Below are 288,358 nucleotides of genomic sequence, written 5' to 3' on the forward strand. Positions count from 1 at the left end.
ATAAAATCCTAGGGGCGCCTGGGTGGCTCATTTAGTTAAGTATCCGACCTCCGCTCAGGTCATGATCTCATGGCTCGGTGCTGACAGCTCAAAGCCAGGAGCCTGCTACAGATTGTTTCTCCCTCTCTGCCCCTCCCCTGCTCAAGCTCTGTCTGTCTGTCTCTCTCTCTCTCTCTTTCTCCTTCTCTCTATCAAAAATGAATAAACTTTAAAAAATAATAATAATAAATAAAATCTTTAAAAAAACTGTATTAGTCTGTTTCTATGTTTTAAAGGGAGTAATAGCTTTACCTGGTCTTTCCACTTTTATAACTTCTGCTCCAAGATCTCCTAAATTCATAGTAGCAAAAGGTCCCGCCAATACTCTACAATATTAACAATGACAAGTAATCACCACCTTGAAGATGTTTATATTAATTCTTTTCTTAATAATCCATTAACACAGACAAGCTCATATAATGCTAGCAAGATTTAAAATTGTTAGAACTGTTCAGAATCGCAATTTGACCTTATGTATTAAAAGCTTTAAAAAGTATACTGATGCAGTAATTCCACTTTCAGCATTCTATCCTGAGGAAGAAATCCTAAGATTTCCTGAGGCAAAGATTGATGAACAAGGAATTGTACATCAGGAAGGAAGCCTAATTTATAATAGTGAAATCTTGGGGGACGAGTAATTATGTGACAACCATATAATAAAATATCATCTTACATTTTTGTTGAATTTTTAATGACATGGAAAAATACTCAGAATATAACATTATCTTTTAAATGTGGGTAAAAACTGTAATTTCAGTATGGTTCTAATTTTTGTCCTTAAAAATAATATATAAATATGCAGATTGAAAAAAATGCAAATATTATACTAATTATCTCTTAGAATGATGAAATTATACCATTTTTTTATTTTCTTTTCTAAAATTTTAATAGTAAGCATTAAAACCCAAAAATGAATGAATGTTTTTTTGAAAGAAGGGAAAATTCAATCACCAAAACATAGATAAACCAATACAAACCTTGTTAGATCCAGAATTTTTACACCCTCCAGTGGCTTCATATTGTCAGTATCTGGCAAAACACAGAAAATATTTTAAGAGCATTGGTGACGAATTTGCAGAAAGAAAAGTGCAAAATTGTTAATATTCTGTTTTAAGTAATCTCTATTACTACCAAAACTATATTTTTTTCCTTTACTATATTTCTGCTTTATATGTAACACAGAAACTTTTGACCTGATCCAGTTAAGTCAATCTGTAAAAATTACAACCTCTAATACCCTATTAATAAAGTCCACAGTTACACCTAAGATAATTTGTCTAATGAAAAATAAGGATTTTTAGGGCACTGTGTCAATATAGTTTGGAACAAATTATACTCTGGTGGAGGGATATGGATAATGGAGGTGTGTGTAGGCAAGGGGTATATGGGAAATCTCTGTACCTTCCTCTCAATTTTGCTGTAAACCTGAAACAGCTATAAAAAAAAAATAAAGTCATAAAAAATAAATAAAAAGTGAACTAAACAACAAAAAATTGCTAACAACTAAAAAGGAACAACAAAGACCTCCGCATATTTATTCTATACTTCAGACAGGGAGAAAATATGAATTTGTAAAGTTTATTAAATAATTTATTTCCAAAACACATTTACATATAAAAAATATGTGTATTTCCTTTTTCTCTTCACCCACCAGCTATAAAAATTAGCAGATAGGTCAATAATTGTATCATTAATTCACTAAAAATATTTAACATCAACACTAAATCACAAAGTCAAATTCTGGCCAAATGGCTTACAAAGTTTAGATCATGATGACTGAGATCAAGCTGAATTTATGGGGGAAAATGATGAACTACTGGTTCAATACACTTTTTAAATAGACTTTTTTAGAGAAGTTTTTAGATTAACAGCAAAACTGAGCAGAAATTACAAAGAATTCTCATGTACTTCTTTTCCCCACATGTGCCCAACATCGCCCATTTTGAACATCCCTCACCAGAGTGACACATTTTTCACAACTGACAAAGTTACCCTGACACATCACTATTGCATACTTTAGAGTTCACTCTTGCTCTCGTACATTTTATGGGTTTAGACAAATGCATAATGGCGTGTATCAAACATTATAATACACAGAATACTTTCACTGCCCTAAAAATCTTCTCTGCTCTGCCTATTCATCCCTTCCTCCCCACCTCAAACTCCTGTAATCCAATCTTTTTACTGTATCCACAGTTTGCCTTTTCCAGAATGTCATATGGTTGGAATCATACAGTAGTAGCCTTTCCAGATTGGCTTCTTTCACTCAATAATATTCATTTAAGTTTCCTCTGTGGCTTGACAGATCATTTCTTTTCAGTGCTGAATGATATTCCATTACCTTGATAGACCAGTTTATTTATCCATTTACCTACTAAAGGGCACCTTGGTTGCTTTCCAGGTTTGGTGGTTACAAAGAAAGTTGCTAAAACATTGTGTACAGGTTTTTGTGTGGACATTAAGTTTTCAATTCATTTGGGTAATTCTCAAGAAGTGCTGTTTACTGAAAAGTATGTTAAGAGTATGTTTCATTGTCCACCCCACCTTCCAAAGTAGCTGTACCATTTTGCATTCCCACCAGCAATGATTGGGAGTTCCTCATGTCAATACATTTTTTTAAAAATCTTAATGCATGTCCATCACCAGTGGATTAAGAATAAGAGTTACAGATTTACACATATACCACACATTTACACACATATCATTATAGTCTTGAGAAGGATCACAAGAGACACAACAATTCTTAGCTAGGAGTGTCCTCAGCTAAGAGGACATTACCTCAATGTTCTGGTAAGGAACATTGAAATTCCATATAGTGGGCACTTGCTCCTTGAAATCAGCCCATTCATTCTTTTAAAATAAGAAATTGCTGGAGCTCTTGGGTGGTTCAGTCAGTTAAGCATCAGACTTGGGCTCAGGTCATGATCTCACAGTTCGTGAGTTTGAGCCCTGCATCAAGCTCTATGCTGTCAGCTCAGAGCCCACTTTGGATCCTCTGTCCCCCTCTCTCTCTGCCCCTCTCTCTCTCTCTCAAAAATAAACATTAAAAAAAAAAAAAAAAAACATTAAAGGGGCACCTGGATGGTCCAGTCGGTTAAGCCTCCAACTCTTGATTTTGGCTCAAGTCATGGTCTCGCAGTTCATGGGTTCAAGCCCTGTGTTGGGCTCTGCGCTGACACCATGGAGCCTGCTTGGGAGTCTCTCTCTCTTCCCCTCACTCTGCCCCTCCCTCCCTCTCAAAATAAGTAAACTTTAAAAATACCATTTAAAAAATGTTTGTGGAGGGAAAGAAAGGACAGAAAGATGAGGAGGAAAAAAAAATCCTCATTTTGCCACAATGCATTAATAGATTGCCATAATGGAACACAGTGAAAAAACTACAGTCCCATTGCAGCAATATTACAGGTGGGGTTTCTTGGTGCCAAGATGGATGCTGCAGTGTTTATAACCTAATCTCATATGTGACATATTATCACAGCTACCATATGCTATTAGTCACATAGGCCAACTCTGGTGCAGCATTAGGGAGTACTCCATACACAAGAGTGTATGAGGAGGTAAGGATCATTGCAGCCATCTTGGACACTGGGTAATACACTCATAGTGGTTTCAATTTGTATTGTTGTGATGACAAGTGACATTGAGCACATTTTCATATGTTTATTGGCCATTATCATACCTCTTCTAGTAAACGTCTGCTTGTGGGGCATCTGGGTAGCTCAGTCAGTTGAGCATCAGACTCTTGATTTGGGCTCCAGTCATGATCTTGAGGTTTGTGAGATCAAGCCCCAAGTTGGGCTCTGTGCTGAATGTGCAGAACCTGCATGGGATTCCCCCTCTCTCCCCCTCCCCCACTCATGCTCCCTCCCCCACAAATAAGTAAATAAATAAATGTTTTAAAAATAAATAAACATCTACTTGAAACTTGTGTCCATGTTTAATTCAGTTCCTTAATGAGCCTACACAACATTGCTTCAAGCACCCTTACCATCCTTGTCACTTACACTGCAACATAAACATCAAGCTGATGAAGAGAGGCTATTGAGTTTTGTCCCCTATAAAATCAAGTTGCCTAACTTCAAATTCATTGTTACCCAACAACTTATTGCTCAACCCACCTCTTCCCAAAACAGCTATTGCAAATCTTCTCCACTCCATAAGTCTCCAAATCCCTTTCTTCTCTAGCTGCCATGTCAAATAGCTTTACTTGAAAATTCCTCTTTGGAAAAGAATTTTATCAATCCAAGAGAAAATAACTAAAAGTTATTGACACACACTAGTAGTCATTGACACATAAAAGTCCAGCCATATCATATCACCCGACATTGAAACTTGTCAATCAAGAAACCTTATTGTAGTGTTCTGGAGCTGCCGTAACAAAATACCATAGCCTGAGTGCCTTCAACAATAGGAATTATTTTTTCATAGTTCTAGAGACTAGAAGTCCAAGATCAAGGTATCAGCAAGTTTAGTTTCTCCTGAAACCTCTCTCCTTCATTTGCAGATGGCCACCTTCTTGCTGCCTCTTCACAGGGTCATCCCTCTTTGCACTACATCCCTGATATCTCTATGTTCTAACCTCTTCTTATAAAGACACCAACCAGTAAAGACCCACCCAAATAGCCTCATTTTAATGTAAGTATCTCTTTAAGGGAACTATCTCCAAAAACAGTCTGAGATGTGGGGGGTTAGGACTTCAAGGTATAAATTGAGGGGGACAAATTCAGCCCATGACAAAGCTCGACCCATGCATACAGTTTCTAATCAGCTTTTTATTTTTTTTAATTTTTTTTAATGTTTATTTATTTTTGAGAGAGATAGAGCATGAAAGGGAGAGGGGCAGAGAGAGAGGGAGACACAGAATCTGAAGCAGGCTCCAGGCTCTGAGCTGTCAGCACAGAGTCGGACACGGGGCTTGAACTCACGAACTGCGAGATCATGACCCGAGCCAAAGTCAGACACTAGCCAAGTGAGCCACCCAGGCGCCCCTCTAATCAGCTTTTTAAATGTCCATCTCCTATTGTATAAAAGAACAGTCAAAAAAATCAGCAAGATATAGGGAAAACCTATATCAGGAAAGAAAGAGACCAAGGCAAACATGAAAAAGAAACTCAGAGCAAACAGAAATAAGGCAGGTAAACTACATTACAATTCCATCAATATGACATTCTTGAAAAGCCAAAGGATAGAGATAGAAAACAGGTAAGAGTTGGGAGAGGCTGGGAATGAAGAGAGAATGACTGCAAGTTTTGAGAGGTAAGGGAAGTGTTCTATATCGTAATTATGGTGATGGTTACATGACTCTATATGTTTGCCCAAATTCACAGGACTACACTCCAAAAAGAATTTTACTGTATGCAAGTTTTATGTCCATAAAAAATTATCAATATTATCAGAAAAATGAAGAACGTGCACCTATAAAACAGAAAAGGACACTTGTAAAAAGTATTTAGAGAATGAAAATATGATCTTGGAACTTTAAAAAATGACAGAAGAGGGGCGCCTGGGTGGCGCAGTCGGTTAAGCGTCCGACTTCAGCCAGGTCACGATCTCGCGGTCCGTGAGTTCGAGCCCCGCGTCGGGCTCTGGGCTGATGGCTCAGAGCCTGGAGCCTGTTTCCGATTCTGTGTCTCCCTCTCTCTCTGCCCCTCCCCCGTTCATGCTCTGTCTCTCTCTGTCCCAAAAATAAATAAACGTTGAAAAAAAAAATTTTTTTTTAAATGACAGAAGAATGAAAATGTAAGAGAAAGGCAGAAAGATAAAGATAAGAAAATTACCCAGGGGCGCCTGGGTGGCTCAGTTGGCTAAGTGTCCAACTTTGACTCAGGTGATGATCTCACAGCTTGTGGGTTCAAGCCCCGCATTGGGCTCTATGCTGATGGCTTGGAGCCTGGAGCCTGCTTCAGATTCTGTGTCTCCCTCTCTCTCTCTCTGCTCCTCCCCCATTCACACTCTGTCTTTCAAAAATAAATAAACATTAAGAAAATTAAACAAAAGAAAAAAGAAAATCACTCAGACAGTAGAACAAAAAGAAATGATAAAAGTGAAAAATGGAGGAGAGGGGGGAAAAAAGAATCAGCCTAGGAATTCCAATAATACAGGTTTCTCAAAGAGTGAACAGCAAAAACAGAAGAGAGAACATTAATAAATAATTCAGATCAAGATCACAGAATTGAAGGATATGATTTTCCAGACTGAAAGGGCCCTTGCAGCACCTGGGTGCTGTAGTCGGTTAAGCTTCCAACTCTTGGTTTCAGCTCAGGTCGTGATCTCAGGGTCTTGATCTCAGGGTCATGAGATCAGGTCCCTCATAGGGCTCCATGCTGAGCATGGAGCCTGCTCAAGATACTCTCTCTCCCACTCTGCCCCTCCCCTCTATATCTCAAAAAAAAAGGAGGGGGGCTCTGCATGCCCTGCCTAGACTTTAAAAAGACACACCCCATTTTGAAAAGATACATGCACGCTTATGTTTATTGCAGCATTATTTACAATAGCCAATATATGAAAGCAGCCCAAGTGTTCATCAATAGATGAATGGATAAAGAAGATACTGGGGCACTGGGTGGCTCAGTCGGTTAAGCGGCCGACTTCAGTTCAGGTCATGATCTCGCGGTCCGTGAGGGCTGTGAGTTCGAGCCCCGCGTCGGGCTCTGTGCTGACAGCTCAGAGCCTGGAGCATGTTTCAGATTCTGTGTCTCCCTCTCTCTGACCCTCCCCCGTTCATGCTCTGTCTCTCTCTGTCTCAAAAATAAATAAATGTTAAAAAAAATTAAAAAAAAAAAAGAAGATATGATACACACACACACACACACACACACACACACACACACACACAGAGTGGAATATTACTCAGCCTTAAAAAAAGATGAGATCTTGCCATTGGCAACAACACAGATGAACTTAGAGGGTATTATGCTAAGTGAAGTAAGTCAGACAGAAAGACAACATCACATGATTTCACTCAGAGGTGAAATCTAAAAAACAAAATAAATGAATAAACAAACAAAAAGCAGAATCAGACCTATAAATACAAACTGATGGTTGCCAGAGAGGAGAGGGGGTAGGAGGATGGGCAAAATGGTTGACGGGGAGTTAGAGATACAGGCTTCCAGTTATGGAATGAGTAAGTCATGGGGATAACAGGCAAAGCATAAGGACTCTAGTTAACAATATGGTAATAGCATTGCATGGTGACAGATTATAGCTACATTTGTGGTGAGGGTAGTATTAACATACAGATTTGTCAAATCACTATACTGTATACCTGAAACCAATGTAACGTGTCAAATATACTCAAATTTTTTAAAATTAATTAAATCAAATTAAATTAATAACAATAAAGACACACACCAAGAATGAATAAGTCATGGGAATGAAAGGTACAGCATAGGAGGGGTGCCTGAGTGGCTCAGTCAGTTAAACATCCAACTCTTGATTTCAGCCCAGGTCATGATCTCACTGTCAGTGCAGAGCCTGCTTGGGATTCTCTCTCTCCCCTCTCTCTCTCTGCTCCACTCCTGTGCTCTCTCTTTCAATCTCTCTCTCAAAATAAATACATAAACTTAAAAAAAAAAGGTACAGGATAGGAAAAATGATAAATGGTGTTGTAATAGCATTGTATGGTGACAGATGGTAGCTACACTTGTGGTGAATATAGCATATATTAAAGTGGTCAAATCACAATATTATATACCTGCAACTAATGTAACATTGTGTCTCAACCACAATAAAAATTTTAAAAGGTGACAAAGTGCTAGAAATTTAAAAACAAATAAATTAATTAAAAACATACACCAAGGCACATCAGTGTAAGAATTTGGAACACTAAGATTTTTTGTCTCTGCCAAAAGAAGATCTGAAAAATCTCTAGGGAGAAAACAAGCATATATAAAGGATTGGCTAACAGAATCTCATTGAACTTCTCAACAGTACTGGAAGCTAAAACATAGAAATGGAACAAAAACCTTAAAATTTTTGAAAGGAATATGTATTTCTCTTTTAAATTCTAAACCCAGTCAAGCCATGAGTCTTGTGTGAGGGTAGAAAAAAGAAACTTTTTAATCAGAAAAATTTTACCTTCCCATCCCTTCTTGGGAAAATTATTTCTAGAGGATATGGTCCACCAAAAACAGAACAAGAAAGAGGGGCACCTGGATGGCTCAGTCGGTTGAGTGACCAACTCTTGATTTTAGCTCCAGTCAGGATCCCAGCATCGTGAGTTCGAGCCCCATGTTGGGCTCTGTGCTGACAGAGTGGGGCCCCGCTTAGGATTCTCTCTCTCCCTCTGCCCCTTCCCCGCTCACGCAAGCAAGTGCACTCTCTCTTGCTCTCCGTCTCAAAATAAATAAATAAACACTTTTTAAAAAGAAATAAGAAGAGGGGTGCCTGGGTGGCTCAGTCGGTCGAGCATCCACTTCGGCTCAGGTCATGATCTCGCAGTTCCTGAGTTCGAGCCCCACGTCGGGCTCTGTGCTGACAGCTCAGAGCCTGGACCTGCTCCAGATTCTGTGTCTCCCTTTCTCTGCCCCTTCCCTGCTCATGCTGTCTCTCTCTGCCTCTCAAAAATGAATAAATGTTAAAAAAAATTTTTTTTAAGAAATAAGAAGATAAGGGATCCAGAAAATGAGGGATCTAAAGGAGAAAGATGAAAGGAATCTTCAGAATGAAAGTAAAGAAAATACTAACACAATAGCTGAAATATCCTCATGGTTCAGTTGGGGGTGAATTAAGGACATATATTGAGAAAGTAAATAAAGAAGCCACACAAATATTAACACAAGGAAAAACAAAAAGGTGTGCAAGAGCAGCAATGTCATCCAAATCTGAAGAATAATTGTATAATCATAACGATGCAAATACTTGAATTCCGATCTAGCAAAATGTATGATTTGATAAGATAGAAAGTGTATGTGCAGTTGTTGGCATGGTGGTGAAAGAGAGCTAGTCCGTCTCACTACAGATAATTCCTAAAAACAAAAGCAAGAAGTAGCATTATAATTACATTACTTAGAGATTTGAAGGTAAAAGCTAAAAGAAACAGCTAAAAGAATTGACATTTGTTGTCTCTGGGAAAAAGGGGCAGTAAGGCATCAGAGGTTACTATTTTTCGTAATTAACCATATAGATGTGAAGTATATATAAAATATTGATTTTAAAAATTAAAAAATAGGGGCGCCTGGGTGGCTCAGTCAGTTGGGCTCAGGTCATGATCTTGCGGTCCGTGAGTTCGAGCCCCGCGTCGGGCTCTGTGCTGACAGCTCAGAGCCTGGAGCCTGCTTCAGATTCTGTGTCTCCCTCTCTCTCTGACCCTCTCCCGTTCATGCTCTGTCTCTCTCTGTCTCAAAAATAAACGTTAAAAAAAAAATTTTTTTTAAAAATTAAAAAATAAACTGTAAGTTATGTTAAATTCATGAGCGACAGTTGAGGAATCATTTTGCTGTACTGCCCCCTGCAATGTTTTGATAAATATTGCACTCTGAGGCTTTCCATTTAATTATTTACACACACTGCAGCAGCTTCAAAGGGAAATTATTCGCAGTCTATTGTCATCATTCGCAGATTCTGTATTTGAGGATTCAACTACTCACTAACTCCAAAATCAACATTTTCAGTGCTTTTGCAGTCATTCCAGGCCATGCACAGAATGCAGAAAAATTTCAGTCACTTGATGTACATGTTCCCAGCAACACTCTTCTTGTTTTGCCTTGTTAGGCCTTCTTGTTTCCTGTCTCATACTGTAAACAAGTGTCCTTAGTGTGGTGTACTTAGTGTCACATTTTCACGTTTCTGTGCTTTTTTGTTGGTGATTTCACCATTTAAAATAGCCCCCAAGTCTAAGTCGCCTGGGTGGCTCAAGTCGGCTGAGCATCCGACTTCAGCTCAAGTCATGATCTCATGGTTGGTGGGTTCGAGCCCCATGTTGGGCTCTGTGCTGATAGCTCAGAGCCTGGAGCCTGCTTCTGATTCTGTGTCTCCCTCTCTTTCTGCCCCTCCCCAGCTCGCACTCCGTCTCTCTCTCTCTCAAAAATAAAGAAAAAAAAATTTTTTTTAATAAATAAATAAATAAAATGGCCCCAAGAGTAGTGCTGAAGTGTTGTCTGGTGTTCTTAAGTGCAAGAAGACCATGATGAGCCCTATAGAGAAAATATGTGTTAGATAAGCTTTGTTCAGGCATGACTATAACTATATAAGTTATAAAGCTATGGCCATGGATTCAATGTTAATGAATCAACAATATATATTAAATAAGGCGACTTTAAACAGAAACACCCATAATTCAACATTATGTGTATTAACTGGTAGACAAAAATGTGTGACCAAAGACTTGCAGGAACTTAATCCTATATTTCCCCCAGGAGCAATGGTTCAGTATTCTCTAATTTGGTGTTCACAGTTTATAGAACAAAACTACTTCTAATAACGAGAATTAACTGTATAAAAGAGGCAAGAGAAAGATCAGCACTACCTCAACCAGAAAGCCCTGACCGGCCTTGGGAAGCTTTCAAACAAACCTGAGTGCCATCATCAAAACACAGTTTGGAAGGGTGGGCCACAGGGGAAGAAAAGGTAAAGAAGATTTGATAAATTGATTCTAAAATTCATCTTGATGAGTATATGATCAAGAATAGCCTAGAAAAAAGTTTTTGTGGGGAGAAGAATATTTAGCCTACAAGGTAAAAATAAAAGTGTAATTTTTAAAATAAGATACTAACATATGAACAAAGAAACAGCCATACATAGAAATGAAAAATTGGTACATAACAAAGAAGAAATCTCAAATCAGTGGGAAAATGATAAATTATTTAAGAAACAGTGTTAGGAAAATTGATTATCCATATAGAAAAGAAGAAGTGTGATCTACACTTAAGTTCTAAGATCTAAATACAAATAAAATTTAAAGTAAATGAAACCATTAAAGCAAGAACGTTTGAGAAACTTTGAGAAAAGTTCTTCTCTATCTAAAAAAAATTTTTTTTAATTAAAACATCATCAAAGTTAACAGTTCTGACTACATAAAATTTTAAACTCAGTACAATGAAAGATACCATGATTAAACTTAAAAGATAAATAACATACTGGAAGAATGGAAATATTTGCAATAAAAATAAAAGACAAAAGTTTTTATGACATACAAAATACTGTTAGAAATCAGTAAGAAAGAAAGAATGGAAAAATTGGAAATATACACAGTCAATTCACAGATAAATAAAAATTTCTAGTATGCGTAACAAAAGACATTCATAGCAATTTCATCTACAATGAAAAGATGAAAGTTATAATAATAATAATATTTTTCTCACCAGATTGGCAAATATTTATAATACCCAATATTGGCAAGGGGGTGGTGAAATGGGCACTTTCATACACATAAATCACTAACAACTTTGTAGGGCATGAAAATTTTAAATGTTAGGGGCACCTGGTTGGCTCAGTCGGTTAAGCATCCAACTTCAGCTTAGATCATGATCTCGTGGTCTGCAAGTCTGAGTCCTACATCAAGCTCTGTGCTGTCATGACATTTCAGAGCCTGCAGAACCTGTTTCAGATTCTGTGTCTCCCTCTCTCTCTCTGTCCCTCCCCCACTCACACTCTGCCTCTTTCTCGCTCTCTCTCTCTCTCAAAAAATAAATAAAAACATTAAAAAAAATTTTTTTAATGTTAACATCCTCATACTAGGTTTTCCTGTTGTTGGCATCTAATTCACAAAACAATTCCACAAGTATGCCTAGACATGGGTAAAAAAAATGTTCATTGCAGAACCTTTTTGTTTTGATTTTCAGCTGTACTTCAAATGTTTTTCAATCAACATTGTTAAAAATAATTTACATATAATAAATTATACAATTAAGTTTTGACAGATATATATACTTGTGCAGTCACCTCCACAATCAAGAAATAGAACTCTCCATCCCCTGAAAGTTTCTTCCTGTGAAAGAAGATTCTTCCTTTGCAAACTACCTCTCCCTCCACTCTCAGCCTTAGGCAACCAATGATCTGCTTTCTGTTACTAAATTGTAGTTTGCATTTTCTAGAATTTTATGTAAATGAAATCACTTAATAGAGACTCTTGTATGTCTGGCTTCTTTCATAAAGGATTATAATTTTGAGATTCATTCATGTTGTTGCATTTTTATAAGTGAGTAGTATTCTACTATATGGATATACCACATTTGTTAAGCATTCAGCTGTTGATGAACATTGAGTTGGTTCCAGTTTTAGGCTACAATGAATCAAACTGCTATGAACATTCATGTACAAGTCTTTGTATGAACATGTTTTAATTTTTCTTGGGTAAATACCTAGTGAAATGGCTGGGTAATATGCTAAGTGTATCTTTAACTTTCTAAGAAACAGCCAAACAGATCTTCCAAGTGGTTGTAAAACAGTGCATGTGAGTTCTAGATGCTTCACATCCTCGCAACACTGGAAATTGCTGTTATTTTCAAAGTTAGTCATTCTAATGGGTAGATATTTCTTGTTGTGGTTTTAATTTGCATTTCCCTGATGAATAATGATATTGCACATCTTTTCGTGTAATAATTGGCCATTCATACATCTTCTTATGAACTGCCCCACTGTTTAATAGTGAAGCAAAATAGGGGCACCTGGATGGCTCACTTGGCTGAGCGACTGAATCTTGATTTCAGCTCAGGTCATGATCTCAGGGTCAAGCTCCCCAGTCACTAGGTGAGGAGCCTGCTTAACATTCTCTCTCTCTCTCTCTCTCTCTCTCTCTCTCTCTCTCTCTCTCGCTGTGCCTCTCCCCTGCTCACACACTCTTACTAAAATTTTAAAGAAATGAAAATACTGAAGCAAAATATTCAAAACAATGCAAAAATCCACCAACAGGTGAAATGTTAAATAAGCACTGGCACATTCATACAACAGATTCTCATGTAGATATTTTTAAAAATGAAACAAGGGTGCCTGAGTGGCTCAGTTGGTCAAGCATCCAACTTTGGCTCAGGTCATGATCTCACAGTTCGTAGGTTCGAGTCCTGACTGGACTCTGTGCCGACAGCTCAGAGCCTGGAGCCTGCTTCAGATTGTGTGTCTCCCTCTCTCTCTACCCCTTCCCGACTCACACACTGTCTGTCTGTCTGTCTGTCTGTCTGTCTCTCTCTCTCAAAAATAAATAAACATTAAAGAAAATTTAAAGGGAGCCTGAGTGGCTCAGTTGGTTGGGCATGTGACTCTTAATTTCAGATCAGGTCATGATTTCACATTTCATGAGTTCAAGCCCCACACCAGACTCTGCACACACAGCACAGAGCCTGTTTGGGATTCTCTCACTCTCCCTCTCTTTCTGCCCCTTCCCCACTCGTGATCTAAATAGATGAATAAATAAAGAAATAAATAAACAAACTTTTTTTAATTAAAAAAAAAAGAAAAAAATGAAACAGACTTACATATCCTAACATGAAAAGTGGACCAATATATATATTTCTTTTTTTTTAAGTTAATTTATCTTGAGAGAGAGAATGTGCACATGAGCAGGATGTGGGGGAGGGGCAAAGACAAGAGAGAGAGAGAGAGAATCCCAAGCAAGTTTTGCACTGTCAGCACAGAGCCTGACGCAGGGCTTGACCTCACCAACCGTAAGATCATGACCTGAGTCAAATCAAGAATTGGATGCTTAACCGATTGAGCCACTCAGTCATTGAGCCAGGTGCCACAACCAAGATATATTTCTAGTTAAAAAATAAAATCAAGTTATAGAATAAAATGCATAATATTATCCTATTTTATAAATGTACATAATAGCATTAATAATATATGTTGGTAGTTGTAGAAGCATTCATGAAATTTTATCAGGGATTAAATCTTGGGAAAAGAAGTTATGGAGAACTTTTACCAGCTAAGTTCTATTTTTCTGTAATTTTGCTTAATTTTGATTATGTTTCTAATCAGCAAAAAAAAAAAAAAAAAGAAAAAGAAAAAACATACAGAATAAAAAAAAACATTGGAAAAACATTTTCAAGAATAAAAACATAGAAAAAGACCTCAAATATGAGAGGATAGTTTGACATCATTAGGAATGAACGGACAAGTAATTCTCTTTGTTATATATGTCTCCAAAAATACTGGTCTTCTGTTCTCAAATCTCTTTTTAGGGCCCCTGTTTTATTTCAAATGATGCATAAGATACGTTTAGGAAACTCTTCATCCCATAAATCTCATTTCATTACAAATCTATTAAGAGAAGTCTATATTTCACTACAATGCCATCTCACAGCCATAAAAATTAGTAAATTTTGTTTAATGAAGCAAAAACTTTTATTTATTTTTAATTTTTATTTATTTGAGAGAGAGAGAGAGAGAGAGTGAGGGAAAGGCAGAGAGGGAGACAGAGAATCCCAAGCAAGGCTTTGCACTGTCAGCGCAGAGCCCAACATGGGGATCAAACCCCTGAAACGTGAGATCATGACCTGACCCGAAATCAAGAGTCAGACACTTAACCAACTGAGCCACCCAGGCACTTCAATGAAGCAAAAACTTTTTTTTTTAAATATAATTTATTGTCAAGTTAGCTAACATACAGTATATCAATGGCTTTGGGGGTAGATTCCCGTGATTCATCGCTTACATACAACACCCTGTGCTCATCCCAACAAGTGCCCTCCTCAATGCCCATCATCCATTTTCCCCTCTCCCCCACCCCACCCCCATCAACCCTCAGTTTGTCCTCTGTATTTAAGAGTCTCTTATGGTTTGCCTCCCTCTCTGTTTGAAACAATTTTTTCCCTTTCCCTTCCCCCATGGTCTTCTGTTAAGTTTCTCAAATTCCACATATGAGTGAAAACAAATGATATCTGTCCTTCTCTGACCAACTTACTTCATTCAGCATAATACCTTCCAGTTCCATCCACATTGTTGCAAATGGCAAGATTTCATTCTTTCTCATTGCCAAGTAGTATTCCGTTGTATACATAAACCACAAAAACTTTTAAACTGAATTCATTTCATATCAGGCAACAGAATTTTGTATCGTCTGAGAAGACACCCAGAAAGAACTTCGGGAACACACTGAAGTCAAAATTAATAAATGAGCTTTCAATAGTAAAGAGCATGAACTTTGGAGACTGACTGGATTCAATTCCCTGCTCCAGTACTTGCTACCTTATGACCTTCAAGGTAACTTCACGTCTCTGAGCTTCAGTTTCCTCATGGGAAACACCTAAATCATAGAGTTTGCAATATTACATGAAATGCTGTGTGTAAAGTGCTCAGCAAACTTCTTAGCATATAGTAAAGGCTTACTAAAAGTTTACTTTTGTCATTATTATCACTATCATATATGTATTACACAGTCACACCACCTACTAAAGTAAATAACTTATTCTAGATTGGAAAATAAGAAAAGAAAAACACACAATTATTTTAAGGTACAGAAAAAAATATGACTCTCAACACTCTATACTTAAGAAGGATATCTACATCCACATTTTGGCAGTTTGTGAAAGACAAGAATAAGTTGGATGGGAGTAAAGGGTGATTATAGGAGGAAAAACAGTTGGAAAGGGCAACAGTTGTTAATTTTCTGTGATATATCAAGCAGTTTGTATATCGCTCTATTTATTTAGCCTCTAGGATGGAAAGCTATTATAAGAATACAGCCGAGCAATCATGCAAAGAAGTATAATTGTAATGAAGGAGCCATCAATTCCCTGCTTGCTAGAGCTGTTTCTAAGATTCCCCTGGTATGTGGCCCTAAGGTTTCCAGGACACAAATAAACTTGAGCAGCATGAGAGTAGACATAATTGACAGATACCCAGCTAAGTGGCTCATCTGTGTGACAGCAATCATGGCATCCCTCCCCACCGTACTAGCCAACATTAAAAAAAAAAAAAAAAAAAAAAAAAAAAAAAGGCCAAGTCATAAAACAAACTGATCAAATAGAATATGTAATATACATTAAAAGGATTTTTTTAATTTGATATTTTACAGAGAACTTAACTACTAGAACTTAGGAGTGAGAAAGCAGAAGATGGACATTTTTTTCAAAGCATGTTCTCTTAATCTGCTGAAGCTTTATTTAAAATAGTTAGCATGATGTTTTCTTTCTGGCATGTGTTAGAAGTCTTGAAAAAATCTCTGTTACTAATGATATAGTTTGACAGGTAATTTTAGGAATTTAGAGTACTTCAAAAATTAGTATCCACTGGAAGACATTCCAGGGAAAGTAGAATTTCTGAGTTGTAAAAAGGTAGTGTGGGAGTGATACTCAAGTTATGAGCCAACCATACCACTTAGAGACAACCAGAAAATAGATGGGTAATAACTTAGAATAATCGGGGAGCCTGGGTGGCTCAGTCAGTTAAAGCATCTGACTTCGGCTCAGGTCATGATCTCACAGTTCATGACTTTGGGCCCCACATCGGGCTCTGTGCTGACAGCTCAGAGCCTGGAACCTGCTTTGGATTCTGTGTCTCCCTCTCTTTCCGCCCCTCCCTCCCTCCCTCTCTCTCTCTCCTTCAAAAAATAAATAAGCCTTAAAAAATTAAAAAAAAAATAACTTAGAAAAATTTATAATCTACCTCCTATTGACACCAGTTTCTTACCAACTGCCCTTCACCTATAAGAATGCAGCTATTATTCCTGTGGGATTTGCAATCAAACAGGTTTTATAACTGTCGGGTGCCACTAATTTAATGAAAACTTGAGAAGTTTATAGGAAGAACGATGGCCTCTGATCAGAAAGAGGGCTTCTGAATCATGAGTAAAGCGTGCCACAACCAAAATACACGTCAGTGCTAATCCCAAATCCCTCTGCTCCTCCGCACTTCCAGCTTTCTCTTGCAGTGAGATTGGGCTCAAATGCCTGGGGTCTGGCCAATGAAATGGATAGATGGAAGTAACTTAAGCCAATTCAGTACAGACCCTTAAAAACATCCCATGAAGGAGCACCTTGGTGGCTTAGTCGGCTAAGCGACCAACTCTTGATTTCAGCTCAGGTCATGATCTCACGGTTTGTGAGATAGAGTCCAGCATCAGGCTCTGCGCTGACAGCATGGAACCTGCTTGGGATCTTTGGTCTCCCTCTCTCTCTGCCCTTCCCTGGTTCATGCATGTGCACACACACATACTCGCTCTCTCTCAAAATAAATAAATAATTTTTTTTAATCCCATGAAATCCTCCAGGTTTCTCTTCTACTGCAGCAACCCTGGAGGCTGCAAGTTTCACATAGTGAAGACAGACATGCAAGAAAGATGTTTTTATTGTATTAAAGCCAATGAGATGGTGGGCTAATTTGTACTGCAGCACAACCAAGCCTATCCTGACCACTTGAGATGCCAAGCATTGAAGGAAGAAAAATGGTAGCCTCTAAGCAATTTCACGGCAAGAAAGCTAACAAGTGATAAGTCCATTTCAGGGGTAGATTGTTTTACTGTCCCTTTAGCAGCAGTCTTCAAACTGAGATGTGTGAAAACTTTCCTAAGAGATACATGAATCATTTTTAAAAAATCAATTTCCAGGTTTTCAACTTCCATACATACATTTTTTTAATTTTTTAAATGTTTATTCATTTTTGAGAGACAGAGACAGAGAGAAAGAGACACACAGAGAGATAGAGAGGAGCAAAAAGGACAGGGAGACACAGAATCCAAAGCAGTCTCCAGGATCCAAGCTGTCAGCACAGAGCCAGACACGTGGCTCGAACCCAAGAACCGCAAGATCATGACCTGAGCTGAAGTCAGACACTTAACCAACTAAGCCACCCAGGCGCCCCTCAACTTCCGTATGTATTCTTGCCTAAAGTTGATTAGCCAGTGAATAAGCCTTCTTTCATGATAACCATTCTCCCCACTAGGCTAAAGAAAAGCATATTCCTCACACATCCCAGATCTTAACTCTCACTTTAGTTCATATTATAAAATGTATTTAAGTGATAAAAACTTTTGGTTATAAAGTCTTTAACTCTAGATTGACTTATAAAGTCTATAAATTGGTAGCTTTTCAGCCTTCCACATACAAATCTTTAGTAGTGGTCTAACTCCTAAATAACGTGTAAACAATATCTTGCATATAAGTTGATACTTAAAGGAAAACAAAGACCATGCTTCCAAATACAGAGGCAGGCCTTATGGTGGCCTAGCTGTGTTCATGATACAAACTCTTTAGTACTGTTAATACCAATTATTAAATTGTCCATGAGAAAGGTAGTACTAATATATGCTGGCACCAGCAGTGTATGAAAATAGTGTTCTCCGCCATCTTCCATAACACTGAATATGATCTCTTGACTTTGTAGGATTTTTATTTACTTGTTGCAAATTTGAAAATTAAAAATTTGCATGTCATTGTCATTTTAATTTGCATTTATTTAATGACTTCTGAAAGTGAAGAGTTTTTCATAACTGCTCTTGTTTCACATCTTCCCTTATAAATTATTCTTATAAATTCTCTTATAAATTATTTTGTTTGCCCCATATTGCTTAGGCAGAATTTTTTTTATTATTAATTTTTATGGACTCTTTATGCAGTAAGAATATTAACCTTTTATCATTAGTATTTAATAAAAGTAACTTTTCCCTATCTTCAGTTTGCTTTTTGAGTAATTTTGGAATTTTACTTTCAAAAAAATCATTTTACTTTCCACCTTTGGTATTTATTGTTTCAGAATTCCTCAAGACTACCCATACTTCCAATGATTTGCTAAAAGGATTCACAGGATTCGGCATATAGCTGTTTCTGTGACATTACAGCAAAATGATACATGACAAAATCAGCAAGGGAAAAAGACAGGCACAGTCTGGAAAAATCCATGTACAGGCCTCTTATGTTCTCTCCCTTCTGTGAGGGGCCACACAATGCATGCTTCTTTCTCCAGAAACAAAAAAATACAGTAACATGTCCAATGCTTCTGCTCAGGGAAGTGTATTACAAAATCTAAGAATCTCAGAATCTAAGGTTTTCACTGAGCACTATCCACATAGACATGCTCTGTTTACCATGTACCAAAATTCCAGACTCAGAGGAAAAGCAGGTTCACCATAAATGACATGGATTGTACAAACCATCTAGGCACCTTTATTAATTAGGAAGCAGTTCAAGTGCCAAGTTCCCAGATGCCATCCAAGGGCTAATTGAAGACAGTTCTTCTAAAGGCCTTCTAAAGGCCTGAGGCCTGCTATGTTAATGATTTTCTGCACAGGTACCATGTTATCCCAATCCCAGATTACATAAATGTTCGTGTACAGGTGGGTTTCCCATTTAAAAAGCTTTTATTTTCCTATTTAAAGGTTTAAGCTACCTAAGGCTTATTTTTTCTATTTAAATATTAATAGTTGCTTCTTAGATAAGAAATTAATCTTGCTTTCTATTTTTCTAAACACGTCAGGTTTTCTACAAATTTTATTGTTTTTATAACTGGAAAATATACAAGAATATGACTTCCACTGAAATAAAATTTTATTTTTTAATTTTAAAATAAAAATTTGTGAGGCACCTATGTGGCTCAGTTGGTAAAGCATCTAACTCTTGATTTCGACTTCAGGTCATGATTACAGTTAGTGAGATCAAGTACCGCATCGGGCTCTGTGCTGAGTGTGGAGCTCAGCTTAGGATTCTCTCTTTCCCTCTCTCCCTCTCAAAATAAACAAATAAACATTAAAAAAATTAATAATAAAATAAATATCTGTCTCAAAAACAATATTTATACTCTTACATATCCCTTCATATTGAAGTACTCTGTCAGCAACTTTACTCTCAAAGAAAATTTTTATATAAGTGTGAGTTAATGCTTTAACATCTGTGTTAACACCTGAGTAAAGAATATTAGTCTACAAAGAAGTAAATGTGTGGGGCACCTGTGTGGCTCAGTCAGTTAGGCGTCCGACTTCGGCTCAGGTCATGATCTCACCGTTTGCAAGTTCAAGCCCCTCATCGGGCTCTGTACTGACAGCTCAGAGCCTACAGCTCAGAGCCTGGAGCCTGCTTCAGAGTCTGTGCCTCACTCTCTCTCGGCCCCTCCCCTGCTCACACTCTGTCTCTGTCTCTCTCTCTCTCAAAAATAAATAAACATTAAAAAAAATTTTTTTAAAGAAGTAAATATGTATAAAACAATTTACCTGTGCTTGACTACCACAGACAATGCATACATGCTTAGAGTTAAAAAGAAGATGATTAACAGTAACCTTTGGCTCTCAGATGTGGAGGCCCTTTTTACACAAACAGGTTTGAGCAATGATGGAATGCAGAAAGGGCCACAGTGACCACCTGGCTGAACACAGGCCCATCAGTGACCCACCCAGAAATACCTATAATTCCTAACTGACCAGTGGGCTACTTATAACCAAACAGTTACCAAAAAAGGTAAAATTTCATACCTCACCTCCACTCCTTACAAGCAGCCCCCTCCCACTGTCTCATCGCAGACAGCCTCTCCTCTGCTGTCCTGCCCTCAGCTCCCATTCCATGTGTTCAGTAAACTTCTATCTCCTTTGTTCTGCTTCAGGTGAATTCTTCCACCTCAGGGGCCACTGGCTTCCACCCAATCATCACCCCACATTTGGGGGCCCCCATCTGATCAAGAGACCCCCCCATTTAGGAGGCACCACATTTGGTGCCCCCTCCACCCACATTTGGGGGAACCCTGCACAAGGAGCCCTGCCGATCTGGGACTCTCCTCAAATTCTCTTGGGAATCTCTCAGAACTTTCCCTGGGTGAACCAGCTCTACTGCTCTTTGGGGAACTGATGACCTCCGTCAGGGGTTACTCCTCATACAGGATTCAAAGCCCCAGGGAGAACCAGCCTGACGCCCTTGCCAGAAAGGGTGAGGGATTTCCCCTTTTGCCCTTCAGAGGGGAATCCCTCCCTCCCGCTCCTTTCTCTTTTCGACCCTTCAACAGTCTAACCCCTAGTACTCCTCAGATAACTGAAGGCCTCTGGCCAGGGCGGCTCTCCAGTGTGGTCTGAAGGTCTGAGGGGGAAAGCTAGAATTGTCCGAGCCTGGGAGAGTGAAGGACCTCTTTTCTCTGCTCTCTGATTCTGTCTCCTGAAGTCTGTTCCCAAAGTCTGACACAACTGGCAGGTTGCCCAGTCTGAATCCCCACGCACTATGGACTGCATTGGGACCCTTTCCTGACACTGGCTGACTCTGAGCCGCTGCTTCTTTTGGCCTCCACCCTTTTCCTCTGTTCCTGCAGATCCAGCTGCCATCTTGATCTGTGGGCAAACATGTTCCCACACATCTGCATGGGTCTGACCCAGTCTGGCCAAACCGGTGTCTGGCTCTCCCTGTCGCCAGGGGACCCACCACCAGGAAGTGCCATGCCATTTGCTGCAACCTCTTGGTAATACACACCAACACGGTGGGATACCCCAAGAGTTGGTCACCCTGTATTTGCCATGACTCCTCTCCATGGTGGGACACCACCTGAAGAGTCCATCCCCTCCTATTAGGTCTGGTCCTTTTTCAGGTCAGCCCGACGCCCTGACTAAAATCCAGACCATGAGTCTGAACTCCATTCTCTTTGGCAGGACACCCCTTTGGGAATCAGTAGCTGGTCTTTCCGACGATGGGACCTCTTCTCTTCCTTCTGACTCACTCTTGGGCTGTGTTCTTAAAAGCAGGAACAAATTGGATCCACAAGGCCTGATGTTTCTGGGCCTTAGTACAAACCCCCCGATTAAGAGGTATGGCCCTTCCACAGAACACTTTCGTATAATACTTTTTTCAGCTTGACCTCCTTTGCTAGAACTCTTCCAAATGGTTAGAAGTCCCATATCTTCCGACATCTTGGTGGGTTTCATGGCCCTAAATCAGCACCTTGACATAAGAGCCATTTGCAGAATGTGTTTGGCCAATAGCCAGTCGCTGCCTGACATATTGGATGCTGACTGCCTCACTGTGCTTCCTCCTAATAGATATGGGGGCTTCTCCCTCATTCATTTCCCAAGTTAATGGCTATGATAATTTGGAGCCAACTGTCTCTGGTTAATCTATCTTTGAGGGGGACTTTAAGAAATATTCCCAAGCAGCTGCAGAAACTCCCTTTGTTTTGGGAAAGTTTCCTGTCTTCTCCCACCCCATGCGAACTGCCTAAATTTTCACCTGATAACAGGAAAACATGGCATCTGCAAATCTGTCCAAATTGAGAAGCCAAGCATTAGGACTGGGGAGTCCTTTTTCTCTGCCTTCTAGTGGCACCTCATCTCTTCTGCCTCTACCTCCTCCTGTTTCTGCACTACTTTGGGTTCAGCCTACCTAACTGGTTCCTATAGCATCCTCAGTGCCTCCAGCACCATTGGCTCCTCCTTCTATCCTTGCAGAGCCTGGATCCTGCTTCAGATTCTGTCACCCTCTCTCTGCCCCTCCCCTGTTCATGCTCTGTCTCTCTCATTCTCTTTAAAATAAATAAGCATTAAAAAAAAAAATACTTTCTGGGGTGCCTGGGCGGCTTGGTCAGTTAAGCATCCGACTTCGGCTCAGGTCATGATCTCACGGTCCGTGAGTTCAAGCGCCGCGTCTGGCTCTGTGCTGACAGCTCAGAGCCTGGAGCCTGTTTCAGATTCTGTGTCTCCCTCTCTCTCTGCTCCTCCCCTGTTCATGCTCTGTCTCTCTCTGTCTCAAAAATAAATAAACGTTAAAAAAAAAATACTTTCTAAGGTTTTAACAAACTTCTCCAGGTTTAAAACTGTAAACTGAAATTTCTGACTAATTCGGCTTGTTCGCTTGGTATGTTATATTCTGGTAGAAAGTCATCACTCAAAATTCCTACTATTAAAGTATTTTGTGTCACAGAAAAAAACGAATTTTCTGTGTAGAAGCCAAGAGCACCCTTTTGGACTTAGACCACCCACTTCAGAGTTCCTCACCGGTGCCCCAGGTAAAAACTGACATGGGGACAAACTGATTGACTTTTAAGTGCACCCAGGTGAAACATAATTCAGTATTTAAACTAATTGAAACTTTTATTCTACCAAGATTTACTGAAGGCCAAATAAGCTCATGTTATTCCTGTTTCAATTTGTTAGCAAAAACATGACTTAAAATAATGGTGAATTTTGTTTGTCTCAAAATTTTCATAGGTTAAGATAGCTTTAAAAGACTTTGGTAACCTGAAATTGTAAAGTTCCGCTTAGATGATAAATGCGATTGAATTCATTGGACTTCTAGGTCTTTTCCAAATAAGATAAAATACTAACACATTGATTACTAAACATGAGTTTTATCTGATTTTGACTTCTTATTTCAGAAAAACTAAGAATATTTGGGTACGTTGGAAAACATGCTTTGTGCTTAATTGATTCATAAATTTGCGATCCAAAGAATCTTGGTGCAACGGTTCACAGCTCACAATTGGTTACTACTTAGTTTTCACTGGAGACTAAGGTTGCTAAGAGTTTACAATTCTGCTTTTCTCTCTGTTAAAAACACAAAGTTTCCTTGGACTGTTCATCGGCTCTTGATAAAAAAATGTAAACAAAGTTGTTTTCTCTTTTCTTTGCCCCGAAAAACCAGTTTCTATGTTTTGTCTTTATCAGGTCTTTAATGATCCATAATCCTATTTAGGCATGTGCTTTAAAACTTTCTAAGGTTTTAGAGGTGCCTGGGTGGTTCAGTCAGTTAAGCATCCAACTTAGGCTCAGGTCATGATCTCACAGGTTGTGAGTTCGAGCCCCGCATTGGGCTCTGTGCTGACAGCTCAGATGGAGCCTACTTAGGATTCTGTGTCTCCCTCTCTCTTTCTGCCCCTCCCCTGCTCACGTTCTGTCTCTGTCTCTCTCAAAAATAAATAAACATTAAAAAAATAAATAAAAACTTTCTAAAGTTTTAACAAACTTCCCCAGGATTTAAAATTGTAAACTGAAGTCTGTGACTAATTCAGCTTGTTTACTTGATATGTTATATTCTGGGATAAGGACATCACTCAATATTCTGATTATTAAACTGTTTTGTGTCACAGACATAACCAAGTTTTCATGCCAATTGCATCATAATGAACTCTCACCAGATTGTTAACAATGTCTTTGTGATTTATAGTTATTGTTCTGATGCTCTTGCAAAATGAATTTTGTCTTCAAGGAGATTTATAAAAAGGGCTTTTGACAAATACAGGTATTTGACATCTTTAAGATCATAAAACTGAAATGGGTAAGAACCTCCAGAACTAACTAAAAAGCTGCATTCTAACTGAACAAGAATAGTAACATGGAACTAAATGAATTGGGGAGAATTATTACAGTTTTTGTAACTCTTGTTTGAAACATTGCTGGTTCTGTAACGTTTGCTCTTCCAGATTAAGGAAACTTCCTCTTAAGATATCTATGACTTACAGAAATGTGGTATTCATTTGTAAACAAATTGAAGTATTTAATTTTTCTCTCTATCTGAACCCTTTGAAGTTCAAAAAGTCTCAGTGAGTATCCTTTCTTCCATGGTAATCATAGTTATTTGCATTAAGTTCAATAAGAATCTGTTCTCCTTTTAACAGGAAACCATTGGAAACACTAGTTCTTTTACCAAGGTTTAGACTGGAATGCCATATCTGAGAAAGACATGCATAGACTTAGATGACCAGACAGCTTTAAGGAACTGAGGTTGACTTTATGAAACATGGAGTCATAAAGTCCCTTGGAAATGTTGGCCTGATACCCTGCTTACAGAGTTCCCAGCAGCCTTACCAGGTGAGTAAAGAATGTCACTTCCTGGCAGGTGCAGGAACCTCAGGATACTTTGGGGACCTCGAAGAGGAAATCGCCCAAATCTATACGTATTGGAGGTATGTCTGATGACAAGTATTTGGCTTGGCTTCTGGCCTAGAGAGGCTACTAACAGTTCAATTGAGATTCCTCATGAAAAGTTCCAGCGAAGCAGATTTTAAAAGATCTATAAGGCCGATTGCTATTCTTCCTGGGCTTGCATAAACAATTAGGCCAAGGGGCGCTGGGTGGTTCAGTCAGTTAAGCATCTGACTCTTGGTTTCAGCTCAGATCATGATGATATTAGGTATGTATATCTAATATGTCAAGACATTGTAAGACAGCCAGTTGGTTAGGCCTGTAAATACAGGGGTTGAACCACAGGAAAGATCCCCAAAAGTATAAATCTGGGAGTATGTATATTACAGCTGCCCAATTGCCACCTTTCCCTGAGAAAGGCAGAAAAAAGTTAATCTTCCTAATGTAAGCAAATTTTCCTTAGGAAGAAAAGGGAAGGTCTCTGAGTTCTTACCCTTTGGAATGTAAATAAATGTCTCAGGGAGAGAAGATTAACTTTACAGAGGGAAAGATTAATTTTACAGCTTTACAATCTCAATCCTGAATGTCTCCAAGGCTCAGAGTTTTATACCTCTTTGAAATAGAAACATAAACTTCCTGGGAATTCTCTAACAATCTAATCTCTTAACAATCATTTAATTTCCAAACCTTGCCCTTTAATCCAGGTTCTGGTTTTCTTGACTTAGAAAGCCGTGATCACACAGAAAAATGAATATATACACTTCTTGGTAATACACAGTAAAACAAGCCAAAATATTCAATATTTTCAGCCCTTGTTAATATCTGACACCTCCTAAAATACTGGCTTTCGCACTCCTTCTAGAGAGCCCTGGAATTCCTCAGAGGTGCCTCAGATGCCTCTTTTCAGGGGAGTATTTAGAGGTGCATAGTGAGCAGGGCTCTGGAACCCCAATTCCTGCTTCAAGCACAGCCCATATGCTCTCATATTTGGGGTTTCCAATTATGTTTTTTAAAGATAAGACTCTACAAAAAACAAAACAAAACAAAAACTTGAAATCCACTGGAAGAAAAAAAAAAAAAAAACACTGAAAAATCTTAAGCAACCTAACTAAAAATCCTGTCTTACAGAAACAGACATGGTTCCATTGACATTTTCGCTTAAATTTCCTTGGCTTGGTACTCTTACTTGCATTAATGTGAAACTTATAAAATACACAACACCACAAAATTAACCAATTATTTCTGGGGCTCCTCATAGTGTTCACAGGTACTCAGAAAGTTCTTGATGTTCTGTCTGTTGATGTCCTATGTACACAATGCCACTTGAAAAACGACACTAAGTGTCTTCCATGAAAGCACCAACCTATCCAGTACCCAATTTTCTAATGCTGATACTCCCTAAACAGGGCTGCAATTCTTTTTTTTTGGCGGGGGGGGGGGGGGGGGGGGGGGGGGGTGGGGGGGGTGGGGAGGAGGGAGCGGTAGGGCGGGGGAGGGAACCAAACCTCTGTTGCTCACAAAATAAGAAGTGCCCTTTTCTCTCCACAGGACTCAGACTTCAGGGGGGCAACTACCATACTCTCATATCTATCATCCCAGTTCTTCACTTTTCTACTTCTCCTTCCCCTCATCTCTCTCCCCCCTGAACTCACCACCATACATTCGATACAAACAGATGCCTCAGACGGACCGGTTCAGGCACCCACATTGCAATTCCCATGCTAACACCTGAGAAGATTGTAGCTACACTTATAAAAAAATCAGTATTAAGGTTATACCTACTAATCTCTAAATCCAAAACAATATGCTACACGGCATTTTCAAAATTTTACATGTTTATTTATCTATTGCAGTTTCCAAAGCACAGACTAATAGTCAATTCATATATCTTTACGTAGGAAAAAAAATCTCCTGGGATTCAAGAAGCCTGAGTTCTAGTCGCACCTCTGTTTATTATGTGAACTTAAGCAAGTCAACTTGACTTCTCTTGGGCTATTTCTCATCTCTAAAAAGGCAAATGGCCTATGCTCAGAAGTGATCCAAATGGAATATGGAGTTTTCATATAATTAAGAACTCTCCCACAATCCTCATATGTATCTGCAAACCTGGTGAAGGGTACATTGTCATGTATAATCTACCTGTCAAACATTCTGCACTGTATTTCTTTCCTTTACTCATTTATTTTTTTTTAACATTTATTTATTTATTTATTTTGAAAGAAAAAAGAGAGAGCGGGCTTGCATGTATGCATGAGGGAGATGGGCAGAAAGGAGAGAGAATCCCACGCAGGCTCAGTGCTATTAGCATAGAGCCTGACACAGGGCAGGGTCCCACGAACTGTGAGATCATGACCTGAGCCAAAACCAAGGGTCAGATGCTTAACTGAATGAGCCACCCAGGCACTCCTCCCACCCCATTTCTAATGCAAATGCATACGTGTAGAAGATAGCAAGACACCACTACAGGGAAGATCATTCTAAAAGTGTAAGCCAAGTAAAAAGACAGCATACGGTATTTTAATCAATTCTGCAAATCATTTGCCAGTTATAAAAAAATTAATAAAGGTAATTTTGGCCTCCAACACCCTCATTTTTCTGCTCCCTCTCCCCAGAAAAGTAAATTGGTTAATTACATGACAAGTATCACTGATGATGTCGTGACCAACCCAATCGTTTATTCAATAAATACCTGACTGCTCAATTACCAGGCATTAAGCTAAGCACCACAGACAAGGCACAAGAGCTAAATTTTTGGCCAAGATAGAAATACACAATAAAGTAGATAATCTGGGTCCTCATACCTTCATTGCGTCACAAGGCCTTGATGGCATTATCCTGCCCTGATCGATTCTACAACTTGGGTCTAAAGGACAAATTTGGTGAACAGAACTTGCTCAGAATAAATAACAAAAAACAAAAACAAAAACAACCATTTGTGTCTCCACTTCTCAAGAGGGATGGAAGCTGAGAAGACAGCACGCTCTTCAGCTAGCCATGTCACCGAGCAGTGACACCGAGCAGTGACAGAGAGGCAGTGAGGAGTGACAGCTGCAAGGTGTACAGCCTGGAAAGCAGAGGTCCCCGCTACCCGTTAGGCTGTGATTTAATGAGTCCTAAAGTTCCTTAAGATTCTGTTTCCTGCGAGCTGATTTCAAGAGTCATGGTGGACTATCATTCCCAAATTCTGAGGGAGTAAAGAAAGTTCTTTTAAACGGTAGTCAATTTAAACTACATTTTCTAAATAAAATTCTGGGACAGGTGTCTGGTACAAAAGCGTGTTTTATTATACAGTAGGTGTCGTTCCTGAATTAGCACATTCGTCTTTATAACCAACAGTTCGTGAAACAGTCAAGATTTTAAAAGCTTCGGTCAAAGTTTGCTCTCTGAAAATCAGCATCTGCCTCGGAGCCGCCTCCCTAACCCGCTTCCATTTAACAAGAACAAGGAAGGGGCTGAAGTCCGATATGAGTTACCACAGGCTCTCCCCCCAAGTTATGCAGAGATGTATTCTGAAATCCTTTCTGAAATGCGGCTGGGTGTACCTTTTTAAAGTTACTTAAACTCGGGGGACACAGGGAAGGGGTAAGGGGCAGAGGCGAGGCGTCCGCCCAGTACGATCGCGCAGGGGCGAACTCTCGGGCCCTCGGCCGGGAAGCCGGGCAGGTGACCCTGGGGCGGCTGCGGGCGCGGGGCCAAGCCGGCCGCGGGGCCAACGAGCGAGGGCCCCGGGAGGCGGGAGAGGCCAAACGGCGGGCTGCGGGGACAGGAGACACTTCAGGAAAGCGCGGGCGCTCTCTCCATGGCGCCGCCCGAAGGGGAGACAGGGGCTGGGTTCCCCTTCGCCGCCCGGACCGCGTCTCGGAGGGTACCTGACTGCGGGCGGCCGGTCCACAGCCCCCTCCCGCCGCCCGGGCCGAAGAGAAGGCGGGTTCTCCGCAGAGCCGCAACCCTCGCCAGCGTCGCCAGCATCGCGCGCCTCTCGGTTAGCCTAGGACCCTGCGTGAGGAAAGAGCACAGCGCGCGCGCCGTTCGCCGCCACTGGGGGCGCCCGCGAGCACACCAGGCCCCGCCCCCAACTGGGCAGCCCCCACTGGGCGGAGCTCCATCGAAGTGCTCTGGATCCCTTGTCACTGCGTCCGGGAGTTGTCTAGTTAGTCGGTCTCCACCGCACACTGCAAAAGACGACAAAGCTCTTTGCTGGAGCCGAGAGTTCGGCCTTTCTTTTGTTCTTTTTATTTATCCTTCCTTTACTTCAATCCGCTCAATCTCCACCCAATTCAGTAATCCACGTACTGGCCTGTGCCTAGCGGAACCCTTGTGACCGCCGGAACCAATATGCTGTACTGCGCTGAAAGGCAGAGGACTGTTTTGCCGAAGGACCACCGAGTCTCTGAGAAGGGTTGGTCGGGACAGTTCCGGCGGGAGAACGCGGCAGTGAGGTCTTCGTCTTCATCTCCTGATATGCACCGACAGAATTTTCGACCCCCGACTCCTCCCTACCCCGGCGCGGGTGTAGGAGGTTGGGGTAGCGGGAGCAGCTTCCGGGGTACCCCGGGCGGAGGCGGACCGCGGCCGCCCTCCCCTCGGGACGGGTACGGGAGTCCGCACCACACGCCGCCGTACGGGCCCCGGTCTAGGCCCTACGGGAGCAGCCACTCTCCGCGACACGGCGGCAGCTTCCCGGGGGGCCGATTCGGGTCTCCGTCCCCTGGCGGCTACCCTGGCTCCTACTCCAAGTCCCCCGCGGGGTCCCAGCAGCAATTCGGCTACTCCCCAGGGCAGCAGCAGACCCACCCCCAGGTAATAATAGCCAGCGTTTGCCGAGCTCTTACTGTATGGCAGGCATGGTGCTAATAATCCCTTTACATGGATTATTTTGTTTGATCCTCTATGAGGTGAGATACTATTGTTGGCCCTGTTTTGCAGATGAGTAAACTGAGGCTGAGAGAAGTTAAGTAACTTTCTTTAGATTATCTTAAGTAATAGAGCTGTACTTTGTGTTTCTAGAGCCCTCCTGCTTTGAACAAGTACACTGCCATTCATACACAGATTTCCCTAATTCCCTCCCCTTTGCCAGGGACCTTGCCAGTTCGTGTGTGTAAATTATTCTCCGGGGGGGGGGGGGTCGGTGGGGGGGGGACGACGAATGACTCACCAGCATAGAGTTCCTCTGAGTTACTGGGTTTTAGCCTGGTGCCATTTTCTTACTACCGGTACCTTTTTTAGGCGAGGGCGGTGGGAGGGGGTTAGGAGCTTCAAACGACACTGTCTCCTGCTCCAAGCCTTCTTAAAGGAAAATCGGTGATATTGGAAGTTTCCCATTCTCAGCAAGTGAATTCAGGAAGGCCCAGGGGGTATTTCTGATGTGTCTAGGGTTTCTGTCGTTTAAAACTTAACGTGGTTTTCTAACTTTCCTTATACTAAACCAACCTCACCCCCTTAGAGTCTGGTGCTTTATAAAGAGATAAAATTTCGTAGGATGTAAAGGTTCTAGAAATTTTGAAGGTGTAGGGTTAAAAAAAAAAGTTTTAATTTCCTTTCAGAAAAAGATGAAAATTTTGAGGAAAAATTGAAATATAATTAATTTCTTATTTCATCACCAACTGATAGTTCTACAGAGTTACTACACTAGAAATCTAGAAGTATTTGAAGGTGGCAGTTGGCATGGACTTACTAATAAACAAGTATATCAAACTGGCTTAAATACTTTTAGGAACAAAAACACTAAATTAAAGGAAGAACCGACTTTGCAGTTGAACATGTTTGGGTTCAAAACACAATTTTTAACTAGCAATGTGATCCCCACTAGCTTTAGAAAAAAAAAAAAGTGCCAATTATCTCTACTAAACATTTTTTTAACTGATGATTTTTTTTCTAAAGGGTTCTCCAAGGACATCTACACCATTTGGATCAGGGCGTGGTAGAGAAAAAAGAATGTCTAATGAGTTGGAAAGTTATTTCAAGCCTTCAATGCTTGAAGACCCTTGGGCTGGCCTAGAACCAGTATCTGTAGTGGATATTAACCAACAGTACAGCAATACTCAAACATTCACAGGCAAAAAAGGAAGATACTTTTGTTAACATTTCTGAAATTCACCGGGAAGCTTCTTGTGACAGGAACATCTTGGACAAAACTTTTACTTGTGTAATTAAGTTGAACCCTAAGATGGTGACTTTGAATAATTAGTTGGGTCTTCTTGGTATTTTTCATCATATCAAGTATTGTTGATAATAGAGAAAACATCCAGTAGAATAATTTGCAATATTTAGCTCTTTGGAAGTGCCTACCACATTTTAGAAGATTTACAGTTTCCAGATATTTAACGTTCATGGTTATATAATGGACATTTGTCTTTTCAATGGTTTTTCCAATGTTTTAAAATAAAACATTTTGTCTTTCTAGATATATTGTGGTTTTGTCATATGCTAAAGAAGTGGAATTATCAAAATAATGCCTGTAATCACTTGCTTAGAATTCATAGATAAATATTTTGCATACTACTTTTGAAAATGAAATAAACCATCCTTTGAGCTGTAGATAGTTCTATATTTGTTCATAGGGAAAAAGGGTGAAGGAAGAGAACAGAAAAGAATTCTATTCATATTTATTATAACCATTGTTTGTGCATAGTTATGTAATGCTTTTGTAAAAATGCATTGAAACTTTATTGAAAGTCACAGAAACCCACTTACACTTAAGTAAAAGAGGGTATTTATTCTTTTTATACTCATTTAACTAGAAAGGGCAATGATAGACCTATTTCTTGTGTAGCTAGATTAAAGTGTTCTGTATCTGAATTTCTCAACATCTCTCAATATTACGGGGTCATCTTCTCTTGAGCCAAGGAAGATGGATACCAGCGGTCTGAAATCACTTCCATTGTGAAGAGAACATTTTCTAATACCGTCCATCCCAAGAAAGACAAATTTGTCATGCCTGATTCATGTTTCTATAGTCTTGAACCAATAATTATGCCCAAGGCAGTGAGGCCTTGAACTATTGACCTCCCCTATAACGAGACAGGGTCCCATAATCTTCAGCCCTGCTAGGCCTGCCTGGATTAGAATAGTGGTTTTCCAAAGGAAGGGATGCTACGTGTATATACCTGTATTTCTCCCGCAAATATTTAAATAAAGCTAAGTTTTCTAACATTCAGGCTTTTTAGATGTTTTGAGATCACAACATGATGAAGGTAGAGCTAGTTAAAATTCTTTTTAAACATCCCCAAAAAAGAAACATCTAAAAATGAAAAGGTCACACACCTATTTGAGCCATACTCTGTTCTGTTAGGTCTTTCGCAGAGGCAAAGAAGAAAATGAGAAGGGAAGGAGTTTAGCTTCACAACAGCCAGGACTGTTTGTACCAACTACTAGCTGATTCAGTTATTTAACTTCTCTATGCCTCAATTTTTTCATATGTAAAATGAAAATAGTACCCATGTCATAGAGGTATTGTGTTTGAGGATTCAATGGGTTTATATGTGTGCAACTCTTAGGCCAGAGCCTGGCACATAGTAAGCACTCAATAAATGGTAGCTATTACTTTCTCATTCACCCCTATAGAGCCTCAGCTCCTAGAATGATGTCTGGGAAATAGTAGGTGCTTAATAAATATTTGGTGAATGAATGTAGACCTGATTATAACTACTATATTGCTCTGCCTTGTCTCCTCTATATAAAAGGGATAGCAAATTAGTAATTTTCCCCAATATTTTAAAGGAAATGTCTTTATTCTTTAACACATTGTCTTTCCAGATTATTTGAGGTCATGATGTGTGATGGAAATTAGAGCAAGTAGAATACTTATAAATCTTTTAATGAACTTTATAGGTAAGATATACTATCTTCAGGAAATGACATTTGGAAATAATTATTAAACCACCTCTTAGAGATCACTGGGTTATTGGCAAAGATGAAAAAGAAAGTCAGGAAGAATTTTGTGCCAATGTATTCATATCATATTTGGAAGATACACAAATTGTAACGGTTCCAATGGTTTATGTGCATTTTATTTCACTATAAGTGTAATGTTAAAAACTAAATGTAAAATTTCTTTCTTGCCAAGTCCCCAACATCTACTTCCAGGGGTCTGACCTTTTATGACCTTTCTTAAGAAAAACTTTTTTTTGTCCTCAGGAAGGGTGCATTGCTGTTTCGCTCTAGTTAGTAGTGTCTTCAGATATCCAAGTTCTTGCAACATTGATAATTTGGTTTGTTGCTATTATTAACCTATCTTTGTTTAGCTGAATGAAAGGAATTGATCATTCTTTAAAATGAAAAATAATCGTTTTCTAGCATTTCAAAATACACATTTTTGCCTCCGTAGAAATGCTATATAAGTTGGAAAAAGTTTTAGTTAAGTACGCATCCTGAATATTCAGATAACTAAAGAACAGAAGTATAATCTGTAGTGGGGTCTTCAAACAAGGGTGTGTGTACTTCTGGGAGTCTTCAGCCTTCCAAGGGAAATGCAGGCATAAAAACCTTTGCAGATCCTCAATTCCCATATATACTCTTTGTTAAAATGATCTGCCTAAAGAACATTTCCATGTTTGGTGAATTGTGCCAGTTCTCCTTTTTATCTTCTGCCGTTTTCATAATAACCCTTCTCCCACTTTATGTAAGAAAACTATGGCAGCTTGTGTTTTCCAAAAACAAGCCCAACAATATTTCAGGTCCCACATACTCTTCCAGAACCTTGCACTACCCCATCAAGATGTGGAGTTACATCCCTTCCCTTGCAACCTGAACAGACCTTTTCTGACTGCTCTATTTAAAATATGGTGGAAGTTAATTTTCATTGTGAGTGAAGTGTGGTCTTAGAAATGGGTTATATTGGCCAACGTGGAGATTTTCAGAATTCAGATGTATGGTCAAGTAGGAGATAGTATAATGATAGTTCTTATTTAATGACCTTGCCTTTTTTGTTTCCTGATCAAAAATTCATTTTTCCTGTGGGTGAATCATGTGACAGTAAAGCAAAGAGCAAGAACATAACATGAAGGTAAAGGTACCTTATTTTTAGGTAACAAATGATAAGATTATTTGCCTCATCTATCTTAGAATATTCGAAATTGGTACAAAAACATGATGGGTTTTGGTAAATGCTGTCAAGCAAACTATTTTCACCATTCTCAATAATGGTAAAGAGCCTGATAAATAATGTCTCAAACCTGTCTCAGTAGCATAATTAGCATGATTTCAAGGAGGAAGAAATTAAAAGTTCCATGTTTATTTCTGACATACTAATATTAGATTTTCAAATGAATAGATCACATACCAAAGGTAAGTTCATGATTGTATATTTTCCAGAGCATTTTTCAGATTTCTTAGGAGAAACGTATTAACCTTTGCCAGTTCATTATTAGATTTTGTGTAAATCCTTATTAATTTTTTACCTAGCCCAAGTCTCTTCCTTATTTCCTAAGCTTTTTTCATTCTTAATATGTATTTAGGTTTAAGTTAACAAAACTATTAACTATTATGGGTTTTATTGTAAATAAAACCCATAATAGTCATTGATATACCTGGCTTACTAGTGATTCAATATAGTTTTTGCCTCCTAATTTCCACAACCTAATTTTTCATCTAATCTAAGACGCTATTCTGTGATTCACTGTTACATACCACTTAGTAAAAACACTACCCACTATGATATGCCATCAATTGTAAGATGCATCCCAATTTCATAAATGTTAAGATGTGTATCTTAGTTTGATAAAAATACCATAAACAATAATCATAAAAGCAGAACGTATACTTATATTGGTAAATGGAATAAGTATTCCCAAAATGTACACTAGGACATAGTACATTTAACTTTAGAAAATCAACTTTATTTAGTTATGATTAATTCTTTTATATTACATCCTAATTTTGTAAAAACTATAACTTTCAAACATACAGTTTCTAATCTATATAAAATTATCCTCAAGAAATCTGTGCAATTTCAGATTTTGTGGGTGTATTTTTACTCCATTTTATCTTAATTTTAAGCTCCATGAGCAAGATGACTCTGTGAAAGAGTTATAGATAAGTCTTAGCAATGAACATCTTTGGTTAACTTTCCAAAGAACTGAGAAGGAAAATGGCTTCAAAATAAGGTCTTTAGTGAGGGTAGTTTTCAGCTCTTTGCTTTCAGCAAAATTGAAGAAAGCTTAATCAGATTGTCAATTAAAATCATTAAAAATAATTTGATGACAGACTAGTTTATAAGTTTTGGCATATAACTTAAAAGGAATTCAAGAAATGAGTGACATCACTACAACAGAATTCTTTCTATCCCTTTTTACTATATACATGAATGAATTTTCTTAGCATTTATACATACGTATATTTAACATTTATACATTATATATTATATATATATACATCTTATATATTATATATATTACATTATACATAGAAAATAGTAATAAAATAGATGTCTTATTCTAGCAATTAGCAATATTTATGAAAATAAAATACAGCACTATCCTCATTAAGATACATTTCCAATAAAAATGTTATGTTTTTAATAATTTATTAAAATTAATATATTTATGTTTTTATCATTTGAATAGTAATGATAATCCAAACAACAATCTTCAACACTTGGAGGTTTATAGTTATTAGAAATATATTTTTTTAATTTCTAAAAATATTTTTTATTTCAGTAAATGTTTTTCATGTATTTTGAGTCAGAGATGTATAATAAAGTATCAGTAAAAGACTATCAAGCAATACACTATATTCCAATGAGATAAAATTACATGGGAAAGTATAATGGAGATATAATTTAGAAATAAAATAGCATAAAATTTCAATAACTTTTAAGGAGTGATGGTGAATATCAAATTGCTATGATGTATCAGCTGGATACCTTTGTAATGTAATGGACTTAGCTTAAAATTTCAATATTACAGAAATTACTTCGTTTATGATAGAGAATATATGACCAAAAATTTTAAAGATCTCCAGCAGAGGAGGAAGAAAGTATAGTAAACCATAAATCCAAAAGAAATCAGGGAAGGAAAAAAAAGTAGAAATGACAGTAGTAAGTCCCAGTGTATCACAATGAATCTAAGAAAAATGAAAATTTGTTTTAAAGAAATATCAGATTGGATTAGGAGAATGGAATCAATATATTTGCTGGTTTTAAAAAGATACATCTAAAAGGGTTATAAAGGGTGACAAAAAGATTCAAATTCACAATCACAGTGGGGATTTTAGCACATCTGTACCAGACATGGACAGACATATCAAGCAGATGTGGAATTTGTAAGGATACAGACAAAACAGTTATGTGTATATATATGTACATTCTTTCCAACTACACACAGCATATAATAATTTTTCTATGTTCTAAATGACAAAGTGCAAATTTCAAAGATGTGATTGATATGCAGATCAAGTTCTCTGACAAAATGCTTGATAAATTTAAAAATAAAAAGTACCCTCCATCAAAAAATAAAAGAATAAGTCAGTGAAACAAGGCAAACTGTAGAGAATGTTAAGAAAGCAAAAGCCTATTCTTTGGATAAATGAAACAAAAATTGATGAAGGTGGGTTGCCGGGGGAGTGCAATGACAGATGAAAAAACCTAAACTATTAACCTTTGGTGTAATATCAGAAACTATGCAAAAAAAAAAAAAAAATGTAAGAAAACAATAACAATGGAAGGAATCACCTAGAAGGATAATGCAATAGTGAAATAAATCATCATTGCATCATCCTTTTTTTTTATTGCATTGCCTGAAGTACTGCATCATATTTTATACAAGAAGTCTAGAGACAATCCATGCAACCATTTTTTTAAGCTTTCACCGAGCACAGTTAGCAATTTGTAGTTTTTTATTTTGCATTCATGATGGTAAAGAAAAAGGTATTTCACAAGCCCTCTGGATTCTAACCCTAACTATAAATTTTCAAATGAAAATACCCTAGAAAATTTTTCCGAAATTCAAGAATCAGTGAGTGAGCAATACATTTCTAAGGACAAAGGAAATATGTAATCCATATAATTTGTCATCTAAAAGGACTTCATTACAATACTGTCTCACAAGAACATCTTTTGTGTTCATCAAAATTTACATGATCTAGTTTGTAAGACAAAATTTAAAGGCAGATGCATATTTAAAGGTGATTGAAATGAAATAAATGATGTAAAAGTGAAAAATTGGATTGACCATTTTAATTAGTGTTTACAAATCTACAAGTGAAAATGTTTTGCCATTACGAAGCACAGAAGATAGCCATTCTCTTCAAAAGTGTGACATCAAAGTCTTAGACTATATTGCATTTTGAAGATGCAAGTGTAAGAAGAACCAGAAGTAATACTAATCCAGAGCCCATTAGAGATTTACTTGAAATCTGGAGTCAAGATTTATAAGTTGAATATGTTCTAGGCTCATGACAGTTAAGGAATATCTATTATATTTGAAGTACATTACCAGTGTCTCCTATATTAATACCATGAAAACAAAGAAAATAACAAAAATTGGGATTTGCTATGTTTATATTTTTATTCAAATTTCTAATAAAGTGCTTCTAACTATATATTCTGTACATTTTGATAAGTAACTTAAAATACATCTAAAAATTAAAAGGATGTGTTGGCCCCAGATAACAAATGATGTTTATTTTTTTTCTGGTATACTGAGGATTAAGATGAAGAAATTCTATTACTACTGATAGAAGCTTTGAAAGTCATTCGAACATAGTATGGCCAAAGCATTTGAAAACAGTTAAAATGAGTAATTTTTTAGAAAAGGACATGATCCAAATTGACTCAAAAAGAATAGAAAGCAAGAATAAACCAACAGCCATTATAGATATTGAATTGATAATGATTCTCCCCACAAATGACATCAGACTTAACCAAACCTTCCTGGAACACCTAATCCCTGTATTACAAACTTGATCTCAAACCTGGCCAAGGACCTATTAATGGAAATTGTACAATATTTAACTTATGAACATAGTGGTCAAAAATCTTGAGCAAGATACCACATTAAAGTGATTACAAAACAAGTAAAGTGGGGTGCCTGAGTGGCTCAGCCTGTAAAGCATCCAACTCTTGGTTTCAGCTCAGGTCATGATCTCAGTTTCGTGGGTTTGAGCCCTGCATCCCACTCTGTGCTGGTAGTGCAGAGCCTGCTTGGGATTCTCTCTCTCCCTCTCTCTCTGCCCCTCCCCTGCTCCCTCTCTCTGTCTCTCTCTCTAAATAAACTTAAAAAATATTTTAAATAAATAAAAATATTTGTGCATGAATTTATGTTTATTTAAAGTTATGATAGGTCAGTTCACTCACAAATTGTGTATAATAACCTGACCATGAACTCAGCATAAAAATATTTTTAAATCTTACTGAATAAAGTATCTGGAAGCCTCCTTGCAAAAATTATTTTTGCAAATAAAATAAGAGAATTAAAAGATGAGCTATTTTCTTCTGCAATATATAACCTAGAAAAATACTTGCTGTTGTATTTTTGCAGAGATATCGTCAAGAATGTTCTTTGCAGTGATGTTTGTAAGATCAAAAGATTGGCAATAATCTAAATGACCATTGATAGGAAAAAGGTTAAGTTGTAAATTTGCAAAATGTAATAGAATTCAGCAAATTAAGCTACATACACAAATAATTTTATGTAAAAATAATTTTATGTAAAGAAGAGCAAAAAAAAAAAAAAGCCATGTGATATTCTTTACATGAAAATTTAAGTCTGCCAAATAATAAACTGTATAAAAATATGAACAAAAGTAAGAAATCCTATTCATGATAGTAATTATTTTGGGGTAGGGAGATAGAAGCTTCAAATGGATTGGGGTGGATGGGTAGATGGGTGTATATTACAAGCTATCAAAAGTTGGAAAATATTAAAATTTATTAAGGCTGGCTATGAGGTATACATTTTTTTCTCATTTCTTCAGAATATTTCATAATAAAAAATTTACTCTGATCTCTTATTCTAAAATGCCAGAATCACCCGTATACAAAGAAAGAGATTACAAGATCGAATACTCACAATATCTCATAAACATAGATGCAAAAATCATCAGCAAAATATTAGCAAATTGAATCCAACAATGTATCAAAAGAGTTACATACCATGAACAAGTGGGATTCCACGTATCCAAGTCTGATTCAATATTCAAAAATCAATGTAATTCAGGGTGCCTGGGTGGCTCAGTCAGTTGAACATCTGACTTCGTCTCAGGTCATGATCTCCCACAGTTCGTGAGTTCCAGCCCCACATCAGGCTCTGTGCTGACAGCTCAGAACCTGGAGCCTGCTTTAGATTCTGTGTCTCCTCTCTGCCCCTCCCCCACTTGTGATCTGTCTCTCAAAAAATAAATAAGTGTAAAAAAATTTTTTTAATTAAAAAAATCAATGTAATTCATCATATTAACAGGCTAAAGAAGAAAAATCATATCTTATCAATATAGGCAGAAAAAGTATTTGACAAAGTCCAGCACCCATTAATGATTAAAACTTTCGACAAACTAGAACAGAAAGGAAGTTTCTCAAACTTGAGAAAGAGTATCTACCAAAACCTACAGCTAATATCATACTAAATGGTGAGAAAAATAAGCTCCAACCAAGATCAGGAACAAGGCCAGCATGTCCCCTCTTACCATGGCTTTTCAACACTTTACTGGAAGTTTCAAAAAAAAAAAAAATTAAAGGTGTACAAATTGAGAAGAAAGAAATTAAAACCTATTCACAAATGACACTATTGTCTATGTAGAAAAGCACAAAGAATCCAAAAAAAAAAAAAAAAAAAAAAGACAAAACATCCTGGAATAAGCAATTACAAAAAGGTTGCAGTATACAAAGTTAATAGCTTTCTTGTATACCAGAAAGATTAGAATTTGAATTTAAAACTCCAATATAGCTTACAATAGCACCAAAATAATAATAGTAATAATAACAATAAATACTGAGGTATAAATCTAACAAAATATATGTAAGATCTCTATGAGGAAAACTACAAAACTGGTGAAAAATACAAAAATTTGAAATAAATGGAGATACTCCATATACACAGATAAAAAGACTCAATATTGTCAAGATCTCAGTTCTTCCCAATTTGATTTATAGATTCAATGCAATCCCAATCAAAATGCCAGGAAATTAAATATTGACAAAATGATTCTAAAGTTTAATTGTAAAGGCAAAGGACTGTAAAATTTAATTGTAAAGGCAAAATAGCCAACACAATATTAAAGAAGAACATAGTTGGAAGATTGACACTATCAGACCCCAAGACTTCCTATTAAGCTACAATAACCAAGACCATGTGGTACTGGTGAAAGAATAGACAGCCTGGTCAATAGAGCAGAATACAGACACCAGAAATAGACCAACACAAATATAGTCAACATCTTTGATGAAGGATCAAAGGCAATTCAGTGGAGAAAGGACCATCTTTCAACAAATGGTGTTAGAACAACTGGACACAGACCTTACACCTTTCAAAAAATAATGAACCATAGACCTAAATAGAAAACACAAACCTATAAAAGAAGGTAACTTACAAGAAAATCTAGGTTACCTTGGCTGTGGTGATGACTTTTTAGATACAGCACTAAATGCATGATCCATAAAAGAAAAAGTAAGTTAAACTTCATTAAAATTGAAAATTTCTGCTCTGCAAAAGACAATGTTCAGAAAATGAAGAAACAAGCCATGGATGGGGAGAAAATACATGCAGAACAACGAGATACCAGTTGTAATGGGTAATCCAGTGGATAAAATCCAAAACACTGAAAACACTAAGTGTTTACAAGGATGTAATGCAACAGGAACCCTCATGCATTGCTAGTGAGAATGCAAAATGATGCAGCCACTTTGGAAGACAGTTTGGCATTTTCCTAAAAAACTAATTGAACTCCTTCCAAATGATCCAGTAATCATATTCCTTGGTATTTACCCTAAAGAGTTGAAAACTTATGTCCACACAAAAACTGCACATTTGTATTTATAACAGCTTTATTCATAATTGCCAAAACTTGGAAGCAACCACATGTCCTTCAATAGGTAACAAACTGTGGTACATCCATACAGTTGAGTTACCCAGCAATAAAAAGAAATCACTTATCAAGTAACGAAAAGTGACGGAGAAAACTTAAGAGCTAAGTGAAAGAAGTCAATCTGAAAAGCCTATACATGCTATCATTGCACCGATGTGACATTCTGGAAAAGGCAAAATGATGGAGACAGTTAAAAAGACCAGTTGTTGCAGAAGCTTGGAGGGATTGGTGGGTGGAGGGAAGAATGAATAGGTGAAGCACAGGGGATTTCTAGAGCAGTGAAACTATTCTCTATGGCACTGTTAATGGTGGATACATGTCATTATACAATGACCCACACCCATAGAATGTACAGCACAAAAAGTGAACTCTAATCTGTGACTTTATATGTTAAATAATGTATTAATAATGGCTCATCAGTTACAATAAAGGCACCACACTAATGCAAGATGTTAATAGCAGGGGAAATGGGGGTAAAAGGAGGATGAGAGGGTATATGGGAACTTTCTGTGTTTTCTGCTCATTCTTCTGTAAACCTAAACTGAGAAAAATAAAGTCTATTAATTAAAAAAAAATTTTTTTTACTTTGACTTCAGCGTGGAAAACAGAACAGACAATAGATTCCCAAAGACCATTTAGTAAACCACTAAGATAGGGCCACAGATGGTCATGCATTGCATTGAAATAGTGACAATAGAGCTGGAAATGGATGGATTCCAGGATAAAGCAAGTTTAAAGTATTAGTCCTAGAGCTCCATTTTTTTCTTTTAAGTTTATTTATTTTGAGAGAGAGAGAGAGCACATGCTAGTGAGCGGGGGAGGGGCAGAGAGAGGGAGACAGAGAATGCCAAGCAGGCTCCATGCTGTCAGCACAGAGCCCAACTGGGGGCTCGATCCCACAAACGGTGAGATCGTGACCTGAGCTGAGATCTAGAGTCGTATGCTTAACCGACTGAGCCACCCTGGGGCCCCCCTACAGCTTATTTCTGTATGAGAGAAAATATAATCCCTTCTTTGTTTTTCTCACAGTCCTATTACCTTATATGTAATCTGTGTTAAATGTTTGCAAATGCCTAGAATTGAATTGTTGCTGTAGCACCTTAATTCTGTATACCTTTAAATATACATTTGCAGAAATCATACAACACAAATTAAATTTTAAAAACATGTATATAGTAAATAATTTGGCCTTCAACTTTCATTCATCTTCCCTTGTTAGAAAGATGTTTCGTTTTTTTTAATGCTCCAACCCTTTTGCACCTAATCTCTAAATATAAATCTGTTTTTGTCCGTTAGACACACTTGCCCAAGATTTGGGAAGTAGAAGTTAGTCCATCTTCAGGGTGGCTTCTGGCTGTTGCTACTGGTTAGGATGATTGTAGTTTTCCTGAGAAGATTCCAAGGTTCATTTGCCAACTTTGTAGGTGTCTCCGGCTTCTTGACCTAGTTCCCTAGTGCCTGGATGCAGTTGTCTTCCTATTATCTAGATGCAGTTGCTGGCAGTGGTATCCCCAGTTTTAGTGTGGCTTCAGTGCAATAAGTTCCCTACTGGACAACTTCTATGTTTTCAGAGAGCATTCCAGCGGCCCAGCTTAAATCCTGCTCCTTCAGGCATGCCACTGGTGTTAAAAGAACCTTCCCACTTAATAAATATAGTGAATTTTGTTTCATGCCTTGGATTAGTTACATGTAACACAATCCATAGAGATTTTAAAAGCAAAGATTTGCTGGGGCACCTGGGTGGCTCAGTCGGTTAAACATCCAACTTCAGCTCAGGTCATGATCTCATAGTTCATGAGTTCAAGTTCCTCACTGGGCTCTGTGCTGACACCCCAGAGCCTGGAGCCTGCTTCGGATTCTGTCTCCCTCTCTGTCCTTCCCCCACTTGCCCTCTGTCTCTTTCTCTGTTTCAAATATAAATAAGCATTAAAAAAAAAAAAAAAAGGAAAGATTTGTGTTATCTGGAAATCCTTGTTAAGTTTGTTTTTGTAATAGGGAATGAGGAATGGAAGAGAACAGATAGATGCCCTTGAGGATGAGATTGTTAATGTACAGACCAACTTTCATTACCTCAGCTTACAGCTTCAGTGAATGTCTGGGCCACATAGATTATCCAAACCCTGCGAGTTCACTAAGTTTTTCATAGTTAAGATTCATTAAAGAAACGCCAAAACCCAATGCCTATGAGGCTAGGGTAAAAAGAGTCAAAGAAAACTGTCAAAATTTTATTTTTCTTTAGGTGAGCATATCGTCTGGGATAAGTATATTTGGTGGGGTTTTATGACTCTAACATTCAAATTTCTTCCTCTCCTTTATTCTCTAGTTAGGGTAAGCTTACACCATAAGAAAGTATCAGCATGCTTTCTATTTGTTTTGTTCTGATTTTATGAAATGGCCCTTAAACATATTAGATCTGTAATTTGATGCTGCAAAAGCAACATTTAAGTAAATACTGCACATTACCTTTCCCTTTGGTCTTCTAGATTGTCATTAATCCTTTGGAAGTCAGAATCCTTAATACTTCTTGTAGAACAGTGAGCTCTATGTTACTGAAGAATCTTCAACATTCGGCTCCCAGAGAGAGGACTGCAGGGGAGGGGGATGAGCCATTTCTCTTGCCATCTTTTTCCTACCTGCATTTACATGTGACAGAAGCTGAGAAGTTAATCTGTTTGTAAATTGGTACAAAATGCCCAAAGCAGAAGTGCAATGATGCCAGATTTTCCATTTTTCAAATGACTCCTAGAAATCTGGACTTTTTTACACAAATCCTCCCAGTTTCACACTAATTCTTTAAGTGTTTAAACACTGTAAACCAAAGAAAACCACCTATAAACTGAATCCCTACCTTGGGTCATCAGTTTATAACCTTTGTTCTGAGTGATTCACAGAGAAATGTGCACATGTTGTCCCTTGGTAAATGCTTTTTCGTGTCCTCAATAAATGCAAGAGCCAAGGATAGAGGAGGGCGTACACTTTTTAAGCTAGGATTGGAATCTATTGAGTAACTTTTCCAAATATTCCCCAAATATGTAGGTATAAAGGAATTCACACTGTTGGTTGATATTCTACATGTTAGGACCAATTTTGTAATTCGACAAAGTTTAATGGATGATTGTGATGATTTTTTTTTTCTTTCACCACAAGAGCCCATAGAACACGTGATGAAATTCCCATTGAAGGACACTATTGTATTATGAATCCTGAATTTAAAACAATGACCTACTTCATCTCAAACTTTGGTACTATGTACTATGCTGTAATCATTTTAAACTCGTAACCCTAGAAAATGAATTGGACCAAAAATCAAAGGTATAGGGAATAGATGTTAACAAAATAAAAGTCTGTACATTGCAAGAGTTTTCTCTCAAAAGCTGCATGTTTTTCATGCCTATCTTTCATGAAATATTCTGTATGCTTGTCATGAGCAAAGTGCTTATCACTTTCAGCTATATGGCATGGATTAAGAAAAAAATCTTAGTGGCTCAGCCTATCACTTGAGCCAATTAAATTATCTGACTAACTGAACAAGGCAAATTAAAATAACTAAGGTCCAGCTGTTTTTAATTTGCTTTTCTTTACCATAGATATCTCACAGGACAGCAGTCTATATTTGCTACCTCCAGTGACAGAAATACCATATGTCCTTAAGAGCAATTCAGAAACATGTAAAGCAGGCTGTAGAAGTCTTGTAACCCCAATCCAGGTAACAGATTAAATCTTTCCAAAGATTTTAGATGCCCAAATACGTTTTCAAAAGGTATCATACTAGATGAACAGTTTAGCATTAACCCACTCCAGTTAGAAATTTTTGAACTAGTCTGCATCCAAGTTGCAAGCTTCAGAAAATCCAACTTAAATTGACCTATTCAGCAAACGAACTTTATTGATCAAGTCCAAGGCTAGCTGTAGACAGCTGTAGAGAGGAGCTTAGATGATGTTATCAGTTCATGGATTTGCTCTCTGGGTGGTTGTTGTGCTCTTTCCTGTCTTGGTACCATTTTCTAGGGAATGGTCATTTCTGGGAATTGAGTCTCACAGACATTGATTGAGGGACATATCTGAGGATATGATATTAATCAGTAGGGCAAGCCTGGGGCACTTGCCATCCACAGAGGCAGAGGAGAGTCCATGGCTCTCTGAAATATGAATACTGAGAGCAAAGGAATGCATAGTTTCCCAATAGGAAGCAGAATGTTCTTGCCAAAGAGGAAATGAATGCTAAGTAAGAAAAGATATTCCATCTCCCAGCAGTCCAGTTTCCATATATAGGTTTCTTTATACATACACTGTTTTCAGGGGTTGGTTTATATTTTTAATGTTAGACTTACAGAAAGTTGCAAGGATAGTACAGAGAGTTCCTGTATAGCCTTTACACAACTTTCCCTGATATTAGCATCTTATATAACCACACTGTACTTGTCAAGAATACTAAGCTGCAGACTATTTGGATTTCATCAGTCTTTCCATTAATGATCTGTTCTAAGATCCAATCCAGAATTCCACATTGCATTTAGCCAACATGTACTTTTTAAAAGTCACACCCGATAAAATGTAACTACCGTATATGACCAAACACATCTTTTTATAGAGACAACTCTGTCTCATTATTCATTCACACTGAAGTTCAAAAAAACTCTAGATATGTATTTCTCTTTTCAGGTTTGCTATGATACAACTCCTTATGGCAAACTGAGGCTAAATTACATACTTAACCAGTTCCTCCATACTCAAATAGGCAATGGTGGAAAGGAAACCGGGTATTTACAATTAGAAGGAGGAAGAGGAGGAGATGAAGAAGGATGAGAGAAAGAAGGAAGGATGGAGGGAGGGGAGATGGAAGAAGGAAGGGAGGGAGGAAGGGAGGAAGGAAGGGTGGAAAGAAGGGAGGGAGGGAGGAAGGGAGGAAGGGAGGAAGGATTCCATTAGGATAGGAAGGAAATGAAAATACATATATATAACATAGCATAATTGGAAAGCATAGCAGAAAACACTATGGAGTTTTTTACTGGACAGGAAAGTAAGGTTTTTCATCAGCCATGGTTCTGTCTAAATCTCCTGTGTCTTTGGCATATGGTCATATCTGAAATGAACAGTGAGGTTTTTTCCTTCAAGTGACTGCTGTTCTTCCACCACCTCCCTCTTTCCTGTGAAGTGTTCTGCCTTTCTTGGGCTGACTGAAACTTTGTTTCATTTTATTGTCTTATTTGATATACTCATATTTCTACTTCCAGGGAAGGGTTTCCTTTTTATCCATAAAATCAGTATTTGTTCCTTGAATATTGAGCTTGTATGGTGTGCCAGTCACATTTCTAGAGACTGGGAGTAGAGAACCATAAAACAAAACAAAACAAAACAAAACAAAACAACTGGTTCCCTTGGAGTTTATATGGGGGGAAAAGTCGATAAAGCAGGAGGGAGACATGGGCTGGAGTGAAGTTCTTTTTTTGGCAAGAAGAGATTTTCTGGGAGAGAGTTTATCCACAGTAACAGGAAAGGCATTCATGAAATGGGGGCAGTTAGTGAAAGGTAGAGATAGCAGCTTTGGGATTTATTTCTGTATCTGTAATAAAGGGGGGAAAAGTGAGGATGGGAGAGTGTTATGGGCAGAATTGTGTCCCCTCAAAATTCATATGTTGAAGTCCTAGCCCCCCAGTACCTAAGAATGTAACTGTATTTACAGATAAGGTCTTTACAGAGGTAACCTAATTAAAATGAGGCTGTCAGTGTGGCCCCTAATCCAGTGTGACTGGTGTCCATATAAGAGGAAATTGGGGCACACACAGAGGGGAGACCATGTGAGGACACAGCGAGAAGGCAGCCTTGGGCAGAGAAGTCCTGGAGGTCTGAGGAGAGAGGGGAAGAGTGTGAGATGATCATGATCAGGACGAGAGAATGACGAGGACTAGAGAATTAGGCTGTATTTCATCAAACCTAAAATGCCACTTGAGAGCCACACCGATGTTTTAGGTTCCACAAAAAAGGAAAAGCTCTGCCAATCAAAGTATGACATTTGGTAGTGACGTGTACAAGGCACACCCTCATTCTGGAAATACTAAGTGTGACAGCGTGTATGTTCTAGAACCGATGGCATATGGCAGGATAACTGATGGGCAGCCAGTGGGCCCACAGTGAGACTGGTGATCATGAAGTAAAGGGAAACTAGATGGCACAGCTGGTTTCTCCACTATGTTCAGCTGCATGGATACAGGCATAGTGTGGATTCAAACAGTGTTTCTGGACTTTGGGTCTAAACAGAGTTTTCATTTTATCAAGTGAGTACAGGAAAGAAAGGGGATGCCTGAGGCAGTTGAAGGAGTATATAAGGAAGTGAGGGAGAGATGATAATGAAAACAGGTAGCGGAGTCTGAGTACTGGGAGGGTGAGCTACAAACTTAGGAGGGGTTCCAAAGAGCAGTATGAGTAGTGTGCTTGACATTGAGGTTTGTGGAGGGGATGACATTATTGGTGTTGATAAAGTCCCAAGTATGACAAGGGCGTGAGTAGCTGAGATGAGGTGGAGGAAAAGACCATTAGAGAAGTGGGCAAGGTTTGAAGAATCATCCACATGTGAAATCAAGATAGAAATAGGCAAGAGTGAGTGAGCCAGGAATTAAAATCTTGAAAGAATGCGTGTGGGGCTGGGTATTGGGGGGAGGGTGGAAGGAGAAGAATAACTCAGAGGTCAGTAAATAATAACAGCAGGACAAGTGGAGTAAAACAGTCTAAGGAGAGTCAAAACTATGTAGTTTGGGGGCGCCTAGGTGGCTCAGTAGGTTAAACATCCGACTTTGGCTCAGGTCATGATTTCACAGTTTGTGGGTTCGATCCCTACGTCAGGCTCCATGCTAACAGCTCAGAGCCCGGAGCCTGCTTCCGATTCCGTATCTTTCTCTCTCTCTCTCTGTCTCTGCCCCTCCCCTGCTGGAGCTCTCTCAAAAATCAACATTAAAAACAAACAAAAAAACTATGTAGTTTTAAGGAGGCAACGAGAGAAGTCTGAAACCAAAATTGAAGGTCAAGAAGGAAACCTAACTGGACTCCAGGCACAGTGGTACAAGGGAGAGAAAACAGCTATCACTTGAGAAGGCTGCAGGGCAATCGGTATCCTTAGGGAAGGGCCAGGTATCAGTCAAAGCAAGCAGACCAGGAGAACACAACTATCCCTTCCCACACTGAGTAGGGTATTCTAAAGTCAAAATGATTTCCCTTAGACTTTGCAGTAACTTTTAGCATCCAGTGTTAATGGTGAGGGGTCCAGTGGCAGTCCGATTCTCTCTTTTACTGACAGTCTATTTTTGTAATTTCCTCAATCTAAATAAATCTAAAGTTCCAATAAAACTGAAAACTCTGACATATTACTTTGGTGTATTTCATGTGTAAATCTTTTATCATAGGTCTTGCTCTGGACCTCTTCCATTACAAGCCTCATGTCTCTTTCAGTTCTGGGAAAGTTTCTTCTAATACTTTTTTGCTTATTTCTTCCTCTCCAATCTCTCTGTTTTCTCCTTTTGGAACTCCTATCAGATGGATACTGGGATACCCATCTACTTATTCAATTTGCTTATACTTTTCCTCATTTAGTTTAGTGGTGAATTTGGGGGAGGATCATCCCCAACATCTTCCGGCTTGATACTCACTAATTTGACCTTCAGCTATGGATATTTTACAGCCCATCCACCTTTTTGTTTGTTTGCAATCATGTTTTTAATATCCAGGAACTCTGATTCTCACTTTTGTCAGCTTTTTTTTTTTTTTTTTTGCTTTTTTTTTTTTTTTTTTTCAACGTTTATTTATTTTTGGGACAGAGAGAGACAGAGCATGAACGGGGGAGGGGCAGAGAGAGAGGGAGACACAGAATCGGAAACAGGCTCCAGGCTCTGAGCCATCAGCCCAGAGCCCGACGCGGGGCTCGAACTCACAGACCGTGAGATCGTGACCTGGCTGAAGTCGGATGCTTAACCGACTGCGCCACCCAGGCGCCCCTTTTTTTTTTTTTTTATGAATGCTTAATAAGAAGTGACTCTCCAACATTTCTTTAACCATGTCATTCCTCGTTCAGTAGTTGGATTGGCAATGTGTATATAGCTCGATTCTGGCTAATGAGATGTAGTTCTTAAGAGGCCATCCGTCTTGCTCTAGAGAGTTTTGTTTGTGATACTGGAACAGCCACAACAAACTTGCTCCCCTGCTGAAATGAAACCAATGCACAGAGGACAGAACCGATCAGGAAAGCTACAAAGAAGTAAACATGGCATCGTGGCATACCATGTCTGAAAGTTACCCTTTTCTGGATCTATGTGAGAAAATAAATTTCCCTATTGCTTTTTTTTTTTTTTTAATGTTTATTTATTTTTGAAAGACAGAGAGAGTGAGCAAGGGAAGGGCAGAGAGAAAGGGAGACAGAGGATCCAAAGCAGGCTCTGTGCTGACAGCAGAGAGTCTGATCCAGGGCTCAAACTCACAAACCACTACATCATGACCTGAGCCAAAGTTGGATGCTTAAACGACTGAGCCACCCAGGCGCCCCATAAATTTCCCTATTGCTTATGCAACTTTGAGCTGGATTTTCTGTGATGAGCAACCCAAACATGCTGACCTGATAGAGAATGTGGTTAAAGGAAGTAAGACGCTTCAAGTACCACAGCACATCCTCAAATGTATAATTGGCAAAGTCAAGGATGTGGAAGATTGGACAACGTGATTCCCACTGTTCCAGGTTTGGATGACCCTTGCATTTGGCTAAGTTCTCACCTTGTACATTGGGACATTAATCACGTCCCTACAGAAATGTGGTATCAAGGAAAATGGTAGGGAAAAATGAGGATGTTGGAATATGTTGGCCATTTCTTACAGCACACAAGAAAGAGATCCAGCCGAAGGTGACCTATCTGAAAGCACAAGTCCTTCCCAGGTCCAGCCTGCAATCCAAGTCAAGACCCTGAGGTTTGAAAAGCTGAATTCTCTGCTCCAGGAAGTGGAAGACATAGTAGGAGATAAGACTGAGGGAAAAAAAGATAAATTTTATTATGCCTTTCTCAGAACTATAGGGGTATGAAGCATTCTTTCTTACCTAACGCTGTTGTTTCAAATTTCAAGGGCAGATATAAAGTAGAAGGTCAGAGGGATGAAGAGATTACAAAAGTGAAGCGTAGAATGAAAGGCATCTCATTGTATTAGCAACACTGTTTCATCAAAACTATCACATCCAAAAAGACAAGTGATTCAACTGGTATCTTTTTAACAGTACAGTTGCAATTATAACAAATTTTGTTAACTATACATTTAATATATTCATTTTCATGGCTTTCATAATCATTAAAGATAAAGTACCGAGCGAACTTTTTCCCCCGTCGTAGAATTCCTCACCCCCATTGGGAGTGGATTCCCTGTAAGTTGTTTTCTGCTGCACCAATTTTCCTGGCATAAGAAGGATCTATATTTAGTGGCTCCGACCTTGGAATTTCTCTGTAATATTTCACCATGTGGTTCCCCCCTATGTTTTTTTTTTAATTCTTTTCTTAAACTTTTTTTTGAGAGAGAGAGAGAGAGTACAAGCAGGGTAGGAACAGAGAGAGAGGGAGACACAGAATCTGAAGCAGGCTCCAGGCTCTGAGCTGTCAGCACAGAGCCCCATGTGGGGCTCGAACTCACGAACAACGAGTTCATGACCTGAGCTGAAGTCGGATGCTTAACCGACGGAGCCACCCAGGTGCCCCTGTTTTAATTGTTTTCTATCAAGTTTCTCCAACTTCTTTGCATTCTATCTTCCAAGAATTTCTAAAACCTTCTAGGACATAAGAGGCCTGTGTTCTGACACTGTTATTGAATTATAAATACATACACAAATTTTTGAAGAAGAGTGTGCTCAATATGCTAATCTCTACCTGCATCAATTTCTTACAGAAAATGTTTATATGCACCTTAGAATAAGTGGTTCTATGTGGACTCTGGAACCAGACTGTGTCCCCAGTCTGGTTCATAAACTAAAGCTCTAACAGCTTCATAAACTAAAGCTCTAACCCCCAGTGTTGTTAAATAAGGAGTAAGGAATCATTAAGGTTAAATGAGGTCATTAGAATGGGCCCTTGAGCCAATAGGATTAGTGTCCTTATCGGAAAAGATGCCAGAGAGTTCTGTCTCTCCATCTCTGTCTCTGTCTCTCTCTCCACACACTCAGAAGAAAGGCTATGTGAGGACACAGGGGAAAGGTGGCCATCTACAAATCAGAAGAGAGCTCTTACCAGAAACCCTGCTGACCTTTGGGACTTCCAATCTCCAGAACTGTGAGAAATAAATTTCTGTTTAAATGTAAGCCCCCCAGCCTGCAGTTTTGGGTTATGGCTATGTTTAAATCCCAGCACTGCCTATAACTGATTATATGACCACAGGCAATGTGTTTAATGTTTCTTCACCAGTATCATCCTCTGTAAAATGTACTTAGGACTAGTATCCAGCTCCTGAGAGTTATTAGGATTAAATAAGTTAATATTTATAAAGGTCTTAGAACAGTGCATAACACATGATAAACAGGAAAAGTGTTGGTTAAAGAATCAATGACACCAAATGCAAGAATAATTTCATCAGTTTTTGTATAGTGTCCTTTGATAAAAAGCTGAAAGCTTACCAATAAAATGTTAGTTAAGGCAATTCTATAAACTATCCAGATAATGGTAGCAGTACTTAAATATTCTGAAGGTCTAGTTTGATCTGAGGATACCACTTAGAATATGTAGAAGAAAACATGACTTTCTTCCTAAATTTAATGAAGTATTAGTGCTTTTGTGTTTTGTTCAGAATCACAACAAATGTATTTTTTTCTATAAGCTTTGCTTTTTTTATCTTTTTATTAAATTTTTTTAAATTAATTTTTTAAACATTTTCTTTTTTCTTATTTATTTATTTGAGAAAGAGGGAGGGGCAGAGGGAGAGGGACGGGGAGAATCTCAAGCAGGCTCCACACCTAGCCCGGAGCCCAACTCGGGGTTCAGTCCCACTACTAGGAGACCATGGTCTGAGCCAAAATCAAGAGTCAGACGCTCAACTGACTGAACTACACAGGCACCCCCTTCTTTTTTAATTTTAGAGAGAGAGAGCATGAGCTGGGGAGAGGGGTGAGGGGGATGGAGAGGGAGAGAGAGAGAGAGAGAGAGAGAGAATCTCAAGCAGACTCCCAACACAGTGCAAAGCCCGACATGGGGCCCACTCCCATGACCCTGGGATCATGATCTGAGTGGAAATCAAGAGTCAGATACTCCGCCAACTGAGCCTCCCAGGCATCCCATTTTTAATTTTTTTAAAGCAGGCTTTACAACCCAACATGGAGCCCAATGCAGAGCCCAAAGTTGGGTTTGAATTCACAACCTTGAGATCGAGACCTGAGCTGAGGTCAAGAATCAAACGATTAACCGACTGAGCCACTCAGGTGCCCCAAGCTTTGCTTTTTTAACCTTTCACATTTAGCCCTATGATCCATCTGAAATTAATTTTTGAATACGATATGATATATGACTCAAGCTTCATTCCCCCTCACACACATGGATACCAATTACTACAGCAACATTTATTGAAAAGATTATTTTGGGACACCTGGGTGGCTCAGTTAAGTATCTGACTTTGCTCATGTCATGATCTCACGGTTTGTGGGTTCGAGCCCCACCTTGGGCTCTGTGCTGACAGCTCAGAGTCTGGAGCTTGCTTTGGATTCTGTGTCTTCCTCTCTCTCTGCCCCGCCACTCCCCCTCATGGTGTGTGTGTGTGTGTGTATGTGTGTGTGTGTGTGTGTGTGTGTGTGTGTGTGTGTCTCAAAAATAAACATTAAAAACAGTTTTGGAAAAGATTAGTTTATCTCATTGAATTACATGAAGGTGAGTGGGTATGTGGGGATTTATTTCTGGACTTGTATTCTGTTTCATTGGTCTACACTACCATTGTGTAAATACCACACTATTTTAAAAGCTGTTTCTTTACATTAAGCATTGAAAATCTGATAAAGTTCTTCAATTTTATTCTTCTTCAAGGTTTCCTTGGCTATGCTAGTTCCTTTGCCACTTGGCCTTAAATTTTAATGTCAATATGTCAATTCTCTCTCTCTCTCTCTCTCTCTCTCTCTCTCTCTCTCTCTCACACACACACACACACACACACACACCTGCTGCGTTTCTGATTGGAATTGCATTAAATCTATAGATAGCCCAGTATGAGTAGAATTGATATAATAAAACTGAGGCTTCCAATCGATGAGCTTAATATATTTACCCATGAGCTAGCTCATTGTCTGTCACTTTTTCTCCATAGTTTTAGGCCTCCTTTAACTTCTCTTGGCAGTGTATTGTAGTTTTTAGTATAGAAGTACATTTTTTTGTAGGATATTCCTATATTTATGTTAATGTAAGTGAGGTTTACTGAATTTCATCTTCTAACTGTGCTAGTATAAATAAATACAATTGATTTTTGTATACTGATTTTTTATTCAGATTCCTTGCTAAATTAACTTATTATTTGTAGTTTCTTTTCTATTTTTATTTATACAATCATATCATCTGCAAATAAAGGCATACTTGCTTCTTCTGTTCCAATCTTTACATTCTCCTCCTTGTCTTATGGCTCATACCTCTAGTAAAATATTGATAAGCAGCAGTTAAACATCCTTTCTTGTCTGGACCTCAGGAGGAAGAGTTTGATATTTTTCCATTACGTATGTAAGGTATAGGTTTTCTTTTCTCTTTTTTTCTAATGTTTATTCTTGAGACAGAGAGACAAAGCATGAGCAAGGGAGGGGCAGAGAGAGACGGAGACACAGAATCCAAAGAAGGCTCCAGGCTCTGAGCTGTCAGCACAGAGCCCAATGCAGGTCTCGAACCCAGGAACCTCAAGATCATGACCTGAGCCGAAGTTGGATGCTTAACCAACTGAGCCACCCAGGCGCCCCTAGATATAAGTTTTAAATAAATACCCTTCATCAAATTGAGGAAGTTCCTTATGGAAATGATGGCATGGCCTTTCTCCTTATGTGAATGTGGTAAATTGCATTGATTTATGAATTTTAACCCAACCTTGCATTCCTGGCATAAACTCCACTTAGTCATCATACATTTTTTTCTTTTAATCTGGATTTTCTACTATTTTGTTAGGGATGTTCAATGAGAGATATTGGCTTATAATTTTCTTGCAAAGTCCATGTTAGGTTTTAGCTGTCAGGGTTTTGTTGAACTCATGAGTGGGAATATATTTCTTCTCTCTCTAATCTCTAATAGTTAGTGTAGAATTATTAGTTTTTCTGTAGGTGTTTGGAAGGTTTCATTAACAAACCATTCTGAGCCTGCAGTTATATGTTTTGGGTTTTTTGGGGGAGGTGGGGTGGGGGAGGTTTCTAATTACGGTTTCAATTCAAGACTTTTCCATTTTCCTGCCAGTCTTAACTTGTATTTGTCTCTTTCATTTACCTTATCAAATTTATTTGAACAAAGTTGTTAATAAGAGTATATACTGTCTGGCTCCCTTAATTTGAAGCCTAGGAACAGACAAAATCCTAATCAAAGGTGATAGAAGTTAGAACGGTAGTTCCTAGGAGTCCTGCTTGGGAAGGAGTGTGACCTTCTGGAGTGATAGAAACGTTAATCTGGGCGGTGGTTACATGGGGTGCAAACATGTAAGAATGCATTAGGTGTACTTAATGTTACTTTAACTTATCCGTGTTATACCTACGTAAAAGTTTAAATGTTCAGTTAAAAATAAAACTTAACATGTGATTCTAATGCCCACCCAAGGCTGAAATTTCGTATTCACACATGGCTTGAGAGAGCCGGTCTGAGCACTGATGGAACCCTCCATTTTCAAAATGAGTGGTCCCAATGCTTATTAGACCATTTTCCTGTAGTGAACGCAGAACTAGCTTTACTCCTAACTCCTCTGATGGAGATCGAGAAAGAAATCATTTCTCTGAACTTGCGGATAGTAAACATTAGTGCTTGAAGGAGAAAGAACAGACAGTTCTCTGTTAATCACTTCTTTCTGGTGTTTAAGGTGATAGTTCAAGATAGTTTTTATATTCTCTGGAAAGCCTCAAGGGTGAACGTTATTATTTGTTGACTGAAGTTGATACCTTCCAACTTAAAAATTTTTATTACAGGGGTGCCTGGGTGGCACAGTCGGTTAAGCGTCCGACTTCAGCCAGGTCACGATCTTGCGGTCCGGAAGTTCGAGCCCCGCGTCGGGCTCTGGGCTGATGGCTCAGAGCCTGGAGCCTGTTTCCGATTCTGTGTCTCCCTTTCTCTCTGCCCCTCCCCCGTTCATGCTCTGTCTCTCTCTGTCCCAGAAATGGATAAACGTTGAAAAAACAATAAAATAAAAAAAATAAAATAAATTTTTATTACAAAAAGATGTTAAGATAAAGAGCAAGCATAGGGGTGCCTGGGTGGCTCAGTCAGTTGAGCGTCTGACTTCAGCTCAGATCATGATCTCACACTCCGTGAGTTCGAGCCCTGCGTCGGGCTCTGTGCTGACAGCTCGGAGCCTGGAGCCCGCTTCAGATTCTGTGTCTCCCCCTCTGCCCCTCCCCTGCTCATGCTCTGTCTCTCTCTGTCTCAAAAATAAATAAAAACATTAAAAAAAATTTTTTTTAAAGATAAAGAGCAAGCATGAATGAAGCAGCAAAATTTGCCCTTCACCATTCCTACCCAATCTGTCGGTAACAACACGAGTATTCACGAAGCACTTACTAGATACCAGGCGCTATGAAGTTACTGAACCCATAAAACTTTAGTATTTTACCCGTTTCACAAATGTAAAAACTGAGAATCAGAGTTTCACTAACTTGTCTAAGGTGGTACAGATTAATACATGGTAAAGCCAGAGTTTGATGCTGGCTTAGAAGCCTGCCTTTTAAACCACTGTGTTATTCATTAACCCACAATCAGTTTTAGTTTTCATATCTTTCCTATACACCATATATAGACACATTTCGTTAATCAAATGGAATCATACTATATTTTTATCCATAACAATATTTAACTATTCTCCAATAGAGGGATATTTACATTTACTACGTTGTAAATAATATTAATTATGAATAACAGATTCCCAGAAATGGATTTGCTATGTCAAAGTGCATTTTCTCTTCCTCTGGATTTTTAATTTTTGTCACACAGACCCAAGAAAATGTGTATTTTAAACATTTGCCTCTTTTTGACGTTAGTATTTGTACTTGCATATAACCAATTGTCCCAGAAAACTTAGTATCCGGTAGAACAAGTCCAAATTCTTATTTTTTCAAAATTGCCTTTGCTATTCTTGGTCCCTTGTTCTTCTGTATAAATGTTTTAGCCACTTTCTCAAATTGCATATTAATGCTAATAATTTTCCCATGGATCTCTGTTGCAAGTCCTCCATAGACAGTAATAGAGTCTGCCATTAAGAACTTTTTCTTCCTTTCCAATCCTACTCTTCTCTTCCTTCCTCCTTCTCCCAGCTCTTTCTTAACTGTGTAACAAGACCTGCCACAAAGTGTCGAATACCAAGTAGTCACTCATAATGGGCATGTTTGTCCATTCCTCCTCTTAAAGTGAACGTGTCTAACATTCTATCCCAATATATTGGTGGCATTAGGTTTTGGTGATGATTATAATAGCTATGTAACAGAACTGAAGCACAGTATTTTTAAAATGAGTCTAAAATCATGAATTTTACTACCAAAAAAGTAGCAGGAAGTAGGTTAGGAAATAGGGAAAGTAGGCACATTTCTTTTTATATAAATGACAGTCTATAGCAACTCCCTCATTCCTGACATTATTCATTCAAAAAATAGGTTTACATACGTCTTCCAAACATTTAAAGATAAACAGGAACATTACAAATCAACAGACGGCCCCCAAACACAAATTTTAAAAAGAGAGTAAAAGAAAGTAAGTTAATAAAAGATTAAAAACAAAGCCAGCAAGGTAGCATTAAAAAAAAAAAAAAAAAAAAAAAAAAGGCAAGAAGGGATTATAAAATAAACTTTCAGAAGATCAAGTGATAACATTAATAGTGATAATCTTAAAACTGGACCCACTGGAATTAAAAGTTTTCAAAAATGTGAAGAAATGGAACAAAGATTCAGTAGTTATGAACCTGTAAGTGCTCAACATAGCACAGAATATATATAACAAAAAGGATTAATATGGAAAAATATGTAAAAGCAGTATGAGAATTTACATTTCTCACTCCTTGAGAGACATATAGATAGTAAGTAAACATCTCCCCAGTGTTCAATGAATAATATTGATTGAATGGTTATATGACAACCTGTACCAAAGGAAATGCCCTGTACCAGAGCACCCAGGAAATATTTACAAAATGTGTTTGGTTAGCAAGTTAAAAAGATATCCTTAATAAGTTTCCCAAAGTGGACTGTATACAATGACTACATGTAATACAAACTGTAAGTTATTGGGGTACCTGGGTGGCTCAGTTGGTTGAGCGTCCGACTTCAGCTCAGGTCATAGCTTGCCAATTCAAGCCCCGCGTCGGGCTCTGTGCTGACAGTTCAGAGCCTGGAACCTGCTTCGGATTCTGTCTCCCTCTCTCTCTGCCCCTGCCCCACTCACGCTCTGTCTCTCTCAAAAATAAACATTAAAAAAAAAAAAAAAGAAGAAAGAAAAGAAAAGAAACTATAAGTTATTAACAAAACACTAAAGTAAAAAATAAAGTATATCCAGCCACCTGGAAATTCAAACACACTATCCTCAGTAAGCCTTGGATCAAACAAGCTATCATTTTGCAGCCACCAAATATTTAGAAAACAGTAATGATAACACACCATCCTCAACGTATGGAATGGAGCCAAAGAAAATAATCAGAGAATCCATACCATTAACATGGCTTTAGAATCGAAGAAAGAAAAATAAATGGATCAGTCATTCAAACTCAAGAGGTGGGAATAAGTAAGGGAAGTAGAAGAAAGGAATCAAAGTCAAAATACTGAAATAAATGAGAAAACAGGTAATAGATCCTTCCTTCCCTGGTAGTGAGAGAAAGGATGGAGGAAGAAGGGAGCAAACCAGAGCTAGTCTAATCAAGGAGAAGAAAAGACACAAAAAGGAGATTGGTAATAGATAATATATGTATTTACAACAGTGAGATTATTAAGTGCAACTATATGCTAAGAACAGTTTAAATATAAGGTAGACCACAATGACAAATTTCCAGAAAAAGGAAAATTACCAACATTTACTCAAGAAACAGAATGCTGAACAGAGCAAGAACATACGAGGAAACAGAAATACTGTGAAAGAATTACCTTCAAGAAAAGAGTCAGGTGTATCTGGGTATAAGTAAAACAGCATCAACTTCAATAAACAATCATTCTCAAATATATAAACTATTCCAAATCAAACAAAACAGGAGATAGTTTTCCAGTTTATTCTGCACAGCTATCAAAACCTGTAAATTAAAACCAGACTTGTTTCTTATGAACAAACGTAAATACAAAATCCTAAATACAGGGTTAGTCAATAGAACACAGCAGCATTTTAAATGAGCAGCTCAAGATTGGATTCTACTAACATAGTTGGTGTCTATGATCAATAGCTCAAAGGAGAAAATCTGTATAAATATAATGGTAGACACTGAAAAGGCAGTTGAAAAAAAAATTTAACATCTGATCCTAATAAATGGGCTTCATGAATAATCTTGACATAATAAAGCACTGTCAGCACAGTCACAAACCATGAGATCATGCCCTGAGCCAAAATCAAGAGCCAGACGCTTAACCAACTGAGCCACCCAGGTGCCCCATAAAACATTCTATTTCTACTCTATAGGTTAAAATTATACGTGGGAGTGAAATACTACAGACTTTCATAAAGTCGGAAACAAGAATGCCCATTATCATATTAAATCAAACTGAAAATTACTGGAAATTATAATAAAATGTCTTCAGTTAAAAAAAAGACTGCTTTCCTATATAAGCAGGGACTAGTTTAAAATATTACAATACTATTATTTAATAATATGAAAAGGCCATTTCTAAAGGCAACAACAATATTTTTGGAAACTTTTTTAAAAAAATTAGCAGCTACAGTAAAGAAAATTTTGGAACTTTTAATGAGGAACATGCAAAAAACCAATTCTATGTTCTCAATGGAAAGACTCCTAAGTAAATTTAAACACTTAATGTTTCCAGTTAAAATCCTAACAAGATACCTTGGGGAAAGTGAACAAAATGATTCTAAAAGTCACATGAAAAAATAAACAGGCAAAAATAGAAAATTTTGAAAAAGGGACAACTAAGCTCTGTCCTACAGCAAGTATTACTGCCTGCAGTGTGCTATACATCGTTCTAGGGATTGAAAATAGAGTGACTAAAAAAAGGACTACAAGGACCGATGCATAATTTATACAGACATAATGCAACTGTAGAACTTGTAACAGAAGAGATGAGGGTGGAAAGCAACTGAAAGCCCAGAAACAGACCTGAATAAGACATAGATGGTATTTACAAACTATGACTAGGATGCACTGCTCACCAATGCTGCTCGCGTCATCAGGTTAGCCACTCCGAGAAAGCCTTAAGTCGTCGCTCACCTCACAAAACTGAATTCTAAGGTGATTTAGAATTAAGTGTAAAAGAAGCCAGAGAAGTAAAATAAAACTTATGTGAATATTAAAATAATCTTGGAGAAAGCTTTTCTAAGGAGAAACCATAGGAAAAGATGAATAGAATTGGCTACATATATAATTATAAATGTTTCCTACATCAAAACACACCATACAGTGTTTTTAAAATTATACTTTACATAGGGCTATCTTCTTTATCTCTGTTGCTCTTTCAAGCAATAATTGAACATGAATAGTTAATAAAATATACCTGGCTAACATGAAATAATAATGAATTTCATTAGTAATCAAATAAATACAAATCGAAATGATTTATCACTTGTCAAAATGGCAGATTTAAAAGTTTTAAATACCCAGCATAGCTAAGTGAAAAGTAATAGGAATGAATGTAAAATTTGCAAACCCTTCCTGAGGGCAATTTGGATATAGCAGAAGTTTAGAAGTATACTCCTATACACCAGCAATTCCAAGGAAATCATGCATATTTGTTTTTATGTGGATTTTCATCACAGTTATTTATAACAGAAGGGTTAGACATATTTTGTGTTCAGCAAGAAGGAAATTGGAAGCTACGGTTCTTCTTTTTATAAGGGAATAACTTAACAACCATTAAAAAGAGGGTAGAATTTAATTATTGGCATAGCAGGATGTTCACAATGTATTATTAAATGAAAAAAATAAACTACAAAGTTACGGGTAACATAAACCCATTAAGAAAAAGATTAGATATGCATTTATATACATCCATCAAAGTCTAATTATTAATGGTTATCTTTGGAGGTGTTCCTACATTTTCAAATATGTACCAGTCTAAAAAGGACAAAGTAAGTATTCCGGGTTTTAGGTTTTGTCAATAAAACACGGCACAATGGATAATAAGTGGTCATCTTTTTCAGATTATTTATTAAGATTATTCCTGGAAGTCTGTACTGGATATAAGCAAGAATAAAACAAGGCTAAAAATGGCCTCGAATTCTTATGGCAGTTTATTTACAGACTATCGAATACAGCCTTTATTTATTTTTAAACAAATGGCTTCTATTAAACACATTAGATTTAACAGTTACAAGACTTTACTAAAAGTTCTTGCAAAAAAGTACAACACCTTTACAACAAACTAGCTGTCAAAGAAAACCAAGGGGTGATTCACTTACAGGGCCTCATTTTGAATGCAACTACAACTAGGAATTGTGTTGACGTGATGAAGAGGGTAAGATCCACAAAATTTGTTAGTCTACACAATTTAAAGATAAGTTCTGTTATGGTCAAAATTTTGTTTTCTCCATCTTCAAGTGGATCCCTTGATAGCTTATTAATTTAATAGCTTTTATTTTTAGTTAAATTAAAAGCAGCTTGAGAAATTATCTGGAGAGGCTTTGGTAAATGACAAACCGTTGCTCCCTCATAACACCACTGGAAATTATAAACCCTTGAAAGATTTTAAAAGCAATGTTTGCAGGCCTGCTAGCATAGACTTTCCTCCTCTAAAGAGAAAACAAATGTAAATGATTCAGTTCACTACCTAATCGTTATTTAAAAACTACTGTTGTTAAAAAGAAACAAACAAAAAACAAACCAAAAAAACGAGGAGCCTCCTTTTGAAGAACTATCCATCCTGTATAGGCTTCTAATGAAGTTTTTCTGAAGTTTTGTTTTAGTCTATTTTTTGAGTCGTTTTATAAGTTGACTTTTTAAAACCATTTGTGTTAAGGTAGTTGTTCAGTATTCTAAATTTAATTATTTTACTTCACTGTAACACTGGTAATTTTTTTTTTTTTTTTTTTTTAAGTTTGAGAGAGTGAGTGTGCACATGCGTGAGCAGGGGAGGGGCAAGAGAGAATCCCAAGCAGGCTTCTGTCAGTCTGGCCCCAACATTGGTAACTATTTTAAGTCAATTTTTTAAAAAAGTTAAGTGTTTTCTGCAGAATTTAGATGAGGCTTAGAGGAACTGCCCTGGAAATCCATCTCTACATCTCATTTCTCTTAGGCTGTAAAAGTGAGGGGACAGACCAGATGATTAGAATATTGGAAGGAATGTCCTGTTCAGACTTTAAAAATCTCAAAACCAGTATCCCAGAGGATCAGATTTTCATTCAGAACGTGTATTTCAAGTTTATTTTCACAAAAGGTGGGGGGAGGGACTATGGTGAAAAGTTGTGTAAAATATGATTAAGCTCCTAGCAAACACGGCAAAACTTTGACTCACAAGTTCCAGTGAGAGTAGTTTGGAAGCACTTAACCCATTTACCTTCCACTTTTCTTAAGAAATCCTGATATTTCCTACAAATTGGCCAGATGCAACTTAAAATTTGTTTTCATCATAGAGTTTCTAGTTGTTCTATTCTGTTCCAGAATGTTATTTCTTTATTCAGTTTCCACTTTAAAACTGCACACTCACATGGTCACTTCTTATATTCACTTAAGAGTAATGTAGATACAGCGGAGAGTAGCAAATACTACTAGCTTCTCCAGACCCTTTTTAAAATCTTATCAGCCCACTGGAAGTGTGACTGAATGCCCTTCACAAGTTAACTGACGTAGCCCAAGGCACTGAATATATATACTCACTGACAGAATGAAGCCCTGAATCACAGCTAAAGCATTATCTTAATTCACATTCCACAAACCATTTTCATCAATAAACCTCTTAAAACGAGTCTTAAAAATTTCATGGGTGACTACAATTCTTCCACAAAGAACAGACTGAAGACTTTTGAGTTGCATGCAGAAAAACTTGCCGCGTCAGGAAATATAAATGGGAATTTCACATGGGAGATAATAAGTTTTCTTCTTTTGGTAGGTCAGTCTTCTATTTTCATCTTCATATTTGCAATCTGACTTACCTGTTTCTTTCCCCAAAACTTAAGTAACGTTTTATGGTCCTTAGACTTTACTCAAGAATACTCGTGATTACTGCAATTATAACCTATGTAATTAGTGATTTCCATCCCAGCTCTTTTTATTAATCCGTATTTACTAAAGTATTAAATGGTATGGAAGGATGCATTGAGATTTTTATTACCGTATTTCACCGACTGTTTCATATAATAACATCTATGAATTTGGGAAGTATCTTACAATTACTGCATCTGGGCATTGTGTTGTGGTTTAACCGGCAAGATTTTTCCTAAGTGGTGCGTAAGATACTGGTATATTTCACAATTAATACTGTCTAAGGGTAATATTATAAGCTGTAGTTCAAATTTCCAATTTCAAGCAACAATTTCCCTGTCCTCCCAGCCACTCTCCCAACATAAATATATAACTGAAATGTTGGAAAAACTATCCAAACACAGTTCAATTTTATATAAAATATTTAATTTTTAAAACACAGGCTATTCATGTCACATAAATATCTTCAATTTTCGGTTAGCTGCTGTGGTCAGCAGAATTATCAAGTGTGACTATTAAGAATAACTTAGATACTGTCACTTATAGGAAAGTCTAAAGCGCTAAGACTCACCATATTAAAATTTGAGATAGTTGAATACTGTAGCTATTTTGCTAAATTTGAAGTATTTCTTCACCTCCTGCAATGTAGTTTTAAGTTGTTAGTACTCAAAATTCAAATAAAAGCAAAATAATTTTTCTTCCATTCATTTTTCTCCCCAGTAACAACAACAAAAAAATTCCATCAAAAAAATAAAATGATCAACTGACATCAACTCATTTTATAGCAGTAAAATGGTAAAATATCCACTTTAAAATATCCTTGCTGTCACCAAACTGTAATGCTTCCCATATAGTATTTTGAAATGAAGGTTCACAAGTCAGAGGGCATGGGGTTAAAAGACTGACTTTAGAACTGGAGCAAATTTCCATTCTAAAACAGCTCTTCCGATTTACAATTCCAATGAAAAAGTAAGTTACCAGGAGAAAGAACAGTTAAAACAAAATGGTTAATTGGCACAGCTCTCATCTCCAGAGCTTATTTTTCCATTCAGGGATACTGGAAACACTGGTTATTCACCTTTGGTTCCTTTTGAGAATTTATTGTAATTGTACGTGTGCCTGAGCGTGCACGAGAAGTTAGTTAGACTTGACACCATTACAGCTTACATAGGGTTAGTCCATCCTTCCTTGCTGCTTTTAATAAAAGAGAAAAAATGCTAAAATGAACTAAAGTTGCTCTAAGTCTGGCAGAAGTCCTAATAAACCTCACAGAAGGTGAGAGGAAGGAAGAGAAGAGGTTTTCTCTCACTACTTTTTCTTTTTGTTTCAATAAATTCAGTGTAGGCAAAGTTTCTAGTTAACAAACTGAACGGCTTTTTCTTAAAATGGCAATTGCATAACTTAAAATATGATGTCTGCCTCCCCTTCCCCCATGAACTTTAATAGAATCAGGCAATTCTGTTTATTAAGCCTTGCTTCTGCACTACTGCCCTCCAATTATCCATGGCAAAAGGAAAACAGGGACAATATGGCAGCCTGAAAACGGGTACTCTAAAATTCTCATTTAGCTATTACTTTCAACCACTTAAATGATGTAACTTTTTAGAACTTCTTGGAAGTAACACGATACTGACTGGAGTTCTAATCCCTTTCTTTGCTCTCACGCTCCTAGCAAGACAAGGTGGTAGTGGAAGGTAACATAGCCCAAAGACAGGCAGGAAAGAAGAAAGTGTGACAGGCAGAGGGAATGAGTCTAGCGGGAACTGAACAGGCAGCAGTCCCTAAACACTGGAGAGCTCCCTGCCTCTTCAATACAGTATTGATTCCCTTTAGAAGACAAAATGGGTGTAAAGGTTAACTGCTTTTTCAGACCTTCAGCTTACCTGTTAAGGCACTTACTTACCCTCCCCACCCCATATTTTTCATATAAAACCCACTATTTCATTTGAATGCATTTTGCTCGGCTATGATAATCTGCAAAATAAAACAAAAATAACGTTGACCATTTTTTTTTATAAAACTGTTGCATCAAGAGAAAGGTTGTGTTTTATTTTCTGAAGTGAGCACAAAGTACACCTTTCACAATAACACTGGAAGCAGGTGCAAAGACTGACAGTGACCTTTGACTAAAGGTAGCTTTGTAAAAAGAAAAATACCAAATAAATCAGTGCCCTTTCTGATTGTTGTAAAACTGGAGGGGGGGAGGGGTTGGTTGGTTGTTACATAAAAGTTGGTCCAAACTTACAAAAAAAGCACAAATGTGCATAGTTCAGAAGATCTGCAAGAGGGCCATAAAAGACTCTTATGTCCCTAAGATTAGCATCCACGTAAAACTGCAAGAATACAAAATAAAATTGTTAACTAGAATTTGTGAAGATGTACAATCAATAGATCTAGTTTTTAGAACAGCATGAATTTAAGCAAAGGTTTTTTTTTTCTTTTTTTTTTAACTATTGTATGCAAGACCCTTTTCCACATAAAAATAAAGCTGTTGTTGAATTAATATTATTCAAGTCTCTTGGATTGCTGCCTTAAATTGCAGCTAGAAAAGTCTTTCCAGATAAAAATGATGTGCCTGAGGAAAAACAGATACTCAGTATGGTAACCCTCTGCCTCGACCTCTGCCAGCTGATGTGCTAATGTGTCCCCTGTATCCTTGTGAATATCCAGGTCCTTGGGCAGGAGAAGTCCAGGTCTGTCCATGCATGAGGCCGGGGCCACCTGGGTTTTCCTGTAAGTTACCACCATAGTTATAGTTGTGCATCTTTGCTGGCAAAGGATGAGTACTCTCTGGCCCTGTGGGAGGGTCACTGCTGTTCGCCAGGACTGCAATGGGGCCATGGCTATATTCAAATCTATGGTCCTTGTCTCCACTGAACAACATGGGACCAGTATTGAGGTAAATGTCTCCGTATCCAGCTACTGAACTGGGAAATGACTCGGAAAAGGCAGAAGGCTGAGGTGGACCACCAGAATGAGATGAAGAAGTACTGTAGTTATCCAAAGACTGAATATCTGAGTTTCCAATGAAGCTACGTCGTTCCAATGGTGGAGGAGCAGAGCTACTTCCCAGACCATCATTGCTAACATAAGGAGCGGAAGAGAAAGAAGAGGATCCAAAATTGTCCTTGTAGTCTGATGTGGGCACATAAGTGTCTCCTGCCTGGTAATCCATACCACTTTCTCTTTTGGGATCATCCTGGGGCTGATGCTGAGCGAGCAGCTGTAACAGGGCGGCTTTCACTCCGGCATGAGGGTCAGTTAACGAAGAACTGGTGGTGGGTACGTGCTGGTTTTCTGTCCGATAATCCAGATCTTCTTCGGTCACTGGTGGTGGTTCAGGCGGTTCAGGAGGTCGCTGATCAGGAGGGAGGATACGAGGCCGGTCCGGTTCTGGGGTGAGCTCCAACATCCTCATATCTTGGTGCTGAATGAGGTCATCTTGCCCTAAGTGAAACAAAGCAAAAAGAAAAGGAAAAAAAAAAGAGACAGAGAGTCAAAAGTGATCATGGAAAACTACGTGTTTCAAAATAGTCAGTTTCCTACAGGTGGTCCTAAAGAACATCACAAGTTCCAGAAGTTCCATCTCCAGCAAAAAAAAAGGAACGAAAGAAAACAGGGATATAAATACTAATATTGCCTGCTACCATTTAGGTCTGTGGTGACTGAAAAATTTAACTGCATTGGACTTTTCCAAGGTATCTCACATCTATCTATTTATTGCCTGAAGAACAAAAGCTACCGTACACACACAGTTTCTGCCTTGCTCAATCATGTTGTTGTAGTTGGAGTAAATTATTTCTTCCATCAGAGGTTTACATGAGAAAAATCTCTGGCATTCTTAATGAGCTACAGCACACATGGGTAATTTGTCAAAGAATCTACTCCTCCTAGGAGTCAATGGACTCACGAACCAACCTATGACCAGTGACCTGGGAATTTTCAGAACATCTACTCCTAGCAATGCCACCAAACGATACACATCAGAGACCCCCCACCCCCTCCCGCCATCAAGAAAAACAGTGTGGACACTGTTAGCGGTCTGCTCTCTGCACACTCACCCGATGCCGGAGTGCTAGGTTCTGGAGGTGGCCTGAGTTGTAATGACGCTTCATGTCCCGATCCATTTTCCCTCTCTTCCAGTAGCACGTCTTTCTGCTTGGACTGCTGGGCCTTTATTAACTGAGTCAGCAGAACTGCGAACGCGCTCTGCACGGCCGCCTGGGCAGCATCAGTCTCCACTTTAGGCTGCGCGCTCTGAGAAGAAGGCTGAATTCCTCCCAATGGTTTCGAAGACTCCTGTTGTGGTGTGGATGGGTCTGTCTGTTTTTCACCTGTTGCCAAAATTCCAGCAGGAAGGTTTATTTTATTTAGCTGCTGTTGAGTCTCAGAGTTTACCTTAATGTTCAACACTTGGACAAAATCAGCCATATTAACACTTGTTTTAGACTGTAGTAGGTTTAGTAGAATTGCCAATTCACTGTGGTTTAACTGCTGTCCAGGGCCTGTTTTTACTAAAGACAAAATTTGTATTAATTAGAATTGCCATAATTCACAGCACACCCCGCCCCCCCCAAATGGCTCTATATTACCCTATTAAAATGCCCATTTGTGGGACAGTGTGTAGGAAACACTGTGAAACAGGAATCTCAGTCTGGTTCTAATTTCATGTACGTACATTTAAGATGTAACTGCACATAAGTCAAAACAACAACAACACACTGCGGCCCGTTTTGAAGAATTCTCTTCAGGGCTCAATAGTTCAAAAGGAAAACCAAGACTACTGCTGGAGCCCCCTACGGTAGGTGTGAGTGGGATTCGCCAGCTGTGAGCAGGGACTGGAGGCGGCGGCGCGGGGCAGCTACAGTGTCAGGCACTCTTGAAGCATTTGGGATCTTTCATTCCTCGCAACAACCTTGAAGGCACCCTCTATTATTACTCCCAGTTTGTTTGTTTTTAAACTGAAGAAGAAACTGACATCCAGGGGCACTAAATAATTTGCCCAAGGTTACAAACTCTGTAAGCGGCCAAGTTGAGATCAGAACCCAGGTATTCTGATTCCGGAGTCTGAGCTCTTAACTACTCACTAAAATCATCTTAAATAAGCTCATCTAAAATCATGCTTATTATCTGAGGACCTAACCTGATTTTGCTGTAAATTCAAACTGAGATGTTATAGACTCCTTAATAAAATGTATTTTATTCAAATTACCTTTTTTTTTTTAAGGTAAGTCCCTTAGGGTAACTTAGGAACTCCTACAGAAGCATGCTTATAATGCTCATGCAAGATGGTATTAACTCATCACCAACAAAACAGATGGCGTTTTTCAATTTTCAGTTGAGGCTCGTGACGGTTTACACAGGTTCTCGTGCAAGCTTCTCTGAGCCACACATAACGAGGCTCGAATGTGTATGATACCACAGAAGTTCAGCGACACTACCCTGATAAGCAATTTCTATTATAAGAATGATGAACCAACAGAAGAGAAACTCCAAGAAAATAAAAAACTGATGAGTAACGCTCTCCTTTTATTTTCTCTCTTTATATATACTTTAAGAGCCTTTTTATTACTTTTTAATGTTATTTGTAGGTTAACTCAAAACAAACTTTTGCAAGTTCTTCCTGTGACTCGCAGGCATTAAGAAACAAAGAGCCATGTCTGTTTGCTGCATCCTAAGAGCCAGTTTCCCCTCATTTTCCATTTTATTTCTACATCAGCAGAGGCAGGCTCTGTGTGAGCTTGCAAGTATTCTGTAACTATGGTGTCTCCTCTAACAAAAAGGGCATTTTCTTTTAAAATAAGACAGTTGATGATGAAGAAAATGAAGCAGAGATGATTCATTCCTATTTCACAAAACCAGGATTCTTCTTAACAGTGACAGTTTCAAAAAAAGGAAAACAAAAGATAAAATGAAACTCTGAGCAACAAATAACAATTGCTTTTGGTTTGTAAAGTAATGTACCAGTACTTTAATGCAGTCTGACCAAGGTCAAGTATAAGCTTGCAGATTACATGGGAAAGCATTAATGGTAAATCTTTCTCAGCTAATCTACTCTATATTTATATCCAACCACCAAAGTTCAATCTGATCAGATCTGTTTTAATCAACTAACTGATCTTTAAAACTAAATGACAGAATGAGTTTAAAAACATTTCTGACAACACTCAAGAGGCCTAATTCTCATGAAGAAGATTACTCTTATGACAGACTGATCCAGAGGAAGAAATTTAATAAGTTTCCCCCAGATAGCCTTCTTTATCATACTTCAAGTCATTTTTCGAACAATATGAGATTCCAATTTTTGAGATTCTATAATATAACAGGCCATGTAGTAAGAGTGATCTGAGGACATTATAAACAGAATGAAAGAACTTCTATTATGAATTTTGGCTGTCTTCCTGTATCTTTCTATGGATTCTTGCCCTAGGGGGAAAAAGGAAATAGAGAAATCTGACCATTCACTAATCATATGTAATTTGATGCTCTTCTGAAGTGCCTCTTACCTTAAGATTGTTTCATATTGTGATGCCAGTAGCAGTGAAATGTCTATACTGGCACAAGCAATTAACAGGGAAATGTCAAGTTTGGTGAGTAAATCTTAATGTTTTAGCCACAAATGCTTTAACACGATAGCAACATAATCACAGCTAGCCACAAAACGAGGGAAGAAAACCAACCCGGGAAGCATTACTGACCAGGCGCTACGTTCGAGTTGCCCTGAGGTTTCAGCTGTGAAGACGGCAGCACGCCCTGCGGTGTGCTGGTCCTGCTGTCATCTAAGCCAAGAGACAAGTCCTTTCTGGGGGCTTTAATTGTTGAAACATCATCGGTCATGCCCATCTGCTTCTGTCTTCTTCGCTTTTTACTCCACAGCTCATGACAATCTTGCCATAAAGGAAGACTGGAAAAAAAAAAAAGGTATCAAATTGTTTGTCAGTGTTATTTCTTAACGACAACCAAAACCTGCTAATGTTTCCTACACAGCACCAAAGCTGCCACCCCACACCCCTGCCAGTTGATCTTGAAGACTCCATACACATGCTGTGTGAGCCCCTCAACAAAAATCATCCTTGAGGCCCCACCTCTGTCAGGGATTCACTTTTACAAATGGACTGTTTTTCTGTGGCTTCTGAATAATTGACAAATAATCATTTATTAAAACTATGAATGAAGGGGGCGCCTGGGTGGCTCAGTTGGTTATGCATCCGACTTTGGCTCAGGTCATAATCTCGCAGTTCGTGGGTTTGAGCCCCGTGTCGGGCTCTGTGCTGACAGCTTGGAGCCTGAAGCCTGCTTCGGATTGTGTGTCTCCCTCTCTATCTGCCCCTCCCCCGCTCACGCTCTGTCTCTCTCTCTATAAAAAATAAAACATTAAAAAAAATTTTTAAAACTATGAATGAAGAACACATGTTCATAAAACTTTGTTACTATTATCCTTGGTGCAGTCTTTTAAAGCCAGTTCTTATCACAGCACACCATACACTGAACAGGACATGGAAAAAAAGGCAAAAAATATGCCATTCGCAGGAAATGGAAACAGGATTAAAGAGTAGTAAAGGCTAGGAGATAACATTTGTGAAAGGCTTTCTAGTAAAAGCTTTTTACTTTTTTAATACCCTCTTATTTACTTCCATAATCAAATGCTCTAAAATGAAACTATGCTACAGAGAAGGTTCAAAAATAGGTAGTCCAGGCTAATTACTCATCAATAAAGAGTTCTGAATACCTAGCAGCTATCAAAATTACCCACAATTCTGGAACAGTTCTACCTTCATTAATGTAATTTCTTAAAACTGACAACACTACAGAGTAACTTTTGCCTAAAGAAAGATGTAAGTGGTTGATTTATAAATGTTTTCTTCTTATCCTAATAAAAATTCCAATGGGAAGTTACTATTATATCTATTTTAAAGATGAGAAAATTGAGGCTTGGAAAGGTTAATAAACTTGCCCAGAATATCTACAAATTCTCTTAAGCAGCCCCAACCTGGTTGATACAGCTACAAGTCTTCAACCTGGGTGTATTCACCTCTAAGGATGCTTTTGAAGGGGATGCACCTGAAATGGTTTTAAAACAACTAACATAGCTTCGTGTCCTTTCCTACAATTGACTTTGGAGAATGGCCTGCACAGCAAGTTCTTTCACACCTCCTCTTTCACAATTACTCTCATCTCATGTTACAAAATAAAGGCATATGCAACAATATGGTCGAATCTTAGCAATATAATATCAAGTAAAAAAAAGTCATTCCCAAAAGATTACAAACAGCATGACACCCTTTTATAAAATTAAAAACAACTAAAAATTTTAAAATATAACTTTTTATGAGTACATATAGATGGCAACAAAAGTATATACAAAAGAAAACAGGGATGATGGTTACCTCAGGTGGAGGAAGGCAAGGGGATAGGTCGTGGGGCAGGGGGTGGGGAGAGGGTATGATATGACTAACGTAGGTTATTTCCAAGGTTCTAGCTTTTATTTGGTAGGTTCATGGCTGCTTATTAACATCATTTAAAATAACTAATTAAGTAACTAAAAGAAAAAAAAGAGAGCCATGCATGGACCAATGATGAGTGACACAAGGATTATGATTAAACCAAGTCTATGCACCTGAGGTCCAAAAACAAAACAAAGGCATACCTCTCAGCCATCTTACTATGGTGCATTGCCTCAGCGTGTAAAAACCTCCTGGAGTAACAAACAAAGGTACAATTTGAAATATTGATATTGGGAAGCTTTAAGGCATCATAAACCCGCCAAAGACCTTCCTTTCTGTGTGTGTGTTTATGTATTTTAAGATGTGTGGCCTTAGCCCCTGCTGGGATATTCCGAATTCAGATATACTGCGGTACTCAGAGTGGGGCAACAGGAGTGACTTCACTTCTTCCACCCTGATGCTCTTGCAGGAGAGCCCCATAACGGGAAAGCAAAGAAATCCACGGGAAAGGGCTTCTGGGCTCCCTCCCACAATTTAAAGCTGAGAGATTCTTTATGGATGATCTCCACGCTCATCTCTAGGAAAGACCAACATTACCCAACCAATAGCTGTAATGTATAGGTTAGTGATGCAGACTCTGGATATACCGGCAATGTTTTCCAGGATGACCACATTTTTATGTGCTTTTTCTGAAGGTTCAAATACCGGCTCAGCCACTTACTTATTGGCTCTCATTAGGCAAGTAACTTGACCTCTGTGCCTCAGTTTCCTTATCTTTAAAAATGAGATTAACAATATAATCTACTTTATGGGGTAGAGGTAATGATATATGTTAACATATGTAAGCGCTGGACAGTGCCCCTCACATAGTAGGCACTGTATTCACGCTTGATACCCATTTATCATCACTCCGTAAGATAGTTTAAAACTACTTTTATCAAATCACTCACATCATGAAATGCTTATTCCAATTACAGTTGATCATATTTTATCTTATAAATTGTTCAGTGCTTTTCACTTGCTGTTGAGAAAAAATAAAATTATAGGCTAGCTGTCACTCTTTCACTTTTTAGTAATATGTTTTTTTCTTTCCATTAAATATGCCAGTAAAGTTTCGACACCACATCTAATATAATTAATGCAGTTGTTTTGTTTTTTTGTTTTAATATCCTATTCTCATTTGATTATTCCTAAAATTAATCACAATATCATTATACTTTCAACCTGAATGCTTTAGTGATGCATCCTGTAATTTATTACTGGATTACAGCCTGTTCACCAAAATGTGTATTAATATGCCTTTTTTTTTTTTTAATATGCTTATTTTTAATGGAGAAATGCAGTCAGGTGTGTTCTGGTAAAAATTAAGTACATTTAGGTGATGTGTTTGACAATATGGACAGGTTCCAATTAGGTTATATGACAGATGTTTTCCATTAATTAAATGGGATGTATCTACAGTTCCAAGGTTTTCACAAAACCATGCATTTTAAAAATGTAATAAGAAAAAAGATGTAACATATAGATTGGCGAAGTTGTACTGACGTTACATGTTGACACCCTAAACTTTTCCAAGTATACTTACTGGATGAAATAAGTGTTAATAAAAGAAAAAGTACGAAGTATAAGAAATCATTTAATTAGATACTAATAAAGCTTCTTTAGTTTATTTTCTCAAAATTTGAAAAAATAAATAATGAATGACTCTTAAAAATCTTTTCAAGCCATAGGCTTTCCAATTCTTTACTGTCAAGAAAATTAAAACAGAACCTTAAATCGACATCTGAAAGGTCATTATCATAATTTCTGATGACAGATCACTCTGTGATTTTTGGACATAATATGGAAGGAGTGCAAAGAACTCAGTGATAAAACTATGACAAAAGACCATTTGTTCGCAAAGGCTTACTTACAAGGGTACTTATAAAAAGAAAAGAATAAAATTACAATTAATGTGGAACTCTCTCATTCTAGAATGAGTAATATTAATTGGTAGATATAAAAAAAAATCACAGTTCTACCTATTTCATTAGGTTGCATTTACAAACAAATTTATTAATTTTTTCTTTCCTTAAAAAAATGTTTTTAATTGGAATATAGTTACCATATAATTTACCATATAATATTATATTAGTTTCAGGGCTACAACATAGTGAGTCAACAATTTTCTTTCCTTTTTTAAACTGAAATATGTACTAGCAATATTCACAATGACCATCTGATCAAGGAGAAAAAAGCTTAAAATCAGAAAAATTTTAAGATTAAATTTCCATTTATATACATATATTTGTTTTAAAGAAGTTCAATATGGTAATCAATAAAATACTTTCAAGCATAAATATGTTACATTAAAAACCTGTGAAATTAATATAAGTTCCAGATTAAAAAAAGGGACACTGTCCAATTGTTGAAGAGTATTCTGTATTTTCTAAATGAATCTTGATGAATATCAAAATGCTAAGATATTTTGATCCCAGTGGGTACATTTACAAGAAGTGAGATAACTGCTCCATTTAAAAGTGTCAACACTTACCATACACTGAAATTTACATCTTTTGCAACTATCTCCACCCTTGATTAAAACAAGTTTAGATGTTAATTAAAAATATGCTCAATATAATTTTTACCAGGATTCTTTCATGTGGGCCACTTGAACCAGGAGATCAACTTAGTATTACCAATAATGGGAGAAGAGTGACCTTACATTCCTCCTGATAGGATAGAGCAGGAAGCACACATCACTACCTAAGTACTATTCTTGACAAAAAAAAAAAAAAAGTTATTCTAATTTTGATCACAAGAAAGCAATTACAGCCAAAATGTAGAATGTTTTACAAAATAGCTAGCTTGAACTCTTCAAAAATGCCAATGTCATAAAAGCCCTCCCCCAAAGAGCAATTAAAGACTGAAAAGAATTACAACCAAATCCAATGAGTGAGCTTTGACTGAATTCTTCATCAAAAAAACACAAAAAACAAAACAAAAACTATAAAGGAAATTACTGGGACAACTGGAGAAATTTAAATATGGATTGCCTACTACATACTGCAATGTTAAATTTCTTATGCTTTATAATGGCACTGTAGTAACAAAGTCCCAGTTCTTATAGCTACATGACAAATCATTTTTAAGTATTGTGTCACTTCCACAATACAATATTCAGATATTTCAGGACAAAAACCTTATATATAGTGTAAAGCAAATGTTAATAATTATTGAATCTAGGTGAATGACACATAAGTGCTTATTGTACTGTTCTTCATATTTTTCTGCAGAGGTGAAATTTTTCCAAATCAGAAGTTATAAAAGATATACTTTGAAGGGGTACTGGTGCCAAAGTCTCAAGCCTGCTGATATATACCCACAAGCAAAGAACAACAACAACAACAACAAAAACCCCACCATGAAACAATTAATTAAACAGCGAATGATTCAGGTCCTTCAACATGTTAAGTGATAGATCCTTTCTGCCTGTCAAATCATCCCACAATGTCTATTCATATAATTCAATAAAAACCTAATGAAGTTGAACGTGAAGGTCTCAGAAATAAAGTAAGTCCAATCTAAGTGATAAGTGGAAGAGCCAGGATTTGAACTCCAAAGCCCATATTTGTTCATTCACAATATACTCATTTTATTACATGGAAACATTTTATTATAGGGATAGGCCTGCTTTTGTGACACTCATCGTTCAGTTTTTAAATTACTATAAAAATCCCTACAAAAGTTCTAGGTCCTATCAAAAAAGAGAACCAAGTGGACTGCTCTGTCCCCTCCCTTTTTCCCCAAAGCAATCCTAGAGAAATTACAGGAGCCACAAGGGAAGGAAGGTTCAAGAACCCAGCTATTCTGACTCCCAAACTCTATACATTTTCTCTGCTTCATCCAATAAACTCCTTCTATACAGACTTTTGTTACTAATGCTCTTTTATCCAATGATAAGGATTTTCTATTATACAGTATGCCAGGAATATTTCAGAACTTCTCTTTGTTACTGAACTGGCTGGCTCCACCCTTTACTAGATTTGTATTCTTGGGCAAGTTTCTTAACCTCTTTGAGCCTGCTTCCTCCTCTATATAAAGAGGACAATAATAATACCCACCTGATAGGATTATAAAGATTAATGTAATACATGAAAAATGCTTAGCATAGCACCCAAATTTTTAGCTATAGCAACACTGGGGCTGGCAGAAGTAGTACTAGAATAATATTAGCAGCAGGAATATTTTCCTAGAGTTGAAATCTATTAATAAAATTAGAAAGAGGAAAAGCTGCTCTTGCTATTCCTATGGTTAGCAGAACATTAAGCAAGGTTCTAAATTCTAGATGTGCAAATTATGTGTATTACTAGTATTCTATTTCTTTTGACTTATTCTTTTTGACTTAAATAATCATGCAATAGCTTCTGATCATTTTATACAGATGCTACTAAAACTGTCCAGATGGGATCTAATTATTAATAAAGAGCCACTTACTCTGGTGGAGGCATCTTTGAGGGCTCCACGTCCCGAAGGAATTCGCACTGAAGAGCCTGTTCTGCAGTGCAGCGCTTACTAGGATCCAAGGCGAGCATGTAATCAAATAAGTCTAATGCGGCTGCAGGAATACTGGCATGAGAGGATTACAAAAGTCATACATGGTCTTTGACATAAGTTTAATGCTTCTTTAAAATAACATTTTATAACATGTTTGTACTACTTTATTCCAATAAATTCCAAAATTTCCTTTGAGACATATTTTTACATACTTTTTAACTATCATTCTAAATAATTTGAAATTTGGCAAACAATAGCATTATTTTATTACTCAATCGGAAATATGCAATTTTAACAATGAAGAACTGAATAGTATAGTTTCCTATAACAAAATAAAAACCTGAACTCAAATAACATGTAAGTTGCTTCATTAAAATTTTAAATGATGTTAAAGTTCCATCATGTAAACTCCAAATCAAACACACAACCCCAAATCACTGAAACCATAATGATAGTGAAATGGTAATTTGCATGTAGCAAAGGGAAAGTCAAAATTAAAGGACATAAGAGAATTGTGATCGGTCTACGTTGGGTCAATAGAGGACAGTGACATTTAGAATTCACAATAACTACAAAGAAAAAAAAATCAATGCAATATGGACATTTAAGCATCCCCTTCTTACAAAACAAATTCTTCTCTTAACTTTCGACGATATTGCTTCTTTGGTTTCATGGTGTTGAAATATGGTAGTTTGATTACATCAGGCCACACTGCAGGACATGGACTCCCACATATACGGCTAAACAACACACAAAAGTAAGTACATCAATATAAATTACACAGAAAAAAAATCATACATACGACTGCCACATAAAACCTCAACTCATTATTCAATAAAGGTTACAGAGAATCTTCATGCAATGTATGAGAAGTTTTACTCAATATTTTAGTCATCCCAACTTAATTACTTGTTTTAAGATATCAACTTATTTTCAGTAGCTACTTCTAACACTCCAAACATTCCTGAAAAGAAAACCTTTATATTTGTACAATCAAGTCTGAAAACACAGATAACACTTCAAATATGCTGACTATATTGTGAAGCAAGCTAAAAAATTTATGCCAATAAATTAAGGAGCAAGAACTTAGTATTTCTTTCTCTTGTTCTATAGGTACCTGTCATCACCTTCTCATGACTATGATGAAGTCTGTGAGAACACTGGAAACAAACTTCCTACATCCAGGAAGGGAACTGTACTATGTCTGCTGCTGAATTCAGTCAACAGGAGGACCCTTCAAAGTAACATTCTTGAGACATAAAAGTTCTTCAACTTAAGTAGTGTCACTGATTTCAAGGTATTTAGAAATTTTAACTGCTTTAATCTCTGCTTATCTGTATTTTGGAAACCCTATTTTTGACTAACTAGTAAGTCCTTGTTATGGTAATTTGTAGAAGGAAGGCTATAACATGGATAACCCCAGCTGCTAAATATTTAAACACTGATTTGATAATATATAGATGAAAAATCATTAAATATGCTTACCCTCAGTACACTGAATCTCAAAAATAAATGTGCATTGTACATAAAATCCTCAGCTGGTCTTCATATGTAAAGAGGAAATGTCCAGGCATCACTGACTAAAAGTAAAACTCTTCTGTACATAATAAATATAAATGCATGCACCAATGTGTATAAACAAGCCATGGCTAAAGTTGCCAGCGATTCTTTAGCTGAGCTGTAGAACGCTGTCTCAGAAACACACAAGAAATAAAGATTTCTTCTTTATGGAAGAAATCGCAGGTCTTTTAAGCTATGCCACTGAAAAGTACATTTTTGTTTCAACATAGTTCAGGATTTTTGTAAACCTAAGCTTTTAAAAAGGTATTAAGGTATTTGTACGCTGCCAGTCTCTTTTTCCTTACAACTTCCTCAAAAATACAGTGGCTGTCTCAGAAAACAAGGTCAAACTCAGGAGTATGGTTCTATGATCTGGTTTCAAACTGCCTTCCCAGTCTCATTTCCCAATTCATCCCTCCCCACAGATCAATCACTCTTCCGCATTTGTGATATTTCCCCTTGCTAGATTCTAACTAGCAGAATCCTTTTCATTTCTCCAGATTCAGATCAAAAATAATGTATTCAATGAGGTCTTCTGTGTCCCCATAGCTACCGAGAACAGTCACTCTGCTTTCTACTTGCTTCTTTTGACACTATTTCACTGTTTTGTATTTTAGTTTACGTATCTGTTTTTTCTTACTAAACTACAGTTTGGGAACTGTGTCTTTTAACTTTTGTAAACGTCTCTCAATAACAATATAAATATAAATAATCCCAGGCAGAGTGATGTACGTTATTACAGAAATACAAAGTATACTGAAATTTTCAAAAGTGAAGGATGCTTTCAACTGCAGAAATACAAGAAAATGTACTCAAGTTATGGAAGAGGTACAGAATTTTGGCTACAGCTCCAAGGATAAGTAAATAATAGACAGGTGGAAAGGAACTAACAAAAATGTTACTGGCAAAGAGAAGTGCATAGGCAGAGGCACAGAAGTAGTCCAGTACAGACATATCAGAGGAAGACTAAGGAAACAGGTGGAATTTAGGGCTCAGGGAGGGTTGCTGGGAGCACAGATAGGAGCCACGCAGTAAGTTTTAACAGGCAGTTCGCCTAACTAGAATGAAGGCAAACTCTGAAAACAAACTTTAGAACTGAAACCTGCCTGTGACAATTGGTCAAACTGCATTGCTTAAAAATCTGTTTCTTCTTTTGTAAAAGGCAGATTAGTTTTACTTCAGAGCTGTGAAATTAAATGAGCTGGCATCTGGCCCATTCAATAGAAATAAAATGAAAGTAAGTTTCATTACCCCTTAGCTAAAGAGTTTCAACTATTTTACTCTATGTGTTGTGAGAAGATAGTTGAATAGTGAAGTTATCGAACTAGTAGCAGGTCATTAGATCATCTGAGGCAGGGAAAGTTACTAGAAACTGAGGAAGCAGACATGACAGCAATTGATGATAACTGCATATTGGTTAAGATCTGTACCCGATGGCCAACCAGCTCTCTCAAGATCACTTACCGAAGAGGTCTTGAGATGCATCATATGCTAAATCCCCAAATACCTGAGATCTATTTTGGGACTTTATTCTGACTCACCTACTCTGGTATCAATACCATACGGTAGCTTTTTATTTTTTGTAAGGCCAACAGGACAAAGCCTTCTATCCACCCACACCTCTAATTACTCTCCTCAGAATTTTCTTACAGATTGTAGAATCAATACTGTCACACTCCAAAAGTAAGAGAATCTGTTCAGATTCCACTGCTGCTCTGAATTTATAGATTTAGAAAGAATTGCTATCTTCAGAAGGTTTAATTTCTATCCCAGAAATACACAACATTTATATTTCCTTCAGTTTATATGTATCTTTCTTTAATTAGATCTTATATATTGCTTTTTATCATCTTTATTTTTTACTTGTTTGAATGTATTCTTATTCCTATTAGGAAAGTCCTATCATAGAAAACGTTTGACATATGACACAAAATTTTAAATAGCCATCTGAGATCCTATGGGTCCTAACATAGTTTTAATAGTTGTTTCTTTGAGGCTTTCCAGGTTTATAGTCTTCTCACCTATAATGAGAATTCTCCTCTATTTTTTCAAACATGCATACCTCTTTATGATATGGTATGTGGCAATTTCAAAACAATGTTACAATGATAATGATGCCATATGATACTAGGTAGTTTAGTTTCTGACTTTAAATGGGAGTACTCTAATTGTTTACAACTGGGAAGGATGATGACTTTTGGTTTGAGGAAAACCTATAATAAAGATATTCATACACACACACACACACACTCACATATATCCTGTTAAAAATTAACGTATTCCTTTTTACTATGGGTTTTATTTTGTGGCTTTTAAATGTTTAAAAGGCAGTTTGCCTAACTATAATGTTTTGCACTCTTTTGTTAGTTTCATTTTTAGTTTGTTAGTTTCATTTTTAGAAACTATTATAACCATCATCTGCATTTTCCTCCCTGGGTTACTAATGTTGTATATTATATTAAGAGCTTTCCTAATACTCATCCTTACATTTAAATGAGGAATACACCTGGCCCTGACAAAAGTACTATTATTTTAGTGTAATGCTGTATTCTTCTTGTTCGTTTGGATGTTTTGCATCAATATTCGTATGTGAGATTGGTATACAGTAGCAGTTCTCAAAAAGGGGGTCCAAAGACCCTTGGATAATAATCCCCTGGACCCTTAAGCAGTCCGGCAGGTGAAAGATGTTACTGAAACATTATTTGCCTTTTTTCAACGTGTTGATTATCCACTGATGGTATAAAACTATCAACAGTAAATACTCTTTACTACTATACAATCTCCCAGGGCAGGGATGATACAGAACAGCCATTTCACTTAAGGTCATACTTGTTGAAGCACTAAAAACTGTTAATGTTATTAAACCCTAACACTTGAGTATACATCTTATTTATATTCTCAGTGAGAAAACAGAAGATAAAGCACTTTTGTTGCTCAAGAAATTCTGATGGTTATCTTGAGACACACTTGTGTTATGTAACTGCTGAAGTAGCAGTTTTTTCACGGCCCATCATTTTTCCCTATATGAATAAGTAACACACCACGGTCATTCAGACTTGGGTATCTGCCAGACATTTTCTCACATGTGAACAAAGTCAGCTTGTTACTTCAAGGAAGACAAGTGTGGTATTTATTTTCAATTATAAAATCCAAGATTTTAGGAGAAAATTAGAATACCAGAAAGGTTTTATCTACACCATAGACTTGAAAGCTTCACAATAAATACCTATAGGCTTTTCTGATGAGATTAGTGGTGATAACCAATATTATATAATGAAATGTTCCATTTAGAAGATCTGCTAAATTCAGTGATCTGATATTTTCCAAATTACCAATGTTACAAAATCAACACAGATCCAGAGTGCAAGACAGACTAATGGATTTTAATACATTAGAATACAATATATTCCTTCATGTTTTCACACTGCACTTTACAACTAACCTATAAAAAAATAACCACTTATTTAGTATAGTTTCAAAGGAGAATACACACGATTATCTAAAAGACTACTGAAAACAACATATCACAAAGAGGAGAATCCAGATGTTACTACTTTATTAAGCCAGATATTAAATGATATATAAAAATGTAAAACAATGCTACTCATTTTCACCAACATTTATTTTAGTTTGGAAAACAAAGACTTTTACAATTAAACCGTATTAATATATTGATTTAAAGTGAATATTTTTAATTTTTCAGTTTTAATTTCTTGTATGATAAATAGCAATAGATACAACTAGCATAAACAAAGCTCCTGGGATCTTACATAATTTTTCAGGGTGTAGAGAAATTCTTAAGAGCAAAATGAAGCACAAGTCTAAAGAATGTTTATGCTATTGATTTATGAAAATATACATGTTTCATTTTTAAAAATATGGGAGCTTCCCTTCTTGAGCTATATTTTAGAACAATCAATGGCTAAGCTTTTAAGGTGTTAAAAATTTCACCTGTGTGACCATAGGTGGATAGAAGCAGAATTCTTTTCATTCCAATCTACTTCTCACTTTTTCCATGATTATAAGTGTTTTTTATTTCATAAGCAATGTAATGTACACTGTGTGATATAAAAGTTCTTCGTGGAGTTAAAACAGTGACTCTTGTGTTAACAGTTTTTGCTCTCAATTCATCCCATTTTGGCATCACCTGTTTTCACTTCCTTTTGCCGTTGATTTTAAACCCAAGCTATTTCTTATCACAAAACTTTTGTACTTTGCCTAAAATAGTTTCTGGAACAAGGCTAAGTAGACAGAACTTAACCACTGTAGTGTGAAGCTTTTAAACACAGATTCTGACTAGTATTCCCACCTTTGATTAGTTCACACGGATTTTTATGCAGACTAGAACCCATCATTCCTGGGGCTTTAGACTGGGGATATATTCAAACATAACTGCAAACAAAGTTAGAGGGAGAAGTAGGAAACTTAACACTTAATTCTTACAACCCTAAGCATATGATTAATCCTGTTTTACTTGTGAAGAAACAAACTTAGAGGGTTATGGAACTTACCCTAAGTCACAAGAGCAGGAAGTAGCTGAGCTGGCATTAGAACCCAGGTCTGGAGGATTCCACAGCCCACCCTTTCAATCAATAGTACTCTGATGCCTCCTTCATATCAGGGAGTCAGGGAGACAACTGTTTCTTTTGTCAGAAACGTCTTTTTCTTCATGTTTTAAAAATAATGCCATAGAATCACAATTCCACCATCTTTTTATATTATAAATATTTGGTATCATACCAACAAAAACAAAAACATTCTGAAATATATAAACTGGAATGTAAAATAGCCCCCTCTCACAAATCCATGCTCAGACAGTAACTCTAGACTCTTTTGATGTGTCAGTCTTACCTAAATGGGACCAAACCAAACATAGCCTTCTGCAAAATGGTTCTGTAAAACATCATGTAATGATGTTGCTTTTCTATGTCAACATCTCCAGATCTACCATTTCCTTTTTAATCTCTGTACAGTATGTGACCAAGTGGATGGGCTGAGTTCACTAATGGACTTAACATGTTCATAACAAGTACACTCATGCATCAGGATCTTTATTTTGCTGTCCCCTCACTTCTTTCAGATCCCTGCTCAAATGATACTTTATGGGAGAAACCTTCCCTGACTCTATATATGACACTACCTCCTGTCATTTTCTATCCCTTATCACCACCTGATCCATTTTATTAATTTGTTTTGTCTTGTCTCTCCCAGTTAGAAAGTAAAAAAATTGTGTGCCAGTCACTAGGCACTGAGGATACAACCCGCACCCTTCACTGTACCCTCAGTGCCAAGTAACTGGCACACAACAAGCAACCAATAGATACTTGTTCAGTTAATCCCCCTGGCCTTGAAATGTTGTCTCTATACTATATTTGAAAGTCCATATAAACTTGCTTTATTTCTGGACTTGCCATATAATTCCACCAATTCATCTATGTATCTTGTGCCAGTGCAAATGGTTTTAGTTGCTATAATTTTGTTTTAACATATGATATGCCAGATTTTCCTTCTTTTTAAGAATTTTTCTGTTTATTTTAACGTTTATCTGGAGGGATAATGTCTTTTGAAATTCTCATTAGGACTATACTGATTGACACAGGTTGAACTGCCATCTTTAAAAAAGTTAAGGCTTCCAACCAAAAACAAGATACATTTCTCCCAATAGTTATTCAAATCTGCTTTACAATGTTAAGTGAGATATTATAGTTTTCACTAAGCATGGAGTATATATGATGGTGCTTTTGTTAAAGGGATCTTTTCCCTCAGGTACGTTTCTAACTGGTTATTATTGGTACATATTTTTAAGAAGCTACTGCTTTTGGCATAAATGTATTAACGTATTAGGGTATTGTATGTATATACATATATATTTATATACGTGTATATTGTGTGTACACACACACACACACATATGTATATACGTATATACACACATATGTACACACACACAGGGTTTCTCAACACTCATCATTTTACCAAACTTTTTAGTTTAAGGTCTTTCAGGTAATTCCCTTGCATGTTGCATGTATGCAATGTTATCATATACAAATTATAACAATACTGCCTTATCTTTCCACTATTTATACCTCTTATTGGTTCACTTTTATAACACTACTAGTTAACTGGTTAGTACTTCTAAAAACACTCTTAAAGTAATGATACTAGAAAACACTTTTTATAATTCTTGTCTTATATCTTCTAGTATTTCAACACTAAATATTCTGGATATTAGTCTGTAATACATCTTTTCATCACATTAAAGAATTATACCTTTACACTTGGTTTATATTTCTAGTAAATGCCTATTCAATGTCTATTAAGATAAACATATTATTTTACTTCTATTAAAATGATGAATTATAGTAATAGATTTCCTAAAACTGAAACATTCTTATATTCTTGAGATGACTCCTACTTGACTCTGCAAGTTGATTTTTAATGAAAAACTAGATACTACTGACTAATCTTTTCTTTAGAAGTTTTGGATTAATATTCTGGAGAAATTTTTCAGGATGTTTGATCAATTATCGATGCTTATGTCATACTAACCAAAAATCTCCAAGCAGTTTTATTTCCTACATGGTGGAGAGAATGAGTTAGAAGTTTAGTTACTATGGTAAAACTAAATTCAAATCTCAAATTTGCCATTTGCTAGTTCTATGACCCTGGACAAATTCTTCACTTTCTAAGGTTCCATTTTCTTAACTATAAAAAGAAGAAAGAAGGTTGTTATGAAGCTTAACTGAGGTTAATTCAGGTGAAATTCTTAGAACAATGCTTGCATCATGTATAAAGTAAATAAATGCTAACTTATCATTAATAGGAGCCTTAGTATCCAATAAAATCAGGACCAATGCCTTGTTAATAGAAAAAATGGGTAACAGGGAATGATTTAAAACAAATGAAGAAACACAGATACATAATTTAAACATTTTATTATAACTGAAAAATAAAAAATGTACATTTATTCTCCAATTTTCTGACACAGAGCAAGGCTTTCCCTTTGAACAGAGGATGCGTTGAATGGGACTCTGTATTCGCTTTCTTGAATAAACCACACCCATAACACATCATATCAAGGATTTAAAGCAATTTGAGTACTAAATTCTTCCAAATTTTTATGACTTATCTTTCTAACTTGCCCACCCCAACTTTGTTAAGTCTTTGCAAAGCACTGCATCTGTCTATATTTAATTAATTTAATTAATTAAATAAAACACACACAAAAAAGTTGGTATACAAAAAGTCAGTAAACAACTATCTCTTAGTCCTCATACTTCAACTGGTAGGATAAATACATAGTCTTACTAGAAAGTAGTAGCCTATTAGCTGCAAACATTCAGTTTGCCATGTTATCAAACTAGTGTTACTTACAGGGGGACTGGGGAGCATCAATTAATCCAATTAAGTCTGTTGAAAGGAAGGTTCATAGTATACTGGTATCTGGTATATATCATAGTATACTGGTAGCTGGTATCATAGTATACTGGTACCTCATACCAGTACCTTTCCTAAAAGTTCTCATCCATATTTTGAGAAACACACAAATCTTAGAAGTTGTAAATTAACATTATTATATATGAAAGCCAAGGCTCTTTAAAAAAAATATTTTAAAATATTAAAGAGAAATGTGATTAACATGTATGCCCTTGATGACGTAGGCTCTACAACAGGCTCCAAATAATGATGACTTATGTTAGTGGGTACGTGCATATGTATACATTTGGTTTGTAGACATTCATATATAGATACATATAAATGTATATGCATATGCATATGTATATATAAAACAGATATTGTCTTATAATACTCCAAAACATGAATTCTTCCACCCTGCCATACTAAAAAAATGTTACCTATCATGTATTGTCTCCTTCCTCATATTTACTTACTCTTTCTTCCCAGTCTTATTTTTTGGGCCTCTAGCCCTTTCATTTAATTGCAAAAAAGATCTAGGGACTTTAAGATCCTTAATTTTACTAGAACAAGGATCAAAGTACCCACATTCTAGTTTTTCCTCCACTCAGCAATCATTAGCCTTCAGGAAAACCATGTTGTTCTCCTGAAAACACAAACTTGAAAGACTTTAAATACACCCCCAACAAATATTACAGTCATGAACTTACCTTATTAATTCTAGTTGTGCAAGTTCCTGATTTGCTTGAAATATAGGTTTTTTAGTGAAGAGTTCACCGAGGATACATCTAATGAGAAAAATACCCATCATTACTAAATTATACGAATTTACTTCACTACCAAAAGTTTCAAGTAAATTAAACCATCAGTAAAACTATCTTACCCACAGCTCCATACATCAATGGCTGGTGTGTATCTTTCTTCTCCCAAGAGCAGTTCAGGTGGACGGTACCATAAAGTGATGACCTTGTTAGTATATGGCCGACTAAAAAAAAACAAAAATCACTCTTTAGAGTTAGTATCTGTTAGAATAAGAGAGATTCTCTTAGGAAATATTATTTTGGCTAATCAAAGCATAACAATCCAAACCAAAACCAATTCCATCTGCCTACGAAATTCAGACATGCTATTACATCTGACTATGATCATAAAATGCATCTGAGAGCAACGTGATTAACCGAAAATTCCCTTAATACATAAAAATGAAAAGTAGTTGGCTGATTTTAACTGTCATTTGGTCCAAAAAAGGTCTTTATATTTCAACTCAACTGTTCAGTTTGGTTTTTCCTTTCCATAACTTTAAAAGGAATTAACTGACTTAAAGGAAGTTGAATGATTTTAACCAAAGCCGGCAAATCACTAATGTGTGGCAAGATACGGTACAAATTGGAATCACCTAACAAACATTTTCACCTGGACATATCTTTGACAATATTTCAACCCACTTTAGTATGCAAACACAAAGTACGTGAATGTACTGTAGTAGCTGAGGTCTACTCTGCAAAGCGCCACAAGCAATAGGTATGATACCGTATCAGACGATTCCTTTGTCACCTTCTAACAGAGAAAATATACACATACTGCTACCTCTTTATTTGCCAGTGGGGCTTACATCCAGGGGACCAAACAGCCTGTAGGGAATTGAGATACTTCCTTAAAAGGCTTGCAAACAGGCTCCCTCAAGCCAGGGACCAGCACAAAGTAGCTGTTTAAAAAGCAACTAGATTATATGTGAAGGATATTAATTTGCTAATCTTAAACCATCCACCAGAGGGGTAGGGGCCTGCTGGGACTCTCTCCAGAGACAAAGGCACTGCCCTGTGCCACTGTTGCACTCTCCCATGGCCCCACTAAAGCCAGCAGGCGCACCCCAGCCCTGCACTCTCCCGCAGTTGCATTAAACCTGTTGGTCACACACAGTCTACACAAGAGATGCTCCCTGATCACATGGCTCTAGTGGCCAGGGGTGACTGCGTTCCTTAGTCCCGTGAGAATGTAATAATCAGAGGAAAGGTTCTTGGCGGGCCACCATAACCAGGGCACCACACAGACTGAAACACACCCCCAAGCTTTCTGTGAAAAAGGCCCATTTATCTGTCCTAGAGCTTCAGCCTAAGGGACAGACTTCAGGTTTGCCACACATCTAAAGGCTACACAGGTGCTCTCGGGGAATGTCCCGGCAGGGGACACCATCTTTGCACTCTCCATTGGCCTCATTACAGCTCACTGGTACCTCCCAGAAAAGAGCTTATATATTTTGACTTTTCCAATTGTAGCCCAGGGATATCTCCAGATCACCTGGTCTGTAGGCAGAGGATTTACAATCGTGGTACCATACAACTATATATATTTGCATACGTTAAAAGCTGCCGCCTGAGGGTCTGGCTTCCAATCAACCTGAACTTAAGTGTTGACTGAGATCCCTCCCTTCAGAACACTGACTGGTTTTGGAATACCCTCAATAACTGGTTCCTAGCAAATATAAATCAGGCTGCTTAGACAAACACAAAGGTCTGAGAAACAGAAGAGCTAGGGAAAGGTTGAAAGACAAAGTTCATCTCCCACACAATGCCACTCCTTAGGACTAGAAGAGGTAGCTGTTTTCCCTAAACATAGAAACAACACACAGAGTCAAGCAAAATAAGGAAACAGAAAAATATGTTCCAAACAAAAGAACAAGATAAAACCTGAGAAGAAAAAATTTAATGAAACAGAAATAAGTAATTTATCTAACAGAGTGAAAGTCATGATCATAAACATGTTCACCAATCTTGGGAGAAAAGTCAACAAACACAGCATGAAGTTAAACAAATAGATTGAAAATATAAGAAAGTATCAAAGGGAAGTCACAAAGCTGAAGACAGTAACTGATCTGAAAAACAGAAACTAAACTAGAGGGATTCAACAGCAGACTAGATTAAGCAGGAGACAAGAGTAGTGATCTAGAAGACATAGCAGTGAAACTCAAACAGAGTGGAAAAAAGAAAAAAATTAAAGTGAAGAAAGCTTAAGGAACCTATGGAACGACATCAAGCAGAATAACATCCACCTTATAGGGGTACCGGAAAGAGAAGAGAGAAAACAAAGGGACATTAAACTTATTTGGAGAAATAATGGCTGCAAACATCCCTAATGTGGGCAAACAGATGTCCAGATCTAGGAAGCCCAAAAGGTCCCATAAAAAAATTGAACTCCAAAGAATCCACAGCAAGACATAGTATAATTAAAATGTCAAAAGTAAAAGAGAATCCAAAAAGAAGCAAGAGGAAAACAACTTTAACATACAAGGAACCCCCACCCCAGCCCCCTTAAGACTTTAAGCAGATCTTTCAGCAGAAACTTTGCAAGCCAGAAGGGAGAGGCACAATATAGACAAAGAGCTGAAAGGAAAGAAACTTCCAACCAAAAATACTCTACCCAGCAAGGTTATCATTCAGAATTAAAGCAGAGAGAGTTTTCCAGACAAGCAAAAGCTAGAGAAATTCATCATTGCTAAATTGGCTTTAAAAGAACTTTTAAAGGGAATTCTTTAAGCAGCAAAGGAAGTACACTAATTGAATAAGAAAACATGTAAGTCTCACTGGTAAAGATAAATATATAGTAAAGGTAATGGATTAATCACATAAAGCTACCATACAGGTTAAAAGACATAAGTAAAAATAATTGTAACTACAATAATCAGTTAAGGGACACACAAAAGAAAAAGATGTAAAATGTGACATCAAAAACATAAAATGGGAGGGGGGAAGCATCATGGTAACCACAAAGTAAACATCTACAAGAGATACACAAAAATAGCAAGAAAGGAATCTAAGCATAACACTAAAGAAAACCATCAAACCACAAAGGAAGACAACAAGAGACGATAGGAACTACAAAACAGCCAGAAAACAAGGAACAAAATGGCAATAAGTAAATATCAATAAGTACTTTAAGGTAAATGGACTAAATTCTCCAACCAAAAGACAATGTGGCTGGAATAAAAAAAAACCATCGATCTGCTACAAGAGATTTGCTTCAGATGTAAGAACATACACAGCCTAAAGAAATGGAAAAATATATTTCACACAAATGGAAACCAAAAGAAAGCAGAGGTAGCTTTACTTTTATCAGACAAAATAGATTTTAAAACCAAGAATGTAGTAAGAGACAAAGAAGAACTTTACATAATAATAAAGGGGTCAATCCAACAAGAGGATATAACATTTCTAAATGCTTATGCACCCAAGATAGGAGCACCTAAATATGTAAATATTAACAGACCTAATGGGAAAAATGGACAGCAATACAATAATAGCAGGGGACTTAATACCCCACTTACATCAATGGACAGATCATCCAGACAAAAAAAATCAGTAAGGCAACATCAGCTTTAAACAACCAATTAGGGGCACCTGGGTGGTTCAGCTGGTTAGGCATCTTACTTTGGCTCAGGTCATGATCTTGAGAATTGTGAGTTGGAGCCCTATGTCAAGCTCAGTGCTGACAGCTCAGAGCCTGTGTCTCCTCTCTCTCTGCCACCCCCATGCTCGCGCTCTCTCTCTCTCTCTCTCTCCCTCTCTCACAAAACTAAATAAACATAAGAAAAAGATAAACAACTAGGATAAATCATGTGAGGCCACAAAGTAAGTCTCAATAAATTTGAGAAGACTGAAATCACATTAAGCATCTTTTTCAATCACAATGGTATGCAACTAAAAATCACTTACATGAAAAAAGAAAAAATGGAAAAAAATCATAAGTATGTGGAGATTAAACAATATGATACTAAACCACCAATGGGTCAATGAAGAATTAGAAGGGAGAAGTAAGAAAATACCTCAAAACAAATGAAAATGGAAATACAACTTACCAAAATCTACGGGATGCAGCAAAATCAGTTCTAAAAGGGAAGTTCAAAGCAACAGAGGCCTACCTCCAAACAATAAGAAAAATCTCAAATAAACAATCTAACTTTACATGTAAAGAAACTAGAAAAAGAACAAAACCCAAAGTTAGTAGTAGGAAGGAAATAACAAAGATCAGAGCAGAAATAAATGAAATAGAGACTAATCAGACAACAGAAAAGATCAATGACACCATGTACTGGTTCTCTGAAAACTAAACAGAACTGACAAACCTTTAACTAGCTTCAACAAGAAAAAAAGAGAAAAGGCTCAAACAAAAATCCCTAGAAACACACAGGCCTCCAAGACCGAATCATGAAGAAAAAATGTGAACAGACCAACTACTAATGAGACTGAATCAGTAATCAAAAACCTCCCAACAAACAAAAGTCCAGGACCAGATGGCTTCACTTATGAATTCTACCAAACAGAGAAGATTTAATACCTATCCTTCCAAAACTCTGACAAAAAATTGATTAAGAGAGAACCCTTCCAAACTCATTTTATTAGGTCAGGATTACCCCGATAACAAAACCAGACAAAGACATTAAAAAAAAAAAAAAAAGAAGAGAAAAGAAAAGAAAAGAAAAGGAAAAAAAAAAAAAAGAAAATTATAGGCCAGTATCCCTGGTGAACACAGATGTAAAAATGACAAAGATGCCCATTCTATCCACCTTCATTGAATATGTCAAATTGCTCTAGCCAGAACAATTAGGCAATAAAAAAAAACAAAAAGCACTGAAATTGAAAAGGAAGAAATAAAAGTGTCACTATTTGTGGATGACATTTTATATGTAGAAAACCCTAAAGACTCCACAAAATACTATAAAACAAATTCTGTAAAACTGCAGGATATAAAATCAACCACACAAAAATCTGTTGCATTTCTATACACTAACAATAAACTATGAGAAAGAGAAATTAAGAAAGCAATCCCACTTACAATTGCATCAAAAAGAATAAAACACCTAGAAATAAATTTACTAAGGAGTTTAAGACCTGTTCACTGAAAACTATAAAGACACTGATGAAAGAAACCAAAGGCACAAATAAATGTAAAGACATATTGTCCATGCTCATGGGCTGGAAAAATTAATATTGTTTAAAATGTCTATACTACTCAGAGCAATCTATAGACTCAATGCAAGTTCTATCAAAGTCCCAATGGGATTTTTCACAAAAATAGTACAAACTATCCCAAAATTTGAGTGGAACCAAAAAAGACTCCAAATAGCCAAAGTAATCTTGAGAAGAAAGGTGAAGGCATCACACTCTCCCAATTTCAAACTAATTTACTAAGCTATAGTAATCTAAACAGTATAGTAGTGGCATAAAAACTGACACATAGGTCAATGGATCTGAATAGAGAACCCAGATATAAATCCACACATATATGGTCAATTAACTTATGACAAAGCAGACAAGAATATAACTAGAGAAAAGACAATCTCTTGAGTATCAATGGTACTGAGAAAACTGAACCACCACATGCAAAACAATAAAACTGGACCACTATCTTGTCATACACAAAAATTAACTCAAAATGGATTAAAGACTTGAATGTTAACACCTGAAACCAGAAAACTCCTAGAAGAAAACACTTGACATCAAGTCTTAGTGTTGGTTTTTGGGTTTTTTTTTTTTTGATCTGACTCCAAAAGAAAAGGCAAAAAAGGTTAAAGTCCCAAGTTGGGACTACATCATATTAAAGAGCTTCTGCACAGCAAAGAAAACCATCAACAAAATGAAAAGGCAACCTCCTGAGTGTGAGAAAATATTTGCAAATCATATATCTCATAAGGGGTTAATATCCAAAACACATAAAGAACTCATACAATCAAATAGCAAAACAACCCCCCCCCAAAAAAAAACGGATTTAAAAATGGGCATAAGAAAAAAAAAAAAAAGGGCATAGGATCCAAAGAGACATTTTCCCAAAGATGACACACACATGGCCAACAGGCATATAAGATGTTCAGCCTCACTTATCATGAGGGAAATGCAAAACCAAAATGAGAGATCAATTCACACCTGTTAGAATGGCTATTATCAGAAAGATAAGAAATAACAAATGTTGCCAAGGATGTGGAGAACAGGGGACCCTTGTGCACTGTTGGTGGGAATGTAAATTGGTACAGCCACTATGGAAAACAGTATGGAGGTTCCTCAAAAAACTAAAAACAGAATACCATATGACCCAGCAATCCCACTCTGTGTATTTATCCAAAAAAAAAAAAAAGTAAACACTAATGGAAATAATAATCTGCACCTCCATGTTCACTGCAGCATTATTTACAGTAGTCATGATATGGATCAACCTAAGCGTCCAACAATGGATGAATGGATAAAGAAGATGTGGTACACAAAGTAGTCCCCCCCTTATTCATAAGGGATACAATCCAAAACCCCCCAGTGGATGCCTGAAACCTTAAGTAGTACTGAACTATATATATACTGCTTTTTGCTAATCCACACAGAACTATAATAAAGCTTAATTTATAAATCATGCACAATAAGAGATTAGCAATAATAATAATAATAAAGTAGAACAATTATAATATATAGTAATGAAACTTGTGAATATGGTCTCTCTCTCAAAGTATCTTACTGTACTGTACTCATCCTTCTTGTGATGATGAGAGATAACAAAATGCCTATGTGATGAGACAAAGTGAGGTGAGTGATGCTGACACTGTGATGTAGCATTAGGCTACTACTGACCTTCTGATGATACATCAGAAGGATCATCTGTTTCTGAACTGGGTTTGACTGCAGGAATCTGAAACTGTGGAACACAAAACCCAGACGTGGGGACTACTCTCTATATAATGGAATACTATGCAGTCATAAGTCATACTATGCAGGCAAGAGAATGAAATCTTGCCATTTGTGACAACATGCATGGACCATGAAGGTATTGTGCTAAGTGAAATAAGCAGACAGAAAAAGACAAATACCATGTGATCTCATTTATATATGAAATCTAAAAAACAAACAATAAAAAAACTCATGGACATGAAGAACAGAATGGTGGTTGCCAGGGAGGAGGTGGGGTGATTTGGATGAAGAGGGTCAGGAGGTACAGACCTCCTGTTGTGAAATGAACAGGTCATGGGGATGTGCTGTGCGGCATGGTGACTCGAAGTCAATGGTATTGCAGTGCATATTTGAAGGTTGCCAGGAGAGTGGATCTTGAAAAGTTCTCATCACAAGAATGAAAATTTTTCTTTTGTAACTTTTTATGGTGACAAATGATAACTAGATCTACTGTCATTTCACAGTGCATACAACTGTCAAATCATTACATTCTGAAACGAATATAAAGTTGTATGTCAATTATACATCAATAAAAAAAATTCACCTGTTTATGCCTTAACTCCTCTTAAATTCGAAATTCCCCATTTTTCTCATTCAATCCTGTACCTCCTTCAAGACATAGTGAAAGACCAAACTTCATAAACTCGAATCTCTATTATCAGCAGATTTTCACATTCTTATTTTTTATATCATATTTACCACTGTATTGTATTTTATGTTTTCTATCTTCCCAGGAAGACAAAAGACCCCAGGGACCATTCTTTATTATGAACCCCATACACAAAGCCCAGAACAATGCTGAGCACAGGACAGACACTTTAATGGATATGGCCTTGCAAGTTTAGTTGACCTATATGAATTAGTTGGGTGGGAGAAATTTGTGAAAATGATAATGGTTTCAAGGATTTTTAAGCATATGAAACCTATGGTCTCATCGCCTCAAGTGCAACTAGATATCTACAGTCTCAAGAATATGTTTAAATTAATATAAATCTGTAAATAGTTTATATTTTATCTTTTTATGTTTAGAAGTATATTTAAATATAATTTTAAAAATAAAAGTATGTTGAATTATGTAGAGAAATTACACAAATTAAAGTCATTTTTATTGAAAGCAATATTTAAATAAAAGATTTTATATACTATGTATTAAGTTCTAGACAACATTTACAACACAGTCATCTTTAAGCAGTTAAAATTAGACTAGTTTAATTTTTTAACTTTTATCAAATCCAGAAGTGAAAATATTTAGTATATTATCAAAGATGATTAAATGCAAAACTGGATGAAATCCACTTCTTTTTTTTTTTTATTTTTTTTAATGTTTATTGTGTGTGTGAGAGAGAGAGAGAAAGAGAGAGAGCCCGCAAGCGAGCATGAGCAGGGAGGGGCAGAGGATCTGATGTGGGCTCTGTACTGACAACGGAGAGCTCAACAGGGGGCTCGAACTCAAACTGTGAGATCATGACCTGAGCCAAAGTCAGATGCTCAACTGATTGAGTCACCCAGGAGTCCCAAAATACACTTCTAAATATATGGCAAAAATATTTCATGTATACTAGTTGACAGCTTTTTCTAATATTTCCAAATTCTTAGTTTCTGTCAGAAAAAAATAAGAACTAGGGAGACCGAGAAAAATCATTCAACTGTAAAATTTGACCCAGAAAGCTCAATTATATATTTTTTAATTAAAAAAAAAAAATCTTTTTTACTTTTTTGAGAGAGAGTGCCAGCGGGGGAGGGGCAAAGGCGGCAGGGGGGGTGGGGAGGGGGGGAAGATACAGAATCTGAAGCAGGTTCCAGGCTCTGAGCTGTCAGCAAGAAGCCTGACTTGGGGCTCAAACCCACAAACCATGAGATCATGACCTGAGCTGAAGCTGGATGCTTAACCGACTGAGCCACCCAGGTGCCCCTAAAAATATTTTTTTAATGTTTATTTGTTTTTGAGAGAGAGACCACGAGCAGGGGAAGGTCAGAGACAGAGGAAGACACAGAATCCAAAGCAGGCTCCAGGCTCCGAGCTGTTAACACAGAGCCCGATGAGGGGCTCAAAATCACAGGCTGCAAGATCATGACCTGAGCCAAAGTCCGAAGCTTAACTGACTGAGCCACCCAGGTGCCCCAAAAAGTTCAATTTTAAAACACGAATATCTCAATATTGGGGAAATTCTTTTATTTGTAAGTGAATAAATTATTCAGATTGATATATACCTTTTATAAAACAAAGTACCATTGTGAATTTTCACTGAATTTTTCTTTATATTCAATGGAGGTATCAAGAGAGCTCAAAGACTATCTGTTGGATGATAGATTTCAACACTCTGCCTTTAGATAATCCCAGGAATTCAAAAGACTGGGGTGGATCAGGGGAGGTGGTGGGAAACAGTTACAGACTTGCCTACCTTTTTTCCCAACAAACAAAAGCAATGTCTGGGATGCCTGGGTGGCTCAGTCAGTTGAGTGCCTGACTTAGGGTTTGTGAGTTCGAGCCCTGCGCTGGGCTCTGTGCTGACAGCTCAGAGCCTGGAGCCTGTTTCAGATTCTGTGTCTCCCTCTCTCTGCCCCTTCCCCGCTCATGCTCTGTCTCTTTCTGTCTCTCAAAAATGAATAAACGTAAAAAAAAAAAAAAAAATTAAAAAAAAAAAAAAAAAGCAATGCCTTAAGGGTGTGTCCCGAGGCTGGTAGGCAGCTCAGCCTCCTATCTGGTCTAAATAAATAAAAAGGCAAAAAAGCAAATGTTCAGAGCAAGATCCTAGACCCCTGAAGTATTTGGAGGTTCTACATAATTAAAATTTACAAACCAGAGTTGCTAACTTTGTTAAAGACTCTTATAAGAAATAAAAAAAGAGAATTACATAAAAGGAAATACCTAAACTGCTCTAAAATGCTTCATTCTTTCAACATATATAGTATGCCTGTACTTCTTTTAGACTATAACTTATATTTTTGAGAAAAACATGGAGAGCCTTCTGCTAACAAAATTTATCATATGCACAAATGCCATGTCTCCCTTCAGAATCTACTGCAGAAACACCTACCAAACCCACAAAAGAAATCTAGGACCTGTTTTTTTTTGTTTTTTTTTTTAAATTTTTTTTTTAACATTTATTTATTTTTGAGACAGAGAGAGACAGAGCATGAACGGGGGAGGGGCAGAGAGAGAGGGAGACACAGAATCGGAAGCAGGCTCCAGGCTCTGAGCCATCAGCCCAGAGCCCGACGTGGGGCTCGAACTCGCGGACCGCGAGATCGTGACCTGAGCTGAAGTTGGACGCCTAACCGACTGAGCCACCCAGGCGCCCCTAGGACCTGTTTTTAATACCTACCCTCCGGAGGTCAAAAATATTCTGTCATCCTTGACTCTTCTTTCTTTCAAATCTCACATCTAACCTGTCAACAGCTTTTGTCGTTTCTACATCCAAACAGATGCTAAATCCAACCATTTTCCATGATTTCAAAAAAGTGAAAGCCAAGATTATCTTTTAGTCTGAGTCATTATTATTTTTTCATTGGTATGAGTTTCGCTGCCTCTTTCTATCTGGCCTCCCTCCCCCACTTTTTTAAAGATTTTTTTCAAAGCCTAAAATAAGATCCTATTACTGCAAGTACATAAAATTTAAACTTTACCTCAGTTGATATAACCATATTCCTGGGCATCTCACCTCCTATTTTTACACTAGGCAACTTTCTGGCCCTTAAATTTTCCAAGTCTATTCCCAGGTTTTGCAGTTGCTCAGTTCCTTCTACTGGAATGTTCTTGCCCTATGTCTTCATTAAGTTATCCCATTCTCATCACTCATCATTCAGGTCTCAGGCTCAATTTTACTTCTTTAAAGGTCTGTCCTAACTACCTTAGCTAAAAACTACCCACATGCCTAGAGTGACCTCGCAGTCACTATTTTGTTTTCCAGCACTTAAGTATTTTAAATTCTTTCCTCTATTCCACAGGTTCATGTCTACCTCTGCCATCACCGTGTAAATGAGACCATGGACCTGGTGTCTTTCATAGCTACATCTCTAATACTTAACCAGTAGGTATTACCTAGGTCAGTGTCTGGCACAGAGTAAGCACTTGTTAATATATATGTATATATTTTTTAATGTTTTATATTTTTGACAGAGAGAGAGAGAGAGAGCACGAGCGAACATGAGTAGGGGAGGGCCAGAGTAAGAGAGAGACAGAGAATCCGAAGCAGGCTCCAGGCTCCCAGCTGACAGCACAAAGCCCGACTCGGGCTCGAACCCACCGACCATGAGATCGTGACCTGAGCCGAAGTCGAAGTCAGCCGCTCAACCAACCCACTGACCCACCCATGCGCCCCTCATTAACATATTCTTAAGAGAAAGCAGGTGAGAGTGGGGGAGGGGCAGATAAAGGAAGGAAAGAGAATCTAAAACAGGCTCTGCATTGTCAGCAGTGTGGAGCCCCACACGGGGTTCAAACTCAAGAACTGTGAGATCATGACATGAATCAAAATCAAGAGTCAGACATTTAACCAACTGAGCCACCTGGGTACCCTGCACTTACTAACACTTTTAATGAGCTAAGACATGCCTTAACTATATATGATGAACACAATTTTTTTTCACATGCCCCTTCCCTCTTACTTTTCTATCTTCACTCCCACTTTCTTCCTGATTATTTTCCAAGAAAAATAACTCTGAAACTTCTGTATTGTAACACTGCTGCAAAGAAACAATAGTAATTTTTTTTCCCCAACTAAGGTCATTTTACCTGTTTTTACTACACATGTAAATTTAGAAGTCCTAAAAGTACCTGTATCTTAACACATCCCAAAGGAAATGTATCATCTTTTGCCACACACTTGCTTCCTGTTTCCTGTCTCAGGAATGTATGGTAGACACTGCTAGCTATCTTCCAAAATCTGTTCTTCTTTTCTTCAATGGTAGCTGCCCACCTGTAGGCCACTGCCTACCCTCACTGCAGTTGGATGTGTGTGATCACAGCACCATGTTCTCACTAAAAGAACATGATCATAAATGATAAGCACCATTCTAGGTCTGGCTCATAACATCCCTCTCTCCTTTTTTCTAGCTTCTGGTTAACAGAGGTGGTGTCAGCTTTGGAAGTCATGTGAAGAAGATGGCAGATCTTCCAACTTGGATCCCTCAATGACTATATGAAATAGTCACTACTTGATCTAATGAGATGGTTAAATACTCTTCATTGTCCACCGAGGTAAGCAATATCCATTCCTGATCATTAAGTGAGAAACACATACAAACTTCGTACTCTTCAAGCCACTGAATTTTCAGGTTCTTTTTGATGTAAAAGCTTAGCTTACCCTAACAAACCATTTATTCAGTTTCTTAAGCAGAAATCTACAGTAGAGGTACAGACAGGGATGTGTCTAAATAAACATATTCAGGGGCGCCTGGGTGGCTCAGTCAGTTAAGCGGCCGACTTCGGCTCAGGTCATGATCTCACGGTCCGTGAGTTCGAGCCCTGCGTCAGGCTCTGTGCTGACAGCTCAGACCCAGAGCCTGTTTCAGATTCTGTGTCTCCCTCTCTCTCTCTGACCCCCCCCACCCCCCCACCCCCGTTCATGCTCTGTCTCTCCCTGTCTCAAAACTAAATAAAACGTTAAAAAAATAAAAAATAAAAAATAAATAAACATATTCAACTATCAAGTTTTAACAATTTTATATCTTATGATATAATTCATCTGTTTTGCCAACATCTATGCCCATTCCCAAGTTCTAGCCATAATCATCCTACCCAGGTTTACTGCAACAGCTGACTGCCCTTGCTTCCCGACTTCCTTTCCAAATACAGTCAAAGGGACAACACAAAACGTCAATATGTTATACCTTTAACACACACACATTCTCTTCCTCCTAGAGAATATGCACATAAGGCCTATAAAAATCTTTATTACTAGGGTGCCTAGGTGGCTCAGTTGGTTAGGTGGCCGACTTCGGCTCAGGTCATGATCTCATGATTCACGAGGTCGAGTCCCATGTCGGGCTCTGCGCTGACAGCCCAGAGCCTGGAGCCTGCTTCCAATTCTGCGTTTCCGTCTCTCTCTGCCCTTCATGCTCTGTCTGTCTCTCTCTCAAAAATAAAAAAAACATTAAAAAAAAAAATTTACTACTTGGTTCTTGTTTCAAGCACACTGAACCATCAGGTCCTGAGAAGGCTGAGCAAATGTTCATTTTCTAGAGCTAGGAGATAAGCCAGGGAGAGAGCAGAGCTAGCAAGACAACTTTTAAGATGGTGGTGCTATAATTATGTTTTAAATGTTTGTGATAAACATTTTTTAAATAAACATTTTAAATAAGCTTTTCAATAAACTAGTTTTAAAATGTTTAGAAGTTAATATTGACAAAAGACAAAATGATTGTTTAAAAGTTAAGAAAAAACTTACATGATTTATTCAAGTATTCTGCAAATCAGGTGTCCCACCTCACTTTCTACCTTAGTGTCTAATAAGAAGGAAGCAAATATTGAGAAAGTATGCAGACAGACTTTTAATCATAAAAGCAAATACCAAGATAGATGGAGTTGGCAAATAAGGCCAATTTCAAATTACCTAATTCACTAATTTAAATGATATTTATTTATTTATGAGAGAGAGCGCGAGCACACGCACAAGTGAACAAGCAGGGGAGGGCAGAGGGAGAGGGAGAGAGAGAATTTCAAGCAGCCTCCAGGCTCAGCATAGAGCCCGACTTGGGGCTTGATCTCACAACTGTGAGAACACGACCTAAACCAAAATCAAAAGTCTAATGCTTTTGATTATATACTGTGAATATATGTGTATATATGTATGTATGTGTATGTGTATATATGAATGTATGTGTATATATGTATACACACATATATAAAATATATAAAGTACTATGCACAAATGCTAGTTAAGTTTGTTCCTTCTTTATATATATATGTATTTATGTTGAGAGAGTGAGCAAGTACACAAGCAGGGGAAGGGCAGAGAAAGAGGGAGAGAGAGAACCCCAGCAGCCTCCACACTGTCAGCGAGGAGCCCAATGTGGAGCCCGAACTCATGAAGTGTGAGATAACGACCTGAGCCTAAATCAAGAGTTGGACCTTAACCAACTGAGCAACCCAAGGGGTCCCTGTTCCTTCTTTATAAACAAGTATTTACTGACACTCTGTACTAAGCACCAAGAGATGGCTAGACCAAAGAGCCAACCAACCAAGTAGTTGTTTAAAGCCTTGAAGTCTGGTGGTAATATAGATATAAATTACAATAATATACTTTAAGTACTACATAAAATAATGAAAAATGTACTCTGGATACATAAAGGAAGATGTGACCAATAATGACTGTAGGATTCAGGGTAAATTTTTCAAAAAAACAAACGTCAGACTCAGATAATGGAAAGTATAATTCCATACAAAGGAAACAACTTATGTAGACTCACAAAGGCATTCAAGAGCTTAACCTGTTTAAGGGAACTACAAAGAGTTGACATTGCTATTATCTGGGGGGCAGGGGACAGCAGTTGATACGAATGGCAGAAGGAAAAGAATGTTAGGGAAACAGCCCAGAGCAAAAAAAACCAATACAATTCTACTTACAGTGGTCTATAGGAGACATATCTATATGTGAGAGTGACTGATAACCTTCAACTAAAATGGGGAATAAAGGAAAAGAGCAAACTTTTTTTCTGGAAATACGAAGACAGGCTTTGTACAGTATGTTTAATTTAAAGCACCTACACCACCTAGGTGGAGTTGTGCAGTTATGTCCAGTACAGGTTTAGAGATCAAAAGAAAGATCAAGAGAAAGAAAGAGAAATTTGTAAATCTTCAGCATTGAGGGAATACATGAAATTTACCCTACATGAAGAGGGGGAACACCATACTCCAGATAAACTGCCTTTCCCATTTTATATGCTCAAAAATGTAAGCTACTCCATTAGGGCCAAAGGAAGTACAATTTAATCTGGATCATATGGTTAGGTTAGTAATCTATTTTTTTTTTTTTTTTAACGTTTTTATTTATTTTTGGGACAGAGAGAGACAGAGCATGAACGGGGGAGGGGCAGAGAGAGGGAGACACAGAATCGGAAACAGGCTCCAGGCTCTGAGCCATCAGCCCAGAGCCTGATGCGGGGCTCGAACTCACGGACCGCGAGATCGTGACCTGGCTGAAGTCGGACGCTTAACCGACTGCGCCACCCAGGCGCCCCTAGGTTAGTAATCTAAATGAGATTTCCATTCCTAAAGCTTGTTTAGCCACATTTTTTATTGTTATTAATATGTTATTAGCCATCTTTTTATTACTATGGTTCTAATATTGGCCCAGGATCTCCCAGAAGTACTCTGTATTATCTGTAGTCCCCAGAGCTCCCTGCACTAATCTCTATCAGGAGGGTCCTCCAGATCAGAATGCTGGTCTCTTGGATCAGAATTAATCAAGCAGTTAGTGTGAATGTGTTTTACAGTTTAGGGCATAAAAAAAAACATAAAAGTTTAAAATATGGTCTCTGTCTTTAAGATGACTACAATTCTAGCTTGACTGAAAAGACAAGAACACAAGTAATATGTCCTGAATATAAATTCATCTAGTCCTTGGACAAGCTGCAAGAAGTAATACTTTCTCCCTTTCCCACTGATACTTAGCTTTGGAAAAATTTAATTTTGCTTTTAATGGCAATTTTATGAAAAGCCACTAGATGGTGATATTACCTTTAAAAATGTTTAAGAAACTTTTATTTTGATTACGCTAACTCTTAGAACCATAAAAGATAGGTTTTTCAATATACTTTAAATAAGGATTTTAGAGATTTTAAATCTTTCATCTTGGGGCACCTGGGTGGCCCAGCCGATTAAGCGTTTGGGTGTTGGTTTTGGCTCAGGTCATGATCTCACAGTTTGTGAGTTTGAGGCACACATCAGGCTCTGTGCTGACACCGTGAAGCCTGCTTGGGATTTTCTCTCTCTCTCTCTCTCTCTCTCTCTCTCTCTCTCTCTGCCTCTCCCCTGCTCACTTGCACGCGTGCGTTCTCTCTGTCTCTCTCTAAATAAACTTAAAAAAATTTAATAAAACAAAATCTTTCATCTTAAAGTTGTGAATAATGAAATATAGAGAGATTAAGTGACCTGCCCAAGATTAACTTCTTAAATAAATGGAAATGCCAGGACTAGAACCAAAGTTTTCCTGATGCACATATTTATTCATATGGGATAGTCACATAAAGAGAAAAAGATATCCCATCATTTGGGAAAGCAATGGAGCAATGACTTGGTAAAATAAAAACTCAGAAGTGGGTATATTACCATGGCTAAAAGTTTCAGGAAAAGTTGATCTTAAAATAGCTACTGAAAAAAATGAATGGGTGTAAAGAAATGGGCAAAACCCTCTGTCCTCAAGTTCTGTATTTCCCAAAAGGAGAAAAGGATTTTTCAAGTTTAAAGGAATCATTTTCACCCTAATTTTAACTCAGTGGTTCTTTCTTCTACTGTAGCACACGTGACAGAGGAGATCCACAATGGTCACATCACCTCCCATGTTCAATTCCTAAGTACTAGAGAGAATTCCATCCAGTTCTCCAAATTCAAAAAAGATATCGGAAACCAAGTGAGTGAGAATGTAGTTGAAGCTATTACAGTGGTAAGCTGAAATGTGCTCAATTTCTGAACAAAAAAACCTTGCAATAATTTCTTAAACACTTCAGTTATTCTATCTGTAATAGCTAGTTACTTAGAAAACACTTCAAAGTGATTTAACATTTGGATGAGTGTTATTACTGTAAAGCCTTACTTTTATTCCTGCTTATAAAAACAAAGAAGTATGAATGGAATATCATGGTATGTTTATTTTAAAAAATATCTAGAAAAGTTGGAACAATAGTAAATCTGCTAAAGGCAGTATGTTAGAAACTGGTAGGTTATTAAAATTTACTATAACAATATATATATTTTAAAGTCATTCCATTAAAATTAAGCCTACTCTGATCTTAAATTGGAATTATTCAAATCTGAAAAAGAAAAGTTGTAAGGGAGTACATAAGCCCCTGAAAAACTTTGCTTACAAAACAAAATAATACACCAAAAGGTTTTATCTTACGAAAATTGGGTAAGCAGAAACATTTACTACACATTACCTGAAGATGCAAATTTTAAACTTCCTACCTTTCTAAGCTCAAAATTCCTGTATCAATTCAGTACAGCAATGGGGACCCTGGCTCAGTGAACACACCACACCCTTGGCACTCCCCTGAAACCCAACACTCCATTTAAAAAAAATTTTTTTTAACGTTTATTTTTTAGAGAGAGAGAGAGAGAGAGAAAGAGAGAGAGAGAGAGAGAGAGAGAGAAAGAGAGAGAGAGAGAGAATATGAGCAGGGGAGGGGCAGAGAGAGAGAGACACAGAATCTGAAGCAGGCTCCAGGCTCTGAGCTGTCAGCACAGAGCCCGACGCAGGGGTTGAACGTATGAGCAGCTGTGAGATCATGACCTGAACTGAAGTCGGACACTTAACCGACTGAGCCACCCAGGCACCCCCCAACACTCCATTTTTAAAAGGTAAAATAAATTAGAAAATGTATTTTGATAGGTAAAACTTGACTTTACAGTCAGTTTTTCTGGAACATATCTATTCTAATGTGAATAAATATCAACATAAAATGAATTATACAGTGGAACTTTCTCACAATAGTTTGTTTAAATAAAAGATTCTAGTGAGTTTACAACAAACATATAACTATATATAAAATTTGAGGTTTTTTTAAAAAAAGGAAGTCCAAATTAATAACTAAAACAAACTTTATGAGCTTAAACATACAGTATAAAAAGCATATACTATACTAAGATTTTTCACTAAACATGAAAATAAGACGAAAAATGGTAATTTAGCTGTTCTCCATCTCTACTGAAACCTAACATGAAATCAAGAAGAAAGGGATTTACATTTAAGTTTGACAAAAACATATACCTGTATTAAGAAAGGATGATTGAAACTACAGTGAAATCTCAAAAAACCAGCTAAGAGGACAGAATCTTTAATTAAATAGAACTTCCCCATAAAGAATAGTCAACAAAATTTAGTTACTCAAAAAATATACTCCCAAGAGAAGTTTTGGATTAAGTGCATATTTGGCCAGTTTATTTTTTTCTTCAATTTCTACCAAGAGGCACTATTATAGGTGATAGAAAAAATAGAAAATTGGGAGTTGGAAACTGAACTACATATACTCTGGACTCTGCCAACAAATATTTTTTTATCTTTAACTCAACCCTTTCTAGGGCTCAGTTTTCTCAAACGCAAGATGAGGGTTACAGCTTTTAAGGCTTTAGAAAAGTTTCAAACTTAAAAAAAATAAATCCTACGACTCTTTCTTAAAATATTAATTAGAAGTATGGAATGTAAAACAACAAAAGCCAAAAAGCTCTGCCTTTTTAAAGTAGGTCTGTAACAACTGGTCCATACCATAGTTTCTGAGGGATTTAATGAATTCTGATGGGTCCAAAACACACCATTTAAAAAACTCTCCACACTAAACAATGAAAATAATTTTCAGAATGACATAACAGACACTGCAAGATTCAAAAAGAAATAAATTTTCACTGTAAAAAATTCAAAAAGGATTTTTTTCAACCGACCAGAAACTGGCCAACATTCAGTGAAAGTACCTATTTCTGAGAATTCTAATTAACTTTTGTATCATGATTAAATTATAGTTGCACTAAAGAAATTACAGAATTGTCAAGCATAAAGTATTTCAGAATATATATCTGGAAATAAAGAAACAGTGCTGTTTGATAGGAAAGAAATAGACCAAACTAGAGATAGATTAAACCCAATTAATTCCATAGAATATTTATATAAAATTCACTACTTCACAAAAATAATTTATTTTGAAATTCCATATTAGTTTTCTTCTTTTTTTAAGATTTTCTTTTTAAGTAATCTCTGTACCCAGTGTGGGCTTAAACTTACAACCCCGAGATCAAGAATCCCATGCTCCACCCACTGAGCCAGCCAGACTCCCACATATTAGTTCTAATGAGGCAAGTCCTATTCACTACCACCAGGCCCAAAGGAGCCAAAATGGGATACACGTCCCAAGTGCAGCCAGGGAAGCTCCATACAGAGAAGAGTTATACAATGGAACTTTCTCACAATAGTTTAAATAAAAGGTTCTAGAGAGTTTACAACAAACATAACTATAGGTAAAACTTGAGGTTTTAAAAAAAGGAATCCAAATTAATAACTAAAACAAAATTTGTGAGCTTAAACATGCAGTATAAAAAAAGCACATACTGTACTAATATTTTTCACTAAACACAAAAATCACCAACATCTTAATATCTGGATCTGCACTTAAGATACATTTAAAACGACACATTTAAAAAAAAAATTTTATTTACCTCTAAAGTGCCAAAAAACAATTATTTTTAAATTGAGATAAATACATAAAATTTGTAATTAAAACAGTCAATCCCAATATGGTATAAAATTATATTATTTCATGTATTTAACAATGAAAAGTATAGTATATTTCCCTTTTCTTAAAAAAGTTTATTTCTTAAGAAAAAATAAACTATCAATAAGCTGTCCTTAAAACTGGTCTCTATTGTCTATAATATTCATTTGAAAATACTCTTACCTTTCTTCTGAGCTATACAATCGAGCAAGTCCAAAATCTGCAAGTTTTATTTGCCCTCTGGTGGAAGACAAAATGAACATAAACTATTAGTCTACTCTGAAATCATACATATTTGTACGTATTCATAGATATCTAAGCCTATCATACACATTCATATTCTATTCCTAGAACTAATAAAAAATACTTATATAAACTTTAACATTGATCACACAGCAGTACCCCAAGTCCTATAAGGAAAGGTAAACAGATAAACAAGTAAAAACAACAACAAACAAACAGTACTTTTCCTTTGACAATTTCAGCTACTATTATTCTAGTACCACCACCACAACTATTACTATTATTGTACTAGTATTAACAGTATTTTAGTATTAGTTCCTATTTAGACAAGTACACTTCAATGAAAATAAAATGAGATTATTGTTGCTACTCAGTATTAAGACATATTACTTGTTCAAATCAAATCAGTAAAGCATGAGAATGAAATCGTATCATTTTAAATTTATGTTTAATTTTCCAATTCTTAGAGGGGCTAGGTACATAGAACCCTTTCTAGTAACTAAAATCAGAACCAGGCATATCTCACTTAAACTAACAAGGAGTACTACTTAGAAAAGAATTATCAGAGCTCAGGTTATGCTGTCAGTAAAATGTTTAACATAAACTTTAAATATCTACGTGTGTGTGTATAAGTATATATGTGTGTGTGTGTCTGTGTATACACACTTCAAAAAAAGTTCACTTTAAAACTGTGATACTGGTGTAAAACAAATTCTAAATTTAAAAAAATTCTTAGAACTATTCTTACCCTAAGGCTGAAATCATTATTAATTATAAGAATATCCATTCACATTATCTGGAAAAATATCAAATAAGAAAATTGATTAAGTATTATTTTATGTACACTAAAAACTATTATCGGAAATTAACCAAAGTGTATTTAACACATGTTCAGATGCAGTTCTGGCAGTAATAACACTGATTATGTTATAACAGCTTGAGCAATAAATGTTAAATCTTTTTAACAGAATCAAAGTATACATTATATAATACTCATTTGAAACACATATATCAGACTCATACCATACCTATTATTTAGAAGAATATTTGAACATTTAATATCTCTATGCAAAAAGTTCTTCTTATGACAATAATCCAGGCCTTCCATAAGCTGTCTCATAAATGACTTTATGTGATTTTCATTAAAATGAACCAAGCCTGATTCCAGTAGTCCCATCAGATCATGGTCCATATATTCAAACACCAGATAAAATGCACCTAAGAACAAGAATAGTTAACACATTAAAATTTTTATTCTCATAAGACTTTTCTATAGGCTAAAAATTTAAAAAAAAAATGCTGTGAAGAAAATTATCTCTTGAAAAGAAGTCCTACTTTGTGACTTCAATAACATTCATCTTTCTCTCTGAATTTAAAATCAATAAAAACGTCCCAAGGAAACAGAAAACTGTTAAGATATGGAAATCAACCCTACAGTGCATAGCTTCTGGGCATGATTAATGTAAAATAAATTAACTGTTTTATACACTGAACAAATTGTCTCTCAGCAGAAGCTGAATAAAATCAGTACAGTTCATCAAAGAAAATTTAAAAGTGTTAAAAGAACTGTATTTAATAAGAAAAGTATCTGAGCCCAGTTTGACTTTAGATGATTTCTATTAAGCCTTCAATAAACATATAATTTAATTCTGTTTGTACATCTCCAGAGCATTTGAAAGCACACAAATTACAACTTTATTTTATAAAACCAACTTAATCTTGCTACCAAAACCTAAAATAGCACATAGCACATACATAACAACTGTACTTATAAGAGATCCAAAAACCCTAACTGAAGCTTGTAGAAATTGAATCCAAAGCTGTATCTAAAAATATTCATGGAAAAGCTGACAAAATTCAATATATTTATCAAAGAAAATAAGCTATCAATATGCCAAAAAAAGTCATCTGAAGAAAGTTAACAATCAGTTCCTAACTAAAAACAGAGCCAAGATCTTACTTATAGTAAACTTAAAAAAATAATACTCTTAAAAGTTGGGGATGAAGGAGTGAACTTGTGATGAGCATCGGGTGTTCTATGTAAGTGCCAAGTCACTAAACTGTACACCAGAAACTAACGTTACACTCTATGTTAACTAACTGGGATGTAAATAAAAATTGAAAAACAAGTTTATGATGGTACCCTTCTCTCAAACCAACAACCAAGTCATATTTAGCAGTAAAATGCTTGGTGTTATAAACAAGAAAAAACATTAATTATTACTAACTGCTGTAGAAGTTAGTAAGTAAAATTAGAGACAATGTATAAACACTGAAAGGAAGAAAAACAGAATTACTGGTAGACGACTATTTTCCTTGAAAATCCAATAGAATAAAAAGAGACTACCTGAGTTAGAGAAAATCATATACAAAAAGCAAAAGGTGCATTCATATATGCAAGTAACAACTTATTAGAAAATAAAATTTACACGACTCCACAGAAGAAACATTACTACAAATGACCAGGAAAATAAACTTTAACAATAAAACCATACAAATTCATTACGAAATACCAAACTATAAAATTCTGTACTATAAAATGGTTTCAATAAAAGAGCCAAGGATTTGTTTCTATTTTCTCTTGCTAAGAAGATACTTAACTTCACAAAATAATGCTAAAATTCACCTTAAAGAAAACAAGAACCAAAGTACCAGCCAAAATGTTTCTGAAAATGAACATCTGCCCTACCAGAGATTTCATATAACCTGTAGGGACAGAGAAGTGTTATATAATATACACCAGAAAATAAAGCGTCAATATACATCTAATAATTATGAAAGCAAGCATTTTAAGTCAGTGAAGAAAAAACAAGGTGAAGCTGGTATTGGAACAAATACCATAACCCCACAGGAAGATGGGTGAGTTACACCAAAGACAAAACACAACCCCATAAAAAAAACCAACAGATTTCACTAAATAAAAATTTAGAATCATGTACATAAGTAAACAATATGAAAGGTAAAGGCAAGGGGTGACTGGGTGGCTCAGTCGGTTAAGCGTCCGACTCTTGATTTTGGCTCAGGTCATGATCTCACAGTTCGTGGGGTCAAGCCCCACTGAGAGCACAGAGCCTGCTTGGGATTCTCTCTTTTCTTCTCTCTGCCCCTCCCCTGCTTGTGCACGTGTGCGCTTTCTCTCTCTCTCAAAAATAAATAATAAATAAACTTTAAAATACAATTTAAAAAAGGCAGATAAAGGCAAATGGCAAACTGGAGAAATATATTTGCTACAAAACAGATTAATATCCTTAATATAAAACAAAGTCTTACAAATTCCTTAATATAAAACAAAGTCTTACAAATCAGTACGTTAGAAGACCAATCCCATAATAGAAGATGATAAATAAAATGAACTGTCAATATGCAAAAGATGCTTATATCCAAACACACATTTCACTATCAATCAAAATATACAAAGCAATATACCACTTTTAACTGAAGGGTTACCTAAAGGATTTTAACTAAAGGGATTTCAAAAGAAAGACAATAAATACACAGTATTAACAAAGGCCTCATGAGGTAAATAGACACTGTTATGTAGTATCAGTAAATTAGAAGATTCATAAAATATAAATAGGCAATATACACCAAAGCTTTAAAAATTACATACCCTTTTACAGAGCAAGTGCATTTATAGATATTCAGCAAAAGGAAATAAAGATTGCAAAGATTTAGCTATAAGCATGTTCACTAAAAGCAATAGTGCAATAAAATATTTAAAGGCAAAACAATAGGCAAACAAAAAACAAACAAAAAACTGGCTTATTATGGTACATCTATACCATACCATGTGCTTTGAAAATTATTGTAGAGGTACAATACTGATGTGGAAACATATTAATGATGTTAAGATAAAGTAAGTAGATTATAAAATAGTATGTATTTGACAGATTAATCTTTGATGACATTAAATAACACAGTTAGAGAAAGTATTTAGAATGTGCATGGTGTTATACAGTTGCCACAAGCCACATGTGGCTATTCAACACTTGAAATCTGGCTAGACTGAATGTGCTGGAAGTATAAAATGTATAACAGATTTCCAAGACTTACTACAAACCAACAAAAAGAATATAAAATACTTTAATAATCTGATATACCAATCACATTCTGAAATAATCTACTTGATACACTGGGTTAAATAAAAATATTATTTAAACAGACTGATTTTTTAAAATGAGGCTAACAGATAATTTTAAATTAAAATATAACGGCTTGCATTCTATTTCTATTAGAATTGAATTACAGGTGTAAGAATTAAAACGAAAACTATCTCTCTATACAGATGAAATGATCTTTTGCTCCCTGCAAAAGACATAAACATCCAATGAGAAAATTATTAAAAACAGTAACACATTTAAAAAAAACAGCAGAAATAAAACACAAAGGAGTCACTAACGTAACTACCAGTTAAAAGACAAAATGGAAGGCTCTGTTTCTAATAAAAGATTAATTTTTTTTAATTTAAGGAATGTGCCAAATCCTTCAAAGATAAACTTGTAAGACTCTTACGAGACAAAACTATACACACAAAAAGTGCATACAGTCTTAGATAGGAAGGCTCAACATGAAAAAGATGTCAATTCCCCCTAAGTAATTTATAAATTAATCACAAGCTCAATTTTTTAAAATAGTTTTTCTTCCCTACAATTAAACATAAAGTTGATGTTATATCCACATAGAAAAATATAAGAATAGCAATGAAAACATCTAAAAGGGGATCTGGGCATGAGGCTCTACCAGATATAAAGACAGTGCTAATATCTATAACTAGAAAGTGTAATATTTGCAAGTAAACATGAAATAAAGCAGAAATCCAGAAATCTATTACCCAAGCACATATGAAACTTTAATATGTGATAAAGATGGTGTATCATTTCAATAGGGAAAAATATGGATTTATTGACAATATTTGAGCAATTGAAATAGACAGAAACAGATAAAACTGGTCTTTTCCTCACAACATATACCAGCATAAAAAGCAAACGAAGAAGTGCTAAATATAAAAAATAAAATCATGAGAACACTTAAAAAAAAAAAAACAAAAACAAAAACCATGAGTTTCTTTCTAACTTCAGAATGAGGAAAACTTTCCTAACTAGGAATCAAATCAAGAAGGAATGAGAGGGAAAACACTTCCATGATGTGACTATGTAAAAATAAAAATCTATTGCATGGCTAAAAACACTACAAGCAAATTTAGAAGAGTTAAGCAAACTGGAAAATATTCAATTGTAACTTATATTCCAGGCAATTTATTAATATCCATTATAAAAAGTCCCTCTAAGTCGGAAAGAAAAAGATTAACAACCTTAAGAAAAGTAGGCAAAAAAAAGATACCCCCCCCCAAAAAAAAACAAAAAAACCCACAACCATCAAAAAACCAGTATAGCAAATTGCCATTCCATCAATGGAAAGTTGCTTAACCTCGCCCAGAATAAAAATTTATTTTTTCAAACTGAAAGCTCACCACAATAACAAACTGACAACAACCCTAAAGTATGACACCAGACTCTACTGCAAAGCTTGTAAGGAACACTCTCTCGGACATGCTAGGAATCTGTTAATATCTAATTTAATCATATTTAGCATTTCCCTTTGACTTATAACAAACCCAATTCTAGGAACCTGTCCCAAAATTCACTGACAAAAATGCTAAATGATGTAGGCACAGAGCTACTCAATGCAGCATTATTTCTAACAGTAAAAGACTGAAAACAATGTAAATGTCGACCAGCAGGAGACTGACCAAATAAACTGTACATCTGCATGGTGGAGTGCTGTGTAGCCATAAAAAGAGGTGATGACAATCTCTACCACTATGGAGGAAAGAACCAGGCACAGGAGATCATTTACTATTATGCTCCTATTTATACAAAGAGAGGAGGGTGAATATGTAGAAAAGAAACTGAAATGAATTAAACTTTAAAAACAAAAACATAACAGTTACCCATGGGAAAGGGACAGAATGAGAAAAAGAGAAATGCGAGTGAGCCTATTCTGAATGTGCCCTGTTTTAAAGTTGTGAGTTTAGAGTCATGTAATGTTTTACATGATAAATATACATCATTAACCAAAAAGGGTAAGACAGTATTTCCATAAAAGATCAGAAACAGATGAACCTAAACGTGTATCAAACTGCCTGCAGGTCTGTATCATAGTATTTTGACTAAATATCCCTAGTGGGGTATAGTCTAGGAACAAAAAGAAACATTAAGAAATCTAAAACTTTATTCAGTGTTCTTCTTAGTAACTAATATTAGCATTGTTATCTTGAAATTATGTGTATATTGTAGGACTAGGTTAGTTCCTTGGGAATTAAGATTTTTAATATAAAACAAAGAAAAGTATAAGATCAAACAAATATAAACCTTATTCTTTTAAATTAAAATTATCTACAGTAAGGGCACCTGGCTGGCTCAGTTGCTAGAGCATGTGACTCTTGATCTCAGGGTCATGGGTTCAAGTACCACGCTGGCTACGGAGCCTACTTAGAATAAAAAATAAGTAAATGAATTTCTTTAAAAACAAATCATCTATGGGTAGTCAGCCTCCAACATGGTCCCCAACAATTCTATGTCCAGGTATCTATGCCCTCCCACAATGGTTCCAGGGCAGCCTGTGTGACCAAAGGAATACGGCGGAGGTGATAATATCAATGACTGCCAAGGCAAGATCGTATATAGTCATTGCAAGTTCTATTTTACCTTCTCGAATAACTTGCCCTGGGAGAAGACAGCCATGAAGCTATCAGATAGTCAAGCAACTCTACTGAAAGGCCCATGTAAAGAACTGAGACCACCCACCAACCGTGGAACTACACCTTGCCAGCCATTTGAGGGAAGTTGATTCCCAACTCCAGTCAAGCCTTCTAGTGACTACAGCCCTAGTCAACACCTCACTGCAACCTCATGAGAGAACGTGAGCCAAAAGTACCCAGCGAAGATGCTCCCAAATCCCTGCCCATAGAAACCATAAGAGATAATAGCTTCCAACATCATCTTTTAAGCACAACTGCCAAAGAATTAAGCTTATCTCTAAAATAAGCATCTAGATCTAATTACCATTTATAGCAAATATGAGAGTTAGAAGAACAATCCAAAAACACCAAAAGGAAGCATTTAGCCAAATCCAAAATGTGGTCTAATCTTCAGTAAATAAATGGAATGAAATTTTTGAAACGTAAGAGCAGATAATTAACCACATACAATGTAGATCTTGTTTGCATCCAGATTTCAACAAAGCCCTCATAAAAAGTATTTCTGAGACAACTTGGTAAATGTTAATATCAACTATTAGAATATATTATAAATTATATAAATATTATATAAATATTATAAAAAACTGCTTCTTCTCTTTTTTAAAATAACCACAACTTCATTATATACTATAGGCGGAGGATTAATCAAGTATTTATGTTTACAATATGATGCCTAAGACTCACTTAAAAATAATCCAGGCATAATAAAAACAGGTAGGGAGAGAAATGAAACAAGATTAGCAAAATGTGATAATGGCTAAATGTGAGAAATGGCAACAATGGGTTTCATCATACTGTCTTAAGTATGTTTGAGTAGTTCAATAATACTATTTCACTAATACTGAATTGTTTTAAATGTTTGCAACAAAAATGAATAAAAATTTTAGTAGGTTTTCAAGGTATCCTGAATTAAGAGATAGAATGTTCCCATATCAAAATGTTTCAAAAGTTCCAACTTTCAAACTGGGTCATGAAATCAATTTAGTAAGTCATAAGCATTTATTTTTATTTTTAAAATTTATTTTTAAATATTTTATTTTTAAGTAATCTTTACACTCAGTGTGGGGCCCAAACCCACAATCTCAAAATCAAGAGTCATACACTGCACTGACTGAGCTAGCTGGGCACCCCACAAAATGCATTAAAAAAATTTTTTTTCGGGGCACCTGGGTGGCTCAGTCGGTTAAGCGTCCGACTTCGGCTCAGGTCACGATCTCGCGGTCCGTGAGTTCGAGCCCCGCGTCAGGCTCTGTGCTGACAGCTCAGAGCCTGGAGCCTGCTTCGGATTCTGTGTCTCCCTCTCTCTCTGCCCCTCCCCCATTCATGCTCTGTCTCTGTCTCAAAAATAAATAAACATTTAAAAAAAAAAATTAAAAAAATTTTTTTCTACTGCATTTTTCCTTACATTGTATTGAAACATTAGTAAAATCGTATGTAATAATATTTTTTATAATATAGCATGCCAAGTAAACTTTCATTTTGGTAGGAATTTATATACATACATATGGTTAGAAAAATGTCCAATATCAAAATTCTAAGAGCAGTTTAATCTCTGTGTGAGCAGATGGGTGATTTTTACTTTCTTCTTTTGCTGCCATTTTCTGACTTTTCTACGAGGAACACAAACAGTAATTTTTTTTTTTTTTTAACCTTTATTTATTTTTGGGACAGAGAGAGACAGAGCATGAACTGGGAAGGGGCAGAGAGAGAGGGAGACACAGAATCGGAAGTAGGCTCCAGGCTCTGAGCCATCAGCCCAGAGCCCGACGCGGGGCTCGAACTCACGGACCGTGAGATCGTGACCTGAGCCGAAGTCGGACGCTTAACCGACTGAGCCACCCAGGCACCCCAGTAATTTTTAAATATATTAACAACTATGTCTAATATACAATTTGTTAAGGAAAAAACAACCCAACTGAAAGAAATGGCAATGTCACAAAGAATGCATGTGGGAAATCAAAATGGTAATAAGATGCTCCATACCTCACTAGTAATCAGGAAAAGTACTAATCAAAGAAACAATGAGATACCATTTTTACCTATCAGACTGACAATATTCAGCAATTCTTTCTTTCTTTCTTTCTTTCTTTCTTTCTTTCTTTCTTTCTTTCTTTCTTTCTTTCTTTCTTTCTAAGTTTATTTATGTAAGAGAAACAGAGACAGTGCAAGTGGGGGAGGATCAGAGAGAGGGAGACAGAGTATTCCAAGCAGGCTCCAGGCTCCCAGTGCAAAGCCCAAAGTGGGGCTCGAACCCACAAAACCATGAGATCGTGACCTGAGCCAAAACCAAGAGTCAGATGCTTAACCAACTGAGCCACGAAGGCACCCCCTCCAGTGATTTTCAAATGAAAGGAAACTCATGCACTACTACAACTTTTTAGCAAAGTAACCTGATTACCTACTAATTAAAACTACAAATGTCTGTTGACTTAGCTATCCCACATTTGGGAGTAAATCAAAGGAAATAATAGCGCCAGTATGCAAGTACACATGTATACTCACACATGTATAAGGACTTTAAAAAAAAATGTTTATTTATTTTTAGAGAGAGATTGAGAGAGACAGAGAGTGTGCGCAGGGGAGGGACAGAGAGAGACAGAGAGACAGAGAGAGAGAGAATCCCAAGCAGGCTCCACACTGTCAGCCCAGAGCCCAATGCGGGGCTCGATCTCATAAACTGATGTAGGGCTAGATCTCATGAGCCATGAGATCAAGACCTGCGCCGAAATCAAGAGTCAGATGCTTAACTGACTGAGCCATCCAGGTACCCCATAAGAACATTTCTAGCAGAACTGTTTGTAATGGAAAAAATGATGGGAAATATTGAATGCCCATAAAGAACTGACTGAATAAAACTGTACATATCCACACTGTGGCACATCATGCAGCTGTGTCAAAAAAATTTTATCACCTAGAGGTATGTTTTATTCTTTAATAAGAAAAGTAAAATACATAGTAAAAAAGCAATTAGCACCAGGTCTTCCTGATTCTGGTCTGACATGTATGGAATTTGGAAGTTACCAATCCCATTGTTACAACAAGAAAATAGGAGAATAAACTGAAAATCAACAACTCTTCTTAGACCAGAGAATTAAGGGTCACAGAGCAAACCACTGCCCCCCAAATTAGCAAAGGAGACAGGTGGATAAAGAGAGTCAACTCACCAGAGCAGAAACCCAAGAACAAAAATCTCCATAGAAACTATTATCAGGGTAGGAAAGCCCAAAATGTAGTTGACAAACGGCTGGATACTCCACATGAACAAGTCTAACAGTTAAAAACTCCAGGGGATCCAGCCTTACATAGGTTCCCATACTTCTGCAAGTTTTCCCTTCAGGAAACCTACCAGGTTATCACATCGAAGATCACAAAAAAATTATACTGTGCTTCTAGCAAGGGGTGGGGTAAAACAGTCATGATCAAATACACTCAGAGCATTCTGTTCTTAACACAGCCTGCTCTCAAGAGAAATTATATTAACAGAGACTAACTGACTGGGGTTCCACAAGAGCCTTATCGATCTGGCAGAAAAAAAATAAAATCCCATCTCCACAACACTCTAGTCTTTCACTTAGAGGAAGGAAATACTCAACTGCAGCATCCTTTAGTATTCCTGCCTTACTTAAGGGGGAAAAATATAAGAAAACTGAGAAACACTTCTGAAGGACACAGCCCAAGGATACAGGCTTACTAAAAAACAGACTGAATCATAGAAGTACAGAATACTTTTCCTCCCCCCATAACTTACCACCGTATAAATAGGGCTTCTGTATAGTAACAAGGGAATACAACTTAAAAGAACTGCACATCCCAGATATTATTTAAGAAGTCTCCAAGGAACCCAAAAGACAAGAGGGGAGAGCTTAGCCTCTGACACAGCTTCAGCAAACAAAAAGCACAGCCTAGCCACTAGGCAGATAAACATAAACCATACACTAAAAGCCAGTTTACCTCAGTTACTTTTATCCAATACATTGTGCGTCTGGTTTTCAACTAAATATCATACAGTATTTTATAACACAATCTGAAGAGAAAATGCAAACATCAGAGTCACATTCAGATATAGCAGAAAAACTAGAATTATCACACGAGGAATTTTAAAAACTATAATTAATATTCTAAGGGCTCTAATGGGAAAAGTAGACAACAAGCAAGAACAAATGGGTAATGTAAGCAGAGAAATAGAAGTTCTAAAAGAGAATGAATAGGAAGTACTAAAAATCAAAAAACACTGTAAAAAAAATGAAGAATGCCTTTGATGGGTAATCAATATATGGGACATGGCCAAAAAAATCACTGAGCTTGAAGATATCAAAAGAAACTTCCAAAACTGAGCTGAAAAAAAAAAAAAATGCAGAACAATACAAAATACTAAAAAAATGTGGGACAATTACAAAAAGTGTTAACACACATGTAAAGAGAATACTAGGAACAGAAAAAAGAGAGGAAGGAAAACAAAAAATCTCAAGTAATAATGGCTGAAATCTCCCCCAAATTAATGATAAATCCAAACCACTGATCTAGGAAACTCAAAGAATACCCAGGAAGACAAATACAAAACATCAACATCTAGGTATATCACATTCAAACTACTGAGAATCAAAGAAAAAAAACGAAAGAAAGAAAGAAAGAAAGAAAGATCTTGAAAGAAGCCAGAGGGAGGGGGAAACTCACCTACAGAGTAGCAAAGATAAAAATTATATCAAATTTCTCCTCAGAAAGCAAAGGTACTGCTTAGAGAAAAATTACATCACTGAATGCATGTATTGGAAAAGACCTAAAATCAGTAACCTAAGCATCCATCCTTCTAGGAAACTAAAAAAAGGGCAACTTAAAGTCAAAGTAAGCAAAAGAGAAATAATAAAAATTAGAACAGAAATCAGTGAAATTAAAAACTGATTCTTTGAAAAGATCAAATAAAATTAGTGAACCTCTAGCCAGGTTAATTAGGGGAAAAAAGAGAATATGTACAAATTACAAATCTCAGAAATGAAAGAGGAAACATCACTATTTCTCTCAAAAACATTTTAAAGACAGTAAAGGAATATATGAACAACTCTGCCCACAAATTTGATAATATAGATGAAATGAACCAATGCCTTGCAAGACACAATGTACCAAAACTCACAAAAGGAAAAATAATAGGCCTATATCTATTAAAGAAAATGAACTAATAATTAATAACCTTCCAAGACCAAAAGCATCAGGCCCAGATGGGCTTACTGGTGCATTTTACCAAAAATTTTAAGAAGGACATTATATCAATTCTCTACAATCTCTTCCAGAAAATATAGGGAGACAGACTACTTCCTAACTCATTTTATAAGGCCAGCATTACTCTAATACCAAAACTAAAGTCACCACAAGAAAGAAAAACTACAGCCAATATCTCTCATGAACACATATGTAAGAATCCTCACCAAATATAAGCAAATCAAATCCAACAATGTATATATAAAAAATATACACCATGACCAAGTGGGATTTAGTTCAGGTATGAAAACCAGGTTCATCATTCAACAATTAGTCAGTGTAACCCATGACATCAAGGCTAACAACAAAAAAAAATTATCTGATCATAGCAACAGATGCAGGAAAAAGCATTTGACAAAATCCAGCACTCATTCATGATTAAACAAAACAAAACAAAACAAAACAAAACAAAACAAAACAAAACAAAACTCAGTAAACTTCCTCTACAAAAGAGTTTCTACAAAAACCTGCAGCTAACATCATTCTTAAATGGTGAGAGATCTCCCACTGATAGCAAGAATAAACCACGGATATCCCCTCTTACCACTTCTACTCGTCGTACTGTTAAGACCTAATTAAGGCAGTCAGACAAGAAAAAGAAATAAACGGCATTATTAGAAAGAAAAAATAAAATGTGCATTATTGTCTGTGTAGAAAATCCCAAAGAATTACCAAAAAAAGTCAGGCAACTAATTAGCAATTGTAACAAGGTTGCAAGATACAAAATTGATGTACAAAGTTAACTGCTTTCTTATATACCAGCAGTGAACAACTTCATTCGAAATTAAAAACATTATACTATTCACATTAAGAACAAAAATAATTAAATATTTAAGTTATAAATCTAACAAAATATGTACCAGAAAAACTACAAACCCTGATGAAAAAGCAAAAATCTAAATCAATGGAGACAGTCCATGTACATGGAGTGAAGACATAATATTGTAAAGATATTTCTTCCCAACCAGATCTATGCATTTATTGCAATCCTAATCAAAATCCTAACAAGTTATTTTATGAATATTGACAAAATGATTCTAAAGTTCTTATGGAGAGGCAAAATTCCTAGGAGAGCAACACAGTAGAAGAAGAATCAAGTTAGAGGACTAACACTATCTAACCTCACTTACTATAAGCTACAATACTCAATACAATGTGGTATTTGCAAAAGAATAGGCAAGTAGACCAATGGAACGGAATAGCAGAATAGAGAGCCCAGAAATAGACCCTTAAAAAACAGTCAACTGATCTTCAGCAACAGAGCAAAGGCACCTCAATAGTGAAAGGACAGTCTTCAACAAATGCTGCTGGAATAAATAGGCACTGGCATGCATGCCAAAAAAGAAAAAAAAGAAAGAAAACCCACAAAAAACAACTGAAAGAATCTAGATACAGATACTACATGCTTCACAAAAATTAACTTAAAATGGATCATAGACCTAAGGGTAAAATGTAAAACTATAAAGCTCCTAGAAGATAACACAGGAGAATATCCCCGTGACCCTGAGTTTGACAAAGGCTTTTTGGATGCACCACCAAATTTACAATCTGTGAAAGAAGAAATGGTGTTAAGGAAAAAGAGTTGGATTTCACTAAAATTAAAAACTTCAGCTCGGGGGCGCCTGGGTGGCGCAGTCGGTTGAGCGTCCGACTTCAGCCAGGTCACGATCTCGCGGTCCGTGAGTTCGAGCCCCGCGTCAGGCTCTGGGCTGATGGCTCAGAGCCTGGAGCCTGTTTCTGGTTCTGTGTCTCCCTCTCTCTCTCTGCCCCTCCCCCGTTCATGCTCTGTCTCTCTCTGTCCCAAAAATAAATAAAATGTCGAAAAAAAAAAAAAATTAAAAATAAAAAAAATAAAAAAATAAAAAAAAAAAACTTCAGCTCTGTGGAAGACCCCCTTAGAAGAATGAAAAGGCAAGCCACAGACTGGAAGAAAATCTTAATAAACATATCTGAGAAAGGACTGGTATACAGCCATGTACAAAAAATTGTTTAATTCAACACTAAGAAAACAAACAGCCCAATTAAAACATGGGCACACGATCTGAACAGATACCTCATCAAGGAGAAAAAAAATCTCCAAAAACCCCACATACAGGTGGCACATAAGCATATGGAAAGATTCTCAACATCATATTTCATTAAAGAAGAGCAAACTGAGGGCCACCTGGGTGGCTCAGGTATGATTTTGAGGTTTGTGAGTTCAAGCCCACATGGGGCTCCCTGCTGTCAGCCTGCAGATGCGCTGTCCTCCTCTCTCTGCCCCTCACCCACTTGTGCTTTCCCCAAAAATAAATAAATATAAAAAAGAATGGCAAACTGAAACAACAATGGGATACCATACACACCTACTAGAATGGCAAAAATCCAAAACACTGACAACACCAAATGCTGGTGAAGCTATGAAACAGCAGACCTCTCATCATTCATTACTTAATGGAAACACAAAATGGTAAAGTCACTTCTGAATACCATTTGAAAGTTTCTCAGAAAACCAAATACATTCTTCCTATATGACCCAGTACTCATGCCCCTTGGTATTTAGCCAAAGAAGCTACAAACATATCCAAACAGAAACCTGCATGTGAATGTTTACAGCAGCTTTATTCAAACCCAAGCATCCAAACCCAATAATCCAAACCCAGCACGTCCTTCAGTAGGTGAATGGATAAATGGGGTACATCCAGCCAATGGAATATTAATTAGCACTAAAAAGAAATGATGCATGAAAACCATGGAAATCCATGGAGCAAACTTAAGTGTATTATTTAAGTGAAAGGAACCAATCTGAAAAGGCTACATACTGTTATTTTTCCAATTATAATGACATTCTGGAAAATGTAAAACTAGGGAGATAGTAAGAAACAAACAAACAGTATTTGCCAAAGAATTTAAATGTGGATATGAACAGGTGGAATACAGGGGATTTTTAAGACAGTGTAAATACTCTGTCAGATTCTCTGTGTCTGGGGGACTTTCTGTGCCCCTGTCTCTCTTTCTCTGTGTTCCTATCAGTCTCTCTCAAACTCTATCAAACTGTTGGATTCTCTGTCTCTCTCTGCTTGACTGTCTCTCTGACTCTCTCTCTCTCTCTCTCAACATATATATTTAAATATATATTTCTAGGGGCACTCGGGTGGCTCAGTTGGTTAAGCATCAGACTCATGATTTCGAGTCAGCTCATGATCTCAGTTTGTGAGACTGAGCCCCACGACAGGCTCTGTGCTGCCAGCACGGAGCCTACTGGGATTCTCTCCCTTCCTTCTCCCTCCCTTGCATGTGCTCTCTCTTAAAATAAATAAACTTAAAAAATATACATTTCTATTATTTCTATTTCTATTCCTATTTCTATTTCCATTCCAAGACACAAAGGTCTTGAAGGATATATAACAGGCTGTTAACCCTGGATTAGGAAAAAAGTATCAAGAAAAAACCAGGAAATTAATTTTTTTCTTTATATATATTTGCATTCTTTCAAAGATTATGATAAACTAATTTTTACTTTTATACTCATTACAGAGGAACTCTTTCAAAAGAACATTAAAATAATAAAGAATTTATAGTTAAAAGTCCTTAAGATACAAGAGATTTTAAATTCAGTAAAAACTGATCACAATAAGCTCTACACTCACAGGCAAAAGCAATAAAATGCAAAACGGAGAACAAATAAATTGGGGGGAATAAATTACGTGTTACTTGCATTTCTGATTCCCTTCACTGAATAGACATTTGAATCATTACTGCTCATTGTAATTAGGCTGAGTCCTTAAATGTCAGCCCCACCAGAAGGTCAGGAACAACCCTTTATAAGGGGTAAAGTCAAGCATTTGAGGCCTAGGAATCACAACTTAACCTGAATTATATTTGGTGGAAACCCTCCAGTCAATCCCAGAACAATCCTGTGCTACTAGGACATTCTAAGACCACAGGATATTTTAAGATAGACCTCCCTAATCCACACCTACAAAAGTCAAAGTACACTGACCTGAACAAAAAAGTTGATTTATCAATCTCCTAAATATTCTCTGTTTTGGGTATAGAGTGAAACGGAGTTTTCAAAATCCTACAGCAAGAGTCTAGTCTCCTCTACATCTCAGTGCTGGCCTTAAACTAAGAACCTATACTGTCACAAGGTGGCTGCTGCAACAACAGCTCCTTCTTGCTCTCAAGCTTACACCGCACAGGTGAGAGAACCTCATTCTATGCATGAAATCTTAGAATAAATCTCAACCTCATGGACAGGAAGACCTTACTCTAACTGGCCAGTGATGTGCCCCTAAGGCACTGCAAATGGAGTGAGCTCTACTGCTAGACCAACCGAGAATAGATAAAAGGTGGATCCTCAAAAACAAAAAGTCCACAGCTGTTACAGGAAGTATATAGGAAATGGGGTAAATGGGCGGTAGGAGACTCCAAAACACATCAAATACAATTATCAACCTCAAAGTAGAGCCACTATCAAGCTATATTCTAGGACTATGCTCTCCATTCACAACGCGTGAGTCACAATTGCCTTTGAAGCACCTGAAATGTGGCTAGACCCAATGAGACGAGATGTGCTATAGATTTTGAAGACTTAGTACAAAAACATGTAAAACATCTCAATAATTTTTAAATAATCATTACATGTTATAATTACGATTATATTTTGGGGTATTTTAAATAATATAAAATATTATTAAAAATAATTGCCAAGGATGGGACGCCCAGGTGGCTCAGTAATTAAGCGTCTAACTTTGGCCCAGGTCATGATCTCATGGTTAATGAGTTCGAAGCCCGCATTGGGCTCTGTGCTGACAGCTCAGAGCCCAGAGCCTAGAGCCTGGAGCCTGCTTCAGATTCTGTGTCTCCCTCTCTCTCTGCCCCTCCCCTGCTTAAACTCTCTCCCTCACATTAAAAAAAAAAGATCATGGGAAGGAGGGAAGATGGCGGCGTAGGAGGACGCTGGGCTCACCGCGCGTCCTGCTGATCACTAAGATTCCACCTACACCTGCCTAAATAACCCAGAAAACCGCCAGAGGATTAGCAGAACGGAGTCGCCGGAGCCAAACGCAGACGAGAGGCCCACGGAAGAGGGTAGGAAGGGCAGCGAGGCGATGCGTGCTCCATGGACTGGCGGGAGGGAGCCGGGGCGGAGGGGCGGCTCGCCGGCCAAGCAGAGCCCCGGAGTCTGGCTTGCAAAAGCGGAGGGGCCTGACGGACTGTGTTCCGACAGCAAGCGCGACTTAGCGTCTGGGAGGTCATAAGTTAACAGCTCTGCTCAGAAAGCGGGAAGGCTGGAGGACAAAGGGAGGGAGAGCTGCTGAGCCCCCGGACGACAGAGCTCAGTTCGGTGGGGAACAAAGGCGCTCGCCAGCGCCATCTCCCCCGCCCATCCCCCAGCCAAAATCCCAAAGAGAACCAGTTCCTGCCAGGGAACTTGCTCGCTCCTCGCAAACACCCAACTCTGTGCTTCTGCGGAGCCAAACCTCCGGCAGCGGATCTGACTCCCTCCCGCTGCCACAGGGCCCCTCCTGAAGTGGATCACCTAAGGAGAAGCGAGCTAAGCCTGCCCCTCCTGCCCCTGTGCACCTTGCCTACCCACCCCAGCTAATACGCCAGATCCCCAGCATCACAAGCCTGGCAGTGTGCAAGTAGCCCAGACGGGCCACGCCACCCCACAGTGAATCCTGCCCCTAGGAGAGGGGAAGAGAAGGCACACACCATTCTGACTGTGGCCCCAGCGGTGGGCGGGGGGCAGACATCAGGTCTGACTGCGACTCCGCCCACCAACTCCAGTTATACACCACAGCACAGGGGAAGTGCCCTGCAGGTCCTCACCACGCCAGGGACTATCCAAAATGACCAAGCGGAAGAATTCCCCTCAGAAGAATCTCCAGGAAATAACAACAGCTAATGAGCTGATGAAAAAGGATTTAAATAATATAACAGAAAGTGAATTTAGAATAATAGTCATAAAATTAATCGCCGGGCTTGAAAACAGTATAGAGGACAGCAGAGAATCTCTTGCTACAGAGATCAAGGGACTAAGGAACAGTCACGAGGAGCTGAAAAACGCTTTAAATGAAATGCAAAACAAAATGGAAACCACCACGGCTTGGATTGAAGAGGCAGAGGAGAGAATAGGTGAACTAGAAGATAAAGTTATGGAAAAAGAGGAAGCTGAGAAAAAGAGAGATAAAAAAATCCAGGAGTATGAGGGGAAAATTAGAGAACTAAGTGATACACTAAAAAGAAATAATATACGCATAATTGGTATCCCAGAGGAGGAAGAGAGAGGGAAAGGTGCTGAAGGGGTACTTGAAGAAATAATAGCTGAGAACTTCCCTGAACTGGGGAAGGAAAAAGGCACTGAAATCCAAGAGGCACAGAGAACTCCCTTCAGACGTAACTTGAATCGATCTTCTGCACAACATATCATAGTGAAACTGGCAAAATACAAGGATAAAGAGAAACTTCTGAAAGCAGCAAGGGGTAAACGTGCCCTCACATATAAAGGGAGACCTATAAGACTCGTGACTGATCTCTCTTTTAAAACTTGGCAGGCCAGAAAGAATTGGCACGAGATTTTCAGTGTGCTAGACAGAAAAAATATGCAGCCGAGAATCCTTTATCCAGCAAGTCTGTCATTTAGAATAGAAGGAGAGATAAAGGTCTTCCCAAACAAACAAAAACTGAAGGAATTTGTCACCACTAAACCAGCCCTACAAGAGATCCTAAGGGGGACCCTGTGAGACAAAGTACCAGAGACATCACTACAAGCATAAAACATACAGACATCACAATGACTCTAAACCCGTATCTTTCTATAATAACACTGAATGTAAATGGATTAAATGTGCCAACCAAAAGACATAGGGTATCAGAATGGATAAAAAAACAAGACCCATCTATTTGCTGTCTACAAGAGACTCATTTTAGACCTGAGGACACCTTTAGATTGAGAGTGAGGGGATGGAGAACTTTTATCATGCTACTGGAAGCCAAAAGAAAGTTGGAGTAGCCATACTTATATCAGACAAACTAGACTTTAAATTAAAGGCTGTAACAAGAGATGAAGAAGGACATTATATAATAGTTACAGGGTCTATCCATCAGGAAGAGCTAACAATTATAAATGTCTATGTGCCGAATACTGGAGCCCCCAAATATATAAAACAACTACTCATAAACAGAAGCAACCTTATTGATAAGAATGTGGTAATTGCAGGGGACTTTAACACCCCACTTACAGAAATGGATAGATCATCTAGACACACGATCAATAAAGAAACAAGGGCCCTGAATGAAACATTGGATCAGATGGACTTGACAGATAAATTTAGAACTCTGCATCCCAAAGCAACAGAATATACTTTCTTCTCGAGTGCACATGGAACATTCTCCAAGATAGATCATATACTGGGTCACAAAACAGCCCTTCATAAGTTTACAAGAATTGAAATTATACCATGCATACTTTCAGACCACAATGCTATGAAGCTTGAAATCAACCACAGAAAAAAGTCTGGAAAACCTCCAAAAGCATGGAGGTTAAAGAACACCCTACTAACGAATGAGTGGGTCAACCAGGCAATTAGAGAAGAAATTAAAAAATATATGGAAACAAACGAAAATGAAAATACAACAATCCAAACGCTTTGGGACGCAGCGAAGGCAGTCCTGAGAGGAAAATACATTGCAATCCAGGCCTATCTCAAGAAACAAGAAAAATCCCAAATACAAAATCTAATAGCACACCTAAAGGAAATAGAAGCAGAACAGCAAAGGCAGCCTAAACCCAGCAGAAGAAGAGAAATAATAAAGATCAGAGCAGAAATAAACAATATAGAGTCTAAAAAAACTGTAGAGCAGATCAACGAAACCAAGAGTTGGTTTTTTGAAAAAATAAACAAAATTGACAAACCTCTAGCCAGGCTTCTCAAAAAGAAAAGGGAGATGACCCAAATAGATAAAATCATAAATGAAAATGGAATTATTACAACCAATTCCTCAGAGATACAAACAATTATCAGGGAATACTATGAAAAATTATATGCCAACAAATTGGACAACCTGGAAGAAATGGACAAATTCCTGAACACCCACACTCTTCCAAAACTCAATCAGGAGGAAATAGAAAGCTTGAACAGACCCATAACCAGCGAAGAAATTGAATCGGTTATCAAAAATCTCCCAACAAATAAGAGTCCAGGACCAGATGGCTTCCCAGGGGAGTTCTACCAGATGTTTAAAGCAGAGATAATACCTATCCTTCTCAAGCTATTCCAAGAAATAGAAAGGGAAGGAAAACTTCCAGACTCATTCTATGAAGCCAGTATTACTTTGATTCCTAAACCAGACAGAGACCCAGTAAAAAAAGAGAACTACCGGCCAATATCCCTGATGAATATGGATGCAAAAATTCTCAATAAGATACTAGCAAATCGAATTCAACGGCATATAAAAAGAATTATTCACCATGATCAAGTGGGATTCATTCCTGGGATGCAGGGCTGGTTCAACATTCGCAAATCAATCAACGTGATACATCACATTAACAAAAAAAAAGAGAAGAACCATATGATCCTGTCAATCGATGCAGAAAAGGCCTTTGACAAAATCCAGCACCCTTTCTTAATAAAAACCCTTGAGAAAGTCGGGATAGAAGGAACATACTTAAAGATCATAAAAGCCATTTATGAAAAGCCCACAGCTAACATCATCCTCAACGGGGAAAAACTGAGAGCTTTTTCCCTGAGATCAGGAACACGACAGAGATGCCCACTCTCACCGCTGTTGTTTAACATAGTGCTGGAAGTTCTAGCATCAGCAATCAGACAACAAAAGGAAATCAAAGGCATCAAAATTGGCAAAGATGAAGTCAAGCTTTCGCTCTTTGCAGATGACATGATATTATACATGGAAAATCCGATAGACTCCACCAAAAGTCTGCTAGAATTGATACATGAATTCAGCAAAGTTGCAGGATACAAAATCAATGTACAGAAATCAGTTGCATTCTTATACACTAACAATGAAGCAACAGAAAGACAAATAAAGAAACTGATCCCATTCACAATTGCACCAAGAAGCATAAAATACCTAGGAATAAATCTAACCAAAGATGTAAAGGATCTGTATGCTGAAAACTATAGAAAGCTTATGAAGGAAATTGAAGAAGATTTAAAGAAATGGAAAGACATTCCCTGCTCATGGATTGGAAAAATAAATATTGTCAAAATGTCAATACTACCCAAAGCTATCTACACATTCAATGCAATCCCAATCAAAATTGCACCAGCATTCTTCTCGAAACTAGAACAAGCAATCCTAAAATTCATATGGAACCACAAAAGGCCCCGAATAGCCAAAGGAATTTTGAAGAAGACCAAAGCAGGAGGCATCACAATCCCAGACTTTAGCCTCTACTACAAATCTGTAATCATCAAGACAGCATGGTATTGGCACAAAAACAGACACATAGACCAATGGAATAGAATAGAAACCCCAGAACTAGACCCACAAACGTATGGCCAACTCATCTTTGACAAAGCAGGAAAGAACATCCAATGGAAAAAACACAGCCTCTTTAACAAATGGTGCTGGGAGAACTGGACAGCAACATGCAGAAGGTTGAAACTAGACCACTTTCTGACACCATTCACAAAAATAAACTCAAAATGGATAAAGGACCTGAATGTGAGACAGGAAACCATCAAAACCTTAGAGGAGAAAGCAGGAAAAGACCTCTCTGACCTCAGCCGCAGCAATCTCTTACTCGACACATCACCAAAGGCAAGGGAATTAAAAGCAAAAGTGAATTACTGGGACCTTATGAAGATAAAAAGCTTCTGCACAGCAAAGGAAACAACCAACAAAACTAAAAGGCAACCAACGGAATGGGAAAAGATGTTTGCAAATGACATATCGGACAAAGGGCTAGTATCCAAAATCTATAAAGAGCTCACCAAACTCCACACCCGAAAAACAAATAACCCAGTGAAGAAATGGGCAGAAAACATGAATAGACACTTCTCTAAAGAAGACATCCGGATGGCCAACAGGCACATGAAAAGATGTTCAGCGTCGCTCCTTATCAGGGAAATACAAATCAAAACCACACTCAGGTATCACCTCACGCCAGTCAGAGTGGCCAAAATGAACAAATCAGGAGACTCTAGATGCTGGAGAGGATGTGGAGAAACGGGAACCCTCTTGCACTGTTGGTGGGAATGCAAATTGGTGCAGCCGCTCTGGAAAGCAGTGTGGAGGTTCCTCAGAAAATTAAAAATAGACCTACCCTATGATCCAGCAATAGCACTGCTAGGAATTTATCCAAGGGATACAGGAGTACTGATGCATAGGGGCACTTGTACCCCAATGTTCATAGCAGCACTCTCAACAATAGCCAAATTATGGAAAGAGCCTAAATGTCCATCAACTGATGAATGGACAAAGAAATTGTGGTTTATATACACAATGGAATACTACGTGGCAATGAGAAAAAATGAAATATGGCCTTTTGTAGCAACGTGGATGGAACTGGAGAGTGTGATGCTAAGTGAAATAAGCCATACAGAGAAAGACAGATACCATATGGTTTCACTCTTATGTGGATCCTGAGAAACTTGACAGGAACCCATGGGGGAGGGGGAGGAAAAAAGAAAAAAAAAAAAAAAAAAGAGGTTAGAGTGGGAGAGAGCCAAAGCATAAGAGACTGTTAAAAACTGAGAACAAACTGAGGGTTGATGGGGGTGGGAGGGAGGGGAGGGTGGGTGGTGGGTATTGAGGAGGGCACCTTTTGGGATGAGCACTGGGTGTTGTATGGAAACCAATTTGACAATAAATTTCATATATTATAAAAAAAAAAATAATAAAAAAAATAATAAAAAAAAAGATCATGATTAGCAAAGAGAAAATATTTTATTGATTATTAAAAACATGGCAAAAAGGTAGGGAAGGGGAGGAATACATCCAAAAAATGAACAATAAATTCACTAGCACACTGACTTATGTGAAAATCAACTGTCCACTTAGTACTAATTCAAATATAGTATTCCACCCATGATCAAAATATATGGAAAGGTAAACTCACGCCTAACATAATTTATTAAAAATGTGGTGTTTTAATGTTTATTTATTTATTTTGAAACAGAGTGAGAGTGCGAGTGGTGGAGGGGCAGAGAGGGAGAATCCCAAGCAGGCTCTACACTCAGCACAGAGCCTGACAAAGGGCTCAATCTCACAAAACATGAGATCATAACCTGAGCCAAAGTCGTCTTTTTTTTTTTATTATTGTTATTTATTTTTGAGAGAGAAAGAGAGTGAGCACAAGTGAGGGAGGGGCAGAGAGAGAGGGAGACACAGAATCTGAAGCAGGCTCCAAGCTCTGTGCTGTTTAACCCATGAACTGTGAGGTCATGACCTGAGCCGAAGTTGGAAGCTTAACCCACTGAACCACTCAGGTGCCCCAAAAGAAACAGGTTTCTTAAATAAATAGACAAACCACTCTGTTCGAGATTGCCTTATTTTTGAACATGGAAGGTTACCATGCTGTTAACTAATTACCATAATAAACAATGCAAACAGAAAAAGCATTCTAGGGTGCCTGGGTGGCTCAGCTGGTTATCCAACTCTTGGTTTCAGCTCAGGTCATGATCTCACGGCTTCATGGGTTCGAGCCTCCCATCAGGCTCTGCGCTGGCAGAACAAAGCCTCCATTGGATTCTCTTGGTCTCTCTCTCTGCCCCTCTCCCAATTGTGCTGTCTCTGTCTCAAAATAAATTAAAAAATCAAAAAAAATAAAAAAAAAATAGAATGTGAAAGACCAATCTACTTTCAACTAGCCATTCTAAAAATCATCTAGTATATTAAGCCTAGATCCTGCCTGTTCAAGGCAAATACAGTAATACTGGAAGCAAACACAAGGTATAGGAATGGTGAATTTGAACCCAAAATTACAAGTTTCCACTTGTAAATTCTAATTTATATTATTTTTGAGATCACATATGTTTTGTAAATGTATCAATTATTTCAGAATTTTACCTTTGTGAGACATTTTCGAATAGAACAGTCAACAGTAGTTTATGGCTTATAAGTACAGATATGACTAAGAGCTGCTGACATCAAGAGCCTAATAAGGTAGCACTGCAGATGTTAGGTAAATAAAAATACTATAGTGCTGTAACTGACAAGCTTAAAATGCAGTGGTATCCTGATTAGGGAATCGAGAAGAAACATTTTAACCTGGGTTTAAAATCAGGGCTAGGAGCAAGCAGGCTGACAGGGGCAAGGAGTATGCTCAGTTTGAGAAACCCTTGTGAAATGTCAATATGGAGACATCTAGTGAACAGCTGTAACTGTACGGAGCTCAGGTCTAGAAAATTTTTACGAGGTAACAGAATAGAGCCAATGATGGTTAACAGCCTTAGCCATTGAGAGTATCTGAGAATTAAGAGAAGACCACCAAGGACTTAACACCAACATTTAAGTATCAGGCAAAGAAGGGGCCAATGATCAAGGCCATGAAGCCACAGTCAGAGAAGAAAACAAATCTGACAAGAGCTTTTTCAGAAAAGGCAAGAAGACATTTAAGAAACAAGTCAACAGTAAATACTGCCCATATAAAGAAAAACTGAAAAATTACCACTGGTTTGGCAAGAGATCATAATGACGTTATCTTAATAAAGTAGTAGGAAAATTCAGATGACTGTGTGATTGAAAAAGTGAGAAATACAGACAGCAATTGGAACAAGAGTAATGGAGTCATAAGTAGACTCAAATCAGAGAAAGAATTTTGTTTTGTTCAAGACAGAAGAGATTTGAGTAGGTTTAGTCCTGAAAGGAAGGAGCCAGAAAAGAGGGAAGAGGACGAAATACAGAAGAGATAACACACAACCAAGATCCTAGGAACAAGAAGGAATCAGCTTTAAGCAGGAAGAAACATTACTTCAAAGAGCAAAATGGGTACAGAATGAGGTGAGTGCATGGAAAGTCAGAAGTAGAGGCAGAGAATTCTCACCCTGTAAAAACAAAGTATAAGCTGCATTACAACTCTGTTTTCTCAAATTCAACATCAGAAATAATCAAAAGGAAAGTTAATGGACATGCTTTAACAGTTCTCACTGTAAAACTCAGGACTGCCAAAATTGCATTGTCTTTACTTAAGAAAACAAGGAAAAGAATCATAGTCTCAATATTTGGAATGTATACATTTTTAAGACATTTATATAAATTCAAAAACATTTCTGCCTGAAATCTGCAAGGAAAGAAAAAGAAAGTAAAAACATTTCTTCTTGTAGTCGTCTTTGCCTTTTATCCGTAATTGCTAGAAAACATGATGCTACATTAACCACTAAACATCAGCATCCCAAACCATACAGTATCACTGAGGATGGATGGGGACATTCCTAAACTCTCCTTTGACTCTGTATTCTGTCCAAGTTGGAGGAGAAAAAAGCAACTTCATTTCCCTATTCCCTTAAATCCTCCCCAGCCCAACCCCAATCCTCAGGTCTTACAATAGAATATCCAAGACAGCCAGTCTTATTCAATTAGAATGTTAAGCACCAAAAGGTAGAAAACTTGTCTATCAAATGTACTGCCTATTCCTAGCACCTAGAACAATGTAAAGCATATAACAAGTACTCAACAAATACTTGTTAAGTAATTTCTTCGAAAAGTATCCAGACAATTTTATTTCGGCATTCAGTAAATACATTACCCAAAGTCACTTTCTTATCTCTGCATTTCCCACAGGCCAAAGAGGAAAATGTGTCTGGGGAAAAGGGTTTGGGTGTTAAGTACTGGCAGAGAAGGAAGAAAGCTATCCTCCTCTGCTTCTCATTGGTATTAGCGGCAAAAAACTTAACAACAGATATACGCACATTACACGAAGTTGTGACCAAGAGTGGCGGTCAGTAGCAATAAAAAGAGAAACAGATCAATTCCTGAAATGGCAGAGAGAGGTTTGATGACTGTGCCTGCCTGAAACCAAATACCTCAAATCCAGAGATTTTTCTATCACAAAAAAAAAGCCCAAAAGCTTCCAATTCTGAAAACCTGAGAGCTCCTGGCTTGTCACCTGAAGGTCTCCATTTCTCATTTCAGGCCTCCAAGGTCACTACCAGTGACAGTGAGTGGGGTTAGGAAACGTGCTCCCACCATGTGAAAGGTGAGGAGCAAAAAAGAGGAGAAATCCATTGAATGCCACCACAGCTGAGAATGGCAGGAAACAGGTGTGTACTTGGCCTTAATATTTGTATTTCTAATGCATTTTCCCACAAAAATACTGTGATACATCAAAGTCAGATTTTCTACATCCTATTAAAATCAAACAAACTGAAATGTCCACTTGAAAAAGAGTATTTCTAGTCACTATTTTTCATATACCAGGTATTATGTGTATTTAAGAGTGGTTCTGATGTTTTTACATCTCATTTCCTTCTCTATTCCTCACAGATTTTTTATGAGGATTAAACGAGTTAATATTTTAACTTGTTTTATTTTTTATTTTTTTTTTAATTTACATCCAAATTAGTTAGCATATAATGCAACAATGATTTCTGGAGTAGATTCTTTAGTGTCCTTTACCCATTTAGCCCATCCCCCCCACCCGCAACCCCTCCAACAACCTTCAGTTTGTTCTCCATATTTATGAGTCTCTTCTATTTTGTCCCCCTCCCGGTTTTTATATTTTTGTTTCCCTTCCCTTATGTCCATCTGTTTTGTCTCTTAGAGTCCTCACATGAGTGAAGTCATATGATTTTTGTCTTTTTCTGATTAATTTCACTCAGCATAATACCCTCCAGTTCTACCCACGTGGTTGCAAATGAAAGACTTCATTCTTTTTGATTGCCGAGTAATACTCCATTGTATATATATACCACATCTTCTTTATCCATTCATCCATTGATGGACATTTGGGCTCTTTCCATACTTTGGCTATGGTTGATAGTGCTGCTATAGACATGGGGGTGAATGTGTCCCTTCGAAACAGCACACCTGTATCCCTTGGATAAATGCCTAGTAGTGCAATTGCTGGATCATAGGGTAGTTCTATTTATGTTTTTTTGAGGAACCTCCATATTGTTTTTCCAGAGTGGCTGCACCACCCTGCATTCCCACCAACAATGCAAAAGAGATCCTCTTTCTCTGCATCCTCGCCAACACCTGTTGTTGCCTGAGTTGTTAATGTTAGCCATTCTGACAGGTGTGAGGTGGTATCTCATTGTGGTTTTGATCTGTATTTCCCTGATGATGAGTGATGTGGAGCATTTTTTCATGTGTCGGTTGGCCATCTGGAGGTCTTCTTTGAAGAAGTGTCTATTCATGTCTTTTGCCCATTTCTTCACTGGATTATTTGTTTTTTGGGTGTTGAGTTTGGTAAGTTCTTTATAGATGTTGGATACTAACCCTTTATCTGATATGTCATTTACAAATATCTTCTTCCATTCTGTCAGTTGCCTTTTTAGTTTTGCCGACTGTTTCCTTTGCTGTGCAGAAGCTTTTTATTTTGATAAGGTCCCAGTAGTTCACTTTTGCTTTTGTTTCCCTTGCCTCCAGAGATGGTTTAAGAAGTTGCTGCAACCAAGATTAAAGAGGTTTTTCTCCTCAAGGATTTTGATGGCTTCCTGTCTTACATTGAGGTCTTTCATCCATTTTGAGTTTATTTTTGTGTATGGTGTGTGGTCCAGGTTCATTTTTCTGCATGTTGCTGTCTGGTTTTCCCAGCACCACTTGCTGAAGAGACTGTCTTCATTCCATTGGATATTCTTTCCTGCTTTGTCAAAGATTAGTTGGCCATACGTTTGTGGGTCCATTTCTGGGTTCTCTATTTTGTTCTGTCTTGATGATTACAGCTTTGTAGTATAGTTTGAAGTCTGGGATTGTGATGCCTCCTGCTTTGGTTTTCTTTTTCAAGATTGCTTTGGCTATTCGGGGTCTTTTCTGGTTCCATACAAATTTTAGGATTATTTGTTCTAGTTCTGTGAGGAATGCTGTTGTAATTTTCATGTGGATTGCATTGAATATGTAGATTGCTTTGGGTAGTATTGACATTTTAACAATATTTGTTCTTCCTATCCAGGAGCATGGAATCTTTTTCCATTTTTTTGTGTCTTCTTCAATTACTTTCATAAGCTTTCTATAAGTTTTGAGTTAATATTTGTAAATTGCTCAGGAAAGTGCCTGGCCCACAGCAAGCATTATTTTTTTTTTTAATTAAATAAAACACTACTTCATTTTTCAAATCTGTTAAATTAATTCTCTCATTAATTTCTAATTAATTTTCAAAAAAGTATTTTTGGCTCTACTTTTTTTTGCTTTTTTTTGGCTTTACTTTTTTAGTGGTGTTTTCAAAATTCATTTTTTGATCACTTCAAAACGAATTATCTAGAATTCACAGTCAAAATTATCATTTCAAAAGACTAGCACATTAACTGCTCTTTGAGAATTTCAGATTAATTTATAACTTCATAATTTGTAACTTTTCAGTATGTTTAAAGTAACCTTATCTTCCAAAGTTGTCCTGTTTTTTAAAAATTTTACCTAAAGGGGAGCCTGGGTGGTTCAGTTTCCTGCTTGAGATTCTCTCTGCCTCTCTCTCTGCCCCTCTTCTACTCACGCAAAATAAATAAACTTTAAAAAAAAAAAAAAAATCTTTAAAAAAATTAAAACTTTATCTACAACCTATTTTACCCACAGCCATATTGTCACTCCCTTAAAAGTGTATTTGTTACGTTTAAGCAATTTTTTTTCATTTATTTACTTCTGAGAGAGAGAGCACAAGTGGGGAGGGTCAGAGAGAGGAGGAGACAGAATCCGAAGCAGGCTCCAGGCTCTGAGCTGTCAGAGCTCGAACTCACAAACTGTGAGATCATGACCTGAGCCAAAGTTGGATGGTTAACCAACTCCCCATGTTTAAGCAATTTTTATCGGGGCGCCTGGGTGGCGCAGTCGGTTAAACGTCCGACTTCAGCCAGGTCACGATCTCGCGGTCCGTGAGTTCGAGCCCCGCGTCGGGCTCTGGGCTGATGGCTCAGAGCCTGGAGCCTGTTTCCGATTCTGTGTCTCCCTCTCTCTGACCCTCCCCCGTTCATGCTCTGTCTCTCTCTGTCCCAAAAAATAAATAAACGTTGAAAAAAAAATTAAAAAAAAAAAAAAAAAGAAAAAAAATAAGCAATTTTTATTTTATTTACCTTAATCATGTACCTTTATTTACACTTAATCATGAGTGCTCCACTAAACTGCCATCATTTAATGCAGCTTCTGCTGTAAGAGTTGGATGTACGGTGAGAAGTCTATGCAACCTCAATTACATTCTGGGACAAACATAATCACGTAACATTTTAGGGACGGCTGATGCCAGTCCAGTCTTTCTTATGCAACTCAATACGTTGGGGGAGAGTGAACAGCTTTAAAATGAAGACTAAAAGTGTGTAGGGAATCCAAGTTGGCCAAGTGGCTGCTGCAGAAATAACATGAGATGACAGGAGAATCTGAACTTTTTAAAAGTTTACTGGTTATACTAAATCTAGAACAAACTGTAAAATTCCAATTCACTTTCAGAAAACTCAGTTAAACCCAGAAACAAAGAACAAAAAAGCCGAGAAATGCAAAACGCATTCAATTGTTACCCCAAATATCTGTGATAATGGACAAATCTTATGATTACATAACATTTGCTAGAAAATCCAATTATATGCAAAAATGACCCAAAATCCCCAAATTAAAAGTCTGGTACCTAAAAACCCAAGAGTGAAATGAACATAAGCCCTAATGAACAAGCCCGGTAATAGGAGCCAACAGTCAGGAAATAATTACTACATTAACTAAAATAAAACACTTAAAGTCAGAATGTAAAAAGACAGTATCAATGCAACTTTCCATATCCTAAAATAAAAACAGTCAGTAATTCCATTAACTTCATGACTCAGTATTTTGGCTGCCAATTCCCACCTGTCCTAGGGACACAGACTAACCGAAAAAGAAAAAGTCTGCATAACCTTTACTTGCATAACACAATACGTATTTCTCAATCTTCTTTTGTAATACTGTAGCATCTTCAGATTTCATGTAAAGCCAAGAATCAGTCTCTGCCCAAGTCAGCTATCTCCCTCCTTCCCAATAAGGTCCTGAGTACTGAAAGTGGTATTTTGCTTAGTTTGTTTTCTTTTCATCATATTCTAATTATAGTACATTCTATGTTAAGTAGTTCTTGATAACCCTCCTGCTGGTGACTGGTTCACAGATGTGCACGCACAGAAGATTTGGGCCTACTGAGGCACTGATGACGGGCCCTAAGAGAGAAGCCTTCATGGACTTCAGAAATGCATGGGAAGGAGCGTCTGGGTGGCTCAGTCAAGCATCCAACGTCGGCTTAGGTCATGATGTCGCGGTTCATGAGTTTGAGCCCTATGTAGGGCTCTGTGCTGACAGCTCAGGCCTGGAGACTGCTTTAGATTCTGTGTCTCGGCTCTCACACTCTCTCTCTCACAAAAGTAAATAAAAGGAAGGAAGGAAGGAAGGAAGGAAGGAAGGAAGGAAGGAAGGAAGGAAGGAAGGAAGGAAGGAAGGAAGGAAAAGAAAAGAGAAGAAAAAAGAAAAGAAATGAAAAGAAAAGGAAAGAAAAGAGAAAAGAAAAAAGAAAAGAAAAAAGAAAAAAGAAAAAAGAAAGCAAGCCATGCGAAGCCAGGTTCTCCCCTCACCAGATATGAGTAACTGCCTCTTCAAGCCATCCTACTGTGAGAATAAAATAGACACTGCAGATGGCATAACTTGAGCCTTTGATGACATCCGAAAGCCACTGAATCAATTAACCCTAAAGCCTGCCCTATCTCTGGACCACTTTTTATGCAAGCTAATACATTCCCATTATGATTTAAACCATTTCAATTGAATTTTGTTGCTCTGCTGAAATCACTCTGATAGAGTGATGAGTGTGATGGTTAATTTGATGTGTTACCCTGACTAGGCTACAGTGCCCAGCTGCTTGGTCAATACCAGTCCAGATGTTGTGTGAAGGTATTTTTAGATGAGATTAACACTCAAGTCAGTAGACTTTGAGGACAGATTACCTTCAATAATGTGCGTAGGCTTCATCCAACCATCTGAAGGCCTCAAGAGAAAAGACTGAGGTCCTTTTAAAGAAGAAATTCTGCCTCCAGAATGCTTTTGAACTCAAGTCTGCAACACAGACTCCTGCCAAAATTTCCAGCTTACTAGCCACTCTTAACAAATTTCAGACTTGCCAGCCTCAACAATTGTCTGACCCAATTCCTTAAAATAAATCTCTCTATATATTCATATATTCTATTGGTTTAATTTCTGAAGTAATAAACTTAATCGTTCTCCTTGAGCTTATTACACATTAACTGAACAAAAATGTTTTTTCAGTTTCAATGTGTTAATTGACAATAATAAACTGTACATATTTAGAAGATACAATTTAAGTAGTTTTTCACATAGGTATACACCTGTGAGACTGTGTCTACAATTAAGAAAATGAACACATCCATCAGCCCCAAAGGTTTCCTTGTGCTCCTAGACTGTATTTTTAATACAAAATATGGATTAAACTTTACCTATTCCTTTATAAACTTTTTCCGGTTCATAATATATAGAGTGAACAGTTTTCCTTATCATTGAACACAATTATAATGGCTACATAGTACTCCAAAGTAATAATACACCATAGTTCTGTTCAATCATCTTCTGATGTTAGACATATAAAGTTTTTTTTTTTTTTTTTAATGTTTATTTTTGAGATAGAGCTCAAGCAAGCAGGGGAGGGACAGAAAGAGAGGGAGACACAGAATCCGAAGCAGGCTCCATCCTGGCTCTGAGCTGTCAGCACAGAGCCCAACGCAGGGCTCAAACTCACAAGCTATGAGATCATGACCTGAGCCCAAGTTGGATGTTTAACCAACTGAGCCACCCAGGCAATTTAAGTTGTTAGACACTTAAATTAATTCTAATGTTTTGCTATTATAAGCCATACTGTGAACAACATTCTCATAGCTATATTTATATAAAGTCATGATTACTTCCTTCTATGTTTCTAAAAATAGAATTGCTGAGTTAAAGGACAATTATACTTTAAGAAATAATTATTGTAATATAATATCAACATTAAATACTTATACAACATGTAGTATGTGCTAGGTATCATACCATGCCCTTCCTCTATGAAAGCTGTACCAATTTTCAGTCTCAAGCATTACATGAATATACCTATGATTTCATACACTGAACAAGTTTTTTAAAAACTCCTGCTCTTCCCCAAATAAACCTCAACATAATTCCAGTCAAGTCTCCATTTTTAAGTTTTCACACTTCATGAACATCTAAATGTATAAAAATAAGATCTTTTCTTAAGGAGCACAGAGGAGGAGACCTTTCTGTACCAGAAATTAAAATGTAATATAAGATTACAATAATTAAAACAATGTATGATAGCAGGACACGCAAAAGGATCTATAAAACAGGAAAGCCCACAATATGTACAAACTTTATATACGATGAACATGACAGAACAGAGTAAGAAAGATTAAATATCCAAATGTTTTTAAAAACTCACATAGACATTTTTAAGAAACCAGAAAATAGAAATACCTAAAACCCAGCAATTGTACTACTAGGTATTTACCCAAAGAACACAAAGATACTAATTCAAAGGGATACACAGACCCTGATGTTTGTATCTACAACAGCCAAATTATGGAAATAGGCCAAATAAATCAGTCACAGAAAGACAAACACCACAAAATTTCATTCGTATGTAAATTTTATTTATTTTTTACTTTTATTTTTATTATGAAATTTATTGTCAAATTGGTTTCCATACAACACCCAGTGCTCATCCCAACAGGTGCCCTCCTCAATACCCATCACCCACCCTCCCCTCCCTCCCACCCCCCATCAGCCCTCAGTTTGTTCTCAGTTTTTAAGAGTCTCTTATGCTTTGGCTCCCTCCCTCTCTAACCTTTTTTTTTTCTTCCCCTCCCCCATGGTCATATGTAAAATTTAAATAAGAGAAAGAAAACAAACGAGCAAAGGGGTAGGGGGAGAGGGAAACCAAAACACAGACTATTAAACTACAGAGAACAAACTGATGGTTACCAGAGGGGAGGTGGATGGGGGGATGGGTTAAGTATGTGATGGGGATTAAGGAGTACAACAGCCGGTGTTGTATGGTAAGTGCTGAATCACTGTATTATACACCTGACACCAGTATTACGCTGCATTAACTAATTAGAATTTAAATAAAAACTTTAAAAATATGTAAACAGAAAACATTCTTACAATTTTCTAGGGGGCTAAGCCTTCCTAAGCGTGAGACAAATCACCTTCCTTCAAAAAAAAATCCCGCAAACTGACATATGACCACATATAAATTTCAGAATAACAAAGAACACAAGAAAAACAAAGGTGAGGGCAAACAATGGAAATGGGAAAAATTATCTATGCTATGTGAAACACATAAAACATTAATATGTATTTTAATAAATATTTCCAGTTAGTAAGCAAACATCAAACAAACGGGCAATTCACAGAAACGGCAAAAACCTGACAAATCTTTAACCTTTCATAGTTGATTTCCCTAATGCTGATGCTGCCCTAAATGGTTCTCTGCCACTTCCACCCTTCACCACCCACCTTGCCCCACTGCAGGATTTAACTGCTAAAGTTCTTCTATTAATGGCCACAGTATTCACAATGCAGATCACCCGCTTTTTAACTTCTCCCTCTACTCTCCATTTCAAACCGATACCATGGCTTCTGCAATTGGCATCTGTCTTACGTGTCTGTTGCTGAGTTTCATTCTTACGACCCCCCTTTCTCTGCCTGGGTTTGAGCTCACTTTTTAACTTCCGGTAAGGTTAACCAATCAAACACACCTAGTCATTATGTGACAACTTTTTCACTCTTGACAACTTTTACTATTAATAATTAAAGACTACTTGTAAGCTTTCAGAAAAAAGGTTGTTGTTTTTTTTTTTTTTTCCTAATTTCTGGGTCTGCTCTCCAAAACTTCACTGGAGGACTAAAACCATTTCTCCCAAACCTCCATCCTCTCCACCTAATTAAAACAATTACTATATTATTGATCTATTTCTACCCTCACAATCAACAGACTACCAACCTATAATAAACACAAACTTTATTGTGTTCTTGCTGTGTGCAATATTCTAAGTGTTTCGCATGAATTATTTCATCAAATGCAACAAACCTATGAATAATGAATTATTACTCCATCTTCCAGATGAGGAAACCAGAGATGGACGAAGCTCGGATTCAAACTATGTACTCTTAATCATTACACATATTTCTCATTACTTTTACTTTATAACATCTGCCCCAAAAGAACACTATTTCTTGTTCAGCTACTCAGGAAATATTGACAAGAGAAAGGCACTTCCCCTTTCCATTCCCATCTACTCCTTCCTGCCTTTCCCACAGATTCCTTTTCCCTTAAACTCCACAATCCCTTTGCCATAAATCATCTGATGGGCAACTAAACATTCTGATTTCTCTATGTTCTTTAAATTTTTAAGGGCACCTGGCTCTTGATCTCAAGGTCTTGAGTTCAGGACCCACCTTGGGCATAGAGCTTACCTAATCAAAAAAATAAATGAAAATAAACTCTAAATTTCCACACATTATGCTAACTCTGTATCTCCTTGTGATTCAGAAAGGAGTCATTTCCTAATTAAGATTTTACATTCTTTCCTTTAAAAGCATTATAGGCAAGGGACACTTGGGTAGCTCTGTCAGCTGAGCATCCAACTTCAGTTCAGCTCATGATCTCCTGGTTTGTGAGTTAGAGCCCCACATTGGGCTCACTGCTGTCAGCATGGAGCCTGCTTCGGATCCTCTGTCCCCTTCTCTCTCTGCCCATCCCCCACGCTCACACCCACGTGGACTCTCTCCTCCCCCCACTTTCTCTCTCCCCCTCCCCCATGCTCTCTCAAAAGTAAACATTTAAAAGAGTAAAAGCTTTATATGCTACATTTCATTAAATATAAATAAAACACTTTCCTATACCTTTTAACTGATTATGCAAAATTCACAATCATGAAATATTCATTTGGTTATTTTGGAACAGAATACAATCTGTTTTATAAATATTTTTCTCCTCGATTCAACTCTAACATTTACTGAGCACTAACATAAGAAACATGAGAGCAAGGAAACCAGATGTCTGGACAGTTTCTATATAAACTACTCAAAAGATGAACATTCTTACTATGTTACAAATATATTCAAAATTCAATTAAAAACACTAATACTCTAATTTTAAAAAATAGGCAAAGGACATAAACAGGTAATATATGTTAAGAAAATATATAAATGGCCTCTAAGAACAGGAAACTGTCCAATCTCCACAGTAATAAAAAGTAATTATTAAAAAGACAGGATACCATTTTTTACCTATCAAATTATCAAAGATCAAACAAAATCATTATAAATGCTGGTCAAAATACATGACAAGCTCTGTGCTATTTTTTCTGAAAAAAGTGAGTATTTTGATTCCTTGGCATTTGTATTTAATGTCAAGCACCATTTTTGGTCCTAACCTACCCTTCCAGTCTCTTCTAAACAAACCCACCCCATCCACCACACACACCTCTCCCTCTCAATCTACCCAGTATTTTCATCAGAACAAAGAATTCTGGGGTGCTGTTTGGATTTTTTTTTTTTTTTTTTTTTCAACGTTTATTTTTTTTTTTTGGGACAGAGAGAAACAGAGCATGAACGGGGGAGGGGCAGAGAGAGGGAGACACAGAATCAGAAACAGGCTCCAGGCTCTGAGCCATCAGCCCAGAGCCCGACGCGGGGCTCGAACTCACAGACCGCAAGATCGTGACCTGGCTGAAGTCGGACGCTTAACCGACTGCGCCACCCAGGCGCCCCATGGATTTTTTGTCTTAAATAACAGCTTCATTGAGATTTAATTCATATATCATACACTCACCCATTTAAAGTACACAATTCAATTGGTTTTAATGTATCCAGAGTTGTGCAACCACCACCACAATGAAATCACCTCAAAAAGAGCCTCATACCCATTAGCAGGTACTCCCCATTTTCAACACCTCCCCAAGTGTCTGGCAACCACCAATCTATTTTCTGTCTTTACAGATTTGCCTATTCTGGACATTTTATATAAACAGAATTATACAATACACAGTCTTTTTACCTGGCTTCTTTCACTTATTGTTTTTAAGGTCCATTCATGTTGTAAGATGTATCTGTACTTCATCTTTTTTTTTTTTTTTGATTTTTAAAAACTGTAGTAAAATGTATATAATATAAACCATTCATAACTATTTTTTAAGTGTACCGTTTAGGGGCAGCAAGTTCATTCACACTGTTGTGCAACCAATCAGCAGCACCCATTTCCAGAACTCTTTTCATCTTGCAAAAATGAAATTCTGTACCTATTGAACTGTGCCCATTCTTACCCGCCTCTACTCCCTGGTAACCACCATTTGACTTTCTGTCTCTATGGATCTGACTACCTCAGGTACTTCCTGAAAGTAAATTCATCTAGTATTTCGCTTTTGTGATGTTTATTTTACTTAGCATAATGTCCTTAAGGTCCATCCATGTTGTAGCTTGTGTCAGAATTTCCTTTTAAAGACTGAATGATATTTCATTGTATGTATATACCACATTTTGCTTGTCAATTCATCCATCGAAGAAGATTTAGATTGCTTCTGCCTTTTGGTTACTGTGAATAGTGCTATTAACAAAAGGTACAAATACCTCTTCAAGATGCTACTTTAGTTCTTATGAGTATATAACCAAAAGTGGAAATGCTGGACCATATGGTTGTTTTTAACTTTTCAAGGAATCATCATATCTTCCACAGCAGTTTTACCATTATACATCCCAACTGGCAAAGGCCAAGTATTCCAATTTCTCCACACCTTTGGCATCACTCGTTATTTTTCTGTTGTTTTCATTTTTGTTCTTTTGATAAGTCATTTTAATGGGTATGAATGGTAATTCATTGTCGTTTTAACGTGCATTTCTCTAATAGTGATGTTGAATGTCTTTTCATGTGTTTAAAATCCATTAAAGTCCTTTGGTTATTTTATTTTCATTGAGTTGGAGTTCTTTATATAAAATGAATATAAAACCTTATCAGATATGTGATTAGCAAATATCTTCTATATCCTGAGTTGCTTTTTTACTCTTATGTCCTTTGATGCCTAAAAAATTTTGATTTTGGGGGCGCCTGGGTAGCTCAGCCTGTAAAGTATGAGACTCTTGATCTCGGGGTCATGAGTTTGAGCCCCATGTTGGGGGTAGAATTTGCTAAAAAAATCAAATTTAATTTTGAGTAGCCCAACTTTTTCTTTTTCCTTTTTTTGTTCTGTGCTTTTGATATCCTACCCAAAAACCATCGCCAAACTCAATGTAGTCAAGTTCTCCCCTATGTTTTCTTATAGAAGTATTCTAGTTCTAGCTCATACATTTGGGTCTTTGATCCATTTTGAGCTGGTTTTAAGTTCTTTTTGAGAGAGAGAGAGAGAGAGAGAGAGAGAGAGAGAGAACATAAACAGGCAAAAGGCAGAGAAAGAGAGACATACACACAAATCCTACAGCAAGCTCCAGGCTCTGAGCTGTCAGCACAGAGCCCAACACGGGGCTCATACCACCAGATCATAACCTGAGCCAAAGTTGGATGCTTAACCAACTGAGCCATTCAGGCACCCCTGTTTTTTGTTTTGTATTTTCTCTTAAGTGATCCTCAGTCTGACTTTTTTTTAAAGTTTACTTCATTTTGAAGGAGAGAGACAGAGAGAAACCATGCAAGTGGGGAAGAGGTACAGAAGGACAGAGAGAATCCCAAGCAAGCTCCACACCCAGCACGGAGCCCAAAGCAGGGATGGATCTTATAACCATGGGATCATAACTTGAGCCGAAATCAAGATTTGGATGCTTAACTGGCTGAGCCACCCAGGCACCCTGATGTTTTATTTCTATTTTTTTAGTTTTTTTAATTTAAAAAAATGTTTATTTTTGAGAGAGAGAGAGAGAGAGAGAGCGAGCACGAGCAGGGGAGGGGCAGAGAGAGGGGGAGGCACAGGATCTGAAGCAGGCTCCAGGCTCTGAGCAGTCAGCACAGAGTTCAATGCAGGGCTCAAACTCACAAACCGTGAGATCATGACCTGAGCCGAAGTTGGACACTTAACTGACTGAGCCACTCAGGTGCCCCTCAAGGTTTTATTTTTAACACAGTATTAGGTTAAGAGTCCAACTTCATGGTTTCACATATAGATATCCAACTTTTTCAACACGAATTGTTGAAAAAACTGTCTTCCTCTGTATTAGTACCCTTGTCTAAAATCACGTGCCCATATATGCCAGGGTTTATTTCTGGGCTCTGAATTCTGTTCCACTGGTGCATATGTCTTGTCTTTATGCCAGTACTACAGTCTGATTACTGTAGTTTATGATAAGTGTTGAAACTGGGAAGTGTGAGACCTCCAACTTTGTTCTTGTTTCAAGTTTGCTTTGGTTATTTGAGGGTCCCGTGAGATTCCAAATAAATTTCAGGATGAACTTTTCCAATCTGCCACAACCATTGTTGGGATTTTCATTAGAATTGCATTAAATCTGTAGATTACTCTGGGTAGTACTGATATCTTAACAATATTAAGTCTTCTAATCCAGGAACACCAATATCTTTAATTTATGGTGTCTAACTTCTTTCAGCAACGTTTTATAATTTTCGATATACAAATATTTCATCTCCCTGGTTAATTTATTCCTATTTTATTCTTTTTGATGCTATTGCAAATGAAATCATTTTCTTTTCCTTTTCAGATTTTTGCTGTTAGAATACAGAAACTCATCTTTTTTGCACATTGATTTTGTACCTTGCGATTTGCTGAATTTATTTATTAATTCTAATATTTTGTTTGGTAGAATCTTTAGGACTTTCTACATATAAGATCATGTTGTCTATGAATAAAGATAATTTTATTTCTCCTTTTCCAACTTTGATATATTTATTTCTTTTTCTTGCTTAACTGCTTCCAGCACTATACTGAATAGAAGTGACAAAAGTGAGTATCCTTGTCTCACCCTGATTATAAAATAAAAGCTTTTCATCTTTCACTACAGAATATGATGGTAGCTGTGTACTTTTCATATATGGGCCTTTAATACGTTTGACATAGTTTCCTTCTAATCCTAGTTTGTTGAGTGTCGTTATCATGAAAGAATGTTGAATTCTGTCAAATGTTTATTCTGTATCTAGAGAGATGATCATGTAAATTTTTTTCTTCATTGTGTTAATGTAGTGTATTACAGTGACTAATCTTCATAGGCTGAACTATCTTTGCATTCCAGGAATAAATCTCACTTGGTCATAGTGTATAATCCTCTTAATATACTGCTGAATCCAGTTTGCTAGTATTTTCTTTTTTTTTTTTTTTTTTTAATTTTTTTTTCAACGTTTATTTATTTTTGGGACAGAGAGAGACAGAGCATGAACGGGGGAGGGGCAGAGAGAGAGGGAGACACAGAATCGGAAACAGGCTCCAGGCTCTGAGCCATCAGCCCAGGGCCCGACGCGGGGCTCGAACTCACGGACCGCGAGATCGTGACCTGGCTGAAGTCGGGACGCTTAACCGACTGCGCCACCCAGGCGCCCCGCTAGTATTTTCTAAGGATTTCTGTATAAATATATCTCTGAAATATTGGTCTATAGTTTTCTTATACTGTCTTTGCCTGGTTTTGGTATCAGGATAATGATGTCCTTACAGAATGATTTTGAAAGTGTTTCTCCTTTTTATTTTTTTTTAATGTTTATGTATTTTGAAAGAGAGAGAGGGAGAGAGTGACCGTGCAAGCAAGGGAAGGGCATAGAGAGGAAGAGGGAATCCCAAGCAGGCTCCAAGCTGTCAGCTCCAAACCCAATGCAGGGCTCAATTCCACGAACCATGAGATCATGACCCAAACAGAAATCAAGAGTCAGATGCTTAACCAACTGAGCCACCCGGGCGCCCCAAAAAGTGTTTCTTCGTGATCAGTTTTTTTGGAAAGTTTTGGAGAGGACTGATGTTAATTCTTCAAATGACTGGTAGAATTCACTGTGAAAGCATCTGGTCCTAAGCTTTTTAGATGTCATTGTTGAAGTTTTTGTTACAGATTCATTTCCTTACAGTTATAGGTCTGTTCAGATTTTCTATTTCTTCATAATTCTTGGAGGTCGTACATTTCTATGAATATTTCCATTTTATCCAGGTTATCAAATTTGTTGGTCTAAGTTCTTCATTCTCTTTTATGGTATAATACTATTGCACTGCATGGGTGTACCAGATTTTGTTTATTCACCAATTGATAGACATATTCATCAACTGATGTTGGCATTTTCCGGCCATTACGAATGATCCTATGAACATTAGTTTACAAGTTTCTGTGTGGATATATCTTTTTATTTTTCTTGGATATGTCCCAAAAGTTGAAGTTCTATAGCTCATAACTCTTACGTTTAATATTCTGAAAAAGATGCAGATTGCTTTCCAAGGTGGTTGTACCATTTTACAACCCCACCAGTAATGTATGAGTCTCCCACCAGTAATGTCTGAATCTTCCAATCTCTCCACATCTTCTCCAATACATGTCAATATCTATCCTCTTTCTTATGGCCATCCTATAGTGCATATGAAGTGGCATCTCACTCTAATTTTGATTTGCATTTCCCTGATGGCTATGATATTGAACATCTTTTCATGTGCTTATTGGTCATTTGCCTATGTTTTTTTTTTTAAACTTTTTAAATCTTTATTTATTTTTGAGAGAGAAAGAGACACAGAGTATGAGTGGGAGACAGGCAGACACAGAATCCGAAGCAGGTTCCAGGCTCTGAGCTGTCAGCACAGAGCCTGATGCGGGGCTTGAACTCACAAACTGAGAGATCATGACCTGAGCCAAAGTCAGATGCTGAATCGACTGAGCCACCCAGGTGCCCCTATTTGCCTATCTTCTTTGGAAAAATGTTTATTCAGATCCTTTGTATGTTTAAACAGGTTGTCTTTTTGTCATTTGGTTGTAAGAGTTCTTTATACATTCTAGATACAAGTTCCTTATCAGATAGATGCTATACAAATATTTTCTCCCATTCTATGAGTTGTCTTTTCACTTGTTCTCAGTAGTGTCCCCTAGAGCACAAAAGTTTCTAATTTTGACAAAGTCCAATATATCTACTTTCTTCTACTGCTTCTGCTTTTGGTGTCTTAAGAAGGCTTTAGCTAACTCAAGGCCATGAAGATTTACTGCTATATTTTCTTCTAAGAGTTTTAAGGTTTTAGGTCTTATATTTAAGTCACTGAACCATTTTGAGTTAATTATTACATATGGTATGAATAAAAGGCCCAATTTCATTCTTTTTCATATCCACTTGAGCCAGCACTGATTACTAAAAAGGCTATTCTTTTCCACTGAATGGTCTTGGTATCATCATTGAAAAATGAAATGACCAAAAATGTGAGTGTTTATTTCTAGACTTCCAAACCTATTCTACGGATCTATATATTTATCCGAAAGCCAGTACCACACAGTCTTGATCACTCTAAGTTTTATAGTAATATTTGAAATCAGGAAATGTGAGTTCTTCTGTTAAAATTTTTTTTTAATGTTTATTTTTGAGAGAGAGAGAGAGAGAGAGAGAGAGAGAGAGAGAGAGACAGAGCGTAAGTGGGGAAGGGGCAGAGAGACAGAGGGAGACACAGAATCCAAAGCAGGCTCCAGGCTCTGAGCTGTCAGCACACAGCCCAACACAGGGCTCGAACTCATGAACTGTGAGGTCATGACTTGAGCTGAAGTCAGACACTTTAACCAACTGAGCCCCCAGACACCCCAGTTCTTCTGTTTAAAGATATTTTGATATTTTTTGACTGTTTTACCTCTCTTGAATTTTCATATGTTCTTTCTCTTTCTCTTTCTTTCTTTCTTTCTTTCAAAAGTGTGAGCAGGGTAGAGGGGCAGAGGGAGAGGCAGAAGGAGAGAAAGAAGGAGAGAAAGAGGGAGAGAGAGAGATTCTGAAGCAGACTCCATGCTCAATGCAGAGTGACAAGAGGCTCGAACTCATAACCCTGGGATCATGATCTGAGCCGAAACCAAGAGTGAGACACTCAACCGAATGAGTCACCCAGTTGCCCCTCCATATGTACTTTAAAATCAGCTCGTCAGTTTCTGAAAAGGAGCCAGCCAGGATAGGGACTGCAATAAACATACAAATCAATTTACCATCTTAGTAATATTAAGTCAACAGATCCATGAACAAGGAACGTCTTTCCATTTATTTAGGTCTTATTTTTTTTCAGTGATGTTTTATAGTTTTCAGTGTACAAGACTTTTACATTTTTTTTTGTTCATTTATTCCTAGATATTTTATTCCTCTTAGGGCTATTACAATGAAACTTTTCTTAATTTCACTTTGGACTGTTCGTTGTTAATATACAGAAATACAACAGTTTTTTGTGTATTGATCTTGCATTCTGCCACCTCAATGAACTCATTTATGAGTTCTGAGTTTTTTAGTGGATTCTATAGGATTCTCTATGAAGAGAGAGTATGTGTGTACGTACGTACATACACACACACACACACACACACACACCATGCACACATTAGAGATAGTATTATTTCTTCCTTTCTAATCTGTTTATCTTTTATTTAATTTTCTTGCCTAACTGCCTTGGCAATGCTGAATAGAAGTGGTAAGAACAGACATCTTGTTTTTCATAGATGTCCTTCATCAGGTTGAGACAGTTACCTTCTTTTCCTAGTCTGTTCTATTCCTGCTTTATAAATTGGCACAGCCTTTCTGAAAAACTTGGTGACATGTGTCAAGAAATCTCAAAGTTCAAATCCACTGACCTAGTAATCCAATTTGTATTAATCTATTTAAGGGAACAATCAGAGGTGAATAAAAGTTTTATGTACAAAGTCACTAAAACAGAAGGAAATCTGGCTCCAGTGTCTAGAACTGCGTATGACATGCAATGCAAATGCAAGGGAGCACCATGTGAAATCAGAAATCATAGCAGTGACATATGAGACTTTTTCCCTCAACCGTATGGTGACACTTTGCCACAAACATTTACTATAGAATATTGTTTTTTGCTGATTTTTAAGAAAATTCCAAATTAAAAGATTACACAAATTCCATTATTAAATAAGTACTAATACTCAAACTATTATAGCTTAATTTGAATATAGTAATTACAATTACAGCTTTTGGCTGTCCAGCATATCATATTATTTTTAAGTACCAATACTATTTTGTTGGAATGATACCATTATTTCAGTATTTAGGTTTTTTTTTTAACCTGAATACAAAATGTTTACATTTTGAGATGGAGATCAAAGACTGTAGTTTTTGTTTTATAGTGCATATAATTGCAAAAACAAAGTCTTCTCTGCCCAGAGAATTATAAACTGCTTTAAATTTTTAATTGAATATTATTACATTCAGTCAGAAAGTATCTTTCCATAAATTCATAATCCTCAGTGGGAGCAAGAAAATAAAGCAAAACTTTTGTTGCAAAATAGTTCATACTTTAGTTCAAAAATTTGAGGAACGGTGAAATATGAACACCAGAGTACTGAAATTAATACAAATAATTATATCCCACTCTCCTTTCATACTTGAAACTGCAAATCTAGAAGTACAAGAAATATTTTCCTTGAAACAAAAACTACCCTTTGCTAACACCTAAAGATTGAAAAACACACAAAAAGGTTCAAAGATTCCCCTCAGTTATTAAAAAGATGAGACTGCCTGAAGATAAAGAAAATTAAGAAAAAAATTTAGAATTAGTTTAGCCTCCCTCCATTTCCCCAGATTACTTCAGAAAAAGCTCATTCAGCATCTCTAAGATTTTGCACAAAAATCCACCTATGACTTATGGAAACCACTTAACCCTGTTTTCTTAAGGAAGCAGAGCCAAGTGCTTTGTGCTATGGCTTCTGTTGTAATAATGCAAATCTTTATATATATTTGTTTTTATTTTATTTATATTTATTGATTTTATTTATATTACTTATTATAATATATTTACACTATATATTTATATATATTGTTTTTACTATGTTTTTATATTTTTTTAAGTTTTTACTTTTTAAAATTTTTTTAAATTTATTTATTTTGAGAGAGAGAGAGAGAAAGAACTAATGGTGGGAGGGGAAGGAATAGAGAGACACAGAGAGAGACAGAGAGACAGAGACAGAGAATATTCCATGCAGGCTCTGTAGCCTTAGCACAGAGACCAACACAGGGTTGGAACTCACGAACCATGACATCATGACCTGAGCCAAAGTCAAGAGTCAAAGGCTTAACCTACTGAACCACTCAGACACCCCAAAAGAGAGAATCTTAAGCAGACTCTACACTCAAAGCGGAGGCCAACTTTGCGCTTGATCTCACAACCCTGGGATCATGACCTGAGCTGAAACCAAAAGTCCAACACTCAACAGACTGAGCCACTCAGGCACAAAGTTTATATTATTATGTTAGCAATTTTACTTGATTTTTGTGTTGTTTACAATTTTCAAATTTAAATTACTGTTAAGTATTTGGTTTTACTTTGTTGTTTTAGTTTCATCAATTCTAATATAAAACATTAAATCAAAGTTTCCATACTGTCTTTCTGCTCCAGGACAGCAATCACAATTGGAATAATGGTACACAGCTAACATGATCAGGATTAGAACCCAAAGACTTCAGATCTAGTTCCCTTTTCACCAAATCAGTCTGCATCATCGTGGTTCTCACCAGAAAGAATAGATTCATGGGGCACCTGGGTGGCTCAGTCAGTTGAGCATCCAACTCTTGATTTTGGCTCAAGTCATGATCCTAGAGTTGTAGGATCGAGCCCTACATTGGGCTCTGCTCTGAGTGTAGAGCCTGCTTAAGATTCTCCCTCTTTCTCTCTCTCTCTCCCTCTGCCCCTCTCCCCTGCTCACACACTGTCTCTTTCTAAAATAAAACAAACCAAATTTAATAGATTCATTGAAAAAGGATTACATATCACCTCACACCTATTAGAATAGCTATTATCAAAAAAGACAAGAAATAAGCGTTGGCGAGGAGTACAGGGTACCCTCATGCACTGTTGGTGGGAATGTAAAATGGTGCAGCCATTATGGAAAACAGTATAGAAGTGCCTCAAAAAATTAAAAGTAGAACTACCATATGATTCAGCAATTCCACTTCTGGTTATTTATTCAAAAGAAATAAAAATCTAACTCAAAAAGATGCATGTACCCCCATGCAACATTACTTACAACAGCCAAGACATGGAAACAACCTAAGTGTCTATCAAAAGATGACTGAATAAATAAAATGTAGCATAACTATATGGTATAATATAATTCAGCCATAAAAAAGAAGGAAATCTTGCCATTTGCAACAATGTGGATGGACCCTGAGGGTTTTGTGCCCTGAAGTCAAACAGAGAAAGACAAATATCATATGATCTCACTTACATGTGAAATTTAAAACAAAAACAAGAACACAAAAAACCCCAAACTCATAGATAATCTAAAGAACAGACTGGTGGTTGCCAGAGGCAGGGGACAAGAGGTGGGCAAAATGGGTGAAGGGGATCAAAAGATAGAAATTTCCAATTATAAAATAAATGTGTGCATGAGGGTGTAATACACAGTATGGTGACTACGGTTAATAATACTGTATTGTATATTTGAAAGTTACCAAGACAGTAGATCTTAAAAGTTCTCATCACGGGGTACCTAGGTGGCTCTGTCGGTTAAGCATCCAGCTCTTGATTTCAGCTCAGGTCATGATCTCAGAGTTGTGAGATCATGCCCGGTGCTGGGCTCCATGCTTGCATGGAGCCTGCTTAAGATTCTCTCTCACCCACTCCCTCTGCTCCTCTCTGACTCATGCTCACTCCAGCTCATGTGCACTCTCAAAAAAAAAAAAAAAAGTTCTCATCGCGAGAAAAAAAATGTAACTGTGTAGTGATGAATGTTAACTGGATTTATCACGGTGCTCATTTCACAATATATGTAATACCAAATCATTATACTGTTAAAACTAATACAATGTTATATCAATTTTATCTCAATAAAATAAATAATTCTGAAAGAGGATTATGTTTTAAATTCCATACTCCTTGACATACTGTAGTATATTTAATAGCTGGCATCTAAATGTAACTTCCCCACAGTAAAACATATTATGTATCATGATTCCAACAATTACAAACAGGATTATGGTGGGGGAAAAGATGAGGAAGCAAATAGAGGAAAATCTATGGTTTGTAAAATATGGTGCTAGACATTGTGGGAGAGAAAACACAAAGCAAAAAACAAAGGACTGAGGAAACTTATAATCCAGTAAGGAAAATAAATAAGGACCATAAATATGATACAAGGAAAATTCTGACTACTGTATTCTTTTAAAAAGTATTGGGGCGCCTGGGTGGCTCAGTCAGTTGAGCGTCCGACTTCGGCTCAGGTCATGATCTCATAGCTTGTGAGTTCGAGCCCTGCGTCGGGCTCTGGGCTGACAGCTCAGAGCCTGGTGCCTGCTTAGGATTCTGTGTGTCTCTCTCTCTGCCCCTAACCTACTCACATTCTGTCTCTGTCTCTCTCAAAAATAAATAAACATTAAAAAAAAATTAAAACAAAAAAAGTATTAAAGTATGAACAGGCTATAGTAAGCAGAATTTAATTACCAATCCAGCAATTAGTTATTCAGTACCTTCTATGGCCTAGTCACTGAGCTAGGTAAGGGTTATAATAATGAATAAAACAGGTATGGTTCCCATTCTCATATGGAGATACAAGTAAATAACAAATCAGTAGTTATTCTGGAAAAAGTTATGAAGAAAAAAACTAAGGCTTTTAAATTGCCTGTGTCTCCATTCAGTTGAAAGTGGTCCATCCGGTTAGGCTTCACTGATGAATAAGTAACATTCAGTCTGTGACCCAGAGGATGAGAAAACAGTCTTTCAAATTGTGTGTGCAAACGTGTGTGCATGCGTGCATGCATGCGTGTGTTGAGGGTAGAGAGGTTTAAGCCCAGGGAAGCAGCATATGTAAAGACTTTAAGGCAGCGAAGTGCATTGGCATATGTGACCTATATGACTGAAGCTTGGTGGACAATCAGAAAAATGGCAGAGATGGGGTTAAAGAAATAGGCAGGGATATGATCCCACAAATCAAAGCAGCAGGAGGTTCAGGGTATGTTGGAGGAAGAACAAATATATTAATTTTGGCTATAGTATGACATTAATGAAAAATATTTACATACAACCCTGATATATAAGATCTTAATTTAATCCTTACTACACAGTAAGAAAAATAATGTTTCCTTTAATGGATGAAGAGATCACAAGGGCTCAGATGGGCTAAAGATCTTGCAAATAAGGTTGCACTGCTCGTAAGCAAAGTCACAAATCTCAGACATTCCAACACAAGTCAAACCAGTATCCTTTCTACTACACAATAAGAAATGATGAAAAATATAAACTGGATTAAAATGAAGCTAAGGAATATTGGTGTTATTATGGACAACAACTAATGAAAGTGGTATCAATTAAAAAGATGATTCTAGGGGCTTAGCTGCTCAGTCGGTTAAGCGTCCAACTTCAGTTCAGATCATGCTCTCATGGTTCACAAGTTCAAGCCCTGCATCGGGCTCTGTGCTGACAACTCAGAGCCTGGAGCCTGTTTCAGATTCTGTGTCTCCCTCTCTCTCTGCCCGTCCCCCGCTCAACGTTCTGTTGGTCTGTCTCTCTCAACAATAAATAAACATTTAAAAAATTAAAAAAAAAAATTCAAATTTTCTACATAGTGCATACAGAATACTTTGAGAAGTTCCTTTCTACAAAATAACTATTATGTATTAAGTCACTCATTTTTTATACTGTTCCCCAGAAGACTAAGATTGTGTGTGTGTGTGTGTGTGTGTGTGTGTGTGTGTGTGTGTGTGTACAGTTGCGGATGGGAGGGGGTTAAGTACCATGTTCAATCAGAACACCTATTTTAATCTATCTTATCTTAGATTTGAAAAAGAATTTTGCTCTTTGAAAACCACAGGTTATAATGAAGTCAACTTTGGTTCCAAAATCTTAAAGATCCTAAAACCTACTGGAAGTAGAGCCTTTTACCTACCATATGCCTTATGATAACTACTTTAATGAGCATGCTAATTTCTTTTTAGTTTTTCTGCTAAAAGCATATACCACTATAATTCATTAAAGGCAATTTCAGGTAAGATTTTGCCTCCACACGTTCAGAAGTAACATAAATGCCTACCATAAAGTTTCCTTATATGTTAAGGCATTAAACCATTTTAAAAATGTAAGATAAGCATATAGTCTATACTACTATAAACTATTTCTCAATAACTAAAAAATGAAGATTAAAAATTATACATTGATGCTCCAAAAAACTACTACTACTAAATATGTGTAATACTGATAAATATGTTTTGTTTCTTAGGGGACTCAAATATCACTAAAGTAAATAAATAATTCTTCAACTCAACTACATCTAAAAACAGAGTATGATATTAATGCAATAGTTTTATGTACCTAGTAATTACTCATATAGTCAATACCTATGACAAAATCTGCAAGTTAGCAACATCATGCGTATGCAGAACTGGTTATGTAAATATGCACACATACCTTTATCCTTCTTAAAATCCAAAGCATCTTCTTTATCAGTCACTATTTCCTTCATATTGATAATACTCTGGTGGGTAAGCTGCCGGAGAATTTTAATTTCTCGAATTGCTGTAATTGGAAAGCCTTCCTTTTCATTATCTAGACGTACTTTCTTTAAGGCTACCATTTCTCCTATAAAAATTAAGTAAAATCAAGTTAGCAGCTGACAAAACCAAATGACATTTTTCTTAATTTTAACTTTATTTTAATTCAAAATTTCTGTGCCTACCTCTTACTACTCACAAAATATATTTTAGCTTTCAAAGTACCAATGATAATGTTCATAGCTCAAGAAATTAAGTCTCTAGTTAAATTATCCAAACTGTGGAATACTATATAACTGTTAAAAAGGATGGGGGTAGGTCCATAAGTATGGTTACTGTATGCTCTGTACGATATATTAAATGAAAAAAGCAAGATGATGAACAGTAGCTGCATTACACTACCATTTTTAAAAAGTGAAGGAGGGGATGGAATGCCTGGATGGCTCAGTTGGTTAATTGTCCAGCTTGATTCCATCTCAGGTCATGATCTCATGCTCTTGAAATCAAGTTCTGCTTTGGGCTCCACACTGAGCACAGAGCCTGCTGAAGATTCTCCCTTTTCCTATACCACCACCCCTTGGCTCATGCTCTCTCTCCCTCAAAAAAAAAAAAAAAAAAAAAAAAAGTAGAGAGGAGGTTAAATTTATATAATATGCTTATACATGCATAAAATCTCTCAACAGATGAGAAGATTCTATACAGTAAGCAGGTGACAAAATGTGCTCGGACATATTAACTTGTCCAAAGCTGCCCAGCCCAGCAGTGAGACATGGATTCAAAATCTGTTTTAGCTATCTCAAAAGTATGTGCTCTTCCCACTACACTAAACGACTTTATAATTCAGATATGAATGAGTACTGTCTCAGATAAGATCTCACTATTAAAAGAACACACACACACAAATCCTATAAGTAAAAGTTCACTATAATAAAGGTTTGTTGGGGCGCCTGGGTGGCTCAGTTGGTTAAGTGTCTAACTGCAGCTCAGGTCATGATCTCAGTTTGTGAGTTCGAGCCCCACATAGGGCTCTATGCTGACAGCTCAGAGCCTGAAGCCTGCTTCAGATTCTGTGTCTCCCTCTCTCTGCCCCTCCCCAACTCATGCTGTCTCTCTCAAAAATAAATAAATGTTAAAAAAAAAAAAAAATTAGAAAAAAAGGTTTGTTCATTCTACTTCTTTGGAGAAAAAAGGAATTCTGTATTTACAAATTTTCCAAAAGAAGGATGTTTATCCTTTTAATCATTAAAACTTATTTAATTCTTTTTGATGGAAGTCTAAAATAAAGTATGATTCCTTATTTGTTAAACAGCTTTTAAAAGCTACAATTTAATCTCTTTTTGATAATGCAGAATCACCAGTATAAATAGTATTACTGTATGCCGTAACCGTGTTCCAGAGTTTCCAGGCATAAGGTAGTCTAGTCTCCCCTATACTAAATGGCTTCACATAGCTATGCTATTTTAATCTATTGGTTTATTTCAACAAGGAATTATAAGTAAAGATTAAACACTGGCTCTAAGAGTTATTAGTAAAATATGTAGCCTCTGCACAGTTACTTTTTACTGGCTGCAAAACCTATGAAACTGTCTCACAGGTTCCTGATTACGTTCTAAAAGATTAAGCTGCCAAATATGGCCTCCAAAGGGTAACTCTGACAGAAAAAAAGAATATTTTGCTAAAAGAAAAAGTGTTGCATAAGGCTTAATACAACAAAATTTACTACTAAGGCTAATTAAGGTCAAGATACTTTTTTTCCCCGATTACTAACAATGTAAGAATTTATTCACAAAGAAATCTAAATCCCACCATGCTACACATCACAAATACTAAAAAACCACTTTAAAAGACACAAATTAAGTACATTCAATAGATCCAAAGATCCACAGTATTTGGCATACTTACCAGTGTCTTTATCCCTGGCCTTGTAAACTTGTCCATAGGTACCTTCTCCAATAATTCCGATGATATCAAATTTATCCACGCAGCGTTTTCCCCAGTCAATATCTTTTTCTTTGATTTCACCATAGCGAGGCCCACATATTCTATCAAATATAGTTCTTAAGTTTTTATATACAATCAAGCAAGTTGAATAAACTGTTTAATATTTAATATCCACCCTCTCCCAAAAAGTGTTATAAATTATCATGAAAGTCAAGGCATCATTTCTCCATGCTGACTCTTCTTCTATAGACTAACAAACTGGAAAAAGAACTAAGGCTTATATGAAGAACTTCCAGATTAATAAAATGTAATTTTTCAATGAGTGGATAAAACCAACACTGAAACAAAGAGTCAAAGTTCTCTAACCAACCTTTAGGAAGTTTTCCTTTTCATTCATCATCTATATATATAATATATATTATATATATACAAAATATATAAAATGCTTCCAAAAAGCAAGTTTGATAATGAACATTACCAAAAATCTAACTATAAAGCTTACTGACAAATTTAGACTTACAGCTAGATGAAATTATCTTAAAAATGGAAATACTAGAAAGATGTTTAGTCCAAGAGAGTAAAAAAAGTATTAATATAATCAACTTTCAGGAATCCATACTTTGTGGCTGTGTGTTATATATGACAAATATTTGACATTCTTCAAAAGATACATAATTTAATAGTCTTTCAATATTCTGGTATGTAATAGAAATTCACGTAAAGGAATAAAGCTACAATACTCAGAAAGACTTTTCAAAGTTTTCTAGTTTTCTACTCTATACTAGAAAATTGCCTCATACTCACACGAGGCACCTGAACAGCAATTCTAAAATCAGATCTAACTCAAAGTCTTACTCACACTTTCCCTTGGTTAAGTAGAAGTAAAAAAAGAAATCAACATGCTCACTTCTTAACTGATGAACACATTTCAAGGGAGTTATCTCTAGGCACTTACTTGAAGCTAATTTAGGATACAGATTTCAAACCTTCTTCCACTCCACCTCTTGCAAAATGAAAAATGCATTTAGTTATAGGAGCAAATGGAGCTAAAAAGCAAAGAAAACATAGCAGCTTGCCCATTACTAATTTTGTTTGGGCTCACTGAATGCTGACTTCCACCTTCTCCAATTTCAGTGTTTTGTGTTATTTAAAAACTTAATTATAGAAATTATCTTTAACATATAATACCCCAAGAAATTAATACATTACAAACCATGAGAGAAAATTAAATTTAGTTTTATTAGTCGTTTTGAATAGGTATGCAGGGAATTATGAATTTTTTTTCAAAACTCTAGTAGAATTTATTCATATACTTAAGTTTAAAGAATAAATATACTTTTTATTATTTTAAATCTTAATTTTTTGAGTTTTATGATTTTATGAGGACCAGAATCATTTCTGGTCAATTTAAGAGCAGGGAGAAAGCAAGCACATACTTAGGCCTCCTTTTACTATGTAACTGTGTTGTTGTTTTCTTTTCTTCTGGACTCTTTGAGAGATCATCTCCTCCTGGTAGCTCAGGGGGCAGTGGTAAATCAGCAAGTAAACATCGTAGTTTCTTCTCTACTTCTTTTTTAACTGCTTTTACTGAAATATTTCCTCGTAAGCTAAGGAAGAAAGGAGTCAGACAAACAAAACACATTTATTTGAGAAATAATAATCAGCCATGTCTTACACTTAAGTAGTAATGGCAAAATACTAAACTAAGTTACTTTCCAGCTAAAATAATAAACTGTATTCAATTGCAAAATACCAAATTTGGGGGTAAAAATGATTAGATAAAAACTAAGGAACCTGAACAAAGTATGAACTTTAGTTACAATAATATTTTGATATTTGTTCACTGATTGAAACAAACATACCATATTAATATAAGATGTTAATACCGAAAAAACTGAATACAGTATGTATGGGGACTCTCTGTAGTATAATTTTTCTGCAAATCTAAATCTGTTCAAAAAATCGTATATTTTAAAGATGATTTAGAATTACTATGAAACTGTAAATTAAGACTAAAAAATCAATTAGTCATGCTTCACAGAAAAATTCATTAGTTCTGTGATAGCATCCTGACTCTGTTGGGGAGACATAAAGAGGTTTTATAGAAATAAATAACACTATATGGGGCACCCGGGCAGCTAGTCAGTTGAGGGTCCGACTCGTGATTTAGGCTCACGTCATGATCTCAGTGTTCGTTAGTTCAAGCGCTGCAAACACAGAGCCCACAGGATTCTCTCTTCCTCTCTCTCTGCCCCTCCCCCGCATGTGTTCTCTTTCTCTCCCTCAAAATAAACAAACATTAAAAAAAAAATGTCTCGGGGCGTCTGGGTGGCTCAGTCAGTTAAGCATCCAACTCTTGATTTCAATTCACATCATGATCTCATGCTTCGTGAGTTCAAGCCCCGCATCGGGCTCTGTGCTGACAGTGTGAAGCCTGCTTGGGAGTCTCTCCTTCTCTCTTTGCACCTTCTCTACTCATGCCCTCTCTCTCAAAATAAATAAATAAACTTAAAAGAAAAAGTCTCTTATTAAATAAATAACACTAAATGGCATTATTTATCTTGCCCATTTAAATAACCACGAACAGCTAATTTAGCTTTGCCCTTTTCCAGGGTTAATTTTCTTAAATTGGATAATGACTCTCTTAAATATTTTTAAGGTTCTAGCTTACGGAAATTACAGGCCAAAATTTAAGTTGTTTGTATTGTACTTTTTTGAATGCATAAAGAACTCCGAATTTTAACTAGGTAATCTGATTATTTTAAACCTCCCAGTTACTAAAAAATCTGCTTAAAAATATGACATTTCTTGGGGCACCTGGATGGCTTGTCAGTCAAGCGTCAGACTTCGGCTCAGGTCATGATCTCACAGTTCGTGGGTTCAAGCCCTGCATCAGGCTCTGTACCGACAGCTCAGAGCCTGGAGCCTGCTTCGGATTCTGTGTCTCCCTCTCTCTCTGACCATCCCCCACTCACACTCTGTCTCTCGTTCTCAAAAAATAAATAAAACGTTGAAAAAAATTTTTAAAAAATGACATTTCTTGAAAGAAAATCTTATCATGATAACAAAATTTGGACTTCACACACTTTCATACCAGTTATGAGTCCGATAATGAAAAAGTTTAGTGAGACTACACCACTGCGGTCGGAAATTACAAATGCCATTATCAATGTAAATCATTTAATTATAACTTCTACTCGTGTTAAACAATATTATTGTAAAAATGCACGCTTTAATACCATCTGATAAAAACCATTTATCAATAACTATAATAAAAGTGTGCCTTTTCTCCATAGCCCCGTGTTACTCACCAGAAGGTTCTTTAACAGAGAAAACATGCTCAAAAGGAAACTAGTTTGCAGTTTGATTTTTACAGTAATGGTACATAGCCTCCTTTTCAATGTTAATGTCCATACGTTCAATTGATTTTATGCTTCTATGTACTAGATGTTAGGTTAAGGCACTGGACTTTAACAATAAAAACTATAACAAATACATTAAGATACAACTCCTGGGGCACCTGGGTGGCCCAGATGGTTAAGCATCCAACTTCAGCTCACGTCATGATCTCACGGTTTGTGAGTTTGAGCCCCACATTGTGCTCTGTGCTCACAGCTTAGACCCTGGAGCCTGCTTTAGATTCTGTGTCTCCTCTCTCTCTCTCAAAAATAAACAAACATCAGGGGTGCCTGGGTGGTTCAGTCGGCTGAGCATCTGACTTCAGCTCAGGTCAAGATACAACTCCAGGGGGGCCTGGGTGGCTCAGATGGTTAAGTGTCCAACTTCAGCTCAGGTCATGATCTCATGGTTTGCGAGTTCGAGCCCCATATTGGGCTCTGTGTTGACAGCTCGGAGCCTGGAGCCTGCTTTGGATTCTGTGTCTCCCTCTCTCTCTCTGCCCCTCCTCTGCTCACACTCTGTCTCTCCCTCTCTCTCAAAAATAAACATTTTTTTTAAATTTAAAAAAAATAAAAATAAAATAAATAAACATCAAAAAAATTTAAGATATAACTCCTCTCAGAAAGGAACTTAGACAGACTTTTGGAGAACATAGTCAAGCAAGCAGTAGGATAAAGTACTACACAAATGAAGTCCTAGAGTAATGTAGCTAAAGGGTCGCTAAATCAGGATTGAAAGATAGTAAAGGCTTCTTTCTAAAAAGGTACCACTTGAACTGCACCTGAAAATAAACCTATTCCAAATAATTCTTAGAAAACTGTAGTCTCAAAAAACAAAACAAAACAAAACTGTAGTCTCTTACTTGTAATTAGTTTTCAGTCAAAAATTCTCATTTGTCTGAAGACTCAAATCAACATTTTTAGAGGAAAAAACACAAATCTTTACTTATAACTTAAAAATTAAAAGACTGCCTATATTCATATGTATGTTATGAACTACCAAATTCAGCAAGACTCCCAGGCTTCAGAGAAATGAAATACTAACTATCCAAGAATAATACTATATAATTAAAAGCATCATTATTTTTATTGAATACCTGCAATAACCAAACAGGAAGCATGATATTTTTAATAGCTCCCATATACTACAGCAACAAAAACAATAAAATGCCTTAACAAGAAATATACAAGGCCAATAGAAGAAAATTTAAAAATATGATGAAAATAAAACTGGATCTGAATGAATGGAAAGAAACAATGTTTTTGTAAAGGAAACTGTAATGCTGTAAAGCTATTAGTCTCCAAATTAATCTACTACACTCTACTAGAGTCCCACACAAAACACAAGCAAAAAAATTTTTAATATAACTTGACAAGCAGGTTATAAAAATCTAAGAATAAAGACAAAAATCTGCCAAAAAACACTTCCAAAAAACAATAATGAAGTGAGATTTGCCTTGTCTTGTGGTCAACCTATTTTAAAAGATCCCAAATTAGGGGCACCTGGATGGCTCAGTCAGTTAAGCGTGACCTTTGGCTCAGGTCATGATCTCCCAGTTCATGATTTCGAGCCCCACATCTGGCTCTATGCTGATGGCTTGGAACCTGCTTCGAATTCTGTGTCTACTTCTCTCTCGGCCCATCCCCTCACTCATACTCTGTCTCTCTCTCTCTCTCTCAAAAATAAATAAACATTAAAACAAATTTTATAAAAGATCCCAAACTAGAAGCCCAAGATTGGCTGAAGTCAAGGAATATATATTATGGTCTACCCAATGTTTTATAAGAAAAAAAAAAAAAAAAAAAAAAAAAAAAACTATGAATTAAATTGTAAATATTTTTAAATCAGAAAATTTACATAAACATTCAGATTTCAGGCTTCTTGAAAAAAAATCAAAGGCTCTAGCAACACTGGGCTCAAATTCATATACAGTAGCGCTGAGGCTGAATAGCAGAGCTATTCACTCATCGGTATTCGAGTCTGAGAACCAATATACTATTCATCTAAAGAAGTCAAAACAAAAAAGTACTGGCAAAGAAATAATAAAACACATTAATAGAAAAGAGGGTCCAGGGGCACCTGGGTGGCTCAGTCGGTTGAGCATCCGACTTCAGCTCAGGTCATGATCTCGTGGTCGGTGAGTCTGAGTCCCACATAGGGCTCCGTGCTGACAGCTCAAAGCCTGGAGCCTGTATGGATTCTGTGTCGCCCTCCCTCTCTGCCCCTCCCCCACTCATGCTCTGTCTCTCTGTCTCTCTCTCTGTCAAAAATAATAAAACATTTAAAAAAAAAAAGAAGAGAGGGTCCAGAAATACAGGTATCTATAAGAATTTTTATATATGGCACCACAAACCAGTGAGCTGGGACTATTCAGTAAGTGATGTTAGAAACAACTGGATCTATCAGCCTACACGGTGGTAGGGGAGAGCATTTTTCTTCCTCATCTAATAACCAAAAACAAATTTCTGTATGATTTGAGTCAAGTTTTTTTTAACTTTATGAACTCATAAGTTTTAAAGGAAAAATGATAGATCTGACTATATTTAAAAATGGAAAACATCCAGGGCACCTGGGTGGCTCAGTCAGTTGAGCGGCCCACTACAGCACAGGTCATGATCTCGCGGTCTGTGAGTTCGAGTCCCGCATCTGGCTCTGTGCTGACAGCTCAGAGCCTGGAGCCTGTTTCCGATTCTGTGTCTCCCTCTCTCTCTGCCCCTTCCCTGCTTGCTCTCTTTCTCTCTCAAAAAATAATAAACATTAAAAAAAAATTTAAAAAAAAAGGAAAACATCCATATAGCCAAAAACAAAACAAATAAATGTCAAAGGCAAGCAATAGACTCTGAAAGGCAAGATCTTTAACATAAGGAAAAAAAAAAAAGAAAAACAGTATTAAGGAAAAGCCAGCATAAGATATAAACAAGTAGTTCACTGGAAAAAAATAAATAGCCAACAAGTATTCAGAAAGATGCTATCTCAATAATCAGAAAAATGCAAAATTAAATAATCATATATTTTATAGACTGTATAAATTGGTACACAGTCTTATTAAGATACAATTTGGCAGCTTTTAATCAGATTTTAAATGTATATACTTCAACCTTATAACTATCCTACAAAAACTGCTCAAACGTACATAAAATATTAATATAACAAGAGTGTGATAGCAAACAATTATTATAAATCTAAGTATCCCTTAACCAATAGAATAGTTAGTAAATGCATGATTTATCATTCCTATAGACAGGAATATTGAACCTATCCATATACCAATATGGAATGATCTCCAACATATTAAATGAAAAAAAAAAGTTGAGTATTATGCATAGTATAATCCTAATTTCCTTTAAAACAAAACAATTTATTATATGAAAGTATATAGTTAACAGTCTATCTTGTGATTTTTAAAGAGTGATAAATTCCGGGTCTGAAGGAGAAGCAAAGTTCAAAGTAAGCCTAAAAGATATTACTTGGCTAGTAAGTACTCAAAACCAAACAGGTCATGTCAAAAGGACAAGACAGTCAGCTTAAGGAGTTCCCACTGACCAAGGACAATGGAGCATCAAAAGAAGAGTGACTGACTGGTGTTGAATTGATCTGTGGCCACACATGTTAGTAGTAGTAGCCAGGGGTCTTAAAAACTTCTATATCCATGAAATGTGCAAACATATTCAAAGAAAGAAGAACAGAGAAACAACAGAAAAGCAGAAGAGACCAAAAAGAATACAGGTCAAAAAAATTTTTGATGATAAGCATGACATATACCAACATCTCATTAAATATGGACGCACACTGGGGCGCCTGTGGCTCAGTCGGTTAAGCGTCCGACTTAGGCTCAGGTCATGATGTCGCGGTCCATAGGTTCGAGCCCCGCATCGGGTTCTGTGCTGACAGCTCAGAGCCTGGAGGCTGTTTCAGATTCCGTGTCTCCCTCTTTCTCTGACCCTCCCCTGTTCATGCTCTCTCTCTCTCTCTCTGTCTCAAAAATAAATAAACGTTTAAAAAAAAATGGATGCACATGGAAAACAGTATGGAGGTTTCTCAAACAACTAAAAACAGAACTACCCTATGACCCAGCAATTGCACTACTAGGCATTTATCCAAGGGATACAGGTGTGCTGTTTCAAAGGGACACATGTGCCCCCATGTTTATAGCAGCACTATCAACAATAGCCAAAGTATGGAAAGAGCCCAAATGTCCATCGATGGATGAATGGATAAAGAAAATGTGGTGTATGTATACAATGAAGTATTACTCAGCAATCAAAAAGAATGAAATCTTGCCATTTGCAACTACATGGATGGAACTGGAGGGTATTATGCTGTAAAATTAGTCAGAGAAAGACAAAAATCATATGACTTCACTCATATGAGGACTTTAAGAGACAAAACAGATGAACATAAGGGAAGGGAAACAAAAATAATATAAAAACAGGGAGGGTGGGGCGCCTGGGTGGCTCAGTCAGTTAAGCGGCTGACTTTGGCTCAGGTCGTGATCTCGCGGTCCGTGAGTTTGAGCCCCGCGTCGGGCTCTGTGCTGACAGCTCAGAGCCTGAAGCCTGTTTCAGATTCTGTGTCTCCCTCTCTCTGACCCTCCCCCATTCATGCTCTGTCTCTCTCTGTCTCAAAAATAAACATTAAAAAAAAAAATTTTTTTAATAAAAAAATAAAAAAAAATAAAAAAACAGGGAGGGGGACAAAAGAAAAGAGACTCATAAATATGGAGAACAAACTGAGGGTTGCTGGAGGGGTTGTGGGAGGGGGGATGGGCTAAATGGGTAAGGGGCATTAAGGAATCTACTGAAATCATTGCTTCACTATATACTAACTAGTTTGGATGTTAATTTTAAAAAAATAAAAAATAAAGTTAAATCAAAAAAATAAATAAATAAAAAATAAAAGATGCAAAGCTAAATGGGGATTGTACACATCCGAGATCAGAACTTTAGATTCTATTGTTCAATAAATCAGCCAATTGTCAAAAAAAAAAAAAGGATGCACAAAAAATACCCTCCTTTTTTTTTTTTTTAATTTTTTTTTTCAACATTTTATTTATTTTTGGGACAGAGAGAGACAGAGCATGAACGCGGGAGGGGCAGAGAGAGAGGGAGACACAGAATCGGAAACAGGCTCCAGGCTCTGAGCCATCAGCCCAGAGCCTGACGCGGGGCTCGAACTCACGGACCGCGAGATCGTGACCTGGCTGAAGTCGGACGCTCAACCGACTGCGCCACCCAGGCGCCCCAAAAATACCCTCCTTAAAGCATTCACCTGCATGCATCTTGAATTCTTGAAAATACCACCAGTAAAAATTTATCTCCATAGGATATATGAAAAATAGAGAATAACCAGTCTCACCAGCCCAGAATTACTAGATTCTTGGCAAATGGGTTATTTTCTCACTAATGAAGTGACTCAGTTCTGCATTCATGCCTCTCTGCTGGAGAGTCCATTCCACAACTCATCAAAATTACAAATCACTACTCTGTTTATGAACCTTCAGTGTTCCTAGAGAATAGTGAAACCTGTAAATACCATAATTAGAGTGGTATAATTGGAGAATACCTGATTATATTGGATGAGTTCTCTTGGCAACATTTTTGATTGTAGAGAAAAGACATTATAGTGGACACAAAACACAGGAATTATGATTTTTTTGTTTTAAATTATAAAATGTTCATAATGCCAGCCAAAGTGAGCACTTGAAAGACCTACCCACACAGCATTCTCATCCACTTGTTTCCAAATTCTATAAAGATGTCAGCTAGGAAAACTGCTCATATAGTTGCTTTTTAACAGAAAATGAGGGAAAAACAGCTCTAATTTCTCCATAAAAATAAAAATGAAAAAGGTTAAGTGGTGTAACAGACAGACATTACACAGTAGCATAATGCTTCTATCCTAGCATATGTTTCAGAAATATTCTTAGAACCACATTTACTTTACAGACACTCTTATCTTCATCCTCTAAAAAATAAAATGTTTCAAAAAAAAGTCATACCCCCAATATTCATAAAAGAATCTGTAAACATGTTAAAGGAAAGCAAAACCACATTGAATTTTCTGTAATACATAATGAATCTCCAATTGCAAAAAATTAAAAGGGTCAAGAAAAGTCTAAAAAATAATAAATTCATAAAGCTACCCAGAGTGATAAATGTATAAGGCCACAGAAGAAACCTAGAAATAACGAATATACCTGCTTTAATCACCCAGGACAGAGTCTCTCATAAATGTCCTGTTTCTGATACTGTCATTTAAGGAATATTAAATCAAAGAAAACACAGTACTAGCATTTCTAATTCCCAAACTCAATCGGAAATATACATTGTATTCCGAAGCCAACAGCAAATTTTTCCTGGAATTCTTAGCATAAACTATATTTTGTCATCTTACAAGCAGTGTGCTTCATTTTAAAGTGAACATAATAAAGATAATTTACTTACTTATGATTTTTTTATAACCTTTTTATGGGGGGGGAGGGCATTTCAGGTAATTTCTCACTCCAAACTTACATTTCTTTTTTTAAACTGTTAGTGACAAGGGCGCCTAGGTGGCTCAGTCAGTTAAATGTCTGACTTCGGCTCAGGTCATTAACTTGCGGCTCGAGAGTTCGAGCCCCGAGGCTGGTTCTGTGCTGACAGAATGCTTCACATTCTGTGTCTCCCCCATCCCCTCTCTCTTTACCCCTCCTCCACGCTCATTCGCTCTTGCTCTCTCTCTCTCTCTCAAAAATAAACAGTAAAAAAATAATTTCAAAATAATAAAAATAAACTGTTAGTGACAAAACTTTTTTGCACTTACCTATCAGCATCTTTATCTTCAGGCAGCATGGGAGGCAAAGGTAATGGTGGTAACGTAGAGGTCACTAAAGCCACATGTTGCTCCTTCTCCTTGGCTCCTAAACTTGGTGTAAGTGGTTTGGTTTTCTCTTTAAGAGATACTGGTTCGTCCTTTGTAGCAGCAGATTTACTCTCCTTCCCAACTACAACTGCTTTCTTGGCGGCTTTATCTACAATCAAATTATTGTCCACCTTGGTTACCTGAAGAGGTGGCTTTGTTTTTGCCTTGTCGTTTTTTAAAGTCCCACCACTTGACGGAGAAGGTGCGTGTTCTGTTTTCAGTTTCTTCACATCCTTCACATGGTTTGTTTGAGATGCACCGGCACCCGTCTCCGTGCTCCCCTTCGTAGGTGTAGAAGTGTTGGAAGCTTTGGCAGCTTTGGCAGCAGCCTCAGCAGCCTTAGCTGCTTCTGCAGCTTTCGCGGCTTCTGCAGCTCTTGCTGCCTCTGCAGCCCGTGCTTTTTTATTCTTGTTCAACTCGGCTGCCAGGCTACTCTTCAGAGTTAGTGTGCTAGGAGAAATGCTAGAGTGACGGCTTCTGGATCGAGACAACCTGTGCCTGCTACGAGATCTTGAATGCCTAGAGGAATATGGGCTTCTGCTTCGGGATTTGGCAGAACGTCTGGTGGAAAATAATGAAGATTTAGTCAGGAATTCAGAAAAGTTCAGTCTGAAATTTACAAAAACTACTAACTCAACCCTGTTACATAAAATAGAAATTTATTAAATTTCAAAATCATAATACAGTTTTTTGGGGGGAGACTTTTTTAAAAGACAGAAAATGCTTTTAAGCAGATTATTATCTATCTGGTAGCTAAAATTTTCCTGAAAATAGACTGTCTTCATCCTGGTCTAGCCTATGAATGCTCAAAGGTGAGACTGGATGAAAGCAGATCTCTGGTAGAAGAAATACTCTAAGGATTAGGAACAAAAGTGTGACGAAGCATCACTGCTGTCTTTAGAAAAGAGAAGTACAGGGGCGCCTGGGTGGTTCAGTTGGTTGAGCATCCGACTTCAGCTCAGGTCATGATCTCACAGTTCATGAGTTCAAGCCCCGCATCGGGCTGTGGCTGACAGCTTGGGGCCTGGAGCCTGCTTCAGATTGTGTCTCCCTCTCTCTCTGCTCCTCCCCTGCTCACACTCTGTCTCTCAAAAATAAATAAAGATTAAAAAATAATTAAAAGAAAGAAAAGAAAAGGAAAGAGAAGTACAGGGGTGCCTGGATGGCTCAGTCGGTTGAGCGTTCAACTTCAGATCAGGTCGTGATTTCAGGTTGGTGAGTTGGACCCCGTGTTGGGCTCTGTGTTGACAGCTCACAGCCTGGAACCTGGAGTCTGCTTCAGATTCTGTCTCTCTCTGCCCCCCCCCCCCATGCTTACTCTTTCTCTCTCTCTCTAATTAAATAAACATTTTAAAACATTAAAAAAAAAAAAAAAAAAAAAGGTCTTTCTGAGGCCCCTGGGAGCCTCCTGCTTTAAAAAAAAAAAAAAAAGAAAAGAGAAGTACACAACAAGGGTACACCAATGGTAGCAGTAGCAGGGTGAAGTCTGACCAATCTTTCACCAAAGTCTAATCTCTACATCTGTAAAGCTTCCTCACCCCATAAATTCAGTAGTCGGTAGTGCTCTGTCTACAGCAAGAGTGAAAAAGACAATGCCTGTCATTGGGCAATAAGTAAAAGCAGTCTCTAAATCTTGGTAACTACTCAATAATGACTGCAATTCACTTCTCAAAAAATACTGGAAAATATAAAAACTATCATATATATTTAAAATACAGTGACAACCAAAATTCCTATAAAACAAATGCAGCACAGCACCATGTGAAAGGAAGCTGAAGTTTTCAAATCCTCACCTTATCAAAACTAAAAACAAGTATCTACAAGACAAAGGCACTATGATAGTACTCTGACATGTTTACCAGGTTTCATTTTAATGCTCACATCAATCCTAGTGAAATATCTACAGTTTACAGATTAAAAATGTAATCTAAAATATTATGTTACCTAAAATCAATCCCATACTCATCAGTAGTTGTACTGGTTATTACTTACTGTCACTACCCTATTCCTCCAATACTCTTCTATCCAACTCTGTGCCAAAGGAGGCTAACCTCAACAAATGCACCTTCTGAGTTTCAGGGCTGTCACTGGCAGATCAGAACGCAGAGAAGGCCGGATTATTTCTTCCTAGCATCCTCCCTTTTGGTCACATTTTCTGACAGAAGCCGTGTCCCCTTATCACCCTCTCCACAGCTCTCATCAGGCTCTAAAAACACTGTATTTTCCTTGCTTCCCTCTGTAACTACAGGAACATCCCTTGTGGGTTCCCGTAATCCACCCCTTTATCTGTAATCCTTCGTGAAAGTCTCTTGCACCATCTCAGTTGGATTCAGTTTCCTTTCAGAACCTTGCCTGATCTACCTTGTATGCCAGGTTTTAAATCCAGACCTTCTGACTGAAAAGTAGCTAGGTTAACACAATAAAAAAAATTAACACACTGTGAGGGAGAGAACTCTTGCTGAAATTTTGTAGAAGCTATGGGGAGAGAGTAAATAAAGCAAAGAAACTCCTAAGAACCCATAATTAAAATAGGGCAGAGAGAAAAGAAAGGACTGGAAATTCTGTTTATATCTGATGTTAGTAAAGTATGGAGGAAAACATTTAGAAACATTCTATAATTCTAATATGAAAATAAAATGGGGGCGCCTGGGTGGCTCAGTCGGTTAAGCGTCCGACTTCAGCTCAGGTCATGATCTCGCAGTCCGTGAGTTCGAGCCCCACGTCGGGCTCTGGGCTGATGGCTCAGAGCCTGGAGCCTGCTTCCGATTCTGTGTCTCCCTCTCTCTCTGCCCCTCCCCCGTTCATGCTCTGTCTCTCTCTGTCTCAAAAATAAATAAACGTTAAAAAAAAAAAATTAAAAAAAAAAAAAAAAGAAAATGATGATTAGGTTTAGGATAAACTCAAATACAAATTAAACTTCTCCCTCACTCTTTCAAAAACATTTCAAAATGTACTGAGGGCCAATTGCTGTTCAACATTGAGCTTGTGTTTCATACAAACCCAATATTTTATATAAAGTATTTATGCAACACTATTTTAGGTTAATGGGAACACAGTTTAGAAAATACTTAAATCTAACACTTGCTTATCATTAAATATTAATATACACCAATCATTAAAATCACCAATAAGCTTACAACTATTTACAGAAATGAGAGGAATTGTTTTGCTAAATATAAAGTGGTAACTATCTCAGATAACTTTAATACAGGAACCAACAGTGTCATAATATGAAACACTCAGCCACATTTTTTATGTCTTCTCCCTTTAAACTCTTGGGCCTCAAAACAAGTCTCATATGTCATGCTTCTAAAGCAACAGAAAGGTACACAGCAGGAGAGAGCAAAGAGACTATCATTTCATCAGAGGTAACAGTACAGAACTTTCCTCAAATTAACTTTCCTACACTAGCAAGATTCAGATCATCAATTTCATACAGACACATAAATTATATTTAACTGAGAGATTTATGACTAAGTTTTACCTAAGAAAAGAGAGACAAAGATATTACGTAAAACCCTAATACAATTAACTCCCGTGGCCTATTAAATTATTCTTTTCTGGATAGAATCTGGATAAGCATTATCAGCAAAGACTTAAAAATTTCTGGTCTATAAAAGGGATATATTGGAGGTGCCTGGGTGTCTCAGTTGGTTGAGCGTCCCACTTGGACTCAGGTCATGATCTCAAGATTTGTGAGTTCGAGCTCCCATCCAGCTCACTGCTATATCCCTCTCTCTTATCCCCTCCTTGCTTGTGCATGCTCTCTCTCAAAAATAAACATTTTTTTGTAAAAAGTAAAAAATAAAAGGGTTTTTTTAGAAATGAGGTTTTTATATGTTTTGATCTCTGTATCAATTAAATTCTTCTGGACATACCCTCCATTCCTCTCTAATTCTTCTATTTCTCTTCAAAAATTTAACTTTTCATTTTTTAACTTAAAAAAATGTTTATTTACTTATTTTGAAAAAGAGAGAGAGACAGACAGACAGACTGCATGAGTTCAAGCTGGAGAGGGGCAAACAGAGAGGGACAGAGAAAATTCCAAGCAGGCTCTGTGCTATCACAGCACAGAATCCGACATGGGGCTCCATCTCACAAAAGGTAAGATCACGACCTGGGCCAAAATCATACCGACTGAGCCACCCAGGTGCCCCATAAGTTCCTTAACCTTTTAACTTCATGTCCTAGGAAACATGCATTCTCTCAGTGCTTACGGTCTGAAACAAACATGGTTTGGAAACCTAAAATTAAATATAAACACAAAATTCAAGTTTAAGTCATTTTTACAAATGATCTAATACTTCAGCCATACAAAGTTACGAGGGTAAGAGAGAAGTGCATCTTCAAGACTACAGAATGAACGATATCATGGTATCTTAACCAAAAGAATGAAATGGATGGTAGATAGCAAGTCTTTCTTTACAGATAAGATTTTTTTTCTTTTTAAAAATGTTTTTTCTAATATCTCTACGCAGTGGATACATATTAGCTGTTTCTTGTCTCTTTTTAATGTTTTTGAGAGATGGTAGTATCTCTTTAAGAAGTTGAGAAAACTTTCCATGTTTCTAAGGCTTGCAAATTCATACAACACAAAGCAGAACCAGAATCAAAACTTGATATCCCGAAACTCAACTGGTTAGTGCTCATTGTGAATTAGGTTAGTGTTCCTTAGAGAAAGAGCATGGTGTAGTATTCACTCAACTATATCACACAATCTCTCCAAGAGTCCAGGTATGCTAACACTAACTCTTAAAATTTTTACTATAATAATATCTAGTTCCTCATTATATAAAACAATATATAACCACTATCCAAAAGAAGTTTCTAAAATGATAGAAATGTTCTATACATGTTCATGTCTGATACATTAGCCACTATTCTCAACATTTTTTAGCTTAATTTTTCTACCCTGTTTATTTCACATTCTAATAGCAGCTATACGCATTTCAAAAACTTGATTACCCTCCCAAAAAAGATATAACAATGCTTCCCATGCAAGGACGGTCCAACATATGCTAATCCATAAATGTGACATACCACATCAACAAAATGAAGAATAAAAATCACAGGATCATCTCAGCAGATGCAGAAAAAGCATTTGACAAAATTCAACAACTTTGCATGATAAAAACTAAACAAACAGTATAGAAGGAACGCACCTCAATAATAAAAACTTTCAGTTACAAGATTAATAAGGTTTGAGGATCTAATGTGTAACGTGGTGACTACCGTTGATAATATTGTATAACTGAAATTAACTTAGAGAACTCTAACCAAAAAAATTAAATCTATGAGGTGATGGATGTATTACATAACCTGATTATGATATGAGAATCCTTTCCCAATATATACACATAGCGAATCATCACAATGACACTTTAAATACATAATTTTCTCAATTATATCTTAATAAAACCAGTAAAAAAATGCCTTCTAAAATGAAAAACAGTAACTGAAGTAGTCAAAAATCTGCCTTTCTCAATCATCCCTTTTGTTACCTTCTCAGTCAAAATTTTAAATATTCCTATGTAATTTGTCATGTATTGGTATTGGAACAGCTCAATTAACTTTTTCTCATTTTTTTCAAGTAACTATTAACAATACTAGGGCAGCCTCTTAAATCCGTCTTCTGTTTCAGATCTTCCTTAACCCTAACTAATCTATACTTAATGCAAAGTGAATACCTTCCTCTAATATCTCCTCCTATAATTTTAATTTCACCACTCTTTTCCACCCATTTATCTAGGCTAGAAATCTTCCCAGTTTCCTGATGCCCACAGCACATCTCATCAACTGCCTCACTTTATCAGTTCTAACTCTACATTCCCTTACATCCACACTTCTATGCATGTTTCCTATTGTGGCTATAACAAATTACCAGATTTAGTGGCTTAACCACACAAACTTATTATCTTACAGTACCTGAAGGTTGAAATTCCAAAATCAGTCTTATTGGGCAAAAATCAGCACATCACCAGGGCTTTGTTCCTTTTGCAGTCTCTTGGGAAAATCTGTTTCCTTGCCTTTTCTAGCTTCTTAAGGCTGTCCATTCCTTGGCTCTTGGTCCTCCAACAATCTGACCTCTGCTTCCTTTATCACATTTCCTCTTCTGCTGTTTCTGTCCTCACATGGCCTTTTCTGACTCTGCTGACCCTCCTGCTTCCTTTATAAAGACCCTTGTGATTACAGAGGACCCACGTGTACAGTCCAGGATAATCTCTCCATCTCAAGATGCTCATTTTAACCTCATCTGCAAAGTCCCTTTGGCCGTGTAAGGAAGTATACTCACAGGTTCACATGGACACCTTTGGGTGGGCCATTATGTAGCCTACCACATCCTCCCCTCTGTATTCTCAAGGCCACTTTTCTATTTCAGACCTCATTATCTCCCCTGAGAGTACCTTATCATCTCAAAAATCTTCATATATAGTCTCTCCCTACTCCAATTATTTCTACAGACACCATCACCAAACAAATCCTCACTGTTCAGTGAATGTTAAATGCTCCAAATTCACTCATTTCCCTTCTCTTTTTAGTAGCTATTCCAAACCTTCACAATTTATTCCAAACCTTTCTGTCTTCAAGTTAACACCATTCCAAAGTCTTTTCTTAACATTGTTTTACTTCTTTTTTGCAGAAATAAAAAAAATTATCAGGCATAGCTCCCACCTACAAGCTTAATCTGTATCTCCATCTACCTCACATTTTACCTGATCTCAGAATAGAGGTGTTCTTCTTCCTATCCAAGACTAACTCTTCTATAATGCTATCAATGCCATACTCTCTAGATCTTACTTCAAAGAGTATGGGCCACAAACCAGCAGCATGAGCCTCATCTGGGAGTTTGTCAGAAATGCTGTATCTCAAGCCCCAACCCTGACCTTCCGATTCAGAGTCTGCATTTTAACAAGATCCTCACTAAAGTTTGAGATGCACTATTCTAGGCTCCTCCATGAGTATTCCACTATTTGTGATTTCAACCCTTTGCTGTCCATTTACTATTTCAAGGATTAAATAATTCATCTTTAAAATCTTTAAAAACAAACAAGAAAAATACGTACATAAATACATATAAGAAGAAACAAACAATGGTATTTTTGTATTTTATCTTTTTCTCTGCTTCCAATTACAACCAAATTCTCTACATACATACACCCCTCAAACCTCTATAATTTGGCTTGTATCCTCACTGAAATTAATTACTAGGGTGAACAATGACCTATCTTTAGGGTGGGGGAGGAATATTAACATCTGTGATGACCTTCTTCCCACTTCCAACTAACCTACAAGAACCTTCAACACAATACAGATAAAACTATTAAGTCCTCTCCAAATCCACCCCTTTTCTTCTCAGGCAATAGCAGATTCTGAAATTCTGAAACAGAAAAGATCCAGAAATCATTCTATATTCCGTATGGTCCTTTTCCTCTCTTCTCCCATATCCAACTGATCTGCAAGTCCTGCCAATTGTACATCTTAAGCATCTCTCTAGTTGTCTAGGCTCTTTGTCCCATAGCTACTATTTCTCATTTGGTCCTACATCACCTCTCACTTCGCCCAGTCTAACAGTCTCCTTTCCAGACTCCTCACCTCAAATCTCTATCCTTTCCAATTTAGTCTCCATACCACCACCTGAATCTTCCAGTTACCCCTGTAACAAAGCTCTAGACAACCTTGCACTGCATACAAAGACCTCATCCAGCCATCCCAAAACACAGAATGCCTTTCTTATATTCCTCTCTTCATCTCTGGTACCTGCTAAGTACAAAGATACCTCATATCATAACAAAAGGTCTACTACACCTCTATAAAGCCTTCCCTCATTATGCCAGAGAGCTGGAGATGTTCCTTGTCCTATGATCCTGCCTCATTAGAATAACAGATAATTTGTCTTCCGCAAATAGACTGAGATCAACTGTATCTTCATAGCCCTAACTAGCACCAATGTGGCAATGGCAGATAGTCAATAAATATTTGCAGAATTAAGCACCTGCTGAGAATATTCCTATTGAATGGAATTCATCTTCCTTATCCTAATATTAAGGTGCTGCATGATCTAATTCTATACTACCTTTCCTTATCACATTCTGAATCTGCCTAATATTGCCATGCCTTTACTCACAGACTCACCTACTGAGAATATTCTCTTCCCCTCCATATTCTACTAAAGTCCTACAAGGCCTCATTCAAGAGTTCTTACTCTGGGGGCGCCTGGGTGGCGCAGTCGGTTAAGCGTCCGACTTCAGCCAGGTCACGATCTCGCAGTCCGTGAGTTCGAGCCCCGCGTCGGGCTCTGGGCTGATGGCTCAGAGCCCGGAGCCTGTTTCCGATTCTGTGTCTCCCTCTCTCTCTGCCCCTCCCCCGTTCATGCTCTGTCTCTCTCTGTCCCAAAAATAAATAAACGTTGAAAAAAAAATAAATAAAAATAAAAATTAAAAGAGTTCTTACTCTGAAAACCTTACCGCCAACTCCAAGAAAGAAGAAAGCTCTTCTTTCTTCGAACTCCCCATAGGGCTTTATCTGCGTCTTTCTTAAGATGTTTACCATTCTTAACTTTGTATTTTAGGTATTTACCACATTGTCTACTAGACTATATCCTCTTTGAGCAGCAGAAACCAGGTATAATTCATTTTTTTTAATCACTCCACAGTCCTTAGCATAATACCACACAGATGATAAGTCTTTTCCTGAGTAAACAAACATACCATATTGCATGTCTCAGTTTACAAAACACTTTTATAAACATTTTTTGTCTGACTTGCTCTTCACAGCAACCAAAGTACACAGAAAGATGAGAGAAACTAAGAAGAGAGTTAAAAATTTTACGTAGAGGCCAAGAGCTATAAAGAAGTAGAGTCAATACTGAATACCAAGTCTTCCAATTGAAAGCCAGGCGTTCTTTATTGCTACCACATCAAACTACATCCTTCCCCTCCATTTATTTCTTACTTGCCTTTATGGATCAAGTTAAAGTCCCAACTCTGTAACCTCCCCATTTGCTGAATAATACTTGTGACATACTGCCTTGTATTCTATGTCTATCAAAAATATAAACTGGGGCGCCTGGGTGGCGCAGTCGGTTAAGCGTCCGACTTCAGCCAGGTCACGATCTCGCGGTCCGTGAGTTCGAGCCCCGCGTCAGGCTCTGGGCTGATGGCTCAGAGCCTGGAGCCTGTTTCCGATTCTGTGTCTCCCTCTCTCTCTGCCCCTCCCCTGTTCATGCTCTGTCTCTCTCTGTCCCAAAAATAAATAAATGTTGAAAAAAAAATTAAAAAAAAAAAATATATATATATATAAACTGGATTATGCCACACCTTTGCCTAAAACTCTCCAATGGCTTCTCACTGCATTTAAAATTAAAATAAAAATCTTTGTTGTGATCCACAAGACCCAAACTGCTTCTCATCTTCATTACACTCTCCTTTACTCACTAGGTCGCAGTCACTAGTCTCTTTTATGATTCTTCAAAGTTATGCTTCTTCCTGGTACCTTGGCAATACTGTTTTCTCTTTCTGGGATACTTAGATCATCACATAGTTGCTCTTTCTTGTCATTCAGGGCTCCATATATTTATCAACACCACAGTGAGCCTCTCCTCAGAAAAATAAATAAGCACATCATGTTCCCTCCCCACTTCCACCACTGTCTTGTTTATTACTCCATCCCAGTGCCTAGAACTGTGTCTGGTATGTAATAAGGAATCAAAAGATATTTATTGAATTGATGAATAAAAGAGCAAAGCACATGTTTATCATCTATTCTCTAACTGCCCATAAATGCTAACTCTGTATAACTGATACCCAGCTAACTAACAGGCAAAGGTCCACTGATGAAATTCTACTTAAACTAAAAAGATTTAAGAGACAGAAAAACATTTAGCTAATTAGCTTCTTCGTATAAACACTGAGATGAATTTATCATTTTATTAACAACCAACCATTTTATATCCATTATCCCATAGGGATTTAATGAACAAAACTAGTTTTTCTGTTGTAAAACTATATTCATTCCTTATTTTTAATAACTAGAGTCTCTTCTTGATTAGAAAAATATGTAATCACAGAAGAAATGCAAACGGCCAGTAAAGAAATTTAAATGCTCTCTTCTCTCTCATAACCAGAAAAGGCAAAATAAAGCAATGATAATTAATTTGCATCCATCAGAATGTCAAAAATTGGAATTCTGAAAATATAATTTATGAAAATGCACAGAAATGGTCAGTCACATAAATTATCAGAAGGAATATAAAATTACTCAGCCTTTTTAAAAGGCAGTTTGGTAATATCTATCAAATGCTTTTGATCTGCAATTTCACTTACGAGAACATATCCTACAAAAACATTTCCATATGTGTCAAAAAGTTATTACACAGATACTCTTTAAAGGACTGACTATAATACAGAAAAAATGATAAAAACAGTGCCCAACAACTGATAGGTAAATAAAACTTGAAACATTTCAGTATGGAATTCTATGTAGCCAATCTGGAAAGATCTTCAAATACTACTGCTAAAAAAAAAAAAGTAAATAAAAATTTATGGCATAGTCACATTCTTAATGTTTACGTGTACACATGTTTGTATGAAAGTATATACACAGGAAAAACATATACACCAACTATGTACAGAGTTATACATTTTAGAAGGAACAGGAACAAAAAGGACATCAAGGGTAGCTTTCACATCTTGCTGTATATTCTTCTGTATTGTTTTCAAGTATCTCATATATAAGGTTTTTTTTTTAATGTTTATTTATTTATTTTGAGAAAGAGAGCAAGCAAGCAGGGGAAGGTGCAGAGAGAGGGGGAGAGAGAGAATCCCAAGCAGGCTCCATGCTGTCAGTGCAGAGCCTGATGCGGGGCTCAAACCCCGGTGAGATCATGACCTGAGCCGAAAACCAAAAGTCAGACACTTAGCGGACTGAGCCACCCATGCACCCCTCATATGTAAGTTTTAAATACAAACAGTATGGGTTTTTAAAAAAGGTAACACAATTTCACTGTAGAAAACGGAAAAGTACAGAAAAGTTTAAAAATAAATACTCATAGATCTTGCCCATGGTTCTGTGGTAGCTTGTATGCCCTTGACTGCTACTGTTACTCTCGAATAAACCCACTTTTGTTAGTAAAAATAAATTTTTAAAAAAATTTTAATGAAAATAAACACCAACAGTGGTGCCTTGCTGGCTCAGTTGGTAGAGCACGCAACTCTTGATCTCGGGGTCTTGATCTCGGGGTCGTGAGGACAAGTCTCACACAGGGCATAGAGATTACTTAAAAAACAGTAAGTATTCAAAACTCATCAAAAGAATACACAAACACCAACAGAAAAGTTTAAAGATGAATACCACCAGAAATTACAACAAACCAAAATCTATGCTATAAAGAAAACTTGTCACTTTCTTTAATAAAAATAAAAAAGGCTGCACAAATTATTCTTACTACAGTACACCACCTCTTAACCTTAAAAAACTAAATTTAGAAAATCATGACTACTTAAGTAACACTAATTAAAGAAAATACTATGAACATTAATGCATATATTTTTAACAATAAAACATTTTTCAAATGTTCCTGTAGGAAACCAATATAGCTAATCATTATCATTACACACATGCTACAAAATAGATTTTCCTCTTTTCCTGGACTCTGTAAGAGTAATAAATAATTACACAGGCTCATATATAAGGGTCAAGCAAGGCATCTAGAATTTTTCTGACACCAAAAATTAGACCCCAAGGGAAACAACTTTAACCAAAAAATAAAAGTAGGATTTATGAAAAATTCATAGCTAACATCATTTTGTGGAAAGATACTAAAATGCTTTTCCTATAGGATCATCAGGATCAACACAAGGAAGTCTCATTTTACCACTTCTAATAAACATTGTACTTGAGGAGCACCTGGGTGGCTCAGTCAGTTAAGCATCCGACTTCAGCTCAGGTCATGATCTCACGTTTTGTGGGTTCAAGCCCCACATCGGGCTCTGTGCTGACAGCTCAGAGCCCAGAGCCCGTTGCAGATTCTGTGTCTCCCTCTCTCTCTGCCCCTCCCCCGCTCACACTCTGTCTCCGTCTCAAAAATAAATTAACATTAAAAAAATAAATTAAAAAAAAAAACCCACAAAACATTGTACTTGAGATTCTAGCCATTGCAACTGAGCAAGAAAAAATAAGTAAAAGGAATCCAGACTGTATCCATTTGCAAATGACATAATCTTGTATATAGAAAATCCTAAGAAATCTACTAAAAACTATTAGAACTAATAAGCAAGCAAGATGGCAGGATACATGATCAATGTAGAAAAATCTATTGTAGTTCCAGACACTAGCAATGAACAATTAAATGAAATCACAAAAACAACTCCCATTACACTGAAAAAGTATACTTAGGAATAAATCTAACAAAAAAAAGTTCAAGGATTAATCCCTGAAAACTTCAACATACCACTGAAAATATTGAGGGAACATAAATAAATGCAAAGACATTCCATACTCATATATTTTATGACTTACCATTAAGATAGCAATACTCTCAAATTGATCTTCACATTCAGTGCAATCCCTATGAAAATCCAAGCTGCCTTTTGGCCAGGTAAACCTAAAATTCATGTGGAAATGCAAAGGACCCCTCTCCTCCTCCAAAAAAGAGGGGGAAAGGTCAAAGCAATGTAAAAGAGCAAAGCTGAAGGACTTGCACTTCCTGGTTTCAAAAATTACTGCAAAATTAGAATCAAGCACTTCCTGATTTCAAAAACTTCTACAAGATTAGAATAATCAAAACTGTATGGTACTGGCTAAAGATGGACATGTAAAATCAATGGACTAGAGCTGACAGTCCATAAATAAACCCTCTCATTTATAGTAAGTGGATTTTCAACATGGGTGCCAATACAATTCAATGGCGAAAAAAATACGTAGCCTTTTAAATAAATAGTGCTGGCACACTGGTTTTCCACACAATAGAATGAGGGTGGACTTCTTTCTCTCACCATACACAAAAATTAATCCAAAATAGATCAAAGATCAAGATGTAAAAGCTAAAACTATAAAACTCTTAGAAGAAAATATAGGAATAAATCTTTGTGATGTTCAATTAGGCAGACTTCTTAGATACAACATCAAAGCACAAGCAACAAAAGAAAAAATAAACAGGACTTCATCAAAATTAAAAACTAATGTGCATTAATGGATGTCAACAAAGTGATACAATGGGGGAAAAATGCAAATCATGTATCTGTAGCACAATTTAATTGCTCCTAGTCATTGTACTTGGGTTGTTTCCAGTTTTGTTGTTTTCTTTTTCTTTTTTTTTTTACTAGGTAGGCATTATACCTCCCATTTTACAAAGTAGAAAGACCAGAGCCCAAAAATTGAATTGCTTGATATTGCTCTGCTATGAAAGCAACAGAATTAGTACCTAAATCCACATCTATATAATTTCTAGTCCTTGCTTTTTCCTTTATAGTGGATATTTACCCAGCCAACCCAAGGTAGAAGGTCTGCCAACCAGACAGTAGTCTTTTGGTTGTTCTGTTAACACCTCACCCTAGGAATTCTCTTTTTTTCTTCTTGTGAGTCCATAGACAATGACTCAAAAGCTAAGTGACTTGACCAAAGTTTACACTGTGAGAATGGCCTAAGCGGTTACAAACAAGTTACCTAGGAAGAGTCCATTATTTTGCACTAAATTAAAATGAACTCTCGTGAATACAAGAGTTCTTCTTTCTAGAAGAAATGTCACAGTCATATTAGTACCTAGAATATATAAAGAATTCAAGACATTAAACAATAAGAAGAAAACCCAAGTTTAAAATAGGTGAAGGATATGAATAAACATTTCTCCCAAAAAGATATACAAATGGCCAATAAACATATGAAAAGCTGTTTAACATCATTAGTCACGAAAGAAATGCAAATCAAAAGTACAACGAGATACCAGGACAGATGTAATAAAAACAGACAACTATTGTCAAGGATATGCAGAAATTGAAACCCTCATATACAGTTGGTTGGAATATAAAAAATGATGCAGCCACTTTGGAAAAGAGATTGGCAGTTCCTTAAGATGTTAAACAGAATTACCACATGACCCAGAAATTCCACTCCTAGGTATATATATATATCCAAGAGAAATAAAACAGGGGCACATGGGTAGCTCAGTTGGTTAAGTGTCTGACTTCAGCTCAGGTCATGATCCTGCAGTTCATGAGTTCGTGAGTTCAGGCTCTGTGCTGACAGCTCAGAGCCTAGAGCCTGCCTCCGATTCTGTGTCTCCCTCTCTGCCCCTCCCCTGCTTGCACTATCTCTCTCTCTCTCTCTCAAAAATAAACAAACATTAAAAAAAAAAGGAAGAAAAGAAATAAAAACATACCTCATGCAAAAAAAATCTCATGCAAAAACTAAACACAAACGAAAACAAGAAACTAAACACAAATGTTCATAGAAGCATAATTCGTAATAGCCAAAAATTGAAAACAACCCAAATGTCCATCAACTGACAACAAAATGTGGTACATTCATACAATGGTACACTATTTTTCCCTAAAAAGAAATGAAATACTGATGACACATGCTACAACATAGATGAACCTTAAAAACATTAAGCTCAAATGAAAGCAGTCAGTCATAAAAAACCATGAATCATATGATGCCATTTATATGAAATGTCCAAAATAGGCAAATCCAAAGAGATAAGAAGTATATTGGTAGTTGCCAAAGATGTGGGGAGGTGAGAATGGAGACTGACTACTAACAGGCACTGAGTTTCTTTTTGGAGTGATTAAAATGTTCTAAAATTAGTGGTGATGGCTGCACAACTCTGTGACTATACTAAAGGCCACTGTCTGTATCAGTTAAAATTAGAGTAAATTGCATGGTAGGTGAATAATATCTCAAAAAAGATGTTATTTTAAAAACTAGAAAAATTTAATATAAAACTGAAATGTTTTGTGCTTATTTGAAAAGTATACTTCCTTTCATGTTCCTTATGAAACACTAAAAGTTAAGAAGATAAAAAACACATGACTGACTTTTTGCGGATTTGCTCAGGCAAACAAGTTCTAGTCCACTGAGCACATAAACTGTGTTTGTCTTCATGTTTCACTGAACCATGCCTTGAGATGTTTTTGAAGAGAGAAAAAGGAAAGATGGTGAGAAAAGTAGAGGGAAAGCTTAATACTTGATTTGCACAAAGGCACATACTTTTGATAGGTCCAGCTCTAGCCATTATTAATTTATTCATAAATCAATATTAGACTCTATTAATATTAAAAGGATTTTTTTTTCAAATTCTGAGGTGCTGGATATTTTCTTATCCAAACCAATTTAACATCATTTGTTAGGTATCTATTTCCTATCACGTGCTGTGGTAGGTGCTTAAGTGACAGTAAGATTAAAAAAGAACCTCATGAGACTTACAATCCAGTGACTGAAGCAAAAACAAAATATTATGTAAATTCTTGTCAAACTACCCAAGCCAGAAGTGGAATAACTTAAAGTAACGGGGGGGGGGGGGGGGGGGGGGAGGAAAGTCCATGTAGAATTCCATACCCAGCAAAAATATCTTTCAAAATAGAGACTTTTTCAGACAAACAAGACAGCAGAGTGGCATTGGTAAGAAATGCTGAAAGGGGTGTCTGGGTTAAGCATCTGAATCTTGATCTCGGCTCAGGTCTTGATCTCAGGGTCACGAGTTTAAGTGTTTAAGCTCTGCGTTGGGCTCCATACCCAGTGTGGAGCCTACTTTAAAAAAAAATAAAGGCTAAAAGCTATTTCTCTCACTACAGCAAAATACTACCTCAAAACTTGGATCTACACAAAGTCATTAGAAGTGTTTCAAAAGGTACATTAAGGGGTGGCTTCGTGGCTCAGTCATTAAGCAGCTGACTTTGGCTCAGGTCATTATTTCACAGTTTGTGAGTTCGAGTCCCACATCAGGTGAGCGCCAGCCCTGCTTTGGGTTAAACACAAGTCCCAGGTGAACACCGCTTCTCTCTTTCTCTCTGCCCCTCGTGGGATTGTTCCTCTTTCTCTCTCTGCCCTTCACTCACTTGCACCCTCTCTCTCAAAAAAAAAAAAAAAAAAAAAGAGGTATATATTAGATATAAATTTTTTTCTCATTTTTTAAATTTCATGTCTATAAATAACGTACATAAGTCATACTTCTGTAGAAATAACATATATGACAAGAATAGTACATAAGAAGAGAAGGAGGAAATAGAAGCATACTCTTGCAATATTATATTATACATGAAGGTAGCCTGTGATAAACTAAAGTGGTACATTATAAAACCAAAGAGAAAGTCTTTGTGACCATAAGTTAGACTCAGATTTGCTAAATTAGATTTCATCAAATTCTGCTTTTCAAAACTACTGTTAAGGAAACGCAAGCCACAGAACAGGAATACTCATTTACAAACTGACAAAGCTTATATCTATAATATGTACAGAACTCTCACAATTCAATAAAGCAAATAGCCCAATTCATAAAAAATATGGACAAAACATTTTAAGACACTTCACAAAAGATATGAAGAGCAAATAAGCATATGGAAAGATGCTTAACATTATTAGTCATTACAGAATTTCAAATAAAAGCACAATGATGTACCATTACACATCCACCAGAATAGCTAAGAACAAAGACTGATAAAAACAAGTCAGGATTTGAAGCTACCAGAATGGTCATACATTACTGACTAGAATGAAAAATGGTACAACCTCTTTGGAAAAGAGGCTGCTTATAAAGTCAAAAACTCACTTCCTATACAACACAGCAATCCCACTCCAAATTTATTCATGAGATATGCAAACAGAAAAAAACTATTCAAATGTTCACAGCACCTTTGTTCATAATAGCCAAAAACTGGAAACTTAAATGCTCATCAACTGGGTGAATGGACAAGCAAATTATGGTATATCCACCGACTGTAGATGTAAATGGAATACTACTAAGCAATAAAAAGAAACAAACCACTGGGGCACCTGGGTGGCTCAGTCGGTTAAGCATCCAACTTCAGCTCAGGTCATCTTGCGGTTTGTTAGTTCGAGCCCCACATTGGGCTCTGTGCTGACAGCTCAGCGCCTGGAGCCTGGAGACTGCTTGGGATTCAGTGTCTCCCTCTCTCTCTGCCCCTCTCCCGCTCATGCTCTGTCTCTGTCTCTCTCTCAAAAAATAAATAAACATTAAAAAATTAAAAAAAAAAAGCACTCAAATGCACATCAACAACAATGAATTTCAAAAGCATGCTAAGTGAATGGCAGACACCAAAGATTACATACCATATAATTCTACTGATATGAAGTTCAAGAAAGATAAAATTGATGTGACAAAAAGCAGATTAGCAGTTGCCAAGGACCACATGCAGAACAGGGGACAAACTACAAAGGGGCACAGGGAAGTTTTTGGGGTAACAGAAATGTTCTTTATCATGATTGTGTAGAAGATACACAAGTATATCTATTTGTCAAAAGCATTTAATTTTATACATAAATTGGGAAATTATACTGTATGCAAATTATACCTTAATAAAACTGACTTTTTCTTTTAATGAATGAATGAAATATGTCCAGTATACCTGGTTGGGAGGGGACAACTCAAATTAATTCAAGCCTGGATGTGAGAGGTTACTTCTAGATGACATTAATGAAGAGGACACCTCAACTATGGCTGGAAGAATGGACAAGGAGGATTAGCCAACTGAGAGAAGGGCATAAACTAAAGTGTAGGGCACCTGCAATTCCATGTTTTTAACATAGTAAAGAGTCCAGCTTGCATTGTGATCAGCATATATAAATAAAGGTAGTGTGGGTCGGTCTGGGATAAGGAATCATAAATGCCCAGTTCAAGAATTTGATTCGGTAAGTATGCTTCAGAGAAACATGATAGAATCAAAATGGTATTTTAAGATTAATTTGAACGCAGAAAACAGGAAAGTGTCTAAGAGGAAAAACCCAAAGCAAGCAAACCCCACAATAAAAGCGTAAAGTAAGGAATTTCAAAACCAAAGTAAGAATAGATAGACTAAAGACCACTGCAAAAGGACCAACAGAACAAGCAATTCACTAGAACTGGGGAAGAACAAGAGGCAAGTGAAGTATTACTGAAGTTTTGGACCTAGGTGCCTTGGAGAAACTGTCACTTAAAACACATGAATACATGGGGGGTGGGAGGGAGGGGAGGGTAGGTGATGGGTATTGAGGAGGGCACCTGTTGGCATGAGCACTGGGTGTTGTATGGAAACCAATTTGACAATAAATTTCATATATTAAAAAAAAAAACCATGAATACATGCATAGCACTTCTTAAAACAAAACATTATATAAACAACGTTAAAAAAAAAAAACAAAAAACAAACCCATGAAAAATAGTTGCTATGCCACAGAAAGCTAATACCCCTAATACACAAAAAAGCTTACAAATTAATAAGAAAAACAACAAAGAGAATAAATCAAGATACTAAAACACTCAATAAATAGATGAAAATAAAGTCAGTCTTATTAGATATTAAAGAAAAACAAATAAAAAAATAATGGCATATCTGACAACTCCGAGTGATGATAGGGCTGAGGAAATGAGCAGTGGCACATTGTTGGGAAATAAAAAACAGTAAGAGCCTTCTGAAGGACAATATGACAGTGTATCAAAATTACAAATATGAGTACCATTTCTGACCCAACAATTTTACCACTGAAAAGTCCAATATATGGGATTTAACGGGACAAGTGCACATACAAAATGTTTGCAACAAATACATACACATGTCAAAAATAAAAAACTAAGATTCTAGCAAAATGGAGTTGGCCAAACAAGTTACAGTACATCCATACGACAAAATAACAATAAAAAGAACATACTACAGAGTACAATGTACAAAACAGCATTGTAGTATATTCCCATAATTCCTAAGATTTATATAAAATCTTTTGTCTCTATGCTTTGCACATATGCATAAGTCCCATATATTATGCAGAGAAAAGTCTAGAAGAATGTTATTCAGAAATGTCAAAGATGATCATCTCAGGTGGTTGGATTCAGGACTTTTAATCTCTCACACTGTTCTGTAGTAACCGAAAAACCATGATTCTCTAGAATCTTTGTAAACAGGTGAAAAATACTGAAGAGTAGCATCAGAAGAAGAAATGATTTGAAGAATGGTGATATAATTAACTTAATATTAAATAAAGTAAGTTTGGAGAATCAATAACATATCTCAGTGAAAGTGCCTCTGTGCAACTGAAAATGCAGTAACAAAAGTGGGGAGGCATGCAGCCCATTAACTACTTTCAGTTTTCAGTTCCTCTCACTAGCTTTTTCATTTCTTTTTTATAAACTCCAGTTTTTAAATGAGCAAAGGGGAAAAAAAGAGCAAGACAAACCAAGAAACAGACTCTTAACTATAGAGAACAAACTGATGGTTACCAGAGACAAAGGGATGAAGAAATGGGTTTTGAAATAGATGATGGGGATTAAGGAGCGTACTTGTCATGAGCGCCCGGTGTTGTACGGAAGTGATGAATCACTATATTGCACACGTGAAACTAGTATTACACTGTACATCAACTAACTGAACTTAAATTACAACTTTAAAAATAAATAAATTCCAGTTTCTAACCTAGATTTTATTCTCTACATTCATTTTGTTTTCCAAATACATTAAGCAAACTAGATTCTCTCACGATTTACATATGTAGAAATTCAAGTAACAAAAATCACTGCAAATAAGTAGTACTTCTGATTCTAGCTTGATACTTTTGTTTCTGTCATCCACTTAAAAGCATATAAATATCTAGCTATGAAACAAAGCCAACCAAAACCAAAATAACAGCAATAAAAATTTAAATGAGGGGTGCCTGGGTGGCTCAGTCGGTTGAGTGTCTGACTCTAGACTTCACCACAGGTCGTGATCTCGTGGTTGGTTCGTGGGTTCAAGACTCACTCCCACGTCCAGCTCTGGCCAGCAGTGTGAAGTCTGCCTGGAATTCTCTCTCATTCTCTCTCTCAAAGTAAATGAATAAATTAAAAAAAAATTAAGTGATATTCATAGAGAAAGTGTAAAACAACAGATTAAAATGATCTAAAATATAAATATTAAGCAAAATTAATTTTCAACTTATTTTTCAGAAACAGCTACAATTTTTCAGTTAGGAAATAAAGCTTGACATACAGTCAACTTGTTCAGAAAATTTTCACCAAGAAAAGATCACTTATCTTGATTAGTACCAGAGTGCAAATAAAAACACTAGGTCTGAATTTATTCTACTCACACAGAAAACGAGTCCCAGCATCTTCAACTCATGCCAGTAAAGAAGCAGCTAGAAAAAGGAAGTTCTTAGCTTTTCTCCTTACAAAATAATTACTTCATCTATCCTAGAGTATATGTGAACCAAAATAGCAAGTATTTTTTTTTTAATTTTTACTTATTTATTTTGAGAGAGAGAGAGAACATAAATGGGAGAGGGGCAAAGAAAGGGAGAGAGAATTCCAAGCAGGCTTCATGCTCAGCATGGAACCCAGACGCAGGACTTGTGGGATCATGACCTGAACCGAAATCCAGAATGGATGCTTAACAGAACGAGCCACCCACGCATCCCCAAAATTCCAAGTTTAGAGACACAACTGGCTTCTGCACAAACGCTGATTTTCATTAATCTATGGTGAAAAAATGCTATCTAAACTAACTCAACCACTAATCAATACATTTTAAAATTTGTCCTCTAGGAGGTTACAATCTTACAGAGAAAACACAAATGTACGCAGCCAAATAATTAGAATATTAAATAGAATTTTTTGAAGCTCTATAACAAAGATTAAGCAAAGTGCTGCAGTAATATAAGAATTAACTTTTTCTAGATGAATGGAGCAAGACCTCAACATGGTTAAACTGGAGCTAGGATTTGAATGCAAAGCCGGAAGCAGAGAAGAGGGAAAAACGGGGCATTTCAAGGTAAAAGAACAGCAAGAGCAAGAATACAGAGAAATAAAAGGGCCTCTGGAAATAGAATTCTGATAGAATGGGGCCTGATCATAAAAGGTATTACCTGAAAATCCACTGAAAAGTCTGGACTTAATTCTATAAAATGGAAGTGACACAATCTAACCAAGACTTTAAGAAAATTCTCCTGATGGGGCGCCTGAGTGGCTCAGTCGGTTGAGCGTCCAACTTCGGCTCAGGTCACGATATCACGGTTCGTGGGTTCGAGCCCCACGTCGGGCTCTGTGCTGACAGCTCAGAGCCTGGAGCCTGCTTCAGATTCTGTGTCTCCCTCTCTCTCTCTGCCCCTCCCCCACTCATGCTCTGTTTCTCAAAAATGAATAAATGTTAAAAGAAATTAAAAAAGAAAATTCTCCTGATAAAGAATGAAGTGGGAAGAAAGGGATGGAAGAAGAGAGAAGAAAAGAATGGTAACAGGAAGTCTGAGTGAAAACTAGGGCCTGAACTAAGGTGCTGAATGAAAATGAAAACGGGAGAAATACCAGTGTTAGAATAAATATATGATAAATGGGGCAGGGCACCTCGGTGCCTCAGTCAGTTGAGCAGCGTCTTGATTTCAGCTCAGGTCATAGTGTCACAGTTTGTTGGTTCGAGACCCATGTTGGGCTCTATACTGACAGTGCAGAGCCTGTTGGGATTCTCTGTCTCCCTCTCTCTCTGCCCCTCCCTCACCTGTGCTGTCTCTCAAAAATAAATAAACTTAAAAAATATACATGTGATAAGGACTACATAGATATAAATGCTGGGTAAAGTTTGGTCAGAGAAGAAGCAAAACACAAGCCTACTTTGAGAATGAAATAAGTGACTACAGGTTTGGACACTTAAGACACTTCACCTAAATTTCCATTCCTTCTGTTTATTTCTTCATTTATTCTAGTATCCTATACACTCAACACTTTTAAAAAGCATTTTAAGAATTACATTCATCTAAGGATACTACCATTCTAGTAAGTACAAACCAAATCAGTAGCATTATCGGTTAATAGGAGCTTTTTCATTATCCCGGAGCGGTTTTATTTTACATATTTTTGAACACAGATTTTAAGACAATACACTAAATAAATCATGACAGAGGTATCCCAAATCATATGCAAGTAAATACTAATAACTTCACTGATTTACACCTAGGGTCCACCCATCTTTAGATTTTCAGGGTCTCTATACTATCCTGTAATGGAGGCTTTTGCTCCATTTAAAATAGAACTTCCACAATTTCAGACACAGAACCAATTACAGTATATATAACAATTTATTATACTGGTTGTAACTGATGAGACTTGAGTGACTTCAGATCAAGACATTCCATTACAAAACAACTGTCAATAACTAAGTATAATTAAAGCCTTCAAGGAATGCTTTTAGACTCATATTCATAAAAACTACAAGTTAATAAAGACCAAATGAGCTGAAACAATCTTTAGAGAAGAATTTCTTTTTAAAAATTTTCAAAATGCTGCAAAGATGGCCAGGAAAAAAAATCAATAAATAACCAAACAGGGAGATGAATTTCAGCAAAACAGATTATCACATGAGGGGGTCAGCTCCCTTGAAAGCCAGCTCCCTTTAATGCATGACAATACCAATACCTAATATCAAGAACACATACTTTAGTCAGCCCTGGGTTTGAACCCAAGCTGACTTAACTTTTTATAGCTTCAGTTTCCCAGTCTATCAATAGAAGTGTATCTTAGGGGATTTGAGGGTGAATGTATGATAAGTATTTATCAATGCCTGGCATATAGTAAAATCCAAATCTCAGTACCATTCCCTCCCTTTATTAAACAGCTCTCTCTTCAGTACACTCTCACACTTACTATAGGGCCAGTCAGCAAAATTATGTGACTTCCCACACCCCAATAGTCAAGCAGTAAAGAAAATATGGTAAACTGGTTATACAGAGAAAACATAAAGCTAAGGAGGGACTGATGAAAAGAAAAGCAGGAGGAGAGGACTGAAAATTCAGATGAAGGCCTAGAGAAAACTGTGATTTAGAAGTCAATAGAATGGAGAGGATTTATTCTAGGAATTAACACCAAGAAAAAACTTCATACCATGGTTTCAATACCATTTTCAATGTGCATGCATTTCCTTAAAATATTACACTGACAATTTATGAATACATTAGGTCCATGTGGACTGGTAAAAGATCTCACTGATATTTCTCATAGCATAGCACATGGTCTCTATTAAATATGCAATCCAGGCCCACTGTAATATTTCACATGCTCCATAAACTCCATCATCCCTTCATTTACCCATTCAACAATTATTAGGAGACTACATGTGCCAGATGCCATGCTGAACACCAGGAATACAGTGGTGGGCATGACAGGATAGCTGCCTTCACAAGGCTCACGATCTAGCAGTCTATTCATTAAACAACATGAGACACTTAAGACATTACTAAATTCTGAAAGTAAATAAAACTTTTAGCATTAAACTGGACAAGTTCAATTTCCTAAACAGTTATAACACATTTGTTATATTTAAAAATCTTTAAAAACCACACCTCACGAAAAATGAAGTTCTTGGCCCTAGAGAAGAAAAGAAGACATGGGAAGTGTCTTTACATTTTAAAGAGGTGGCATACAGGTTTGCTCTGTATCATTCCAAAGGGATAAACTTGAAGCAATGGGTAGAAAGTTACATGGAGATAGATTTCTGTTTCAATGTGAAGAATTCTAATAATTCAAACTACGCAATAATAACTCGACATTACATTTCTATCATAATCTATAGTATTTCTATACTTTACAAAACACAAATTTTCACTTAATCCTTGAAATAATCCAAAAATCACCAGCATTTTCCCATTATAGTTCAGAAACGGGAGCCTTTAAGAAAGGGTCTTGCTAAGTCAGGACTAGAATTCAAGTCCCAAATCTAATGGAACAGGCCATCTCAAAATAATGTTTTCCCAGGTCTGGATGTTTCAGGCACACACCAAATGCAAATGGACAGCTGTCAGGAATGTTGGCCAAGATACTCTAAAGCCTCTTCCAAATCCAATCCATTAGAAATACTGGTCGTCAGTATAAACACCATGAAAAGATTCAGCAATGAATGGCCCTCTAGAATGCAAGCTTCATGAGGGCAAGGACCTCATCTTTCTTCACCAATCTATTCCAGTCCCTAGAACAGTAACTGGCATATAATGTGCTTAATAAATATTTGCTAATAAAGATGAATAATCCTAATCATACATACCACTACTCTACAATATATATAAAATACACAGCACCATAGTGCAGGGCCTTGCTAAAGTAATCAGCAACTAAAAAACCAAACAAACACATAAATCTACTCTTATATTGCATCATATGCTTAAAAATTACAATGCAAAGCGCTGAAACTTAACATAATCAGTTTTCAAAAACAGTCAACTGCAAAAAAAAAAAAGAAAAAAGAAAAGAAAGCAAGCCTTTTGGCAAACCTAAAATATTTTAACTAAAAGTAAAATGCAAAGTCTTACAAGATATAAAAGCTAAGTGGTCACTGTTAATAGTCTTTATTAAGGCATCAACTAGCATTTTAAGTGTACTTGAACACTGTAAGAAACACATGTACACAGATGTTTTCATTTAAAGACAAACTCACACCCAGATCTCTACTCCAATCACATCTTCACAAATATTTACTAGGCTGACACTTCAAAGAGATCTGCTAATTTTACAGATACATGAATTGAGATTCAACATAATTTCTACTTAGAAAGTCTTAGCATCCACTTGGCATTACTGCAAACTAAGGCCAATAGGAAAAGCATAACAGATGCAAACGTCATTCTGTAATACCCTAAAATATAAGGCCTAGAATTTCCAGACAGCTCAAGGAATTAAGAACCTACAAAATATTCAAAAGTTATTTTTAGTTCACTTTGCTTCACAGGTATGCATATATCAATGCACACACTTTTCCTGAAGAATTACGTAACAAGGTATAACAACTACATAAAAGATTTACTCCAATTTCACTAGATTAAATTACCCCTTTTAAAGATTCCTGAACAAAGATCCTGATATTTAAAAGTATAGCTAACTTATGGTAAATGTAAACAGTAACTTAAAGTAATGGTAAATAGTGTAATAGTGTAAGGATGTACCAGACCATTTGCTTGGTCACACCAATTAATTATACGTCATTAGCAACTGGGTGTCATCACAAACCAACAGAGAAACCACAATGTTGTCATTTTTTTCCTACTTTTGAACACTTAAAAAAACATTCCACACAAGAATATCACAAATCGGGCATCTTCCTTGTCTTGAGAATTTAGAACTATAAGGCTTCCACATCTCAAAAGAATAAACTTTACAGAAAACCTTTTTCTGTCGTTGTATTAATCACCTGAAACATCTGAAATGTACATCTAACTGACATCAGCAAGTGATTCTGATTCTCTCCTACAATATTTAGGCCCTAGCTGCAGTCCGTTCCTAAATCTCCAACGATAAAACCTCTTCATAGGGCTTTCAAAATGATGACAAACTAAAACATCTAGGTTTACCCAAAGTAATTGTGCTGGAAAAGCAAAGAGCAGTTGAGGGAAATCTGTGAATATATCAATGCAACAAGTTGAAAACTTTGAACTCTTTCTTAGAAATTTTCCCTGCACGAGCGAGAAGAAAAAAACTGCGGGACCTGTTGCTTTGTCCCTCCAACCCACTAAAAGGTGTCGTGGGCGCGCGAAAACGCCTCTCCCGACTTGAAGCCCAGTCTGAAGATGGGTTTTCTAGGGCCGGTTGTAGAGCTAAGTGGCTCCAAGAGGCCAATCACCACTTTCCCTGTCCCCTGGGGATCTGGCCAGCGCTGCGGAGGACCGGCGCGCACCAGGCGGCGGACTCACCTGATCACCGGGCTGTAGGGGCTCCGGGAGCGGCGCCAGCTGCTGCTGCTGTAGGGGCTCGGGGACACGTCGCCGCCCCTCTCGTAGGAGCTGTGGCGGCTGTAGCTGGGGGAGCGGCGGCGGCTGTAGGGGCTCGGGGAGCGTGGCAGCCGCCGAGAGTACGGGCTGCTGCCACCTCCTGCCGGGCTGGGGGACTTGCGGCTTCTCAGGCTCTGCGAGGCCCTGTGGGACACCGGGCTGTCGTCCCGGCCTCCCAGCGGGCTCAGGGACCGCTGCCGCCGCCTGTAGGCCTTGGGCTCGCTCTTGTCCTCCCGGTAGGCCTTGGGCGGCTCCTTGTAGGCCGAAGGCGGCTCCTTGGACGACTTAGTCCGGCTCCGGTGAGCCTTCAGGTCTCGATCCTTGCGGCTACTGCTGCTGCTAGACGTGGCCGAGGCGCTTTTCCGGCGGCCGCCGCTGCTGCTGCTGCTGCCGCTCTTAGCGGCCTCGGCCCGCTCCTCGCCGCTGTGGCTGTGGCGGCTGCGGGACTTGGAGGCCTCGCTGCCGCCGCGCTGCCCGTCCCGCCGCCGGTGCTCGCGGTGGCGCTCCTTGCTGCGGCCGCTGCTGCTGCGGCGGTCCCGGCGGGGCCTGCGCTCCGACCCCTCCCCGCGCCGCTGGGTGCCGGAGGAGGAGGCCGGACTCCCGCCGCTGCCCCCCGTTCCCCCGGCAGCCGTCGCCGCCGTTGCCGCGCTGGCCCCCCCCAGCAGCAGCCCCTGCTCGGACTGGGAGCTCACATCCTCGTATTCCACCAGCGGGGTCACACCCCCGCCGCTACTAGCACCGCCACCGCCGTCCTGCTGCGGCTGGGGCAGCGAGAAGACCCGACGCTTCTCCGCCTCCTGCCCGGCGCGGGGCCCGCGGCGCCGCTTCTGCCGCCCTCCTGCGCGCCTCTTGCCTCTCGCCAGCCGCTTGACCTCCAGAGGGGGGCCCGGGCTGAAGCAAGAGGAGGAGGCCGCGGCGGCGGCGGCTGCGGCGGCGGCCGTGCCGGGAGCAGCCAGGAAGAGCAGAGGCGGCGGGGGCGGCGGCGGTTGCAGGAGCTGCGGCTGCAGGAGCGGCAACAGCAGCGGCGGCTGCTGAGGGGACAGGAATCGCCTCCGCTTGCGGCGTTCCTCCAACTTCTTCTCCGCCCAGCTCAGGCCCCCGCCTCCCCCCAGCGCCGTGTCCGAGCTGCTCGGCATCGCCTAGAGCCCGCCGCAGAGCGCGGCGCGGGTGCGGCCTCCTCCCGGGTCAGATCCTGGCCATCTCCCCCGCCGGAAACGGGAACTGCGGCGGCGGCGGAGGGACACCGAGCACCAGGGCCGGCCAGGGAACGCGCCACGATAATCCGGGTCAGGACTCGGGTCCCTGGGTTCCAGGTCACAGTGGGGTATGCAGCGGCCTCCGGGCCTGAGGGAAGCAGGAATCCGGGTGGCAGAGCTCGCGATCGTGCTCGTCGTCCTCTCCTCAGCAGCAAAAACACCAGATGCGCCGGGCGCTGACCTGCGGGGGAGTCCGGAGTCCTCCAAGTGCCCCCGGGGGTGGGGGAGCGGCCTCGGCCGCGCTCTCGGCTTGGGCAGCGCAACGCGGAAGTACCACCTTCGTCTCCGCTTCACTCCATCGCGCCCTGACGTTGGGTGCGAGTTCAGGGGAGGGGAGTGGGCGAGACAACAACACGCCTCCGCCGCCGCCTCCTCAGCGTCGACGTCGTCCTCCTGTGGTGGCGGCGACACACGGCGGGCGCCTCGGAAGTGGCCTGGGCCTGACAACAACTCCCGGCCTAGGGCCTCGCGCACTCTGCCGCCCGCAGGGACGGGCGGCGGGGCGGGGCGAGGCGGGGGCGACCGGGCTGCGGCTCACGGTTGGGGCAGCGAGTGTGCGGGGCTGGGCGGGGGGCTGTTTCCGGGGAGATAGGGGCGGGGGGGGGGGGAAGTTTCTGAGCCTGTGGCGGTGGGTTCGGGCCCTGACTTTCTTCTTCCTTCGCCGCCGCCGCCGCGAACAGAGGTGGCGGAGCTCCCGTTTCCTCCGCTCCCCCCCCCCTCCACGAGGAGGCTCCTGGTTTGCGCGGCCGGCCCCGGCTCGCTCCTCCCCTTCCCTCGCCGATCTTCGTCAGGAGGAGGGAGGGCGACGGGACTTGCTGGTTGGGCCCTAACCTCCACAACCCCTCCTTCTCGCCTCGCTCTTTCGGCCTTTCCCCTCGGCCCTGACGCAAGGCCGGGGACGCGCACGCACGTCACGCTCCGAGAAAGCCGAAGGTGAGTGGTGTCGGGGCAAAGGAGGCGGAAACAAAGTTGCCGCGCACCAGCGTGCTCGCTCCCGCCGGAGACGGGCGTGCGGGCCGGAAGTGGCGTAACGTAGAAACGGCTCCACTTCCGGTGAGGGTGGGACTCTGTGTGAAGAAGGGTTAAAGAAAGGAGAGGTTTCGTGTACCGCCCACTGCTGTCGCTCGAGACTCTCGCAGTGATGGCACGCCGGTCGTGCCTGTTGCGTCCAACGCGGTGTTGCACCGCCCGCCTGTTGAAAGGTCACGGCGACAGCAAGAATCTTGAGACTCATTAGTAACGCCGTTAGGAGCCTCTGGGCTGGGTAGTCATTCTATCTTGTACCCTCAGCCAAATCCCGGGGATGGAATAGCTGCGACAGGAAAAGAGAGGGCACCGTGCAAAAGAGAGCAGAGGTGGCGTTGGTTTAAACTGTCTTACGAACACCCAAGTTGGAGGCCCCATCTTAACCTAAAAGCACGCTTGGGAATCAGAGTCTTGAGCTTTGGTAACACTGAAATTTACTTTAAAAAAGAGCGAGCCTTGAATTGATTTGGGGAATAAATGAAACTTCCAAAGGAACTACTGGAAATCCCAAAGTTATTACCAGCAGCTAGAAGTCAAAACATTTTGCTCAAATGAGGACTGCCCTCTTGGCACTTCACCCACTTTCTTCTTAATATCTAAACCTATGGCGCTGCCAAACGTAGCCATTCGGTGACCTCATGTCTCCTTTCATGCCTTCCCAAATTGCCTTTCAGTTATAGACTGGGCTCATAGGATAATTAGATTGAAATTTAAATGGGTTATTGGCTTTTAATATACTTGAAAAAAAGCTGAGCAGTCCATTCAGTGGCTACAAGTAGTAACCCCTTTACATGTTTGTTTTTTCAGATCATCAGTTGGTTCTTAGTTCCCAAACACTTGGTATGCTTCCATCATTCATACCTTAGTGTAAATATTTTAATTGGTTTGACATCCACTAACACTGTATTTCAGACTGGACTAATCTAAGCTAAAATCAGACTTTACTGAAAGAAAGAATACAAAGGGTATGTGTTTGCTGAAGGATAAAGGAGGAGGCAAAGCATTGCCCAGGAAGGTAGGCCTGGGTGGGCCACACAGTGGGCTCTACTGTGCAGCCAGAAGGAAGTGGTAAGGGCACTGGAAAACGGAATAGAAAAGTAAGGGCCAGGGTGCCTAAAACAAATTCCTCCTTGGCAGTATGCTGAGTGAAGGTCGTATAGCCCGCTAAAGACCAGTTAGGACATGGTTTTTTCCAAAATAGGATTAACCTCTACTATCATCGTACTTTGAAAAGCCTGGAGTAACAGAGCAGGGGAGCAAGATAAGAGATTTATTTAGCAGTTTCTCAAATCTATAACCAATTTCACGTGAGAATGTGATCTATACTTGTAAAAAAACTTGACCCATAATTCATGGGCAGCTTCCAGGCCAGGTTGCAAACAGAAAAGATGTACTAAAATATTTTTAGTGGGATTTTGCTGCCCACATGTTTCTGTAAAGATTCTATCTTGGGAGCAATGGGAAGAAGTGGAAGAAATGAAGCATTTTGAGCTCCTGAGAGATACATACATACAATGAAATACTAATAATTAATAGACTCCAAACTAAAAACAAAAGACAAAAACAAAAAATGAGAAAGACCTTCAGATTAAAAGTCATCTGTTTCTATAAGCTTGGCTACTTGTCTTCATATAAAGAGGTTTGAAATTGCCAGTTGGGACTATATTTTAGTATTTTGCTGTTTGTGTGTTATAATTTATTGCCTTTTGATTTTAAAAGAAAAAAAAAAAAACAGGTGGTAAGTTTTTTGCTTTCTTTATCTAACAGTCGTATCGTACCATATCAGCTGTTCTTAAAGTATGCCTTGAGACTAAAACCTATTCAGCGACTCATGCAGTCAGAACACTTTTCCTAATAATAAGATATGATTTGTCTTTTTTATTCTAATTCTTTCATGAATGTATGGTGGAGTTTTCCAGAGACGACATGACATGTGATGACATCATCGTTCTGGTGGCTAATAGAATGTGTGCTTGTGTGTTCATTTGTTTTCTAGAATGTTCTAAGGTATTAGGTTTCTGAAATGTGTAAACATTTGGAAAATCTGCATAACTCCATGAACTGATATTTTCCATATGAGTAATGGGTGATGTTACAAAGTCATGAGTAAAACATTCATTCAAAGTGCAAGACTGACTGAGGGATTTTAATATAACAGTACAAAACATTCATGGATAGGATTTGAGATTCCGCTTTACAACTAACCTTTAGGAAACTACTGTGGAGTTTTGATGTAATATCAAAGAATAACCACAATTATCTGGAAAGGATATTAAAATACTCCCTCTCTTTTCCAAGGACATATCTTGTTCACTGTTCCAAGGACATATCTTGTTCAGTATATTTTCACTGAAACAACATACTGCGACAAATGGCATAAAAAGGCAGAAATGAGAATCAGTTTTGGTTCTATTAAATCAGTCGGTAAAGAGATCTCCAGAAAGGTAAAACAATAATCCTCTCAGTTTTGTTTTGTTTTGTAAAAATAGTTAATTTAAATGTGTTTGTTGTGTTAATATATGATGGGGTTATTGTCATTTCAGATGAATACTTTTTAATTTTCTCCACTTTTATTTTTAATATCAATAGATATAACTCACATAAACAAAAGCTCTTTGTGGGCCTCAAAAATTTTTAAGAGTATGAAACGATCCTCAGATCAAAACCTTTGAGAAATAGTATATAAAATCATTAAAATTCTGATTCTCTGCTTCATGCTTCTAACGTACAAACTGTTGACAGGCCATTCACTATCATTCCAGGATCCTTATCCCTAGGAATTTCTGCAGTGTCTTTCAACACTGTTCCGCCTCTGGAGAGGCTGGTTGTTTGACTTTCAGTTAGGTTTTTCTCCACCTTGAAAGAAATTAAGCTCTTCTTAAGTCAGCCCACTATCACATGGAAGATTGTCAACTAAAACAGTGGAACTTCTCAATTCAATAACAAAAACATAGTGGCTAGTATTTACTGAGCACTTGCTGTGTATCAGGCTCTATGCTAAGTGCTTTATTTTTATTTTCTCATTTAATCCTCATCAGTACCTATAAGTAGGGTGACCATAGTTCTGGGTTTGCCTGGGGCGGTCCTGGTTTGTGCCACTTGCTGAAGCGTAATTATTAATAGTATCCCCTTTCCAGCACACTAAGGTTTTCCAGTTTGGACATAAATTGTCTTCTCATCTGACTTATAAAAATTATTACCACAGTTTACAAATGAGGAAATTGAGGCATAGTTTGAATGCCTTGCCCAAAGTACATTGCTAGTAAATTTGGATCTGGATTCTAACCCAAGTCTGTCTAGGTTTGTAGTCCAGTCTTTTAAGAATTACAAGATGTTTCACAGTGCTATCAGTCCTGAGATTTATGTTGAACACAACTATAGTAATAAATTTCCCAGCAAAAGGAAATAGAACGCAAAATTTGTAATACAATTTTAAGATCAATTTCACTAGTAAGACTCAGAAGCGAAAGATGTGCCTCTCCCATGCTCATCTTTCACACAGTTCAGAACCCACACTGGCTATCAACCCTTTGCAGAAGAGCAATGCTACCTCTGTGTGTGAGAGTGGGTGGGGATTTGGGGATACTGGGGGTAGAGTTCTTGCTGGTTCAATAAAGCTGAAGGATACCTATTTACAGAATAGGAATGGTGGACTAAACTGCTAGAGACCTTCCTAATATGGATTCTCCCTGATCATAAGTAACAGAACACTGGTTTCGGAGGGGGTATAAATGTGCCTAGCTAAAAACTACATCTTCCAGCACTCTGCAGGTGAAGGACAAGAACATATTATGTAGTTCTGGCCAATGAAATGGAAGCAGAACAGTTTGGATGAGGCTTCTGTAAATGCTTCTGAAAATGGAAGACCAGTTTAACTGACCTGTGCCTTTTGCCCTTCACCCTTACTTTTCTTTACGTCTGGATGCAATACTGGAGTTTGGGCAGCCGTCTTTGTTCCGACTACAAAGGAACAAGTGCAATACTGGAGTTTGGGCAGTCGTCTTTGTTCCGACTACAAAGGAACAAGTGCGGGCTAAGGATTACTAGGTGGAGGGAGAGTGGAGGACCCTGGCTCCCTGAGGATGTTGTGGATGTGCCAAACCAATCCTGGACTGAAAAAGACATAAATCTGGTAATATGTTTAAGCCACTGCTTTTTCCAGTTTTATTACAGCCAAACTAAATTCCTAAACACTTCAGTGTGACCCCATGCTCATCCCACTTCCATGATGGATATCATTAATTAATGACAGCACTCCTTCCTGCGCATCCTAAATATAGCCTCAGACTCCATCTCAAAGTAAGTGCCTGAAACCCACACTGGAGCAGATCAGCCACATTGCCCAGCAGCTCGGGCTCAAGAAGGACATGGTGTGGTTCTATAGCCCTCATTAGAAGGGCAACCGATTTAGCAATGACTATTCATGATGAGAGGATTTTGAGTCTGCATGCCTCCCTTCTCAGAGGCACCAGTATCCTTTTTCTATAGCACGAGGGCCCCATTTTGGTACCCCAGGTTATGGGGTCCTTCACTAGGCTGTACCGCATCCATTCAAATTGAGGTGCCTGCCCCTTCCCAGGAATGGGGGGAGAGGAGTGGGAAATCTATGGGAAGAGAACCCTGGGGATTATATCAGGCCTTTGGGGATTAAGCTCTTCATTCACTAAGAAAGGAATTGGGAACACAAAGGGTGTAGGGACAGGGAGTTTGAGGAGTTAGTTGGAGGGAAGGTAAAGTTCAGTGGTGCTCTGTTTTTGTTTTTGTTTTTGTTTTTAATGTATTTTATTTTAGAGAGAGAAAGAATGTGTGAGCCCAGAAGGGGCAGAGAGGGAGACACAATGTGAAGCAGGCTCTAAGCTCTGAGCTGTCAGCACAGAGCCTGACACAGGGCTCAAACTCATGGGAAATCATGACCTGAGCTGAAGTCGGACGCCTAAACCAACTGAGCCACCCAGGCACCCTTTTGTGGTGCTCTTGATTTTAATCTATACATCACGCATAACTTTTTTCTTAAGCCTGGGGGAGGCGCACACAAACATAGTATATTTCAGAATAAAAGTAAAACACAAAGTTTGTGATAAAATTTTAAGATGAATTTTACTAATAATAGATGAAAATGATAGATGTGCTGGTCCCATGCTCATCTTTTCCATGGTTCAGAGGCCCATTACCAATAGGTCAGAGATGGTACCAGCAATTAAATCATTTTTCATGCCTGTCCTAGAGCAACTTTTGTAATTTTGGTGGGGTTTGGTCCAAAAACTAGGATTCACACTTTGGCATAAAACTATGAACATTACAGTTATCTTATACTAGTTATGCCTTAGTTATACAGATAAATCAAATTAATACATTGAATTATGTCAGAATTTAAAATGGATATACCTTTTTGGGATATTTTGTTAATGTGTAACTTCATCAGAATATGTACTCTTAGGAGATTTTCAGGAATATTTGGAAGTTCAAGTATAGAACAAGAATACTTTCAATTTCCAATTATATCCACTAAGAGAGTTGATGGAGAAAGTGCAAACAAACATGAACAATTCATCTATGTTGTGTTAAAGTTCTTATTAGTGAAGTCATTATAATCTTAAAGTACACTATTGGTGATATAGATCAAGTGAAATGATTTCTCCCAGAACTTTTTAACTGACAATGAGAATCTTATTTTGTTTTCAGAGCATTACAATAAAAGTATTAGACTTAGAATTTAAGAGTTGATTCACCTTTATTTTTATGGTCAGATCATTTTCAACAAGGGTCCCAAAATAATTCAATGGGGAAGAACAGTCTTTTCAACAAACGGTGCTGAGACAACTGGGTAGCCACATACAAAAGAACATAGTTGGACCCCAATCTCATACCATATTCAAAAATTAACACAAAATGGATTAGAGACATAATATAAGACCTAAAACTATAAAACTCTGAGAAGGAAACATACAAATAAATATTTGCAATTTGGGGTTACATAAAATCTTAGATGAGATACCAAAAGGAAAAATAGATAAATTGGATATATTATGATTCAAAAGCTTTGTGCTTCAAATGACAACATCAAGAAAGTGAACAGCTCATATATATATATATATATATATATATATATATATATATATAAAGGGACTTGTATCTAGAATATATAAAGAATTCCTACAACTCAATATTGAAATGAAAAAACCCAATTTTAAAATGGTTAAAGGATCTGAATAGACTCTTCTCCAAAGAAGATACAAATAGCTAAAAAAGGACATGAAAAGATGCTCAACATCATTAGCTATTAGGGAAATTCAGATAAAAATCACAATGAGATACCACTTCAAACACCAGGCTGGCAATAATCACTAGATAAGTTTTGTTGAGAAATGTGGAGAAAATGGACCTTCATACATTGCTGGTAAGGAAGTAAAATTGGTATGGCTGCTTTGGAAAACAGTTTGACAGTTCCTCAAAGTGCTAAACATAGAATTTCAATGTGGCCCAGCAATTCTACCGTTAAGTATATACCTATGAGTTGTGAAAACCTATCTCCATGCAAAAACTTGTACATGAATGTTTATAGCAGCATAATAGCCAAAAAGTAGAAAGGGCCCAAATGTCCATCAACAGATGAATGGATAAGCAACATGTGAGAGATCCATACAATATAGTATTTGTCAGCAATAAAAAGGAATGAACTTCTTTTTTTTTTTTTTTTTTTTTTTTTTTAATTTTCTTTTTTTTTTTTTCAACGTTTATTTATTTTTGGGACAGAGAGAGACAGAGCATGAACGGGGGAGGGGCAGAGAGAGAGGGAGACACAGAATCGGAAACAGGCTCCAGGCTCTGAGCCATCAGCCCAGAGCCCGACGCGGGGCTCGAACCCACGGACTGTGAGATCGTGACCTGGCTGAAGTCGGACACTTAACCGACTGCGCCACCCAGGCGCCCCAAAAGGAATGAACTTCTAATACATGCTATAACACGGATGAACTTTGAAAACTTTATGCCAGATTAAGCCTTAGTTTCTGTCTTTTCAATGTTATCTAAAGTACAAAGTAGACAGGTTTTTTTTAAAGATTTTATTTATTTTTTTAAGTTTATGTATTTTGAGAGAGAGAGCACGCACATGTGCACACTCGCACACAAGCAGGAGAGGGGCAAAGAGAGAGGGAGAGAGAGAATCCCAAGCAGGCTCCTTGCTGTCAGTGTGGAGCCCAACATGCGGCTCAGTCTTCTGAACCATGGGATCATGACCTGAGCTGACATCAAGAGTCAGAAGTTTAGCAGATTGAGATACCCACATGCCCCGCCATTTTATTCTTAAGCCCTGCACAACATAGGTTGTGCTTAATGAATATTGGGAGAATTGATGGATTGATTTTGCCGATTTATCAATTAAAATAAATCTGCTGAAAGTTAGAAAGTTAGTTAAAAATCCTAAGTAAAAAAGGAATTTATTGAAGATGTGTAAAGGGCTCACAAATTGAAGCTATAATACCAAGGCTTAAATAATAGGTAAAGACCCAGATAAATCCAGACAGCAAGGAAGCCAGAAAACGTGAGGAAGAATCGCTGAGGAAGGACGCAACCACCTCTGTGGAAGGACACTGCTGTTTGGAGATAATGTCCCCACTAGTGTGAATTAAATCTCATCACTTCTTTACTTTTGTGTCACTTGGTTAAGATTCAACTTTCTGAGAAAAATGATCATTGGCTAAAGATCATGTGCCCATGCAGGCTGCTGGGGTAAATGGCCCCTTACACTTCCCGAGTGGGAAGGAGGGTGTGACCTCTCAACGAGACAGTGGGGGAATTTCCTCAAACAGGAAGAAGGGTTGGTTATGCTGCAGCCAAGAAAGTCCAGCTGTCCATTACAGCTGTCTAGAACTAAAGCAAAATATGTGTTCTCATACAGAGCAGTCTGTTTTGGTGCCATGTGTGTGTTTAGGGCCCCTGGAATGGCTTAAAAAGTAATAAAACACAAGAATTGGGCATGATGTTTTCAGAGAAACATAATCTTCATTTTATAATCAAATGGAATATTCAGTAATTTGGATGTGTTTATGCTATAATTTTTACTTAATGAAGAGCTCAGGTAAGGATAGAAAGAGAAATTATAAGATAGACATTTCAAACATCATCTGAAAAGAACTTAAAATACTTTTGCTTGCATTATCCATAAGTTCCTTACTGCTCCAATCTCAATTACAGCATACAGTTCTACCTTTCTGTGGAAATGGGCATGAGTCTAGAAATTCAAAGGACTTTGAAAGTTACTCAACAAAAGTTAAAATGCCTGTCGAATTTTGAGGAAACCTCACAGTAATTAATATTTACTGAGAGACTACCAAGAATTCAGGCTCATACAAACAAGATGAAGGGTTTTTCTCAGATATGAAAGAAATGAACCATCTAAGAAAGAAAAGTTTAGCATAAACCTGAAGAACCAAGGATGAAAAAGGATGTGTATATAGCTACACAAAAACCTGCATGTCAGTGTTTATAGCAGCTTTTTCCATAATTTCCGAAATGTGGAAGCAACTGAGATAGCCATCAGTAAGTGAATGGGTAAACCACTGTGGTACATCCATTCAGTAGAATATTACTCAGCAATGAAAAGAATTGAGCTCTCAAGCCACAAAAGACGTGGAGGAACCCAGGTGCATATCACTAAGTGAAAGAAACCAATTGGAAGAGGCTTAATACTGTATGATTCTAATGATATGACATTCTGGGAAAGGCAAAACTGGAGATAGTAAAAAGATCAGAGGTTCTTAGGGGAGGATGGAATATTTTTAAGGAAGTGAACTGTTCTGTATGATGCTGTAAAGGTAGATACGTGTCATTATACATTTGTCAAAATCCATAGCATGCACAACACTAAGAGTGAACCCAATGTAGACTATGAACTTCAATAATAATAATGCATCCGTATTGATTCATTAACTGTAACAAGCACACCACAGTAATGCAAGACGTTAGTTGAAGAAACTAGGGGGTGAAGAGTTTATGGGACTCTATCCATCTTGCTCAATTTTTCTGTTAACCTAAAACTGCTCAAAAAGGTAAAGTCTATTACTTTTAAAAAAATGTTTATTTTGAAAGAGATTTAGAGCATGAGCAGGGCAGTGAGAGAAGGAGAGAGAGAATCCCAAGTAGGCCCTGTCCTCTCAGCACAGAGCTCAACGTGGGACTCAGACTCACAAACTGTAAGATCATGACCCGAGCCGAGATAAAGGATCAGACGCTTAACAGACTGAGCAAGCCAGGTGCTCTAAAATCTATTACTTTTTTAGAAAGAGAGAGGGGCACCTAAGTGGCTCAGTTGGTTAAGCGTCCATCCAACTTTTGGTTTCAGCTCAGGTCATGACCTCACGATTCGCGGGTTTGAGACCCATGTAGGGGTATGTGCCACCAGTGCAAAGCCTGTTTTCGATTCTCTCTCTCTCCCTCTCTCTGCCCCTCCCCTGCTCTCTCTTTCTCTCTCCAAATAAATAAATAAACTTTAAAAAATAATAAAAAATAAAAATGAAAAGAGAGAAACACAGAGGTGCCTGGCTGGCTCTGTTGATGGGGCATGCGACTTTTGGTCTCGGGATTGTGAGTTAGAGCCCGGCACTGGGTATAGAGAGTAGAGATTACTTAAAATAAAAGTCTTTTTAAAAAAAGAGAGAGAGAGAAGCACTTACAATTGTAACTTTGAAACTTTGAAATACTATAAATGTCTTAGTTATGTTTGCCATAGTATCTATCATACTAATAAAAATTGGTATTTTCTTCACAAGTGGCAGGTGAAACAGATGCTGAGGAATAAAAATGAAATAGATGGACATAAACACGCAAGTAAGTATTTACTGACTGGATTAGACAGCCCCCAAGATGAACCCCAATGATCCTCATGTCCTTTTTATTATTGTTTTAAGCCCCTAAATTTTGCAGTATTTGCTATTCAACAATAAATTATTACAACACACTTCAACTAGGATTAAATCAATGGATGCACATCACAGAACAAACATCCTAACAACACATAAACAACTCTGGATTTGTAGGGCTTTGGAGAGGTTTTGGACTCGGGTATAGGAAGTCTTACAGAGGGAAAGAAAGAGAAATGAGGCAGGATCAGACCATCCGAAGGTGTATAGGGAACAGACTTTGAGACACAGAATAGTTGCCAGCCAGATGATTACATCTGGAGGCTGGGATGGACAGGAGAATTCCTTTCTAGAGAACTACCTAGAGAGAATTAGGGGTGTTAGGAAGGAGTTGGTAGAGCAGAGAAAAGCTCTCCCTTCTGGCATGGGAGAAGTTTCCAATCGTAAAAACCAGCCCATGACCTGTACTCTCCAGGAAAGCCTATCAATTGAGAATCTCCTTCTTTGTCTACAAATCAGTCTTACCGTTGCCTCTTTAAAAAAAAAAAAAAAAAAACAATCAAATCAATTTTATTACAAAATCAATTTGTTTATAATATAGTGGCAAACACATAAGGCATGTAACCACCGCACAAAGAATGTCATTCACAAAAATAAACTTTCCTCCTGCCTCTTTGCAATCAATCACCACTGCCACCACCAGCCCACCGTAGGCAACTAGTTTTCATGTTCTAGAACTTCTGCTGAACTGAATCATAGAGTGTGCAGTACTGGCTTCTCTTGCTAGACATAGTGTTTTTGAGATTTGTCGTGTTGTAACTCATATCAGTAATTCATTTCTTTCTGTTGCTGAGTAGTACTGCCTTGAATGGATAGACCACATTGCTTATCCATTCACCTGTGGTTGGACATTCAGGTTGTTTCCAGTTGGGAGCTATTATGTACAAAACTATTAAATTCACATATCTACCACTAGAGTCTCATACAGAATAGTTTCACTTCCCTAAAAAAATTCTGTGATTCACCCATTTAACCCTCTCCCATTCGCCTCAAGCCTCTGGCCTGTCAATCACTGATCTTTTTAATACTGCTATAGTTTACCTTTTCCATGATGTAATTGTAATTATAATTATAATTATGCAGTAATCTTTTGGGACAGGCACCTTTCACTTAGCAATATGTATTTAAGATTCATCCAATCTTGGCTTGATAGCTAATTTCTTTTTTGTGGCTGAAAAGATATACATTGTATGGATGTACCACAATTTGCTTATCTCTTCACCTATTGAAGGATTTCTTTGTTGCTTCCTATTTTGAGTGGTTATGAATAGAGCTGATGATTGTCTGCAGGTTTCTAGGTAGACATAATTTTTCAAATCAGTTGGGTAATTTTGCAAATCAGCAAATCACTAGGAGTGAAATTGCTGGATCATATAATAATATTATGTCTAGACTGTTTTTAGCTTTGTAAGAAACTACCAAAGTGTTTGTACCATTTTCCATTTCCGCCATCAATGAGTGAGAGTTCCTGTTCTCCACATCCTCACCAGCAACAGGTATTATCAGTATTTGGATTTTAGCAGTTCTAACGGGTATATAGTCGTATCTTCTTGTTTTATTATGAAGACCCCTAATATCAAATGCTATTGAGCATTTTTTCATATGTTTATTTGCTATCTGCATATCTTCTTTGATGTGTATGTTGTGTGTGTTTTAGATTTGGTGCACGTTTTTACAATTTGGATTGTTTTCTTATTGTTGAGCTTTAAGAGTTCTTTGTATATTTTTCATATCAGATATGTGTTTTCCAAAAAGTTTTTGCCTGTCCGAGGCTTGTCTTTTGATTATCTTCCCAGAACAAATATGTTTAGTTTTTATAAAGTACAAATTAACAAGTTTTTCTTTCATGGATCGTGCTTTTGGTGTATCTAAAAATTCATCACCAAATCCAAGGTCAAATATATTTTCTCCTATGTTCCAAACCGGAAGTTTTATAGCTTTGCATTTTAATATTTGGTCAGTGATCCATTTTTTAGTTAATTTTCATGAAAGATATGTAAAATGTTTTTTAATATTTCATTTTTTTCAGGTTTTTTTTTAGTTTTCTTTTTTTGTTGTTTATTTTTGAGAGAGAGAGAGAGAGCATGAGCAGGGAAAGGGCAGAAAGAGAGCAAGACACAGAATCTAAAGCAGGTTCCGGGTTCTGAGCTGTCAGCAGAGAGCCGGAGGCAGGGCCCGAACTCACAAAGTATGAGATCATGACCTGAGTTGCATGAGCCAAAGTCGATGTTTAACCAGCTGAGCCACCTAGGTGCTCCTCATTTTCTTCAGTTTATTACTAGTATTTGGAATTACTATTGATTTGGGGCTCAGTCGGTTAAGCATCTGACTCTTGATTTTGGCTCAGGTTCATGATCTCAAGGTTCATGGGTTTGAGCCCTGTCTCCAGCTCTGCACTGACACTATGGAGTCTGCTTGTGATTCTCTCTTGCCTTCTCTTTTTCTCTGCCCCTCCCCCACTTGCACCTCTCTCTCTCTCTCTCTCTCTCTCTCTCTCTCTCATAAATAAATAAACTTAAAAGTTACAACGGATTTTTATTTTGTTTTTAAAATTTATTATTTATTTAATGGGGCACCTGCGTGGCTTAGTCGGTTAAACATCCAACGTCTGCTCAGGTCATGATCTCATAGTTAACGAGTTTGAGCCCCGCATCGGGCTCTGTGCTGCCAGCTCAGAGCCTGGAGCCTGCTTCAGATTCTGTGTCTCCCTCTCTCTCTGCCCCTCCCATGCTCATGCTCTGTCTCTCTCTGTCTCAAAAATAAATAAACATTTAAAAAAATGTTTAACAAACTACACATTTTACTTTAAGCTTTAGCTACCTCCCATAAATTTTGATATGCTGTGGTTTTGTTATCAGTTGGTTCAAAATGTTTTAAAATTCCTTTTGTGATTTCTTTTTTTAATCCATAAGTTAATTACAAATGTGTTGATTATCCAGATAATTAGACTCTTCTCATATATCTTTTGGCTACCAGTTTCTAATTTAATTCCATTATGGTCAGAGAACATGTTCATTATGATTTCAATACATCTAAATCTATTGAAACTTGTTTTATGGTCCAATATATGGCCTATTTTAGTGATTATTCTAAGTTAAAAACAATGTGTATTCTTCTGTTGTTAGGTATAGTGTACTATGATAAGGAAAAAGTGTTCTATAAATATCAATGGGTCAATGTGGCTTAGGGGTCTCGTATATTCTTACAGATGTACTAATTAGTATATCAATTACTGAGCTGAGTGAAATCTTGAACCACAATTGTGAATTGTTCTATTTCTCCTTTAATTCTATCAACTTGCGCTTCATATTTTGAAACACTGTTTTTAGCTGCAGATACATGTAGGAATTATGTCATCCTTGTGAATTTAACCCCATATTCTTTTTCATACTGAAATGTCCCTCTTTATATCTGGTATATTCTTTATCCTGATGTTACTTTTTTCTTACTAGAGCCATTCCAGCTTTCTCGTAATTATTGTTTGCCTATTATAACTTTTTCTATCCTTTTAACCTATATGTAAAGCAAGTTTCTTGTATATAGCATTTGGGTCTTACTTTATTTATTTATTTATTTATTTGTTTGTTTATTGGGGGGGGGGGGTCTTGCTTTTTAAAAAATCCAGTTCAGGGGCGCCTGGGTGGCACAGTCGGTTAAGCGTCCGACTTCAGCCAGGTCACGATCTCGCGGTCCGTGAGTTCGAGCCCCGTGTCGGGCTCTGGGCTGATGGCTCGGAGCCTGGAGCCTGTTTCCGATTCTGTGTCTCCCTCTCTGCCCCTCCCCCGTTCATGCTCTGTCTCTCTCTGTCCCAAAAATAAATAAACGTTGAAAAAAAAAATTAAATAAATAAATAAATAAATAAATAAATAATCCAGTTCAACAGTCCCTACCTTTTAATTAGAGTGGCTAGTCTATTTCTAATTACTAATTAGTCTAATTAATTCCATTAAATGCATTCCATTTTATCTCCATTATTTATTTGTTAGCTATACCTCTTTATATTTAAAGCAAGTTTCTTGTATATAGCATCTATGTGGGTCTTGCTTTTTTTAAAATCCAGTTCAACATTCCCTACCTTTTATTTTTTTTTTTATTTTTATTTTTTTTTAAACATTTATTTATTTTTGAGACAGAGAGAGACAGAGCATGAACGGGGGAGGGTCAGAGAGAGGGAGACACAGAAGCTGAAACAGGCTCCAGGCTCTGAGCTGTCAGCACAGAGCCCGACGCGGGGCTTGTACTCACGGACCACGAGATCATGACCTGAGCCGAAGTCGGCCGCTTCACCGACTGAGCCACCCAGGCGCCCCCATTCCCTACCTTTTAATTAGAGTGGTTGATCTATTTCTATTTAATGTATTCCATTAAATGTATTCCATTTTATCCCCATTATTTATTTGTTAGCTATACCTCTTTTTTGTATATCTCTGTGCATGCTGTGGGACTTGCAATATGAACCTTCACCTTAACAGAATCTAATTTCAAATGATATTATACTACTTCAAATTTGGTGTAAGAACCTTACCACAGCATACTTCCATTTCCCTCTCCCATCTTTTATGCTGTTTTTGCCAAGGTTTTAATTCTACACATATAACATATATGCATACACAATAGAAAGCAAAATGTATTATTTCTTTTGCTGTGAACAATCAACATCCTTAAAAAAAATAAAATGAAGTAAAAGGTCTGTTATAATTACCCCTATATTTATCATTTCTGAACCTTGTCACTCCTTTGTGTAGATCCAAGATTATCTGATACCATTGCCTTCAGCCTGAAGGATACTGTTTAACCTTTCTTGTAGTGCAGGTCAGCTCACAACAAATTATTTCGCTTTGTTTTCCTGAAAGTTTCTATGTTTTTCTTTATTTTGAAAAGCATTTTTTAAAAAATATAGAATTCTAGACTGACAGTCTTTTTCTTTTACCATTGATTGTTTCATTGTCTTCTAACTTACATAGTTTGTAGTGAGAAGTCAGTGATAATTTTTTCTTTTTTACTGGCTACTTGATAAATGTTCTCTTTGTCAGTGGTCTTAGCAATTTAATTATTATATTCCTTGCAATGGTTTTCTTTGTGTTTTCTTGCTCGACTTTCATTTGTCTTTTTGGATCTGTGGATTTTTAAAAATTTTAATCATATTTGGAATATTTTTGACTATTACTTCTGCAGATCTTTTCTCCACATCTTTCTTCTCCTTTGGGGTCTCAATTACACACGTTTGGCCTCTTGAAATTGTCTCATAGGTTATTGACTCTCATTAATTGTTTTTCAGTTTTTTCCTCTTTTTCCATATAGATAATTTCCATTGCTGTGTCTTCAAGTTCACTGATCTTTCTATTTTCAGTATCTAAACTGCTATTAAATTCATCTAGTGAAATTTTCAATTCACATTTTGCATTTTGTTACTTCTGGAAGTACCCATTTAGTTCTTTTTTATACATTCCATTTTTTCTTTATTATTTTTCTTCTCCTTTAAACATTTGAACATATCTATAATAGCTATTTTCAATTCCTTGTCTGTTAATTCCATCACACCTGTCATTTCTGAGTCTAGAAACAGACAATAGCTCTTAGAAACATTGGCTCATTTTTCTCCTGGTTAGAGGTCATATTTTTACCTTCTTCATTTACCTAGTGAGTTTTGACTAGAAGTTGAACATTGTGAATTTTATATTGTTGAATATTTGACTTTTGTTGCATTCTTTTAATGAATGTTAAACTTGCTTTTATGAGTGTTAAGTTTAATGAATGTTAAATTTAATGAATGTTAATGAATGTTAAATTAGTTACTTGAGGATCAGCTTAATTATTTCAAGACCTAGTTTTAAGTTTTGTTCAGTCAGATCTAAAGTAGCTTTTATTCTAATACTTATTTAGCCCCACTAGAACACATAACACTTGTTAGTTCTCTATTGAATGCCCCACGTCTTTCATATGTTTTCTTCACATGGCCACATGGAGATAAACTGTCTCTTAGCCCTGTGCGAGCTGTAGAACTTGTTTAGCTCATAGCGCCCAGGTTGTGTTCTTTGCTTAGCCCATGTGGTTTCATCTTACATAGGTTCAGATTACTTTTCTGTCAAACAGTAAGGGGATCCCTATGCAGATTTTTGGATCTCTTTCTCTGCATCTCTCCCTCCCCTTTGATATTCTTCCTCACAAACTGAAGCCACCCAGCCTCCCCAAGTCCTTATCTCTGGCTCATCAACTCAGTGAGATCTCCTAGTGATGTTTCTCCTTCCTGTGCCATGGTCTAGAAACTGCCTCCAGGGATAAAGCTGCAACAATCAAAAGACACATCCTGTAGGTTTCCTTTCTTTCAATGACTGAAAGGAAAAGGCTTCAAGCATTTATTTCAGATATTTTGCTCAGTTTTCTAATTGTTTACAACAGGAGTGCAAGCCCCATACTGGTAACCCCTTCATGTGTAGAAGCAGAAGTCTATTGCCCATTCTTAAATATGCATAGATAACCCAGGGTGAACAACCACTTGAGGACCACAGAATATAAGGTATACTTAATATATATATTGTATATTATGTATTAATTTATTAGGGCTGCTGTAACAAAGTACCGGAAATGGGGGGGGGGGTAACTTTCGACACTAGGAATTTATTGTCTCACAGTTTCTGAAGCTAGAAATTGGAGATTAAAATGTCAGCAGTGTTGGTTCCTTCTGAGGGCTGTGAGGGAGAATCTTTTCCATGCCTCTCTCCTAGCTTCTGCTGGCAGTCTTTGGCATTCCATGGCTTCTGCTGCATTGCCCCAATCTCTGCATTCATCTTGACCTGGCACTCTCCCTGTGGTTATGTCTGTCTCCAGATTTCCCCTTTTTAAGCACATCACTTATATTGGATTAGGGACCCACCCTGCTGCAGTATGATCTCATCTTAACTGATTATATCTGCAATCACCTTATTTCCAAATAAGGTCACATTCTGAGGTACTGGGAATTAGGACTTTGGCAAATGAATTGGGGGGAAGTGTTGGACATGATTCAATTCATAACAATAGTTAAGGTGCTTCTGACAAAATGTGTGAGATGGAAAGGGAATAGAAGAGATAGAGGCGAAGTGGAAAAAAACCAATATCTTGGTCTTACAAAACAGGAAGGGAGCTGTGAGATATTGACAAAAGCTTATGAAGCATGAAATGGGAGTTTTGGTATATTATTTAAAAATTATAAAGGTAAATAGCACAGTTAGCAAACAGACTTTTACAGGAACAAAGCAGGTAACATACATGAAAAACAGGGCTCAGGTACTGGTGCATGTGTTTGCCTCATAGATGCGATGAGAATTTGGGCATACTAGTAGGTGCTCGTCCCACCTGGAGAGTTCGGCCACTGGACCAGCTTCAGTCAGTTCTTAGGACGGGGCATATATGCCATGTACTGAGTTAGTGTCCCCTTGCCCTCCAAAATTCCTGTCCACCTGGAACCTCAGAATGTGATCTTTCTTGTTAATAGTGTCTGCAGATGTCAATTATTTAAGGTGAGGTTACAAGGGATCAGGGCAAGCCCTCAATCCAGTGGCTGGTACCCCTCACAAGAAGGGGAGATTTGGATGGAGATGAGGACACACGGAGGAAGGACAGACACGTGAAGACAGAGGCAGAAATGTGAGTGATACACCTGGAAACCAAGGAATGCCAAGGTTTGTAGGCTCTGAGGAGTCAAAAAAGGATTCTCTCCTAGAGCTTTCAGAGAGACTGTGGCCCTGCCAACCACTTGACTCCAGACTTCTAGCTTCCAGAACAGTGAGAGAATACACTTCCAGAATGGGGAGAGAATACACTGGTGTTTTACACCACTTGATTTGTGATACTTTGTTACTGCTGCCCTAGGGAACGAAAACATGCTTCATCTGACTTTTTGTGAGAATCTAAACATTTGGATTTTTTGAAAATGTTAAATCATTTCTTATTATTTAATTGTTTTTATTTAATTTTTTATTTTGAGAGAGCACGCACGTGCACACACACAAGCAGGGGAGGGGCAGAGAGAGAGGGAGACACAGAATCCAAAGCAGGCTCCAGGCTCTGAGCTGTCAGCACAGAGCCTGACGTGGGGCTCGAACCCGCTGCCCCCTGCGAGATCATGACCGGAACGAAGGGAAGTCTGGCGCTTAACCTACTGAGCCACCCAAGGTGCCTCCAAAATTGTTAAGTCTTAACAATTTTTCAGTATTGTGTTTTTTCTTTGTTTGTTTTTTAACTAACGGTAATCCAAATAAAACACATCCCTAGTCAGATTTAGCCTCCAGGCCATCCATTTGCAACTTCTGCAATGAAGAAATGAAACACAGTAAAGGGATATGACTAACACACATGAAGACAGAGGTAAATGAACTGAGATGTGGTGTAAATGTGCCAAATCTTCATCTGTCATAGCAGGAAGTAAGAAGAAAATGTCTAAAGTTGATTAATCAAGAAACAGTAAGAAAATGATTCAAAGTAGTGGCCTCTGGAAAATTTACAGGGGTTGGGTCAGGTGGCTTTGCTTTATAAGTTCTCTTATATTCTTTGATTTTTGAAAGGTTCGTATTAGGCTTGCCAGGAAGTTGCTTTAGAGGTGAGGGACTAAATTTTTCTGCCAAGAATAATAAAAGAGGCCCATAGGAGAGAAAAGTTGGGAGTAGCAACTAAGGCACCGTGTCTCTCTGGAGAAAAACAGGTCTTAGCACTTTTGAAAGAACAGACAGAATGCATATGTTTCCACACTTTTATGTTTCCCAGAATCTGTTTATGAAGATCGTAAGAGTCCTTAATGCTGAGTATGCCATGAACTAGGGAAATGAAGCCACTGAGTAATGTAATCTGTTATGTTTTACAATATTGGGAAAGTAAATAATTAAAAATATATTCTGATTTCATTTTTGAATCACCTATGAAAAACCTTGGAAGCGCCATCCGTGTTTCATGGAGACGTTTGTGCCCTTCAAAGAGGGAGTATAGACCCTTAATTGTACAACCATTCATGACGTCTCTCATGACTAATGATTTTAAATGGTAAATCAAAGGAATCAATCCATAGAGACTGCACAAGGGGAATATCATCTCTAGAACTACATCCAGCTTATCTTGAAATTCTTGCTTCCATAAAACCCTACCAACACATCAGCAGTATATATGAAGTTTACAAGTTGAATTTATTTAGGTAGTTATTCGAGATTTCTGGGTTGCTTCTAAGAACAACATTAAGAAATTAAAATTAGACTAAACTTGAGAAACACGTTTATTGTATGTCAGTTTCTTCCCTCTGAAACACTGGAGGAAAATTGGGCCAAGAGCCAGACTGTCTCCCTCAATCTGTACACACTAGTCCCGAAGGTCCTTACTCAAAGGCCAATCTGCTTAAGGCCTTCCCCCAACGTAATTCCTTTAATGGGTCTATCTCCATTGCCTTCATGACAGTTAAGATCTTTCATGATCTGACCTCTGCTCACCTTTCTGGCCTCAACTCTTAGCTCTCCATCCAATCCAAATGTGGTGGTTGCTGGTTCTTGGATCTGAGCTCTTGGGCATACATAGTTCCTTCCCTTCTCAATCCTCTTTCCAATGACTAACTCCTACTTATCCAGGAAAGTTCAAATTAGGTCCACCCCTCCTCCAAGGAGGCGCCTTCTTCATCCCTCCACAGCTGGGTTTTATGCTATCCTGGGCATTTTCACAGCATCTTAGTGGATAATTCATCATAGCTTGGTGTCTTCACTCATTCATTCTCTTCTGACCCCCATTTCACTAGTGGACTTGTAACCTTATGACCATAAAATTTGGGTTTAATGAGAGAGTTTCTTTTTTTGTTTCTAAATGACGATTTTGGTTCTCAGCTCATATATTAAAAAGGCCAAGCCCAAACTAGATGAATAATCCAGCCCCTGCCTGTTCTGCCTCATCTGACCCCTCCTCCCAATCCCTTCACATCCTGTTGTCTGCTTTCACTCCCCATAGGAGGTGTCCCAGTTTAATACCAGAATTATACAAATTCCAACAGAAAAAAAAAAAATCAATGGACAAAAAAGAAAAAAAGGATTGTTTTCTCATAGAATAATGCACTCATAATCAACTCTCCTAATTTCTCTTTTGAATGATTTGAATATAAGTTTCCTAGAAGCTTGAATCACGTCCCATTGCTTAGCATAGTGCATAAAATAGGAATCAGTCACTAAACGTTTACTGCCGATGATGGTCTTTCAAGTGACCTGATTTCCATTAATCTCTGGACTTATTAGCGGAAACTTATTGCATGAGAGGTGTTTTGTGGGAGATTTTTTGCAAAAAAAAAAATTTTAATTGAGAATGACAGGATTCATGAAAATTAAACAGTCTTCCCTGTTTTACAAAAAAGTGTAAAACGGACGATAAGAATGTATAAATTTAGATCCAGATGAAACCAGAAATTCTGTAGGATTTTTTTTCCCTGATGATTTTTTGTTTGTATTTGCTCTGAAAACTCTAGATGTACTTAAGTCTTTGATTTATAGAAAATTCTCCGAAAGCGAAAGAAAACTCAAACTGCTCATATTTCAGAAAAGGCAGAACTGGCCTAAATCTGAGAACAATTTTTGGTCATACATCATTGACTTTCCTCAAAAGTACTTTCCAAAACATGTACTGTTTCCTGCTCCATTCTTCTTTCCTTTGGGTGTTCACCTCAGAGTCAAAAGAGAAATTTTTATGTCAGCAGTAAAACTGAACCGTCATTTTTGCATGCTTGTTAATCCAATAAATGCCACGAATAGTTACAGTGCACTAAGCATCCTGCCCAGGACGTTCACAGACAATAACTCATTTATTTTTCGTACTACTATTATCAGCCCTGATTCACAAATGTGGAAATGTAAGATCAAAGAAATTATGTCATTTTCTCAACATCACACAACCAGCAAGGAGCAGAACCTTAAGAGACACTCGTAAAGGCCAGATAAAAGACAAGAGATGAAAGGAATTAGTCTAAAGAGGATGCAGTAGTTTTGAAATGTTTTTTCACAGCTATTTGTGAAACGACAGCCAGGCAGTGGCTCACGAGATAATGTGAAGTCAAAGCATACTTGTTTTCACCCCCTGACCACTTGAAGGGAAAGGCAAACAGATAATTACTTTGGAAAGCCCAGGACAGATTATTGTATTAGTCTGTCTGACCTTTATCTTATCTTTAAAATTTATTTATTTATTTATTTTTAATTTTTTTAACGTTTATTTATTTCTGAGAGACAGACAGACCACCAGTGGGGGAGGGGCAGAGAGAGAGGGAGACACAGGATCTGAAGCAGGCTCCAGGCTCCGAGCTGTCAGCACAGAGCCCGATGTGGGGCTCGAAATCACGAGTGGTGAGATCATGTAAAATTTTTTACTTATTTTGAGAGAGAGAGAAAGTGGGGGAGGGTCAGAGAGAGAGAGAGAGAATCCCAAGCAGGCTCTGTCCTCTCAAGCACAGAGTCTGACGCAGGACTCCATCCTGTGAACTGCAAGATCATGACCGAACCGAAACCAAGAGTCGGACCCTTAATCCACTGAGCCACTTTGGCTCAGTTGATTTTTTTTTTAATCAACCCTTTTTACTATAAGCATCGATGACAAAGAATTGTTGAGTCCTGCTATATCCATGGGAGGCACCATTCTGGACATAAGAACATAAAGACATAAAATCGACTTGTTTCTTCTCTGACAGCCCCGTTTCTATCTCTTTTGGTGGAAGGTTGATTTGAAATTTGTTTTTATGGCATTCGACCATCCCACGATATAGCATAGTTGAGACTCTTCTTCCCCATCACTAAAAATGGCCTTGGAGATAGTTTATGTGAGTGTTCACATCAGTAGTAGCCCCTCAGTCAGCTCCCCACAAAACTGATTGATGACCCATGTACCTTTTAGCGTATTGAGTATCATTGTACCTTTTGGCCCTGCCACCACCCTCTGGTTTAGGGCTAGGGGAGTAAGTTCAGAACACAGAATCCCCGTTTGTCTCTCTCATGATGAAGAGTCCCCGGGTGTCCAGGACACCTGACTCAGTGTCATATTTGGATGACTTTCTCATCCCTTCCAGCAATAGCTTCTCAGGGCAATAACATCAGCTAACAGGTGCCACTTTCTGTTTCCCTAGCCTTATGAAGTCCATACAATTTGCAGGAAAAGTCCTCAGTCACGAAAGGGGGCATCTCTGCTGTGCACTTCAGGGAATGGGCAGGCTTCTTTAAGAAGTCTGACTACCTCCTTCACATGAACGTCACTCCCATATCGCTTTTCTCAGAGAGTTTGGAAGCTAGAAAGCAGTAGCCCTAGTTTTAAGAGAGTTTTGACTTCCCTCTGTACTTACATAAAATGCAAAAAATAAAACAGTTCACTGCTCGTTGTAATTACTGAATTTTACCCATAGCATTCTGGAGGATTTTTGCCCAATTAATCCCGCATTAGGTTTTCTTTTCCTCAGAACGGAGATCTGAAAGAGGTTTGCTGTCAGCAGGAGCTGGGTGACTTAGGCTCTAACAGTCTGAGAGGCAGCTGGATCCAAGGGATTAGAGGTCATGATAGCTGAGCCTGTTACTTGGCAGGAGGAAACATGAAGGAAGGTCCTGACAAGTCAGAGCGTGTGTGATCTCACTGATAGCTGTTCTCCCTCTGTGCTTGCCTGACAAATGAGACTGGTCCCCCTGAAAATTGTTTGGAACATTGAGTCTTATATTTAATGTTTCAACAGATCATTGGAATTCAACAGAAATAAATTCATTCGAACCAAACACTTTTTGGAGATGCTTCTAAAACTATACTTGTGGGACACCTGGCTTGCTCAGTCAGTAGAGCATGCGACTGTTGATCTCGGGGTTGTGAGTTCCAGCCCCACGTTGGGCGTAGAGATTACTTACAAACAAAATCTTTAAGAAAACTATATTTGCAAACTGCTTTCAGAGCACATTTTACTTTATTAAAGCCAATTAAGAAATTTTAGGATTGCATGTTGTTAGACACACATTTTACCCTTTATAATATCTGCACCTGTATATAACTTTTAGCTCACTTTCATGCTTGAATCTTTCTCTGTCTTAGAGCTTTGAAATTCAGTCCTCTGGTGAAATCCCAAGGGGAAGTGTAATCTAGTGGAAAGAGTAAGAGGCTGAGTCAGACGTACTCTGGTTCTGCCATTAATAAGTATTTTCATTTAATCTCTCTTAGCCTCAGTGTTCATTTCTGTGAAACGACAAGAATGATAGCTTCCTCGCCTATTGTTACAAAGTGCTTGTAATAATACTGGGTAATCCATATGAATAATATGAGCCAGCATGTGAGGTAGGTACTGTTACCCACTGTGTAGAAGAGAGAACCAAGGTTTGAAGTGCCAGGTGACCTCCCCAGCATCACTCACAATATACCAAACTGAATTTATGCCCCCCCACCCAGACCTCAGGTCAGGCCCCTCTGACCCCACACCCCAAACTTGGCCTCTTGCTCAGTGAGCTCCCCTAATCTCCTGACATCCCAGCTGACTCAGACTCCCCCCAGGATGAGGGCCTGGCTTTAGCCTGACCCCCCTCACACCCACTCATGAAGCAGCAGCTCCAGCACCCAGGTCCAAAGTGACCCATTGACTGGCTCCTCCCACCACTTCCAGATTAGATGAAGCACTGTGCCATTTTCCCTGCGCAACTCATAGTGGGGTAATTAATGCCCTGTGAAGGGCATTGGACAATGGAAGGCAGGAGATGGCAAGGAGCCAGTAGATGAGTGCATCTCCCTTCCTCCCCATGATGGGTTGTGCCCATGTACAGCCGTGCTACACGGCATCTCCAGAGACATCCTGTGTGGCCCAGCAACTGGTGTGTTTTCTTGTGAAGCTGTGACCAGCTGAGTAATTCCCCATGTTATGTTTGCCTCTGCTCCTTCCTCTTTTCCATCACTCTTTGTTGCCCTAGGATTGCACTCCCCCCATAAAACAGCTGTTACGATCAGACTCTAGACCTGTACTGTCCAGTTCAGTGCCACTAGCTTCATGTGGGTATTTAAATGTAAATTCATTAATATTAAATAAAATTTAAAATTTGGGGTCTCGGGGCGCCTGGGTGGCGCAGTCGGTTAAGCGTCCGACTTCAGCCAGGTCACGATCTCGCGGTCCGTGAGTTCGAGCCCCGCGTCAGGCTCTGGGCTGATGGCTCGGAGCCTGGAGCCTGTTTCCGATTCTGTGTCTCCCTCTCTCTCTGCCCCTCCCCCGTTCATACTCTGTCTCTCTCTGTCCCAAAAATAAATAAATGTTGAAAAAAAAATTTGGGGTCTCAGTCACATTCGCCACATGTCAAGTGCTCTATACTCACATGTGGCCAATAGCTACCGTACTGGACAGGACTGACATAGAATATTTCCATCATCGCAGAAAGTTCCATTGAACTATAACCAATGTGTCACACAGAATTTCTACTTTGAGCAGTTCCCTTCTCTGACAGGCACCTTCTCTCTTTCCAACTTGCTCTAGTAACCTCACTTTAATACTTTGTAACCTGCATTTGGACCCATAGGTATAGGTCCTGGATTTTCTCACTGCCTCCTCTTTGCATGTCCTCATCGGCCCCCTTACACCACTTAGATGTAATGATATGTCACTTTATTCTTAACTCCCTTAATTCTTAATACCCCTATATTCACCTGATGCAGGTTACCTTCTGTTTGCCCCCTAGATCCAGACATATATGATCTATGGTCTTCAGTGAACCCCTTGTCCTCTGGATCTCAGTCCATGGAGATCAAAGGGAGGGAGGAGACTGAGGTTAAGACACTCACTCCTCCAGCTCCCTCTCTAAGAAGTCATCATGGGCTACATCCCCTGTTGGAAGGACTCAGCTCAGGAAAGGCCTTCAACTATTCTCTATGTAACAACAAACAAATAAACAAATAATTCCCAGATTACCATTGGGCCCTGGCATTCACCTATGACACCAAACTCCCCACCATGAACTGGGGAGTGGGAGGTATTATATATTCCATCAAAACGTCAAAATAAGACATGCCTAGCAGATTTCTTGTAAAGTAGAAATGGCATGCTCGGTCTCATACGCAGGTCTGGAAGACACAAGTCACCCACATAAGCAGATGGCACAGACTCCCTTGCTACTGCTCCTATGGCTTTTTTGCCTCTTTGTCAGTCCACGCCAAGGCGCTGTGAGGAGTTCCATGCAGCCAGTTAATAGAGGGAAAAACAGGAGCTAGATTTATTGAAGGATCTACCTGTTGCACCATCACCAGCTGGAAGTGGGTGGCTGCTACATTAACGCTCTGCCAGACGGTGGCCCAGAAAGACAAAGGTAAAGGGAAATCCCTATGGACAGAACTCTGGATGCCGCATCTGGTTGTCCATTTCATGCGGGAGAAGAGGTAGGCTGACGTACAGAACTATAATAACGCATGGACCATAAATCAATCGGTCAGGGACTTGGAAAGATTAATTTTGGAAAATCAGTGGCAAGATCTCAGTGCTCTTGCCAGTCCCACCAGTTTTTGGACTCTTGGAACATCTTATCTACCGCCATCAAGTCCCACACAACATTGCCCAAGACTAGGCAAAAGAAGTGGGGCAATGGACTCAGCGTCTGTGAACTTTCCCATCACATGGGAGTAGTTGGTTTGACCGAACAGTGGAATTGCTGCCGAAGACTTAGTCCTGACACTGGCTGGGAGACAACACCCTGTGAGGTGAGGCTGCTGGTCTATAAACTAAGGTATGCTTTTAACCAGGGACCGATATACGGTGCCTTATTTTTCCTAGCCAGAATGCCCGGGTGTGGGAACCAAGGATTGGAGCTGGAAGTGATTGATCTCTCTATTACATGATACACTTGAAGAATTTTTGCTTTTTGTCCCTGTGACCTTGGCCTCTGTGGATTTAAAGATCCTAGTGCCCGAGGGAGCAATGCAAAGAATGGGGCTATTGTGCTGACTGGGGTCACTGATCCTGATTACCAGGGAGAGATTGGGTTGCCGCTACACAAGGGTGGCACAGAACTATATTAGGAGCACAGAGGAGGGGCACCTGGGTGGCCCAGTGGGTTAAGCATCCCACTTTGGCTCAGGTCACAATCGCACGTTTGTGAGTTCAAGTCCTGCATCAGGCTCTGTACTGACAGTGCAGAGCCTGCTTCAGATCCGCTGTCCGCCACCCCCCCACCCCTCCCCTGCTGGCATGCACATGTACACATGTACACCCTTTCTCTAAATGTAAATAAATAAACATTTTTTAAAAATTAAATTAAATTAAAAATCTGTCCTGGGCTTTCAAAAGTAACTATGTTTTCTTTCCCTTCCGGTGGTCAGGGGATGGAAACATATGCTTTGACTTCACATTATCTCATAGGAGTGTGTGCATGCGTGTCTCTCTTTCTCTCTCTCAGTAAATAAACACTAAAAAAAAAAAAAAAAAAGAGCACAGAGGGTTTGTGGGGTGCCTCCTAGTACTTACTTGTCCAATTGTCCTTGTCCTCAATGGGAAGTGGTAGCAACAGAGTAAAACAAGACCAACAAGGACTCCAAGCCCATAAAAATGAAGAAAAAGAACTCCATCCAGCTGAGGTGCTATCAGAGGATAAGAGAAACATGAGGTGAGTGTGGAAGAAAACATATACGATCACCACCTGCTTAGACCTCAGGGTCAGTCACAGAAGCAGGGATGGTAATAGCTATGTTTCATATTAATTAATTACTTTTCCACACCCTCATCCCAGCCATCTGATATGAAAAACACCAGTGCTAGCTAATATTTCGGGTTTCAGGTGGAACTATGACTGAGCAGACATTTTCCCAACATGGAACTTGGAGGACTTTGAATGTCTCCTATAACAGTGAGACAGATTTTCACCTCCACTAAGAGCAAGAGTTGATGCTGAAAGGGGAAGGAGTTGGAGGCTACTGAACATCTTCTATCCGCCTCTCCAGATCCAATCTCGAGTCTCCTCTCCCCTGCTCTGTGTCTTGAGAGGCTAACCTTAATGGACAACATGGAAGGCTCCCTTGCCTTCTGCTTCCGACTGGGTTCAAATTATGGGGAACACCAAAAAGGAGACTAGAGGGAGTGAGAAGAGTGAGGTTGAAATATTTATTCCCAGGCTCCCTCTCTGGGGAGTTGCTGCCTGGTGGCTACTTTAGTTATCTATCAAAAACCTGACTGACTGAATGGGGCGTCTGGGTGGCTCTGTCGGTTATCAGCTCAGGTCATGATCTCACAGTTCATGAGTTCGAGCCCTGTATCAGGCTCTGGGTCGACAGGGTGGGGACTGCCTGGGATTCTCTCTGTCTTCTCTCTCTCTGCACTACCCCACTTGCTCTCTCTCAAAATAAATAAATAAACTTAATCAAAAAAATAAAAAAAAACAACAACTGACTGACTTAGAACCATCACCATTGACCAAAGCTCAGCTGAATGATTCTTTCACTGGTCTCACCAGTAGTTTCTCATAAAGCTGCAGTCACATGGTGACCAAGGCTGGAATGTCCAAGACATCTTCACTCCCACGTCTGGTGGAGACAGCAGGAAGGCTGGGATTCTGGGAGGGTGAGATTTCTCTCTCTCCCCAAGGAATCAAGAGCCTCATCCATTTCGTATGGCCCCCCACCTCCACAAGGTCTTTCCCCATGGTCTCTCCCTCAGAGTAACTGGACCTGGTGACTCAAGAACTCCCAAAGTTACAAAGGCAGAAGCTGACAGACCTTAAGGCTCAAGCCCTGCAATTGGCAGTGGGTCATTTCCATCATCTCTTTATTTATTTATTTTTTTTAATATATGAAATTTATTGTCAAATTGGTTCCCATACAACACCCAGTGCTCATCCCAAAAGATGCCCTCTTCAATACCTATCACCTACCCTCCCCGCCTCCCACCCCTCATCAACCCTCAGTTTGTTCTCTGTTTTTATTTTAATTTTTTTACATTGATTTATTTTTGAGAGACAGAGCACAAGTGGGGGAGGGGCAGAGACAGAATGAGACACAGAATCCGAAGCAGGCTCCAGGCTCTGAGCTGTCAGCACAGAGCCCGATGTGGGGCTTGAACTCACAAACCACAAGATCATGACCTGGGCTGAAGCCAGATGCTTAACCGACTGAGCCACCCAGGTGCCCCTGTTCTCAGTTTTTAAGAGTCTCTTATGCTTTGGCTCTTTCCCACTCTAACCTCTTTTTTTTTTTTTTTTTTTTTTTTTTTTTTTTTTAATATATTTCCATCATCTTTTAAATAGCCCCTTTATTAAACCAACCAATCACAATTTGAGTGTGCCATTTGTTTCCTTCCTATTGGGACCCTGGAAAGTTCCTACTTGACATGACTCTGCACTCTCTTCATGCCTGTATCCAGTAGAATTGAATTGCCTTGGTGAAATCAGTTGAGTGTACTGATCTATTTCTGAAGTCTCTATTCTGCTCCAATGGTCTATATGTCTATCCCTACAACAATCCAACATTGTCTTCACTATTGCAGCTTTGTACTAAATACTGAAGTCAGCTAGTGTTAAGTCCTCCGGTTTTGTTATTCTTTTTCAAATTTGTTTTGGATATTCTATGTTACATACATTTTCAGATAAATTTGGCATTCTCTACAGAAGAGCTTATTGGGATTTTTATTGAAATTGCAATTGAATCTCTGCATCAATTTGGCAGGAATTGACATTTAACAATATTGAATGTTATGGCTCATGACCATGGTACATAATTTTTTTCTACTAAGTTGCATATTTCATGAGCCTTTTCCCCCAAATTCTTCAGTGTGTATTTCCCAAGAATAAGAATATTCTCTTATTTTTCCATAGTACTGTTAGCAGCTTCGGTAAGTTTAACGTAGATACTTTTACCTTATCATTGCCTATATTCCAGTTTTGCCAATTGACCCAATAATGTTCTTTATACCATGATTTCTTCTAGTACCAATTCCAAACCAGGATCACATGTCGTATTAGTTGTCATGTGTCTTTAGTCTCCTTAATCTGGAACTGTTCACCATTAGCTTTTGTTTTTTATGACATTCATATTTTTTAAGAATATACCTTTTTTTAGCCTGTTTCCGATTCTGTGTCTCCCTCTCTCTCTGCCCCTCCCCCGTTCATGCTCTGTCTCTCTCTGTCCCAAAAATAAATAAACGTTGAAAAAAAAAAAAAAAAAGAATATACCTTTTTTCGTTTCATAGTCCCTCTTTTTAAAGATTGCCATTTTAGTGTGAAACAACAGTACTGTTGAATTCCCATATTTAGTTTTTAAAAAGTGGATGTAATTAAAAGCAATCTTTGTAATAATTTTTACTTCTCAGAGGAGAGAAGCCCACTGTAACAAATAAATTACTAAGATGCCTTTTGTATAACAGAGTTGTTTCCTTTACTTACACATGGAACAGAATAAGCATTGCTGATCTGATTACACAGAAGTATATGTTTTACACAGAAATATATATATTATACAGATAGAGACCGAAAGGACTTATTTGTATCTGGTTCTCCTTTCCAGGAATAAGGAGAAACTGTACTTCTTAGCTGTTAGGCTAGATGGGTGTCTAGTTTTTGCCAATGAAAGATGGCATGTGTCACTTCTGGATGAAGATGTTTAAGAGTTAGTGTGCTATCTCCATGTACTTGCTTCCCCATCATGGTGACCTTGGAAGTCCCAGACTGAAAAGGCAGCATTTCTAGATAGAAAAAGCTTGAATTCTTGACTTACCAGATGGAGGACAGCTTTGGCTCACCTGAATCCATTTTTTTGCTAGCGAGAAATGTATTCTTTTTAATGTGTGCTAAGTCTCTGAGATTTCAAGGTTTATTACTTCATCCTATCCTATCCTATCCTATCCTATCCTATCCTATCCCAACGAATACAATTATGTGCCATTTATTTGTGTTGGAAATGAGAACTAAAGAGTAGCTGATTCCTAAAATGTCCTTTTCAAGTCACATCACCCCCATGTCAGACAGTTAATGAAAAGTTGGTCTTCAAGCATCAAAAACAATATACAAAAATATCCTAGGGCTATAAAGAAAGTAATAAATGGTTACGAACAAGACACCTCCCCTGTTTTGGTATCATGTGGATGTTTTAAATTGCAAATGTCAGAAAGTCTAAATCAAATTGGATTAAAAATAAGAAAATGCAGGGGTGCCTGGGTGGCTCAGTCAGTTAAGCATCCAAGTTCGACTCAGGTCATGATCTCACTGTTTGTGGGTTCGAGCCCCAAGTTGGGTTCTGTGCTGACAGCTTAGAGCCTGGATCCTGCTTCGGAGTCTATGTCTCCCTCTCTCCCTGTCCCTCCCCTGCTTGTCCTCTGTTTCTTTCTCTCTCTCTCAAAAATAAATAAACATTAAAAAAAATAAGAACATGCATTATTTTGCATTACTCAACGTCTCAGCTAAGGTAAGGAGCGCTTCAAGACTGGTCAGTTCAACAGTTCAATGTGCAATCAAGGACCCGGATTCTTTCTATTGTTCTCTTCTGAAGTCCTTGGGGTTGACTTCATCTTCATGCTCATAATAAGACAGCAGCAGCAACTCTTGTATTCACATTCTCACAGGAATTGTCAAGTGGGGCAGGGATGACTTCTCTTATAGCTGCCTCTTAGGATTGAGGGAAATTTTCCAGAAGCTTCCTCATACACTTCCCCTCCTGTCTCATTGGCCAGAATTGATTCTCCAGCTCATTCATAACTACTCATTGACCAGGCGCAGTGAGATTATCCGTGGAAGAATCAGGTCCCTTCTTAGAACTGGGAGCATTGTGACCATAAGGAGAGAGGTATCCTTGTAAACAAAATCTGGTGCCATTAGGAAGGAGGAACCGTGGCTATAGCCCAAATGCGAGCTGACAGTGTGGGCCACAGTAGGAAGGGATGTGATGGGGCTCACTCATGGCCACCTCTAAGACGTACTTTGTCAATAATTGAGACAGTGGTAATGTAAGAAGAATGTCGCTCGTCTCTGCACTCTCTCACGTTTGCAAAGGACTCCAGTCATAACCCTACAGGGAATCATGGGAAGACCATAATTTATCACATCTATGTCACCAACAAGTCACCTAGAGCAAAGCTGTCATTCTTATATTCATTCAACATTTAATGAGCACTGGGATAAATGTTAAGGATAAAAATTAATGATTTGTGGTCCACATACTCTGGTGGGGAAATCTTCATAGATTGTTCCAAGAGCTATAAATGGAAGTGTGAACGGAGTCCCATGGCAGAGATAATGAAGTGAAGATGGAGGGATTCACAGGGATAACCACAGGTGCCTGAGCTAAATATTGAATATGAATAAGAGTTTGTCAAACAAATGAGGATAAGGAAGATCATTCTGGGCAAAGGCAACAGCATGTATGGAGACAGTGAGGCACAAGAGGATATGGCAGAACAGAGGAACATGAAGATATTCAGTGTGCCTGGTGAGTTAGAGTTGTCAGAGTTAAGATTGGTAAAACAAGCTTTGCATTGAGGAATCTGGTAAACATAAGACTGGGATCCTTAGGTAGTAAGGAGCCACTGAAGGATTTTAAGCTGGAGTGTGACCTAGTCCAATCTGTATCTTCCAGGGATGACTCTGGCAGTAGAGGGAAGATATTGCAGGGATGAGGCCAAAGTCAAGCAAAGGAGTAAATTCAGTGGGCTCAGTCGCCTTGTCTACAAAATGGGGTTGTAGGGTGGCATTAAACTAGCTTAGGCATCACAAATGCCACCTGTAGCAAGGCTGGACGAATCCCATGTGAGTGCCAGGGGCTGCCCTGGATGGATAGGACATAACCTGTCTCAAAGATGGCAGCAACTACTCAGCCCAGGCTGTGGGTAGCTATGGATCTACTGGTACCAGATTTTCCAGTCAAGGGGGAAAAAAAAAAAAAAAAAAAAGCCCCAAACACTTCCTGTGAAATCTCCCAACATTTATATGTTGGTAACTAACTCAAAAGTAAAAACCAGGGGCCCCTGCTGACTCCGTCGGTTGAGCGTCTGACTTCGGCTCTGGTCATGATCTTGCAGTCCGTGGGGTCGAAGCTCTGTGCTGTCCTGTACGTCAGGCTCTGTGCTGACAGCTCACAGCCTGGAGCCTGCTTGGGCTTCTGGGCCTCCCTCTCTCTCTGCCCCTCCCCCCACTCACTCTCTGTCTCTCTCTGTCTCTCAAAAATGAATAAAGGTTAAAAAATTTTTTTAACTAAAAAACAAAAAAAAAACAAAAGTAAAAACCAGCATCGACAGCAACAAGACTATGCAAGCTAAATAAATACATCTGAATCCTAATGGTATTTCCCAGGATGGGACCTTGGGACATGAAAAGCTCTAGGCTTCTTTCAGCTCTAACAATATCTGATTCCATAATATCCCAAGAGTGTTTGTGCTACACTGTCATTGGCTATTTGTGCTAAGCCGTTCACATGGATGAAAACCTTCAGTGCTGCTTTAACAGCCTACCCAGGTATTTCCAGGGTGAGTGTTCACCCACGGATATTTTCATTTATTAATTCATTCACTTAACAAGCATTTGTACAGTGCCAATTATACTCAAAGCACTGTTAAATTGAGATAGAGAGACAACAGAAGGAAATGAACCTGAGGGCTTGCGGAGGAGAAGTTGGGATTTCCTTATAAGAAGGAGAAAGTGGTCGTTTCTCGTCTGTTGCCTCCACCAGCAGGTCTTAGAAGACTGGGTTCTGCAGCCTGGCCCAAGGTCTCAGTGTCCACCCTTTCCAGGGTGGGCAAACTTGCCCATTATGGGTCCCCAGGATACTCAGGTTCCAACTGCTTCCTTCTCCATTTTAAGAGAAGACAAATGAAAATAAAGGAAGGGCACCTAAATGTCTCAGTCCAGTTAAGCATCTGACTCTTGATCTTGGCTCAGGTGATGATCTCACATTCATGAGATGGAGCCCCGGGTCAGATTCTGTTCTGATGGCGTGGAGCCTGCTTGGGATTCTCTCTCTTCCTCTCTCTCTCTGCCCCTCCCCTGCTCTCTCTGTCTTAAAATAAATAAACTTAAAAAAATAACATTTAACTATAAGCATAATTATCATAACACAATTTTTAGAAACCTGAAAATAGGCTTAATAGCCAGCAATAGGGAATCGGTTAAATAAATGGCATAAATTTGTTATTATCTAGTTGTTAACCATGACTGATTTATTCTCATAGAAAACTGTCCCAGGGAAGCATATTTTGGCTTACATATGAAAGAATCTTCTGACAGCTAGAGTTATGCAACATGGAATGAGCCACCTGGGGCATTCTAGCAAGGCTCTAACATGACAGCAACCACGGGCAATAGGATAGGGCTGGCCAGAAGGGGAAGAACTGGAAGGAACCAGACAGATCATGTCGCCTCCAAAAGGTTAGTTACAATAGGGACCATCAGATAAATACCACAGGTTCAGATCAGTAGGGTCTAAGCCATGTTATATAATTTTAAATTATCTGGCAGCCAAATTTCAAAAGGACAAATAACTGAAATTAGTTTGTTTTTTTAAGATTTTAAAGTTTACTTATTTTGAGAGATAGAGCATGTGCACGCATGCACGGGGGAAGGGCAGAGAGAGGAGAGAGAGTCCCAAGCAGGCTCTGTGCTGTCAGTGCAAGACCGATGTGGGGCTCAATCTCATGACCCTGAGATCATGATGTGGTGTCATGAGTCTGGTGCTTAGGGGTGCCTGGGTGGCACAGTTGGTTGAGTCCGAGTCTTGGTTTTGGCTCAGGTCATGATCTCAGTTTCATGAGTTTGAACCCTGTTTGGGATTCTCTCTCTCTCTCTCCCTTTCTCTCTGCTCCTTACCTACTCTTGCTGTCTCTGTCTCTCTCCAAAATAAATAAATAAACTTAAAAACAATTTTAAAAAGAGTCTTACCCTTGGGGCGCCTGGGTGGCTCAGTCGGTTAAGCGTCTGACTTTGGCTCAGGTTATAATCTCATGGTTCGTGGGTTCCAGCCCCAAGTCAGGCTCTGTGCTGACAGCTCAGAGCCTGGAGCCTGCTTTGGATTCTGTGTCTCCCTCTCTCTGCCTCTCCCCTGCTCACTCTCTCTCTCTCTTAGTCAAAAATAAATAAACGTTAAAAAAAAAAAAAAAGTCTTACATTTAACTGACTGAGCCACCCAAGTGCCCCTAACTGAAATTAGTTTTAGTACTATATTTTATTTAACCCAGTATATCCAGAATATTATCATTGCAATATGCAATCAATATTTATTTGTAATTACGAATGAGATATTTAACACTCTTACTATGTGTCCAGAATCTGGTGTGGGTTTCCCACTTAAAGCCCATGCCGCGTGAGCCACATTTCAAGTGCTCAGTGGCCACGTGTGGTGACTGTATTGGTCAGCACTGCTCTAGAGTCTGAGATGTGGGCGTCAGTGCTCATAACACTACTGACTGGTGTTAGTGAACTGGTAGGCTATTTTGTTCTCTGACGCATCTGTACCCTGCTGGGCAAGGAAGCATTTGGGTACACAGATGAATAGCACACCTGCAGATTCAAGGCCAGGCAGCTGCAAAGTCTGTATCTAAGATGATGTCTCCTGAGTGCATGCATAGGAAAGGGACTGATGCCCTGGGAAAGGAGTTGGGCTTTGTCCTTCCTGATGCTGAGTCCCTGACCCTAGGGTGGGCTTTGGGTCCCTCACCTCACTGTTTCTAACAGACACAGATAGAGACAAAAGGTGTCCCAGCTGAACAAAGCTACCAAAACACCACACGATTGTTTTGGTAGGTAGCTTTCTTTTGCCTAAATGTGAATGATTCTGTGTATATGTAGATATCAGATTACATATGCTTTTGTAATTTCTTAATCCTTGACATTTTATTTTAACATTAGGCATATAATTTCAAGTGGCTCTGCAAAGAGTCTGGTTGCAACCTCAGACTCACTAGCTTGATGGAAGAAAAGTGGGGCCCAGAAAAGACCAGGGAAATTTACTCTGACTGGAGCCAGGAGGCTGAAGCTTGTGCACCCTGGCTGGGGCTCAGATCTAAGAGGGTGCAATCCTGTTGGTGGCAGGGTGGGGAAGTGACAGCAGAAATACATCTGTTAGGTGGACAGAGGATATCATGATGATGAGTCACAAGTCTATGAAGCAATTCCTAAATCTTGGCTTGCCTCATGACCACTTAGGGATCTGGCTTAAAACGCATAATTTTATCTCTACCTTCAGAGATTCTAACATAGCGAGTCCAGAGCTGGACCCAACGGGTGTGAATGTAAGCAGCATCCCAGGAGGCACCAATGCACTTGGTCCCTGGAGAAATATTGGTATTGCTAGCAACAATTCCAGGCACAAAGATCGGGAAGTATCTGGCCTCTTACTCACCAAGCTTGCTAGGAAAGATGTCAGGGCCCAAGAGGAGCCATCCTGTGAAGAACCGGGATCTCAAACATGAACGGAGGTGGACGCCTCATCACCCCATGTGGAAAGGACAAGGGGATTCCAGAGAGCCACTGACCTAAACCGCAAGCATGGAAAATGAGAGGCTCCTCTCCAATGCCCCACTCCGAGCTCAGACTGGTAACCAGCTCTGGAAGGCACGTTGTTTTCCTATGAAATGACCCCAAACCAAAGATTGGCTGTCCAACCGAGTTACTTTATTAGTACTTCTGCTCTAAGCTGGCTTGCAGTCCATATAACCAACGTGAAATCTTGTAACCGCTTCTTGGAGGATCATAGAGTTAGCTGTAAAATTAATAATCCAGAAGCCAAGGGACATAGAACTCTAAAGGCAAAAACTGGATTATTTGGTGTGAACGATTGAAACGAAGGAGTTGGGAGGGGAGTGATGTCCTACTCAGGATGCGTCACCAGAGGGCGCCAGAGCATCCTTCTCCAAAAGAAGTTTCTGTTGCCCTAAAACCCGTTAAGCTTCAGTTAAACAAAATAGTTGCCCAAAGCGACAGTTTCCACCGAAGTCACCCAAGACAGTGGACAGGTGGCCCTCTTAAAAAGTTACTGGAGGTATGTAATTTCGTTGATGCCATCAGCTTTATGTTAAAAATGGATGTAACGTTCCCCCGAATCTCCTGCTTTATTATACTTAATATAGCGCACGACGTTTCACATTTCTTACGCCCAGTAAACAGGATGCTCCAGAGGACGCAGTGCCTGTCGCCTGCACACTCTGGCGCCGACCCGCCATCCTGAATTCCTGTAGCCCAATCTCCTGGGGAGCACGAACCTACCCACCTGCTGGACACCTCCGACTAGCCCTGACCCTGAACTTGGAACCTCCGGCTGTCGAGGCTGATGACCTCAGAGAGCCCCAGTTCCGCTGTCCTCTTTTCACACAGGGGAAACTGAGGCTCAAGAGGGGCACAGGGACCTGTTAAGAGTCGCACTTCAGGTTAGTCTGTCGGAGAGGTAAAACTTTTTTTAACCCATGAACTAACCAATAGAAAGGGGTCTTGGTCCACTGATGTTCTAAAGCCTAAAAAAGTATAAGAAAGAATCTGAGACCCGGGAAATGGGTTCAAAATGCAAAAAGCCAGCCACGTTGGGGCGTAGGGGAGAGGCGGCGCAGAGCAATACGCTCCTGCAAAATTGCCGTGTGGTGCTGCCACCTTCTGTTCAACTAGGAAATTAAACTCTAACTGCCATAAAGCTAGCTTTTCAATAAAATGGTATTTTGTAAAAGAGTTGGTGCTTGCTGTATTTCTATCATAATACTTTTTTCCTAATGCACTTGCTTGGTATTGCCAAGCCCCGTGATCATCACTAGAGAAATACGAAAAGACAAACATGAAGAGACATGAGAACTTCACAGCTAATTACTGAGAAATTAAATCAAAAACTTCAATTTCTGGGGCACCTGGATGGCTCAGTCCACTAAGCGTCCGACTTCGGCTCAGGTCATGATCTCAGGGTTTATGGGGTCAAGCCCCACCACGGGCTCGGACTGCTTCAGATTCTGTGTTTCCCTCTTGCTCTCTGCCCCTTCCCCACTCACACTCTCTGTCTCTCTCTCAAAAATAAACATTAAAAATTTGTTTAAAAAACTTCAATTTCTTCTAGACTCAGCCATTAGGAGTGTGAAAGATCTATGGGTCTTGCATATCTTATAATATGCATTTGCAATATAATACCTGGCTCACAAAACATGTTCTGAATTAATACCAAACATAAGAGTATTCACCATCTGCTGTATCCATTTTTTTTATGAGGAAAAGTATTTTGTGGTGGGTACTTTATGGATACATGGTGTGTCCATACTTCCTGTGGATAAATTTATTTAATCTTCCCCATAACCCCCCCTAAAGTAGATGCCATCGTTATCCCATTTTACATAGAAAGCAACTGAGGCATGGGAATGCTGAATATCCCCAAGGTCACACAACAAAAAGATGGTGAACCTAGAGGTTAACCCACTGAGTCTGGCCCAGAAGCCTGTGATCGTAATAAAAAAGCCAATAGTTGGGGTGCCTGGGTGGCTCAGGCAGTTGAGCGTCTGACTCTTGGTTTCAGCTCAGGTCACGATCTCGTGTAAATGCGAGCCGAGCCCCTTGTTGAGGTCAGAGCTGACAGCTCAGAACCTGCTTGAGATCCTCTCCTTCTCTCTCTGCCCCTCCTCTGCTGTCTGCGTGTTCTCTCTCTCTCTCTCAAAATAAATAAATAAATAAATAAATAAATAAATAAATAAATAAACTTTAAAAAAAAAAGTCAATTGTTCTCAAAATGTGGCTCCCAGACCAGCAGTGCCATCATTTACCTGGAAACTTGATAGAACTGTAAGTTCCCAGACCCCACCCCAGATTTTCTGGGTCAGGGGGATGGGAACCACAAGAGAGTGTTTGTTTGTTTGTTTTTGCTTTTTTAAAAAAATGTTTACTAGTTTTTGAAAGAGAGACAGAAAGAGCATGAGTTGGGGAGGGGCAGAGAGAGAGGGAGACACAGAATCTGGAGCAGGCTCCAGGCTCTGAGCCCTCAGCACAGAGCCCGACGAGGGGCTCGAACTTACTAATCATGAGATCATGACCTGAGCTGAAGTTGGACTCTTGACCAGCTGAGCCACCCAGGTGCCCTGGAACCACCAGAGTTTTAACCAGCCTTCCAGGTAATTCTGCCATAGACCAAAGTTTGACAACCACTGATCTAGGCAATACTGCCTCCAAATGTTAGAATATTAAAAAAAAAAAAAAAAACAAAACAATTCTGGGCCTAGCCCTACCCTTGAGATCAGAACGGTAGACATATTTTACACTGTCATTTGTGTTACTACATGTAATTATGGCATATCCAAAAGTCACCGTCCAAGACTAAGTAAAAATAATTCTTTGAACATAATGCTTATGTAATTAAGACCCCTAAAAAAGGTGTATTCTATGGACATATTTGGGGGGGACTGTATTCTTCAGTTTGAGAAACCAATATAAAGTAGGGGATCCCAAAGCCAGCTTTATGTTAGAACCTTCTGAGGATCTCTAAAAATATACATGCCAGGCTCTATCCCAGACCTACTACATTAGAATTTCTATAAGTGAGGCCAAGGAGTCTGAGTTTTATTTAAAAAAATTTTTTTGAGACAGTGAGAGAGTGTGTGCAGTTTGGGGAGGGGCAAAGGCAGAGAGAGATAGAGGGAGAGAGAGAGAGAGAGAGAGAGAGAGAGAGAAAGAAACTCAAGCAAGCTCCACACTCAGCACAGAGCCTGACTCAGGACTCCATCTCACAACCATGAAATCATGACCAGAGCCGAAATCAAGAGTCAGACGCTTAACCAACTGAACCACCCAGGTGCCCCAGGAATCTGAATTTTAACATGCTCTCCAAGTGATTGTGTAGATTGGCTGGTTTGAGAAACCGTTGAATAAGAGTTCATTTATTTCTCTCCATTAAGTAATGCTTAAATCCATTTTACTATTTCCTGACAAATACTCATCCTGTGTTAGCTTGACTACCCCAGTGAGGGACAGATTACTTTCCTTTGAATCAGCCTATTGTGCTGTAGACACTATTGTTGTTGATTTTTTTCTTCTCTTGAGCTGAACTTCCGTTTCCCTCAAGTTTTACTTAAGGGTCAGTCTGATGATACAGAGAACAAATTTAGATCAGAACTTATAAAATTATTATTAAACAATAATATTTGTATAATGACCCTATTAAGACATCCTGTCTTCTAAACGGCTGGTAGCTCTTGGAGAGATTTTTTGACAGAAAATCCCAGACTCTGGGGTGCCTGGGTGGCTCAGTCAGTTAAGCGACCGACTTCGGCTCAGGTCACAATCTCGCGGTATGTGAGTTCGAGCCCCACGTCGGGCTATGTGATGACTGCTCAGAGCCTGGAGCCTGTTTCAGATTGTGTCTCCCTCTCTCTCTGACCCTCCCCCATTCATGCTCTGTCTCTCTCTGTCTCAAAAATAAATATACGTTTAAAAAAAAAAAAAAAGAAAAGAAAATCCCAGGCTCAACACACTATGTTCTAGATATTGGGACTGATTCTTCTAGGCTTTATTTAATTATAAGGATTCATAAACTGTTGTCTGGCTGGACTATTAGGAAGTATCTATTATACGCTTAGGGAATTGTGGGGGAAATATATAAAAATATCTGTACAAGGATTGTATTTGAGGAATGGAATTTGTTAAGGAAGGTAGCTTTTATATTTTTCTCTTCATGAATCTTTTTGTTTGTTTGTTTGTTTTGAACACCATTGGTTTATTATAAAAGAAAGACATGAGAATTATTTATCCAATGAAAAATTTCACAACTTCACTGGAATGGGCAGCTTCATTCAATGCCATTTCAGTGATTCATTTCAGTCTACATACTTCCCAAGAATGTCACAGTCTCTACAAAAGAATCCATGTCATCTAGAACTACTTTGGTGCCTCTGTATTCTGGGAGAAGAACTCGATCTCCAGTTTTCATGCTAACTGATTGAATCTCTCCCCGCTTTCCTTTAGAGCTCCATCCAACAGTTACAACTGTTGTTTGCAATGCTTTTCCTTGAGATTTTTCTGGAAGTGTAATGCCACCTTTGGTTACAGTTTCAGCTGCATTCCTTTCAACTAAAACTCGGCCAAAGAGAGGAAGAAACTTTCTAAATGCATGTCTTGCCATGAATCTGTCCCCCAGACTTATAGTCTGACCCTGGGCCACATGAACGTGGGGGAAAGAAGTCTCATGATGAATCTTTTGATTTTATCTTCAAGTTCTTGAAATTTTTCCAATATTGTTTTCCTCCTATCCTCCCTCCACACACTCCACTCACACACTCCCTCACACACTCCCTCACACACTCCACTGACTGAGCTAGCCAGGTGTCCCTCATTGATATACATTTTGATATACATTTCCCTAATGATTAGTGATGTTGAGCATCTTTTCATACATCTTTTGCTTGCTCTTCTTTGGAGAAATTTCTATTTAAGTCCTTAGCTCATTTTTAAATCAAGTCACTTGCTTTTGTGTTGTAGTTGAGTTGGCCATGTAATTCTTGATGGTTGTGTTTCTCTGAGTAATTTCTGTCATCCTCTTCCATATATATGTATGAAAGTCAGCAAAGTGTGTAGCTTCTTTGAACTCTGTTGTGTAGTTTCATTGTTTATTTAGGAGTGAAAACAACTTAAAAAATAAGAAGAAAAGAAAACATAAAAAATGTAGTAGTTTCCGACTGGAATGTGGTGAATTATTACATATTTCATGAGCAAGTCTTATGAAACAGGATTATTTGACTCACATAAGCTGAAAACTAAAGGGGGAAAAACAGATTAACTAATTTAAAGCTTAATGTAGGGCTGCCACAAAGTCACCCAGATCTACCTCATGGCTCTGCTTCCTCTGAGTCTGTTCCATTCTGAGACAGCCTTTCCCAGCATGGTTTAAGATGGCTGCCAACAGCAACTTTTTTCATTTTCCTCCTCTTCTTCTGCCACTTCCTCCTCCCCATCCTGCTCTTTTTCTTCAGTAAATGTTATTTTGACATAATTACAGATTTATAGAAGAGTTACAAGAAGAGTAAAGAATTCCTTTATACCCTCCATAAAGGAAAACTCACTTCCTGTGTGCATTCTTTACTCTTGACACCTCTACCGCATCTCACTTCTGACACCAAGGTGTGATAGTTTTTACACACATTAAACAATTCTGCAACACCAGCTGGGTGTCCTGCAATTTAGCTCAAGTCTGACACTGTCTACCCGGAGATAGTGTCAGATCCCACAGTGAGGGGCTCAGTCCCACAAGACTGTTTCTCTGTTTTCAGAAGTCAATCACAATTCACCTGTTTCTGACCAACTGACTATAAATGGAAGGTCCCCATGACCCTCTTCTCAAGTCTAATTACCTTGTTAGAGTCACTCACAGAACTCAGAGAAACATTTATTTCATTTACTAGTTTATTATAAACGATAGGCAAATAGCTAGATGAAGAGGTATGTGGGGTGAGATGTGGAAGGGTCCCAAGGCCAAGAGCTTCTGTCTCCATGGAACTAAAAGGCACCACCATCCCACTACATGGATGCTTTCACCAACCCTGAGCTCATCAAATCTTGTTTAAGAGTTTTTATAAGGGGCACCTGGCTGGCTCAGTCAGTTACATGCCCAACTTCGGCTCGGGTTATGACCTCAATGTTGGTGAATTCGAGCCCCACATCAGGCTCCGTGCTGCCAGTATGAAGCCTGCTTGGGACTCTGTCTCCCTCGTTCTCTCTGCCCCTCCCCCATGCATGCTTTCTCTCTCTCCAAATTAAACATTAAAAAAATAAGTTTTTATAGAGCTTAATCCTCAGCCCTCTCATCTTTCCAGAGGTTGGTGGGTGTTGCTGAAATTTCCAACCCTCTATTTAGTTGGTCTTTCTGGTGATCAGCTCCATCCTGAGGCTATCTTTGGGGCCCAGCCTAAATCACCTTATTAGCATAATAAACTCAGATGTGCTCAAGAGGGGCTCCTTATGAATGACAAAATGGCAAGAATTTAGGAGCTCTGTGACAGGAGCCACAAAGACCAAATGTCTTTCTTTCTTTCTTTTTCTTTCTTTCTTTCTTTCTTTCTTTCTTTTTTTAAGTTTTTTATTTTGAGCGAGAGAGAGAGAGGGAGAGAGAGAGAGCACTTGTACGTGTGGGGAAGGATCAGAGGGGGAGAGAGAGAGAATCTTCAGCAGGCTCCATGCCCAGTGCAGAGCTGGACTCAGGACTCAATCCTGCGAACTGTGAGATCATGACCTGAACTGAAATCAAGGGTCTGATGCTTAACCAATTGAACCACCCAGACACCCCAAGACCAAATGTATTTCTTATTACACCACACTCTTTAACCAGATTCCTCAGTTGCTAACTTTTTATTCCATTTGCTTTACCATTCTTTGTCTTGTCCTCTTCTCTAATGTATTTTCTGTGTGAGTGTGTATGTGCATAATGTAATTTTTCTGAACCATGGTTGAATGATTTGCAGATGTGATGACCCTTTACATCTAAATACTTAAGTGTGTATTACCTAAAAATAAGAATATCAACCACAATACAATTGTCAAAATACAATGATCAAAATTGAGATATTAAAGTTGATACAATACCAGCTAATCCACACATATCTTCTTCCAGTTTCACTAATTGTCCCAGTAACATCTTTCATAGGAAAAGAAAACCACAGATTATAAATTGCATTCTGTTTTCAGCCTCATTGGATATTGCTGAATTCCCCTCTCTAAGGCCATAACCTTTTGCATTCCTACCAGCAATGCATTATAGTGGTAGCTCTAGTCTTTTTTTTTTTTTAATTTTTAATTTTTAAATTTTTTTTTATTTTAGAGGAGGGGCAGAGGGAGAGAGAATTTTTTAATTTTTTAATATTTATTTATTTTTGAGAGACAGACACAGAGCTTGAATGGGGGAGGGGCAGAGAGAGAGGGAGACACAAATCTGAAGCAGGCTCCAGGCTCTGAGCTGTCAGCACAGAGCCTGACACGGGGCTCGAACCCATGAACCATGAGATCATGACCTGAGCCAAAGTTGGATGCTTAACCAACTGAGACACCCAGGTGCCCCAGAGAGAGAGAGAATCTTAGACTCCATGCTGAGTGTGGGGCTCAATCCCATGACCCTGGGATCATGACCTGAGCCAAAATTGAGAGTCCAGACACTAAACTGACTGAGCTACCCAGGCGCCTCAGCAGTGGCTCTATTCTTATTCACACCTTTTTTTTTTTTTTTTTTTTTTGCCCTTGTATATACGGTTTATTTATTTATTTAGTATAATTTATTGTCAAATTGGTTTCCATACAACACCCAGTGCTCATCCCAACAGGTGCCTTCCTCAATGCCCATCACCCACTTTCCCCTCGCTCCCACCCCCCATCAGCCCTCAGTTTGTTCTCAGTTTTTAAGAGTCTCTTATGGTTTGCCTCCTTCCCTCTCTGTAACTTTTTTCCCCCTTCCCCTCCCCCATGGTCTTCTGTTAAGTTTCTCAGGATCCACATGTGAGAAAACATATGGTATCTGTCTTTCTCTGCCTGACTTATTTCACTTAGCATAATACTCTCCAGTTCCATCCACATTGCTACAAATGGCCAGATTTCATTTTTTCTCATTGCCAAGTAGTATTCCATTGTATATATAAACCACATCTTCTTTATCCATTTGTCAGTTGATGGACATTTAATCTCTTTCCATAATTTGGCTATTGTTGAAACTGCTGCTATAAACATTTATTCACATCTTTTGAGAAAGAATCCAGGAAGGTCCAGGTCACTCATCAATTTTTTTGAATTGAGTCTTTTATACCCTGATTGGTCCAGTTTGGATCATGTGTCTTTCCTGATCCAATTACTGTTGTCAGGGGAAGTCGATTGTACTGATTAGCTTAGCCTGGTCACATACCACTGCCTGGGAGCCCCTGGGTGGATTCAGGTTCACTTGAAGCATGTGGGGGGGAGGGGGAGGAGGGCTGGCTTTCAGACTGCGGGGAAGGCTGGCTTTCCAGAGCAGAATTGGAATACTATTTCTACAGACTAGAACTGGATGAAAACAACAGAAACAACAACAAATAACCAATATATAGTCCCCTTAATGAGTGCCTGACATCCAGATGTTCCAAAACAACAAATACCTACTGTGCTTAGCAAAAGTGAGAGCTATCAAAGCGAGGTCAACATAGGTTGACCCCCAACTAAGTTTTCATTTTCATGAAGAAAATAGGTTAATATCTCTTCTTTTATTCATAGCACCACTCACTCTATGAGATATTTTGGTCTGTCTAATTTTATTTTATTTTTCAACTTAATTAACTCTCAGCTCTAGGTAGCAGCAGGGAATTGCATGTTTATCCTGCATTTGCAAAGTATGTACTAAAAAAATAAAAATATGTCCTTGAAATTTTTGTTTTACTAAATGCGAAATGTTACTCAAGTAAATAAACTTAAGCCCAGTTTTTGCTCATGTTGTTGTTCCAAACTATAGGTCTTTTGTGACTGTGATCTTTCTAAAAGAACTTGGGTGCTATTTCCCAGTTTCCCAAACAAAAAAACTTCAGAACTTTCATTGTTAGAATGTTTGTTTTCCTGCCTTTTCAAATGACAGAGAGTTTTCATCTTGCATAGAAACTGGAAGGCTCTTGTGTAGGGTGATGATTTCTGACTGTTCCACACCACATTTCTTCCTACACTTGTTTTTCTTCTGATTGTAATGCTTCTAAATGATCAATTGCCATCATAACAGACCCTAGGCAGGTCGTGTTTCCCTGGGGGAGTTTCTTTAAGCCAGAAGCATTAACCCTCCCAAATGTACCTATGCCAGGACAAACTGATCTCTCGTTTTACATCCAAAGAGTATTTGGGAAAATATTTTCTGAACCTAAGTGCTTACCGTACTTTGAAGAACACACATTTTATTACCATAGTCATTAAACCTCAGAAAGCCCTACCATTCCTTGATGTAGGAATGTACTCGTATTCCATAATTAACTTTTTTTTCCACTCAGCAGAGATCAGAAATACCTTAAAAAAAAAAACAAACAGAATCCAATTTAAACCAGTCTCCTTTCTTTTTCTTTATTATAATGTTTTTAAAGTTTATTTATTTGTTTTTGAGAGAGACAGAGACAGTGCAAGTAGGGGAGGGGCAGAGAGAGAGGGAAAGAGAGAAAATCCCAAGCAGGCTCTGCACTGTTAGTGTGGATCCTGACTGAGGGCTCAAACTCACAAATGGTGAGATCATGACCTGAGTGGAGACCAAGAGTTAGACACTCCACCAACTGAGCCACCATTCTTAATCAACAGACAAACATCAAATAGTGGAAACCCAGTGATGGTCTGCCTGTGTCTTTCCCTTCATGTGGATTTGAAGGAGAAAAATGCTGGGGAGTGTTTTAGAGAGGTGTGGAAGGATGCAGGAAAGGGGCATGAGCCCTCAGAGATTGGAGGCAGGGCACCTGGGTCCTAAGGTGGCTGTGTAACCACAGCTAAGCCACTTATATTTTCTAGAAGTTAGACCAGGATGTCAAAAAACACATGCAAAAAACAAAAACTTCAGAATTTAATACAAAAGTCATATCTCTCCCAAAGTGACAATATGAGTCTTCCCGAAAAAACAACCATAACTTTGTAACCTCATAATTCAGATTTCCCAGATACAAGTTATTTGTATACATCTCCCTAACATAATGATAAAATCTGTCCTTTTAGATGGAAACTTCTATTATATTTGAGTAGGGAAAGGAAGAAGGCAGATTCCTGTGAACCAGCTCTCTTCACCCAACACGAGGTAAACCACAGGCCAATTCTCAATACGAAGACTAGCCTTAGGAAAAGAAAGGAAAGGCGGATGAATTATTTCTTTAAAAACAACCAATCCAGGGACACCTGGGTGGCTCAGTCAGTTAAGCATCTGACTTTGGCTCAGGTCATGATCTCAAGGCTCATGAGTTCGAGCCCCACATTGGGCTCTGTGCTGACAGCAGATCCTACTTTGGATCCTCTGTCCTCCCCTTCAACTTTCAAAAATAAATAAACATTAAAAAACATACAAAAAACCCCAACTGATCTGACTTCAAATGGAAGAGTTATGAGAAGATCAGTTGAGTCTCTTGAGAGATACTGGCTACTTTTCCAGAAAATTTCTTATCCCAAATTAAATGGCACCTGGAATGCCCCAGCCTGTTTTTGTTTGTTTGTTTGTTTGTTTGTTTTTTGGCCTACATTCTAATGTCTGTAAAATTGGATTAAAATGTGGAGAATTTTGAAATCAAGGAGAAATCGAATGGGACAAAATAGTCCCTAAAACCTCTTTAAAATAAAACAAGTGGTCAAAATCAATTTCCAGAATTCCAGTTGGCAACTCTTATTCTTATTACAAAACAGAGGAAGGGTTTGATAAACATCCTTCATATCTGAAGGCTTTGCCTCCAGGTCTTAATTAAAAATTATTCCATAATGTATGTTCGTTATTTTTTTTTTTAATTTTTTTTTTCAACGTTTATTTATTTTTGGGACAGAGAGAGACAGAGCATGAACGGGGGAGGGGCAGAGAGAGAGGGAGACACAGAATCGGAAACAGGCTCCAGGCTCTGAGCCATCAGCCCAGAGCCCGATGCGGGGCTCGAACTCCCGGACCGCGAGATCGTGACCTGGCTGAAGTCGGACGCTTAACCGACTGCGCCACCCAGGCGCCCCGTGTTCGTTATTTTTTAAGGCAAAGTGTACCTCTGGTTTTCTCTACGTTACTATCACCTAGTCTAGAAACTACACTTCACTGGCCCCTGGTCTCTCCAAAAACAAAATAATTTAACCACGAGGAAATGTCCTGGGAGGGTTTCTTATTGTATTCTTACTGGAGAATATTTACTCATCCATTTAAATGTTGATTAACAGCATCTGGGCATACAGGAATGAACCACAAAACAAAGGCTCTGATCTCATGGAACTGGGTTCTAATGAGGAGAGACCTATAATAAATAAATATATAACATTAGCTGAAAGTAGCCGCTACAAAGAAGACAAATAAAGCATTATACGGATGCAAAGAGCAGGTGGGGCATGTGTTCCATTTAGGTAGGGTGGTCCAGGAAGACCTCTCTGATAAGGTGGCATTTGAGCAGAGACCCTAATGAAATGAGAGAGTGAGGTTATCTAGTGCAAGAGTTTGCAAATTTTTTCTGTGAGGGGACAGACAGTAAATATTTTTGGCTTTGCAGGCCACAATGGTCTCTGCTGCAAACTATTGGATTTCACCCTTGGGGCAAACACGCAGCCACAGACAACATAAAAGAATGGGTGAGGCTATGTTCCACTAATTCCATACTTATGGAAAATAAAATTCAGATCTCATGTACGTTTCATGTGTCACAAAATACTATTTTTCTTTTGAGTGTTTTCTAACCATTTTATTTTAATTATTTTTTTTTAATTTTTTTTAACCTTTATTTATTTTTGAGACAGAGAGAGACAGAGCATGAATGGGGGAGGTGCAGAGAGAGAGGGAGACACAGAATCGGAAGCAGGCTCCAGGCTCCGAGCCATCAGCCCAGAGCCCGACGCGGGGCTCAAACCCACGGACCTCGAGATCGTGACCCGAGCTGAAGTCGGACGCCCAACCGACTGAGCCACCCAGGTGCCTCGTTTTCTAACCATTTTAAAATGTAAGAAACATTCTTGGCTCAGAGGCCGTACAAAAATAAGCTGTGGGCTATGTTTGCTGATTTCTGATCTGTGACCCCTGATCTCAAGTTAAACACATTCCAGGAGAGGGAAGAATCAGACCTTGAAACAGGAGCATGCACAACTTGACAGAAAGCAAAGGAAAGGTCCATCCAGAGGATCAATTAGTTGTCATCATGGGAGAGAGCTCCTTACACTCATTCCAAATTATTTTTACCTGGATATGACAAGCTTCTAACTGTATCTTTAGGACCAAAACTTGTTCTATTGGACTTCCTTTAGAAGACAGATATCACATTTCAGAGGGCTGGATGGGTCTGGAGAAATTTCTCAGAGGAAGTAGGTTTTGAACTGGTTTAGCTTTGAAAAGTGAGCAAGGTTTTAATAGATGGTCCCGGACAAGGAAAGAGAAAGAATATTCTAGTTAGAGAAACAACCAGAATATAGGCCAGAAAATAGGAGAGTAGCATGTTGTGGGTTACAGGTCTTTTTGCTATTACTCCAAGCTGTGTGTGTGTGTGTGTGTGTGTGTGTGTGTGTGTTGCATATCCCTATACCTTGAAATGCAAGCCTTCAAACAATGGCTCTCAAATTCTGGCCTGCATCAGAATCACCTGGAGGGCTTGTTGAACCCCAATGCTAGACCCCAGCTGAGGGTCTCTGATTCAGCAGGTCTGGAGAGGAGCCTGAGAATGTGCATTCCTAGTAAGTTCCCAGGTAATGCTGATGCTACTGGTCCTAGAACCCCACTTGGAAAACCACTGCTGCGCAGGGTCGTCCGCTGCAGAGGAAGGGTGGGGTCTGGCAATTGTTTATTGCCTGGCTTTCAAAATGGCGTAGTGCTTGCCCAGCTACAAAATCCAGGCTCATCGAAGACTTCCTTATGTGTGAATTCTGTTCTTCTCCTGACTTCTTTCCTGAAGGGCTTAAAATTTGTACATGTTTCATGTGGTGCTTCTGCTTTCAGATTAAAAAAAAAAAAAAGTCATTAGAGACATGATTTTTGCCATCAACAACAAATGAAGCAATAATATGGAGTAGCATACACGCCCCCAAACATTCAGAGCATCCTAGGGTGTCACTGAGAGACAAAGGAAACTGGAGACATTTTGAAATTGACTCACACAGTGAGTTTGTATATCTTTCTTACAAATGAAAGGCCAAGATTAAACTCAAATTCTCCAGCAGCTAAGAATATCACAACTAAACTTCTTCTTATGCATACTATCAATTCTTTTGGAGTAACCATTCTTTAAGACTGACAGCAAAACTGAGTGCCACGTGGGGCACCTTAGTGGCTCAGTCGGTTGAGTGTCCGACTTTGGCTCGCTGGCTCTGTGCTGACAGATCTGTTTCAGATTCTGTGTCTCCCTCTCTCTCTGCCCCTCCCCTGCTCCTGCTCTGTCTTTCTCTCTCTCAAAAATAAATAAACAATATAGAAAATAGTATGGAGTTTCCTCAAAAAATTAAAAGTAGAACTACACTATGACCCAGCAATTACACTACTAGGTATCTATCCAAGGGATACAGGTGTGCTGTTTCAAAGGGGCACGTGCACCCCAATGTCTATAGCAGCACTATCAACAATAGCCAAAGTATGGAAAGATCCCAAATGTCCATCGATGGATGGATGGATGGATAAAGAAGATGTGGTATGTATATATATATACAATGGAGTATTACTTGGCAATCAAAAAGAATGAAATATTGCCATTCACAACTTCATGGATAGAACTAGAGGGTATTATGCTAAGTGAAATTAGTCAGAAAAAGACAAATATCATATGACTTCACTCATATGAGGACTTTAAGATACAAAACAGATGAACATAAGGAAAGGGAAGCAAAAATAATATAAAAACAAGGAGGGAGACAAAAACATAAGAGACTCTTAGATATGGGGAACAGAGGGTTACTGGAGGGGTTGTGGGAGGGGCGATAGGCTAAATGGGTAAGGGGCATTAAGGAATCTACTCCTGAAATCATTGTTGCACTATATGCTAACTAACTTGGATGTAAATTAAAAAAAAAAATTAAATAAAGATTTTTAAAAAAAGAAAAAGAAATAAATAAAAAGAAAACATTAAAAAACTTAAAGGCTCGCCTGGGTGGCTTAATCTGTTAAGCATCCAACTCTTGGTTTCATGAGTTTGAGCCCTGCATTGGGCTCTGCACAGGCAGTACAGAGCCTGCTTGGGATTCTCTCTCTCTCCCTCTTTCTCTGCCCCTTCCCCACTCACACTGTCTCTCTCTCAAAATAAATAAAACTTTAAAAAAAATTAAAAAAACAAGACAAAAAGTGAGCAACACGTTATGTCTTTGAAATCAGTCACTTGCACCAAATTTCCAGTGATTAGCAAAAAATCCAGAAAGTGGGCAATGGGAAGATCAATATGCTCCAAAAGAAATATGGTTTTTTTTTTAATGGGAAGTGCCAAAAATAAAATTCTCCCTTGTGTTCCAAAATGAAACAGTGAAAAGTGAAATACCCGTATGTATTTGGAAGTGGCATTTCACAAGTAATCAGGTTAATGTTGAACTAAAATCCAATTGAGAGTATGGAGCAAAACTCAAAGTTTGAATGATCAGAATAACCTCTGTGTTCTGAGCTTGCTGCCGACCAGTCTCTGCTGAGGAATAGGCCCTATTTCCAGATTCTGGGGCCTGACCTGGTAAGGTTTGTACGTCACGACCCTGTTCCCACACCCCCAGCCATGGTGTACTGATGAGCCAGCTGAGGCCGGGCCAGCCTATGAGGTTGGAGAGCCTGGGTCAGCTGGCTGTGGGAGACAAGTCAGGGCTCACTGTGGACCGCAGGCAAAGTGACGGTACGAAGAAGCCCAGTGTTAGCCCTGGGAGGAGGCAGAATGGACAGACTCACAAGAAAGAAGTAGAGGGGCCATAAGTAAGAGATCATGTAGCCACTGCTGGAGAAAGGAACAGACTTGCTCTAGATGACTCTCCAGCCCCAGTACATGTGTATCCTTAGAGTCATCTACCTTTTCCTTGAGATAACTAACTCACGTGGGTTTGCTTACAGGGACCTAATGCAAAACAGCAGCTGTGTTTCTAATTATTACCATTGTTTCTAATGAGGAAAGCAACGCTTTTGTTATTTTAAAACATTTCACCGTAGTTACTGGGGGAAAAAAAAGGTTTAGAAGCACGTATGAATCTAGGTTTTGTGCAGTCTGGAGCCTATACAGATTGGGTGGCCATCTTGAATAAAAAGGATGCAAAATTACCCATAAAAATTAGGGATAGGGCCGTAAAAGAGGAGACCCGTTGAAGTGAGGAGCCTCAAAGCCCCGAGCTTCATTAACTTTGCGGTGACTTCAACTCCACTTAGAAGTGAGACCGTGATCCAAAGGGGCAATGTGAGCTTAGACATCTTTCTCCAACGGTAACCATGTTTGATTTAAGCAGTAAGTGCTCCCCAGAAAATTCCATCATACTATCCTAGTGTTTTACCTTAGTGTTTTTAAGCCTTAGTTAAAGAACAATTTGTGGGCTTTTAAATATTTATTTATTTATTTTATTAGTAAAAAGAATTTTTTAGACATTTATTTATTTTTTTTTTAATTTTTTTAAATGTATTTTATTTATTTTTGAGACAGAGAGAGACAGAGCATGAACGGGGGAGGGGCAGAGAGAGAGGGAGACACAGAATCGGAAGCAGGCTCCAGGCTCCGAGCCATCAGCCCAGAGCCCGATGCGGGGCTCGAACTCACGGACCGCAAGATCATGACCTGAGCTGAAGTCGGACGCTTAACCGACTGAGCCACCCGGGCACCCCAAAACATTTATTTATTCTTGAGATAGAGAAAAAGAGAGAGAGCATACGTGCAAGGGAGGGGCAGAGAGAGGGAGACACAGAATCTGAAGCAGGCTCCAGGCTCTGAGCTGTCAGCAAGAGCCTGATGCGGGGCTCGAACTGATGAATCGCAAGATCATGACCTGAGCTGAAGTTGGACGCTTAACCGACTGAGCCACCCAGGTGCCCCATGACTAGTACTTTTTAAAGGATGATATAGAATAGGAAAGAGAAGAAAACATCAGGGTGCATCCCATGATATCAGGAAACGATTGTTCTGTGAGGCTTTGGTTTCGTTTTACACATCTAATGCCAGTGATTCTCAGGATCTCTTCTCATCACCTTAAAATATAGACAGGACCTCCCAAAGTTTTTGCTGATGGGGGACATAGCTACTGATATTTTCTATATTAGAAATTAAAACTGAGAATTAAAAAATATATGCATATTATATATGTATATACATATATATAAACATGTGTACATATCCGTATATACACATATACATATATATTTTTTAGACTAGTCAAGGGCAGTAGTGGGAAGGAGGGAAAGAGAATAAGGAGTTTGATCTGTAACAATCAGTTGAGAGAATTCACTACCTTTGGACCAACCAAAAACATATTAATTTATTAATTTTTGCATTATTAACCATCGTGGTCACCCCAGGGAGGCAGCATGAGCCCAACAGTTGTCACGACGAACAGGGTGTTTAGGTGGTGCCCACCACCAAAAGCCTTTCTTCTGGCTTCTAACTGGCTCCGCCAACCGCTGCTGAGTGCGCTGACCCGCGTCCCCTTTGCGCTGTGCGGCGGCCTGTTGGGGAGAGTGCACCTTGGACCGCGCTACTCAGTGCTGCATTCGCTGTGTCCTGACAAGCCTCTGTCGTACATGTAACCAATCCGAGTGGAAAGTTTCAACGATTGGTGTTCAGGGCCTGGAAATTGGGATTGAGGCCCTCTTTAAAGTGGCTCTGGATCATGTCTCTGCCTCCGCCAGATGCTATCATGCTGGAGGACCCCTTGGCCACCTGGGGAGCCCCTGGGGATCAATAGAGTGAGTGGCAATGGGTTGGAACACCTTACAGACAGCAATACCATCATTACACATGAGAGGCTGGTGTCCATCCCTTTCCTGGGACATCGCTAATTAAGGATGGGACACAAGGGCCAGCACAGTTAGCAGCACTATAGGCAGTCAACTTCGCGCTGGTCCCTGGCCAACAATTGACCCCATCTGCACATTTTTACAGGTACCGGTGCCATTCGCTGCCAGCGGTCACCCATCTGGTCCAGCCAATGGCAACAACAATCCCTTACCCAAGGCGCATCCTTATGGGTAAAGAACTCTGCAAATCTATTGCTAACAGACACCTAAACTATATAATGTTTTTAGTTTTTATTTTTTTTAATGTTTATTATTTATTCTTGAGAAAGTTAGAGAGACAGAGCACGAGCAGGGGAGGGGCAGAGAGAGAGGGAGACACAGAATCTGAAGCAGGCTCCAGGCTCCGAGCTGTCAGCACAGAGCCCGACGTGGGACTTGAACTCGTGAACCACGAGACATGACCTGAGTTCAAAGTCGGTGGTTCAACCTGAGCCACCCAGGGGCCCCTTAGACACCTAAATTATAAACCAAGATCACACATATCTCTGCACATACTAAAACCACAATATGAGGGTTCACCAACACACTTCTTCGCAGTTCCAAACTTTACCAATAGTGACAAGGCACACATGTCACTTGGCAAAATACACAATGCTGGGCTCTTGAACAAGGTCTTCAACTGAGCTCCCTGACCAAAATCAGGCAACACGTTTCCCAGAGGACTGTAGTAGCTTATTTATTACAAGTACAAATTCAGTTAAATGCAACGTGGCGTTTTCAGTCATCAGTGAAACATCAGGAGTGAATTGTAGTAAGTCTGACTCCAGGTTTGACATTTGAGTGCTGACATCTTTCAACTTCCACTCCTCATTATTTACTTCTTGCCCACATCTGCAAAGGCAGTAAGAAAGCTCATGAACTCCTTCCCTTGATTCCAAAAAACACACAAACAAACAAAATTCAGACCACACAATCTGGTCCATATGAGAGAACCCTTGCTCCAGCCTCACCCCCTAGCCACCATAAAACTCCAAACCAGTCACCTCTCCCTGCTTTCTCAAGTCATTATGGACCTTCTTGAGAGCCTTCCCTGCTCATCCCAGAAAGCCTCATTATGTGAGTAATAGATTGCCTTATACCCTCTTGGTAAATGTGCGACATATCAGTCTAAACAGCTGAGTCAAATTTTGGGTGTGGGGTACATATATCTCTAAGGGATGACTACAATAACAGTAATAAACCCATTACATGATAAGTAAAAACATGTTTAAAAATAAATATTTTTGGGGGGATCCTGGGTGGCTCAGTCGGTTGGGCGTCCGACTTCGGCCCAGGTCATGATCTCGCAACTCATGAGTTCGAGCCCCGCATCAGGCTCTGTGCTGACAGCTTCAGATTCTGTGTCTCCCTCTCTCTCTTCCCTTCCCCAACTTGTGCTCTGTCTCTCTCTCTCTCTCAAAAATAAATAAACATTAAAAAAATGTTTTAAGTAAATACATATTTTTAAAAACAAAAAAACATTCAGTAGGAGAATGGGATTTTTACCTTTTTTGGACAATCTCTTTGATCCCTAGTTTAATAGAAGACACTTTGACTCTCATATTCTCTATTCAGTCTATTGCAATGTGCCTCTGGTTAAAGTGTTTGAAGAAAATTTATCCTAACTGTTATGTAGTTGGAAAGCGGAAAGGTATTTTAATAACATCTTTAGATAATCGTAGTAGCTATTTCTGATACTGCCCGAAACTTGACAAGTGGAATTTTCTTAAGTTGCAATGTGGAATCTGAAACCTTATCAATGTACTTTTCATATTCTGCTGTATTCAAACCCATCCCGCATTTTGCATGGATTTCTTACCCATGCATGTTTTTTTTTTTTAACATCATGCATTGCTCATTTGGAAAAATATTGATAGTAACTGAATTATACAAATCTTACAAAGGGTGACACATTTCCTTATGTAATATTAAAAAAAAAATCACTTTTATTAGTATGACCATAGATCTTTTCAGAAAAGTCTTCAAATGTTGGGAAACTGTCAAGTTCATACTGGTGGGTACAAGTTTTCTAAATTTCTAATTTTTACTTGAAAACTCAACTTTTAGTACTGCCAACAAATGCTGTTTTCCTTAAAGTGGTAGGCTCACTGCATTCATTTTCGAGGAAATACCTGCCAAATATTCAAATGTGAATAAATCCAGTTTGTCTCTTAGGTGTTCTTTCAGAAAGTCAGACTGCTGCTTCATGAAAAATGCAGCTGGTTGAGTCTGCAGCTCAAACGCTTCTTGGTTGTCTTCTTGGACAACCCCCAGACTTCAGTATGCAGCAGAAGTGCTTTATGCATATTTATTTCATACATAATAAAAAGATGTGTGGTGTGCCTGGGTGGCTCAGTCGGTTAAGCGTCCGACTTCAGCTCAGGTCATAATCTCACCATCTGTGGGTTCGAGCCCCACATCGGTCTCTGTGCTGACAGCTCAGAGCCTGGAACCTGCTTCGGATTCCGTGTCTCCCTCTCTCTCTGCCCCTTCCCCGCTCATGCTCTGTCTCTCTCCGTCAAAAATAAAATAAAAACATTAAAAAATATATATGTATACAAGGAACAAGATGTGATACAATTAGTGACTTTTTAGTGTTTTACCTAGAACATTCTTTTTTTTTTTCCTTAACGTTATTTATTTATTTTGAGAGAAAAAGAGGGAGGGAGAGAGAGAGCGTGCACATGGTGGGGAGGGACAGAGAGAGAATCCCAAGGAGGCTCTGTGTTGACAGCTTGGAGCCCGACATGGAGCTTGAACTCACGATAACGTGAGATCATGATCTGAGCAGAAACCAAGAGTCCGACGCTTAAATGGACTGAGCCACCAAGGCACCCCACTCGAGAACATTCCTTTTTTTTTTTTTTAATGTTTTATTTTTGAGAGAGAGAGAGAGAGAGAGAGCAGGGGAGGGGCAGAGAGCGAGAGGAAGACATGAGGATCTGAAGAGGTTTTGCAGGCTCTGCGCTGACAGCAGCGAGCAGGATGTGGGGCTCAAACTCACCAACCGTGCGATCATGAGATCAACAGCTGAGCCAGTCAGATGCTCAAGTCAGGTGCCCCCAGCTGAGAACATTCTTGAATGATACTGGCTTTTAAAACACTCGCCAGTGCACGGAGACGACTCATACAGTTTGGCGCCACTGCCTCGATTGATACTGAAGCAAGGACAGATTTATTGCCACTGCTTTTCACCGTAAGTCAACACCCTGTAAAGGCAAATAACGTCTGGTGTTCAGAGGCAGGGGAAACGAGGCTGTGGGCTGAAAATGTGTTTTAAACAGGACAAAGCGGAGACCAGGAATCACACCGTCAGGGGTTCTAGTCTGGCCCCTGTACCATCCAGGGTAGAGATTTACATGTACTGGAGGACCATTAGATATTGTCTAGGTGACTGGGGAACTGTTGGCCTTGGGAAATCACTTAGCCTCCATGTGGCTCAACTGATTATAAACTGAGATGAATTAAGTGTCCCAAATGGTCGTGATCCCTTGCTGTTCTGCTGAATGTAAAAATTCACCTATCGGTCCGGTCTCCTGGCCTTCCTGTCATTCCTTCACTACCTTAGTGAGAGAGCTTTCGTCCCTTTCCAAATTCAAGAAAACAGTGGGAGTTCCGCTTATTTTCTCCAGCTTTCCTAGGAAGAGAACACTCTTTGTAGGTATACTGTCTCCTGCGTTTGGAAAGGTACAAGTGGGCCCAGGTGGTGAAATCCTGAAGGATGCTCCCCTCAAAACGTGCGTTTCCATAGGGGAGCAGAGCACATGGATAATTTGATGTGCCAGTTCACCTGTGGAGAAGAATATCATTTTCTGTCCTTTTTAAACTGGTGCCAGATGGTCGGCAACATCCACGGAAATCTTGACAAAAGACTCCAGTTTATTTGGAGCGAGGTGAAGCCAATGGATCCAAATCAAATGAAAAACCAAGAGGTGTACGAGTGAGTAGGGAAAAGCACCTGTGCTGGGTTGAATGGAGTCCCCACTGTGCCAAATTCATGTCCATCCACAACCTATGAGTGTGACTTTATACGGAAGGAAAGCCTTTGCAGATGTAATCGGGTTTAGATGAGGTCAGACTGGATCCAGGTAGGCCCTAAGTTCAGTGACTGGTAGCCTTCTAAGGAGAGGGGTATTTGGAGATGGAGACACAGAGGCCTGGACACAGAGAGAAGGTCATGTGGCCATGGAGGCAGAGAGTGGGGGGATGAAGCTCCGTGCTGAGGAGCGCCACGGGTGGCCGGCCACCAGAAGCTAGAAGAAGCAGGGAAGGTTGACCTACAGGTTGCAGAGGGAGCACCTGCCTGCTGACACCTTGGTTTCAGATCTCCAGCCTCCCGAACGGAATAGAATACGTTGTTCGAAGCCACCCAGTGTGTGGCACTAGGTGACGGCAGCCCCAGGAAACTGAGACGGCCTCTCACAAGTTTGTGAGAAACTTTCTCCATTTGAGAATTTAATGTCAGTAATTACGAATAGTCCTTGGACATCTCTCAGCCTGAAGGTGTGTGTTCTCTGGAAACATCGCCCTGTGACTGTGACCAGTAATTAAAGACAGCAGCTTTAAAAAGAGGACAGTGAACGCCCAGGTCATTTAAATCTGGAGAACTTTTTTTTTTTTTTTAAGGTTATTCATCTTGAGAGAGAGACAGCACAAGTCAGGTAGGGAGAGAGAGAATCCCAAGCAGGCTCCACACTGGCAGCACGGAGCCCAATGCGGGGCTCAAACCCACGAACCGTGAGATCATGACCTGAGCCAAAAACCAAGAGCTGGACACTTAACCGACTGAGCCACCCAGGTGCTCCTAAATCAGGAGACCTTTTAGGTATGACCTGTGTTTTTTGGGGCCCAGGACACTGGCTTCAACTCCCTAGGAAGACCCACTTTCCCCCCCACAGTTTTAGGAGACCTCAGAGCAGGGCCCTGACTGGGTGAGGCAAGGGCGCAGGACGAGTTCTTCCCTAACTGCTGCACCCCAGGACTGGTGCACGTGCAGCTGTGTCCCAGCATGCTCACAAGTGCCCACAAACCAAAAAACAAGTTTTGAAGCCATACCATAGACACCCTGGGTAAGACTTCCCCAGTGGGCAGGTGCAATCTGCATTTCATGAAAATCTCCAGGTGACTCTAAGAAGGAGCCAGGTGGTGCTGGTGGAGGGGGAATCACAGCCAGGCCCAGAAATAGGATTCAAAAAATAGACACGCTTTTGGCCTTACACCTGCTATGTTCATATGGGTTTAAAATGCACAGACTCCGAGGAACGTTAACACAGCGTCACACTTAAAGAGGAAAGTGTTGCAAAGCTAGAGAGGAGAAGAAGTGGAGCATGAGGAGCAAATGAACTAATGACTAGAGGGTAAGGAAGGTAAAGGAATCGGTGAGATTCCATTTACGTGAAATGCCTAGAAGAAGCAAATCCATAGAGACCAAAGGAGATCAGTAGTGGCTAGGGGTTGGGGAGAGAAGCGATTGGGGAGGCAGTGTTGATAAGGAACAGGATTTCCTTTTTGGAGATGAAAAGTTCCTGGAATCATCAGGAGGTGAATGGATAAACAGACTGTGGTATACCCAGACCATGGAATGTTATTTAGTGCTAAAAAGAAATGAACCATCAAGCCATGAAAAGGCATGGAGGAAATGTAAGTGCATGTTACTAAGTGAAAAAGCCAGTCTGGAAAGGCTACGTACTGTATGATTCCAGCTATTTGATATTCTGGTTGCCAGGGAGGAGTGGGGAGGGAGAGGTGGCTAGGCAGAGCACAGAGGATCTTTAGGGCCGTGAAACTGCTCTGTGCGGTACTGTGATGGTGGATATGCATCCTTATAAATATGTCCAAACCCGTAGAATGACAACGGTTTCCCCAGGGGAAACCGTGGACTGAGATGGCTCTGACTCTTGGTGGTCTATGTAAATAAACCAAAACCTAAGCCAGAGTCATTGCATTCGAATCCCAGATACAAAATTTAAGGACAAACGGCCAACTAGGCTATTCCAAATAAGGCAACCACTGAAGCCACAGCCAATCAAATAATTTTGCTTTGCTTCCATGTCTTCTCTATAAAAACCTTTCTGCCAGCACGCCATGGAGGGTTCCTAACCACTTTTCGTTAGAACTGCCTGATTCAGATTATGCTTGCTCAATAAACCCCAGATTTTTTTTTTTAACCAGGCTTTGTGCCCAGTGCAGAGCCCAGTGCGGGGCCTGAACTTAGGACCCTGAGATCAAGACCTGAGCTGAGTCTCTTAAGTGTCAGACTCTTGAGTTTGACTCAGGTCATGATCTCATGGTTTGTGGGGTTGAGCCCGGTGTTGGGCTCTGTGCTGACAGCATGGAACCTGCTTGGAATTCTCTATCTCCCTCTCTCTCTTCCCCTCCCTCCCTCCCTCCCTCCCTCTCTCTTTCTTTCAAAATAAATACACTAAAAAAAAAAAAAAAAAAAAAAAAAGACCTGAGCTGAGATCAAGAGTTGGACACTTAACCCACTGAGCCACCCAGGGTGCCCCCAAACCCTAGATTTTTAATGTGCCTCAGTTTATCTTTTAACAGTCACCATGTGCTGGTGTGCACATTATAGCTGGGAAGAGCGGGTCTAATACCTCCTGCAGCTCCAGGATGCTGTGATGAGAGCAACCAGACAATTCAGCAGAGTCTCAGAGGAAGTCTTGGGTTGTTAATCAGATATCCTGAGTCCACAGACACTTTCTCTGCCCACCTACTGAAATGTGGCACTTAATTTTTTTGTACCTTGGTGTTTTTCACTTCGCAATTAATTTTAGAGGCATTTCCACATCAGCACATTCTTAACAACTGCCTAACAGTCTTAGAGCAGTACAGTTTTGCTGTAAGAAAACACCCAGCTTGTTTTGTGCAATCGATACACTGAACTATCTGAGCATAATGGGAATGTCACATTTGCTGATGCGTGATTTCTTCTGCAAGAAATGCTAGGTGACAGAAAACTGCACGCTGCCGAAATGAGTCACAGAAGGATCCATGAGCCACACACAGGTGCACGCCTCAGACATCCTCCAGGGATCTCAGCCACTGTTGCATGGCAAGCCACACCCTTGCAGGGGATGTAACACTTTCAAAGATAGGTGACACTCCAGCAAGAAGAGATCTGCCCAGTCTACATTTCACTTTTGCACACTAAATGCCTGCACCTCTTTTGCTGGATAGCTCATTCCAAAACCCTGGGACAGGAAAATCACAAGTAGTTGAGACATTTAAGGAGACATTGAAACTTCTTAAATGCAAGAGAATCACATTTCCTTCTGACATTAAAAAGGTTCTGAACACTCCTGTGGGAGGATCTGATTAACACAACAGGAGGAAAAGAATAACAAAATTGGGATGCCAGGAGGTGGCGCCTGGCACGCAGCTGGGAGCCTGGCAGCCCAGATGTAGCCTTCTGGAGAAGTGACAATCCCTCAACAATGTGGAGGCTTGGAGACAGGGCCAGGCAGGAGGAGGGAGGTCTTAGTGGACTCACAGCAACCCAGAAAACTGAAGAGTGACTTTCTGCATCTCCCACTCACTTCCCAACATACGCTAGCTGTTCTCAATCCTTGGGCTGCACAGGAATCACCCAAGATGTGCTGAAAATGTAAATGTGGGGCACCTGTGTGGCTCAGTCCGTTAAGTGACCGACTTTTGATTTCAACTCCGGTCGTGATCTCACGGTTGTGAGATCGAGCCCCGAGTTGGGCTCCACACTGGATGTGGGAGCCTGTTAAAGATTCTCTCTCTCGGGGCGCCTGGGTGGCTCAGTCTGTTGGGCGTTCGACTTCAGCTCAGGTCACTATTTCGCGGTCCGTGAGTTCAAGCCCCGTGTCAGGCTCTGGGCTGATGGCTCAGAGCCTGGAGCCTGCTTCCGATTCTGTGTCTCCCTCTCTCTCTGCCCCTTCCCCGTTCATGCTCTGTCTCTCTCTGTCTCAAAAATAAATAAATATTTAAAAAAAAATTAAAAAAAAAATAAAAGGAAATCTATCTAAAAAAAAAAAAAAAAGATTCTCTCTCTCCTTCTCCCTCTGCCCCTCCCCAGCTCATGCACCTGCATTCTCTCTCTCTCTCTCAAAAAAAATTAATAATAATAAATAAAATGTAAATGTAACAATGATTCAGGCCAAGAAAATCTGTGTTATAAGCCACATCCCAGGAGATCCTGATGTGGGCGTGGTCCTTAGGGCTCCGCGATAATGATTTTAGAAGAAACCAGCATATTTTACAACTTTTGGTTTGAGCACGTTGGTAACTAAACTTGAAGCTCACCTCTCAGTTCACAAAAGGCTTTCGAATCGAAGGTCTTATTTGAGACTCAGAATTACCCTTTTATAAAGGTAGAAACTGAGGGGTCATGCCAACCTACCACCAGAGTCTTCTGTTTCCAAAATCCCAGGCAGCCTCTCCAGGGCCCCGGGGTCAAAGCAAGACCAGGCATGGGTTACCTTGATGGTTCTCCAAACACGAGAACCAAATCACCTGGGAATTTGTTACAAGTGCAGTTTTGCACAACCCCTCCCCCCCCCCCCCCCCCCCCATGGTTCTGGAGACTCTGGAGTGGGGCCCAGCAGCCTGTGCTTTCACAGGCCGCCTCAGGGGGCGCCAAAGCTTGAGAAGCACTGCGGGTGCTACCTCAACCAGACCCTAAAATGTAATGGCACCCTCAGTATCCAGATTCTCCACTGCTGAGCAAAGCCATCAGTTGCAGGAATCTGAGGAGGGGGAACTCTGCAGGAGGTTGGAGGGGTGGGCGAGGGCAAGCTTGTTTCTAAACCTTTCCCTCTAGTCAAGCATACACCAGAGCTTGGGACTGGCCTATTTTTTTCCTGCTTCTCTGAATGGTCACACTGTCCATATTTCTACCCTTCTCCCCAGGAAGTTTATCAGATGTCAGATAAACTTTATCAGAGCCGGCCTGGTTCTCAGCCCCGCCCTTCCTTCCCACAGGCCATCTGGGTGCCGCTGACCTTCAGAGCCAGCCGCAGCAGCTCGAGTCCTGGCACGCTGTCCCTGAGAGAGAAGTCTGGAAGGAGAGCCAGAGCCAGCCCACCCTCCGGGAACTACACATCCTCTCCTTCATCTGTCTGCCTGGGTTCTACTGCTGGCTCACACTTTCTCCTTTTCCAATCAGGCTGTTTGGCTCTTGAAAGCTGAGAATTCCCTGCCTCCCACATGGAGATAGCTGATACCTTGTCTCGTCTGCAGACCAGGCTCAAATAGCTCCTTTGTGACAGCTTTCCTGGTACCCACCCCGCCTCCTTTCCAGGAAAAGTGAGCCACCTCTCCCTCTGGGCTCCTGTGGCATCTGGGGCTCACCTCCTAACATTTACCTCACCCTATTCTAAGTCTGTTTACCCCCCTTGAAATCCTTTTCAGATTCCCAGTATCTATGCCTATTCCTGGCCCAAAGGAGGATGTCAGTAAACGTTCAGTGGAACGTGTTCGATGTTCCACGTGCTAGCTGGAACGACTGATTTCCTCCGAACCACAGGCTGGGACCAGTGTACCGTGCTTCCTGCATCTGGGTTCCTAGAATGTGGAGGTGGGGGGTGGGGTGCTCAGACAAATGAGGGTGAGCAAGGCGTACAGGTGAACCAGCATGTGCATCGTTGCCTTCTGGGTCTTTCCCGTATGAGGCTGAACAATTGAGACCCCCCCCCCCCGACCTCCGCACGCTCCCCATTCCTTTTGCCCTTTGGGAACCGGCACAGTGTCCCTGGGCTCTCTCCAAACTCAGGCTTCCAAGTCTTGCTAACTGTGGAGTAAGAGACCCCAGGCAGGTTCTAAATAAGGAAAATATGTACTTCGTCCCCTGTATTGGGGCACTTTGGAGAGAGGAAGGGGCAGTATTAGCAGTGACGCCAGGACAAAGGCACAAATGGGGGAGTGTCGCAGGCAACCTGGGAGATGAGCCACGTGGCTGCTTGGTCCGCTGGCTTCAGCAGCTAGGTTTGGCTGGGCTGGGCTGGGCTCAGGGGGGAGCTGGACCGGGAACTGAGAAAGGGGTCTCAGGGCTGAGTCAGACAGCATTTTCCCATGGAAACTAGTGCCAAATTTTGAACTGTGGGCAGGCCAGCTTAGGAAGAAAATTAGGGCTGCCTGGGTGGCTCAGTCGGTTGGGTGTCTGACCCTTGATCTCAGCTCGGGTCACGATCTCACAGTTCGTGAGCTCACGGTTCACTGCGCTGACAGCGTGGAGCCTGCTTGGGATGCTCTCTCTACCGTTGTCTCTGCCTCCCTCTTCTTTCTCAGCGGGCTACCCTGCAATACCCCTTCCCTCATTTCCCAGATGCTCAGGGACCCCAGGAAGTCACCCAACCTAACTATAACCCCCAACCTGCCTAGCTCTTCGGTTAGCACTTTCACACTTAATCTCTTTGGGGCCACACGGTGGCTTCCTGGTGGGAGGTGGTATGGAATGACTGGGTGTCTGTCCCAGAAACACAGGACCCAGCAGAGTGTGAATAAAAGGAATTCTGTGTATATAAACATACACTCTCCCACACTGGGCAGTCTTTTACATGATGAACCAGAATGCTTACCATTTACTACCTTACTGCATCAAGTTCAAGGGTGAAGTTATTCCCACGACAAAAGGATTCCCCATATTTCAAAAGGGTCCTTTTAAGAAGCAGCTCCTCTTGGGGCGCCTGGGTGGCTCAGTCATCTAAGTGCCTGACTCTTGATTTCAGCTCAGGTTCATGAGATCAAGCCCCGAGACAGGCTCTGTGCTGACAGGCTCTGTGCTGAGCCTGCTTGGGAATCTCTCTCCCTTTCTCTCTGTCCCTCCCCTGCTCACACCCTCTCTCTCTCTCTCTCTCTCAAAATAAACTTTAAAAAAAAAAGCAGATTGTCATGTTTACACTTATAGATTGTTAAATGCTTAACAGAAGGAGAAACCAAAGGCGCCTGTGTGGCTCAGTTGGTTAAGCAACCGACTCTTAATTTCGACTCAGGTTACAATGTCACAGTGGTGAAACCGAGCTCTAAGTCTACACCCAGCAGGGAGCCTGCTTAAGATTCTCTCCATCTCCCCCTGCCCCGCTCCCCAGAGCGCTGCTCTCTCTTTACCTCTCTCTCTCAGAAACACACAAACAAAAGCAAAAAAAGGAGAAACCAAAAGCTGAAGTATTCCAACCTGCCACTTATTAAACATAAATAAAAATTCAGATAAATTTAACCTGCCATTATTAAAGCAGTGTTTTTATATGTTTATCTCTTAAATGGTCAATTCGCCAATAATGTTTTTTACTTTACTAGGAAGTAAGCTAAAATGCCAGATGTTCAGGTCAGCTCTAACCCAGGGAGAGTTAGGTGACTGGCCCTCCTTCACACGTAGAAGGAGGCCGACCCGGGACTCCAACTCAGTCTCCCCAGGCTCACCCCACCTCCTGGCGAGGGCTGCCTGACCACCGAATTCCAGCCTCCAGCCCTTCGTACCCTTGGTGCCCTGGCCACTTCCTTGGGTTTTTTCTGGTGAGCCAGGGTTGGAAGAACATAGTGTCAGCAGAGGACCCTGCTTCCCCATTCACGACTGGAGACTCATTTCAGGGCACACCTCTTACTCACTACGTCTGGGCCTTTCTCTGAATGTGCGCAGCTCCTTTCCACCTCAGGGCCTTTTCCCAGGTATGGAAAGTTCTTGTCCTTACTGGATTATCGGTGGAATCTCTCCCTGTATGGAAACTGAAAACCTCATATGTGCTTTTGACCATCACCTGTCTGGTTTATGACTCTCCTCGGCACTTAGTATCTGGCATTTAATAAGTACTCGTGAAATGACCCAGTCTTTAGATATGCCCTGTCAGTTGGAGTAGAAGCTTCTGCAGTGACCACCCAACTGGGGAAGCTTCCAACACCACCACACAGTTTGGGACTGCTCTGGAATTCTGAGTTATCTTTGTACCACCATGAAATTAAAAGACAAGGGGACACATTATTAAGTCACCATGAACATTCTAAATAATTGTTTACAAACAAAAGAGACAAGTAAACTTTTTGAAAGACTCTGGATTTCTGAAGAGTCCTCACTTATTTCCTCTGCAGAGTATCATTTAAAGACCTCCCTGCTGGAAGATACTGTTTACAAGGGCAATCAAAGAGAGGCACCTGGGTGGCTCAGTGGGTTAAGCGTCCAACTTCAGCTTGGGTCATGATGTCACAGTTCGTGAGTTCGAGCCCCACATCGGGCTCTGTGCTGACAGACAGCTCAGAGCCTGGAGTCTTGCTTCAGATTCTGTGTCTCCCTCTCTCTCTGCCCCTCCCCTGCTCCCACTCTGTCGCTGTCTCTGTCTCATTGTCAAAAATAAGCATTAAAAAAAAAAAAAGGCAACCGAAGATATAAGCTACTAAGGAATAAACTTAAAAATAAAGGTGTCCAGGGGCTCCCGAGTGGCTCAGTCGGTTAAGCATTCGACTTCAGCTCAGGTCATGATCTCATGATTCATGAGTTCACGCCCCGAGTAGGGCTCTGTGCTGACAGCTTGGAGCCTGGAGTCTGTTTCAGATTCTGTGTCTCCTTCTCTCTCTGCCGCTTGACCCCTCACACACACACTCTGTCTCTCTCAAAAATAAATAAACATTAAAAAAAAAAAAAAGATTTGGGCACTCAGCTGATCGAGGAGGCACTCAGAGGCCCCTGGTTGCTCATATTTTTCTATTTCTTGACTTGCATGGTATTTATACAAATGTGTTCCCTTTGAGATATTTGATCAAACTGTCCACTTATAATGTGGGCACTTCCTGCATACAAAATATACTTTAATCTAAAAGTTTGTCTTTTACGAATTATGTGCATTTCCTTTGACCTTGCAATTTGACATTTATGACTTATCCCCCTAAGGAAACAATAATAAAAACACCCAAAGATGTACAAAAAAAGACATTGAAGCACTATTTATAAAAAATAAAAATTAGAAACAATCTAACTGTCTAATGATAGGGGAACCAGATGAATAATTTAGAAGACATGCCCATACTGAGATACTATCCAGCCAGCTGTAAATGACACAGATCTACATTTATTGGCCTAGAAAAAAGCTCACTACAAAGGCTCAGATGACGAAAGCTGGTAGATATACTGATATTTTCAGATATGACACTAAAATGTTTTCTGCAGTAGCTTTGGATGGAGGATTATTTGATTGTGTTTGTATTTGCCTCAATGTACTTTCTACCTTTTCTATAAAATCCATGTCTTTAAAAAGATATTTACTCATTTTATTCATATTAAGACAGCCCAAGTAGACTACTTGCCTCTCCTAAGAACGTAGACTCTGTGTATTGATCCAGAATGGTGTTCCAGGCCCAACCACATATTAGCCATGCTACTTTTGAGGTGTTGGCTCAGTTTAAGAGCTTCCTTTTCCGGACCCACAAAAATGAAGATAATTGTGTTTAGAGGATTTTAAATATTCCAGTATACGTAAAGCATTTATCATTGGCTGACTCACAAAAGACACTGATAAATGTCACTGCCCTGCTTCTGCTGTGTTCAAGGCACTTGATATCAGAATTTTTATTTTAGATACAACAATACTTTCAACAGAGGCTCAGTGTTCCAGGGGATTAGAAAATAGCCCACAGGGGAGCCTGGGTGGCTCAGTTTGTTAAGGGTCCGGCTTCGGCTCAGGGGTTCATGGATTCGAGCTCTCAGCACAGAGCCTACTTCAGATCCTCTGTCTCCCTCTCTCTCTGCCGCTCTCCAGCTTGTGCTCTCTCTCTCTCTCTCTCAAAAATAAATCAACATTTAAAAAAACGAATAGGGGTGCCTGGGTAGCTCAGTGGGTTGAGTGTCCAGCTCGTGTTTTCTGTTCAGGTCATGATCTCACAGTTTGTGGATTTGAGCCCAGCATTGGGCTCCGTCTGGCAGCCTGGGATTCTCCTGGGATTCTCCAAGAATCCTGCTTGGGATTCTCTCTCTCTCTCTCTGCCCCTCCTCACTTGCTCTGTCTCTCGCTCAAAAATAAATGGATTAACTTAAGAAGAAAAGAAAAGTTGGGGCGCCTGGGTGGCGCAGTCGGTTAAGCGTCCGACTTCAGCCAGGTCACGATCTCGCGATCCGTGAGTTCGAGCCCCGCGTCAGGCTCTGGGCTGATGGCTCAGAGCCTGGAGCCTGTTTCCGATTCTGTGTCTCCCTCTCTCTCTGCCTCTCCCCCATTCATGCTCTGTCTCTCTCTGTCCCAAAAATAAATAAACGTTGAAAAAAAAAATTTTAAAAATAAAAAAGAAGAAAAGAAAAGCAAATGTTTAAAAAAAAAAGAATAAACTTTTTTAAAAAAGAAAGTAGCCTACAGTCTCTTTTGTTCTTATGAATTGTTTTTGTTTTGTTTTTTTCACTTTGTGTCAGCAGTTTTTGATCAAAATTGTTGACAGTTCCTGGGCCTTATGCCATCAGGAGGGCAAAATTAATGCGGTTGTCGGGTGAGGGCAGAACATTCTTGTTTATCCCCGTCAACGGGTGGAGTTGCTACGCTTGTGCTCCAAGTTTGATATCGGAAGGGTCAGCAGCCCAAAGGACTTGGAAATAGCTCTGGCAACACCACAGACTTGAGCCAGCAGAGGTCAGAGTCCCCAGAGAAGAGCAGCCGGGCTTCTTGACCGCGTCTCTCCATCCAGGATCCATAACCCAGTGACCTCACGCAGACAGAGTGTGGCACACCCAACTGTCCCTGGCTCTGAAGCATCAGCCTCCTAAGTGTCTTGTTCCCAATAATTGAAACCAGGAGGCCAGGCCACAGGCATAAGCACAGCATTTGGGCGGTACAGGGAGACCCAAGGGCCCTCCCAAATGTCACTCTGTGCCCCCACATGATAAGAGGTGCCTTCTCAAACATGACAAGTCCTGGTACAACCCCAATGTCTTACTGATGTCCCAAAGGAGACAAATGCAGTGATCAGAAGCTTGCCAGAACATGAAGCATGTTAGAAGATGAAAACTACATACTGTATGAAACAGAAGTTCATTTATGCTGTGACAGTGTAAACATGGAGAGTTTTTCATTAAGATAGGACCCAGAACCAAGTCAACTGTGACACCTTCCTGTGACGAGACCACCCCGGTGGGGGAGGGGAGGTGTGTGAATAATCCTATTTCATCCACTGAAACAGCTACCCCATTTCCTCACCTCTCCCAACAACAATAACCCCGGCTAAGACTTACGTCCCTCTTACTAACACTTCGTTACACTGACTCGTTTACTCCTCATGATGACTTAGCAGGTGGGCAGCTTTCAGGTGACAACACTGAGGTCATCAACTGATGAGAGTGGGCCACACAAACGATCCTTCTCGTGCCCCTTTCAGCCACGTTTGTGGTCGGGCTGAAGACCAGTCTCCCCCAGCCAGGGCTCTTGATCAGATCAGAACTGCCTGAACTTCATCCACCCCCGAGATGGCTTCCTGCCACCAGTCAAGATTGGTGACACTGGGGTGCCTGTGGCTGTCTGGGGCTGCCATCACTGAGACTGCCCGACAGACTCCCAATCCCAGTGATGGGCCACCTGGGTGGAGTCTCACTTCATTGTCCCACTGAGGCTGCTTCTACTAGTTTGGCAGGAGGGGAGGCTGCTGATGCCTCAGATCGAACAGTGATTCTCAGTTTTGGGGGCTGCCCATTGGAAGTGCTTGGGGAACATTTAAGAATGCATTAGCCAGCGGCACCTGGGTGGCTCAGTCAGTTAACTCTCTGACTTCGGCTCAGGTCATGATCTCATGGCTCATGAGTTCGAGGCCTTGCATCGGGCTCGCGGCTGTCGCACGGAGCCCACTTAGGATCCTCTGTCTCCCCCTCTCTCTGCCCCTCCCCTGCTTGTGCGCTCTCTCTCTCAAAAAAAAAAAAAAAAAAAAAAAAAAAAAAAAAAAAAAAAGTCCATTGGCCAGTCACACTGTGGACTAATTGCACCAGAATCCCTGGGGGCAGGGCCCAGGTATCAGTATTTTTTAAAACTCCCAGGTGAGCTACAGTTGGAATCCACTGTTAGCTGTCACTGACTAGAAAGGGGAAGACCAGACCTCCTTGACAGTGGTCTTGGGACTAAACTGTTAGAAAAGCCAATACAGGACTATGATCCAGCCTCCCTTCTTTTCAATTTGTGTATTCAAAGTATAAAACTTCTAAATGGGCTGGGTTTCACATTATTCCTTCAAACTAGGGAGGCCTGAATAGAAGAGCCCTCAGGCTAGACCAGAAAGAACAGTCACAGAAAGACCTTTTTTTTTTTTTTCTCTTCAAATTTTAAGTAATCTCCACACCCAGTGTGGGGCTCGAACTAATGAGCCTGAGATCAAGAGTCGAAAGCTCCTCCTCATAACCTGAGCTGAAGTCGGACACTCAATCGCCTGAGACACCCAGATGCTCCAAAGATTCATTTTACTAAAAATTAATTTAAAACACTATAATGACCATTTATTAAGTGCCATGTGCTTGATATCTTTTCTCCATGATTTCACGTGATTCTGGGGACACTCCACTGAATCGCTTTTCAGCCCACAAATGAGGAAATGGAGGCTCTGAAAGATCACCCAGTGTCTTGCTGGTTAGAAACGCTGGAAATGACCTATGTTCTGACTCAGCCACTTGTCAAATTGGGACCTGGGGCAAGTCCCTTCATCCTGACACCAGGCAGTTGAGAGACCCCCAGCTTGGAACCACAGGCCCAGAGGGGCTCTAATGCCCCTGCACTCCCGCTCTGCAATCCAAACCTCAATATCCCTATTTTACAGATGAGGAAACTGAGGCCAGAGACAACGCCAGGTCTAGAATCCAGTCTCCTCTAGTTAATAAGAACCACTAATTTTGAAGCTGAAGCTGCTTTCGGGCCATCGTGGACAGTCCCTTCTCTCCGGGTCCACACAGGAAAAACACTCCCAGAGGAGATGCCACTGTGAGACAGACAAAGCTGGAGACCAGCACATTCGCGGTCCTGCTGGAGGCTGGACGCCCGCCTCCCTCACCGCGCCTCCCTTCTGCGGTGGTGCGGCGGAGCCCGAGCGGGGAAGATCCGGTTTCCGGTTTCCAGACACTAAGGGCGTAGCTGCCTCTGCCGGGGGGGATCCCGTCTCCTAGAACAGGTCGGGGGAGGTCCAAGTTGGTTCCTCCCTTGCTGCCAGGCTGCAGTCGCCACGGAGACCGCCTCCCAGGACTCCGGGGACCACAGCTCCCCTCCTTCCCACGCAAGGGGGAGAGGAAATTTCAACCAATGAGATAGCGGGATTCCTGTGACGTCGCCGGTAGCTGGGTGAGCGTTGGCCGAGAGCAGAGCCCCGCGGAGATTGGAGCCTCTGGCAGGGGTTGGGAAGGATGGTTCGGGATGAGGAGTAAAATGGGAGTCCAAGAGTCACAGCTTACTCTCCTGCTGGGTGTCCCACAGGCACTCCTCTCGTGTTCGCCCCAGATGCACCTGCCCCCCCCCCCCACCTGCTCCTCCTGCCTTGGGTTTCCACACCGGTGGCCGTCGGGTGGGGGAGGATGGGAGAGGAGCATGGTCAGAGAAGCCCTCGCTAAGAAATCCGGTTGCTGACTTTTGATTCCACCTGGAAAGGCTGAATGGGGTTCAGGTAGCAGGGAGGTAAGGGTGGGAGGACTTTTCTTGATGGGGAGGGTGGAGGAGGGACACAGAAGTCTGGACACAGAAGTCTGCTCAGCTAACTGAGGTGTACATGGGGGAGGGAAGGGATTGGTCGGAGCCGAGTCATATGAAGCCGGTCTCCACTTCCTCCTGCTGGAGGTGGCCAGCAGACAGTGGAAAATGTGGGTTTGTAAGCCGCAGAGGCCAGAGTGGACATTCCTGTGTGACAGGCATCTCCTCACTGGTATTTGTGGTTGGGGTGAGGAAGGGGGGTGTCTTTGTCAACCATTCGTTGGGCCCAGAAGATTCTGGGGCTGTTCCTCAGAAGGGTGGCTCAAACCAGAACCTGGCTCAACCCAGCTTGGAGAGGGTCCCTGGAGGGAAGTCAATCATTCCTCCGCCCCTCCCTTTCTCAGTAGATGTTAAGGGCCAGCTGTGAGGCAGGCCTTGTTCCAAGAACTGGGGATACAGTAATGCATAAGACCACAAAGTTCCTGCCCTCAAGGAGGTAATATTCTAGGGCACATTCGAACCTGCTGGAAAGACTCTAATACCTAGACTCTGCTCTATAAGTGATCGTTGTACTGAACATAGTGAAGAGATCATGACCAGACGTGGCCCTATTTTTTTTTTAATTTCAGCTTTGTTGAGGTATAATCGGCATATACCATTTTAAGATATTTGAAGTGTACATTTCAGTGATTTGATATATGTATTCGTGGAAGGATTCCCCCATTTAGTTAATTAACATATTCACCATTTTCTTTTTTCTTTCTTTCTTTCTTTCTTCTTTCTTTCTTTCTTTCTTTCTTTCATGAGAGAACATTTACAGTTTACTCTCCTAGCAAATTTCGATTATACAATACAGTATTTTCAACTGTAGTCACCATGTTTTATATTAGGTCCTCAGAACTTACTCATAGCTTATCTTATGGCTGAAAGTTTATATCCCTTTACCAGCCTCTCCCTATTTCCTCCACATCCCAGCCCCTGGCAACCAATTTTCTACTCTGTTTCTATGAGTTTGACTTTTTTTTTTTTAAGATTCCACCTATAGGGGCACCTGGGTGGCTCAGTTGGTTGAGCATCCAATGACTCTTGATTCTGGCTCAGGTCATGGTCCCAGGGTTGTGGGATTGAGCCCCGCATCAGGATCCATGGGCTTGGGAGTGTCTCTCTCTCTCTCTCTCTCTCTCTCTCTCTCCCTCTCCCTCTCCCCCTCTCCCCCACTCACATGCTTTCTCTCTCTCTCTCTCTCAAAAAAAATAATAAAAATTAAATATTCCACATATATGTGATACCATGCAGTATGTGTTTTTCACTGTCTGGGTTTTCACTAAGGAGTGCACCCTTTCTTGATGGCATCCTGGCCATATCCTGAAAACTGCCCTTCCTTAGAGCTAAGGACAGAGCCTCAGGGCCACATCTCCAGGTCGCTGGCTAGTATCCGTCCCCTCCACCCAGTATGTTCTCTCCCCTTTGGTCAAATCAGAGGATTCACCTAGGAAGAACAGGGCCTGTGTTCAAGCCTCAGCCCTACCCTGAGCTGCAATCTCAGGAAGGAGTAAGAGGGGTATGGTGTCAAGGTTCGAGGGACTTGGGACTGGCCAAGGACAAACATATGATCATGAGAGGCAGTAACACACAAGTTTTAATAAGGTTGTTCTCGAAAAGGATTACATTCCAGAGCAAGTCTCTGACAGCATGAGACATAAGAAGTTTAAAGCGAGCAAATGAGAGGGATTCTTCCCATCCAGAAGAGGGGGGGATATGGGACGCAGAGAGGGGCTTACATGTTCAGCAACATGGTGGGGAGTGTCTGAGTCAAAGAGCAGCTTGGGGTCTTATAACTGTCAGGCTCTATCTTATCTCTGGCTCACAGATATGGGGTGAGCTGTGTCTTGCAAAGTATGCAAAGCAGACAGACTCTAAATGGCTAAAAATCTGCTTGTTTGAGTTATTTTTTAAATAAGAGGGTGTCTGGGGCGCCTGGATGGCTCAGTCGGTTGAGCGTCGGACTTCGGCTCAGGTCATGATCTTGTGGTCCTTGAGTTCGAGCCCCGCATCAGGCTCTGTGCTGACAGCTCAGAGCGGAGCCTGCTTCCCATTCTGTGTCTCCCTTTCTCTCTGCCCCTCCCCCGCTCATGCTCTGTCTCTCTCTCTCTCTCTGTCAAAAATAAATAAACATTAAAAAAATTTTTAAATAAAATAAAATAAGAGGGTGTGTAAAAACTTGAGTTTTGTGCTGGTGGGCTCTTGAGCTAAGGGGTCTCAGCCCGCAGTGAAGAAATGAACAACCTAGGGACCCATACACAAAGGCCATCTTTTGCTCATTTACGGAACACATGGACCAAAGGAAGACAGAAAGGTCTCCTGATGGCCTTCCTTCTGCGTATGACCTTGTCTCAGGATCCTCTCAAAGAGTAAGCGAAGGGATCTCATTGCAGATATTTTCCACCCTCGGAGGCCTCCTAAGCCTGCTATTCGAGGTCCTTCAAGATCCGGCCCCTGCTGGCTCCTTCTCCAGCCACTAAGAATTGTAATAACACAGTGAGGAGATAGTCTCCTTAGAATACAGCTTTCCTCACATCATAATCCCACTTGAAAGCCACATCTGTCTCCAGCATCACATGTTGTCTTCTCCCAGTGTCCGTGTCTCTCTCTCTTCTTACAAGGACATCCGTCATATTGGATTAGGGCCCACCCTTAATGACTTCATCTTAAACTGATTACATCTGCAAAGATCTTATTTCCAAATGAGGTCATACTCACAGGTATGGGGGTCAGGACTTCAGCGTATCTTTGTGAGGGACATAATTCAACCCATAACACCAGGCGAGTAACTTCCTGTGAAATGAATGTGATAGAAATATATGGGAGCTTCCATAGACCTTTCTTAGGAAACAGCATGTGGGTTCCCTTTGTCTTTTCGCTGTCTCTTCCTCGATCCTGTTGCCCAGAACTGGAAATCTGATGTTGAGGCCTTAGGAGACAAAGCAACAACATGGAGGTACCCGGGTTCTTCACAATGTGGAGCACGCTTCTAGCCCTGGATGACCAACCCGGACTTTTACGTTAACGAGAAATAAGTTTTAGTGTTCGCTTTGATATACTAAAAATCAGAACTAAAATTGGAAACCATGCAAAGATTAGCATGGCCCCTGAGCCAAGATGACATATGCAAATTCATGAAGGGTTTCATATTTTTATGGATAGATCTAGACAGTATAATGCTAAGTGAAATAAGCCAGTTAGGGAAAGACAAATACCATACGATTTCACTCATGTGTGGAATTTAAGAACAAAACAAGTGAACGAGGGATGGGGGTGGGAAGAGAGACCAAAAAACCCAGAATCTTAACTGTAGAGAACAAACTGGTGGTTAGCAGAGGAGGGAGGTGGGGGGCTGGAGGAAACAGGTGGTGGGGATGAAGGAGGGCACCTTCAGTGACGACCGCTGGGTGATGTATGCAAGTGCAGAATCACTAGATTGTACACCTGAAACGAATATAACATTGTGTGTGAACTATACTGGAATTAAAATAATTTGTTTAAAGATAAAAGAAATTTCAAAGTGTATAAATCCCTTATTGTGGAGTTTCTACCCGGTGCAGCAAAACCCGGTTCTCATTAAGACACTTTGTGCCATCCTGGACTTGGGACTTCCCCGTGGGGTTTGGTTTCCCCTCGGAGTTACCAAGGGGAGGTAGCAAACTTCTCTGGGGATTCTATCATGTCCTCCCCTTCTCTGGGACACTCACCGGCGCCTAATCTGGTTCTGATATTTTTCTCCCTTCCTCAATTCAGAGGGTCTCCTAAGGCAGGGAAAAAGTTATTCCCTTACAGCCATCCAAATCTGTGACTTCTGTCATAAACTGCCGGCCCCGAGTCCCTTAGGGCTTTGACTTTTGAAACTCAAAGGCTTTATCTCTCATCCTGTTGTCCCAAGGATGTAATCTGAAAGTCAGAAATCCAGAATGGACATTTTTTTGTGTTGCTGTACTCCTCCTTTCTCTGGGGTCGTGAGCCCAGAATGCTATGCCAATGCCCTATTAGGGGAAAGGTCAAAAGGCCCAGGAATGACCAGGAATGAAGACATTTCGCTAATTTATCAAACAGGACCCTGCCACATGAGCATTCTCCTATATGTGGTGTCAGAAAATGCCAGTACTAGAAAATGTCTTTAAGAATCTTCCTCAGGGGCGCCTGGGTGGCGCAGTCGGTTAAGCGTCCGACTTCAGCCAGGTCACGATCTCGCAGTCCGTGAGTTCGAGCCCCGCGTGGGGCTCTGGGCTGATGGCTCAGAGCCTGGAGCCTGTTTCCGATTCTGTGTCTCCCTCTCTCTGCCCCTCCCCCGTTCATGCTCTGTCTCTCTCTGTCCCAAAAAAATAAATAAACGTTGAAAAAAAAAATTAAAAAAAAAAAAAAGAAAAAAAGAAAAAAGAATCTTCCTCAAGTGAGCATGAGCCCCACATCAGGTAAAAAATCACGAGCCCCGGGTGAGCCCCACTTCTCTCTGTCTCTCTATCTGCCCCTCACTCACTTGTGCCCTTTCTCTCTCTCTCAAAAAAAAAAAAAGACTCTTCTCCAAAAGAAGAGTTCTGGGTTCAAATAAGTTTGAGAAACAGAGCTTTTTACCAGGCAAATATACACTGTGAAGTAGATAGAGTGCAGTACAGTAAAACCGTGGTTTGCGAGCATAATTCGTTCCAGAAACATGCTTGTGATCCAAAGCACTTGTGTATCAAAGCGAATTCCAAGCACCTTCGGTTCAGTTGTGATCCCGTGACCTTCCGCGACACGTACTACTCGTATTGCGAGACACCGCTCCTTCATCAAGCTGAAATTTATTAGAAACGTTTGCTCGTCTTGCGGAACACTCGCAGAACAGTTACTCGCAATCCAAGGTTTTACTGTCACTCCTAAATGTATCTTTCTTTTCAGAACGATTTACAACACACCAAAGCACACGAGAGTTGTAAGATGCATCTCTACTAAGGTTATACGGGTGTGTTGTCTGGGAAGAAACATGAGCTGGTACAAACGGTGGCCTCTGGGGAGCCAAGGTGGGAAGTAGACTTCCTTCTCACTGTACCACTTTTGGTATTTGGGGCTTATGCTTTCTATGTGTAAGTGTTACCCAATGACCTATCACAGCCACTAACTCGGGAAATGAGCAGGTGAGCCCTGGTGCTGGCAAGCTGAACTGCCCCATCCTGGAGAACCCAGGGAACTGGACACATAGCTCCTGGCTGGGTTTGCCAACCCTGTTGCTGACCAAACTCGGATAAGCCTGTCACAAGAGAAGCCAATAACTCAAGAGACAAGGGTTTGGAAAAGAGAAAGAGAGAGAGATTTATTTCAGTTGCTGGGAGCAGGGGGAGGTGCAAGAGAGCAGGCAGAGAGCAAGTGACCACAGCGGGGGATGGTAGTGTGTGTCCAGCATGGGATCGTAGGCAGGGGCAGGGACGTGGAGGGTGTGGTCTTCTAGGCATTCCGTTGCTATCAGGGCTTTCCTGACACGGCAGTTGGAATGTTCTGGTCATTGCAAAACATCTTCTTCAATGCCTCAAGAAAGTGCAATAAGAAATAAGAACAATGGGTTGCAGTTAGAGCATGAGTTAAGTGGTCCTGTCTACTTCTGGCTTTAACAGCTGGGGTTTATAGTTGAGCAAGAGGGCTTGCTAACACGTACATTAAAATAGATAAAATAGGTGTGCCTGGGTGGCTCAGTCAGTTAAGTGTCTGACTTCGGCTCAGGTCATGATCTTGCGGTTTGTGGGTTCGAGCCCTGTGTCGGGATCTGTGCTGACAGCTCAGAGCCTGGAGCCTGTTTCGGATTCTGTGTGTCCTCCTCTCTCTGCCCCACCCCCCATGCTCATGCTCTGTCTCTCTCTGTCTCTCAATAATAAACGTTAAAAAAATTTTTTTAAATAATAAATAAATAAAATAGATAAAATAAACTGGTGGAAGCTTAGATAAGCCCCAAACTGGATATCGAGTCGGCATCATGTTTAAGCAAACCCTCCTCGGGACTGATGGGTGCTGCTCTCTACTGAAGGTCATCGTCAGAAACATCCCTCAGAAGCTCATCACTGAGCCTGATGTAAGAATGACATTGAGGATGCTATGAAATAGGAAAGCAAGAAAAACAAAAACATCTGATTTAACTGCTCTGGATATAGAACATGTTTTCAGAGCTCTAACGTGTAGTCAGAATTGAGACCCACTGGCTTCAAGAGGGAACTTCAAGAGGTCTGTATCCACAAGCCAGTTCTCTTGTTTTGGGCAAAGCACTAGGCAGGGGATATTCAAGAGTAAGACTCAGTCTCTATCTTCACATGGCTCCTGGAGCGGGAAGTCGCTCTGCTTCTTATCAGAGATGCTTCTGGAGAGAGCTGCTCCCCATACCCCACCACTCCCAGCTTCATTACCTAAGAGCTGGGGCTGAACTGAGAAGGGTTTGCTCAGGGAGAGCTGAACTGAGATATTGTGTCAGCCTTGGAACCCTGAGGACAGGTGGCCCTTCCAGGCCCTTTGGGAGAATTCCACATTCCAGATCACACATTGCAGGCCTAGGAAATAGAGGAGGGGTACCTAGGCTTGTATAGCAGCCAGTCCAAATTTGCCCTAGAAAAGCCTTATTGATCACCAGCCCTCGAATGAATGAACGAACTATATATTTTTTGCGATCCTGATTCAGAGTCACAACATTTTTAAAACTCTAGCAATGGAGAAATCATCATTTCTCAGGAGAGACAGCATTCTGATTTTGGGAAATTCTATTTTATCTTAAAACTTTTATCCTGAAATGATTATGGGCTCGCAGGACACTGTAAAATTAGTACAGAGAGTCCCGTGTACCCTTCACTTCACTCCCCCCCACTAGTGATATCCTATTTGGCTGTAGTATAGTTTCAAAACCAGGACATTGACCCTGGCATATTACTGTTCTTATTCAGTTCTTATTCAGTTTTCCATCACTTCTTTTTTAATCTGAATTCATTTGTGTATGCAACTTGTATAGACCATATAATTCATTCATTTAAAGTGTACAGTTCAATGGTTTTTAATATATTAAAAGAGTTCTACACCCATCACCACAGTCAAGGTAAAGCCTTTTTGTCACCCCAAAAAGAAACTTTCTACCAATCAGCACTTATCCCTTATTTCTCCCAAACCCTCAGCTCTAAGCAACTACTGATCACTGATCTGCTTTCTGTCCATAGAGATCTGCCTGTTCTGGACATTTCATACAAAAGAAATCATATCATACTTATAATCATATAATTTTAGCCCTTTGTAATCTGGCTTCTTGCGCTGAGGATAATTTCATCAAGGTTCATCCATGCTGCAGTGGGCATCAGTACTTTATTCATTTTTATTGCTGAATAATATTCCATGGAATGGATATAGCACCTTTGTTTATCCACTTATCAGTTGTTTCCATTTTTGGCTATTATGAATTGGTTGAATTGATTGGCTATTTTATTGATTGAATTGATTGGCTACTATGAATTGATTGAATTGATTGGTTATTATGAATCGATTGGTTGTTTCCACTTTTGGCTATTAAGAACAATGTTACTATGAACATTTACATACAAGTGTTTGTGTGGATATACGTTTTCATTTTTTTTCAGCTATTCCATCTAGGAGTGGAATTGCCAGATTATATGGTCACTCTATGTTTAATCTTTTCAGGACCCGCCAAACTGTTTTCCAAAGCAGCTATACTATTTTACGTTCTCACCAGCAGTGTATGAGGGTTCTAATTTCTCTACATCTTCACCAACACTTGTTATTATGTCTTTTTGATTATAGCCATCCTGGTGGGTGTGAAGTAGGATCTTACAGTGTTGTTGTTTTTTTTAAGATTTTATTTTTAAGTAATCTCTACACTTAATGTGAGGCTTGAGCCCATGACACTGGGATCAAAAATTGCACGTGCCACCCACTGAGCCAGCCAGGTGCCCCTCATTGTGGTTTTGATTTTAATTTCTCTAGTGACTAAAGACATTGAGTACCTTTCATTTGCTTAATGGCCATTTGCATATCTTCTTTGGAAGAAATGTCTGCTTGGATCCTTTGTCCATTTTTAAATTGGGTCATTCATTTTTTTATTGTTATGTTGTATGAGTTTTTCATATAATCTAGGTACAAGTCCCTTAAATATATGATTTGCAAATATCTTCTTCCATTCTTCATGCTTTCTTGGTGGTATTCTTTGAGGCACAAAAGATTTCAATTTTGATGAAGTTCAATTTATCTATATACTTTTCTATTGTTGTATATGTTTTTTGTCTTATAGCTTTAGAAGCCTTTGCCTAATCCAGGGTTATGAAGATTTATGTCTGTATTTTCTTCTAAGACTTTTGTTGTTTTAGCCCTTATGTTTAGGTCATTGATCCATTTCAAGTTAATGTTTTTGTATGGTATGAACAAAGAGTTCAATTTCATTCTTTTGTATGTAGATATCCAGTTGTCCCAGCACTATTTCATTGAAAAACTATTCTTTCCCTTTGATTTGTCTTGGCACCCTTGTCCAAAATAGATTGACTGCAAGCGATTCTTCATTCTATTCCATTGATCGATTTGTCTATTCTTATGCCTACCACACAGTCTTGATTACACTAGCTTTGTAATACATTTTAAAATCAGGACTTTGGGGGTGCCTGGGTGGTTCAGTGGGTTGAGCTTTCAACTCTTGATTTCAGCTCAGGTCATGATCCCGGGGTCATGGCATCTAGCCCGTGTTGGGTTCCACACTAAGCATGGATTCTCTCTCTCTGTCTCTGCCCCTCTCTCCACCCCTCTCTCCTGCTCCCATGCTCATTCTCTCTCTCCCTCTCTAAAGAAATCAATAATAAAATAAAATAAAATCAGGACTTTGTTCTTTTTGCAAGATTGTTTTGGCTATCCTGAATTTTTTGAATTTACATATGAATATTAGAATCACTTCTTGCAAAAAATCAGGGATTTTGATAAGGATTTCATTGAATATGTAGATCATTTTAGAAAGTACTGCCATCTTAGCAATATTAAATATTCTAACCCATGAACACAGGATGTCTTTTCATTTATTTAGTTTGTATTTAATTTCTTCCAACAACTTTTTTTAAGTTTTCAGACCATACGTTTTGCATTTCTTTTGTTAAGTTTATCCGTAAGTATTTTACTCTTTTGACACTATTGTAAATGAAATTGTTGTTCTTATTTTCAGTTTCAGATTGTTCATTGCTAGTATATAGAAATACAACTGATTTTTGCATATTGATGTTGTATTCTCAACCTTGCTGAATTTATTAGTTGTAATAGTTTTCAGTGGATCCTTCTGGATTTTCTATATACAAAATCATGTCATCTGCAGATAGAGAGGTTTCTTTCCACGCATTTGAATTAAATTGAATTGAATTGAACGTTTATTTATTTTGAGAGAGAGAGAGAGAATGTGAGAGGGGTAGAGAGAGAGAATCCCAAGCAGGCTCTGCATTGTCTGTTCAGTGCCCGATTCGGGGCTCGAACCCACAAACCATCAGATCATGACCTGAGCCGAGTCAGCCATTTACCCGACAGAGCCACCCAAGGATCACTTCCATGCATTTTTAAAATAGACTTTATTTTTTAGAGCAGTTTTAGGTCCAAAATTAAGAGACGTATACTTCCTGCCCCTACAGGTGCATAGCCTCCTTCATTACCAACAATCCCCACAAGAGCGGTACATTTATTACCATTGATGAAGCTACATTGATGCATCATTATGACCCAGAATCCAGAGTTTACATTAGGTTTCACTAGTGGTGTCGTACATTCTATGGGTTTGAACAAATTTATAATGATATGTATCCATCACTATGGTATCATACAGAATATTTTCACTGCCCTAAAAATCATCTGTGCTCTGCCTGTTCATTCACCCCTCCTTTCTAAACCCTGGCAACCACTGATCTTTTAACTATTTTTTACCTCTTCCAGAGTGTCATGTAGTTGGAATTATACAATATGTACTCTTTCCAGGTTGGCTTCTTTCACTTAGTAGTGTGCATTCAAGCCTCCTCCAGGCTCATTTTTCTTTAGAACCAAATACTCCACTATTGGAGGTGCCACAGTTTATGTATCCATTCCCCTATCAAAGGACATCATGGTTGCTTCCAAGTTTTGGCAATTAAAAATTAACCTGCTGTGAGGCACCTGGGTGGCTCAGTCAGTCTGACTTTGGCTCAGCTCCTGATCTCATGGCTCGTGAGTTTGAGCTCCGCATCGGGCTCTGTGCTGTCAGTTTGGAGTCTGGAGCTTGCTTCACTTTCTGTGTCTCCCTCTCTCCGTGCCCCTCCCCTGCTCATGCTCTGTCTCTCTCTCTCAAAAATAAATAAACATTAAAAAATAAATAAATAAATAAATAAATAAAGCTGCTGTGGGACACCTAGGTGGCTCAGTCGGTTAAGTGTCCAACTCTTGGTTTTGGCTCAGGTCATGATCTCACAGTTCGTGAGTTCAGGCCCCACAAAGGGCTCTGCAGGGCTCTGTGCTGACAGCATGGAACCTGCTTGGGATTCTCTTTCTCCCTCTCTCTCTCTGCCCTCCTCTCCCCACATCTCTCTCAAAATGAACACATAAACTTAAAAATAAAAATAAAGCTACCGTAAACATCCAAGTGCAGGTTTTGGTGTGGATGTAAGTTTTCAGCTTCTCTGGGTAAATACCAAGGAACACAATTGTTGGATTGCATGGCATGAGGATAGTTAGATTTGTAAGAACCACCAAACTGTCTTTCAAAGTGGCTGTTCCGCCCCTCCCGCAGGGGACCTCCGATGGGCAAAGAGAGCTAAGCCTACCCCTCCCACCCTTGTGCACTTTGTGGATCCACCCCGGCTAATACGCCAGATCCCATCGAAGCAGCACCACAAGCCTGGCAGGGTGCAAGTAGCCCAGACAGGGGCCACACCACTCCACAGTGAGTCCTGCCCCTGGGAGAGGGGAAGAGAAGGTACACACCAGTCTGACTGTGGCCCCAGTGGTGGGCTGGGGGCAGGCATCGGGTCTGACAGCGGCCCTGCCCACCAACACAAGTTACTCCAGACAGCACAGGGGAAGTGCCCTGCAGTTTGAAGCCACCCTAGGGACTACCCAAAATGACGAAACGGAAGAACTCTCCTCAAGAGAAACTCCAGGAAGTAGTGACAGCTAATGAACTGATCAAAGACGATTTAAGCCATATAACAGAACAAGAATTTAGAATAATAGTTATAAAATTAATCGCTGGGCTCAAAGTGGCTGTTCCGTTTTGCAGTTGCAGCAGTGAATGAGGGTTCTTTCTGTTCCCCATCCTCACCAGCACTTGGTGTTGTCAATGTGCCAGATCTTGGCCACTCTAATAGGCGGGTAGTGGTAGCTCCTTGGTTTAACTTGCTTTTCCTTGGTGACATACACGACGTGCAGCATCTTTTCATATCCTTATTTGCCATCTGTATGTCTTCTGTGGTGAGGTGTCTGTTAAGGTCTCTGGCCCATTTTGTAACTGAATTGTTTTCTTATTTTTTAAAAAATGTTTGTTTATTTATTTTTGAGAAAAAGAGAGAGAGAGTGACCAGGGGAGGGGCAGAGAGAGGGGGAGAATTCCAAGCAGGCTCCAAGCTGTCAACACAGAGCCATGCAGGGAACTATGAGAACATGACCGGAGCTGAAATCAAGAGTCAGACACTTAACCCGAATGGACCACCCCGGTGCCCCTGTTTTCTTATTGTTAAATGTTAAGTGTTCTTTGCATGTTTTTGGGTAACAATCTTTTAACAAATGTGCCTTTTGGAAGTATTTTCTCCCCGTCTGTGGCTTATCTTTTCATTATCTTGACAGTGTCTTTAATTTGCATTTTCTTAATGGCTAATGATGATGAACATCTTTTCATGTGTTTATTTGCCATCTAGTGTAATACCTGTTTATGTCTCTTGTCCATTTCCTAATGGGGTTTGTGTGTTACTGTTTAGCTTTGAGAATTCTTTATATATTCTTGATACAAGGCCTTTGTTGGATATGTGTGATCATATGCTTTAAAGATTAATTTCAGTTATGTAAGTAGTACCTGAATGCATTTCTTATTTATTTATTAAAAAAATTTTTTTTAATGTTTGTTTATTTTTGAGAGAGAGAGAGAGAGTGTGAGCAGGGCAGGGGCAGAGAGGGAAGGAGACACAGAATCCGAAGCAGGTTCCAGGCTCTGAGCTGTTGGCACAGAGCCTGATGCAGGGCTCGAACTCACAAACTGTGAGATGGTGACCTGAGCCGAAGTTGGACGCTTAACCACCAGAGTCACACAGGCGCCCCAAATGCATTCCTTATTTAAACATGGTAAAATAAATTAGATAAAGTTTCAATTCCTGAATCCTTTCCTTTTCCACCATCTGCCCAGTGATAACCATTATTATGTATATGAGGTATATTATCTAGATTTTTTAAAAATGCTTTTCTCAAGATATACAAACTCAAAGAATGTATATGGTGCTGTTTCATATATGGGTTTTACAAAAAAGTTATCATACTGTTTGTATCACAGTGCAAGATGCATTTTTGAATTAAGGATATTTTAGAGAATTTTTTTTTAAATGTTTATTTATTTCTGACAGAGAGAGACAGAGCATGAGCAGGGGAGGCGCAGAGAGAGAGGGAGACACAGAATCGGAAGCAGGCTCCAAGCGGTCAGCCCAGAGCCCGACGTGGGGCTCAAACTCACAGACCGTGAGATCATGACCTGAGCTGAAGTCAGACGCTCAACTGACTGAGCCACCCAGGCGCCCCTAGAGAATTTCTTTTAAAGTTTATTTTTAAGAGAGAGAGTGTGAGTGGGGAAGGAGTAGAGAGAGAGGGAGAGAGAGAGGATCCCGGGCAGGCTTCTCACGCTCAGTGAAGAAGCCAGATGTGTGGCTCCAACTCACAAACCATGAGATCATGACTTGAGCTGAAAATGAGTCAGACGTTTAATGGACTGAGCCACACAGGCTTAGAGAACTTTTTATGCTGATAGTTGTAGTCTGTTCCTTTACACTGTTGAACTTTTATTTATTTATTTTTATTTTTGACAGAGCCAGAGAGCGAGAGAGCGCGAGCAAGTAGGGGAGGGGCAGAGAGAGAGAAAGAGAGAGAGAGAGAGGGAAAGAATCTCAAGCAAGGTCTATGTTCAGCTGAGCCGCCCAGGTCCCCCATGTTCCTTTACACTATTGTAAACGCACTGTATTGTATGACTGTGTTATGTTTTGTTTAACCACACCTCTGCTCCTAGACAAGTGGTTCCTGGTGCTTCTCCAGTGAACAGTGCTGCAGGGAACCACCTTGAACATGATTCTGGGCACACATGAGAGTGTTTCTTTAGTGAGACACAGAGAAAGGGAGTGTTGTGAGCATTAAGACCCGTACGTTTTATATTTTAATAGACCCTGCCAAATCGCCCTCCCAGCTGTGTGTGTTTCCCCACGCCTTGGTCGACAACCTCATGTCTTTTGAATGAATGTAAGACCCACCATTTTTTTTTAAATTTTTTAATGTTTATTTATTTTTGAGACAGAGAGAGACAGAGCATGAACAGGGGAGGGGCAGAGAGAGAGGGAGACACAGAATCTGAAACAGGCTCCAGGCTCTGAGCTGTCAGCACAGAGCCCGATGCGGGGCTTAGACTCATGGACCATGAGATCATGACCTGAGCCGAAGTCGGATGCTTAACCGACCGAGCCACCCAGGCACCCCAAGACCTACCATTTTGTATGCCAATGCCTACCGACTGCAAAGAGGATGGCGGGGAAGATGAGTGGGACTTAGACATATTGCCGGTGAGGCAAAAGGGGGAGCTCACAGTGACCGACTGCCTTCTCTGCCACGAGGCCTGTGCCCCAACGCTTTCCGGTCATCTCTGTTAGGAACTGTCATTGACTGGAGGGGACAGAGGAGACGTGAAGATTAAGTTCAGTGCGGGTTCCAGATTAGACCGTGAAACAGATAAAGGGGGAACAGTGGTGAGATCTCACGTAGTCTGTAGTTTAACTGTTTTGTACCAGTGTTAATTTATTCCTTGTGACAAGAGTACCCTGGTTATGTTAACATAACCTGGGAGTAGCTGGGAGAAGGGTATGCAGGAACTCTGTACGATCTTGGCAACGTGCCTGTAAATCTAAAATTATTCTAACATAAAAATTTTTAAAAGAAAAGACTGGACATGCAATAAAATACGATGTGTGGACCATATTTGGATCCCAACTGAAACAAATGAAAAAGAGACTTTTGGGGGGAGAAAACAGGAAAATTTTGAATACAGACTAGGTATTAGACAATCTGAAGGAATTTTTAGGTTTGTTAGGTATGATGTCATGTGTATGAACAAAAATCACCTTCACCTATTGGAGGTGCATCCTGAAGTGTTTGTAAGTGAAGTGACGTGAGAGCTGGAATTTGTTTCGAAATATCCAGAAACGGGGTGCCTGGGGTGCTCAGTCAGTTAAGCATCTGACTCTTGATTTTAGTTCAGGTCACGATCTCACGGTTCATGAGTTTGAGCCCTGGGTGGGGCTCTGTGCTGACAGCACGGAGCCTGCTTGGGATTCTCTGTCTCCGTCTCTCTGCCCCTACCCTCATGTTCTCTCTCTCTCTCAAAATAAATAAATAAACATTAAAAAAAATTAAAACAAATAAATAAAATATTCAGAAATCATGGTGGCGCCTGGCTGGCTCAGTTGGTAGAACAAACATGAGACTCTTGATCTCAGGAGTTTGAGCCCCACATTGGGTGTAGAGATTACTTAAAAAAATAAATAGAGGCGCCTGGGTGCCTCAGTTAAGCGTCTGACTTCGGCTCAGATTGTGATCTTGTGGTCCGTGGGTTTGAGCCCCATGTCGGGCTCTGTGCTGACAGCTCAGAGTCTGGAGCCTGCCTCGGATCCTGTGTCTCCCTGTCTCTCTGCTCCTCCTCTGTTCATGCTTTCTCTCTCAACAATAAATAAACATTAAAAATAAGAAAATAAATAAATAAATAAATAAAATACACATGATGCCGCCTTTTTTAAAAAGTTAAAACAGGGGTGCCTGGGTGGCTCAGTCGGTTAAGCATCCGACTTCAGCTCAGGTCACGATCTCGCGGTCCGTGAGTTCGAGCCCCGCGTCAGGCTCTGTGCTGACAGCTCAGAGCCTGGAGCCTGCTTCTGATTCTGTGTCTCCCTCTCTCTGCCCCTCCCCCGTTCATGCTCTCTCTCTGTCTCAAAAATAAATAAACTAAAAAAAAAAAAAAAAAAAAAAAAAAGCCCATATGACTTTGGGCAAATCATTAAAAAAAAAGCTAAAACATTCAGAAACAAAAGAGAAGTGCTTATGGGTAAAGTAAAATAATTTCTTGGGGTTACTTTAAAATACTCCAGAAAAAAAAAAAAAGTAGTTGTGGAAAAAGATGAAAACAATTGGCAAATGTTGCTACTTACTGAAACTGGATGGAAGATACTGGTGTGCGTGAATGATTTTTTCCATAGTAAAAAGTTAAATAGACAACACGGCTCCGTGGATAGGGGTGGCTTAGTGACGCCCCACTTTTTTTCACACTTCGATAGCACTTCCTATGTTGTTTGACGCTGTGCACAGAAACTGCTTCCTTTCTGGTGTGAAGGCTCCTTGCGGCTGTTTGATCTCTGCACCAACCTCAGTCACTCCAATCAGTGCTTGTTGAGCATTAGTATGTACCAGGGTGACAGGCTGGTCAGTAAAAGCAACATTGTTGCTAACTCATTGAATACATAATCCAGGGGGGTCATCATGTCCTTGGGTCCTGAATTGCTGGAAGCCAATGAAGGGAAGGAAGCCAGTGGCATGGCTGTCTGCTTCTGTTGTCCTGTCTCCGTCTCCAACCTGGACTCTGACCTTTCTGCCTCCATTTTATAAGGATGCTTGTGATTACACTGAGTGCACCAAGGTATTCCAGGATGACCCCCCATCTCAAGAGCCTTAATCACATTTGCAAAATCCCTTTTGCCATGTAAGGTAGTAACATATTCATGGGTTCTGGGGGTTAGGACATAGACATCTTTGAGAGGGTGTTGTTCAGCCTACCACATCTTTTTTTTTTTTTTTTTAAGTTCTGTGTTTATCCTAACAAAAAAATTGGAAGTTAATGCGATGGTTTAAGCAAAGGGAGGACCTGATCAGCTCTGACCTTTGCTCTGACTGCTGTAACCAGGATGGCCTTACTCGGGGCCAGGAGGGGAGCTGGAGTGGGTACAGTGAGAAACTAGGAGGCTATTGGAATAGCTCATTTTGCTTGCATGAGGATGCTCGTGGTAAAGATGGAGAAGAATGAAGAATTATGTTTGACGAATGAACGGATGGATGGATGAATGAATGAATGAATGGTCTGTCATGGAACAAAAGGAACCTGCTTCCTGGCATAGAGATTTCCACTCTAGAAGCACCCCATGCGGCTGCACTGCTGAGACCTGCCAACCTTGACCATCTCAGGATGGCCTTCCAAGGCCCACATAGTCGATGACCTCAGAAGGTTTGTGCCTTCTCTCCTAGAAGCCTTTATCTTTGGCATCAGGACAATGACACAGCCGAAGCCTCTCCCAGCAGAGGAGCAAAGGCAGAAAGCAGTTGCTGATTGTCTTGAATGTTTCCATCTCTCTCTGGCAGACACCCAGTAGGGCATGGTGGGGCCCAGGGAGGCAACCTGGATATGGTGCTGGCTGACGCTGGCCTTTCTGAGTCCTATGTTGACAGAAGCTCACGAATGTTACTCTGTCTCAGAATAAATACATACAACCGTGACGTAGGTTTCACAATTTATTTGGCCCATCTCAGCATGTACTGTCCTTTTCATTTACTGTCACTTTTCTGAGATTTACAGCATTTTTCTTATCTCAGGAATGTTGTACGCTGGGGGCCAGATAAGAGAGAGGCAAGGTATGATGTGCATATGTAGGTGCACGTACCTGTTTCACCCATGCGCTTCCCGTATGCTACACTCAAGAAGATTGCTTTTTGCGATCACAAGCCGACCACCGGAACGGAGGATCAAGGTGAAGAGGTGATTCTACTTTGGTGGTTTGAGTCAATGAGCCCCCATCCTTCCCAAATGCAACCTCATGCATAGCCTATGAAGTGGGGGGTGCGAGTTCTTGGAGCTGGTACCTTGGGTTGCTTTAACTCAGTGGAACACGCAACCCTTGATCTTGGCGTTGTAAGTTCAAGCTCCATGTTGGGTGTAGAGGTTACTTAAAAAATAAAATCTTAAAAGAAAATCCTCAGGCCCAAAATTCTTCAGCAATTCTCAACTGTGTGCCTTCTGCACACCAACTGTCAAAAGACGTTGAATGATTGGATCTCCCCAGACTCAGTCAATACATGTCCTGAAGGCTTCCCCTAGGCTGGAGGGTTCATATCAGAGGCCAGAGTGATTACTTATGCCCATGTTAAGGATTCCTGACTTTGCCTCTCCCCCAGGGCTCCAGTGAGGCTGAGGAATCACGAGCTGTATCCGACCTGTCCTTCTTTCCACGATCCTCATGCCTAGTATCCCCACCTCGCTGGGAGGATTCCTGACTCTCATGAGGTACCAGAGTGGGATAGAACCGCATGGAGTGGACTCAGCCAGCAGAGCAGGACTGTCTTGATTCTGCTCTTCCTGCTGTGACATTGCACAGGCCACCTGGTCTCTGCAGACCTCAGTTTCCAGTCCCCGTGACTCGTCATCGGAGGGTCCATTCAGGGCTAAGATTCGCTGAGGACCAATGTGGGACAACCTGAATCTCTGGCTCCTTCAACAAGTTTCCTAGTTCCTTTTTTCTCACCTGTCAGCGTGAAATAGACGGGCTCAGGAAGGCATCTGCACGGTTTAATCAATGCCAAACAGAATGTCACACAGACACAGGTTTGGTTAGAAACAGGGGGCCAGGCACGGTGAAAACCTTCCTCTGCATATAGGAAATCCATGCCCTGTAGCAAAAATGGTGAGGACTCCTCTGCGGTCCTCACAGTAATCCTAGGAGGTAGGCCGTGCATGCCTGTTTTACAATCAAGAATCTGAAATCCGCCGACTTTCTCCTCAAGGCCGGAGAGAAGCAACGGAGGCCGGACTGGAATTCCAGTTCACCAGGTTCTGGAAACCTTAGCCTCTCTTGTGCTGTCTCCATTTATTTTTACTTTATTTTATTTTTAAATGTTTATTTGTTTTGAGAGAGAGAGGGAGAGAGTCCCAAGCAGGATCCATGCTGTCAGTGGGGCTCAATCCCACCAACTGAGATGATGGCCTGAGCTGAAATTGAGTTGGATGCTTAATAGACTGAGCCCCCCAGGTGCCCCGAACTGTCTCCATTTAAAGCACCCTCAGGGGCGCCTGGGGGGACTCAGTCGGTTAAGCATCGGACTCTTGATTTTGCCTCAGGCCATCATCTCACAGTTTGTAGGCTCGAGACCCACTGATGGTGCAGAGCCCATTTGGGATTCTCTCTCTCTCCCTCTCTCTGCCCCTCCCCCACTCACAAGGAATTAGAAGCCAAGACCTGTGCTTTAATTCTGGTTCTTACATCACTTGTGTGATTTTAGGCAAGTTACTTCCCGCTTCTGGCCTGTAATCTGAGGGAATCTTGGCTACGGCCCCTCTTAAACCAACCTCCAGGACTCTAGAAAATACATCTCCATATCTTTCCACATCTGGCATCCTTTGCAAAGATCAGTCTGCGCACAACTCTCGGGGTTACAGGCTGAAATTCTTCGCCCTTCCTCCACCCACCTTTCAGCTGGGGCCCAGATGTTGGCTTTCATATCGATCTGTTCCTTTTCCTTCCAATCCAACACACTCTTGTATTTTGGCTGTTTCTTTTCTTTTTCTTTTTCTTAAGTTCATTTTGAGAGAGAGACAGCACAAGCAGGGGTAGGGACAGAGAGAGGGGGAGAGAGAGAATCCCAAGCAGGCTCCGCACTGTCAGTGCAGAGTCAGATGCGGGGCTCCCACGCACCAACCGTGAGATCGTGACCTGAGCCAGAGAACCAAGAGTCGGACGCTTAACGGACTGAGCCACCCAGGGGCCCCCGGGTGTTTCAAACACTCTGCCCTTAGGAGCATTTCCTGCTAGCTGCTTGCAAACACCTTTACACTTCAGCTGTTTGTTTTCATCGGGGCTTTTGATAAAAGGAATCTTGTTCTTCTATCAGATTAGCCATGCAAGTTATCACAGGCCTCATGGCCTCTCTTGAACAGATGTTCAGTGCTCCCCAGGCCTCTCCCCATCCCCAGAAATGGCGTTCTGTAAAGACAGAGAATATGGACTGATGGCCAAAGCTCCCTCCCGCCTGCCTCCAGGCCCCTGCCCTGTGTGGGGCTGCTGGAGCAAAAGGCTTGGAAAGTCATTCTGCATTTAAGAAAATATGGGAGGAGATTTCCGGCCTGCCAGAGGCAGGCTGACTCCTTCCTGATGTTATGGGAAAAACGCTGTAAGGCTTGACTCCACAGCTGAGCTCTGCACAAAGTTTTCCCTCTCGGCGCTTGGTCTTTGTCTCAGCAACCAGGCTGTACACACAGGAGGCCCCTTCGCCTCCGCCTCTCGTTCTCGGCTGCAGCCTTGGGGACGTGTGGGGCGTATCCCACCATGAATTCTCGTCTCCACTCTGCATTGTGCACGGAGCCAGACCACTATGCTTCCAGTGCCAGGTAACAGTTGCTAGCTTTGTGGCCCCAGGCAAGTTTTTCTGTTCTTTGGCCTCAGTTTCTTCATCTGCAAAATAGGGGTAAATGATAGCACCTACCTCATAGGATTAACACTAAATTTAAATACATATATACAGTATCTTGCATATAGGATGCACAGTTTGTTATAATTATTTTTCATGTTGACAATCATAAGAAATAGGCGGTCTAGCCCAGAGTAAGGAGGCCGAATACCTAATCTTTGTTGTTTTTTAACTTCCTCTCCATCGGCATGGGACACCGGGGTAGTTTCTTCCGTGTGAATCTCTGTAATTGTCTCTGACTCATGTTTGTCCTTCATCTGCTATATTCCCAGCAGTGCCCACGGTGGGGGATATACAAATCTACAGAAAATGAAAGGCATGAATGAAGACCTCTATTGACCTGCCACTCTTGACTTCCTAAGTAATTTGCTAAAGGAGACTTCTAACACGGGGTTAAATCAAAAGCATTACTTTGAAATCTTTACAGGAACTTTTGGTAAATGCTTTGATGGTTGCCAAATATTAAGTTTTATGTCCTTGTCACAGAATGGTGAGACATGAAACTCTGATTTAGTTTAAGACCAGAATTTAATCTAACCTCTGTTTGGTATATATGTAACATCATACCCCATACTGGTGTTAAACATGGGTCCAGTGAGGTTAAAACTATGCCAGTTATAACTTATATGTGCTCATTCTGGCACTGCTTATGAATTAACTAAGAAAAGTGGGGCACCTGGGCCGCTCGGTCGGTTAAATGTCTGACTCTTCTTGATTTTGGCTCAGGTCATGATCTCACGGTTTTTGAGATCAAGCCCCGAGTCGGGATCTGCACTGACAGTGCAGAGCCTGCCTGGGATTCTCTCTCTCCTCTCTCTGCCTCGCCCCCACTGGCGCTCTCTCTCAAAATAAGTAAATAAAACTTAAAAAAAAAAAAAAGTCTGCTGTTCATGAAATTCTCTCCAAGCTCAGTTTGGAGGGTGATCACTCCACATTCCCAAGTGCATACGGGTCTGTCCAAGAGCACACCAATCTTGATCAGCCTGAGAGTGATCCTCTGAACACTGAAATGACCATCAAGACCAAAGGTGTGGATGAGGTCACCATTGTCAACATTTTGACCAACCGCAGCAAGAACAGAGGATATTGCCTTTGCCTACCAGAGAAGGACCAAAAAGAAACTTGCATCAGCTCTGAAGTTAGCCTTGTCCAGCCACCTGCTCCGTGTGATGCTTCTGAGCTGAAGGGGCTAGGGACTGATGGGGACTCTTTCATTGAGATCATCTGCTCAAGGACCAACCAGGAGCTTCAAGAAATTAACAGAATCTACAAGGAAATGTACAAGACTGATCTGGAGGACATCGTTTCTGACACATCTGGTGACTTCTGCAAGCCGACGGTTGCCCTCAAAAAGGGTAGAACGGAAGACGACTCTGTCATCGATCATAAACCGACTGACCAAGATGCCCAGGATCTCTAGGATGCTGGAGTGAAGAGGAAAGGAACTGATGTGTTCAAGTGGATCTGCATCATGAGTGAAGAGTGTGTCACCTCCAGAAAGTGTCTGGCTACTTCCAGGGATAAAAAGCTACTGAGCTATGACATGCTGGAGAGCATCAAGGAGTCAAAGGACACCTGGAAGAGGTTTTCCTGAACCCGGTCTAGTGCATTCAGGACAAGCCCCAGTATTCTGCTGACTGTACGACTCCATGAAGGGCAAGGATACTCACGATAAAATCCTGACTAGAATCATGGTCTCTCGCAGTGCAGCGGACCTGGTGAAAATGAGGTCTGAATTCATGAGAACGTACAGCAAGCCCCCATACTACAGCATCCAGCAAGACAGGAAGGGCAACCATCAGAAAGTGTTGCCATACCTGTGTGATGGGGGTGACCGAGGCCCATGACAGCAGGAGCGGCCAGGAGTGGTGCTCCTTTGTTTCCAGCTAAGTTTTAGAAGATAGCTTGTGACTGACAGTCCCCTTGTGCCCGTCCCCGTGAGGATGACCTTAGCAGTGTCCCCTCACCATCTTTATTTCAGTTGCCTAAGCACCGTCTGCCTCTCATGTCTAGTCTTTTTAGTGAAAGAAATGAACATTCCAGGGAGTTGGAAGGGACATCTATGTGAAACGCTTTGCCTCTTGTGTACTGTGTCATGAACAGATGAATAAACCAAATTTTTACTTTATCAACAAGAAAGAAAAAAAGAAGGAAGGAAGGAAGGAAGGAAGGAAGGAAGGAAGGAAGGAAGGAAGGAAAAAGAAAGAAAAGAAAGGAATGGTAGGTAACAGCATGGTTACTCCTGCCACAATTTGGGAATTAAATGGTCTCTGGGGATCATTCTGATTAGAACACGATATAAAGCTGGCCCCCAGCCATTTTAGTTTGGCAGTCTTCTAAAAGTAATGCGCAGTTGTGACCGCATAACGGTATCTTCCACGTAATCGTGCACATGGGGTCCTCCCATTTCTGAGCCCTCCCTGAGCCTGAGCAATGACTTTATTATCCAGGAAATCTGGCATCACTCAAAAGAAAGCCCTAAACTGAGAGTTCAAGACACTCAGCGGCTTTAAAATCTCTGATGAAGAGGCCCAGGTCGGGTCGTCTGAATTTTACATGTTACATATATTGTAAACATCAAGTAACACCACAAGCATTTAAAAAAAGGAAGTTTATTGGTCTTTAAATGGCTCAAATTGCAAATAAACCAATCGGGTAGTGGCATCAGCCTAAGACATGTGATGCGTCTTTGTCAGTTGGCTTCATAGCACCTCAGTACCCAGGAGAGGAAAGGTCTCAAAGCAAAGTCACAATGTTAGTGGTTAGGACCCCTGGTTAAATAAGACTGTGATGAGTACACACGGAGACCGCCGGGCCCACGGGGCCAGGGTTACATTGGTAACTTGAATTCTGCACACGGCATAGCCTATGAAAAATACGAAACGGAAGATGTACATCTCAAACCCTTTAAGGACAAATATTTAACATGACAAGTCAGATGTAATATCTAAAGAGCTGAGTTCCTAAAAAGCCTATTTTTGTTAACTTCACATACACACCCGTTACCTGGAACGCCTGAATGCATTTTTCACTTGTTGAAATCAGGACTGAGCAAAAAGAAAGACAAAGTTTATTGAATTAGCCGTCTTAGCCCCATTCTGAAGAAGATAACAAAAATCTGGACAGTGGTATATTTCCCATTGAAATTATGTTCCCAAACAGCATGCTAGAATTCCTCCAGTGGGCACGGCACGCCAGGGCGACACAGGCTGGTGTTCGGTCTGCAGATGCCAAACATGCCTTCTGCACCATACTCGGGGTTCACTGCGTGATGTTAGCGTTAGGAAAGTGTGGCTCCGGTGTTCTCCATTATGAACACAGACTACAGGACTCCCAGTAACTCTCCCGCAGCCAAACTGTCACCTCCTAAGTGCAAATGTAGAAATGAACCGGCCGCAAGCACGCACACCGTCCCGAATGTTCTAGTGCAAAATGCATTAGCATTAACGACACCTTTCCTGTGCCCTGCTCCCGAGAGACCAACAACTTAACACACGCTCACCACTTGTAAAAAGGGAGTTCCAGGGACCGAGGGTTCACCGAAACAACTGTACTGAATCCCCACAGTCTACAATTATCTTACAAGTATGGGCTGGCCCTTCATGTCAAACTACCTTACGGTTAATGAAAAGCGATCAAGGAGCTCTGGACCCTTACTTTCGAGAACCAGAGTATGGCACACATTTTAAGTTTGGACAGACTCCTAGCAGACAGTTATTTTGCAAGAATCGTCTATACAAAAGTTGTACTCCATACCAGGCAAATACTCTCACCAGGACACGTGGGGCAAGGGGCCCACGGCACCAGCGGGGACACATCCAGAATGACACAACCGGGTACTTTTCAGTTTCTAAATTAAGGCATATTCAAAAATTTCCATGTACAAGTTTACATCACTTTTCTACGTTAATCACCAGGTAATTAATGCAGGTTCACAGATGAATTACTCTCAATTTAACTATATGCAACAATCATGCCAATAACTTTTCTTCTATATTTTGCATAACAATGGTTAAAAAAAAGTGGTACAGTTTAACTACCATGTTCACAATTGTCATTTTTCAAGGCAGTAGAAGACCAAGACATTTTAAAATGATATAAAATTTAAGCTTTGTAATAAACCAGAGGAAGTAGCCTTTCCTCTCATCCCTCCCACCCCGTCTCGGCTCTAACAGTTCCAGAAAGACTGCCCGCGACACACAAGCCCATACGCTACATTCAGGACCGCGATAAATGTAGGCAATTATGAGAGAAGTTGAACTCTGCTTCTTGGTGAAGCCACATTAATTTCTTTTTTAAGTGATTTTGACTCTCAGTGCAGTTCCAATTCATGCTTTTAGTGATACATAACAATTTCCAAATCGTTAAAGTAATTTCAGTCAATTGAGCCTTCAATGGCAATGCTTATAAATTATATTTATTAGTATGGTCAAGATAAGAAAGGAGTTTGGACTTCGATTATAAAATGCAGCATCTTTCTCTGATTCTCTTGGCTAAACTTTTCCTCTTCTTTTTTCCATTCTTTTCTTTGCTGTCTTCCATTTTTCTGGCTCGAATTTCCCTCATTAAGTCAAAAAATACCTAGAAAGAAGAAAATAGGGTAAATAAAGCCACCAGATAGTGTGAGCTTGGTACTTCTTGGAACCGGAGCAGTAAACCTTGGGAATAAGTAAGAGTAACTACTTAAGAGCTTTTGTCTGGGGGCCACCTGGGTGGCCCTGTTGGTTGAGAGTCTGACTCCTGATATCAGTTCAGGTTGTGACCTTGTGGTCGTGGGATCGAGCCCCGTGTTGGGCTCTGGGTTCTGCACTGAGTGTGAAGCCGGCTTGGGATTCTCTCTCCCCATCTCTG

At 39.2% G+C, this 288,358-nt stretch overlaps 4 protein-coding genes, 1 long non-coding RNA gene and 1 other non-coding gene across 12 annotated transcripts in view; 3 read left to right on the top strand and 3 right to left on the bottom strand.

Moving 5' to 3' along the window:
* The window catches only part of SUGCT (succinyl-CoA:glutarate-CoA transferase), a 758,154-nt gene extending 729,348 nt beyond the window's left edge, over window positions 1-28,806 (bottom strand). Inside the window, exons 1-3 of one of the 3 annotated variants that reach the window (XM_045494357.1) lie at window positions 28,600-28,805; window positions 1,017-1,068; window positions 292-365 (exon numbers count right to left, since the gene is read on the bottom strand). In XM_045494357.1, the coding sequence (XP_045350313.1) occupies window positions 292-365; window positions 1,017-1,068; window positions 28,600-28,699 (226 nt within the window). In that variant the 5' untranslated portion in view covers window positions 28,700-28,805. Of the gene's footprint in view, window positions 1-291; window positions 366-1,016; window positions 1,069-28,599 lie in introns of all 3 variants that reach the window. The other 2 variants (XM_045494359.1, XM_045494358.1) reach the window with 2 other exon arrangements.
* Window positions 28,807-28,831: 25 nt separating this feature from the next.
* Window positions 28,832-31,882, top strand: LOC123606246 (M-phase specific PLK1 interacting protein). The gene is made up of 2 exons (XM_045494360.1): window positions 28,832-29,530; window positions 30,611-31,882. The coding sequence occupies exons 1-2, from the start codon at window positions 29,066-29,068 to the stop codon at window positions 30,809-30,811; spliced, it is 666 nt and encodes a 221-aa protein (XP_045350316.1). The 5' UTR covers window positions 28,832-29,065; the 3' UTR covers window positions 30,812-31,882.
* A 30,755-nt stretch (window positions 31,883-62,637) lies between these two features.
* Window positions 62,638-192,612, bottom strand: CDK13 (cyclin dependent kinase 13). 4 transcript variants are annotated; one of them, XM_045494355.1, is made up of 15 exons: window positions 191,399-192,612; window positions 165,458-166,117; window positions 156,694-156,864; window positions 155,219-155,358; window positions 153,234-153,404; window positions 105,584-105,773; window positions 104,496-104,552; window positions 85,073-85,174; window positions 84,900-84,977; window positions 75,837-75,953; window positions 75,154-75,285; window positions 70,881-70,928; window positions 68,932-69,137; window positions 66,295-66,567; window positions 62,638-65,680 (listed from the first exon to the last, which is right to left on the bottom strand). In XM_045494355.1, exons 1-15 carry the CDS (start codon window positions 192,610-192,612, stop codon window positions 64,827-64,829), a joined length of 4,413 nt encoding a protein of 1,470 aa, XP_045350311.1. In that variant the 3' UTR covers window positions 62,638-64,826. The 4 variants fall into 4 exon arrangements, with proteins under 4 accessions (XP_045350311.1, XP_045350309.1, XP_045350312.1 ...); XM_045494353.1 differs by having other exon boundaries at window positions 66,295-66,747; XM_045494356.1 differs by lacking the exon at window positions 70,881-70,928.
* Window positions 192,613-266,864: 74,252 nt separating this feature from the next.
* LOC123607770 lies at window positions 266,865-266,966 on the top strand. The gene has a single exon (XR_006716913.1). It is a non-coding gene; the product is annotated as a U6 spliceosomal RNA (small nuclear RNA).
* Window positions 266,967-284,676: 17,710 nt separating this feature from the next.
* The window catches only part of LOC123606251, a 12,337-nt gene continuing 8,655 nt past the window's right edge, over window positions 284,677-288,358 (top strand). The window contains exons 1-2 of the long non-coding RNA XR_006716189.1: window positions 284,677-284,810; window positions 284,984-284,993. This is a non-coding gene — a long non-coding RNA (uncharacterized LOC123606251). The remainder of the gene's footprint in view (window positions 284,811-284,983; window positions 284,994-288,358) is intronic.
* The window catches only part of RALA (RAS like proto-oncogene A), a 72,950-nt gene continuing 70,695 nt past the window's right edge, over window positions 286,104-288,358 (bottom strand). For both annotated transcript variants that reach the window (XM_045494361.1, XM_045494362.1), the window contains one exon: window positions 286,104-288,088. In XM_045494361.1, coding sequence (XP_045350317.1) covers window positions 287,966-288,088 — 123 coding nt within the window. In that variant the 3' untranslated portion in view covers window positions 286,104-287,965. The remainder of the gene's footprint in view (window positions 288,089-288,358) is intronic.

Source organism: Leopardus geoffroyi, chromosome A2 (assembly GCF_018350155.1).
Source record: "Leopardus geoffroyi isolate Oge1 chromosome A2, O.geoffroyi_Oge1_pat1.0, whole genome shotgun sequence".
NCBI classification, from domain to species: Eukaryota; Metazoa; Chordata; class Mammalia; order Carnivora; family Felidae; genus Leopardus; species Leopardus geoffroyi.

Bases quoted from the DNA above. Each gene is read 5' to 3' on its own strand.
- LOC123606246 (XM_045494360.1), top strand. From the start codon at position 29,066: ATGCTGTACTGCGCTGAAAGGCAGAGGACTGTTTTGCCGAAGGACCAC. The intron at 29,531-30,610 runs GTAATAATAGCC...TTTTTTCTAAAG, and splicing joins AGCAGCAGACCCACCCCCAG to GGTTCTCCAAGGACATCTAC.
- CDK13 (XM_045494353.1), bottom strand. From the start codon at position 192,612: ATGCCGAGCAGCTCGGACACGGCGCTGGGGGGAGGCGGGGGCCTGAGC. The intron at 153,405-155,218 runs GTAAGTATGCCA...TAATTTTTATAG, and splicing joins GGCCAGGGATAAAGACACTG to GAGAAATGGTAGCCTTAAAG. The intron at 75,954-84,899 runs GTAAGTTCATGA...TGTGTTGTTTAG, and splicing joins GCACAACTAGAATTAATAAG to CCGTATATGTGGGAGTCCAT.